We start from the raw sequence: 288358 nt of genomic DNA, 5'->3' as shown, positions 1-288358 counted from the left end.
GAGAGAAACACTGACCACTGCTGTGAGGCCGTCTCTCTTTGTGGCAAGAGGGTCCACATCACACTTTTAGCAGTGATGAGCACTTCCTGAAGGCCAGATTGCATACTAACTGATTGATTTTATTATTACTATTACTATTACTATTATTATTAGGATTGAACTCAGGGGCACTTGACCACTGACCACCTCCCCAGCCTTTTTTCTATTATTATCTTCTTTTTTATTTAGAGACAGGGTCTCATTGAGTTGCTTGGGGCCTTGCTAAGTTGCTGGAGCTGGCTTTGAACTCATGATCTTCCTGCCTCAGCCTCCTGAGCTGCTGGGATTAAAAGTGTGCACCACCGTGCCCACCAGCTTATTTACTTATTTTTGGTACTGGGGATTGAACCCAGGGGAAATTTACCACTGGCTACACCCCCAGTCATTTTTTTTGAGGGGGTACCAGGGCTTGAATCAGGGGCACTCAACCACTGAGCCACATCCTCAGCCCAATTTTGTATTTTATTAGAGACAGGGTTGCTTGGAGTCTCGCTTTTTGCTGAGACTGGCTTTGAACTTGTGATCTTCCTGTCTCAGCCTCCTGAGCTGCTAGAGTTACAGGCATGTGCCTCTGCACCCGGCTACTCCTAGTCATTTTTATTTCTTAATTTGAAATAGGGCCTGGCTAAGTTGCCCAGGCTGGCCTTGCACTTGTGATCCTCCTGTTTCAGCCTCTCTGAATCACTGGGATTATAGTCATGTGCCACCATGCCTGGTCCACTAACTGCTTTATGTGTGTTTTCCTAGGCAGTCCTTACCCTTATACTGACTTATAAAGTCAGTATTTTCTGAGCCCAGTGAACACTGATGACACTGAGGGTCAGAGAGTTCTGGAAACTTGTGTAAGAGGAAGAGGCCTAGCCTCCAGTTATTCTGGGCTGCCCTTGCACAATGCCTCATTCATCAGGCTGCAACTAAGAACCTACTAGGTACAGGTGCTGAGTGAGGGAACTTACTGGGTTCAAGCCCCAGCACACCCAGCATCCTCAAATGGCTGACACCTCTCATCTCCATTTGGGCACAGTGACCAAAGGGACCTCTCTTTCTGAGTATATTTATAGTGGGGACAGGGGTGCAGGTGGGAGTCTAAAGGTTCCTGTTTTGCAAGCTTGACCAAGCATCCTCCTTCTCAGCCTGTTTCCTCCTCTGTGAAGGCTGCATGATTCCTGTGGTAGAGGCCCAGGTGAAGACTGAAAGAGAAAGCATACAAGATAGATCCTCTGTGAGTTCCACCAGCCTCCAAACTGGGTGGACTCACCTTGCAGCACTGGGAGGGATCTTCCCAGAATAATCCAGTCACCAATCTTTCCCTGCAGCTGACAGGCCGCAGCCACCACAGCTGCCACTGCCCTGAATTATTCAGGAGCCTCCAGGCCTCCATGGCAGCCCTTCCCCTCTCCCTGCACACCAGGCTGTCAACGAGGCCTCTGAGCCTCTGTCAGGAGCTGCTGACCTCAGGGCCCTAGAATTGCAGCCTGTTCAGGTGCAGCCATGACTGTGATAGGGTGAGGGTGGGTGTGAGTGGAGCTGAGTGTGAAGGAGTGACATTGAGTGTGTGAGAGCATCAGGGTGTGAGCATGTAAGCGTGTATGTGAAGCATGATTGTGTATGACTATGTGAGAGCAACCGAGTGTGTGAAAGTATGTGGATGATAGTGTAATGAGCGTGTGACTGTGCGTACAAGAGTGATCGTGTGTGAATGTGAGGACTGTGTACTTGAGTGTGAGTGAGCATGGGTGCAAATGGGCTTTTCTGTGTGTGAGTGTTTTGGAGTCTATGCTCTCCAGGGCCAGGGGAGTCAGGCTAGAGAGGGGTCCTTCTAGCTCAGGAGGACACTGTGATCTGGGCACCAAGTTCAAGCCTGGAGAGGGAGGGGGACTTGCCTTAGCTTCCGGTGTTGGACAGAAAAATAGGCAGTGGCTAGGTCAAGGGCAGGACCTGGAGTCCGTGGCTCTGTGGGGTCTCCTTTCCTGATGAATTGAGACCCTCAGAAGAGAGATAATCCCCTGCCATTTGTGCCTTTCCTCCTCCTGGGCCTGGGAGAGTGGAGAGTCCCTGTGGCTCTGCCTCAGGGTTCCTGTGTCTGTGAAGACGGTTGGAGAATGGCAGGGTGGAATTTCGGAACAGGGAGCCCAAGTGTGGGGAAGCTGGAGGAGGGCTGTGTTTGGTGTGTGTTGAGGTCTGTGAGTTGGTGTGAGGATGGGGGAGGCTGTTGCTTTTGTGTTTGTGACATTGTGTGTTTACAGGCTCTATGTATATCATCACTGGTGTGTGTGTTTGCTTGACCACACAGACATGTGTGATCTGTGTGTGAGAGTGCATGTGTGTATAAGTGTGCTGTTTGTGTGAGAGAAAAGAAGATGACTGACAGGGAGAAGGGAGGTGGGGCACACTCAACCACAGGGCTTCGTCCTTCCTCAGACTCTGCTTGGCACAGCCTGCTATCCCTCTGATGGCATTGGGATCACGCTGCAGGGAGTCTGATTACATGGCTTTGGCTGACAGAACTTCAGAGCCCCATGAGGGGCAGAGCCAGTTTGTGGGTGGATGAGGCTGGAGGAGAGACTTGATTATTTGGAGGTGTGCTCAGAGCTAGGGCTGCTGCAGAAAAATGCCTGGGTCCAAGTCAAGCACCTCTACTCACTGGAGTGAAGTGGGCCAAATCTCTTTCCTCTCTGAGCCTCAACTTCCTCATGAGAACATTGGGCCTGCACACTAAGTAACAGTCACCAAATATCCTACGAAACTGCCTTCTTCTCCGGGTTCTGGAAAGCTGGCCACTAGAGGCTGGGGAAGGTTAAATGACTCCTTCCTAAAGCCCTAATTTGTCCTACTGCTCCCCTCCCATCAGAGGGATGTGCATGCACACAAATGTGTAAGGCACATGGGAATGTAAGCTAGCAGGTCATTCTGTCCATCTCCCCAGCCCTTGTGGAGGGTCAGCCCCCAGCCCAGGGAGTGTTCTCCATTTTTCTACTCCTTCCCATGGTCAGAAGGAAAAATGGGGGAAGTCCTGCTTGTCCCCCCTCCAGTTTTACTTTCCCTCTCTGGGGTGAGGGGACCTAGTGTCCCTGCTGCCTAGTCCTGGGAGCTGGCTAGCTCTGCGGTTGGTGCCCCTCACTCCCATGCACCCGTCCTCCTGCAGAGCTGTGGCCTGGGCAGCTGTCCGGCTGAACGGGTTAGCAACACAAGACAGATGGCGAGGGATTATCTCAGCTTCTCAGAGCACCATGGCGGCTGCAGCCGGGTGGGGGAAAGGCTCTCACACTCTCCCCGTGTGTACACACACACACACACACACACACACGCACACGCACACACACATATAGCTCCCCACTTCTGTCCCAGCCTCCTGCTATTATGAGGTAGGCAGGGGGAGAGATGGGATTATGTGGATTTGTGAGAACCGTGGGACTTGGCAATCTTGTCCCTGCCCCACTCAGCTCCCAGACCACAGGCTAAACCAGCTGGGCCTTTGAGAAGGCTCTCCCTGGCCCTTCTTAGATCCTTTCTTTGCCTCTAGGATTTCTTTGCAGCTGCCTCCTCTGGGATGATAGGTTCAGGAGGTCATGACTTACAGGGAAGTCTAGGGCTCAGAGATGTGAGAGCTGTGCCCAGAGTCACACAGCAGATTGGGTCATTTGCAGGTTGAGCTCTGGTGGGTTGCAGGTGGTGGAATCTCCTAGATATCTGTAGGGTCTCTGAGTCTCTGCCAACAAGGTGTGTTTACTGCAGCAGCAAGGAGTCACAGGGTAGCTGCCTGCAGAGGACTCACAGGCACAGCCTCTGCTTCACACATACTGTCAGGCCATGGGTGAGGCGATTTGGAGTTTCCCCTACCAGAGCCAGGAAAGAGTAGGGTGGGGTCAGAGTGCTGCTAAAGTGAATTTTACCACCTGTGTCCCAATTTACCACAAGCAGTCAGTGGAGGGGCCTTCTCTTTAGTCTCAACCACAGACTGGGGGTGGGGGGGATCCACCCTTTGACAGCCCCCCACCCCCACAGTTCTGAGTCATCTATGCTGGGCCCCCCACAGGAGGGCTGTGGGTCAGGAAGCTGTGGCAGGATTTGAGAAGGGCAACCCCAGGATGGGGTAGGTGGGGCTGACAGTGAGAGAGAGAGAGAAAGGCCTAGGCCTCATGACAGAAAGTGGCCAAGTCCAGATCTCTTCCCCTCCCCAAGAGTGACTCAGGGTCTGCTGGACTCAGGAGTGTGGACCTAGGGGAGAGAGGGAAGATTGGGGTGGCCTGGCCCCATTCCCTGCACAGAGGTAACCCACTCATCTAGGACCTTGAGGCTTCTGTGTGTCATAGGGCTCCCAGGTGTTCACGTGTGCCTGTCCAGGTTGTCAGGGGAAACATGATCTCAATGTCAGGCTGGCCTGGGGGTCAGCAGAGTAACCAGTTGGGCCTACCTCTAAAGCTGCATTATTTGCAGCCTTGTAGAACTTGGTGACACCACCCACTCATAGTATTCCTGTAACGGACAAGATTGCATGCTGTGATATTGCCAACCCCCCTCTCCCAGCCATCCACCAAGTCATGGGATCGGCTCCTTTCATGCCATCATATGGCTTTTTACAGCCTGTCAGAACCAAAGCCCCTTTTCCCAACCTACAGTCTGAAATGACCCCTGACCACACACATCTGGGTATCCGGAGGTGGGCATATTAACCCACCATCTGGGTTCTGGCCAAGCTCCACCCACTTTGCTCCAGCTTCAAGTTGGTCATTTGTATTCCGGAGTTTGGGTAAATTTGTCTAAACTCCCCAATTCCCATCAGAGCTTGGGCTGGGAAGGGGAGCCCTACATGAAAACCGTCGGGCGTGTATTTGAGCCTCCCTCCCTCCCTCATTTATGGGACTTTTGGTTTTCTTAAGATTTCAAAGTAACAGTCTAAAGAGGCACCGTGAGAGCCAATCAGAGAGCCCATGTAAATAACGGCCCTCTGATTGGCTGTCTCCTTCACGCCCTTTACAAAACTTCAACTTCATCAACTCAGAGATTTTTCCCTCTGGCCTCCAGCGCCCCGCAGGAGGAGGGGCCGGGGTTCACCCGGGCCATCCCCCTGCCGAAGGCTGTCTGGTCTGCCAAGTGGGGGTTTCACTGGAACAGGAGAGGGTTAGTGCTCTGCTCTGACCCTGACCCTCGGGGGTTGATTCTGGCACAAAATGCCCGCGGGGGCGGCCTGGAGAGTGAGTCCTCCCTTTGTAGGACTGCGGCAGAGCCGGCTGCAGGCCGCGGGTATCGAGCTTGGCTGGGCCGAATCGATATTTGCCCGCTGGACTGATGCGCGGGGGAGGCGGCTCGACAGGGCCAGCTCTGCAGCAGAGTAATGGCCTTGCATCCGCGACCCCCCGCAATTCCTTTCATCCTACACTCCCGGGAAACCGAGGTGGGGAAATGGCGTAGGGGATCTAGGGAGCGGCCAGGGACAGTGACACTCCCTTTCTCTGGACCGCAGCCCTCGTGGTGGGGTGGGGGTAGCTCAGGGTCTTGCTCTGCACCCCAACCTCCACTCGTCCTCCCAACCTCCACTCGTCCCCCCAGCTCCACTGCCGTCCCAACCTCGAGGCCATTCCGGGATTTGTATCTCAGCCAGTATTTCGTCCCTAAGCCTTATCCTTAGCCTTCCTCCCACTTTCATTATGTCTCCTCTCTTCTCTATCTGGGGGTGTCTCTGTGCCTATCCATCTCCATCTTCATTTCTTTCTCTGCCTGTCTCTGTCTCTGTTCCTTGGTCTTTGCTCAGGTCTCTCCTCGCCTCTTGCTCATTTTCGCTTTTTCTCTTTGTCTGGATCCCTCTTCTCTCCCTCCCTTTACCCCCCCACCCCCTCCGCCACACACACACCTCACATCCCTGTTTACGACATCCCCAGGGCTGGCAGGTGGGCGGGGCTGCAGCAGAGAGGGGGTGAGAGAGGGAGACGCAGCCTCCCCCCCAGCTGTTAACCTTCACGCTTCAGGCCTCTGCGGATGGCAGAGGAGGGGGAAAGCCCAGCTGCCAGCTTGGCGGAGGTGACTGGGCGGGGGCTGGGGACTGCCCCTCCCTCTGGGCTCGTCTCTGGGGAGATCTGAGGCCGGAAGGAATGCGACGGAGGGCGCCCTCAGCAGAAGGAGGCTATTGGCAGATAGGTGGCCTCCTGGAGGCTTGTGCTGGCTGAGAGGGTGTCCAAAGGGGCCTCAGAACGGCGCCGGCCCTGCCCGCGGCCGGGCCGGACGTGGGGGCCGGCGTGAGAATCCCGCCCATCTGTGAGCCGGCCTCACGCCGTCAGACCCAATTTATCTCGCCGCCAAAGTTTCACAGCCATCTGCTCGAGTGGAACGGCTTCCAGCGCTGGCCCCACCGGGCCCCCCAGCCAGCGCAGGGATGTTTTCCAATACGACAGCATAGCGGCTCCCCCACCACCACCCCAAAGCAAGGAGGGGGTGTGGGGGAAGGCGGCAGAGCGCGGTGCGCGGGGCTGGCAGGCAGCCCTCTCCCGCGAGCGAGCCGACCCTGAATTTTAAGCGATTGATCGGGAAGCGCAGGCCGTTCCCATCACTTAGAGCAGCCAAATGCGATGGCGCAGGGATTTCAAGGGGCCTTTGCGGAGGCGATAATGAGGTCACCGTCACAGCGCCAGCCCGCGAGCAGGAGGGGGCGAAGGTCTGCGGACACATATATGTACACACGACTGTGAACACAGCTGCACCTATATCCACGTGACTCCTGGGCCCCAGCTCTGACTCAGAACTCAACATTTGGGCATGAGCTGAGTCGATTATCCCCTTCTTGCCCGCCACACGCGACGAGAGGCCAAGCTAGAACTTTGCCCTTGCCTCATCTCTGGACGCCTCAGACAGCTTCAGCGGAGGAGCCCAAAGCCTTGTCCCCTCCCCGTTATGTGCCTAAAATACATACATTTGGGCACCTGCGCCTTGCACTTCTGAACAATCCTGCGGAAACAGATGTACCCCAGACCCTCGGTAATCACACAGGTGCACACACCCTGATTGCACACCTTATCGCAATGCTCATGTATGGGTACTCTCCCAACCGCCACCGTCTCCCCTCCTCACGCAAACATGCACACAGGTACTCCACCATTCTCAGCCTAACACCCAGGAAAACATGAACCCCACACTCCCCTCCCTGGGATGCACACGTGTGCACACTTGCTCCCAAGCCCCCAAGTGTGCTGCTGTGTCCGCGCGGGTGGGCGCTCCACTGCCCGCCAGCAGCGCGGGTGCAGACCTGGAAGAGAACAAAGGCCGGGCGGGTGCGACGGTGGGGGCTGAGCCCCCGGCCTCGTCCTCCTTGCTGATGCTCGTCTGTCTCCGCTCCGTGGCCACCGCATCGAGCGGCTCTGATTGCCGAGTAAATCACCGCGATGATCTGAATAATTATCGTCTCCTGAAAAGCACGGGGGTGGGGGGGACAGAGGAATAAATGAAGAGAGCAGCCACCTGATTTCTTAGAGCCCTGGGTAGGGGGAATGCGTGGGCGTGGGTGTCAGTGGCCTCCCACAGATTCTAAGGGTTGGGATGCGGGTGGGAGTGGGGTGGGCCTGAGGGCAGAGTCCTTACCTAGAGGTGACAGTTAGGTTCCTGTCTCCCTCTTCATTCATCTCCCCAGAATAAGTCAGGCCCACTCGAACACCCCCCTACACCGCCCCCCAGCTGACCTCTCTGCTCCTCACACAATCAGCCCAACCCCCTGACCTGTAAGACATCCTTCCGTCTCAAGCCTGTCTGTCCCCTAGAATCCCCTCTCCTTGCCACTCTGGTTTGTGCGACTCTCCCTCATGTCTGAAGTTCAGCTTCAGGCTGCTTCCTCTGGGAACTTTTCCTGACTGTTCACCCCTTCAAGATCCTCCCCTCCAAATGTTCCAGTGTCTGGTTCCACATTCCCTGACTGGTTTGGATGTATTCACCTGGTCTCCTGAACTGAATGGCAGCTTTGGTAGAGAAGCAGTTATGTTTTAAGCATCATAATGATAATGACAACAACAGTAACAGCTACTGCCCATCCTGAGAGTTATTGACTTGCTGGGATGTGCTGGCCTTGTGTTATCCTCTCACTATGGATCTTCCCCAGTTTAGCAATGGAGAAACTGAGGCTTGACAAGGGGAAGCATGGATTCCTTTTCTCCAGCATTGCAATGCTGGTCATCTACTGCATCCTTTCTGCAGTTGCCCCTGATCTCACAGTTTGGGAGCCCTGCTCCTTCTCTAGGGCTGGGCCCCCTGACACAAGTACCTCTATACCATCCTGCTTTACCCAATCTTGTCTATTCCTGTTCCTCCTACTCCTAATCCCCTCCTTGCCTTTTCCTAGCCTCAGGAGGGGTGCCATCCATGCGTTGTGACCTCCAGTCTCCTGAAGGGCATGACCTTCCCTATAGCCCTAGCATCAAAGGAGGGGCTTAGTTATATGTTTCTCCTGCCTGAAATGGTTCCAGATGTGAGGCCTACAGGGGTCTGCAGAAGAGCAGGGTGAAGACTGGGCACAAAGCTAGTTTTCCTCTTGGAGGCTGCCCTGACCCCTGCATCTAGTCAATATATGAGAGCAGAATGTGGCCACTGATGGCCTTGGTTCAAGGAGAGGGTCTCCCAAGAGGCTGAGGGGGGACAGGGCATGGGACATTGTGCATGGTGTCTGGGGAAGGAGAGAGGCTTAAATCTATTTAGCATCTCCATTCCACCCTCTGTAGGGGGCAGGCTGCTGGATCTGGGGCCTTGGAGCTACATCCAGAGCTGAGTTGTTCAGGCTGACCAAGGAGGCCCAGGTCTGAGTGGTTCAGATCCCCCCAATTCCTTCTGAAAGGAAAGTTCTTACAACTTGGGAGGCTGAAGCAGGAGGATCACAAGTTTAAGGCTAGCCTGGGCAACTCAACAAGACCTTTCTTTTTTTTTTTTTTTTTGGTGCTGGAGATTGAACCCAGGGTCTTGTGTATGCTAGGCAGGTGCTCTACCACTGAGCCATATCCCCAGCCTAGCAAGAGCCTCTCTCAAAAGAAAAAATAAAAAAGGGCTGGGGATGTAGTTCAATGGTAGAACACACCTGGATTCAATCCCCAGTACTACAACTGCAAAAATAACAACATCAATAAAACAAAACAAAATAAAAAGAAAAGAAAAAAGATAGACAAACAAATGCCATTGTAGAATTGTAGAGGAGTAAACTAAGTCAGGGGCCCATAACTGGCTTCTCCCATAGGGATCCCAATTCAGGCTCCCAAGTGCTCCTGGGAGTATGGGAGGACCTGAAAGTCTTCATCTGTGGGTTGGGTAGAGGATGTTGGTCCAAGTGGTCCCACTCATGGGTGTGGGTGAAGACAAGGCAATGTCTAGCTTGGCTCTGGCTCTCAAGTTCTAGCTGTTACTGTCCAGCCCTCCCTGCAGAAGCAAAAGTGGTCAGTATCAATGGAGTGGCTCACAGGCACCTCACCCCACTCCCATGCCCCTGCCAACTTTTCTTGTTCCCTACTTCTTCAAACAAGTAGATATTTCCTTGGCATCTATGATGTGCTGGGCATAGCAGCCTGGGGTTCAGAGTGCTCAGGCAGAGGGGAAGGTATGCTCACCGACCTACACACACTTATACCTCCTCCCATACCTTTCTCTTGAGCATAACAAACCAACACCCCCCCCCCCAGACCGGCTGCAGCAAAATAACGGGGGTGGGGTGGGGGTGACGAACAACTTGTGTAGATTGTTACAGCTGGAGTGGGAGCCCTTTATTGTAGGACAGGAGGGGTATATATACATTCCACACAGTTTATCTTAATTAACATAAACTAGATACAGCAGTCAACCAATAAGGAATCTCCACACTTAATGGCTCGCTGGCGCCACCTCACAAACCACTCCCTCTGGCAAAATGCCAGGTGCCATCCCAACTTGTTTACAGACCCTAACACCCCCCAACTCTAGGGAAACAGTGAATGAATGTGGCAAGAACTTTGGAAGAGGCAGACCCAGGTTCAGACTTTGGTTCTACTAATTATTAGCTGTGAGCAAGTCAATGAACCTGTTTCCATATCTTGCAAAGTAGAATTATAATAGGACATATTTTCTAGTGTGCCTGTGAAGGTGCAAAGAGAAATCCAGACAGAGATGCTCCTCATTCTTAGGCAGGGAAGCAAGGATGAACTCCAAGGTTGCTGCTGGGCTGCTCTAAGGCAACTTCTCCATGACACTACGATGTCTAGCCTCTTAACTCAGGAAAGGGAGTGGTCAGTCTTGGCAGATCTTCTGAACCATCCAATCTCTGACCCCCCCACCCCCAAAAGTGTGGTTCCCCTACCTGTTACAGTCTGACCCTGTTAGCCTTCCCTGGCTCTCACTTTCTGTGCCAATAATTCCATCTATCCATGTCTTTTTTTTTTTTTTTTTTGGTACTGGGATTGAACCCAGGGCCGATTAACCACTCACTGAGCCACATCCCCAGCCCTTTTTTTTTGTATTTTATTTAGAGACAGGGTCTCCTTGAGTTGCTTAGGGCCTTGCTAAATTGCAGAGTCTAGCTTTGAACTTATGATCCTCCTGCCTCAGCCTCCCAAGCTGCTGGGATTCATCCATGACTCTTTCTGTTTTTGCCTCTTCCTAAATTCCCAGAGCTTCCCTCACACAATAACACCCTTCTACCCCTACCCACACATCCAACTCAACTCATTACGCTGGCACAGGCAGAGGCAGGCACACATACACAGCAGTCACAAACACACTCACACCTGGGTGCACACAGGGAAAGAGACATGTACAGAGGCAAATGGAGAGAACCATTATGCACATGCTCCCATTTGAGTTTACAGAGGCACCAGGACAATCAACCAACACACACACGTATATGCACAGAACAAACAGGTACAAACAGGTACCTACAGACACACCCATGGACATGTAAGTATATTGCACATACAGGAATCCAGACATATATACTCATCTGCCCCATGCATACATAGAACAGTCAGGCACAAACAGGTACATACACACACTCCAACACACACACAAGGACACATAAGCACATTCGCATAGTCAGGCACACACATATGCACACGCCAGAGCTTGCCCCCGCCCCCTGGGGAGCTGGCTGCCCGCCAAGCCTGGCGCTTTCTGCTGGGTGTGCACAACCTTTCACAGGCTCTAATTGAGTTGAGGGTGATTTATAACGCAGCAGCGCCCCTGCCCGCATGGGCTGCCCCCTCCTGCTGCAGCCCTGGCCAGAGCCCTCCCCCTTCTCCCCACACAGGGTCACACACATAAGCCCTTTCGAGGGAGAAGGGGGCCTTTTCATTTTTGCCATCAGTCCCTTTCTTCATTCTTGCCTTTCTCCTGGGGCAGACACTGGGTGTCAACACCCGGCCTGCCTTCCCCATCACACCCAGCATTACACAGTGGAGCCATTTGGAGACCCAATCACAGCCTGTCCAACTTGCCTGGCTATGGGCAGGCAGGACCCTGACTGCAGATCCCATGTGCTTCTTTAGCCTGCAGCAGGAGAAACTGGATTTAGACATGAGAAAGGACTTCCTCAGTAAGCTGGGAATGGAAAATGGGTTTTGATTAGTAGGAAATGGGAAAGCCTGTGTTCAGCTCAGGGACATGGGAAAGGGGAAAGCTACCCTAAACTTCATTTCTTGTCCTTCTATCCTTTGGAGTAACTGAGCTGACTGTGACCTCCCCTCCCAGCTGTCCTCATGGCCGGTGTGATGTGGCTGGGTCTGAAATCAACCCTATTAACTAAGCCTTGAAGTTTGACTCATAAAAACCCTTGTCCACCTAAGGAGTTGCAGGGATAGGGCTAAGTATGCACCCTGACTCCTTACCTCTGACCCTAATGTGGACTAACGGCTCTAGCAATGGCTCAAAACCTCAACCAGGGAGCTGTTTCACCCTCCCAGTAGCCTTTCCCAAGGATGCTGGGTGTGCACAGCACAAGATGGAGTTGAGGTTTGAACTCAGGCATCAGAGCAAAGCACTTCAAGCCAGGCCCAGAGCCTGACCCCACAACAAAACCCCACCCTGGTCCTAGGACTCCAGCATTTCAGAGCCAAAGAGTCTCCTTGAAGGGGCTAGCCCTCCCTTTTCCCAGAATTAGGGTTAGAGTTTAGCAAGGGGGAGTCAGATTAGATTTACAAGGAGCATCCCTCTCCCCAAGAGATTGGGAGCCAAGCACAGCATGTGTGGGCACATGTAGGCACAGTGGAGAGTGTGGGTGTGCCTAAGGGAGTCCACATGATACTGTCAGCCAACATTCACTATTTGCCTGTTGAGTCTCAGACAATCCCCAGGGGGAAGAGTCACACCCCATTTTACAGATGATTAAAACTGAGATTCTGACAGTTTAAGCCTCTGCCCCAGCTTTATGGATTCAAGGTAGCTCCACCCACACCCTTTCCCACTGCCATGTGCTGGGTGGGCTCTGTGGCCCAGTGACACCATCTCATTTCTGCTGTACATTAATCCAACTAATGGCCCTCTTGAGAACTCACTAGAATGCGCTTAAACATATATGAGTGAAGGTACAAAATGAGAGGCTTTGAGTGTGTCCCAGAGACTCTGGTGGTGGGTTTGTGCTTGGATCTGGGTGTGTCACTGTGTGACCCAGGCCTGGGTGTTTGTGTGTCTGTCTTTGGGATACCATGTGAGTATGTGTTTGTCCCTATATATTTCCGCACGTTTGTGTTTGTCTACAGATCTTAGTGTATCAGTCTCTGTGTTGATGTGTGATATGTGTCTCTGAGTTTCCACCTCTTTGTATGTGAGTGGGCTTGACATGTATGTCTCTGTCCACTTCTGGATGTGACTCTGGGAATACCTCTGCAATTCATTTGGGAGTGTGTGCCTATCTCCCAAAGTGCCTTTAGGTGAGGCCACGTGTGACTGTGTTCGATACTGTGCAACTTTGTGTGTGTATGCGACACACTGTGACTAAATGGTGCTGCATGTGAACGTATTTGATTGGGACTAGGGTGGGCACAGAATGTAAGGGGTGGACACAAAATTCAAGGGGCCTCCAAAACACAAAACAACAAAAAAGCTCACTAATCAGGAAAAAATAAGCTCTTCGTGTACTGTTTTTTTTTTTTTTTTTCTTTCTTTCTTTTCTTTTCCTGAGGTGCTGGGAATCGATCCCGAGGCTTCATGCATGCTGGGCATGCGCTCCATAGTGTACTATTTTTTAAAACATCACAATTAATGAAAGAAATTTCACGATTAAAAAAAGACATTAACAAGATCAGGGTGTGTGCATGCGTGTGCGGCTGTGCCCGCTGGCCGCGAGTGTCCCCGTGACTGCCGCCCTCCCTCCCGCGCCCTGCCAGGTGAGCCCACCCCCGCTCCAGTCACGCTGCGCTGGGCTGAGCCGCGGTAATTTCCGAGTCGGCGGCGGCTTTGTGTGCACCGGCCGCTGTCTTGGGGGCGGGGATGGAAGGGAGGGTTATTTCTCCCCCCTCTTCCTTTTATTGGGTCATTAACGACGGCCCGGACTGCCGCTGCGCCCCCCCCTTTCATGTCTGCCGCGCCTCCCGCCATTATCTCCCTCCGCCGCGCGGCGTAATTCGATGCCAATCAGGTTCGGGGCGCGGAGGCAGCCGGATCAAAGCCGGGCCGCGGCGCTGCGGGGAGTTGTGGTGGTGGGGGGGGAGCTGGCTGTGCTTCCCTGGGTCGAGGCACCCACCGTGTGTCCCGCGGGCTCAGGCACCTTAGGGTCACATGGGGAAGGCCTCGCCCAACCCGCTCAGAGAGCAGCATGGGCGACCAGGTGGTGGGTGTCGGTTGGACTGCACGGTCCAGTGGAGCACCAGGGCCCCTTGAGGGCCGGAGATCCTGGAGGCGTGTACTTAGGTGGAGCTTGGAAACATTTTGGCAACGAATGTGCCCAGAGCCAAGGAATGGCCTCTGGCCTGAGGGCCAGCTTGGTCAAAGTCTGGGAGGCAGGGACCGGACCGGCAGAGGGTACTTCAGGAATAGGGAAGCACTGGCCTGGTTTAGGCATTTGTGCTGTATTCCACGGGCAGGGATGGTTCTAGGAGGTGGTGGTTGTGGTGTCTGAGGGACAGAATCTTAGTTGGCCTTCAGGTTGCCTTATCAATAAGGTCCTCCACCTGGGGAAGCTATGCCCTGACTCAGTTTCCTCTACCGGAAGATGGGAAGTTGCCAGACACCCCCTTCCTGCCACAGGTTAACCAGATGATGAGCAAATGTAACTACCGAAAACAGCACAAGGCACGCTTCTGAGCTTTCTGTTTGCCAGACCAGACCCCAGTCTCATTCATCCACTGAACAGCCCTACCAGTTTGGAGCTGGTTCTACAGATGACAAAACAAACACAGAGAGGGAAAGTGACCTGCCCAGCGTTCCAGGGCTGGTGAGGGGCCTGGCTTGTAATTAGAACCAGACCCAGGGTTCACAGGAAACGGTTCTGTCCTTGGAGGTTCCCTGCTCATGCCATCTGCCTTCCTCCCATCCCATCTGGGTCTGGGGAATGATGGGAATAAAGGTTTTAGAGCCACCTGTGTGGTGAGCCCATGGCTCCCCAGAGTGGACTGAGAGGGGAGCAGGACAGGAATCACCTCTGCAGCCTCACAGACATCTCCACTGCTTCCAGCCCTTGGTGAGCCAACCTCCCCAGCTCTGTTTCCTTATCTGTAAAATGGGGTGAACAAGTTTCTTCAGCTTGTCCCTGAAGAGGCAGCGTGTGAATGCAGCAAAGGGTGTCTTGAACGTCAGATGCAGAATAAATGAGAGTGTTTATCACCATCAGCCATACTTTGCCGGAGGGGGGTGGGCAGTATCTGCCAGGCAGTCCGGAAAAGGATGGAAAGCCCTCCCCCCAAAGAAAATGCCAGCGTCTAGTACCAGTGATTTTGGAGAGAGTTCTTCCCTAACCCCTACTGCTGAGAGGGAAAGAAATAGATTTTTCTCTCCCAAATAGTGCTGGGTCTTCACAACTCTAAATATCTCAGACTGAGAATGTTCAGAGCAAACCACGGTATACATAATACATGCTTCTATTCTCAACTAAAAACAAGCCCCAGACCCTCAGGGGGCCAGCTTTATCAAGGGCCCCCTCTGTGTTACACTCCCACTTCCCAGTTCTGGACTCTGGCAAGTTGGGAGTTGGGGTGGAGGAGTGTGGAATGGAGGCATTTCCCCCAAGCCCCTGCTATCTTACAAGTGGTTTCTGGAGAACCTATTTGGGCTGGGCCAGACTGCACTGATAGATGGGCAGATAGATGTAGGAGGTTTCACAGAGGGTATTCTGTGGGGAGGCCGGGAGAGTATGGTTCCTACGCTGGGTGATCCATGGACCTGGGAGCAAGCACCCTCTCTTCCTGAGGGGCCAAATGAGCTGGAAGAAGATGGATGAATAGAAGTTCACAGATTGATCAATGGAAGTTTGGAGCCAGGAAGCACATTTCAGGGATGTTAGAAGATTAGATAAGAGGCCTGAAGGAATAGTGCTCAGGGAATGTTTCTAAAGGTGTGGGGAAAGAACTGGGTGATGCTGGGCTGGAAAAGGGAATCTGGACCCCAAAAGGAAGGAGCTTCAAAGGATCATAGAGGTAAACCTGAGAGTGCTGGAGAGCTGGGGCAGCTTCAGAGCTTTCATGTCCTCATCTACAGCATGGCCTAAGACATCCCCCTGCAGGGCCCATGGGAGGTAAATGAGGTAGGGGAAAGGGAGGTACTTAGGCCTCTCAGGGAACTAAGGGATGGATAGAGGCTGGAGTGAGAGGGTGGGAGGGGGGCTCTGTATCATCCACAGTTCTCCACGCATAGGGAGACAGTTCAGGGAGCCTGAGCTTCCTCCCAGGTCTGGTCTGAGCTGCCAGGCAGAGGTGACCATGATTAGTAGCCCCATGTGACACGGTCATGGGCTTTGGCAGTGTTTCCCTCTGGGGAAATGGGATCTTGGTTCTGGCTTTCTGATCAGGAAAGCTGCTCTTGCCCTAGGGCCCCTTCTTGCTGCTGGGCTCTCTGCAGTACCCAGCATCAGGCCAGGTCAGGTTCTGCCTGCCCACTGGCCAGGCCTCCAGGGGCCAAGTCCCCACCTGCTGGCATTTTATCCTCTGGATGGTACTGAAGAGGCACCTGAGTGCTCTAGGCCACAGTGGGCTGAATTCTCTGCCCTGCTCAGGGCTGGTTCTACATTTCCTATCTTCCTGAAAGAGGTCTGTCCCCCAATCCTCCCCTCTCCCGGGGAGCCCCTGCCTGTCTGGGGCTGGGTGCCTGCGTGTTGGAAGGGAGGGTGTCTGCTGCACCGCACACTGAAGCTCCCAGCTGCCTCTGGACGCTGAAAAATCCAATTTTCTTCCTAATTGCCACCGCCCGCGCTCTCCCCTCACAGCCTACTTCTGCTTGGCGGCGCCTCGTTTCCCCCCACGTCCTCCCCACTCCTGCCTCCCGCTGCCCACCCCACGGGCAGACGCTGCCCCCCCTCGCGGTCACCCGTGTCGGGACGCACCATATATCATGTCTGCAGCCGGGAGGGGCCTGTGAGCTGGCCGGCCCCCGCCCCGGGCTCCCTGACGAAATCGTCCTTTTCCGTGGCGGATGACAGGTTGTGGGAACAACAGCTTGAATTACGGAAAGAAGTTTCCCCACTGAGTTAATCTGCAGTGGCTGGAGGTGACCTTCTGGAGACGGCGATTAATCACGGGCCGTGGCGGGCGCCGCGCCACGCCGGGCCCTTTGGGGGAATACTAATTCCACTACAAGATAAATCATAATTTGACAATAATCATCTGCCCTAATCACTCCAATTCTTCTGTTTAATTATTTGTATACACCGTGTTTCTTCAGTGAGGACCCTGTGTACCCATGGGTGGGAAGGGGATGGCCCCCTGGGCACAGATCTCCCTCTCTGGCCCTTTAGCCTGTGGGCCCTGCTGGTGTTCCTGGGGAGGCCTGACTCAGAGTTGATAGAGGGAATGGTGGCACTCAGAGTTCCCTTAGCAAAAACTGGGGAAACTGAGGCTCAGAGAGAGGCCCGGCCTTGCCCAAGATCACATAGCAAGCTTGGGATGAGTCCGGGGAAGAATAAAGGCCTCCCGTGTTCAGTCCTAGGCTATATTTCATTGTCTCACTTCCACAGTTCTATTCTCTGACCTTCTTTTCTTGACCTCTGACAATGCCTGGTCCTTCCTTCTGTCTGTCAGTGTGGACAGGGTTGCTTTCATGTGCCCTACCCAAGTCTGGATGCTCAGGACAAGTGGATCAGGAACTGTGGGCATCTGAGCAGGCAGTGCCTGTCTCCACTTACTGGGTGCTGTGTGACTTCTAACATTTGATGGAACCTTTCTGAGTTTGTATCCCTCACCTGTAAATTGGACTGGGCTTCCTCTCTCCCAGGGTGATGAAGACCTGGCCTGGTGGGTGGCAGATCTACAGAGGCAATCACAGCTGCCTGCCCCTGCCCTGGCCTCTTACTGTTCTATCAGGGACCAGCCACCAGAGCTCTTGTATTTTTGACTTCCACTTTTGCTCCCAATCTGCCTCCTGGTGGGCCGTGCTTAGCTCCATTCTCAGCTAGGATAGTCCCAGAGTCCTGACTCTGCTCCTGACATAATCCTAGGAGGGGCTGGCTGAGCAGCCACTGAATCTGGATCCCCAAAGCAGCAAACAGAAAAATTCAATGTCTTTTTTCCAGGATGGCTTCTGGCACCCCATGGTGGAGGTAGTAGCAAGGGCAGGTGCACTGGGGCTGCCGGATCCAGGATGGCCCCCCACATGGAGTTCATGGGAGGGAGAATGGTTCCCCCAAACAAGACCCCAAAGGCTGGCTAGGTGTGTGCTGATGGGGATGCAGCCACAGAGAACTGAGATATTGACGACAGTGAAATTAATAACCGTGGTGAATTCTCATTCTCTTTATTAGCCTGCCCCAGGAGGTCCGGGTCCCAAGGAGACTGGGTGTCAGGCTGATGGTGGAACACAGCCCTTATTCTCAGGATGCCCTTGTCTCAGGGAAGCGCTGTGACCCCTTGCCCAGATCTGAGAGAGAAAAAGAGCAAGGAAAAATACAAACCACAGTATTACCTGCCAACATTTATGGAGCCCCTTCCATATGCCAGGCATGGCGCTTAGTTTTTTTCTCTTGCTTCATATTCCTGTGTCTTCAAAACCCCTTGCAAGGGGCTGGTGTTGTAGCTCAGTGCTGGAGCACTTGCCTAGCATGTGTTGGGCACTGGGTTCCATCCTCAGCACCACATAAAAGTGAATAAAATAAATGTATTGTGCCCACCTACAACTTAAAACAAACAAAAAAGCCACTTACAAGTAACGTGTGATGTCAGCCCATTTTACAGATGGGGAAATCAAGTCTCAGAGAGGTAAAGTTCCTTTCTCAGCATTACCAAGCTTGTGAGGATAGGTTGGGATTTGAACTCAGGCTTCTCCTTTATTCCCTCCTTTCTTCCAGAAGTCCTTGTGAAGTTACTTCATCAGTACTGTGGAATTTCTGATCAAAGGAACTGGGCAAAGCTGAGCCAGCGTGTTCACCTCTCAGGGTCTTGGTCTCCAGAGTATATAAAGGGATCTCTCAGCCCTATATACCTTAAGTCTTTCATGGAGTCTAACTTCTGTCCTTCAGCCATAGTTTCCCATCATTCATCTCTATGTACTCAGGGCTCCTTTCTTCTCTGTCCTTGGCTAGACCTATGTCCCACCTCTATCCTTCAGTGACCCTGCCTACAGTGGTGCCATGTTGTCATAGGCAGTGTCTATCTGATCCCATTTCCTGACAACATTTGGGCGGATCATCCGTGGCTGGTGGCCAAGAGACCCTGCTGCCTTTGAGAGATGTTTTTGTCAGGTACCTCCTGCTACCCCACGATCCTCACCCCACTAAATGGGTTGTCCAGGCAGGGCCCTGGAAGGAGTACCAAATCCCAGCTCTAAGGACCTGATCAGTCTCATTTGGCTTTTCTGAGTTTCAGTTTCCATATCTGCAAACCAGGGCTAATAATAATATTGGCACAGCTGGGCAAGTTGGCACAGGTCTGTAATCCCAGAAACTTGGGAGGCTGAGGCAGGAGGATCACAAATTTGAGGCCTGTCTCAGCAACTTTGTGAGGCTCTGTCTCAAAATAAAAAATAAAAAGGGTTGGAGATGTACTTTGGTAGAGCACCCCAGGAAAATCTCCAGTATCATAAAAATGAATGAACAAACAAAAGCCTGGCATACAATATTAGCCCTCAATAATTATTACCTATTGTTAGTATCAGATGGCACTGTGAGGTCATAGGCCAGCCAATGGTGGTCCACCTCTGGCTTGGCCTCTAGATGCCTTTCGGGTGCTCAGGAGGGAAGGGGCAACCTCCCCGAAGACAGCCCTACCCTTAGAAAGCCTGGAGGCCCCTCCCAGCCAGAGCCACCCTCCCTTCCTATCAGGGGGATTGAGGAGTGGGAGGGCTGGTGAGAGGTTGAGGACCTGAGGTTGAAGAGAAGGGAGGCAAAGGTTGGCCAAGTGGGGAGAGATGGCGGGGGTGGGGTGGGGGAGCAGCTGAGTTGCAGGGGAGGGAGGGAGAGAGGCAGTGGTACTATAAATACCTCCCAGGTAACAGGACCCGTAAATGAAGGGAGGGAATTAGTCACATTCCGAAGCGCCTTGGAGAGAGGACAGGAAGCAATGACCTGAATCCATGGAAGGGAAAAAATTAGGCTAACCTTGGGAGGGGGGAGGTTAGGGGCTGGATGCTGTGTTGCCTCAGAGGGGTGCCCTGGACAGGCTCTTCTGGGCAGGGACCTGGACCCACCATGGCAGGAGGGGTCTGGAAGGGACATTTTGTCTCTCCCCATATCCAGATGTGTGAGGTTTGTGAGAGGCACTTTAATTCCTCAAACCCATTCCTCTTTGGAAGTCCCCCCGGGGGTCTAGCCCATTACTTTCCTCTTGTCAGTCTGAAGCATATTTCCATTTGCTGCCTTCACCCTCTTTGAGCCCCGGCTCTACCTGGGATCCACATCTGGTTGTGCATCTAGCTCTGGGGTCATTCCCTGGATTACTGGTTTAGATGAAATGATTTTTGCTTGGGAGGGCAAGAAGGACATGCCCTGCTTTTTTCCTCTCTGGACTCAAGCTGGCTGGGGCCACTTGTCCCTCACAGGAATGATGGCCATGACCCGCTCTCTAGTCTACCAGTCCCAGCTGCACCCCCTCGGGCCAGCCTCCTCCCTCATGGTTGCCAGAGCAACAGTTAGAGCATGCTCCCTCTCACACTTCCCTGCTCTCCCAGGAACGAAGTCCAGTCCCCCTGGCCTGGCATAACAGGCTCCAGGACTGGCCTCCAAGAGGCTTTCTAACCCCCCTCTCCCTCACATTCAGCTTGCTTCTCACCAGGGCTGTCTTGCAGCCTAGGATGCCCACCTCTTGCTCTGCCTGAAAGATTTGCATTTTCTCCCAAGTTTGAGTCTGAAATGATCCCTGTTGCCTTCCCAGCTGAGTTGGGTCCTCCCTCATTTATGCTCTGGAAACACTTTGGCAGTGATAGTGTAAGAAAGTGGTTAAGAGGCAAGTTAGAAGGCCAGCTCTGCCTCATCTTAACGTTGTGACCTCCGATGAACAAGCAAGCTCTCCAGGGTCCTCAGTTTTCTCATCTGGAAAAAGGGGGTTCTCGCAGTGCTCCCCAAAGGTTGCACAATTTAGGAGAGGCGCTGTGTAAGGAGGGCTTAACACATAGTAAGAGGATGGCTGTTGTTGGGGTCACAGTATTGATCACGCTGTTTCTGTGTCTGCCTCCCCTGCGGGCTGTGAGATGGGGGCGGGGGCGGTGCTGCGTCCCCGTGTGACTCGTCGCCGCAGCCGCAGTGGCCAGCTCGCGCCTGGCACTGAGACGGTAGGCAAATGTTTGCTGAATTAATGAGTGGGGGCTGCAGGGAGGGCTTGGGCTGCAGTTCCGCCCGGGCTGCTGCAGCTGGGGCGCCTGTGTACGTGTGTGCCCCTGGGAGTGGGAGTGAGGGGTGTCTGTAGGTGGGGGAGCCGTATCCGTGTCCCGGGGGTCTGGCGGCGCCGTGGGCAGCCTGGCGCGCCCGCTCCCTGGGGTCCCCGCCGAGCGCCTGCCTGGCTGCGGGACCCCGTTGCCAGGAGCAGTCAGGATGCGGCAGCGTCTCCATGGCAACGCGGCATCTCGAGCCGCGCGCCGCCCTCCCCCGGCGCCCCGCAGTGGGCAGGAGGCCGAGCCTGGCAGCCCCTCCCGGCCCAGCAGCCAGCAAGCTGGGCCAGGAGGCCGAAACCCGGTGGGAGGGGCCGAGGAGGGGGCTACTTATTTTCCTAGGAATGAGGGCTGACTTGCCCCTATGTCCCTCTCCGTCTGGGAGAGGGAGATAATGGGAGGGCTCTGTCGTCCTCTGTCCATACGCGGAGCCCCTTCCCCCTCTCCCCAACAGGCCTGGAAATCATGCACAGGTTCTGGTCTGGGAGAGACCTTCACTGGCCAAGGGACATTTCTGATCTAAGTCCTGGCTGTGAAAATGACACAATGATCCAGCTTGGAGGGGCTGTTGAGAGGGGCACTGTGGCCCTGTTGGGAACGTGTCATCCTATTCCAGGGTATGAGTGCAAGTCCAGTGACTTCATTAGTCACCCAATATCCACCAGCATCCCTTCTTCTCATAGATAATGCATATGTCCCCAGAACCTGTTATGACCCTCCAAGTCATACCATATCCCCAAACCCACTCAGTGCTTTCTGCTTCGGACTCTGACCCCTCAGGTCCAATACAGTGCCCCTGGTACTTACCCAGTGTGTGTGTGTTTTTTTTCTTTCTTTTATATTTAGTTTTTAGTTATAGTTGGACATAATACTTTTTCTTATTTATTTTTATGTGTTGCTGAGGATTGAACCCAGGACCCCGCGCATGCTGGATGAGTGCTCTAATGCTGATCCATAACCCCAGCTCTCTTTTCTTTTTAAAATATTTATTTTTTAGTTTTAGGTGGACACAATATCTTTATTTTACATTTATGTGGTTCTGAGGATCGAACCCAGTGCGTGCTAGGTGAGCACTCTACCACTGAGCCACAACCCCAGCCCCTTACCCAGAGTTTCCCCAGTACATTTCAGTATTTCCCAACATCTACATAGGTTTAGTGATCTAGTATACCTCTGGCGCCTACTCAGCACCTTTAAATATCCACTCGGGGACCCCCAGTTACTATCAAATAACCACTTGGTGCCCTCCTTCCAGTTGAGGCTTAGTGCTGTTGTTACCGCTGTTGACTGGTGACGAGTCCTTGCTTCCCCAGTGTTGAAGCACGTCCAGGCAAGGTTGGAGTAGAAATTATAAGTTTATTAAAGGGCAGCAGAAAAGACTTCTCCCGGAGGAAGAAGGGGACCCAAGAGGTGGAATCGGTGGAAGTGCGGTTGTCTCCCCTTTTTATAGTTTTGGTGATGGAAAGTAGGTTGGAAGGCCCGAGGGGTGGGACACAGGTAATCTGGGCAGGAAGGACTTCATTATCACTTCTTGGGATGGGCTATCTTCAAATCTGTTGGGGGCTGTTTCCTGGGTTCCATTAACATTTCTTTGGGGTGGACTTTGGCCTAGGGCCTTTCCAGGACTTCATTAACATTCCATGAGTTGTCCTGCGTTTCCCGGAATCATTCTCAGCATGGCCTCCATTTTAGATCTTACTCGATATTAGACCCAATTTACCTAACTACACTGACTAGCTAACTTTAAATCTGGCTTCACTGTTTAATATTCCCCAGGAATCACCTACTGTGTTCGGTGGTCCCCAGTGTTCTGCTAATCCACCCTGTACCCTGCACATCCAGTGCGTAGTCCCACTATGCGTCCCCTGCCCAGGGAAATCCCCTTTGGCCTCTTGGCCCCTTTCTACCCTCCTAAGTCCGAGCTCCAACAGGCTGTAGTGCAGGAAACGACCACAAGGGGGCGCGCGAGTGGTCACCCGGAGGCCAAAGCGCAGGGCGCGGCAAGGGTGGAGGTCGAGGGGCCGAATCGGAGGCTCGTGTCATATGCAGTGTGAATCCGAAGCCAGGGTGGGGCTGCGTTCCGAGGCGTATCTTTCCGAAGTGACTGCACCCCAACCCGGCATCGTCTGCAAGCCCCGCAGGGGCCGCCACAACCGCCGTCGTGGCTTTGGCTTTGAGAGGGTGCGCGCGCCCTCTGGTGGACGCGACGAAGAGCAGCTCTCTGTGCTGCTGGGGAAGGGGCATAGAGGGGACACATCTTCGCCAGCCTGAACCTGTTTTCCAACCTTTGACAGTCCTGGAGGTGGGGTGGGCACCTCTCTTCCTCCCACAATATGGAAATTCCCGTCTTCTATGTATGGGTAAATGAATAGAGCTACAGCAGGAGGGATCCAGGTTAGATTCCTGAAGTCTACCCTTGACCTGTATGACCCTCCAGGGTTAGATCTCTAATTCTGTGCCCATCTCTGCTCAGGCATGATGAGATGGACGGAACTCAGCAACTCTTTGTTCAATGAATTAGTGACTGAGTTCCCTGAGATTCACAGGTTTTTAGAGATGCCTCCTTCACTATCCTCATCGCATGGCTAGAGGAACTGAGACACCCAGCAGGTAAAGAATTGTCCAGGATAATCAAGAGTAGATGAAGAGGGTCTTGGTTTGAGCTTGAGCAAGTCCCTTCCTTCTTCTAAGCCTTGGTTTCCCGCAGGGTGTGGTGGCACCTCCTGTAATCTCAGCAATTTGGGAGTTTGCGATAGGAGGATCCAAGTTCAAGGTCAGCTGCAGGAACTTATACTCTCAGCAACTTTGCTAGACCCTGTCTGGAAAGAAAAAAATGTAAAAAGTGGGATGTATCTCAGTGGTTAGCATCCCTAGGTTAAATCCTCGGTTTAAAACACACACACACACACACACACACACACACACACACACACATACACACACACACACATACACACACGCACACACACACACAAAACGAACCCACAAAAAAGCACCTACTTCCCAGTGTAGTTGTAAAGGTTAAGTTGGATGATGATGATGTTGGGAATAATAATAACATGGTCATAGTTATTAGTTATGTGAACCGAGTGCTCACTCTGAGCCAGCTGCTGTGCAAGGAGACTCAGCATTTGAGATTCTAGAGGTTATTTTGCCAGGTGGACAGAGGGCTCTGTATGATGAGGCTCAGTCATGACTGCCTCACAGGCAGGATGACAAAGCCCCTCCTAGGCTTGGTGCCTGATGCCAGGCCTCCAGGTTGAGCTCCAGGGTCCTCTGTTCCAGCTAGGATCAGAGGCAGAGGGAGGAACGAGAGGACCTTGAGTTGTCCCCTGTGCAGTGCTCCAGTGGTCCAAAGGCCTGTGTCAGATGTCTGATCCCTTGGGAAGGTACAGGGGGCTGGTTGATGGAGGAAGCGTGTGTCCTGGCCTGGACAGCTGAACCTTGGGCCTTTCCTGCAGAAGGAATATCCAAGAGTAGGAAGGAAGGAAGTGGGGAGGGGGAGGAAGAGAAGGGAGGGAGGAAGGATGGGACAGGCCCCAGCTGGGAGCCAGTTCTCTCTGGCCAAGAAAAGAGGATATCTGGGTTGGCCTGGCTGGGAAGCCATTGGGCCATTCACCCTGGCTGGGTTGGGGTGTGTGTGTGTGTGTGTGTGTGTGTGTGTGTGTGTGTGTGTGTTTTGGCAGGGTGGGGGCAAGGAAAACAGATATGAAGCCTAAATGGAGGCTACATGCTTGTAATCCTAGTGAATCAGGAGGCTGAGGCAGAAGGTGGCAAATTTGAGGTCAGCCTCAGCCATTTAGCGAGGCCCTATCTCAAAAGATAAAAGAAGGGCTGGGCATATAGCTCAGTGGTAAAGCATGTAGCATGTGTGAAACCCCAGGTTCAATCCCCGGTTCCACAAAAAAAAAAAGAGAAAGAGAAAAGAGGATATGAGTTTCATCCTGTTTCTTCCTCTGTTAACAGGTATAAGAATCCCTCCTTTGGGGCTGGACAGGAATAAAAAATGAGGCCAGAAATATAAAGTGCCAAGCAGGTCTGGAACATAGCCACATAGCCACACGTGCCACATACCTGATAGTCCCTCCGTCCTGGGTGGACTTCCTGATCTGTGAGACAACAGCTCATACATAGTCTGGAGTGGTTCATCTCTCCTGCCTTGGACTCCTGCCTTCATTCAGTCACCACTATTGAGCACCTACTGTGTGTTGGAGTGCAGGGCTATCACCCTAACGGGAGACAGTCCCTGCCCTCACAGAACTTCTCCGCATCGAGGGAGGAAGGTGTCACCTCAGAGGGTGGAGACACATAGGGCCTGTGACAGCCCAGAACAGACACCTGTCCAGACTGGGAGGACTTCCTGGAGAAGATGATATTCATATCAGGAGACAAAGGAGGCGTATGCTTTAGTCAGAAGAAAGGGGAGGACAAGAGGAAGAGTCAAGGTAGAGGTCAGGGCAGGCCCAAAGCCCAGGGAGGCAGGCTGTGGCTGCAGCAGAGGATGTGGCAGTGAGCAGGGGTGGGACAGGATACTGGGTCTTTGGGGATGAAGGTTAGGGCTGTGGATTTTTTTCCCCTGAGTATAACAGGGAAGCAGAGAAGGTTCTAGATAGGGGTAGCATGGTCATAGTGGGATAAGACCTAATGGAGGGCACTCAGCAGGGCACTGTGATGTGACCTCTATGTCCTCATCTCCCAGCTCTTCTATGGGCAGCCACATTGGAGTACTCCTAGCTGCTCTGGAACTCCTCAGGTGTCCCAGCCCTGTCTTTACAAAGGCTCCTCCCCGCCTGATCTGCCTTCCCTGCACTGAACCTCATCCATAGGTAGAGGACGGTGGTTCTCTCCTGTCCAGTACTTTCCCAGCCCTATATGGATAAGCCTTGTCCTCCAGCTGTCAGTCAAGGTGTCCTGCCCCTTCCCTGGCCTGGGTGGGCTTGTGACCCAGTCCACTGATGCACTTCTATCTCAAGGCACTGATGGGTCAGGGCAGGGCACGCGGCCATTTGACCCAGTCAGAATCCTAACTTAGGATGAGGATGGAATCAGGGCTCTGCTGTGTCTGTCTTGAAATTTTAAATAAATTTATCTTTGAACTTGCATTTTGTCAAGTGGAGTCCTGTGAGACAGCGGAGCATGTAGAGCCAAGATGTGTACAATCAGGGTGTCACATTGCCCACCAGGGTCCTTGTGGCCACAGGTGTTCATAGTGCTTTGATGCCAATGTGCACAGAATTCTGGGGGACCCACCATGTGTGGGAGCTTAAAGAGTCTCAAGTGGGTACAAGGTGAGCTGCTGTGTCTGCAATTGCGCAGGCCCTGCGAGCCCGAGGCCCCTCCTTCCTTCCAAGCAGAAGTTGCCAAGTGCAAGAAGGCAGAAACCCACGACCCAGGACCCTTCTGGAGCTTTCCTTACTTGAGCTATTCCCTGGATAGGCCAACCACTTGTGGGCGACACAGGACAGAAAAGATGGGGCAAGGTGGCCGGGATTGTGGCTCAGTGGTCAAGCACTTGCCTAGCAGGCGTGAGGCATTGTGTTTGATCCCCGGCACCACATAAAAATAAATAAAAATAAAGGTATTGTGCCCATCTACAACTAAAGAAATATTAAAAAAAAACAAAAACAAAAAAACAGTGGGGCTGGGGTTGTGGCTCAGTGGTAGAGCACTTGCCTAGCATGTGTGAGGCCCTGGATTTGATCTTCAGCACCACATAAAGATAAACAAATAAAAGTATTGTGTCCATCTACAACTAAAAAGTAAAAAAAAAAAAGATGGGGCAATATTAAGTTCCTTTCCCTTTCAACCCTTCTTTACTCAGTAAGCAGAAAGTGGAGCCACTGGGGACATGGGCATATCAGGAAGGGGAAGAACAGCCCCTGAGTTATTTTGCACAGTTTTTTTTTTTTAACCATTAAGGTGAGAATGAAGTACACATGCTAGGTAGGGTGTGCACGCCTGTAATTCTAGCAGCTGGGGAGACGGAGGCAGGAGAATCATAATTTCAAAGCCAGACTCAGCAATTTAGTGAGGCCCTAAGCAAATCAGAGAGATCCTGTTTCTAAATAAAATATAAAAAGGGCTGGGGATGGGGCTCAGTGGTTACGTGCCCCTGGGTTCAATCCCTGGTACCAATATATATATATAAGCTACCAAAATACAAGCTATATGATTTTGATAATTCTGTTTATAAGTTAAATGCCCTTATATTTGCATTTAATACTGACACTGCAAAACATAAAAATAAACAGGAAAAATATGTTAGCATTCAAATATATAATTTTTCCTTACTGAGAATGACATTAAATAACAAAAAATAACTCAAGTTGAAAGACCACGTAGGAAAGAAAAAAGCTTTATACATCTATAGATGTAGATATAATACTAGGCATTTCTCTCTGGCTTTTTGAACAAAGGATCTGTAGTTTTTCATCTTGCTCTGGGTCCCACAAGGCTACTTGCCTTGACCCTCTCTTTGGGGACTGTGAGGGCTGGACCTGGGGCTGCCCCCCATCCCCTGCCCGAGGTGCAGCTGCTGTGTGGTGAGCACTGAGCCCCCTGAGCCCCCTGGTCAGGCAGGGGCAGAACTGCCTCCTTTCCAACAACACCCTGCCCAGCTGGTGAAGGGGGCTCCTCAGCCCGCTGGGCCCTGCTCTCTCCTGGGTGTCCACAGCCCAGGGTCTGGGGCAGTGTGGGGCACCTGGAGGAAGCCAGTCCCCTCAGGCCTGAAGGTGCTGCAGTCCGTGGCCCTGGGTCATCTTCCTCAGGCTGCCATCCAGCCCGACAAACCCCAAAGTATTCCTGCTGCTTCCCCTTGAGATGAGGCGCCTCTGGGGCGGGCCTGCCGAGGGTGTCAGGACCAGGTGGTGCCGAGCTGGACATGGGCTTTCTCCCCTTCCCAGCGTCCATCCCCAGCCAGGCGGGGGAGAGGTTGGGGTTTCTCTTTTAGCTTGACCCTAGGGGACAGTGAGAGGAGGGAGGGAGGGAGCCCTTGGCAGTGATCAGTCCTCAGTCAGGTGAGGCCCTTGAACATGAGGCAGAGGGCATGGGATGGCAGGGCAGCTAGGTGGGAGGAAAGAGCTGCTTTCCACTGGGTCACCGCACAGGGACAGTTCAGACCCCTCCTCCCACCGCTCTACTTTGATTCTAGTCCCAGGCCCACCAACTCAACCTGTCCTTTCAACCATGGATGATTTCTGCCCCTGCCCCAAGGACCATGTGAGCATCTCTAAGTGAGTTCACAAAAAGCATTCAGTGTGGAGCTGGGTGCTTAGAGGTCTCCACTGATGGCTGTTCCCCTGTTGTAAAGAGGAACTTAGTGACTCAGTAAGGCTTACCCCCTAGTCATCAAGAGTGCCTTCTTCCATGCTCCCTTGCCCAAGTCCTTCTGTCTTTTCTCCCCCACTTTTCTTTCTCCTCTCTCTGTTGATCCTCCAGCATACCAGGCTGATGCTCACCTCAGGGCCTTTGCACTTGCCATTCCTTCTGTCTACAGCTCTTCTCTACCAGATGTTCCATTACTGACCCTTTGTTGTTCCTTGGGCCTCAGCATAAATGTCACTCTAGGATAGTGTGCCTGACTGCTCCAGTGGATGTGTCTCCTCCTGCAGCTACTCTGTTACATTTCACTTATTTTGGAAGGGTGGGTATCAGGGATTGAACTCAGGGACACTTGACTACTGAGCCACATCCCTATCCCTATTTTTTTTTTAATAAATGGACACAATAACTTTATTTTATTTATTTTTTATGTGGTGCTGAGGATGGAACCCAATACCTCACATGTGCTCTACCACTGAGTCACAACCCCAACCCCAGCCCTATTTTGTATTTTATTTAGAGACAGGGTCTCACTGAGTTGCTCAAGGTCTTGCTTTTGCTGAGGTTGGCTTTGAACTCATGATCCTCCTGCCTCAGCCTCCCGAGCTGGGGTTACAGACACGGGTCACCATGCCTGGATACATTTCATTTTTTATTTACGTATTTTTTGGCCTAGCATGCACCAGGTGGTAATGTTTCTGTTTACTTGTTTGTTCAGTGTCTTTGTGTCCTCTGCCAGGCTCTGAGCTCCAGGTGGGCGGGCCCCTTGACTGTCTTATTTCCAAGTCTTCAGTGACTGGTAGCATACAGTATGTGCCTGATACAGATCCAGCTCTATTGTTATGGAGTTCACAGTTTAAAGAGTATAGCAGTATACTGTTAAAATTTATTATTATTATTACTTATTTATATTTGATACTGGGGATTGAACTCAGGGGCACTCAACCACTGAGCCACATCCCCAGCCCTATTTTGTATTTTATTTAGAGACAGGGTCTCACTGAGTTGCTTAGTGCATCGCTTTTGCTGAGGCTGGCTTTGAACTTGTGATCCTCCTGCCTCAGTCTCCTGAGCCGCTGGGATTACAGGAGTGTACTACTCTGCCTGGCAAAATTTATTATTTTTAATTGTGGCAAAATATACCTAATATAGAATTTGTCATAGCTACTTTTTTGGAGGGGAGTATTTGGGATTGAACTTGGGGGCACTCAACTATTGAGCCACATCTCCAGCCCTTTCTTGTATTTTATTTAGAGACAGGGTCTCACTGAGTTGCTTAGGGCCTTGCTAAGTTGCTGAGGCTGGCTTTGAACTCGTGATCTTTCTGGTCAGCCTTCTCAGCCACTGGGTGCTGCGACCCTCACATCTGTTTTCAAGCCACTGCTATTAATTAAAGAGATACTGGAGAAGGGGTGAATGGGGGATAAAGAAAAGGCAAACAGACATACATAGGTAGAAAAAGCTGGGGCCAGGTGGGTAGCCAAGCCCTGGTAAGGCTTGACTGACTCCGCAGCTAGCTCAGCCAGTTTATTATATCGGTTTTTATCATCAAAAGGTTAATTATGGAAAAGTTTCAGCAAAGCAGGCAATCTGAAGGACACAGGGCTGGGGAGACATTAGGGTCATCTTGTTTTGCTCAGAATCCTCTATCCCTTGGAGAAGGTGCTGAATTCAAGGCCTGGACTGATAGAGCCATGGTTTTAGCACATAACCACCCCTGGCTGGTGTTACCATAGCAATTGGGGCATCTTGACCTGTACCTTCCCACAGGCAGCTCCCATGTGCAAAGACAGCCACAAGAATCAGGCCATGATTTAGATCACCGCTTTCCACAGTTGGAATTACAGGCATGTGCCACCATGCCCGGCATCTTAACTATTTTTAAATGTACAGTTTGATGACATTAAACACATTCATATCATTGGGTAACCACCCCATCCATCTCAGGAACTCTTATCTTTGCAAAACTGAAATTCTAGACCCATTATAAAAATCTCTCCATTCTCTCTGTTCTGCTTTCTGTCTCTATGAATTTGGCTGCTCTAAGTATCTCATATAGGTGGAATTGTACAGTATCTGTCCTTTTGTAACTGGCTTTTTTCAGTTAACATGATATCCTCAAGATTCATCCATATTGTACTCTGTTTCTTCCCTTTTTTTGGCAATAGGGATTGAACCCCAGGGTGCTTAACAACTGAGTCACATTCCCAGCCCTTTTTATTTTTTATTTTGAGACAGAATCTCACTAAGTTATTGAGGCTGGCCTCAAACTTGTGATCCTCCTGCCTCAGTCCTGCAAGTGACTGGGATTACAAACATGAAGACATGAGACATCATGTCCATTTTATCTTTAGTCTTTTGAGTAATAACCAAAAATAATGGCTCCACCATTTTACATTCCTACTAATATAACACAAAGGTCCTGATTTCTTCATATGGCATTGTAGGCAGGAACAGTGCAGAAATAAATGCACTTTTTTTTCTTTGTTTTGATAGTAAATATCCTCATGGGTTTGAAGTGGTACCTCATTTGCTATAATTAGGATGAGATTTGAGTGTGTCCCCCAAGGGTTCATGTATGGGGAGCTTTGTCCCCAGTGTGGTGGCATTAAGAGGTGATGGAACCTTTAAGAGGTGGGACTTACTGCAAGGTAATTAAACCCCTGGGGGCGTGGCCCTGGAGGGAGTAATGTAATTCTCCTGGGACCCCAGTTAGTTCCCACCAGAGGGCTGTTATAAAAGAGCAAGATGGCCTCTTTCTGCTCTCTGGCTCCCTGTCTTACCATGTGATCCTTCTTGTACATTCCCCTGCAATGATGCTGTCCCTGTGATGCCATGATGTGACATAGCCAAGGGGTCCTGACTGGAGGCTCAATTGAATTAATGGGGCCTTTCAATCTTGGGCTTTCAGCCTCCAAAATTGTGAGCTAAATAAATCCACTGTCTTAAAAAAGTGCCCAGCTCCAGGTATTCTGTTATAGCAATGGCAAATGGACTAGTACCCCACTGTGGCTCTCATTTGCATTTCCCAATTGATTAGGTTACACATTTTGGAGGAAACATGTTTTCTGGGAATGGAGGGAGGGGAGGCTCTTAGCTCCACTGGTCTCAAAGTACTCTTTTGAGACTGAAGCTTAAAAGAAGAGAAGGAGACAGCCAGGGAGATCTAGAGAAAGAACGTTTCAGAGAGAGGGTGCAGGGCTGAGGGTGTAGCTCAGTGGTAGAGCATCTGCCCAGCGGTGCAGGGCCCTGGGTTCCATCCCCACCACCACAAAAAATAAATACAATAAATCAAAGAGAGGAAACAAAGTGCACAGGCCCTGAAGTGTGAGTCAGGGCTGCATATTTTGCTAGGGGAATGTGAATAAGCAAGGGGGGGGGGTGACAGTGGGGTGGTTTGATAGGAAAAGGCACTTGTATTTGTAATTTTTAGTAAGCACTGGTTTTCTCAGGTCTGAAGGGGACAGAGGAACCAATGGTCCAAAAGACAGGGACTGATGGGTAGTGATAGGATGTCTCTGTGGCAGGGAGGGTGGTATTTTTGGTATTTTTCTCCTTTAAATTTTTTTTTTTTTTAGTTGTTGATAGACCTTTATTTTACTGATTTATTTCTGTGGTGCTGAGAATTAAACCCAGTGCCTCACACATGTCAGGTAAGCCCCAGCCCCAGCCCCAGGGAGGGTGGTGTTCGTGGGGGGGGCGGTGTGCAGTGTGCTCTGGAGAACCCCAGCGCCCCAGGATCACCATGTGATCTCCCCCCTCCACCTTTTTTAAAAAAATTTAAACCAGAAGTTCATTTAAACAAGATTCTTGAATTGAAGGGAAAACAATCTAGGAATCTTATTTATCTAATTTTTTAAAAGAGAAATTTATCCCATACTTAAAGACAGATTGCCCTGAATGTAACAGCTACACACAAAAAAGTCATAAAATTGCCAGGTGCAGTGGCACAGGCCTGTAATCCCAGTGGCTCAGGAGGCTGAGCCAGGAGGATCATGAGTTCAAAGCCAGGCTCAGCAACTTAGCGAGACCCTGTCTCTAAATAAAATATAAAAATCGGGCTTGGGATGTGGCTCAGTGATTAAGTGTCCAAGCGTTCAATTCCCCATACCAAAAAAAAAAAAAAATTGTCCTTAGTCTTACATTGATAAATTAAAAATATTAAAATTTTTCAATCATGCTGGGATCTCTAAGAACACATTGTGCCCCATCCTCCTGGCTACAATGCCATTGGCTATCCCAGCCATTGTTCCCTGCCGTCTACCACCAGCCTGGGACCAGAAAAAGGGATCTGGAACCTATATCTAGGGGCTGAGACGGGATGCCGAGAATGACTACCAAAGCCTTCGAAGGTCTGGAGACAAGGGCTTGCAGGTTGAGGCCCCAGAGGACTCCACGCCCCACCTGTACCAGGCTGCAGGGGATGCTGGGCTCTGGCTGAGCAGGGCACTGTTGGAGTACCAAAAAGGGCCACACGGGGGCAGGAGGGGACGCGGAGCTGTGTGTTAGAGGAGGAAGTGGAGAGCAGAGAGGAAAAGAGGGGTGGACAGAGCCTGGGAAGGTCTGGGGGAGTTATCTGTGGGACTCTGTGATTTGGTTGTTTCTGCCTCCAAGTGGCTGTGTGAGAGAAGAAAATGAAATCACGAGCTCATTGCTATCCCAATGGCGTCTTATTTCATCCTCACAACTGCCCCATAGGCCCAGAGAAGTAGAGCCATAAAATGTCCAAGGTCACTCAGCAGGGGGATTCAGACTAGGTGTGGCCATCTCTCAACCTGTGAGCCAATTTTAATTGGCTGCATACCACTCTAGTGTATCAAGATAACACGATTTCTGAGCAGACATAGGGGAGCACCCTGGAATCCCAGTTTCTCAGGAGCCGGTGCTCTAACCACTGCCCCATCCTAACACCATGACAACAGGCCCCTTATCTGACCTAATTATATCTAGCAGGCTGGCAGGACCCTTGCCTCCTTCTGGGGTCCCTGCTGACTCTTCTCTGAGCATTAGGCCCTAATCCCAAAGACTGTGACCTAGGATAGAACAAGGTCCCCCTAAAAAGCCCAACTCCTGGTTCTCCCAAGAGTGTGACTGTGATCAGCTCTGGAGGACAAAATATGGTTGAGACCTTTGAACAGAGGCCCTGAGAGGAGCAGGAGTCACCTAGTGTCATGCAATGAGGTGGGACTGAGGCCCTATTTACTTTCATCCAGAAAGGACTAGATAATCCCAGAAAAGGGAATCAGTAATATATATTCCCTCAGGTTGGAGATTTAGGGGTTCAGAGGGCAGTCATTTGGCCTCCTGTTTCAGAATGCCCTCTCTGACCATCCACTCTGCCCCCAAAGTCAGAAATGGCCTCAAGCTCTCTTGATGCTCCCTGTCTGGTCATAGAGGCTTAAAGTTCATTCTAAGCTTCCTTTTAGGACCTCAGGGACCTTCAATCCATTTTGCTGTCCAGCCTAGAAACTCTTCTCAAATTCTCCTGGCAGTGGGCTGCCCATCTTGCAAGCCTCCTGTGATGGGGAGCTCACTGCCTTAGAAGGCAGCCTGTTCATTGGAGAGCACCTTCTAGAGCCTTCTTGTGCTGCCCAACCATGGGAACTAGCTCACCTGCTGGAACACAGAGCAAGTGGCTGCCCTTGGCTGCATCCAGGCCCCAGATGGCTACAGAAGGGCCTGCGTGTCCCCATACCTATGCCAGACTTCTTTCCTGGTCCCTGTTCTGCATAGATAACTTGTCTAGTTCTTCATCTCCTGGGCAGTTTGCCTCTGGGCCCCTGGGTATTCTGTTTGTTGGGGTTGGTCTCTTCTGGGGTAACTGTTTTATTCAATACATTAAAAAAATGTATTTGTTACAGGGAAAGGTGACCACCACCTAAAGACACTCCTTGGGCCTCTTCTTCTAAACTGACACCAATGTGTGTGCTGGAGTGAGAGGCAAAAGCAAGGTGAACTTGAAGCTGGTGGTAGGCAGACCTGGCCTCGCCCTGCCCCCTTCCCTCCTTGTCTCACTGAAGTATCTCCCCAGGGGGATGGTACCTGGGACTTGAGACCCTTTCCTGCGGCCTATGTGGAGGAGGGGTTCCAGGCAATTTGAAGGGCCATTTGGTTATAAGACAGGCCTTCTCCAGAAGGCTGAGGATTGGGACAAAGAGTATATCACACTTCTGATGATAAAGAATTCCTTCCCAAGGGCCATGCTGGAAATAGGGCAACCTTCCCCAAGCACTGCCTTCCACAGGCTCCCAGCATCCCCTGGCTCTCACCCTCTACCCTCTTCCTCCTCCTAGAGCCTGGCCAGGCACCCAGGAGCAAGGCAAGCCCGGGTCCCCAGGCAGGGGAATCAGAGCAAGTGAAGGCTGCAGCCCTGATCATCCCAAGACCCCACGCAAGATCCAGGTATGCCCCAAACACTCCCCTGTACCTCACGTGTCAGTCATATGGGATTGCTGAGGAAGGGAAATTTAACCCCGGAGACTCGCTTTTTTCTTCTCAACTGTATATATTTTTTCATTTTTAGCAAATGTTTGTGATACACATTTTCCTTTCTGTTCCGGGGGTTGAACCCAGGGCCTCATGCACTGAGCTATGTTCCTAATCCTTTTAATTTTATTATTTTATTTTATTTTGATACAGGGTGTCCCCAGGCTGCTGAGGCTTTCCTTGAACTTGTGATCCACCTGCCTCAGCCTGAGATTACAGGCATATGCCACCATGCCCAGCTCATATAATTTTGGATGTATATCAAAGCAAGTTACAGATATCAATATACTTCACCTACCTCCCAAACATTTCAATCTGTATATGATCAACTAAAGTTCAGTCATTTTTTTTTTTTTATATTTATTTTTCAGTTTTCGGTGGACACAACATCTTTTTTTTTTTTTTTAAATCCATTTTTTTAAAGAGAGAGTGAGAGGGGGGAGAGAGAGAGAGAGAATTTTTAATATTTATTTTTTAGTTTTTGGCGGACACAACATCTTTGTATGTGGTGCTGAGGATCGAACCTGGGCCGCACGCATGCCAGGCGAGCGCGCTACCGCTTGAGCCACATCCCCAGCCCCGACACAACATCTTTATTTTATTTTATGTGGTGCTGAGGATTGAACCCAGCGCCCCACGCATGCCAGGCGAATGCGCTACCGCTTGAGCCACATCCCCAGCCCCAAGTTCAGTCATTTTGAATGATTATTTTTTGAGGCAGAATTATATATGGTGAAATGCACAAATTTAAGAATACCATTTGTTGAATATTTTGGGGGGAGGTACCAGGGATTGAACCTCAGAGGAGCTTTACTACTGAGTTACATACCAAGTCCTTTTAAAAAATTCGAGATAGGGTCTCACTATGTCACCCAGACTCCCTTAAATGTGAGATCTTCCTGCTTTGGCTTAACAAGTTGCTGGGATTATAGGCATTTAATCTGAATTTTGACAAAGGCATGTATTCACATACTCCAGTCCCTGTCAAGATATAGAATATTGGGCTGGGGATGTGGCTCAAGCGGTAGCACGCTCGCCTGGCATGCGTGCGGCCCAGGTTCGAGCCTCAGCACCACATACCAACAAAGATGTTGTGTCCGCCGAAAACTAAAATAAATATTGAAAAGATTTAAAAAAAAGATATAGAATATTTCCGTCACTCCAGAATGTTTCCTAGTTGCCCTCTCACCCCTGTGTGGTCCCAAGCACTGCCTACTATTCTGTTTGCTTTCTACAATACCTTAGTTTTGCCCATTCTAGAATGTTGTAAAAATGATATCCAACACCATCTACTCTTTTGTGTCTGGTTTATTTATCTTTATTTTATTATTATTATTTTTTGTACCAGGGATTGAACCCAAAGGAGCTTAATAAAAAAGCCACATCCCCAGCCCTTTTTTATTTTTTATTTTGAGACAAGATCTTGCTAAGTTGCTTAAGTCTTCACTAAGTTGCTGAGGCTGGCTTTGAACTCTCGATCCTCCTGCTTCTGTGTCCTGAGCTGCTGGGATTTAAGGTGTGCGCCACCATGTTTATTTTATTCAGCACATTTTGGAGAATCACCCGTTACTACATATATTTGTAGTTTGTTGCTTTTTATCACTGAGTGTGTAATCGTACGTTCATCCATTTGCCCCTTGATGGACACCTGTGCTGTTTCTATTTTGGGGCCATTATACATAAAGCTGCTATGAACATTCTGGTACAAGTCTTTGTGTGAACATGTGTTTTCATTTTTCTTCAGTACTTACATGGAATCGCTGGGTCAGAGGGCAGGGGTATGCTTAGTTTTACAAGACATTATCTGACCTCTTTACAAAGAGGTTGTAGCATTTTATACCACCACCAACAAAGGAGGATCTCTGCTACTGAATTCTCAGCTCAGAACACAATGGGGTTGTCACCTCCACCGTTCAGGATGCCACACCTTGCTGAAGGTCATAATAACAGGGTTGGCTGCAGTTGCCCTGGTAATCAACTGGATACCGCAGGCTGTTTCTCATGGACAGATGAATGGATGGATGCCCAGCCAGATCTCCTTGACCCTGAACTTGTATAATTGCTTTGTTGGAACCTGAATGTCAGCTTTTGCATTTGCCCTCATTAAATCCCATCTTGTTGGTTTTGAGTTAACTCTCCAGCTGAGAATCATGAGGATACTCCCAGACATGTCCCTTGTGCCAGACACTAGGGTGACTCATTCATACTTCACCACCTATGGAGCAGCTGCCATTATCCCCATTTCAGAGAGGAGGAAATTGAGGCACAGAGAGGTTAAGTAACTTGTCCAAGTTAAACTTGTCCAGTAGTAAAGGGCAGAGGCAGACTTAGAACCTAGGTAGTTTGGCTCCAGACATTGTGGTCTTAACCATTCACCCTTTTGTCTCTGTTTTCTGATGTCATCTCCCTCCATTTTCCAGTTTATGAAAACACACTGAGTGTCACTATATTTTCATCCAGATTATTGGTTAAAAAGCAACAAAACCAGCTGGGTGTCGTGGTGCATGCCTATAATCCCAGTGGCTTGGGAGGCTGAGGCAGAAGGATGGAAAGCTCAAAGCCAGCCTCAGCCAATTAGTAGGGCCCTAAGCAACTCAGCAAGACCTTTGTATGTAAATAAAAAATTTAAAAAAGGGGTAGGGGTGCTGGCGTTGTGGCTCAGTGGTAGTGAGCTTGCCTGGCATGCATGAGGCACTGGGTTTGATTCTTGGCACCACATACAAATAAATAAAATAAAGGTCCATCAACAACTTAAAAATATTTAAAAAATGTGTGTGTGTGTTTTTTTAAAGGGCTGGGGATGTGGCTCATTGGTTAAGCACTCCTGGGTTCAATCCTTTATACCAAAAACAAAACAAAAAATCACCTATGCACTGCACAGTCCAGGGCCAAGGACAGAGTCTGATGGCATTCTGCAAGAGACTGCCCTTTGCACCGGCCTTGTTCTAGTTTGTCCATGACTTTTTTTTTTTTTTTTGGTACTGGAGATTGAACCCAGGGGCTGTCAACCACTGAGCCAAATTCCCAGCCCTTTTAAAAATATTTTATTTAGAGACAGGTTCTTGCTGAGTTGCTTAGGGCTTCACTAATTTGCTAAGTTGGTCTTTAAACTTGCGATCCTCCTGCCTCAGCCTCCCAAGCCACTGGGATTGCAGGTGTTCGCCACCACGCCTGGTTTTCTCTACCTCTGGACGTTCTTTCTCAGTCTCCCTTGTGTTTCTCCACTTGTGCCATCTCTTCATGTAGGGGCCTCAGGGACCACTGGTGGTCCTCTGATACTCCCCCATTCATTGGTGACCTCACCTTCTCATTTTAGCTCTGGCTCAGGCTTTCCTGCCTGCCTCCCTGACCCTTCTGCCTGCACAGACAACTGACACCTCACTTGCCTCCTGCCTGGTCTCCAGGTTTCAGCCCTGAGCCCTCCAGTCTCTCCCCAACTGAGCAGCCAGAAAGACCCCTTTAAAAACAGGAGTCAGATCAGGTCAACTGTTTGTTCCAAACATTCTGTGGCTCCCTATATCACCAAGAGTCAAAGCCAAAGTCCTCACAATGGTCCACAGGCCCTCCATCATCTGGCCTCTGCTACCTCTCTGTCCTCATCTCCTACATCCTTCCCCTTGCTCCATGCTATTCCATGAACTTGTCCCACACATTTGTGCCTCAGGGCCTTTGCACTGGCTCTTCTTGACTGAAATGTTTCTCCATCAGATGTGTGCATGACAAAGTCTCTTATCTCTTTGTCATCTTTGCTCAAAGTTTAGGGTTTCAAAGTGTCTCCCAGTAGCACTCTATTTAAAGTGGCAACATCTCACCTGTCTATCTCCTGACCTCTTGTTGCTGCTCTATTTTCCCTTTAGTACTTACCACAGTGTATAATATCATAAATGTCACTTATTTATCATGCTTATTGTTTGCTCTCTCCCCCCACCTCTTCTGGAAGCATCATTCAGAAGGGCAAGAATTTTCATCTGTTTTGTTTCCTGATATGGTTCACCTAGAATTGTGCTTAGTACATATGAGGGTTCAATATATTTTTGTTAATGAGTGAAGGAAGAAAGGAAGCATGATAATTATGGAATGAATATCCAATCTAAAAAGGAATTAGAGGTTGGGGACATGGCTCAGTGATACTGCATTTGCCTGGCATGCATGAGGCTCTGGGTTCAATCTTCAGCACCACACACACACAAAAATTAGAACCCATAAAATATGGTGCCTGGCATGGTCAGTGACTTGGACATCAGAGCCATTGGCTGTGCAGTGGCCAGTCCCATTTCCTGGTGACTTTTCCTTGCAGGTGCCTCCCCCCCCACCATCAATTCATGTGGATGGCCTGAGATTCACTGCAGTCCTCACTGCAAGGTGGCAGTGACCCTTCAAGTCACCAAGATGGTTGGAGGACTGGGCATATTTCCCTGGACTGGTGAGATTGAGTCCTGAGACTTGCTCGTGTGTTGGGATGGGTAGGGCGTCTTCCTTCAGAGCTGGAGGTAAACTCAGCTACCTGGATGCTACGTTTGAAGAACCTGCCTGGAAAGGAAGCCAGGGCACTGGAACAAAGGGCTATAGATCCGAGGACGGAAGCTGCCTCTCCTCCCAGGCTTGACTTTTCATTTACTTGAGCCCCTCTTCAAGGAAGGCAGTTTGACTTGGGCTTCTGTCTCTTGCAGCCCCTTACACTGTAGCCCCTGATCCCAAGCTCCTGAATCAGGGAATGAGCCAGGGGTGGGAAAGGCCTGTCGGGGTGTGTGGGCTGGATGGCCTGTGGTAGCTCCAAGTGAGGGGGACTGAGGGCACTCACTTATCCATCTGGGATGGAAGTTGGCATGGAAACAGACCTGCCTCCTTGAGGGCTCCCAAGTTATCAGGGGAGGATGTGGAAACTAAAGGGGCCAAGACAGATGGAAAGATCCTGCTACTCCAGAGAAGCAAGGGAAGCTAAGATGGATTCTGCCCAAGCTTGGGGTGGGAGGTAGGATCAGGAAATGTCTCCCCATCCCTCAATGCAGGGCAAGAGCCCAGTTAAAGTGGAGTGTGGGCTCTGCCACATGCTAGAAGAGAGTTCTGGGGTAAGTCACTTAAGTTTTAGCAAACAACAGTGTCCTTAAACATAAAACAGGATGAGTAATGTCCACTTCATAGAGTTATTTTGAGGACAGAATGGGATAACGCGGGTCGAGAATTGAGCATGAGCCCGGCCCACAGGTTTAGTAAGTCAGTTCCTATTGCCTTGCGCAGGTGTTCCGCCTGGCCAGGGATTCTGTTGGTACAGGTGCAGTTACTGTCGTCACCAGGAGGTGGCGCCCCGACCCCAAAAGAGCCTTATTTGTTCGACTTTTTGCGGGGCTCTGTGAAGGTTTGGGCGGGGTCGCCTCTTGGATCTCAGCCCGTTAGACCCCTACCTTCCCGGCCGTGGTGGGGCGAAGTGCTTGTACTCCCCTCAATTATCTATGGTCGCTGGCTCCTGGAAGGGGAGACCTCGGTCACCATGGGACAGTCAGAGGAGCCTTCGTTTTCCATCCGTGTTATGTAAGAGCACAACCTTCAGGGAGCGCCGGGGCAAAGTTGAGGGTGCTTTGCTCAGGGTGGACGAGAAGAAGGACTTCCTGAAGGAGCGAGCATCACAACACGGAAGCTGGAGCGCGGGAGCGTCTGGGCCTGGTGCTGAGGCAGGGGGATGACCCATCTGACCTTTCTCAGTGCAAGGGAGCCGGGCTGCCCCTCGCGGTGGATCTCCGGCAGTGGATGGCCCCTTGATGCGGTCACTGGTAATTCTAAGTTCTGCCAGCAGAGGGACACAGAGAGACGCCCGCGCCGATCCGCTCCCCTTCCCCGCCTGAGCTAGCCCTCCCGGGAAACTTCCCTGCTTGGCAGAGCCTGCCTGGGCGAGACCCAACGTGTCAGGTGTCCTTAAGCTCTGGAAAAAGACTTGCCCTTCTCCCTCCTGCTGGGCTTCTTGGGGAGAGCATTTTAGGTGAGGGGAGGGTCAGCTCCCATCCTAACTCAGCCCTGGCCCAGCTGAGCTCCACCCTAAGTAGGACTTGCTGGCCATTCCAGTCTAGAAACTCAGAAATCCTAGGACAGGTGGGGCTACCTCCCAGAGGCAGGGGTTTGGGAGGGGGACCCCTGCCACCCTGGCCTGGATCGCCAGCTGGACCTCAGGAAGTAGGGGGTGCCCACCCCATACCACCTTGGCTAGTTCCCGGCATTCTCCTGGACAGGCTCCCAGAGGTCCACAAAGGCCCTCAGATGAAGTTCTGAGCCTTGCATTGCTGTGCCCTGGGCCAGCGTCCTGCTGGCTCTAGGCACCGCAAGTCCCTGGCACTCCCTGTAGAGCTTTGTCCACCAGCCCTGAACCAGGGCTGGTGGGGCCATGTTTGCTGGGGGAGGAGTAGTCAGGCATCCCTCAGAGCTGGGGCAGTCTCCCTTCTGTCCTGCCTGTGGCTTTGCTGTCTTCCAGATGACCAGCCCCTCACTTCTCACTTGCTGGCCCTCACCACCAGGGTGATCTGGAGGAAATGGTCTTTCCTCCTCACATGCCCTCCTAGCTGACACAGGAGTCAGTGGTGGGTAATGTCCTCATTTGTAGACAATACCATGAGGCTCCAAGAACTCCCTGTGGCCTGTGGCTCCCTGCAGAAGTTTCTGACAGCACGACTTCCTTACTGCAGCCCTGATGCCTACTGTATGCTGGCCCTGGGCTCCAGTGGATCTGTACACTCAGGAGTGAGAAGGGCTCCTGCCCTCATGAAGCATCCGTGTGGTGTTATATGGGCTTTGGAGAGGAAGCCAAGGCACTGCATGGCCCTGCAGGGCTGTCCGCCCAGCAAGGGACACTTCCTCAGAGAGGTCTTCCTTGACCAGCTATCAAACAGCCCCTCTGACTAGGTGCTGTCACACCTTCATGTTTTGTTTGTTTCAAAACCCTTTTGGGATCTGTATTAATCTTCCTTACCTGTGGATGGTTCATTATCTAAGTACCTTCTGCATACCAGGCACAGCTGTAGCCCCTAGGTGACATGGAAGTGAAAGAACAAATTTCTTATCCTCGAGGGCTGGGGCTGTAGCTCAGTTGTAGAGCACTTGCCTGGCACCTGTGAGACACTGGGTTCGATCCTCAGCACCACATAAAAATAAATAAATAAAAATAAAGGTATTGTGTATTTTTAAAAAATTTCTTATCCTTGGGCTGGGGTTGTGGCTCAGCTGTAGAGTGTTCTCCTAGCATGTTGGAGGTGCTGGGTTGGATCCTCAGCACCACGTAAAAATAAATGAACAAAACAAAGGTATTATGTCTAATTATGAAAAATATTAAGAAAATATTTAAAAATATTTCTTATCCTTGAGAAACTTTCTTTTTTTTTTTTTTAAAGAGAGAGGAGAGGGGGAGGGAGAGAGAGAGAGAAAGAGAGAATTTATTTATTTTTTAGTTCTCGGCGGACACAACATCTTTGTTGGTATGTGGTGCTGAGGATCGAACCCGGGCCGCACGCATGCCAGGCGAGCGCGCTACTGCTTGAACCACATCCCCAGCCCAGTTGAGCAGGGGATTTCAAGGCTCTGCTTCCATTGCCAGACACCTTGGCTCCTGTGTGGGGAATGCTGGTAGCAGGGCTGGGTGGGAGCAGGGACCAGGTAGGAGGCTTCACCTCTAACGTCAACCTCTCAGGATCTGACCAGAGTTTGGTGTGGGAGGAAGGAAGGGTGCCAGGGTTTTGGCATGAGCCAATGGAAGGGTGGTGGTGACATTTATGAGGAAGAGGAGGGCCAGGGCAGCTGAGTTGGGGGCTAAGTGAGGGACTTCTTAGCACTTGGGAATCTGGGTCTGACCTCTGTGCGGGGGTCAAGGCTGGAAAGTCATGTGCTGAGACTTAGTAGGGCTCAGCTGGGCTCCGAAGCCAGGGTGGCCTCAGCCTGGGGAGAGTGGGCTGGAGAAGTCCAAGGTCTGAGCCTCCAGGTGCTCTGGCACTTGGAGGTTAGGGAGCAGAGAGGTATAGCCAGGGAGGCTGAGGGAAGCATGATGGCGAGAAGTCCAGAAAACAGAGGAAGCAAGTGTTCCAAGGAGGAGGGGGCTGCCTCTCTCAGACACTGCGGGAAACTTAGCACGAGGTCTGCAGGTTGAGTTTTGGATTTGGCATCGTGGCCCACCAAGCACACCACATCTGGCACCTTTGTCCTGAGCACCAGAAAACTGGTGTCATTCCATGTGTACCTTTTTCTATAGACATCTGGACGGCAGATACCCCGGTGTAAAGAAAGAGACATCCCTGCTTGGTAGATAGAGCCTTGCACCAGGGCACGTGGCCTGGCGAGAAGATGGCAGGCTGGGGCGCAGTTCCCTCTCTTCCTCCCTGCAGCCTAGGCACCCCAGGGCAGTGTCCAGCCTGCACACCTGCACTCAGCAGCTGTGTTGGCTGTTGTGATACATGGTGTTGGGGAGTGTGCTTGACTAGGGGCATCAGATCAGTTCCTTCAAGAGAGAGGAACTGGAGACAGTGGGTATGGACAACTTCATCAGGGAGCTTTGCCATAATGAAGAGAAGCAGGACAGTAGCTGGAGAGTCCGGAGGAAGTAGGCAAGGGAGGGTGGGCGAAGGGAGGGCATCCCAGTCAGGGAACTGCGCAAGCAAAGTGAGGTCCTTAGAAATGGCTGGAGGGACAAAGGTGGGAAGGTCCTAGACATCAAAGTGAGGTAGGAAGTGTCAGGAGAGGGCACTGGAAAGGTGAGTTGGAGCCCTTATCTGGGGGTGCTGAGGGTGGGGCAGGTCTGCACACATTGTGGGTGCTCACTGGACACTCCCAGGTTTGGCTTTGTTTGATGGAAAACTGGAGCACTGGGTGTTTTAGGGGCCTCTGAGACAAGCCTCCCCTGGGCCCAGGGATGGACCTAAGATGAGGTCCTTCAGGTGGGCCTCAGGTTCTGGCCTCCTCTTCTCCCTGAATGTCCCACCCTGCTCAAGCTGAGGATGAGCAGGAGGCCCTGCCTGGGCCTGGGGAGCAGGAGGTCAGGTAGAAAGCTATGGTGGGCTGGAGCTATGCCTCGGCCTCTGCCCAGGGGTGCTGGCTGCTCCCAATGCAGCCAGGGCCCTCCATACCTCTCTGTGCTCTCCCCAGGGACCACAGGCCAAGCAGTGAACCATGGAGGAGGTGAGAGTGTGTGATCTTTACTCCACCTCCAACACCTGCTTCCTGAGACCCCCTCAGATGAGGAGATGAGGTGGGGCAGAAAGGGAAGTCACTTGGAGGAATGGGCCACCTGCTGACTCCTCTTTCCCTGGAGGGCGCTGAGGAATAGGGTGCACTTGGGTAGGGGACACTGACCCCATCTCTTTCAAGTAATTGCAAGGAATGAGAGCAAGGTTCTTCCCTCCCTGTGGCACCCAGGGAGCTCCCCTACAGAGTCCACTGTGGCCCCTAGACAGTCCTTTGAGCCAGTTCCACTGGAAAGAGGGGTAAATGAGGTTCGGGGAGGGCCATAGCTGCCCACGGCCACACAGCCAGGAAACGCAGAGGCCACACTCGATCCTAAGCAGTCTTGTCCCAACCTAATCCCACAAGAGAGGGCCTATTACCATCCTTAGAGGGCAGATGAGCAAAGAAACCCAGAAAGGTGGTGCAGTTATGACTTGAGGTCATGGGTCCCGCGGGGAGGAGTGTGGAATCAGAGCACGATCACCTCTACTTCCTGCCACAGCCAATCCTCCTTGCCCTCCTTGCCTGCAGGGAACAACAGGGAAGCTGTGACTCTCTGGGCCCTTCAAGACGACCCTGGGCACCTGAACAAAGAGTGCCCCTATTGTTTCAGGGCTCTGGAGAATATCTAAGGGTTTGCTGGGCAATGCAGGGGTGTGGTCTGGGTGCTTTCTCAGCTGCCCTGCTGTGTCCTTAGGTTCACCTCCTGGGACCTTGAGCCAATGATTTATGTTCTTGAAGCCTCAGTTTTCTTATCTGTAGACTGGGTTGTAGGAGTGTTTTGAGGGTCAAATATGAGCGCCCAGTGTGAACTCTGGCATGTGGCAGATGCACAGTTAGTAGCAGAGGTGACCGTGGTTGATGAAACCCCAGCTCCAGCTCTCTCCAGGGGAAGATTAATCACAGTTTAGACACTTCCTGAATACGACAGACATGCCTCATAGGCCAGCAAATCCTCTCTCGTTCCCTAAGAAGAAAATCCTGAAATGCCTGTGTGTTCCTACAAGAGGGACCAGAGAAGGCTTCCTGGAGGAAGGGGCCTTTAAGCAGGCATTTGAGGTTCAGATTACTGACCACAGCAGGATCAAGGCCCCCCAGTCAGGGAATGGAATGTTTGCAAAGGTCTGGAGAACGGAAGGACCTGGGTGTGGTGAATAGCCTCTGGGGGCTGAAGTAGGGAGAGTTGGAAATTGGGTTCCTTGTGGACAGGACCTGACTCCAACCTGATTTCCCTTCTCCCAGGGTCTGGGCTGGCTTAGCCTCCCCTCCTACCTGCCAGCCCCTAGGCTCCTTAGATTCCCATGGTTGGGGGCACTTTAATATTTCTCTGAGAGGTGGGATCTTGCTCTGTCAGAGCCTCACAGTCAGAAAGTTCTTTCTAGTGTCTAGTCGAAGTACATTCTGGCCAACCTTCTTTGGAGCTGGAGGCCTGGGGTGAGGGGGAGTGCTTCAAGGTCATGACTAGCCATGGGGTAGAGTCCCTAGGGCAGGTGCCTTGGTTTGTGGTGTCCACAGCCCAGAGCACTCTCTCCATATCACCTATCTGCCTAGTTTAGTGTCCCCTGATCTGGCACCGGGACTTGCATACTTGGTTGGCCATTCCTCACCCCCCACTTCCCTCAGGGTCTCTCTCCTTTGTCTCTCTTCTGCCCCTCCTCTCCAGCTCTGTCCCTAACTCCCCTTGTCACCCCATGCTCCAAGTCTGTTTCTAGCTCTGTGTGTTCCCGCAGTCTCAAGGGCTCAATTTTCCTTTCTGAGATCCTCCACCTTACCCCCACACTCCCCACTCCTCCCTTGTGGGTTCCAGGGTGGAAGGATGGGGGAAGGATGGAGGGCAGGAGTCAGTCGATGAACGGACCCCCGGGGGGGAGGGCAACGGCCTGTCCCCTCCTTCACCTGGAGAGGGGCAGGACAGGCCACACTGTCTCAGGGTCTGAGGCTGGAGGGCCCTGTCGAGGGGGTGGTGGTTAGGTCTGCTCCGGGGTTGGGGACAGCGGGGCCCGGCGGGGCTAGGAGGGGGCGGAACCTCGCGGCGGTCCCCTCCCCCTCTTTCTTAAAGGGCCCAGCGCGGCGCTGTGCGGGACTGGGTTGGTCGCGCCTTCCCCAGCCAGGCCCCCCCCCAGGCACAAGGTCGAGCGCTGGGTGCCCTGGCGCCGCGGGCGGACCAGCCGGGTGGCCGCTGTCACCTCGCGGCTCCGCGCCCGCCTGCAGTCCCCCCGCCCTTCCCCGCCCTTCCCGCTCCTCCCTCCCTTCCCTCTCTTTCGTTCCCTCCCTCCTGCCGTCCGTCCCCCCATCTCTGCTTAGCTTCTCCACAGCCGAGGCTCCGGCACCTGAAGGGACAGTAGCGGGAGCGGGGAGCTCCGACAGGCGGCAGCGGAGCGGGACGGTCAGTCCACTGGCGGCCTCCGCATGGCCCCGCCGTGAGAGGCTGGACCCAGCGACTGGGACCGGGAGCGGTGAGTGGGGCCGCGGGGCCACCTTGTCCCCAGAGCCCGCATGCTCCGGGACCCCGCCCCTCCCCTCTCCGGGCCGAGCCGGGGACGGAGCGGGCGCTGAGGGGTGGGGAGGGGCACGCATGCTGGGTGGCGGGAGCCGCCCTCCGCCCTCTGTGCCTGCTAGGGTCTGCTAACAAAGCTACATTTCGAGATCAATTCCGTGGCGGCTGGAGCATCCGAAGGATACGGTTGTCATGGAGATGGGGCCGAGAGAGGAAGCCCGAGATGGCCGGGACTGGGCCAGGGAGTGGGGGCGCTGCTAAGAGCCCCAGCCCAGGCTGCAGGGAGGGTTGGCCAGCCCGATTGTCTCCCGGGTTCTGCCTCCTGATCCCCCTCCCCCTTTTGTATAATCTGAGTGTAAATGTGTGTGTTGATGGGGTGCCAGTGGCAGTTTGGTGGCCCATGTGCCGGGTGTTGGGTGACGGGGCCTGCCAGCAGCCACCTTCCCAACCGAGAGCTTTGAGGATTTATTTCTGTTTCCAGTTTCCTAACTTTGACAGCCGAGCTTGGCCGCCAGGCCTCCCCAGCTCTGCCGCTAGAGCAGGGGCTAGCGTGGGGGCGTGGCAGGCAGCAGGGAAGACCGAGGAGGTCCACAATGGCTGTGGCAGCAGCAGTGAGGGAGGGGTCCTTGGAGCCGGCTGGTAGGTCTGGGTGGGGCAGGCATTCCAGATGTGGGGACCACCCTGCCCAGTTGGCTCTCTCCTAGGAGGAGGAATTCAGATTCCTTCTGTTCCTGAAGGATCTGGGAGCTCCTGGGAATGAGAACCCCGGGTATTGTTTCTGCACAGATGGACCCCCCCTATGCCCACCCCTTTGTCTTAGGGCCATCTTGTGGGGCCCAGGAAGAGAACTGGGGGTAGATGCTGCAGTCACAATGGAAGAGGGTTCAAGACTCTTGGCAGGCTCAGGATAAACCAGACTGAGCTTGATGGGGACTCCGGAGAGGGCCAGGGTTTGGCCAGCACAGATGGGCAGCTTGGGTCTTGTGGGAAGAGGCATTCGAATTTTCCTGGGTTCTCCAGCTCCTTCCTCTAGACCCAGGAGCTCCAGACAAGAGCTGCTTAATTGGGGCTATTCAGGCAGCTCAAGGGATAGTGAGTAAGGGGCACTGAGACCACCTCCAAATCCAACCGCTGACCCTGGTCAGATACAGTCCTTCTTTCAGTCCCTCCCCTGGGAAGTTAGGAACTCTGTACCAGGGAAGCTACAGGTTCTATGGCCCAGAGTTCTCTGAATCAGTAAAATGGGCCAATTCTCTCCCTGCTCCTTCATGTCTCTGGAGGAGAGACCTGCCCTCACCAAAGTCCCTTCCTCTCAATATACAGTGGGAGACAGTGGCTTTTGAGTGGGGCTACCTACTACAAAGTTTGGTCCTTTTGGAACATGGCAGGCCCATCCGGTGTGGTTAGAACCCTCAGAGGGTTCCCACACATAGGGGTGAGTCTGTGGGTGCGGGCTCAGCTAAAGGTAGAAGGATGGCGGGGGTGTTTTTGGAAAGCCTCCCCAACTGCTGCCTCTTGCAGTGCTGAAGTCTCTGTGCTTAGGTGATTTGTACCTTGTAGCACCAGGGATTTCCTGTGGTAGACTGAGAGGTGTCCCTCCTGCTGCATGCCCTGATCTGGCAGCTATGTGGTGGGTACAGACTCCTTGGGCAGACCTGACCAGTGGTGCCTCCCAGGGTCTTCTCTGAAAGGAGAGTGCAAAGCTAGCTGAAAAGAATGACATCTTGCTGTGTACAGGACTGAATGAGAGGGCGAAAGGAAGCCACACTGCCCGGCTTCCACCTATTAAGTGCCACCACTGTGCTAGGTGCTGTCCAACACACAGCAGCCTGTAGAGGGGGGTACTGCCACTACTCCCATTTTGTGGAAAAGGATGTTGGAGCTCTGGAGAAGTTGCCTGTTCAAAGTTGCCTGGTTAATAAGTGGCAGAGGCCAGATTTGCCCTTCGGAAGAACTTTCTAATGCTCAAACTTGTGCCCCTTCTCTTCTTCCTTGGAGATACAACTTAGGAGGGAGGTGGGTCTGAGTGCCTCATCAACTGGGAAAGGGGGTGACCTTGGGGGAATTTGAGGCACCAAATTGGGGTCTCCTAGGGAGGTGGGGTGAAGGCACTCCCATTCTGGATGTCAAATTGCAGGAGATTGCTGCTGCCTCTTGTGACAGATGACGCTCTAGACCTCCTTTGCCAGATGGTCTTTTCCAGGAAAATCTGTTTTGAGCGGCATCTTATGTCTGGGGCTCCATATTTAGCCTGGCTTCTCACATGGGAGGATACACTCAGGCTGTCGCCCCTAGAGGGGTGTTTAAGGGTAGGGTGTTTGGGGGAGGGGTGTGCCTGAGGCTAGACCTGGCTCCATGCCACAGCTTGGCATAGGTGGGGAGGGGTCCATGTCCCTGCCCCAGCTGAGGGCTGCCTTGCTGGTCTCCCTCATGACTGTTTCCTTAGAGCCCTTGTCACCCATGTGGGTTCCCTCATAGGGGCATCTGCTTCCTGGAGTCTAGTCCCCTTTAGGTAGTGAGCTGCTCCAGGGGTGTGCCTACCTGACCTGGGTGACTCCAGTGTCCAGCCGAGGCAGGTCCATGGCCCAGCTTACCAGAAGTCTGTGGCCTGCTCAGGGATGTGAATATCCTCTGCCTCAATTCATATCCCTGCCATCAGCATCCCTCTTTGGAGTGTCTCCCTGCACCTCCTTCCTTTTCCCACCTTACTTTTTATCTTGTCACACCTGATAGTACAATGAATACCCACCTACACCCTTCACCTAGAGACCTAGATTTGCTAGTCACTAACATTTTGCCATATTCTCCCTCCCTCCCTCCCTCTCTCTCTTTTACTCTCTCAAGATTAAGTTGCAGGGCTGGGATTGTGGCTCAGTGGCAGATCCCTTGCCTAGCATGTGTGAGGCACTGGGTTTGATTCTCAGCACCACATACAAATAAATGAATGAAATAAAGGTTCATCAACATCTAAAATAAAAAATAAAAAAAGAGTAAGTTGCAGACATCTTAACACTTTACCCAAAATACTTCAGCATGAATTTCCTGAGATGAAGGCATTTATCTACCCAAATGGTTATAATATTTTGGTTTTTTGGTACTGGGATTGAACTCAGGGGCACTCGACCACTGAACCACATCCCCAGCCCCACCCCCTTTTTTTAGTCCAATGTTTTTTTTACATTTATTTTATTTGCTTATTTTTATGTGGTGCCGGGGATCGAATCCAGTGCCTCATGCATGCTAGGAAAGCACTCTACTACTGAGCCACAACCCCAGTTCCACCCCAGCCTTTTTTGTATTTTATTTGGAGATAAGGTCTCACTGAGTTGCTTAGGGCCTTACTAAGTTGCTAAGGCTGGCTTTGAACTCAAGATCCTCCTGCCTCACTCTCCCAAGCTGCTGGGATTACAGGCAAAATGACTGTAATATGCTATTATCAGACCTAAGAAATTTAGTAAGGATTCAGTTTGACTAATTTGTAATCCATATTCAACTTTCTCTATTTGTCCCAGTAATGTCTTTTATAGCTCTCTCTCTCTCTCTTTTTAAATTATCAATTAAGTAGCATACATTGCATTTAGTTATCATGTCTGTTTTGATCTGGAATAATAACCTGATTTTTAAAAAAATTTTTATGACATTGTTAATTTTAAAGTTTTATGAAATAGCCCACATTCTGAATTTGTCTTCATGCTTGCTTGTGATTAGATTCAGGTTTAACATTTTGGGCAAGCACATCCCCTACGTGATATGTGTTGCATGATATGTGTCTTCGCAATACCTCACGTCAGGAGGTGCATGTTCTTAGGTTGTCCTATAAGGGTTTGTGTTCAGCTAGGCTACTTGACTGAGGAGTCTCTTTGTTTCAATTCCTTCCCCTTCTCTAATTCCAGAAGCTCCACCCACCTGCTCATTCAAACCCCCCAAACTGACTGAAGCCCTACTTCAGATCAGGTATTAGAGAGCGGAGATCCCAGACACCGATGGGCCCTTACACAGCTCATAACCTCGGGTTGGGGGTGGGTGAGCCACAGCCCACGCAGGTGCTATTGATTAGGGAGAGGGGCGACACAGAAAAAAGGAGTGATGGGTGGTGAAGAGAGAGGGCATGGGGTGCAAGACAGGAAGAGGGTGCAGCCAGAGATGGCCTGGAATGTGGGCAGCAGTTGACCTTTCCCCCAAGGGCACTGGGAGCCACTGCAGGGTTTTATAGGGCCTTTTTGAATACTCTGAGGAGGTAGAGTGGAATTGGTGGGAAAGAAACCAGCATGCTGTCAACACAGGATGTCTGGGCCCAGAATAGCCACTGTGTATGTTGCTGAGGGAGGGAGTTGTGTGCTTGGGTGGCCCTGGTGGGATGGGGTGGAGTAAGGAGGGGTTGGGTAGATGGTCCCAGTGTCCAGCCAGAGGATGGGGAGCAGACAGGAAGAGCCGCCGTGCAGAGGCTTGGGAAGGCTGATGGAAGAAGCAGTTTGGGGCATATGAGGTCTGAGGTGTCTTCCAGGTCAGAGAAACTGTGAGGGAGGCTCTTTTCCCTGGTGTTAGTGGTGCCCATGGCCAGAAGTTCTCAGAAGTTCAATTTTGAGATGAGGGCAGAGGAAGGCCAGTCCCTCCCACAGCAGGAGTAGATAGTAGGCTTCCAGGTGCCATCAGGGGCAAGACTTGGGCAGGCCTCAGGGCCAGCTAGAGGCAACTGCCTGTCAGTCAGGAAAAGTCCCTCCCCTGTGGAATCCAACTCCCTTCCTTCATTTTGCTTCTTCATACTGGCTTGGCAAAACCCAACCTGGTTAGACCAGCACTTGGCCTACTCCACCCCTGGCCTACTCCACCCCTGGCCTACTCCACACCTGGCCTACTCCACACCTGGCCTACACCACACCTGGCCTACTCCAGCCCAAGGTGTGCTTGGATGGGGCTGAGGAAATCCATCACCCCAACTTTAAGCCCAACCCTGTGGATTCAGATGGGCCATTGGTGCCATCCAGCACTCATGCCACAGGTCCCGAGTTCATCACCTCTTCTGATGCTAATGGCTATTTCATATTCTCTCTTTTTTTTTTTTTTTTAAAGAGAGAGAATTTTTTCTTATTTATTTATTTTTTTAGTTTTCGGCGGACACAACATCTTTGTTTGTATGTGGTGCTGAGGATCGAACCCGGGCCGCACGCATGCCAGGCGAGCGCGCTACCGCTTGAGCCACATCCCCAGCCCATATTTTCTCTTTTTTAAAAAACATTTTTATTGGTGCATTATAAATATACATAAATGTGGGGCTCATTGTGATATGGTTGTGCATGCACATAATGTAATTGGTCAATTTAATTCCCCAGTACCTCCCCTTTCCTCTCCCTGATCCCTAACCTTTACTGGTCTCCCTTCTATCTTCACAAGATTCCCTTTTTCTCTCTTTTTCTTTCCAGCTTCCACTGGAAAGAGCGAGAACATACAACCTTTGACTTTATTTCACTTACTGTGATGTCCTTTGGTTTTATCCATTTTCTTGCAGATGATACATTTTCCTTCTTGTTTATGGCTAACACTATTTTTTTTGTGTGTGTATGCCATATTTTCTTTTTAAAAAATATTTTTAGTTGTAGATGGACACAATGCCTTTATTTTATTTATTTATTTTTATGTGGTGCTGAGGATCGAACCCAGGGCCTCACACGTGCTAGGCAAGCGCTCTGAGCCCCAGCCCCAGCCCCTGCTCTATTTTCTGCCCTTTTGACTCTTGGCAGGAACCTAGGCTGGTTCCATCACTTGGCTATTATTACACTTTCTCTCCTGCCCTCCACCCAACTTCTCCTTTTTGATCCTCCCTTTCAGCTGACCACCTTTGAGAAAGTCGAAGCAATTAGAACTTCTCCAGACCCCAGTGCTATGTGCACTCACCTACCTACTTCTGCACCTGCTGTCCCACCTTCCTCCTGCCCCTGTGGTGCAGCGTCCCTGCTCCTGGCTAAGGTCATCCCTCTCTACTCGTTCACTAGATTTTTCCTGTCCCCTTGTCTCCTTGGGCATTTTGTTCCAGCAAGTGTCCCTTCTGGCTTCGTCAGTCCCCCTCCCCAATCTCTACTAGATCATTCCATCAGCAGGTATCCTGTCATTCTTTCTCTTGGCTTAAGACCTTGTTCTCCTGTCTTCTCCACAGCACCACCACATCTCTCCTTCCTTTCCAGTGAAGCTCCCTGGAAGGGTTGTCTAGACTCCTATCTCCACGTCCTCTCTGCCCACTCCCTGTGACTGTGCTTTGGTTGGCTTTGCCCCTGCACTCCACTCCATGACCTCCATGTAGTGGCACAGAGGCCAGTTCTCAGTGCTCTTCTCCAGCATTTGACACCTTCAGTCTCTCTCTTCCTTGATACACTCTCCTTGACATCCAGGACCCCATTCTCCTGTTCTCTTCCCACCTGGCAGGTTGCTCCTTCTCAGCTTCCATTGTTGGTTCCTCTCTTCCTCCCCGGGTGATCCAGGAGTGTCCCAGGACTCAGCCCTGCACAGCTGTCTTCCCCATCATGTGGATCTCATCCAGTCCTGTGGCTTTAAGTGCCACCTATATGCTGCCAGCCCCCTCATTCATATCCCAAGACTCCACCTTTTCCCTGGGCTTCAGGAGGCGGTTCCATCTCTCAGCCTTGGAATCCACCAGACACCTCCAGCTCAACTTGTCCAAAGCAGATCTCCCCATCCTCCTCCCCAGACCTGTTCCACCCAGACTTTTAAAAAATCTTTTAAAAATGTTTTTGTACAGAATGCCTTCATCTTATTTGTTTATTTTTATGCGGTGCTAAGGATTGAACCCAGTGCCTCACACATGCTAGACAAGGGCTCTGCCACTGAGCTACAGCCCAGCTCTCCACCCAGCCTTTCTCTTTTCTCATGTCATTCTAGTTGTTCCAGGCTCTTGATTTCTCCTTTCTACTGCCCTATACATTGCCCATCAAAGGGTGAGGCTTTACTAGTGCCTCGCTGTCCCCTCAGAGGGCCTTGGTGAGTGAGGAGACCCAGTTTCCTGGCTCTCGCCCAACACCTGGTCCAGCTCAGCCCCTGCACACATACTGTGCCACATACTGTGAAAAATTTTTTCCTTTTGGTACTGCGGATTGAACCCGGGGGGCTCTACCACTGAGCTACATCCCCAGCCTCTTTAATTTTATTTTTAAAAATTTGAAACAGGGTTTTGCTGAGGCTGTCCCTGAGCCTGTGATCCTCCTGCCTTGGCCTCCCAAGTTTCCAGGATCACAGGTGTGTGCCACTGTGCTCCGCAGTGCTGTGATATTTCCATCCAAGAGGGTACAACTTGTAAGAGCCTGAAGTGAAATCCTAAAGCAGAGACAGGAGAAGACAGGGAAGCAGAGGGAAGGAGGGAGGGGACCAGAAGGACCGGCCAGGGAAGGTTAAGAGAAGCTACACAATGAAGAGCAAGGGGGGGAAGGTGAGAGGGAGGAGGCCTGGAGGGAGAGGGCTTCCCTTGGGGGCTGTGGGCAGACCACATGAAGATCTGAGGAACTGGTTTTAAGAGTGCACGTCAGGTGCCTGGCTCCTTCATGGGAGGATCTGGAAGGTGAGGAATGTGAACACTGGGCAGAGGGAGGGGAGGAGGGGCTTCTTGGTTCATTTCTCTTGGCTATTGAAGCGGACTGAGTGGAGGTGGCCCAGAGACTGAGGCCCCTGGGCTCCCAGAGACTGACCCCTGCTTGGTTGGCAGGACTTGCACCTGGTCAGTCCACTGTAGTTCTTGGAGCTGACTCTCAGCCCACAGGTCCTGGGTCACCTGTGGGCTCTAGAAGCAGGGCAAGTTCCAGACACCCCCAGAAGTTCAAGGGAGGTAGAGCAGTGGTCAGTCTGGTGTGGATTCTCTTAATCAGGGCAGCCTTTGAATGATTCCAGATAGCTGGGGTTCACCCTGGAGGGAGGTCAGCAGGAAGCAGAGTCGCCAGCTATAGACGTGATGTGATTTGGGTTTTGACAGCATACACTGTGGATTTCATTAGTGTGAAGGGCTCTCCAAACCAGCATGCAGATGTATGCAAATGCTAAGCAAAGGAGGGTGCCAATGGGCTGAGGGATCGGGAGAGAAGCAAACTAGATGTCAAGGAATGACCTTTGCGGAGCGAGCCTCTAGAGTCCCAGCAGGCTGGAAGGCACAGGAAGATGTGAAAGTGCACCCAGCCCAGGGGACCTCTGCCTGCCCAACCATGAGAGCGGAGAGCTCTTCTCTGCCCTCACATCCCAAGCAAAGTCTGCTTCCCTGGTGGCCAAACCAAGAGAAAGAAAGGTGCTGGGCTCATTAATAATTCCTAATGGGCACCACCTGAAGGGGACGGACACTTTTAAGGGAGGCCCAGTTTTCTGGCTCTCTCCTGACACATGGTGCGGTTCCCGTGCCTTAAGATGGAGAGATTGACATTTAAGTGGGAAAGTCGATGGGTTCAGGACTGTAGGGTCCTCCTCTGCCTCAGGAAAGGGTGGAATCCTCTGTATATCCCTCCCCATGACCCCACAATAGTTTTTCTGTGCCTCTACCTTCAGGCTGAGCCTCTGAAATTCTTGCTTCAGAAGCCACTCTGACAGCCATCAGGGGACAAATGACTGTGAGGCTGAATGGCCTGTGTTCTCTGTTGCTCTTCTGGGCATCCCACCCCGGAGATAAGGCAGCCAGCTAGTTCCTCCGAAGCTCTGAGAGGGTTCTGGAAGGTATACCTGTCCCTGAGCACCACACACACACCCTCTCATTTTGTCTTCATAGCAGCCCTGCAAGGCACGTACTGTTAGTATGTCCCATTTTATGGAGGAGGACATTTTATGGAGGAGGACACTGAGGCTCAGAGATTTGAGCAATTTTCCTGAGGTCAAATAGCTTGTGGGTAGCAAAGCTGGGATTCGAAACAGGTCTTTCTGAGTGTGCAGTTTGACTGTGTCCTGACCCACTTTCCTGGACTGTCTTAGTCTGAGGCACTTGTTGTCATACAAGGTGGTTCAATCTGGGAAAGACCAAATGGGTTAGGAGGGTTAGGGCCACTTTGGCCTGCAGAAACAGAGAAGTTCCTGAGACTCCTGGGTAGACATCCCCTCCAGTTATTTTGGGCTCCTTCCTCCCTGGGGAGCTGGGATGTTGAAGAGGTATGGGTTCAGACTGACCTGGGCCTAGGGGCATGCCTGGAGCTCTGGGATGATAGGAAGAATTGGCCTTTCAGTGCCTTGGTTAGCAGAGGCTGCCAGGAGCACGATGAGCTATGTGATCCGGGGAATTGACCCAGGGGTCTTCCAGGCAGTTTCTCGCTGCACATGCTCAGTGATCCAGCAGCTTTTGATGGAGCTAGAGTGCTCGGGCCTGGGCCAGCTCGAGCCCCAGGCTGACGGGTATGGCTGGCCAGGGTCTGTCCTGAGCATTTCCTATAGGCCAGCTGTTTGCATTGATTGGCTTGTGTGAGTGTCCCTGTGTGTGCCCTTGTGAGTTCATGAGTGTGTGAAGATCCCAGCTATGTGCTAAAATCTAGATGAGTTAGCGAGCCAGTTAGTTCAGGAAGAATTTGGGGGAAAGGCAGCAGGGTCAGGGGGGTGGTAAGGGTAGGTTCCCAGGGGCAGAGAATGATTCAGAAGTGAAAGGTTTCTTGCTTTTCTTTTTCTTCCTTTCTTTTTTTTTTTTTTTTTTTTTTTTGGTCAGGGAACCCTTGTGAAGCTCTCTGCACCTCCAGTGTCAGAGATGGAAGGCTCTTGGGGATTGTCCAGGTTGGGGCTCATGCCCAGAGCTTATAAATGGGCTTTTGAGATCTGTGAGCCTCTCAAACAGTCTCAGAATGCTGTGCATATATCTGGGGCAGGGTCCTCATCTCTATCAGATGGCTGAGAGAGACCCCGGATGTGGGAATGGTTCAGAATCTCTGATACAGGTGGGGAAAATGAGATCAAAGAAGGTCTCATTTTCATTTTTTTTGAGCTCCTTTAGCAAATTAGAGGCTAAACCAGTAGTCTGTCTCCCTGGGACATCAGTGATCTCGGCCTTACCTCCACACCGACATTCCAGAGCAGTGCTCTCTGACCCCAGCCTCTTCTACATGCTGTTCCCGGGCTAAGCAGCCCTGGACTCCTGCAAGCTTAGGTTTTGCCTGTTGGGAGAAGTGCTCAGCTCCAGAGCCCCTGTCCCAGCTCTGCCCTGGTGTCCCCATTTCCACCAAGTGGTCTGCACCCCCAGCCTCAACTCCGGGCTGCCACTGTGTATGGGGGTGGTCAGTGTGGGTCCTGTTTTCCCCAATGCCACCCAGCCTGACTCTCTGGGTTATCCCTTCCCTGGTCCCAGATTCTCCCAAAGCAGAAGGATTTTTGACCCAGTGACGTTGGTCTAGCTGCCTTAACTTTGCCTATGAGCCTGGAGGCTGCTCATCCCCACTTTGTCACCCAGAGGATTGCCCCATGTGTCCGTCTACCTCCCTCCATGTGTTAGTGTGTGTGCGCATGTGTGTATGAGCATATTGCTCAGAGACAAGTGCATGGGCACCTGTGCACATATACTTGCCTCTGTGTCTTACAGTACCACCTGGAGCCTTCCTGCTAGGACCTACCCCCACTTGGGCTTCCCACTGTCCCTGGCTTAGACCATGGAAGGGACCATAAGATTATCCCTATAGTAGTCTAGTGTTCCAAGCAGACTCTCAGCCTTGTCATTTTCCAACTTTGTGACCCTGAGCATGCTCCTGAACCTCTGCCAAAGATGGGGGTGATGATAGTTCCAGGGTATCCATTCAACAAATATTTATAAGGTGCCTACTGTATGTCACATATGGTATGAGGCTATGGAGAGACAGCTATGAACATGACAGATCCCCACTCTCATGAACTTGCTTCTCAGTGTCAGGGAGATGGGCAGGATGTAAGCAGACAGCAAAGGGAGTTCAGTTCTGCTTGGTGCTCTGATGCCTCAGGGTGGAGTGTGAGAGTGTACTAGGTGGTCAGAGATGGCCTCATTGAGGAGGCAGCATTGGAGTTGAGCCTGGGATGGCAGAAAAAGCAGTCATTTAAAGATCTAAGGAAAGAACCTTCTAGGTCAAGGGTATAGTTGGTGCAAAGGCCCTGTGGTGGGAATGAGCTCAAGGAGAGAAAGAAGGCCAGGGTAGCTGAAGGGAAGGAGGAGAGACAGCAGACAGCTCAGGCAGGGCCTTTTTAGGCCATGCTGGGGGCGGGGGACTGGATTCTAATCTTAGGGTGATGGGAAGCATGAGAGGGTTATGAAGAAGGCGGGCGTGTGATGTCATTTGTGTTTTCATAGTGCACTCCAACTGCTGTGGGGAGAGTGGCGAGGGCCACAGGGTTGTCTCAGGAGCAACTGAGACCCAGAAAGTGCTTGGCTCAGCTGTCAGCTCTAGCCCAGCCAGGGTTCCTCTAACATCATGGTCCTTATCTTGTCTGGTGCTGAAAAAGAGGCTGCTGAACCCAAGGTCATCCCAAGGACTGTGGGTAGTAGGAGCTCCTGCCTTGAAAGGGCCCTGGATCAGGCTGAGAGAAGCTGCAGGGATCTTGGCCACTGGCAGCCTGTCATTTGCAGTCATCTCCTTGGGATGGATGCCCAGGGCCCAGCAGTACCCTCTCCCTTACTCTTGCCAGTGGGGCTGGAGGTGGGCAGGGTCAGTGCTTCAGGCCTTCTCTCTGGGTTGAGAATATGGGCCCTTGATTTCATGAGAGGGCCTGATAGGGGGCCTGGAAACGATGGCTCATCCTGTACCTCCAACCTTGGGCAGCAGAGGGAGGCTACAGGTTCTGGAGGCAGCTACTCACCGTGTGCTCTCCTGAAGCCTTCCTGGATTCTGTGCCTCAGTCTCCCCATTTGTCAAATGTGGTGGTGGAAAGAGTAGAGCCTGGTTGCCTTTCATCCTTGACCTCAGATCCTTTTTTTTTTTAAAGAGAGAGAGAGAGAGGAGAGAGAGAGAGAGAGAGAATTTTTTAATATTTATTTTTTAGTTTTCGGCGGACACAACATCTTTGTTTGTATGTGGTGCTGAGGATCGAACCCGGGCCGCACGCATGCCAGGCGAGCGCGCTACCGCTTGAGCCACATCCCCAGCCCAACCTCAGATCCTTAAACCTCAGATTGCTCAGCGTTTGTCACCTTAGGTTCCTTCACCAGCCCTGGGGGAGGAGGGGCAAATGGTCCCATTCTGCAGATGGCTTCACAAAGGCCACATGGGGCAATGATGAACCGGGTACGTAGCTGTTCCAAGTGAGGCTTTGGGGCATTGTTTTATACCTCTGAAACTTACCACTTACGCACCCCTCCTGAGGCTCAGTAAGAAAGGGGGTCCTGGCTCAGCTCTTCTAGGCTCAGCTGGCCCTCTGCCCTGGCAGGGACTCTGGGCCCCCCGCCCAGAATAGAGCTCAATGCTGCCCCTTGTCTGCCCACCCAGAAACCAAGCATGCAGCCCAGTGCCCGGTGCTGGCAGAACCTCCATCCTGCTCCCAGCTGTAGGAGGACATGACAGGGCAGGTAGGGATGCAGCTAGCTTGAGGAAGCTGCTAAAAGTTTGGGGGGGGTAGCATAGGGGTCTTTCAAGGGGTCCTTGATTTATCTACAGCCCTGACTTTGGGGCTGGTGGAGATTGAGCATCAAGCGAAGCCACTTATACTCTCAAACCTTGGGTGGGATCAGGCTCCAACCTCATGCCTCAGACCAGCGCTCACCTGGCCCCGGGCTGGAAAGCAGGCCAGAGGGCTAGACTAAGATTCAGGCAGCAGACCAACAGGCCCCCCTCTCTCTTCATTTCTTTTTAAATGCCACCCCCCACCCCCTGGAGACTCAGTTGAGGAGGTGACCTCCCGTCCTCCTGTTCTCCCTCCTCTGGGTACACAACCAGAGGGAACAGATCGAAATAGCAACAGCGGTGGCGGGGATGTAGGGCAGACCAGAAAGACAGTGCTGAGCCCCCAGGGTCCCTGGTGTCCTAGGATCAGGGTTCAGATAGTTTGGAACCTGAGCCTTGCTTTCAGATTTTTTTTTTTAATATGTGGACTTTTAAAAAAAAATCTTATTCTCATGCAGTAGTCTAAACTCTAGAGGTGGTGATCAGGGTGGGTGGGCTGGGGCCGCAGGTCTGTCTGACCTGTCCTCTTTTTCTCCATCTTTGCAAACCCAAGATTCAATTAATTTTGTCATAGCCGATCTTTCTTCAAGGACCTAGAAGTCCACCGAGAAGTAGATCCACCTTCCTCTCTGGGCTCATCTTCTTTAAGAGGGAAGTCCTCCTGGAGTCTAACTCATGTTTCCCACACTTGCTTCATTATAGAATTACAGGTGGCCCTTTCTGTCCTGTAGAGTCTGTTCAGAGTCTGGGGTAGACTCTGGCTATCTGTATTTTAACGTCGTCCTCAGGTGAGAATTCTGAAGAAGCATGTACAGGAAGTTTGGGTCTCATGTTCTTGTAGTTGCCCCTGCAGCTTGTTCTGTTGCAGCCCAGAAAGAAGACCCATTGCTCTCCTCCTTCAGCCTCTCCTGGACCCCAGCAGCCCTTCTCAGAGGAGAGTGGGGGTGCTGGGGGTAACCAAGGCCTATGGAGGGGAGGAAGAAGGTGGCCCAGCCAGAAACAGGAACAATGCCCTGAATTCCTGCTTTTTGCAGCTTTCAGGGCATTTGGAGTCACTGGTTCCCCCCTCCCCATACCAAGCAGAGGTGACTGTGGGTGGCTAGCCTAGACTAGGTGGGGCCAGGGGCAGAGAGTGGAATGGGGTGAGCTGGATCACAGCTCTTTGCATACAACCTCTACCCTTCCCAGTAGGATGCGGTTGGGTAAGCGGGTGGGAAACCTGGGTTGGCTCCTAGCCATTGTAAATAGAGATGGAGCACAAAAAGGGTCTCCTCATTTCACGAAAGAGAAGCAGACCCAATACAAGGCAGCGAGGAGTGGGGCTGGCCTGGCCAGTGCAGTCAGGAGGCCTGGCCTAGACTGACACAGGCCACACAGAAAGTTGGGCAGAGTGGGGCCTGACCCGCCTCGCCGTGCTCTCCCCGCAGTGCTCCCCAGGGGCTTCCTCTGAGTCCCTCCTCAAGCCTGGCGAGCTGTGGTGGGGATCTGGATGTGGAGGGGAACCCCAAGTCTTTTCCTCCTCCCTCTTGGCACAGCCAGAGTGCTGGGCACTACAGAGGCAGCATGGTCTCCCTGAGGCTCTCGGGTGGCGCTGCACTCGCCCAGCACCCTGGACAGCGCCTCACTCTGGGCCTCCTATGGCTGATGTCTCTAAGATCCACTTTGGCTTCCCTGGGGTGGACTCACCTCTGACTGAGCTGACTGAACTGCACTTCTGTTGACTTCCTTGCTTCCTCTCCTAATGCCCCATAAGGGTAGCCTCCAGCCCAGTTCTCTCCACTAACTCTAAAGATTCCCTCATCTCTGGCCCCTGGAACAAGCGCCGGGGACCTGTCAGCCAGCAGGAATGGAGGGGCCTGCAGGAGGTGCTGCCAGGGCCCAGCTCCTCCCTACCTGGATCTTCCCTGGGGGACTTTGGTGAATTCTGGAGGGCACCACAGACACAGGAGGTAACAGGGAAGACAGGAACTGAGGCACAAGGGATTGACACAGGTCAGGGGACAGTGAGAGGGCCTGGTCTAGGCAGGGCAGTGAGGGGGCCCTGACCTGAACCCAGACTCCAGCTGGAAGGGTCCTGAGATCATCATGACCACCCTCCTGCCCTCAGGCAGGCTGTACTGGTACTGGTTCTGCAGGGCTTTGGATCTCCTGATCCTGCCTGTCTGACAGACTCTGACCTCATCTCTCCATCTTCTGCCAGGTCTACTGGAGTCCCAGGAGCAGCTGGGACAGGATGGAAGCAGTGGCTGCCATGGAGGAGGATAAGCTCCCATCCTCACTGCCTGAGGAAGGCGGTGCCACTTGGGACCCCAGCCTGGCACCTGAGGCGGAACCTGGGGTCCAGAATGGAATGGCAGCCAGTGAGGAACTGAGCAGCCACCTCAGCAGCCCAGTGCACGAGGAGAGGGGAACCCTGGAGGATACCGAGGAGCCCACAGAGGACCCAGATGAGGCTCTGTCTGCCCTCAGCCTGGGCCTCTCCCTCACCAATGGCCTAATCCTGGGGCCAGATATGAACATTCTAGAAGATTCAACAGAGTCCAGGCCCTGGAGGGCTGGTGAGCTGGTGGAGGGGGAGGATATCCCCAGGAGCCTCTGTGCAGACACTGAGGACCCTCAGCTGGGGTAAGTGGGTGTCTTGGGTTGGAGGCTTTCCATGTTTGGCAGCTCCAGTCCTATGTGGCCTGTGCCTAGCCCCTTATTTTTTTGGTCCCTGTTTTTATCATACATAAGATGGGACTCTCATATCCCTATTTTGTCCACCTTCTGGATGTTTGGGGAGGATAGGGCCATGAGTGGGAATTCAAACGCTAGCAGGTTTATTGTATCCCCATCCCTCAGCCCCGCAAGTCATCACGAGCTGATTTTGTCAGGTGCAAGGATTTTACTCCCTCCATCCTAGACTGGCATTTGAGTTCCAGATCCTTTCAAAATGCTTTGATGGGCTGGGGTTGTGGCTCAGTGGTAGAGCGCTTGCCTAGCATGTGTGAGGCACTGGGTTCAATTCTCAGCACCACATATAAATAAATTTAATAAAGTGCTTTGATGTGCCAGGTGCGGTGGCACATGCCTGTAATCCCAGTGGCTCAGGAGGTTGATACAGGAGGATCATAAGTTCAAAGCCAGCCTCAGCAAGGGCGAGGCGCTTAGCAACTCAATGAGACCCTCTTTCTAAATAAAATACAAAATGGGGCTGGGGATGTGGCTCAGCAGTTGAGTGCCCCTGAGATCAAAAAACAAGCTTTGATGTGAAGGTCATCTGGGCCATGCCTCGACTTTCTGCAGATGAGAATCTACCAGTCCTGCAGCTGGCCCCAGGAAAGCAGGCTTTGTGAGGTAGCCCCTCTCAGCCACCCTCACCTGAGGTTGCCATCAGAAAGTTCTACCGGGATTCCCGGCTTCCTGGAGTTGTAGCCTCATTTCCATTATCCTCAACAAGAGGTGGCAAGACTTGAAGTCTTGGGATGCCATTGGGAGGAGGGATGTGCATGGGAAAGTCTAGAAGGCACCAGAAAGGGCTGAGAAGAGAGCATAGAAGAGAAGGCTTGGTGAGCACAGCTGTAGTCTCTGGCCAGAACAGGCAAGTTGCAGGAGTATGTGTGTGCCTGGCCTACACAGGGGTGTGTGCATGGGCATGCGTGAGCATGTTGTCATGCATGGGCTGTGTGGTTGTGAGTGGGGGTGTCAGTGTCTGGTGTGTGCACTTGTGGGTGTGTGTGTTTGGGCCTGTAGTGGGTGTCTGGAGAGAAGTGTCTTTAGGTCTGGGTTGGCATGTGAGTACAGTATGTGGGTGTGCGAGCCCGTGTGAACTAGGTGTACATGGCTGCGGGTTTCATCCACAGAGAGCCTAGGACAGCCACTGAAGCTAGCAGGGGTTGGCAGAAGACTGGGGCTTCTTGGAACACACTGTTCATATTCAGGTGACTTATTAATTTGGGATGACTGAGGGTGGGTGCAGATGGAGGTTTGGAAATTTGCTGATGGTTTTCAAGCCTCCATCAGGGCTATTCCTCAGGTCTGCTCTGTTGCATGAGCAGGTGGGAGATGGGGGTACCATTTGTGGCTCTGACAATGACTGAGAGTCTCTAAAGGTAATGGCTCTTTTTTTTTTTGTATGGGGGATTGAACTCAGGGGCGCTCTACCACTAAGCCACATCCCCAGCCCTGTTTTTGTATTTTATTTAGAGACAGGATCTCACTGAGGTGCTTAGAGCCTTGCTAAGTTGCTGAGGCTGGCTTTGAACTCGATCCTCCTGCCCCAGCCTCCCAGGCTGCTGGGATGATAGGTGTGGGCCACCATTCCTAGTACGGCTCTGTCTTATTTGGATGTCACTAGTACTCGGCACACTCCTGGCAGAGGTGTCCTTTCTAGGCAGACCAAAGTCCAGGACGCTTTGGTTTGGGGAGTGTGGAGCTGGGGGAACATACAGTAAGCTGGAGAACAAACACAATACTACATACTGATAACGGCTAGGGTGACAGCAGAGATCCCTGAGGATAGGGAATGGAGAGAAGGGGCCAGTGTGGTGTGGGCCTGACCCCCTCAGTATTACCCAGGGAGTGACATAAAGGCAAGCACTGAGAGTAGAGTGGTTGGCTGAGCTAAGAACCTCCTAGGCTGTGAGAAGAGCAAAATGATGACCCAGTATGACACTAGTTATGACAGGGAGCTGTCCACATTGCTCTGGGAGCTCAGAGGAGCAGCCACCCAGCCCAGGCTGGGGGAAGAGACCTCATAGTCACTTATTTAGAGAAATATCGGAGGCCTACTGTGGTCCAGGCTGCCGGTCAGGCCCTGAGGGTCAGGGACCACATCTGTCCCTTACACTGCTATATTCCCAATCCCTGGCCCAGCCTCTAGCCCCTAGTGCTCAGTAAGTTTTGGCTGAAAGAAAAATCAGCAGAACACAACCCATGCCTGCCCTGCTCCCAGGGAGCTCCCAGCCACCGACCCCTGTGTGGCGTACCCCTGGGCAGGATGGTGACTGGGTCCTTGCATCCCACAGGCTGGATGGCACCGGGGAGCCAGATGTGCGAGATGGCTTCAGTGCCACCTTTGAGAAGATTCTGGAGTCAGAGCTGCTGCGGGGCACCCAGTACAGCAGCCTTGACTCCCTGGACGTCCTGAGCCTCACAGATGAGAGTGACAGCTGCGTCAGCTTCGAGGCCCCCCTCACCCCCCTCATCCAGCAGAGGGCCCGTGACAGCCCCGAGCCAGGGGCTGGGATGGGCGTGGGGGACATGGGGCCTGAGGGGGACATGGGGGCAGCCGGTGGTGATGGGGAGCTGGGCAGCCCCCTGCGGCGCTCCATCTCTAGCAGCCGCTCAGAGAACGTCCTGAGCCGCCTGTCTCTCACAACGGTGCCCAATGGATTCCATGAAGACGGGCCCCAGGGTCCAGGCGAGGATGAGGAGGAAGATGAGGAGGACACAGACAAGTTGCTGAACTCAGCCAGGTGAGGCAGGCCTGGGGCTGGGGCTCCATCTTTGAACAGACGGAGATACTGAAACCTGGAGGGGACAAAGCGTATTCGGGTGAACCAGTGTCCAAAGTCAATGAGTCCTCTCCAAGGCTGGCTTGTCCATCCTCTGCATCCAGAATTCTCACCCTGAGTTTCCATTCTGCCCTTCAGGTTTTCTCAGCTTGTAGGAGATCAGGGAGCTGTGTCATGGGCATGTGCAGTAGCTAATGATTTCTCTTGAGGGGTTGGTTCTTCTGAAAATCTAACTTGATTCTTTCCTGCTGCAGTGGAGCTTCTTCCTCTGCTCTGGCCCCTGTGTGGATTTTTAGAGGCCTGGGATTCCTTCTAGCCTTGCATCAGACCTCTGCCCCTGGGCCTCTGATCTCCCTCCTCCATCTGCAGTGATCCTAGCCTGAAAGATGGCCTGTCAGACTCGGACTCAGAGCTGAGCAGCTCGGAGGGGCTGGAGCCTGGCAGCACAGACCCGTTGGCCAACGGGTGCCAGGGGGTCAGCGAAGCTGCTCGCCGGCTGGCCCGCCGCCTCTACCACCTTGAGGGCTTCCAGCGCTGTGATGTGGCCCGGCAGCTGGGCAAGAAGTGAGTGGGCCTCCCACCCCTCCTACCCCACGTAAACCTGTCACCTTCTCCAGCCAGTGACTGTTTTCAGGAGTAGCTGGTATCAAGGAGCTCCCAACACCCCCAAGGACACCTCCTCCTGCCACTGTCCTCATTCCTGGCCGCGCCCTAAATCTGTTTCCTTTCTGGGCTGCTTGGGCCAGGGCTGTTGCTCTCAGCTCCCTTGGGGCTGGGGTGCAGTATATGGGATGTGGTTATGAGGTCATCATGAATGGTAGTGAGGACAGAGCAGCTGGTCAGGAGCTAGTGGCCAACCTAATGGGGCCGGGGAGAGAGGAGAACCTGGGAGAGGAATGGCAGGGGACACATCCCGACACCTGGGCTCAGGAGGGAGTTCCCAGGCCTCATGAAGCCCTACTGTCTACCAGCTGAAGGGGCTGGAACCCCCAAGTTCAAGCCTTGGCCTTCAGCCTGGGGTACAAAGGGAAGAGCTTGGGGCAAGTAAGGGCTGTGACTGAGGAAGTCGGCTGGCACAGCCCCACGCATGTCTCACCAGTGTGGTCCTGGCTTTTTAATTTATTTTTTTGGTATCAGAGATTAAAGCCAGGGTCACTCAACCACTAGCCACATCCCCTATTTTGTCTTTTATTTAGAGACAGGGTCTCACTGAGTTGCTTAGTGTCCCACTTTTTGCTGAGGCTGGTTTTGAACTCACGATCCTCCTGCCTCCGCCTCCAGAGCCATTGGAATTACCCACGTGCGCCACCTTGCCCCACTGGCCCAGCTTTTGACCCTTCGGTCCAGAGGGCCTCCCAGCCCACTGGAAGGCCCTGAGGTGGGCAGAACAGACCTGGCTTCCACTTGCTGCTCGAAAGGCTAAGGAAGACAGTCAGACCCTTGGCCACCAGTCAGAGCTCACCCTTGTGGTGGCTTAGGCCCCAGGTCCTTCCCCCTCCCTCTTGCTCCTCCACCCTCCACTGGGCCCTCAACGACCCCAGCCTAGAAATCACAACTCAGATGGCCCCATCTTCCCTTCTGGGTTGTAGGCCCCACTCCCCTGAATGCACGGCAGCCTTTCAGTCGCCTGATGAGTCCCTCTCCTGTCTCTTCTGCCACTCCCTCTTTAGGCATCTGCTTACCCACACTTAAGGGCATTTGTCTTCCCAAAGAAAAGCAAAGCTCTTCCTCCAACTTCACAGCCCACATTCCCAGGTTTTCTCCCTTAGGTGCATCTAACCTTCCCCTTCTTCTCCTCCTCACTCATCTCCTATAAATTGGTTTACCACCCCCACCTTCAGAACCTTCTCTTCTCAAGGTCACTGGTGACCTTGTGTCTTTGAATCTGGTGACCACTCCCCAGTCCACCTTCAGCAGCTTCGACATCATGGATCACTCATTTTTCTTTCTTTCTTTCTTCCTTCTTTATATATATATATATATTAGTTATAGATGGACACAATGCCTTTATTTTATTATTTTTATGCGGTGATGAGGATCCAACCCAGTGCCTCACATGTGCTAGGCAAGCGCTCTACCGCTGAGCCCCAGCCCCAGCCCTCCTTTTTATTTCTTTAAAGTATCATTTTTAGTGTGGAAATTTCAAACATACACAAAAGCAGAGAAAGTAATATATTAAATCTTCACACACTCATTTTACTCAGCTTCAAAGTTATCAATATTTTAAAATTCTCATTTCATCTACTACCCTGCAGCTTCTTCCCTCCATTTGCTGGAATATTTAAAAATATATTTTAGACACTCCATTATTTGATCCTTAAGCACTTTAATGTATATCTCTAACTGATCAGAGTCTTTCTAGGTAATTATAATTCCATTATAATTGCAAAAAATAGCAAAAATTTCTTATTATCTCTAAATTCAGTTTGTGTTTAATTTTGTCTGAGTTTCTTAAAAATGTTGGTTTGTCCAAATTAGGACCCAAAGGAGGTCTGCCACATTGCATCTAGCCCTGTGATTTCTAAATGTTGTTTAATCTACAGTGGTCAAGAGTCTCTTCCTTTTTTTTTTTTTAATGGTACCCGGGTTTGAACTCTGGGGCACTCGACCACTGAGCCCCATCCCCAGCCCTATTTTGCATTTTATTTAGAGACGGGGTCTCACTGAGTTGCTCTAGGCCTCACTAAATTGCTGAGGCTGGCTTTGAACTCAAGATCTTCCTGCCTCAGTCTCACTAGCCGCTGGGATTGCAAGTGTGCACTACCGAGCCCGGCTTCTCCTTCCTTTTCCATGTGCTATATATTTGTAGAAGAAAGTGAGCCAGTGGTTCTGGAAAAATTTCCACCTTTTGGACGTGGTATCCTCATGGTGTTATTTCACAGGTTCCTCTGTTTCCTGTGGGTCCTGTTAACAGGAGGGAGAGCTTGAGGCTTGATTAGAATCAGGTGGCAAGAGTTCCCTCATTCCAGTCTTGGGACACGTTCTTCAGTGGCCTCCTGAACAACACTTCCCTCTTCTCTGCCTGTGTTCCTCCGTCTCCTTCACTGCTTCTCTCTTTGTTCCTTTAACTTTCATCAGAGCTCTGCCTTGGGCTGGCTGCCCTGACTCTGCACCTTCTTCTCCTGTGGGCTCAGCTCCCACTGCAAATCATTATTAACCACCATGGAGAGGTGACTCTCCCAGGGATCCATTCAGCGCTGTCCCTGTCCTGAGCTCTGACATCTTCACTGTTTTAGTCATGCCACACCCCCATTCTAGCTCCCTTTTTGGTGGATTCTGCCTCCATATTTTTTTTTTTTTTTTTGTACCAGGGATTGAACCCAGGGGCACTTTATCACCAAGCCACATCCCCAGCCCTTTTAAATATTTTATTTAGAGGCAGGGTCTTGAGTTGATTAGGGCTGACTTTGAACTTGTGATCCTCCTGCCTTAGCCTCCTGAACTGCTGGGATTACAGGTGTGCACCACACACACTCAGCCTCTGCCTCCTCAGTCTTCTCCCCGTCTCTCCCATCTCTTTCTTGGACAACTAGAAAGTTGTCCAAGACCAGGGGCCTCTACCCAGCAGGTAGTGTTCCAAAATACGAATCTGACTGCCCTGCTTCAGACCCCCAGAATCACATCCTTTCCCTTGAGCTGCAGCCCTCTTCCCTGTCTCATCTCTTACCTCCCCAGTTCCTGCTCTCCAGGCTTTGGCCATACATCCCTGTCGTAGCATCTTGGACGTGTTTTGCAATTTCCTCCATTGGGAACACTTGGCATTATCCCATCCCCCACTCCTTGCACCAGGTAGCATTTTTCAGTGTTGGCTGAGACATCACCTCCTCCAGGAAGCCCTCCTGATCTCCCAGCCCAAGGTTGAACAACAAGCCTGACTGGCCACTTGGGGAGGCAGCCTAGGGGTAGGGAGATGTGAGAGGGTGGGTCAGAGTACTCTGAAGCCAAGTCCCCCTGTAGTTCTGTCATCCTTGGGATGGACCCTACTTCTAATTGACTTCTCATACTTTCCCTGCAGCAACGAGTTCAGCAGGCTGGTGGCTGGGGAGTACCTCAGTTTCTTCGACTTCTCAGGCCTCACTTTGGACCGAGCACTCAGGTCAGTGGGGCTGGGATGGGACAGTGTTCACAGGTGGTATGGGCAGTACATCTGGATTCTCATCCCAGCTGTATCAGAAATTGCTGTGCAACCTTATACAAGTCTCTCGAACCCTCTAGTGAGGCTGTAAGGGCAGCAGCAGAGCAGCACCTCAGGTTGGGCTGAGGATACAGAGGTGGGAAGTTCCCGTCTATTGTCTCTAATATCGTGACTCTAGGAGAGGGAGGCAAAGGGTTGCCTCTGTGAGAACTTCCTGCCTGCCACATGCCACACTTGGTTCTTAGCAGCTTTGCAAGGTGGGCGTGATCTCCCCACCATCTTTGAAGAGAAGATGATGAAAGGGGGATTTGATCTCAGCTCTTACTGGTGTTTGAACCCAGGGAGTAGGCCCCAGGAGGGCCAGGTGCAGGCCCAGGGAACAGGAGGGGTGAGATGGGTGGATATAGCCCAGAGTCAGCAAGCTTTGGTAGGGACCAGCTGGGGGATGCAGACCAGGCCTTAGAAGGGATGGAGAGCAGTGTCTGAGCTAAGAATGGATGGTCTTAGCTAGGCCTTTTTACTGTGTCCATGTGTCTCTTATAATTTTTTTTTTTTTTTTTGTGGTGCTGAGGATTGATCCAGGGTCTTGTATGTGAGGGAAGCACTCTACCAACTGAGCTATGTCCCCAGCCCTGTCTTATATTTTTACAAAATGTAACTTCTATTCTTTTTTCTCTGTTTTGGTTGGGGTATTTCTTCCAGTTCACTTATCCTTTCCCTGTATTCAATATGCCATCAAACCTATTTGTTGAGTTTTTAGTTTGTTATCATATTTTTCAGTTCTAGAATTTTCCATCTTATTGAAACTTTTGAAAAGAAATTCTAATTCTCTGGTGAATTTCCCATCTTTTCATTCATTTTTCATTCATTTTTTTTTTCATTTTCCCTTTGATCTTGAGCATGCTAGAATAAAGTTCCCGTCTAATGTCTCTAATATCTGCATCATTTGAATCACTTGTCCCTGTTTCTATTGTCTGTTTTTTCTCTTTTTTTATCATCTATATACTGTCTCTTTGCATGCTTAGTAATTAAAAAATTAGATTCTGCATATTTTGAATAGAACTATGGTGGCTCAAGATTAATCTGTATTATTCCAAAGAGGGTTCACCAAGTCCATTGCTAGGGAGTTAGAAGAGGGAAGCATGGTGATGTGGTCCTACTCTAGCCAAAGCCTGGTATGGCTCAGGGTCTGCATAGATCACGGGGTGAAGATCCCGGAAGGAAACCTTGGTGGTTTCCTCATTTTGTCTCAGTGCAGCAAGATTGCCAAAAGCAAAAACATAGAAACAAAAGCAACAACCCCCCCCCCACTTAGAGACTGTCTGTTGAGCTTTTTAGCCTCCTACTTTCAAATCTTCAAAATTTGGCAAATGTCTTGCTATAATGTTTATAGTCCCCCAAGTCTCCAGGTTTCTCTCTCCAGTCCCATGAAGCCACCCAATGTCTTGCCCCTTGTCTGTACCCTTAGTCAGCAGTGCCCCTAGGGAAGAGCAGTGGCAGCTGGTCAACCTACATACCCCAAGTCTTCTTCTCTCGGGACCTTGGCCTTTGTGGTCTTGATGGTCTCAGCAGCCTCCTGAAGCTTAAGAAAATGCACTGCTTCCACTGAGAACAGTGAACAGCTGCTCTATCCTGATCTGAGTCTTGAAGATTGCACACAGTGAGGAGGATGGGAGGGAAAGTGTTCAGTGGCACCAGCTCCTGATCAGAGGCACGGCAGCTGGATTGGAGAGCCTCAGACGCCAGCCCGGTAGAGTGAGGCGTTACTGCACAGGCACTGGAGAGCCCTGAAGGTGCTGAATGTAAAGCGATGCTGGCAGCCTTTGATCCAGTCGTGTGCAGGCTTTTGAAGAGCGTGAGGTGGAGGACAAGAGGACAAGGCCTGTGGGCAGGCCCTAGGGCTAGCGGGGAAAGTGTGTGAGGCTGCTCAGAGGACAGGGTAGAGGGCTGCAGGTCCTGAGATGGGGAGAGGTAGGCAGTGGTGGGGCCGAGCCTAGGGATAGCTGGAGAATTTGGTGGTGTGGTGTTGGGCTGGGGTTTAGTGAAGAGCCCTCAACGGGGACTCTGGTCCGGGAAATAGGTGGTATGGATGCCTCTTAGGTAGCACAGGCTCAAGCTGGGAAGGGGACTGGAATTTAGAAAATCCTAATGGAGTATGAGAAGAAGAGGGAGAGGAACAAATCAGAGGTCAGGGAGCAGGAGGGACAGGGAGAAGAGGAGATGGATATAGGATAGGAGAGTAGATTGCATGGCAGTTGACGGCCTGGGGTTAAATTTCAAGAGTGGTCCTCAGTTTGGCATGCCTTGGAAAACCTTGGATGGTCAAGGTGTGGCTCAGATCTCAGGGGACCTTTGGAGGCAGCGTAAGAGTATAGCCACCCACCCTGCCCATGCCAGGCCTGGCCTTCTCCCACCCAGATTTACCTGCCACTTTCTCCTGCTGCCAGGCCCAGCATAAAGAATATAGCCAAGTGGGTATTATAGGTGCTTTGGGCTAGAAATCAAATGAACCATAGCAAAATTAGGAGCAATCCATCTTGTGAACCCAGACAGAGGTCCAAACTGGGTTAGCCTGCACTGGCGTTCCCAGGCCCTGGATGAGAAACCCTAGCCCCATCTCCCAGCTCCTCTGGTTTTGGGATCACTTCCCAAAAGGTGCCTCTAAGAGGTGGGTGACCTTGGAATTGAACTTGAGGGAGATTAAGAGCTTCTCAGCAAAGGTGGGAAGGATGCTCCAGGTGGACTCCAGTCTGATCAGAGGCATCAAGCAGTGGAAATACCTGTCCTGTCTAGGGTATGGGGACAATTTAGAGAGGCAGCAGGTGGGTATGGGTTGGAGAGACAGGAGGGGAGCTGGGGCAATCACAAGACCATGGTGTGGGGGACTTGGGTGTTACCCTGAGGGTTCTGGGGAGCCAGTGGCAGGTTTTAAGTCCGGCAGGTCTTGACTGCCTTGTGTTTAGTTGAATCAGTGTCTGCAGGGACTGGGAGGTGCAGGAGTCCTACAGGGAGGGTGTTGTGGGTGGCCTGGGCATGTGATGAGGTGGGGGAGGAGGAGGAATTGAGATTGAATGTGAAGAACAAATCCCTGGGATTTAGTGGCAGCTTAGACTTGGGATGGGGGAAGAGTGAGGGGGTGAGGGAGCCTGGGGCTCAGCCCAGTGGCATACAGAGGAGCAGGAATGACTGAGGAAGATTATTCTGAATGGCAGGTGTGGATAGCCTGGGCCCCACCATGGAGGAGGAGTGAGGAGTGGGTCTCAGGCACGCATCTATTTATTCTTCACAACCTGCCCCAAGTTGTAGGTGTGTATGTCATGTTGGGGCTTTTACCCAGGGTGAGTACCCAGACTGAGGTGGGGGTTCTGAGAGACCCTCAGCAGCTTTGAATTATCTTCCAGAACCTTCCTGAAGGCATTCCCACTGATGGGGGAAACACAGGAGCGTGAGCGGGTCCTGACACACTTCTCTCACCGGTACTGCCAGTGCAACCCTGATGACAGTACCTCGGAAGGTATGGCAGGTGCCTCCTCTGCCCCACCCACCCACCCTGCCCATGCAAGGCCTGGCCTTCTCCCTCCCAGATTTCCTGCCACTCTTCCCTGCTGCCAGGCCCAGATGGTCTGTCTGCTCTGGAATACAGTAGGTGCTCAATTAACGTTACATAGATAATTGATGGCACAAGGAGTGGGCTCTCCCTGCTGGGAAGAGAGCTCCAGATATCTTGCCCATTGTCTTTCCCAGCACCTCAAAACTCTCCATCCTACAGGGTTAGTCCTTTGGGTCTTCATGCTTCCGGACTCTGTCACAATGGTGATTCTTGGTGTGGTGGGGGTCCTGGTACGTGAAGTTCTGCATGGGGACCATCTTAGGTGCAGGACTTGTCCTTTGGATAGACCTGAGTCCTAGAAACTGAGGAACAAGGTCTCTTATTGGAAGAGACACAGGTCAAGTCAGGTACATGGCCCAGGACCCAGAGCCATTGCTGGGTCTGAGGTTCAAGGTGAATTTGGAGATAGCAGGCAGGTGTCTGGGCTGGAGCAGAACCAGGGCAGTCAGGTTTCCTCTGAGGGAGGTGAGGGTCCTGACAGGAGGCAGGCAAATGACTCTGACACTGCAATGTGGTGGTCAGGCAGCATCACACAGCCCCTGGCCCTGAGTGTCTCAGGCAGGCGACTGGCCTCTTCCTGTCTCCAAGGCCTCCAGGAGGGTGCTATCAGGAGACAGGTGGGAAGCTGGGGTGGGAATGACCCGGATCGTCACACTGAGAATGCCACTGTCTGTGATTTAGATGGGATCCACACACTCACCTGTGCTCTGATGCTGCTCAACACGGACCTGCATGGACACGTGAGTTGGGGGACGTCCTTGCGCTGACTGACTGAGTCATCAGAGCCTGACCCTTCACTGAGTTCCCTCCCTGAGACTTCTTTCTCAGTGACTGTGTTTCTTTTAGCAAGTCCTGGGAGTTTGGCAACTAGGCTTCTAGATTTGTCTCTGCCCTAGTTTTTTCCTGGGTCCTGGCCCCTAAACAGGATGGTGAGAACAGTTGAGTCATACGGGAGTTGAGGGTATGCCAGGTAAGATGGGTGCCCCTAGCTGGGCCCATGCCACTTGCTGCTAAAAGCAGTGTATTCCCCCACACCCTCATCAGCAAGGCCAATGCCACCTCACTGAAATGCCATGCCCGGGAAGCCCTCGCCATCAATGGTAGGTTACTCTCAAGAGGCATTCTTGTTCCCTCCTTCACTCCACCAGGCCAATGAGTGAAGTGACAGGTGTGGGGTGCCGGGCTGTGAGGCTGGGTCAGGCCCAGCCCCAGGTGGCCTCAGTGTTTCTCCTGGCTCACTAATTCCTTCTTCTTTCCTTGGTCTGCTGCGGGGACCCTCTTTGGGCTCTCCTGCCCTTCCTCAGGTGGTAAGTGTAGCTAGTGGCGTGCATGCCCTGTGTGCCTAGACCCCCATCACCATGCCACCCTTCTGTGTCCCCATCACATCAATCTGGTCCCATCTGATCCCTTCCCTGTCATTGCTGACCCAGAGGTGGTCAGAGCACCCTGTTGGGTTGGGGGATATTTTAGTGACTCGGGGACAACAGGCCAGCATGTCTGGTTCTAGAGTTAACTAGGGAAGTTCAGGCAATATGGGGTGGAAGAAAGCTGGGACAGGCCCATCTTCACCTCCTACTCTTGCTTCAATGTGGCAGCTGTTTGACCCTGGGCAAGTCACCAGACCTGTCAGAATCTCAGGTTCTGCATCTGGTGGTGTGGGTCACAGTATCCTGGGAAGTCCTGAGAAGAGAAATAGACACAACACCAAGTGTCAGGATGATAGTATTTATTATTAATATTAAAACTTAAATGATGGTGACCTACAGACCCTTGGAGGGCCACACTGTGTAGGGTGCAGCCTGATGGCAATTGAGCATGGGGAAGGGAGGAGCAATCTGGGCTGTGCCCTGCTGGGGCACTGGCTTGGGGAAGGTGAGGGCCTCGGGGTGCCCTCATCGGGAAGAGCTAATGTGTGACAACTTGGGGGAAGTTAGCCTGGGCCTTGGCCTGAGTGTGGAACAAGAGAGAAGATGAATGTATTCTATGTGATGGTCACCAGGGCTGATGCCCAGGAACCAGCACTGTTCCTGAGACTGCCCCCTGTTGGTGGAAAGTGGGTATTGCTAGTTACTCTAAAAGTAGTAGTGAACACACTGCTCCATTCCTGTCTCCTCTCTTGGCCTGCCTGAGGGCATACCCTGGGCCGAGCCTTGGATGCCCCTCCCCATGGCTGAGCTGCTCATGAGGGCAGCAGCTGCTGCTCAGTGAGCCCCAGGGTAGAGCACACCTGGAGTGTAGCGGGCCTTAGCTGGCCATGGGCCCCCATTAACCCTCCGTTGAGGAGAAAGTAGGCGTGACAGATCAGAAGTGGGTGGGCTAGGATCCTCATCCTTGCTGTGGGAAGACACATTTCTCTAGAGGCAGTGTTGCCTAATGACTAGAAGCCAGGTTCCAGGTCAGGTTCTCTGTCTCTCCACGTGACAGCTGGGTGGCCTGGAGCAAGCTACTGACCTCACTTAGCCTCTGTCTCCCACTGAGGAGGAACAGAGATAGCACATGTGGAGTGCTTGGCCCAGGGCCTGAGGGTTGCAGGGGCTGTGAGTCTTCGCCTCTCCTCTCCCTCTGCTGCTCATCAGATAGGAACTGAGTGCCTCATGGGATGCGGGAATCTCAGGAATGTGGACCCTGCTGGTGCCCCCGGGAAGAGTTCTGGTCAGAGAAGAAGGCAGAACGGGCTGCTAGACGTGTAGGTGCACTTTTTTTGGATGGGCATAGCCTGGGCGGGGGCTCAGGAAGGCTTCCTGTAGGAGGGGCATCTGGACTGGAGGTTGGAGGCTCAATGGCAGTCCTGGCTGCTGAGTGCCTTCTGTGTTCTGTGAAGAAGCAGGAAGGAAACTCTCCCTCAGGTCACCTGCCTTCTAATTAGAAGATGTGGGCAATGCCCAGGGGAACAAATGATTGCAAGTAGTGGTAGGTCTGGGACGGGAATAAACTAGTGTGGTGGGGGTGGACTAGGGCCAGGGAAGCTTGACCTGAGACCTGGAGGACCAGAAGGAGCTAGATACAGAAAGATTTGGGACAAAGTGGTCCAGGCAAAGGGGTCAGGAAGGATGTTTTTCACCTCTTGCCTATTGTCAATAGCTGCTACCAACATTCGTGTGCAAGTTTGTGTTTGAACAACTGCTTTCAGTTCTTTTGGGCCTACCCCTAGGAATGGACTTGCTGGATTCTATGATGTGGTCATTTTGTTTAACTTTTTGAGGATCCACAAAACTGTGACTGTTAGTTTGTGTCCAGTTGGGAGATGGACAATGGTGCCCTGGGTGAACAGGGTAGTGGATGTGGAAAGAAGGGGCTGCAGAGGAAACTTCTTGAGGGTGAGTCTGACAGGACTTGCTCTTGGTGTTGGTCAGGCAAAGAGAAATAAGGATGGCTTTGGCTGACTTGTGGTGCCATTTCTAGAGTCTCCTGTATTTGTGGTGGAGGTGATGGGAGAAGTGGAATTCAAGTCCCTTATTTTATTTTTTGGTACTGAGGATTGAACCCAGGGATGCTTAACCACTAAGCCTCATCCCCAGCCCCCTTTTTAATATTTTATTTAGAGACAGGGTCTCACTGAGTTGCTTAGGGCCTCACTAAGTTGCTGAGGCTGGCTTTGAACTCCAGATCTTCTTGCTTCAGCCTCCTGAGCTGCTGGAATTATAGGTGTGCCCCACTGCACTCGGCTCAAGTCCCATTTCTGACATGCTGTGTTGGAGATGCCTGTTGGTCATCAACATGGGGACACCACAGGGGTGGTGAGATCAGTGAATCCAGGGCCCAATAGAGTTGAGTGGGATAAAGAGATGAAGGGAGTGGTGGTCACTGTCATCCTGATAGAACTTAAAGCTAGAAGCCTGGCTCAGTGCCCTGGGGAGAGAAGCAGGCTGATGGCCATGTTCTGAGGCCTGATGTGATTTAGAGGTAAGCAGAGGACCAGACAGGACTGTGAGGCAGCTGAGTAAGTCCAAGGAAAACCAGTTAGTGTGTGGCATCTCAGAAGCTGAGAAAAGAAAGTGTGTCAGTGGAGGAGCAAGGTCGAAGAGAGAACCATAATATCTGCTATGAGGGTGTTGAGGCTTAAGGAAAAAGATGTGTGTGGTCATATTGGAGAATATTGGAGAATGGAGATCAAATATTCTAGGAAAGTGTGGTATGTTGTCGTGAGGGGTTGGTGCCTATAGGATTGGGTAGTGGATATAAAATGGGACCAGTTAGCATGACTCTGTACTCCTCTCCAAGCTTATCCGTTCTACTGGGCTTAGATCCACAGTGTAGGAAACTAGTTGGATTTTATCAGGGCTGTTTGTTTTTTTTTCCCCTAGGCAAATAGGACAGAAGCAGAAAGGGGCAACAGAGCTAGAAGTGTTGGTAGAAGAATCGGGCCTAGAATCTAAATGGGATAAAAAGAAAGTGGGGATGTTTGGATCTCAGCAGAGTGTCAAAACATTGCTGGAATGAGCCTTCCAGAGAAGAGTGATCTGGAAGGAGAGCAGATGGGTCAGGAGTGTACACTTTCGGGAGTGAAATGGGATGTTGGAGGTGGTTGATTCTGGGATAAGCTGGAAAGTGAGGATGTCAGAGAATGGTGATTTTCAACCTCCAAGCTAGAGAAGATGGCAGCCCTGGTTGAGCTGGAGATGGAGATGAAGAGAGAAGTTCAGGGGGCATTTTGGATGTCCATCCTCCAGCACTGGTTAATGGGCTGAATGGCAGGGTCAAGGGGGAGAACCATCAAGGAGGAGGCAGAGAAAGGGGACCTGGGTGGAGAGCCACTCCAGGAAAGTCCCAGCTGAAGCCAAGGTGAGTTGTTTTTCAGGAGCAGCTTGGTTTCCCCCAGACCTCGGGTTTCTTGAAGAGTGGAGTTGATGGTGATGTGGGTTGGAGCAGGATGTTGGTGAACTCCAGGGATACTCCAGGGATTTGGCTGCTTTCCTGAAGATCAGCAGTTGGAGTATTTGCAACTCAGGTGGTGACAGAACTTCACGCCAGGGAAGAGCCAGTATAATTAAGGGTTAGTGAGAATTTGCAAGTCTGCCCAGAGGCCTTTGCTCAGTTCCTTCCTTCCCCCTTCAGGGAGGTGACATCTGCCTTCTTTCAGCTTGGCCTGCCTCATTCTGCTTCTGGGTCACCCCAGAAGAATCTCACATTTAAAGATAGGATAGGCTTGTTCTAACCCTGCTGCTCAGGGAGATCATGCCAGACCTGTGGGGAAAGGTCTGGCTTCTGTGGGGTTAAAGTATGACCAAATTTCAGTACTTGGATGATGGCTTTGGTGGCTCCCCAGCCCTATCCAGCTTCCACTCTGGGAAAGGAAGTGAATGTAGTGAACTGGCCATCCTGGCCTGAGAGGGCTTGGGCTGGGGCTTGGGCTGGGGCTTGTCATCAGATGGGCTGGGAGACAGAGTCTGTGGAAGGAGGTCAAAGTCCAAGGGCAGCCTGGGAGGCCCTATATTTTGAAGCTCTGCAAATGGGTGTATACCAGTTTAAGATGATTATGTTTTCTGGTGGATTGACCTTTTTTTCATTGTGAAAATGTCACTCTTTACATCTAGTAATGCTTCCTGACTTCAAACCTATTTTGAAGATTTTAAAAAAATATTTATTTCTTAGTTTTAGGTGGACACAATATCTTTATTTTATTTTTAATGTGGTGCTGAGGATTGAACCCAGTGCCTCATGCGTGCTAGGTGAGCATCCTACTACTGAGCCACAATCCCAGCCCCTATTTTGAAGATGTTAGCGTAGCCATATTGCTGCTCTTGTGTTAGTTGCAGGGTTATATCCTTTTCTATCTTTTTGTTCCTGTGATGTCTGTTCCTTTATGGTTAAGGTACATCTCTTGTATCATAGACTTTTTAAAAGAGCAAGTCTGATAATTATCTTTTAACTTGACCATTTAATGAGTTATGACATATTTGAGTTTAAATATACCACGTTACTATTGTTTTCTATTCAACTCGTCAGTTCTGTGTTCTTTTTTCCTCTCCTTGCTTACCTACTTTTGGATTATTTATTTTTTTTTCTAATTCCATTTCCCCCCCTTTTAGTTTGGTAGTTGTGCATTCTTTCAGAATTCTTTTTTTTTAAAGAAAGAGAGAGATAGAGATAGAGAAGAGAGAGAGAGAATTTTTTAAATATTTATTTTTCAGTTTTTCGGTGGACACAACATCTTTATTTTTATGTGGTGCTGAGGATTGAACCCAGCGCCCCACACATGCCAGGCAAGCACGTTACCACTTGAGCCACATCCCCAGCTCTCAAAATTCTTTTTGTAGCTTGTGATATATAGCTCTGACTTGTCAAAGTACCTTTACCACTTCTTGTTCAATGTGATATCATTAATTCTATTGATTTTTCTTTCAACCCTTTTTCCTTTGTGGCCCTGGAGATGGAACCCAGGGCCTCACATACTTAAGACAAGTGCTCTATCACTGAGCCCTCTCCAAATTTATAAATTGCTATTATCGTGCTTTTAACTATTATATCTCCTTATATTTTATTCCCCAGAAAGCTGTATCGTTGTTCTACACCATTAATAGTCAGCTGCCCACTCTTTCCGCTCTTCTTCATCCCTTTCTGCTTCTCTCTGCTTCCATCTGGGATGATCCTCCTTCTGACGCAAGAATTCCCTTCAGTATTTCCTTTCTTCATTTCTATTTTTTTGTTAAAGTATGACTGGGGAGTTTCCCAGGGCCTCTTGTCCTTGGCAGCTCTGAGTCCCGGATTTTGTTCTCCAGTCCCATAAAACCACTGTGTCACTCGGCCTCGGGGTTGCTTGTGCTTGAGGGAGGAAAGCTGCTCCTCCTTGGTCTCTCCTCTCCATACTCCCTTCTTGGAAGGTTCTTCAGCCTTGAAGTCCTCATGGCTTTTATGTTTCTCCAGTGCCCGCACACAGATGTTTTATTAATATTTTCGACCACAATTGTTTCTATCGGGAAGATTCCTCTGGAACAAGATAGTCTGTATTTTTTGACTAGAAATCTTGCCTAGTTCTTTTCAATTTTGCACTTCTGACTAATGGTTAAAGAACGTTCATAGTGTGTGGAATTCAGACACAAATACTATCAATGTGGCTCTTGTGTTCTTCTACTACAGACGAACATGTACGTGGCTATACGCTTGTGTATGGATACACAGATATGTACGTGTACAATATATGTAGAAACATATGAAACAAACATATATCAAGGCACACTGGGTCTTCTCTTTGACTCCTTGGAAAAGATGTGGAAAATTCTTGCTTGTCAGCTTATTAAGTCTTACAGCACTGTTTTCCTAATTATTTCTGTGGTGTGTAAATGTTCCCTATTATGTTAATAGATTCTACTTGCTAAAATGTTGCCATGGTCAATCAGTTTGGGAAAGTGTATGTGGAATCCCCTCTTGGGAGAATTTCAACACACATAAGCATTAAAGACTCTGAAACACATAAATAAACTTATTTAATAATGAACTCCTTTTCTGAGAGAACAGCTATTTCGATCTCATGGGATACCAGGGTTCTATAGGTAAATCTGATGAGAGTACTGTTTTAGAGCAAACCCAAGTCCACAGAACCTCACAAAGAAGCGTGTGTCCAGTGCTTCTTCAAATGTGGCCACACCAAGGAGAGTCTGACAGTGTGAACATCAGGTGTTGGGTTTGGAGGGTTCCAGTCCCTCAGTGGTTAAAGAAGAGGCAAACCTCATGGATAGAGTCATTCCCAGCTCTCTATTTGTATCTCCAGGAGTGAAACCATCTGCACAGGTTCTCTTTGTATCAGCCAAACTCAGCATGGGGCACCCATGTGTATTGGTGGAAATTGATTTTTGACTCTCATAAAACCAAATTCTCCCTTACTTCACCTACCTTTTGGAGGTCTTGCTGCCCCTCTGTGCAGGTGAGAGGGTGAGGCGGTTGTGGCGGAATACACAGAGCTTCTGCTCAGGAGCCAAGAGGCCTGGGTTCAAGTCCTGGTGCTGAGTGACCTTGGGAGAGTTAACCATGGAGGAGCGGGTGAGAGCACGGGCTTTGATGTCAGACACACTTGGCCCTTCCACTTCCTCGCTGTGTGATCATGGGCATGTCACTTCACTTTCCTGCACCTCAGTTTCCTTGCCATGTGGTGAGAAGAAAATAAAATAATGCATGTCAAGTATAGTACCTGGAACATAATAGGCACCTGACAAATGCCAACTATTATAATATTTCATCCAAACCTGACTCCTTCATCTGGGTTTGAAAAGAACCCCAACCTTTCATCATGCTTGAGGATCAAATAGAATCTTGAATGTGAAAGAGTTTCGTAAACTCTTGGAGACAAAGGAAAATCCAGGCAGTATTATTTTTATGACTGCCTTTGATGCTGCCTCATCTCTTCTGGTGGGGCAGGGTAGGGTGTGGGGACCACACCATTTTCCTTCCTTACCCTCAGAAAGAACTGTTTCTCCATTACAGAACATTGGCAAGAAGATGTCCTGCCAGCAATTCATTGCCAACTTGGATCAGCTGAATGACGGCCAAGATTTTGCCAAAGACCTGCTGAAGGTATTACCTGATGGGGCTTCCCATGCCCCTAGCTATGCCCTGGGAGGGTGGAGACTAGTCTCTGTTCAACTAAATCCTGACATTCCAGGCCCTTAATACTAGAGTCAGGGACACCACGACTTTGGGACAGAGTTAGAGAACATCTGGCTCAACAGGTGGCTGTTCCATATTCCCTGAGTTAGGCAGAAGGGTTGACTTTGTGAGGTGTATTGTTTTGCTTCAACTATCATTATTTCTGCCACAGTAAATCACTACCATTAATGGTCACAGCTGCCACCCATCACCACTTCCTTTACCACCACCACCTCCATTATCTTCATATCACCCCCAGAGAACAGCCCACTCATTCTTCCAACACCACGGAAGTTAAGGGAATCAGTTTTCTTTTGAGATTGAACCCTAGAATCCCAGGGCGGAGCTCTGGCTTTTCTAGCTTGGTCAGTTTTCTACCTTGAAGAAAGAAAAACAGTTTTTTTTTGGGGGGAGGGGGGATAGATAATGAGTTCATTTCTTTAAACACTTTTTTTTTATTTGTAGATGGACACAATACCTTTATTTTATTTATTTTTATATGGTGCTGAGAATCAAACATGCTAGGCAAGTGCTCTACCACTGAGCCACAACTCCAGCCCATGAGATCATTTTTAGATAGTGAATTTTTATGTCTGGTGGTACCAGGAAGGTAGTTGAATTGTGAGTCTGTTGGTAAATATGTACAATTATTATGTGTTAGTTAAAAATTAAACTAAAAAAGAGAACATCATCTTCATCTCTCTTCTTAACACAATGATCTTCATCATCATGAAGCACTTATAAAACGTATCTGTGAAATCAAACTGCATTCTACCTATCCACTTCTCCCCATCCACTCATCCATACTTGTACCTACTTCTCCATTCACCCATTCATTTTCCCATGCATCTCTCCCATCTATACAACCACTCAGTTACTCAACTACTCATATACCCACCCATTCATTCATCACCTACACACACATCCCCAAACACTCACCCATATACTAACCACTCACTTGTCCACCCATCTCATGTCTCTCCATTCCTCCATTCGTTCATGTACTCATTTATTCTCCCATCAACCATCATCTTGTTGAGAACATATTCAGAGGTGAACAAGATAGACAGCTCCTGACCTACGAAGCTTACAGTCTCCTGGGGATACAACAGTAAATGACCACATAACTAAATATCACCCATCCGTACATTTACCCATGCTCTCATTTATCCACCCAACAAACAAGTTTGAATCAAACACTCACTTTGCCCCATTAACTGAAAAGGTGTTCCCTCGCTGGACCCTCATTGTTGGAGGTAGATGGGAATTTCTTTGGCTCTTCTTCTGAACTTCCCTCTCTCTCTCTCCCCCCATCCCAGACACTTTACAACTCCATCAAGAATGAAAAGCTGGAATGGGCCATGTGAGTAGTGCCCACAGGCACAAGTATGGGAAGATGGCTTCACTGGGACAGGGAGTGGCTAGGAGTGCAGTTGGGCACACTGGCCACTCTCCATGGTGCTGATTTCTCCCAACCAAGGGCCCTGACAGCCCCTGTCCAACTGGCCAACATCCATTGTTGAGTTTCCTTTTGGGCTCATTTTCTGTCTCAGTTAGAGTATGCGATGTTTACAGTGCTATGGAATAGACTGAACTATGAACTTAGTTCAATGATGTCTGCAACTACTTTTCTCTACTGAGGATATTTCCAAATTTCCAACAATGACAGCTCTTTCCCCTTTGGGAAATAGGCAGGTAGGAAGCACAGACCCCCTAGCACTCCAAGAATATTACCACGTTCAGGGGGTAACTGCTCTTAGCAGTGGGGAGGGGTAATTGCCCCCTGTCTTCTTCCCTTGTGAGACCTGGAGGTGCCCAGACATCTGGAAAGAGGGGTGACAACCTTGCTATGAATGGCTTTGGGGGGAGCCCATATGGCTGTTCTCCCCAGAGAAGCCTGTGCCTTTGGGTCTGTATGGAGGTCCCAGGCTCAGAGATCCCAACCCCATTGGGAATAGCTGGCACTCCTCCATCCGGGCTCTCATGGTGGCCTGAACTTTAGGGGCCTCTCCTGAGGCCTGCTCTTTGCCTGTGTGCTGCATGGTTGGTACAGCAGCTTCAGTCTGCCTCTGGGTGAGTGCTCCCAGGTTAGGCTCTCAGGGTTGGAGGCAGGAGAAGGAATACTGGAAAGGAGACCTGAAGACAATAACGTCTCTAACTTTGTCATCAGGATAGAGGATTAGTTTAGAGGCCCCAAATCAAAGATCAGAGGTCAGCAGTCAGAACTGAAGAGCGAGGTCATAGATCTGGATCTGGGATCTGGACCCTCCTCATCTCTATCTCTGGCGGCTGCCCTTTCCCTCTGGCTTCCTTGGTTCTTAGAGTGGGTGGTTGATGGGAGAGGCCATGGCAATGTGGGGCAGAGGCTTCCATGGAGGTGATGCTCAGCCTGGTACCTTCCTAGTGACGAAGATGAGCTGAGGAAATCCCTGTCTGAGCTGGTGGATGACAAGTTTGGGACAGGAACAAAGAAGGTGACCCGGATCCTGGATGGTGGCAACCCCTTCCTGGATATCCCACAGGCTCTCAGCGCCACCACCTACAAGCATGGTGTGCTGACCCGGAAGACTCACGCCGACATGGATGGCAAGAGGAGTGGGTGTCAGGCTGGATGAAGGGGCACGGGGAGGGATACTGGCAGAAGGGGGTCCCATCAGGTTGTGGCCACTTCTTTGGGGATGCACATTCAGTTAGATGCGCAGGAGGAGGAAGGTAGGACATGTTAGAGTGGGTGATTATGAACACACTACCTGTGCTTCCCTCCCCAGCACCCCGTGGGAGGCGTGGCTGGAAGAAATTCTATGCGGTGCTCAAAGGGACCATCCTGTACCTGCAGAAGGTGAGAGTCTGCTTTAGAGTCCTTACCTAGGAAGGGCCAGCTCAGTCCCATCTAGCCCCTGCCTTGTGGTGGCCAGGGGCTCCTGGACAGGACCTGGGGCTTAGGGAGGTGTCAGGTCCTTTCCCCCCAAAGGGCTTGAGCTTACTCAGGACGTTGGAGATTTGGGGGAGGGGTGTTTGAAATGCCCAGTAGCTCAGTAGCTACCCAGTGTCATGCCTCTGGGACAAATTGGGGCTTCTTGGGGGTTAAGGAGATAGAGGGACAGAGAAGGAGATCAAGATTGAGGGAGGTGAGAATGGAACACTTGCAGCAGTGATCCAGAGCCTGGCCATGACAGCACATTCCCCACCCATCCTGCCAGGATGAGTATCGGCCTGACAAGGCTCTGTCAGAGGGCGACTTGAAGAACGCCATTCGTGTGCATCACGCGCTAGCCACCAAGGCCTCTGACTACAGCAAGAAGTCCAATGTGCTCAAACTGAAGACAGCAGACTGGAGGGTCTTCCTTTTCCAGGCTCCGTAAGTATGATCTGGAGCCCCTCATTCCCACCTGGGCTCAAGGCCTACAGCACCAATCCTGCACACATCCCTCTCCTGGTACCCTGGGGTGTAGACATCTTAGCTTCTCATGCATGTGAGTCCCAGAATGAGTGTGTTCACTTGGCACAGATCAACAGCTGGGTTCTCAAAGAGGGTTTCCCTCAGCATCTCTTGGAAACTTGTTAGAAATACTTAACTGGTTAGGTGCTGGCCCCGTCTTAGACCATTCAATCCGAAACTTGAGGTTGGCCCCAGCCACTGTGCTTTAATAAGTTCTGCAGGGGCTGCTAATGCATGTGGAGGTCCCTGAAGGGTGAGATGATGGGATCTTGACTTTAAATGCAGGTGGCAAAGACTCCCCCTTACCTTTGACCTGCAAGGCCTTCCTTCCACTCTGATGCAAGCTATCCTTCTGTGATTTGAGGTTGGGGTTTTCATGTGCTAGATGAGCTAAAGAGGGGGTCAACTGGTAAGTAAGGCTTGAGGATCAAAGAAAGTACTGGGCAGGTGGCAGGGACAGGACAGGAGGGCAGTGGAGGGGCCACCATTTGCTTCCTACCACTGTTGACCTCCTGAACTCCTGGGCTCCAGGGCAGGAGTTCTAGACTTGGACAGGTTTATTTTCATGTAAAAATCCAGGTGCCTGGAAGCTGGGACAGAAAGGGAATTCCCTACCAGGCCCACCCAGCCCCCTGCCCCATCCTCCCACCTCCCTCCCTCCTGTCCCTGCCTATAAAAAGAATCAGTGCCCTCTCTGTGCCAGGCCTAAAGCTGGATATTGGGTGCTGGGTGGAAAGATAGGGACTCCTATTGTGAGAAGCTTGTGCCCTCTCCCATCTCCTCCTGTCCCCAGGAGCAAGGAGGAAATGCTGTCTTGGATCCTGAGGATCAACCTGGTGGCGGCCATCTTCTCAGCCCCAGCCTTCCCAGCAGCCGTCAGCTCCATGAAGAAGTTCTGTCGGCCCCTGCTGCCCTCCTGCACCACTCGCCTCTGCCAGGTTCAAGCTCCTGGGATCATGACGCCACCTCCCCAGGGCAGCCCCAGGCCCAGGCCTCCCGTTCCACAGCAAATCCCAGCTCAGGGCTCCTGGTCCTGGGCTCCAGGGAAGGGCAGATATTCTCCCCCTACTCCCACTTCCAGAAGGGAAGACTAAGGCCACTCGCCACATGCCCCACAGGCCTGGCTGTGCTGTGGTGGTTGGCAGGGGCACACTTTCTTGCCCTATGGTGGGTGTGATGTAGCGTGAATACAAGAGGATATCTGTGTCTTGGGGAGGCAGGAACAGGTGACACTGCAGGCCCTTTCACCAGTGCGTTTTAATTTTTACTTTAAATATTAGCATTATGAACACGTTAATTCTACAGATTCGTTGTATTCACCATGATATTTCCATATTGCACTGAGCATGGCCATCCACCCTCTGCTTTCACCACACCCCTTCCTGGCACCCTTCCCATGCCTAGGGACTAATCCCTCAGGTCACTTTTTTCTTTTAGTTTCCACATATGAGAGAGAACATGTGATACTTGTTTGTCTGTGTCTGGCTTATTTCGTTTAACATAACGTCCTCCAGTTCCACTCATTTTGGGGCAAATAGCAGTATTTCATTATTCTTTATGGCTGAATACTACATATATATATTCCATATAATATAATTATGTGTGTATATAAATGTATGTGTATGTATGTGTGTGTGTGTGTGTGTATGTGTGTGTGTATGTGTGTGTATATATATATATATATATATATATATATATATCTTTAATCCCATTAATCTGTTGATGGGTATCTAGGCTGATTCCATTATCTTGGCTATTTTGAATAGTGCTGCAGTAATCATGGGCATACAGGTATCTCTTTTTGTATGCTGACTTATTTCCTTTGGATCTACACCCAGGAGTGGAGCACTGATTGCATGGTAATTCTATGTTTAGTTTTTTGAGGAGCCATCATACTGTTTTCCATAGAGGCTATACTAATTTACATTCCTGCCAACAGTGTACAGGATTCCTTTTTCTCCACATCTTCTCCTGCATTTGTTATAATTTTTTAATAATATGCTCTGTTGATGTCTTCACTTATCCTTAGATGTTTCATTTGTCATTCTGCAAAAAGCTTATCTGATCAGTACTTCAGGTTTTCAGGATACTTTTGGAGAGGAAAGGATAAATGGTCCAGATCTTGAGAGGTAGAGGGTTGGGGAAGCTCTAAACTTTCTGACCTTGTCAACTATTGTCCCCTTTCCTATTGGGCCTTAGTCTCTCCACCGAGCTCTGGGGCTTCTGCATCTTCCCAGAGCTCCTCTGTATGCATACGCAGTGAACGCACCACGTACACTCATGTACCACACAGGCATACACATGCTCGTGTATACACACAGTGCACTCATACATACGTCCTCTAGTTCCACTCATTTTTGGGCAAATAGCAGTGCCCCACATGTGTGGCCACAGTCACATACTTGCATGTGCACACTCTACAAGGGACCTGGCTATTTTGTGATGGGTGGGATGTGTGTGCCCTTGTCTGTCAGTGACAGTGTCTCTCTCAGTCTATCTTTGAGTGTGGTCCCGGATCTGTGACTGTAATGCATTTCTGAGAATGAATATAAGAGAATGTATGGGTCATATGGAGCCACAGATAACTGGGGTCAGGCTCACCCTTGGCTCAGTGTGTTTGTGTATGCATGCGAGAGTTCCCCAGTGAGTCACAAGTGTGTCTGGGTTGTGTCTGTATCATGGAAGGTGCATGGGCATATATGAGTGTGAGGGGCTCATCTCCTGAGCCTGAAGGGACATTATAGAGAGTAGGTGCTCCTGGGAGCAAGGAGAGGAAGGAGGAAGATGGAAGCCGCTCTCCCTTGGGTCCAGAGCCTGGCTGGAACTCCAGCTAGTCTATTTCCCTTTGATGACCCACTCCGATGACATCTGAGAGTCAGGCCTCATAATCTAGGGCTTATCTTTATAGGAGGAGCAGCTGCGGTCTCATGAGAACAAGTTGAGGCAGGTGACTGCAGAGTTGGCTGAGCACAGGTGCCACCCAGTGGAGAGGGGCCTCAAGTCCAAGGAGGCTGAAGAATACCGGCTGAAAGAGCACTATCTCACGTTTGAGGTGGGCCTCTAATGGAGGGATAGGGAGGGTCTGGACCAGGGCCAGGGGAAGAGACCAGCTCTTGCCCTCCACCACCCACCACCACTATCCTTCTACAGCTAGGGGCTTCTAATTTGGGAGTTCCCCACTTTGGGGTCTCACCTGAGGCAGGTGTAATCTATTTATGGATCATGGTTCCTGTGGGCCAGTCTTGTACAGTCCAGCTGCCAAATGGTCATCAAACTATTGCATTTCCCTTGGGTCTCTCCAAGAGCACTCAAAAAACCCCAATAGAAATGCCACCATCTTTCCAGGATCCTTTCTCACCTGTGCCTCCAAGATAGGCCCAGTTTCTCTGGGAGCTTTTATAACCAGCCATAAATCACTCAACTCCTATCCACCTGATTCTCCCACCCACCCTTTTGGCCCCATTTTCCTTCAGCACATATGTTTATACAGCAGAACAACTTCATCTCTTCTTCTTCACTTCCTTCTTTCACCTTGTCTCTCTCTATTACCTTGATTCACCTCATGATGTTCTACAGGTGGGCCTGACCATGCATCACCAGGAGGTGGTGTTAGGCAGAGGAAGGAAGGCAGGAAGCACTTGTCCATTTTGGACTGAGTAGCAGATGGAGGTGTTCAGACAGACGAAAAGCCTGAGACTGATCCAGGAAGTTCCCAGAGCACAAATGGCAGGACCTCACCAATCTCAGTCTCTAGATTTCCATATTGACTTTCTGTTGAGGTGTAGGGGAAAGAGGAGATTCTCAGGGTAGACCCTGATTTTTTTTTTTTTTTTTTTTTTTTTTTTTTGCAGTGCAGCGTATTGAATCCAGGGCCTTGTGCATGCTGGGCAAACACTCTACTACTGAGCCACATCCCGAGCCTTAGGCACTGACACCCCCAGCCCCCCAAATGCTCTTCCATGGAGCCACCTTCCCAGCAGACCCTGACCTTTTGAAAAACAGAAAACTTGATAGCTTTTGAAAGCCTCACATTGACTCTCTGCAGTGTAAAAATAGTGATGGCAAAAGCTAGATTGATCTCTTGCTAAGTACTAGGCCTGTTTCTTCTTGCTTCCATTGTATTGGCTGATAATCATCATACCAACTCTGTGAAAGGGTTCTGTTGTTATCCCATTTACAGATGGGGAAATGGAGGTTTTTCATGGGGAAATCAGAGCACTTTCCTGAGGTAACATAGTTAAGAAGTGTAGGAACCAGGATCCTAACCTATGTGCAGCTCCAGTACCCTGGTCTACTGTCTGTCTCTATAATTTTAATTGTTCTAGATATCTCAAATAAGTCGAATCATACAGAACGTGTCTTTTTGAGACTAGCTTATGTCAGTTAGCATAATGTTAAGATTTATCCATGTAAGCTGGGTGTGGTGCACACGCCTGTAATCCCAGAGGCTTGGGAGGCTGAGGCGGAAGTTCAAAACTAGCTTCAGCAATTTAGTGAGGCCCTAAACAACTTAGTGAGACCCTGTCTCAAAATAAAAACACAAAAAGGGCTGGGGATGTAGCTCAGTGGTTAAGTGCCCCTAGGTTCAATCCATGTACTTCCCCCACACCAAGAAAGGATTTATCCATGTTGCATGTTTCAGAATGGCCTTTCTTTTTAAGGCTGAGTAATATTCTATTGTTCGCATACAATGTGTTTTTTTATCCATTCATCTCTTTTTTATATATATTTTATTTTATCTTTTAATTTTTAAAATTTATATATGACAGCAGTCCTTTCATCTCCTGATGGACACCTGGATTAGTCATGAAGAACTTTTGAATGTGCTTGTTGGCCATTTGTATATCTTTTTCAGAGGAATATCTATTCATGTCATTTATTAATTTTTAAATTGGCTTGTTTGTTATTTTTTGGTGTTGAGTTGTAGGAGTTCTCTATATATCTGAGATATTAACTCCTTATCACATATATGATTTTCAAATATTTTCTGTCATTCTGTAGATTGCCTTTTTACTTGTTGGTTGTATTTTTTTTTTTTTTGTAGTTGTAGATGGACAGAATGCCTTTATTTTATTTGTTTATTTTTATGTGATGCCTCACACATGCTAGGCAAGCGCTCTGTCACTGAGCTACAGCCCCAGCCCGGTTTGTATTCTTTGATGTGCAGAAATTTTAAATTTCGGTGCAGTCCCATTTGTCTGTTTTTACTTTCATTTCTTGTGCTTTTGGTATTGTACACAAGAAACCATTGGCAATTTTTTTTGATTCTTAAAACTATTAGTGAAATTTATGTGCATGTTTCTTGTCTGTTTTTATTGGACAGTTTATTTTCTTTTTATTGATTGTGAGAGGTCTTTGAATATTAAGGATAAGTTTTCGGTTATGTAATATATAAATTTTTTTTCTCATTTTGTTGTGTGAACTTTAACCTCATTTTTGGCTTTTCTCTGCTCTTTTTCCCCCCAGAAAAGTCGTTATGAAACCTATATTCACCTCCTGGCTGTGAAAATCAAGGTGGGCTCAGATGATCTGGAGCGAATTGAGGCTCGGCTGGCCATGCTGGAAGGGGATGATCCTTCTCTACGGAAGACACACTCTAGCCCTGCCCTTAGCCAGGGTCATGGGCCTCTGACTGGCAACAAAGCCACACAGGATGCTACTGGGTCTGATACTTAGCTGGTGTGGACATGCTGCAAATGGCCCAGAGGGGTCAGTGAGCACAATTCCAGCCTGGGGCCACCGGGACCAAGCACCAGGCAATTGACAGGCACCCAGAGGGGCATGGAGAGCCCCGTGGACCATGGAGTTGGAGATGCCATTCGTGGCATTGGTCTTCTTACATCCTGGGCCATCTCTGACCTTGATCTTATCCCCAGCCCTCATTGCCCTTTCCACACAGGGTCTCACTTTGTAGGCCAGGGTGCACCTGCTCTAGCACCTCCTCACTGGAGAAGCAGAGAGGGCCATTGCTTCCCCTGGCCACCTCTTCTCATCAAGCTCCTCCCTCATCTCCCACATTGGAGGGTAGGTCTGGATTCTGGGTCTCAGCTTGGACCCCTCTCCTCCCTTTCTCTTCCTCCTTCCTTTGAGTTGACCAGCAGCAGGTCTGTGGACCACCAGCACCATCCACTCCTCCTCCCAGCGACCTCTGCAACCAGGCCCAGTTATGCCTCACATCGCAATAATCTGGGCCCCGGGCCTGCCATTGCTTAGTACCAAGTTGTCTCCACGTTCACATCTCCTTCCATCATGGAGGCCACTACTGTCTCCTTTTTATACAAACATAAATGTACATATATATATATATATATATATATATATATATATATGTATACAAATTATATATATATATATGTATACAGATCATATATATATGTATACAAATCATATATATATATATATATATATATATATATATATATATGAAATCCCTTTAAAGATGGGGTTGGAATGGCTGTCAGAGGATGAAATCAGATGAAGAAAAGCCTGTTTTGGAGTTCCGCCTGTTATCAAGTTGGGCTCCATAGCCTTGACAGTCTGGGAGGGAAGATGGAGATAGTGCTGAAATCCCCTCACCTGCCTTTTCCTCTTCCGGCTGACCTGTGACTCACAACTGATCTTCCAGTTGATGTTTTTGGACTAAATAGACAGGATCTGTGTGTGCCACCCCTTCTGTCCCAAGGCCGTCCTGGGGGGTAAGTGGGATGGGGCCATTGCCTTGTTTGTACTTGGCTATTTATGTTGGTGCTGCCAGGTCTCTGAGCTCAGAGGTGGCCTCTTGTACAAACCTACTGCCTAGGAATAAAAGACACTCCACCTTTTGGAGAGAGCCACTTGTCAATAAGCCCAAAGATGTCTGGTGGAGGAAGGTTATGGAAGCCAGTAATTCTTGGTCTTGGGAAATGTGGAATGACAAGTTGCTGATTGTTGATATTTCTTTTATTTTTCTCGTGAATCAGAAAGGCTTTGCTAAGGACAGATCTGGGAAGAATAGAGATATTTTCCATATGCCCATCACAGATTAGCATCCTTCAAACCCTGTATTCCTCAGGCCCACAAGTGAGTGGGGGTGAAGGTGCCCTCAAGGTGGCTATGGTGAGCCAATCTTCCCTATTGTTTAAATACATGACTGTAGTTTGGCCAGCAATTTGACCTCTGTGGTAACATATTTATTTAATAAGATAAGCCAGCCTCACAACTAAGTACCTAACATTTCCAAGCTCACTCACATTTGATGCAGGGACATGTGAGTATGTGGAGAGAAGTAGTGATTTAAATCCAGATTATTTAAGTTGGATCAACTGAAGTGTTTTATAACCAAACCATCTGGCCCCTTGGTTTTGCTCAGGGGAAGTAAATGTTCATTTAAATGAAATTGAAAAGGCAATGTGGCAACATAAAAGAGCTCTCTGTACTTTTTCCACGCTGCCTCAAAGGTCCTTTGATTTTCAGGCCAGCGTCCCACTCTCTGCTCCGTTGAGGGTGGGTGACGACCAGAGGTGCAAGCTCCAGCAGCCTCGGACAGATGTGCTTCCCCGGGCACTAGTTGTGCCTCTCATCAGTAAAGAAATTTTTAGTTTGCTTCCTTAATTGTATAATTATTTATTTGTAAATTATATACATGTACTACTGTACTAAAATATTATGTACATTATAAAACATACACAAAAATAGAAATTTAAAAGAAGATGAGATAAAATAAATCGAAATCAAAGTTCTAATATTTCTTCCTGTATTCTAATGGACTATCATGTTCCCTGTCCCAATCTCTGCCCTAATATAACCAGTTTCTAAGACTATCCAAATCCAGGGCCCTGGGAGATGCAATAAGTGGTTTGCGCCACCTGGTGGTCCTGGGAAGTGGTTGCAGGTACAGGGGTTCCTGGGGTAGGAGGGGGGCTGGCCCTTGATCTTGGTGTCTTGAGCCTCCATCCTGGCATTCAATGAGGGTCAGTCGTGTGCTGCACCCTGTAAAGAGTGATGGGGACAAGGTGGTGAGAAAAAGATCAGTTTCCTGTCCTCATGGGGCTTAGAGTCTAGTGGGAAGAGGGACAGGCAGTTACCATTACCTTTTGGGACTCTGGGAGGAGCCGAGGAGAGAAGCCAAGTGTGATCCAACAGAGAGAAGAAAGAATTTGGGGACTGGGGAAGAAACTCTGACTCAGATAACTGCTCAAATATCCTAAAAATTCTAGGGGACAGGGTAGTAGGAAGGAAGTTGCTTAACAGGATGGAGACACTTTGTGAAAGGCCATACTGAAGTTCCCCCAAAGCAGAAATTTGAGAGGCAGAGTGGAGAAGGGTCTCTCTGGCCAAATGTGCTCCCAGGGGTGGATGACACAAGGAGGAGGAAGCCAAGGAATTATATTAGGTCTTGGCTTTGGACGTTGGCAGGTATCTTAGAATTCAAACAATAATGAAGGTATCGTATGAGGTCATGTAAAGGTCATTGAATTCTGAATTAACTGGGGGTCACATAGAGATCAGAAGTTCATTTGAGTCATGGAGGTGGTTTCTGACTGAAAATTCAGAAGGTAACAACTTAGAGCCCTCAGAAGGGTCAAATAAGGACACTAAACTGGGTCATGATAAGGTCAGTGAATTTACCAGGAGGACATACAGAGTAATGTGGGATTCCATGGAAATCAGAGGACACGTAGAGAATTATCAGCCTTCAGAAAAATGTAAAGTCAAAAGCAAACTGAAGAGATGGCAGAGGGGCCTGGATGAGGCCATCTGATGGGGCCTGAGAAGGGCAGTGATGTGCAGGTTTGCACAACAGCTAGTCAATTATTATTTTTTTGTTTCTTTGTCGTAAGTGCTTGCCTTAGCACCCCACAATGAATACAGAGACTTTACCTCTTCTTTTACTTTTCTCCATCATCTCTCATTCAGTTTTTGCCACACTGACAATGTGATTCAAGGATGCAAGGCATGGTGGTGTCATTACCACCCAAGTAGCACTTACTAGACGTCTACCAGGACAGTCCTGGGTCCACAGCCACTCTCTGAAGTAGGTATTTTCATCCTCATTTCACATCGAGGACCCTGCAGCCTAGATAATTCTTACACAACTCACTAGCTGTGGCAGGTGTTCAAACTCAGGTCCCATTGGTGCCTGAGCCCTCCCAATCCTAAACCTCTTTGTCCCACCTCTCTATAGGTCTCTGACTATACACACACACACACACACACACACACACACACACCACAGACACACATTTCCACCTCAGCTCTTTGGAGAGATTTCCACGTGTTCTGGCTGGAATCTTCTGGTTCCTGGTGCTGGGTATTGATTTAATAAATTAGTTGATGAGATGAAAGACTTAACTCTGGACCTCCATCTGCCTCCTCTATACCTGAAATCATGTACCCTTCATCAAGGGCTGCAGGTTTAGACAGGTCCTGGCTCTGAGGGGGTATAAAGTTGGGGAAAGAGCAATCCCCTGTGGGCTTATGAGCTGCAGCTGTTGTGGTCCTTCTGGCAGCAAGGGTACCCATTATGCTTCTTTGCATGTCCAGACTTTGCCTGTGACGTGCCCAAGGCCCCAAGGGTCATCTTGCCTCAGCTACCCTGTGCCAACCCCACAACCCTTCCTTCTTCACCCACCCAGGCCCGGAAACTGTTACCTCAAATCCAGCCCCATAGCTCCGGGGCAAGAACTGGGCCAGAGTTCTGAGGCTGAGTTTGAAGCAGAACAATTTGCGTCAGTCCCTTGGCCAGGTTCCTAGCAGCCAGGGGGGACACCTTGTAAATGGTTTTGGAAGAGGGAGGTGGGTTGGAGCCTGTCCTGGGAGCTGGGGCCAGGGAGATTGGAGAGAGGGTCACTTTCTCCCAGGGACTGCACTGGCCCTCTCCTACCTTCACTTGAACACCCATCCACTTCCACCTCAGGTCCTCATCCTGTCTTCCCTCCTCATCTGGGCTAGGCACACACAGTCAAACAGGAGTTATTTCTGATTTTATTTATAATATAAAAATGTTCAAGTGTCAACAGTCAGGTGTTCGGACATTTCAGGGCAGGGTTCCCATTTGTTTCCGTTTGGGATTTTTTTTTAAACAATTTCTTTTTTTGACAAATTAGCTTGGATCCAGTTTTGAGGGTTGGGGAGGGTAGGACTGGAGAGAAAGTGGAAGTCATAGGTGGGTATGGGGACTGGGGCCAGGTTGTGAGAAGGAAATGGTTACTTTATTGCTAAAAGGGGAACTGAATACACTGTCGAGTGGCTCTTCTCGGTCCCAGCGTGACCATGCATCCAATCTAAAGAATCTGAAATGCAAAGGACATGCAGGCATAAAATAGAAAAGACGACCTGTAAACGAAGGTGCTGCAGAGGACAGAGGGCATCCTGGAGGCCGCAGGGGAGGAGGAGCCATGAATATTGGGCCCCTGGCACAGCTGCCCCCTCCCTGGGCCTGGGGCTGCTGGGGAGACCTCTTTCTGGCCCCCCTCCCTTAGCAGCTGTGAGGAGCGGGGAGAGCCCCTCCCCATTCTGGTTGCTGTCGCTGGGCTTCTGTCTCCCCCTGTAAATTACCTGATCCCAATTCTAGCACTTGAACCTAGGATCCCTGCCTTCTACTCCCAGGGGGCCCAGGACTCCAAATATGGTCTGGGTACAAAACTACTTCTGTCCTCAGTTTCTTCCTCAGCACCCACCACCTTCACCCCATAAAACCCTCACAGTCTCTCTCCCTGCTTTCGCTCACCTCAATCAGCTCTGGATCCTATGGCCCACCACCACCTTGCAACCCAGACGTCTCTCCAGGAGCCCCAGATTAGCGTACAGCAAAAGGCACCACAATATAGGTTTCTATTAAAGAGTCAAAAAATTGGCCCATCTCTCTTTTTTTTTGTTGTTTCTTTTTTTTTCCGAAGCTGTAAATCAGGATGTTACATATAAATAGTTTCCCTATAAAAACGTCTTTGCCGTTAGCTAGTATTATAAGACAATTTTTGCTAAAATGAAAATAAAACATTTTTGTTATACTTTTTTCCTTTTATAGAAAATAAAAATATTTTTATTTCTTTTTTTTCCCCTCCTTTCTCCAGTCGGTGGTCTCTGTTCTCCTTAAAGACAGTGGGGCGGGCGAGGCGGAGGGGGCGGCGGGGCCCTAAAGGGGCGCCGAGTCCTGCTTGGCCCGCGGGGGCGGCCCGCGGCTGTGTCTGCTGCTGGCCCGCGTGCTGTGGCTGTCCAGGGAGTAGTAAGTCCTGCTGTCGGCCGCCGGGCACAGCGGCGGCGAGTCCGAGCGCAGAGCGTCGTGCGCCGCGCGCAGGCCAAGGAAAGGCGTGCTTTCGGCCGCCAGTGCCCCGTCCGCGTCGTCCGCGTCGTCGTCCGAGGCCGAAGCCGAGCCGCTGCTCAGAGACAGCGAGTCCCGCGCCGCGCGTGCGCGCTGCGCCGCCAGCCCATTGAGGCGCGAGCGGCGCCAGCGCCGGGGCCCCGCCGACGTCCTGCGGGACGCGCCGCGCGCTCGTGGCCGCGGCGGTGGCGGGGGCGCGCACTCCTGCGTGGTCTCGTACTCGTCGTCTTCTGGGATGCGGAAGGGGCTCGCAGGCAGGCTGCCCAGGCTGCCGCCCAGCGCGCAGGCCCCACGCCGCGGTCCCGGCCCAGCCGCCGGGTAGTAGTAGCTGTCGTAGCTGCGCTGCATGTCCGCGCCTGGCCCGGGCCCTGGCCCCGGGCCTGGGGGCGCCGGGTGCCGCAGCAGTGGCTGCTGCTCCGCCAGGCGGTAACTGATGGGCGCGGCCGGCGGCAGCGACACAGCGTGTGCGGAGTTGGGAGAAGTGATCTCAAAAGTCGGCACCTGCGTAGCCAAAGAGTAGTGGAAGTCCACGGGCGAGAGGCGCGCGGGCGTGGTCAGGGCCGACACGTACCTGCAGGGAGAGGCAGAGGCGTGGGTCAGGGAGTCTCGGATGAGAGGGTGGGCCCCAACCGAAATCATCTTGTGAGGGATCCTGTCTGCAAGAATGATGGCGGTACTTCTCTATGACCTCATGCAATTCTCTTAATATCTCCAATCTATATTCCTATTTGTTAAGCGAGGATAACCATAGTGCTCATTCCATTTCAGTATTGGGACGATTCCAGATATGGTGTCAGGGGAATGTCTTAGCCCAGTATTTGATCCGTGGTAAGTCTTCACGAATGATCGTTTGTTGTGGGAATGCTCACAGTCATGGGGTCAGGCATTTTATCTATGTGTGATCTCATCTAATAGTAGTTTTTTAAGACCATTAGGTTAGGACCATACTACACACAGGAAACAGACTCACGACCTTTGAGTTCTTTGCTCTGGGTTCCACACTTAGGTAGTGGCAGAGCTGGAATTTGAACACAGGGCAGGAAAGAACCAGAATGCCTATTGTCCAATTCCAGAAGCCACTAGTCCCTATTCACATATCCCTATTACCTGGACTCAGTGCTCCTGCAGGGACAGTTCATCCCATGGCTGACAGCTTTGGTGAGGGCAACATATTGAAATCAGAAGCCTCCTCAGGGAATTGACCATTCACACCTTCGACAGGGTGCTCAGCCAGGGCTGACAGATACCCCACTATAAGGGTCTCTGCTTGGGGCCAATGACACCTAGTGACTTCAAAAGCTAGTATCTCCCAGACTGGATCTTGGGCACCTGTCCTTTTTCATTCTCCACATCCCTCTTGTGAGCTCATCAACCTTTTGTCCACTTCAGAACAGGAACCACCCACCTCCATGATTCCTTTTCACACTGCATAGCTAAGCACCTCACTGCTGTCTAGAACCAGCCCCAAATCTCTGTTGTCTTTTTTTTGAACACAAATGTTTATAGCAGCTTTATTTACAATTGCAACCAAGGTGTCTGAGAGGTGAATGGATAAACAAACTGCCTTTTGATTGTAGGAATCCTCTTTTAAAAATTTCTCTGTTATGTTCTTTTTGAGTCAACTGATTTCCCCTACCCTGGTCCGCCACATCTTCTCTATCTCATGTGTAGATCTTATTATCTACTCTTACCCATTCCCCCATCCTTGGGCACATTCTCCATCCTATCCTGGGCCAGCTGTTCTCCCTGGTTGTGTCCCCATCCCATGGTGTCTCCTTCGTTTTGCAGCTCCCAGAGCAATCTTTTAAGTCCCAGCTCTGCTAAGGAGGCTCCTTCCTACTTACCCAGACTCCACCTCCTGAGCAGAATCCCTTGGCTCTGGTCCATCTGTGTGGCCCCAGCCTGCCTGTTAGGCCCAGCTTTGCTGTTCCCCACAGCCCTCCATGCTCCAGGCACCTCACCCTCTGATCTTACTCTTAAGTGCCTCTGTTGGAACAGCTCCAGTGGTTCCTTCCCTGTATACAAAAGGCTTTCCATCCCCATTTCTCTGCCTCTTGCCTTCCTACCACCCCCTAAGGAGCCCTGGTATTGTGGTTACTGTTGATGATAGTAGTGATAGGTATGAGGCAAAGAGCTCTGCACATATTTTCTCATGTGGCCTTCATCAAAACCATGCATACTAGAATTCTCTCTAAGGGAACAGTGTACAGAGGCAATCAGCCTGCCCTGAAACATGCAGGTTGTGCAGCTGCCCTTGGACAGGTTGGTCTTAGGAAACCTGGCTGTTTCTTGGAGCTTGCTGTCAGACTGGGCTTCTCTGCCCTGGAGTGGTCCCTGGAGTGGTGTCCTGTGCTTAGCACTTTCCACAGGCTGCTGTGAGCATCAGTGGTTTGGTCCTGTGACTGGGAGTGCCTCAGGGACGGGAAGCAGGAGGGCCACCTCTGACTCCCCAGGCAGGCCTGCCCAGCCTAGACTTGGCACAGAGTAGGCTGTCAAAAGTGGGAGGGTAGCTGAGCATGGTGGTACATGCCTGTAATCCCAGCAGCTGGGTAGGCTGAGGGGGCGGCGGGGCCCTAAAGGGGAGGAACATGAGTTTAAAGCCAGCTTCAGCAAATGTGAGGCACTAAGCAACTCAGTGAGACCGTGACTCTAAATAAAATACAAAATAGGGCTGGGGATATGGCTCAGTGGTTGAGTGCCCCTGAGTTCAATCCCGGGTACCAAACAAACAACAACAAAGAAGGGAAGGTTATCTACTTCTCTCCTTTCTTCTTGGCTCAAAGCTTCTTGTTTGGTGCCACTTCCTCTGCTGTCCTCCCATAGATGCAAGTTGCTGAGGACCACTTGGGGGCTGAGTAATGGGGGTGGGTCCTATAGTTCCTAGCTTGGAGTCAGAGAAGGGGAGTTTCCTTGGTCCTTCTGCATCCTTTGCTGGAGAACTCAACAGTGCCTTGAATGCTGCACCTTGTTGCCCATGCTGTCTGGCTTGGGTCATTCTTGGCGCATGTCTGTTGTGCACTGGTCAGTGTCCTTGAAAACAACCTCCCTTCCCACCCTCCAATCGACTTGGTCTTTGTGTCTTTCTGCTTCTGCTGGGACATGAGTCCTCTAGGTGATATGGGGATAGGGCAACCATAGGACCTGGTTGTCTGGAATAGCCCCTATTTATTCCTGAAGTTTCAGTGCAATTATTAATCTCCCATTCTTCTTTGAAAAGTATCCTAGTAGGATAATTAAATCAGGTGGTCACTATGTGCAGGGTCCATTACAACTCAGCTGTAATAACCTTTCTGGGATCTTGTTTACTCACCTGAAAAAATGGAGATGAGTCTCTTTGAAAGGTCTCTAAGATACCCTAAGGGTCAGCCTTGGGTCAGTGGTACCAGCCCTCTGGCCAAAGTGGGAGCCAGGTCAGGGTGTAAGAACTAACCTCTCACTGTGCGGAGAGTCACGCAGGGAATCTACGGAGTCGTGGTAGGGTGGCACAGCAGCCCTGCGCCGCTCCTCCAGGCTGTATGCTGCTGCTCTCCGCGCCCGAGCCTCCACACATGCTGGGCTGTTGCACTTGCTGGTGCCCACTGATGACAGCATGATGCCAGACTGGGAGTCAGAGGTCAAGCTCTCAGAACGTTCCAGGCTCCACGTGTGGCTCTCATGTCTGGGATAGCCAGTGGAGACAAGGCAAGAGGTCAGGAAGGGGTAGAGTGGCCCAGCAGATGTGGAACTTTGGCCACCCAATCCCAGTATCTTCATTCCATCTTGGGCTCCTTTGAATCATGGGCTGATGTGGAGTATCACAAATGTCCAAACTTGACATTGGGAGGAGGGCTGGGTGCCACGGCTGGGTGAGTTGCAATGTGTAGAGGCCCCTTCCTTTATATCTTGCAGCCATCTTCCCCCTAGCCTTGCCCCAGAGCCCCTGTGTGGGACTCTTTCACCCTCATGGCCCTTAGCCACCTTATCTCAGGACCCCAGCCCCAGTGGCCAATCTTTGGGAGCTCTGACCATTCCATGGTACTTCTCAGGGAAGGAGGGCCAGCCATGTTATTTCTCAAGCTGTTTAAGCCTCTGTGTTTATGTTGATAGATCACCCCTGTTCTGAAGAGAAGGCTAAGGGAGACCACAATTTGTGAGCCAAATTCAGGAGAGGGTGTCAAATAACTCTGGATGAATGAGATAAAAGACAGGAATCCTCAAGTTTCTGTGGGCCTTGACTTACTCACCTGCGGCTGGAGGTGGGCGTGGCTGTGGAGCAGTGGTGAGAAGGAGAACAGGAGTGGCTCCCAGAGAAAGTGGTCTCAGTTTCCCTCCGGATGACGTGGTCTGTGGCTGGCACATTCTTGGAGATGTACTGGGACAGACAGTGAATTGGCAGGAATTAGTGATGGGGACCAGGTAGGCTCTCGCTGGTGAGGGTGGGAAGTAATAAGCACTGAGCTCTAGGTGCGGGGAGTGCTCAGTGGATGACAAGCGGCTTTGATGTTGGGGTGATTTTGGTTCCAGCCAGCAACTCCCCACCTTTCCCTTGCAAGTGGGCAAAGCAAGGCCAGCCATCCGGGGAGGCAGTGCCTAGCAGGCAGGGATGATCCAGGGGCCGGGCTGGCTGCTGTCCTGGCAACTTGTGTGAGAAGCCTGGCTGACCAGCAAGGCTCAGAGGGGATCCTGGAACACCACTCACATCTGCCATCTGGATTTCTTCGGGGTCTAGCCGGGGGTGGCTGGGCCCATTGGCCAGGCTCCGGTTCTGGTGGGCTGGGCACATGTTCTGCCGCAGGTGGTTGTGCATCTGCTTCCGCTGTTTTCTGCATAGAGGGAGGGTAGGTGAACCTGGCAGGTCCCCTGTAGTGGATGAACTTCCCTCCAGGGCACATGAGTAGTTAATGTGTGGAACCCCACTGCTTTCTAGTTTTGTGACCCTGGGCAAGTTACGAAAGTTCTGCCTATTTTAGTTGCCCCATGTGTGAAACCATTCCAAAGACTGTTGAGCATTAAAAATATATAAACTATTCATGCACATTGCTGGCACTGTCCCTCCATCATTCATTCATTTGTATTTATTGAGTTTTTACTGTGTTCCAGATACTACTCTGGAGCAGAGAAGTCAGACATGGTCCCTGTCTCATGGAGCCTGCAGGCCAGTGGGAGAGGCAGATGATAATCACATAAACAAGTAAATGAACTCGATATTTTCCCTTAAGTTTTATGAAGAAAATAAAAACAGGGTGCTGTGGTTAGGAAGCCAGGGCCTGTGGGACTATTTTACATTAGCACATATTAAATGCTCAATAAATTTGTTTTATAATAAGCGATTCTTATGTCACTCCCCTGTCTAAAACCTTCATTGGCTCTCAGGGTCCCATTTCACCCTCAAATCCTATCTCTCACTGCCTTCCCTTCACCCCAGCTTTCTGCACCCCTGGACAGCTTGTTTCAGATCCCCTGTCCCCTCTGGCCCCTGGGCTTGCACACATTCTAGTCCATCCACCTGGAATACTTTCTTTGCCTCTTCACCTGCTAACTCTTGCTCACAGGCTCCAGCCTAAATGCTGCATCCATGGGAAAACCCTTCCTGCCCTCCAGCTAAGGTTAGGTGACTCTAAAATATGTCTTGTGACACTGGACCACTTGCTTCGAGCACTGAATAAAAGTCTGCTGAAGAAATGGATAAATGCAGTGGTGTGGGAACAGAGGCTTGCTTTTCCCCCAGTTCTTGGACACAATCCCTAATGTGCCCAGGCTCCTCCTCTGGGCTCCTGAACCCCAACTCCCTCCTTACTCTCCACCAGTCTTTATTGAACTTATCCGAGATGAGGGCAGCTGGGCCTTCAATCCTATCAGTAGAGGTAGCAGGGGTTCAGACCTACAGGCTCCATCCCCCAGATGATGGCCATTTCCAGCCTTGCTTTCCAGGTAGGAGCAGATGAGACAAATATCATTTACTGTACTACATCATGCTTCAACCTTTATGGGATCCCCATCATCTACAGGATAAATTTAGACTTCCTGGCTTGGCATCAAGGTCCTATGGTGGCATCTGGATCCCAGCTATCTTTTTAGCCTCTTGCCTCCTCTTCTATGATCCGGTTCTTTGGCCCAACTAGTCCAGGCTGCTTCTGTTGCAGGTGTGACTGCCCCATCTGTGCTTGTCTTTAGCTGGCACTCTGCTACCCAAACTGCTCAGCTCCCTGAGCTTATGCCCTGACCTGTCTTCTGCCCAGAGGTGGCCCAGCCTCACCTTCTCTGTGTTCTTGTCTCAGTTGCTCCCAGGGTGGGGTCAGGCAGTGCCTGTGAGGTGCCTCTTTCCAGGGAACACAACCTTCTCTGTGCCTCCCTCTTTCTTCCCTAGCACTGCTTCAGCACCTCCTGCTAGACAGGGCACATGATCCTAGAGCCATTGTGGTCAGCTGTGCGTTCCTCTCAGGCCCTCACAATGTCCTTTGATGCATGCACTAGGCTCATTCCCATGAGGACATGGAGTGGTTTCTCAGTTTTCTCAAGATCACATGGGAAATGGCAGAGCCGGGTTGGAACCCAGACTTGTGTTCTTTCAAGCCCTGTGCCCATGAGCCCGCTTTGTTTGGTCATCTAGGGCTGTCTCCCTACCTCTACACCTGTTTCCTGATCCAGACCCTGAGCTCCACAGTTACAAAGGCCCCTGGGGATAGAGACTGAGGCCAGGCATGGTGAGGTACAGGAGAAGAGCCTGTCCTTACAAAAACATTTTGGTGGCCATCCCCTGGCTTGGCCTGTCCCCTTCCTGAGCACTTGCCACTCACTTGGTCTTGCAGTAGGCGACTACACAGACGATGCCCACGACCAGCAGAGCCACACAGATGCCAGTGATGGTCAGGACCCTCTTCTGGTATAGCTCCTCGGCTTCTGCAGAGGCAGAGTGGACATGAGGAGGTGGGGCAGGAGGCAGGCCTGGGGGGATGCTGGTGCAGACACCCCCTGCCCCCAAAGCCTCAGGCTCCCTCAGCCCGGGTCCTGCCAGTTCCCTCCATTCCTCCCTCCTGCCTGCTTCTGGATGGTCCCCCACATTCCCACCCACCCATGGGCCTGGTCACACCCTCCCAGATCCCAGGCCCACCCAGAGCATGGGGGTGGAAAGTGCAGGGGATGGGAGAGGATGGAGTAGAGAAGTAGAGGAGCACAACCTAGTCTGGCCAGCAGCACCCCTGCCCTGCTCCACAGCAGCCTGGCAGCTGCAAAGAACCTTGGTGACTGTGGAGAGTTTTCTTTATGATAGTGAACATGGAAACCCTGAGCAAAGGCCTGGATCAGTTACTTTAGCTTCCCTAAGAAGCTAAAGTTGTTGACAAGGTGCGAGACCAGAGGTGGGATGTAGGAGGGATGTAAGGGCCAGGAACATGACAGAGCAGACAGGGCCCAGGAGGGGACATGGAAGAAAGGCCTGGTCAGAGTTGTGGCCTGGCCCACTGCAGCCTGCCATGTCTGCAGGTGAGAAGCCCACCAGTGGCAGCACAGGCCCCTGGCATCTGCACACATCTATCCTTGTGTGTAAAGAACACCCCCACTCTTGCTGGGGAGTTGAGTAAGACTGGGCCTCCAAGCCCCCAGCCTCAACTCTCCTCTCTACTCTCCATGCCTCTAAAACAGACCAGTAGGAGGAAGAGAAGCAAAAAGTGACAGTACTGGCCACAGCCCAGAAATCTCACCCCACTCCACCTGCACTTGCTGGCTGGCCCTGCTTCCCTGCTTAGGAATAACTGGAGGTAGGACTCCCACACCTTGGTGGAGCCCTGTCCCCTTGGGCTTATAGCATCTCCCATGCAGAGGCAAGCACACAGTAACCCCAGGGCTGCAGACCCTTCAGACCCACACATGTCCACAACTATGCCTGCCAGAGTCACAGGCACAACCTTCACAAAGATAAACCCATACCTGCTCTCTTTTCTCTCTCTCTCTCTTTCTCTTCTCTCTCTCTCTCTCTCTCTCTCTCTCTCTCTCTCTCTCTCTCTCTCTCTCTCACACACACACACATACACACACACACACACAGTTAACCACACACTCCAGTAACAGGTGCACACACAGATCCAGGCACACGGGCCCACAGTCAGTTAAGGCTCTCTTAACCTGACCTTTGTCTCACACCCCCATCTTGACTCTGTCCCACAGCCCTGCCTCCAGGCCTCTTTCCTTCTTTACCCCTTAATTTTCTGTTGTCAGGCATCTGCCTCCTTGGAGACTGTTCTGGTCATGGTCAACAAAAACCCCCATGTTCCAAGTCCTGTGGTTATTAAAATGCCTCCTTGTGGGGCACACTCTATGGCCTTGGAGTGGCGCTCCTGGCTGAGCTTCCTCCTACATGGCAGGCTGGTCTTCCCATGTCAGTGGCTGCTCCCTTCTTCTCTACTGGGGTTGGATGGTAGAAGGGCCCAGAGCTCTCAGCCTTCTTTCTTTCCTCTGTCTCCCTGAGTGACCTCATATAGACAGACTTTAAATATCATTTCTTTACATTCTTTCTCTTTTTGTCTCCTGCTCTGATTTCTCCCTAAGCTCCAGACTCAGGTATCCAAAGGCCAAGGCCAACCAGAACCAGTTTCCATACTCCTCCCCATCTCTTGTAGCATCTCTCTCCTGTGGCTCTGGCCCCAAAACACAACTCATTCTGAATCATTCCCTTTCTTCCCATCTTCCCTGATATCTGATCCACCTACAAGTACTCTCAGCTCTACCTTCCAAGTAGGTCCTGGATTTGACCATGTGACCATTTCCACAGCTCCCAACTTAGTCCAGGATGATGCCTCCTCTCACCCAGCGATGGTCACCGTGTGGCAGGCCTTTCTGTGCCCGCTGCTCCCTAGCTGCCCCCAGCATCAGGCTGTTGTCTACTCAAAGCTACATTAAAGTGTAAAGCAGATCATTTTAGTTCCCTGCTTAAAACTCATGATAGTTTCCATTGTAATTCAAATAAAATCCAAGGTCTAAGGACCCCAATTACTTGGTCTCAACCTCCCTTTGAATCTTATCTGTGGTCCTTTCCCCCAGTGCTTGGAATCACTGGTGGTCTTTATCCACTGAACCAGACAAATCCCATTGAACCACATGACTTGGTTCCTGCCTTCAACACTTCCCACAACCCCACCAAATTGTTTGTAGGACTGACTACCTGATGTCACTTTATGGGACAAGCCTCCCCTGACCACTTAGGCACAATAGAACAATCCCATGACCTCATTTTATTTTCTGTCTAGCATTTATTTTCACCTGATATCTTCCTGTTTGTTGCCACCTCACCCATGAATGGGAGCACCAGGAGGGCAGGGACACATGTCTGTAGGTTCTGGTGATGAGTGTTTGCTGCATACACACTCCCCTTTCAGACACACACACACACACACACACACACACACACACACACACGTCTGCACATCCTACACTCACCTCCACACATACATAGGTCCAACTGCAAATGCTCAACTTAACATAGAGATATCCCACTGCCCCTCCACGCCCTCGCATTCTGCCCTGAGACCTTGCAAGTGTTGTACACATTCCCTACATCCCATCAGCACAGACGCCTGCAGATTTACCTCATGCATCCTTCCTCCACGATCCTAGATCCCTCAGAGCCTCCACCCCTCCTTCCCACCCAACTTCAGGCTGTGGACACAGACACACTTAACATGCAGACTCTGAGCTCTATCTTCTATTGAGAACAGCTGATGGGGCCAGGTGGTAGCAGAGCTAGGTCTTCCCCAAACCTGCTGCGAGAACAGCCTTGGCATGTTTGTAGGCTCTGCATCACATCTGAGATTCTGACCCCCAGAAGTCCCCCACCTCTGAATCTACTGCATATCTCTTGCTGGAATACACTGAGACTCTTGGGGCCAGGGCAGAGCCTCTCTGAGCAAAGCCACAGAGTTGGAAACAGAGACCCTCAAAGTCCCTCCTAGTCCAAAGAGTCTCCCAGGGGCAGCTGCATAGGGTAGGGAGTCACATGTCAAATTCTGAGCCAGGGCAAGGGGCAGGCAACAGAAACCAGCCCAACCCAGACCCTTGCTGGTATTGCTCATGGATGCACACATGTGCCATCGTGGGGACAGATCATGGAAGGAGTGACAGTCTCAAGCAGATGGCAAAGCCCAGCAGATAAGACACAGGGCAGGGCTAGAAGGAAATGTGGATTATCAGTAACTAGTCTGGTGCAGAATGAAAAGCAATGGACATGAGAAAAGAAAAGAGGATTCAAGTCAGATGGAAAAGGACACCTCTCTGCACAACTCCCAAACCAGGCTTCAGTAGTTTCTGGACATTGGCCCTTTAAGCCACATCCACACAGGGGCCCTGTCTCTTGTTGGATGCCCACTGGGTTGCACAGCTCGGCAAGGCCCCCTCCCCTGAGGCCTTCTAGCACTCGGTCTCCTCTATGCAGGGGGTGCTACTGTGCGGTGGAGGCACAGTCTGAACCCTAGGGTACACGGCTGGCCATGAGCTGCTTTTATCTGCCCCCAAATCAACATAGCTTATTCTAGGACATCTTGATGGGGCCAGGGGAGATTTTTGAAATCATCCCCTTTCCATTTTTGGAAAGGAAATGAAACATTCAGCACCAATGGGGTCAGGGACTATGGAGGGGGCTGAGCGGATGGTGCAGAGTGATACATAGAGGTTCCATACCCTTTAATTCAAATCCAAGGTGCTCTGGCAGTGCAGAAGAGTTGGGGGTAAGAGGGGGAGGGGTGAAGGGAGAGAGGCAGACAGAGATGGGAGGGGGAGGGTGGAGGGGGAGAGAGAGAGAGAGAAAGAGAGAAACGTTGGTCAGGATTCTTCAGACACCCGGCAGCCAGCCTGTGAGGTGAAAGCAGGTTAGTAATGTCCCTTCCTAGCCCCCTGAGCTCCTTCCCTGGTGCCCAGTCCCCAAGAGCCCCAGGAGGGCTAGAGAGAAGCAATGTTAGAATTCACAGGCAGAGCATGTTCTTTGAAGGTGAGCAATGGGGTTAGTACCTGGTGAGGAGGCACAGGCGAGAATCAATTGGCAAATGTCTCCCTGGAGGAAAGGGTGACTGGGGACAGGGTTCTGAGGAGTGCCTGGTCCCCTCCTCTCAGCTCCAGTGCCAGCCCTTCAGAGCTCTCAAGTCCTCCTGGAGAGGGCCTGACCAGCTCCTAGCTCATTCACAAGGCCCTTTCTTCTGTTCAAAATGAGGGCAAGATCCCTAGGCCGGCCCCACAACCCTGGCCTGTCCCACAGGTCCGGCTGGCTTTCTCATCTCCTAGGAGCCTAAGTGTGAAGCCTCAGAGTCTGTGAGGAGCAGGAGCACAGAGAGGAGGAGGCTGCAGGCAGCAGGTCACTTTTCCACTTACTGCCTCAACACCCTGGAAACCTGCAGGGGCTGGGCATGGTGCCAAGACGGATCTTGCTACTTAGAAGAGCAAACTGCAACTAGGAGAATGAGAAGATTGGAGAACTTTTGAGTGCCTCATTTAATGGATAAATTAGTCTTGGAAGTGAGATCAATGAATGTGTGGTTTCAGGTACCTATGAGGTAGATATCTACGCCATTGACAGGTTAAATAAGGGTCAACTCTGCCACCTAACTGCTGTGTGTCATTGAGAGATACCCAACCTATCTAGATCTCAGTCTCTTAGCTGTTAAATAGGGTTAAGGCTCAACCATGGGGTCCTGGGAGGTTTGCAAACCTGGCTGTACTTCAGAATCCTCCAGACCAATAGGATCAGGCTTGGGTAGGAGCCCAGAAATCACAACAGTGTTTTTAAAAAGCTCATGTCCCACCCTATGGTGCATCCAGCACTGGTTTGCAGGACTGAGTCTCAGTTTTGCCCTTAATTTGCTGTGTGAATGTGGGTAAGTCAGTTTCTGTTTCCTAATCTGTCAAAAGCACATGTACCTAGTCAGAGGCAGCAGCAAGCAGGCCTGAACAGCAGAGTCTCTGCACACTGTGCAAGGGCCCAGCTCCTGCCGACCCGGGTTCACTCCCTCTCTGGCTTCCGCATAAGCACAGTCATCTTGGCTAGACTCAGGGAGAATACGAAGTCGTGTGTGACGTTCTCATCTGCTGCAGAGGAAGGGGAACACAGGCAACTAGCAGGAAGTCCTGAGCATTATTCACCCCTAGGTCTCTCTCTGCTTCCTAAAAGGGATTCTAGATGGCTCTGCATTTGGAAAAGGATAGGAGAGGAGGGTGATTCTTCAGGGATGAAAGTGGTCCTTGACTTCAAGAGCCTTGAGGAAGATCCTGGGGCTTGGGCTCCCCAGTTCTGTGCAGGGACCATACCAAGGAAGCACTGACCCCAGCCCTCTAAACATGAGTCTTCTGTGTACTCCTGCTAACCTGAGCCTGGAGGGTGGCTTCTTTGCAGTTTTGCTCTGAATGCAGAGGTAGGAGAAAGTCATCTTAAGTATGGTTTGTCCACTCTTCTCTAGGGTTCCCAGAGCTGGCCAGCCAGGCAAGTTGATGTAAAATCTTGACAGACTCCAAAGGCCTCAGACATTTCACTGAATAGTTAATTCTGGGATCCAGGGACCTTCCAGGCAGCTCAAGAGTGCTCATATTGTTTGGCTATCCAGCCGTGTTCTTTGGAAAAAACAGCAGGGCTTGACCACGGCCTCCTGGATACTAAGAGCTGGTTTGAGCCCCACTTTTGGACAAAACTATTGTATTATATGAGGCAACTGGGACCCAGTAGTTCCAAGACACTTTCCTAAGGTCACACAGGAAATCAGAAGGCAGAAGGGAGATTGGAGGCTCTGTTTCTGGTCTTTTTGGACTATGCTTTGGCTAGTTCTGCCTCTCTGGTGAGGCCTTTCTGGCTAGTCCTGAGAGCAATGACTACCTGGAGAAGCAAGGAAAGGCTTCCAAAGCCCTGTAAGAGTTTTCATCTGTGTCAGTCCTCTGGGAACCAAATCATAGCATCAGCAGAAGCTTCCAGGTCTACTGATGGTGTGCTGTTTGAGTCAAAGGCTATACTGTTTAGGGAAGACCAGTGATGGTTGGCATGATTGGTGAGGTCACTGGGGGCCTGGCCAGTCACCAGGAAGGGAGCCTTCTTCCTGGGATGTGCAGAGAAGAATGAGGGGCCTACAGCTGCATCTACCCCAGCTAAAATATGAGTGTCCCACTCATGTTCACTGACTGCCACTCAACCAGGATGGGGTGGTACCACTGAGTCACAGGAAGGTCCTATTGTTCAGAAATTTGCATTCTAACCAGTAATCATGGCAACCTGATGCTGGACTTTCAGCAGGGCGAAGCTATCCAGGCAATATGCAAATTGTTCAATCCACAGTCACAAGGTGCCTGGACAAGGAGGCAGTGATGTGTGTGCAGATGTGAGCATGTGCTCTGTGTTTGCATGTGTGTATGCAGGGGCGAGTGCATGCTTGTGGGTTAGCGTGTGTGCTCATTTATATGGAGGCATACACACAGACAAGCTTTGACTCTCTGGGAGGAGAGGGCCTGTCAGTGAAAGAAGGAGAAGCCTTTAAGTGCTACTGGGGTTAAGGCCTAGTTTCCTTATTCTCTGCAAAAGGTAACCTGGTTCCAGGTGGTCTGGGCAAGGTCAGACACTTTGATCTGGAATGCTGGGAGGTGGCCTCCAGGGAGTCAGTGCTCCTCCTGCCCTCTCCATGCCAACTGTAGCTGGGAGAGGTACTAAAGTGCACTCTAACGACAGTGGCAGGCTGTCTGCTGAGCCCCTCACATGTGTTGCTTCGTTTCATCCTCACAGCAGCCTGACAGGCATAAATGTGACCCTCGATATACAGACAAGAACACAACTCCAGAGGGGTTAAACGAGGCCCAGAACTCACAGGCTGGGCCGCTGGCATTTTCATCCTGCTCTCTTGGAACTAGAAGCTTGCCACTTCTTTGAGCACATTTCACTGCCTCTGTAGTCACTATCTACTAGAGGAGCACACGAAGGGCTCTCTGGGAAAGTGCTGGAGGAGCACTCGTCCTTCATAGAAAGGTAACAGTAATGGTACTGAAGACAAGGTGGGAGGGCCACAGGCTGCATTTGCAGTCTGTCTTGGGCTCCTGGGGCTCTGCTGACCCTCCCAGCAGATCCAGGCTGAAAGTTGAAGCAGCCCAGCTGGCAGAGAGGCCTTGGACAGTGGCCCGGGTTCCGGAGGCTCTGCTGCTCTGATTCAGGAGGGGCCAGGACTGCCTGTCCAGAACAGTCCCATAAGCCAGAGAGGCTCTTGGCCAAAGGGTGGGAAGGAATATAACCTCCACTGCCTGTCACCTGGCCCGTGCTCAGCCTGGCAGCTCTGCCCCCTCTTGCCCTACAGTTCTCCACATAGACTGGACCTGATTTTGAAATTCTTCCAGAGCCTGGTTTCTAGAGAATTCCTTTGAGCCACATGTCCTGCCTACATGCTTTGTCCTTGTCCCCAGAAGCCAGCTTCCTCCTGGCTTCTGACTGGAGGGTGCGGTGGGGAGCCTTTCCTCTCATGCTATGAAGACAGTTGACCTTCTGGGCCTACTGGCTCTCATTTGCTGGGGTCCCTATGCTTCTATTGGGTTAAGGTAGGGAGTAAATTTTCAGGCTTTCCTGCTGTGGTCTAAGAAGGCTTGGGAAGGTTCATTTCTTCACCCTGACACCTAGACTCCAAAACTCTTTTTCTCCATGAGCTACCTAGGAGTAGACCTTTGGCGTCTCCCAGAGTTCTACTTCCCAATGTCCAGGTACCATCTGGATGCTCTAGTTCCTAACTCCTCATAGGACCCAGTTGTCCTATGGACAGGAGGGGATGGGCTGGGGCCTAGTCTTCTCTGCAGGATAGGATGGGTGACATGGTTCAGGCCTTGCAGACTAATGGTCCATTGGACCCCAGATGGAATCTGTGGGCAACCAGTGTAGTTTTGCTCTGCTGCACCTCCACCTGGTGGTGCTGGAAGGAACTGCTCCCAGGTCCTAATATAAACACTGTACAATTACAACTGCATCCCTGGGTCAGCCACAGGGCTCACTTTTTTTTTTTTTCTTTTTGTAAATTATGTAAACCAGAACATAGAGAGAGCTCCAACCTCAGAAGTGGAAGAAAGAAAAGGAATGAAGTATTGAAAGTGGATTCAGACCAGAGATGTCCTGGGGAGAATCACCAATGACCCCTTGATTCCTCATTCTCCTTATCATTTATTTTCTGAGCAATCCCCAGCCCACCTCATCCTGTAGCCACACAAATGTCCTCTGGCATCCATGGAGAACACTGCCACGGGTGGTCTTCAAACTCCCCTCCTCCCCGCTGTGGTCCCCAAACCCCAAACCAACATACTCTGGCCTGAGAAGAAAATAGTTTTTTGAGACGTTTTTCTTTCTCTCAAGCACACCAGCACACACATACTCACACTCACTTCCCAAACTCATCATCAGCCTGACATCCTCAAACAACCTTCAGAGGCCAGGGAGGGCTCTATAAATGCCTCTTCCCATTTCTGGCCAGGCTATCTGTCCCCAGAATGGGTAAAGAGACCTGAACAGGGTCCTGCTGCTGCAGAGAGAATTCAGCATGACCATGCCCAGGCAGTATAGCTGATGGATGCCAGGGGGCAGGGGGTGTATCGTTCTCCTCTGCACAGGCTTCTGGTGAGCACTGAGGAGTGAGAGGAGCACGGGACACCCCCACTTCCCTCCCAGTCATGATAAGCAAGGCCCCATCCCTCCCACAGGGGGAGATTGCCAGTCACCAGGGAAGAGAAGAAATAGAAGAAAGAGACATACTGGAGAAGTTGACCATTGCGAACTGCTGACACCTGTCCCCGGTGTATCCCACAGGACACCTACCAAAAGAAAGAAAACCAGAAAGAGAGAGCCAGGATAGCAAGACACAGGCATTGCAACACCCCGGCACGGGCTCCTGCCAATGCCAGCTGGGTTCCTTGCCACCGTTACCATTTGTACTGGCCTGGCCACTCTGCCCCTTACCTGCAGCCCTGAATTTTAAACCCAAGGATTAGGCCAAAAATGAAAAACAAAGCAAAACAAAACAAAACAAAAGAACTAACAAACCAAAATACAAAAAAGAAAAGAGAAACAAAACAAAACAGCCAAAGATCAAAACAACCAACACCCCTGGCCCTATGCCCTACATTGGGGGGACTGCACCCGGAAGCTTTCTAAGGAGCAGGGACTTGTGTTTGTATCTTCAAACATACTTTGCTTAGGATCTGGCATGTACAATCGCAAAGGCAGTTTCTCCAAACATCTCTGTCCGAAGAATCCGTTTGGACATCTGGAGAAGGAAAAGGGGAAAAATCACAGAACAAACTGGCATCATCCGCGAGGCTAAGGTTAGAAATCAAAGTGCACAGTGATGAATGAGAAAAACCAAGTCAGGCACTTGGGGTCACACTTGTAGCTGAAGGGGCTGGAGTTGGGGCTGGGTGGAGGGCTCTGAAATCTTATAAACCTCTCTAATAGATGTGGCTCCGTGGGTGGTGGGAAGGGGTGGGGCAGGGGGAGGATGATTTAGGGGAGCGGGGAGGGGGAAGAATGGAGGTTATTGTCTAGTTGTCCTCCTGGTCCTGAACCTTTCCTTCTTACCTGCCTGGTGCCCCATGAAGCCAGTACTGCAGCCCGTTAGTGCCAGGCAGTCAACCTTAAGGGAGACCAAGTTCTTAGGAGCCACTCCTTTGGGCCCTACTGGAGGATTCTCTCTGGGGCCCTGGGCAGGTTTTCTCATACATGAAACTCCCAGAAAGTTCAAAGCAGAACTCTGGAAGGCTGTACCCAGATTGTGTGTCCATGACAAAACTGACCTAGAAGATGTTTGATCTGTTCTCTCAAAGAAGGTTCTGTGGCCAAATAAGTTTAGGAAATCCATTCGCAGGGCTCCTCATTGCAGCTTACATTAGCATATGAAAGGTTATAAAAATTTTATAGGAGGAAATAGCTGAACTTTCTAGTATGTCCCAAATTTATTTGACCATGGAAGGCATTTTTTTAGAGGAACCTTTGTTGAACACAGTTTGGGGAAGGCTGCCCTAGAACAATAAACATGGGGAAAGCTTAGTAGGGGAAGGGGAAGCTGGAGGGGAGCTGGAATTACCAGCGTCCCAAAGCTGCCTTCCTGAGGCCGAGGGCAGGGGCAGGTTGGAGCAGGCTCACTGGGGGACCTGGAGGCCTGTTGCACATCAGGGGCCTGCTGGCAGCCAGCCTGGGCATTCCTGCCCTTTCCCTGTGACCTGCTCTTCCACTGCAGCCTCACTCTGCCCTACATCTTTCTTCCATCTTGCCTTTCCTGCAGCTCCAAGGCACCACCCACTCCCATGTCCCTGACCTTGTCCTCACCCCCAAGGTACACTTCCTTCTGCTCTTTGGCTGCCACCTCTCCCCTCAAGCGAGTCTCAGTCTTGCAGATTTCTGGCAGCCCTCTATTCTTTTCTGAACCCCAGCAAGTCCAGCTAGATGAGGAGAATCTTACGAACAGGGCTGGACTGACCCCTTCCCCACAAGTCCCTACTCAGGGATGGGCCTATGTTGCCTCGGCCTGTTTTTCCTTGGGAAGTTAGGTAATAATCGGCTACTGTTCAACATGAATCAACCTAAACTTCCTCAAGAACTAAAGTGTGCTCTACTCCTTCACCTCCTGGTGTATTCAACCATTCAGGAAGCCCCTGGGGCTTAAGTGGGCAGTGACTATTGGCTGTGACATATACTCATGAAACCCTGTGGCCTTATATCTAGAGGACTGGGGAATGGGAGTGGTTGGTGGGCAGAAAGCTCGTTGCTCAGGACCCTGATGGCAGCTCTCTGGGAGATAAGAGGTCATCGCTGAAGTGGTAGGGGTGTGTGCAGGTACACCTGGCCAGGGTGGGGGTGAGGGGCTGGGAGGGCTCTAGGAAAGTGGTAGGGGTGGGCAATGGGCATGCATGCTGATCCTGTTGAACAGGGGGGCTCAGGTCCCTCATCAATCCAACCTTCTCTGATCCCTGGCCTTTGTCCCAAGGAAGATGGGGATAGTGGCTAAGGATTTCCAACCAACTCTAGCTCTTCTTCCTCAGCTCTTGGACACTGGTGTGGGGATGGGGACAAGAGGGGGAAAAGTGATTTTTTTCAAATAGAAGTACCTTTGGGGTAGAGGATAAAGACCCAGGAAGTTGCCAAAATGACTCTTGGAATCCACAAAAGAACAAAAAAGAGATAAGTTTAACTGTGTTCCATGTCTGAGATTAGCCTGGCTCTTGGAGTCAGGTAACTCAGTGTATGTCTTTGTGTGTGTGTGTGTGTGTGTGTGTGTGTGTGTGTTGGTGAAAGAGAGAGAAAGGGGAGTTCAGGGGCAGGAGGGCACAGAGGGGAAATATATTCCCATTTCTAATAAGCAGGGCTGCTGTACCATGACTCTTGGAGACCAATGACAACTAAGTCTATTCCTGTATCCTCGATCCCACATACAGCCTGAATTCCCTGACTGCATCCTCATATCTTTCACGGCCACTGAGTCACACAACTCTAGGGGGTACTATTAACACAGTCTATAGCACAAATGTGCACCTTGGAATGGTGCAATATTATAGTGCTAGTCTTCTTGCCTTGAGAGGGTCCCCCCTGTTTGAACAAATAAGGCCTCAAGGAGGGGCAACATAAGGGGCAGGAAGGCCTGGTAGTCAGTAGTGCTCTCTGGGGCTCTAGCTCCTTCAGGGGGCTCCTGGACACTCCTATCCCTCTCCTTTGTCCTGCCTATTGAAATTGGGATTCCCTTAGGGCAGACTTTGGGGGTGGGCCAGGCCTCCACCTCTCTAACCTGCCCCCAAGACCAGAGTGCATCCCCTATCAACCAGGGCAGGAGTCTGAACTCAGTGTGGGTGGGTGGCTGGCTGGTGGCTTGTGGGTTCCACTCAAGCAGGGATGGCCCTCTGAATTTCAGGGGCACGGAGGACAGATCAGAAGGAGCAATGGGTAGCAGCCTTCCCAGCCCTTCCCGCTGAGTCATCAGCTATGATGCTGGGAAGGTCTGTACCTAGGGCTGGAGAAGAGCAGGGGTGAGGGGGGGCAGAGAGGAGAGCCCATGGGCTGCATCTGGGGTGACAGAGGGGTCAGGGACCTCTGCCTTCCCCTTCTCCCACCCCACCTCCTGGGCCTCAGTTTCTCCTTTTGGTAGCCTGGGGATAATGCCATGTGTGCTGCCCTTACCTGGGGAGAGAGGAGGATGAAGGATGAGGGTGTGCCCCAGGGACTGGGGGGGAATAAGGGTCTCGGAGTCCATGAGGGGTGGGTGGAGATGTGGTGAGGATGAGCAGGCAAATGGGGTGGGATGGGGGAGTCGCCTGATCATGGGTGGGCTGGAGAGAGCAGAACGGATGGGGATGGACCGATGGCAGGGGAGGCATGCCACTGGTATGTGCACAGGGCTGGAAAGAGAGTCTTGTTCTGTCATCATCCCCTGAACCAGTCCCCAAGAGTCACGCACCAACCGTGCTCAACAAACACACGGAGAGAAGAGGAGAAAGCAGCGAGAGGAAGTGTGGGGGCCCCTGTCTGGCCCAGACAGAGACAGTCACCTTGATTTGGATCCCCATTTTCAAATCCCCTTAAGTTTTCTTTTTTAAAACAAAATTCAGTATCAGTGACACTGTTTCTTTTGGCACTGAGTTCCAGAAAAAACAGGAGGGTTACGGAGTGTGCCTGCTTTCCAACACTCCCTGTAGGGCTTGAACCAATACACAACAACAAGTGTAAGAAAACCAGGAAGGAAAACTGATTTTTATAGAAACTGGAATGAAACTGACCAGTGTAGTTTCATTATCCAAGCTAAGCGGAAATGCAAAAAAATCAAAATAAAAGTAAACAAACAGCACAAATGGTAAGACGTGAGTTCCGTTTCCTAAGTTCTTTCCTTTTTATTCCATTCAGGTGTCATCAGGAATCCCAAGAGGCCTGCCCCCCTTCCCTCCCAGCTTGCCCACCCCCAGAATGGCCTCTGGGCTCTGCCCGGCCCCCTCCCCCCTGCCCTTCTCCAGCACAACTCAGAGGACCTCAATCCCGGCCAGGGATGTTCTTCTCCCCTTCGGGCTGACAAAGGGAGCCAAGAAAGTCAAATCCATGAGCCCTGATTGGGGCTGACCTGGGGGGCCAAGATGGGGAGGGGGTAGCTCTGGGTGCCAAGTTCAAGTTCTAAGCTGTGAAACCCAGTTGTCCTGGTGGGGAGGGAAATAGGCTCAGGCTCCTGCCTTCTACTCCCCTTAGACTTGGCCAGGCAGGACCCTGGGCTCCTAGGGGTGCAGCCTTGCTGGCGGGGTCCTCTGGTACCTATGTATCTTATTCCTCCTTTTCCCACAAGAAACTCCAAGACTAGAGCTTGGGCCCCAGAGATGGCTCTGCTCATCCCTGGTGCCTGTCCTGGGGGCTGAACCTTCCCTATCTGGAGCCAGGGCTGATTTTAGCAACAATGCTAGATCCATTTGAGGGTCAAGGGGTCCAAGGGGCTACGGAAGAGGCGTATGGGACATGGCAAGGGGGATGCAGGACTGGGCCATCCCTGTTAGTTATTCCAAGGCCCTTGTGAATTTGAAGTAGGTCTAATCCAAAGAGCTCAGAGCATTTTCAAGGCTAGAATGTTCCCCAGGGTCTGTAACTAATGTGGCTGCCTCTTAGAGGGAAAAAGCAGGGAAGGCTGAGGGCTGAGGCCAAGTTGAAAACTTCCCTGGAGGACCTGCTGTTGCTCTTGGGACTCTTCCCTGAGGTTTGGGATGGGAGGAGGGTGGGAAGGGGATGGTAGCAGGTGAAGGGTGGGACCAGGGAGGAAGCCAGCCAAGGAGGCCAGCAGGGGCTAGAGCCACAGTCCCGCCTGGCAATGGCAGCCCAGCGACCCCACCCTGAGGATGAGTGTGAACAGGTGTGGACCCTTGTGACCACGTGGTATGTGGAGGGGGTCTTTAAAAGTCCTGGTCTTCTTGCCAGGCCCATATTCCTAGGAAAGGCTGCAGCTAAGGAGGAGGATGCAGACCCGGCCTGGGAGGGCAGAGACAGGGGAACTAGAAGTGCTGATCTGACCTCGTCTGTAGGAGCTCAGGCCCCTCTCTAAATCTCCGTCAATATTTTAGTGGTCTTTGCCCAGATGCCACAAGAATGGGGCAGTTTTGGCATCTTGCCAGGGCCCTAGACTTGAGATGCTCTGAAAACCCCAAGTTGTTCACTAGGCCCCCTTCCCACTCCTCCCCAAGATCTGGCCACAGCTTGTGCTGCCCTCCCCAAGCTCCCTTCCCCCTCCTCTCAGGCCCACCAGAAATTCTGTCCATGGGCTTTGGGGGGGCCCAGCTGCCCAGAAGACCTAGCTGGGCCTGAACAAGGCCTCCCTGATTGCCAAGCTCCCGCCTACCCTGTGTGCTCTGGGGAGTGGGTGGTTCTGAGCTCCTTGGAGTTCCTGCTGGGGCCAACCTGACCTCCTCCACTGGGCAACACCCACAGTCTCTGTTGGTATCTTTTTACTTCATGGAGAGGGGGCCGGGCTAAATGAGCAGAGGCAGCACTTGGGCACAATGGTCACTGGGGTGCTGTAGGGCATTGAAAGCAGCCAGATTCAAGGGGTTCTGGGCAGTCCACTCTACTCCCCTCAAGACTACAGGAGTAGGACCCTCAGGAGCCAAGGGCTTGGGAGCTTGTGGTCTGCCTGACCCTACCAGGTTCCTCATTGCTGGGGAAGATGCAGCTTGGGACAGAACTAGTTTGGAGAGTTGTTGAGAGATGGGGAAGGAGGACAGAGAGAGAAAGAGAGTGAGAGAGAAAGAAAGAAAGCCCAGTGCCTTAGATTGGCATCTCCATCTCCCTAACAGGTGTTGGTGAAAGGGTGGACATCAGGAGATGGGGTGGACAGGGGCCTAGCAAACTGGAACAGCAGGAGCCCATGTGTCCTGACATTTCCTCAAGTTCCAGAAGGGGCTAGAGCTTACATTTCCTTATATTCCAGAAAGGTCTAGGAATGGGGCCAACCTTGCTGTCTGTACCCTTTGGGGACCCCTTGCCAGTGACTGGAAGCACACTTTTCCTAGAGCCCTCCACTTCTGCCCCAGCATCTCTTACCCTGCTCTCACCCCATGCTGACCCCACTGGTCACTTACTTGCAGGAAAGCTGGTTGATGCCCTCGATGTAGTAGCAGACGCCTCCATTGACACAATAGGACTTGGCTGTCTCGTTGCACTTCCGGGCATGCCCCGACCAGGATGACAGGGTGGTGCTCACTGGAGGTATGAGAGGTATAACATGCCGGTGACCCACTGAGACCACCTCTGGGTCCCAGGAATCACTTTCTTCATGGCTTTTCATGGCTTATCCCCAAACTGGAAGGTCATCAGAGACTGCAGACATGACTGGGCAGGGGAGGTCTAGTGGTCCTTCTGGATTGCCAGTGAGGCAAAGTGGGAAGCCCCCACAAGCTTTAGCCATCTGTCCTGTGTGACCCTGCACGCATGCTCCGGGCAAACCTCTAAAATCTTTTCATTTTTTGGAGGGGGTGACAATGGAGCAGAAACTGCTTCCTCTGCTGGAATTAGGGCCCACCTCCACCCCTTCCCTCCTGTCTCCCTGGGGTTTCCACCACAAGTGAATGAGATGCTGACATCTGGTGTGGGCAATGGTGCTGGGAGGAGACACCTGTACCTGCCTTTGTTGTTCAGGTTCTTGTATGTTCAGTGGGTGGCTGGAAGGAGTAGGGACTTGAAAGGAATGTCACCTTTGGGACATTGCTGTTTCCTGAGAGCTGGAGATGTGGGTTAACTTTAGCTTCTATGCTCTTCCCCCTCTCTGCCAGGGATGGACAGAATGCAACAAAGGCCAGTATGCCCTGTCTCCAGAAGCAGCAAGGGTCTCTTCGTATACTCCCACGCCAGGCAGCCCCGCTGCTCTCCCACCTCATCAGCCTTTGCCTCTGGAGGGAGCCTCCAGACCTCTGAAGCCCAGACTGTAAATCATGGGCTTCAGGTTGTTGGAGAGGAGATGGGGCTGAGGAGGGCCAGGGCAGCTGGGATGGGAAAACTGGCTGACAGAAAGACTGGGTTCTGAGGCTATCGACCCAGACTGTAAGTTTGATTTAGCAGACTCATTTGAAAAATCAAAGTTAAGAAAGCTCTTCTCCTCTATCAGAGGAGGGCATACGGAAAGCTGGCTTCAAGTGAGAATTCTTGCATCAAAGTCAGTTTTCATCTGTAAGATACTGTCCTATGCTGTGTGTCTAGACTGGGCTGCCAGAAGGGGCTCCTGCTCCCCACTCAGCTCTTGGGGGCTCTGAGGGCCTCTTACTTCCACCCAGCACTAGCCTTGTGACGGAGATGGCCCATCCTGCCTTGTCCGGCCCTATCTCCTCAGGGGTATTGAGTTTCTATGGCTCCTGTCAGTCATGGGGAGGGGCTGAGAGGAGGAGGGCAGGCACTTGGCACCCTCAGTGTTTAGACATGTAGGGAGACAGATGGAGCGTGGGGGACTGGGAGCGTACACACAGCTCTGCCTCTGTATATGTCTGAGGAGCTCACTGATAAAACCCAGCGGACAGGGCCAGCTCCCACCTTCCCCTCCCCATCATGCCGGCCGCTGAGCTGGCATCCTTGGCCCCATCCTGGCTGAGGTCTCTCCTAAGGCTCAATGGCAAACCCAGCTGGGACCCACATGCTGGCTGGGGAGAAGAGAAAGCTTCACGTTGGTGTCTGTCCCACTTCTGGGTCAGTGAGACCCAAGAAACTAAGAAAGGGCCAGAAAAGAAAAATAACCAAGGTGATCATGCCTAAAGTTATAAAGTCCCTTTACTGGGCAGATCCTAGAGGTTGTCCTGCCCTTCGGTTACACTGTAAAGGAGGAGTGAGGAAAGAGAATGGCAAAGTGCCCATGCAGAGTCACAATGTGTGTTGTGACAAGGCCTTAAGGCTGCTGGTCCCTAGTTGTGCAATCTTGACAACTACCCAGTCCCCTGCGAAAGAAGACGTCAGCACCAAGTCTTGCCTGGAGCAGATGGATGCAAAAACAATGTGGACCACAGGCCTGGGTCCTCCGGGGGGCCTTGGATAAGCCAGAGAAATCTCAGCCTGGGCCTGCCAGGCCCAGCATGGGTCCTTCTGCAGCCATGGGTGGCAGAGACTAACAGTTGCTGTGCCCTCATTGTTATTCCTCCCAAGCTGAGGGAGCAGTGGACAGCAGTGAGGTTGCTGGCAGGGACCGCAGCTGCACATTTGGGCTTGTCACACATACATGCCTGCGCTCATGGAGGCCTTGGGACACAGATGACAACAGAAGAAAAATGGACCCCTGAGCTGTGGTACATGGAGCCCTGGCTGCCAAGACCACATCAGCATGGAGATGAGGCCGAGGACCCAGAAAGGTGAAAAGGGAGGACAAAGTGGAGGGCTGATCATAGAAAGTGTGGCAGAATGATGACTGCAGGCCTTCCCACCTCAGAAAGGCCACTTTCTAGGGACAGGACCTTCCTGAGTCACTACAGGCCAACTCGTGTTGTGGGTGAAGCCACACTCCAGGGAGATGTGCATGCTGCAGGAGTGCATGCACACCACGGCACCAGCAGGCTGTGCTGGCACACACATGTCCCAAGGCAACAGCTCTAGACTCCCCCGTCAGTGTATCTGTATTTCTAACCCAGTCCTCCCATGTTTGGAGAATCAGAGGTGACATGGATTCTCAATGGGAAGGTTTAATTGCTCCCCCTATCCCCTTTTTTCCCAATAGTAGATTTAACCCAAGGATGCTGTACATCCCCAACCCTTTTAAAAAAAAGTATTTTTGAGATAGGGTCTAAGTTGCTGAGATTGGCCTCAAACTTGAGATCCTCCTGCTTTAGCCTTCCTAGCAACTGGGATTGTAGGCACGTGCACTGCCCCTGGCTCCCTAACTGCTCCCTTGACACTTGAACTTGAATGGCTCACAACCACCCGAAACTCAACATGTCCCAAACTGAGCTCCTAGTCATCTATCCCAACCATCGTCTCTACCTTTCCCTCTGTCAGTAACCAAATGGCACACACCCAAGTCCTAGAGGGCATATTATATTTCTCTTTTATTCCCCACTACCTCTCATCCCCAAGGTTCACCATTTCTAACTCCTCAAGAGGCTCCATGCCTGTCTCCCCAATTCCTCTTCTAGTCCAGGTGTGTCTCTTCCTTGGATGACCACATGTCATCCCCTCACTTGTCTTCCTACCCTCATCTCCACCTTCCTGCCTTCATCTCTAACTGTTTTGCTTGGCAGCTGCCACAGTGGTCTTTAAAATATGGTCTTTAAAAATATGTAAGTTCCATGATGGAAGTTCTCCAATGGCTTCCCTTTGTACTCGGGATAAAGCCCCAACTCCTTCCCAGGTAGAATCTGGGCAAGGATAATTAGGATAATAAGCCAGGAGTCCTCCTGCCCAGGACGTTCCCAATATCAGACTCCTCTGGCCTCCCTCACCTTCCCCAGTTGTCAGGCTCCTTCCTGATTTTTCCTATTTGCTTCATCTATTTCTGCTTGTAGTACTTATTCTAACCTAATTAAATGATGAGGCATGCCATTATTAGCTCCTTCAATAGAATGTAAGCTCCCTTAGGGCAGAAAGACATCTCTCATGTTTCACTGAACCACAACATCTAGCAGAGTGCTGGGCACATAATAGGTGCTTAACAAATATTTACTGAATCAATGAATGAGCAAATAATATCTGATTCTTTGGAGAAAAGTGCCTTCTGTTGCCAGCTCAGGGACTAGTCTGGTATCCTTGGCTGATGATAGCTTTTCTGTAGGTTTTAAATGTAAATATTCCTGAGAGGTCATTAGGGAAATGAAATCAAAGCCACAATGAGATGTCACTTCACACCCGCTAGGAAGGCGGGAAAACAGAGGGATAATAACAAGTGGTGGTGAGTTTGTGGAGAAATTGGTAGTTCGTGCATTGCTGGTGGGAATGTAAAACGATGTGGTTGCTTTGAAAAGTAGTCCAGTAGTTCCTAAAAAAAATTAAACAGAATTACCATATGCTCCAGGAGTTCTAAAAACCTATGTGCATACACAAACTTGTCCATGAATGTCCAGAGCAACAATATGCATAGTAGCCCAAACATGGAAACAATCCAAGTGACTTAATAATCCAAACTAATGAATGGATAAATAAAATGTGGGATATTCATACAGTGGAACATGATTTAGCCATAAAAAGTAACGAAGTACTAATTCATGCTATAATGTGGCTTGACCTTAAAAAAACATTACATGAACTAGAAGAAGCCAGGCAAAAAGGCCACATATTATATAAATCTATTTGTATAAAATGTGTACAATAAGTAAACCCATGGGGACATAAAGTATATTAATGGTTGCCAGGGGCCAGAGGAAGGGAGCAATGCTAATAGGTATGGGGTTTCCTTTTGGGGTGATGAAGATATTGTGGAATTTGTGGTGATGGTTTCATAATTTGGTGACTGGGTAAAAACCACCAAATTGTATACTTATTTAAAAGGGTGAATTTTATGGAATGTAAATTATGCCTCAAAAATTAATTTTAAAGAATGTCTAGAAGGGACAAACCCTGGAAGTCATTATCAGCCATTAGTGACTTGGTATGGGTGGGTTCTTCAGGGCCTTCCTTCAAAGACTAAGCAGGAGCAGGGTGGAGAAGCAGCTGGTTCTGGGGAGCCATCTCCCCATTGCCTGTTGCTGCAGCAGCTACTTTTCTCCCTTGTTCATAGAAAAATCTTTGCTTCTCTTTTGAGACCCAGACCTAGCACCTCTTGATACGTCTAGGTTCTCTTCTCACGGTAGCCCACTGCCCTTTGGTGCGGTGGACTGTCTTCTCCCTGCCCTGTTCTAAAAGGCAGATGCTTTTGAGCCCAGCTTTTAGCTTCCTGCCTTGTGAAGGACTTGACTGGGGGCCAAGACTGAACTCCTCAGAGCTCACAGCAGAGCGTGCTGAATGTGCAAGTGAGAGTACACAGCTCGCCTTTTGTCCCCAGCTAGAGGACAAGCCTGGGTCTCTGCAGGACTTCCATGGTCCTGTAATACCCCACTTCAAACCTGCCTGTCCTCTGGGGCAAAGTCTGATATCCTGGACCTAGAATGGCTACCCCAGGATGTCTCTGAGATCCCTTTCACCTGGGACATGGACACTGGTTTCTCAGAAGTGGCTGATTAATTTTTTGAAATTTCCACAAACTTCTGCTAACCCCTCCTTCCTGCCAGCAGCTTGGGAAGGTCGGAAACCTCTTGTGAGCTGGCAGAGTTATGACGAGGGCCTGCTCTGGTTTGGGGAAGGAGTATTAGGCTCCACCAGAAAGGAGCAGGAGCCCTCCAAGAGCCAGAGTGATGTCCCTTGCGCAGCCTGCAGCTCCTGATGCCCCGCCCCTGTAGCTTTGGCTGCCCTGGGGCCTGGGAGGGCCAAGCCAACCCACCTAGGGATGAGTCAGAGGGGGGCAGGCAGGGCCTGTACCGATCTCCGCCCCCTCCTCAGGGTGTGGTTGCTGCAGGTCTCCTGGGTTCTGTGGATAAACAAGGAGCCAGGCATCTCTGCCTGTGAAAATGTCCCCAGTCTTCTGGTCACCTGCATTGGCCCTGTTCAGCTCCCCACATGAAGAGCAGGCTCTTGCCTGCATGGGCTGCAGCTGCACAGGGCAGCAGAAGAGGTGCGTACTCCGCCTGCATGTGGGTTAGGTGCACAGGACATCAGCCTGAAGATCACCAGGAATCTCATAATTTTAGGGGGAAGAGGCTTATAGATCAGCCTCAGGAGGTTCCCCTAGGGAGGGGAAGACTAGGGAGGTTGGGCAACATGCTCTGGGTTGAATGACACAGAGCTGGGACTAGATCAAATCTCTCCACTCTCCACTGCCCTGCCCTGCGTCCCTCCCGCCAGGCTACAGGCACTGAGGCAAGGAACCCTATGGGCAACTGGATTCCAGATCTGCCCTCCAGGCCCAGCCCAAAGGCTCCACTCTCTGGTTCTGCAAAGGATCACAGCATGACCTGTTGCAGGAAGGAATTGAGAGCCCTCCCAACCCTCCCAACCTCAGGTCTCAAGCCCAGTGTGGCAGAGCAGGCATGGCTGTGACTTTCTGCATGGTAACCCTACCTTCTTTCTCCACGAAGAGCACCCCTTGAGGGAACGCTTCTCCATGTGGTATGGCAGGGCCATGGTTCGGGCACTCTGCCTCTCAGGAGCCCCCCTGCATACACAGACAAGCCTGGCAAAGACGGCGCCCTCCAGCCTGAACAAGTGGCAGGGCCAGTGGGCACATGACCTAATCAGGGTCAATCAGAGTCCATCCTCGTGATCTATGTGTGGACCAGAGACCGAGGTGGCGGGCTGGGATGAGGTAAGCCTGGAGCTGTCTGTGGCCACGGCCTCCTCTTCCCACTCCATTCCCCCAACGTGGGAGAAGCTATTTCAGAACTGGAAAGAATGAGGCCGACACACAGAGGGAGAGTGTCCTGACCCATCCTCTTTGTTCTTAGACTCTCATTTCTGAGGCCAGTTTGACCTCTTGGACTTCCCAGTTTTACAAGCCAATAAATGAATTCCTTAAGGTAGGTTTAACTTGAATTCGTGTCAGTTTTAACCAAGAAAGTCTTGACTAATAAAACAGGAGACTTCAAGTCCAAGGTGGATCTGTGGATGTCTGCTCACTATGATAGGTGGCAGGTGCTAGACACTCTCTCGCCCCAGGTTGAGAAGTGGAGATGCAAATACCCCAACTGCTACACTGCCTGGCTTGGGACATGGAGAAGGCAGTGAAGGCCTTGAAGCAGGTTGTAAGTTCTTTAATATAACATTTACCGGGTACCTACCAGGAGTCAGGCACTGTGCCAGGCCCCGGGGCCAGAGTGGTAAACAGGCTAGATTCACCCCCCATGGAGCGACATGGCTAAGTTTGCCTTTAATTTTACATTGTACAGCTCTATTATTAACTCGCTGTTTGACTTTGGGCAAAATGTTTAGCCTCTCTGAGCTTCTCATAACCTATAAAATACATCCTGGGCCTGAGTCAGGGTTCATGAAATAATGTGCAGTCTGGCTTGGTAAATAGTAGCTGTCATCGTAACTTCTTTTGTCCTTGTCATCCCCGTCCCTGAGGCTCACTCTCCACTGGAGTGCACACAGAGAAAGTTCAGCAACAGTATGGGACCTGAGGAATGATCTAAGATCTGAATTCAAAAGATACTACTGGGCCTCTGGGGCCCGAGCTGGGAGGGACACTACAGTAGGTTGGGGTGGTCTTAGGAGGAAGGCTGCCGGGGAGAGCTGGTGTGGGAGAAGGAACAAGGATGGGATGGCAAGGGGAGAGACTGCAGAGGAAGATCATGGGCCAAATGGGTGAGTCCCTGGCCTGTGGCTCCACAGGCTGGGGACATGGTTGAATGAATGTGTGTTAAAAAGGCCACTGTTCTGATACAAGTGATTAGGGATGAAACTTGTGCCAGGGTTGCCCCTGAGGTGGGCTTAGAGTGGAGGGGTAGTTATGAGAAATATCCAGACTGGATAGTGGCAAGGAGCCCAAGAGGCTGGGAGAACAGGGCTGTCCCTCACCAGGACAGGGCAGAGAGGGTCTTGGCTAGGTTATCATCTGAGGGCCATGGGCCGGGGAACGTTACAAGTTCTCTTTTAGGTAACGAAGGGTTTGGGAGTATTGGAAGTCTGGTGGAAAACAGGTGACAATAAATACAGGATTAGATTCTGTGATGGGCATGACTGAAAGAAAATCCCAATAAATAGGTGTCTGAATGGCATGCTCCATCTGGGGGTGCTGGGAGCAGGAAGGCTCTTTGTGGGATTTGGTGCACTGGGGTTAGAGTGGAGGGCACTGCATGAGGACAGGAAGCATTGGTAGAGAAGAAAGGTGCCTTTCCAGTCAAGGGAAAGGACAGCCCAGCAGGAAGGCACCCTCTGCTCTGCAGCTGGATCTGCCACTGCAGAGAGAAGCTCAGGAGCACTGTGAGGTCCTGACTGTGTAGTCTTGGAGGAGAGAGGATGTCTGGTGGGAGAATCTGCCATCTCCAAAGAGGCTATCTCAGGGGATCCAAGCCCTCAGTCCTCCTGCCCTGGCCCCGTGGAGATGACCTCCTGCACTCAGGTGCCCGCAAAGCAGCATCCACAGGCAAGCAGCTGGCAGCGCCCGGGGCCTGCCTCTCCCCCAGCCCCGCTCTGGGCAACCCAGCCTTCCATAATTGCCTTCTAAAAATATTCTTCCCTCCACCCCCACCTCTTGATTTCAAAATATTTAGTTTTCAGGGTATTTAAAATGAGAGTTGGCGGCTCTTCCAGCCCCAGATAACAAAGCTAAACATTTATGCTTCGACTGCATTTCTCTGAATCGGCTGAGATCTGGGGTTTGATATGGCCGTGGCAGAAGGGAGGGGAGTTGAGTGCAGGATGGAGCATGTGTGGGCCTCCTGAAGGCTGGGGGGCAACTGATCCACCCTGCCAAAGCCCTCAGGGACCCTTCCCATCCTCAAGGGGCCACCTACCGCTGTTGACGTAGAGCCGGCCCCGGACGGTGTCCTTCCCCAGGATGTTCTCAGCCTCGCAAACATACTCCCCAGCGTCCTCAACCTTCACCTTGTTGAACTGTAGTCGTGAGTTCTTTCTGGTTAGGGAGGGGGAAAAGAGGGGGAGAGGCGTGAGCTGGGGGGAGGCGGCGACGATGCTCCCCAGCAGTCCTCCGACAGTCACCTCTCCCCACAGACCCACAGTGGCCTTGCAGGTTGGCTGGAAAGTAGATACCCTCAGGCTGGCCGTTCCTGGGGTCCAGAAGGAATGCTGAAGCCCTGGAACTGGAGGCAGACTGGGGCCCTCAGGACAAACCAGGCTGGGGCTAATGGCTACACACATGTTCTAAATCTATGAATTCTCACGTCTATTTTCCCAAGGCTGGGCCTTTTTTGTAACATTTTTCTGGGGGCAGAGAGCCAGGCCCCTTAGGAAGTCACATGGCTACATCTTCATTCTCAGCAGCTTTAACCTTCCTTAGAAATGGCTGCTTGTCACACTGGATACGTAGGACCCATTCCCAGAGCAATGGTTTAAATGTGTTCCCAAAGCTCATTAATCCCCAAAGCGATGGTGTGGGGAGGTGGGGCCTAATGGGGGGTTAATGTCACAAGTGCTCCATCATGAGTGGCTTAACGTTGATTTCGTGGGAATGGGTTTGTTATAAAAGCAAGTTGAGTCCACTCATCCTCTCTCACCATGTGACGCCTTCTGTCGTGTTACGGTGAAGCAAGAAGGCCATTACCAGATGTAACTTCTGAATTTTTGACTCCTCTAGAACTGTGAGCAAATAACACTTCTATTGCTCATAAGTTACCCAGTCTGTGGCCCTCCGTTATAGCAGTGGAAAGTGGACTCAGACACCCAGGTACCTGGGAGAGCCACCATTCTGAGAGGATCAGTTGACAACTGTGCCCAGATCCCAGTCCAAACCTGTGGTTCTCTCCTGCCTTCCAATCAGCCCTGCCACTAAGGGGCACTCTGTGACCTCTCCAAGGAGCTTTTGTTTCATTTATTAATTCATTTGACAAATGCTTACTGAGTGCCTTTGTGTGCCAGGAACTTGTACTTCAAGCAACAAAAAGATCTTGGACTTGATCCCAGGGCTGAACTGGGTGTCTCTTCCTATAGATGGGAAAGCTAAATCCTAGAGGGCTTCCTGACTTGCCCAAGGTCACCCAGCAAGGTAATGGCAGAGGTGCTGTAGCTAGTGGAGACATGCAGCATCTTGGGCATCTGAAGTTGGGGCTAGGCCCCTTCTTCATCCAGTCCCTGCATGCCCCGCCCCTAGTGCTGTGACTGCAGTGTACCTAGCCCTGGGTCCCCTCTTTCTGAAGTTCTGGTCAAACCTCTCCTCCCTTCTCAGAGCTTCCCTGCACCTATCCCAGCATGCCTAGGCTCTGCAAGTGTCTGTTCCCAGTTCCCATTCTTCCCTCTGCCCCAGTATTCTCAGGGGCTAGCAAGAGCTCTGAAAAAAGCCCAGGTCCCAACCTGGACCCCAGGGGGAAGCAAGAAGTAGCATGGAAATGTCTTTACATGATGTCGTCTCCTCTTCTTTTTAGTGATTGGTTAAAAAACAAAACAAACAAATAAACAAAAAACACAGATTCCCAGAATATTTGTAGTGGATTGGAGGGATAATGGCTCATGGGACAGGGTGTAGTAGAGCTGTCACTGCCCCACCCCAGGGACCAAAACAGAGCCAGGACACTGTTGGGGTAAGGAGGGCAAGGGCAGGTGAACAGAGAGGCTTGCCCATAGAGATGCAAACTGGCCCACAGTCCCTACCTTGGCCTATGCTTTTAGGGACCTCTTTCCTGGACTTGCTTTTCTTCTGAAGGTAGACCTCTTCTCAGATGTCCTCACCCCAAGACTCCCAAACGAAGGTGCTGCAAAGCTGTCTTGTCAACAGAGCCTATTGCTGTGATGATGTCCTCACTAGTGTGGTGACAGCTGCTGGACTATACCCTACCCTTCCTGGCTCGAGCAAGTCTTTGTCTCCTTGGCCTGGTGCCTGTCCACAACCCTCTTCTGTCAATTAAAGTTTGTTCCCTTCATTAAGTAGAGCCCCGGAGGCCCCTCTGACTGAGAAGGCTTCTCCTTCCCTGCTCTAGCCTAATTAGACACCACAGAGCCCAGCTTCCCTGGGACGAGGCTGCTCTCACTTCCAGGCACTGGACAAGGAGGGCAGGGATCACTGAGGGGACTAAGAGCCAGACCCTCTTTGTCACTCACAGTCACATTCAAGGGAGTTTCCCTTGCATGACATCATATGTAGCAGGACAAGGCCGAGTGAGGCTCAGGGCATTTGAAGGGGGGAAAGCTGGAACTTGAAGGAAGGGTTCCGGGAGAGCCCTGCCCCTGAGAGGAATGAAAAAGAGGTGATAACAACTCTCCGGGTTTGCCAGCTGCAGGCATCTTGGTTTACTGGGGACACATGGCTCTCAGGGAGGTGGGCTCCAGAGACACAGAGACTCTGGGTGGGATGAGAAGGAGGGCTCGGTGGGTCTCCCAGGCCTGGCAGTTGCTGGGACCACTATACTCTGTCCTTGCTGTGAGCTCCAGCTGCCGTCCCTAAGGACTCACAGTCTCTCTGGCTTTCCCGGCAGTAGGATGCTATCTGTTCCTGGTGCCCCATCACCGTGCTGACCCAGGTCTGCCCCGAGAAGGGTGCCCATCCCCACCCTCCCCAGCTGGTTCTCTGCTGGCAGGAATGGGATCTGGGCGGCTGCACATTTTCCTCAGCGCCTCCCCCCTGCCAGCCCGAGGGGCCTGTTCTAGCCTGCCCCTCATAAATAAGGGAACACGCGGTTCTGCAGGGGAGGGCCCTGCGCCCAGGGCTTGAGGGGGCAGTTTTTTCCTGGCACAGGAAGGCTGGGTCAGATACTGCAGTGTGGTGGCACAGAGACAGACAGTACCAATGGGGAGGAGGTCTCTGCAGGCCAACAGAGACACCAAGACGGAGCATAGCCTGGGCAGGTGGAGCATATGCGAGGAGGGCTGTGGAGGCTACTGCAGGGCAGGCCGGGAGGACAGAGAAGGGCTTTCCAGAAAGAAGCCTCCTGTCCCTGGCCCCTATGCTAGGTAAGATGTGTATAGTAGGGGGCTGGGTAGCGTGCAGAGGTGGCAGCAGCAATATCAGAATCCTCCTGAGGAGCCCTTGGTAACAGGAAATCAGAAGTTCCCAATTAAAGTGCACTTTTCCACCACTTGCGACTCACTTCTGGGATCCTAGAGGCAGGGCAGGTGACTCAAGGATTGTTCAGAATAGCACAAAGGATAAGGCTCTGACAGGTAGGGGCTCGGGGCACACTTCAGACTCTGGGGCCTACTATACGCAGGGGAAGACCTCACCAGGCTGGACTGGGTCACCCATTTGTCAGATGAAACTGAGGCTTACCCAGGAAGCATCAGGTTCAGAGGGTGAGCAACCCAAAGGCCTCCTGCCCAACCACAGTGGGTCCTACGCCCAGGAGGTGAGACCGAGCAGGATTCTCATCAATTCAACACTGAACTTAGATCTGCATCAGGTCCACAGGGGAGAATGGGTGAAGGGGGGCTAGTCTTTGAGTCTCTCTCACATTAGCAGTGACAGATCCCTCCACAATGCAATGGAGCCGTATTTAAGGCACTGTTGGAAGAGACAAGAATTGGAGGGCTTGGGCACATGTCCCTGAGACATGACATTTAAGCTGGACCTTGGAGAACTTTACCAGGGATGAAGAGACAAGCATAGGGAACAGACCAGTGTCATGAAAGTAAAGACCAGGGGTCAGGAGAGCAGTGGGTCAGGAAACAGGGGGATAGTGATGTGCAGACAGAAGGCTCTGAAGAGCCTTAAGGCTGTACCTAGCATGTTGCAGGTTCTCCTGATCCGGGAAGTAACAAATGAGCAATCACAGGTGTTCCTGTTAAAGATCATCTCCTGTAGGCACTCACAGGGGTCTGTGGACCTCCAAAACTGGGTGTTTAAGGCCCATTTTTTTTTTCATGAAGAAAGGAAGGAGATTTTACCTGGGTCTACACTGGAAGCTGGACTAGAGACTCCTGTGGGCAGGGGCCACGGTTGTTTCATTCACCAGTATATCCCAAGCCTCTAGCAGGGTGCCTGGCACATAGCGGATAAGGTGTGCACATGGCACACAGCAGTGATTTCACAGCAGGCCTGCAGCCCAGAGGGTGGAGAGTGGCCGAAAAGCAGCTGGAGGCAGAGAAGCCAGGAAAGAAATGCACAGGCAGGGAAGAGGGCGTCCCCCACCAGAGATCTAGACTTCCTGCAGGGATGGCAAAGGGGGCAGCTGATGGGCAGCAAGCAGACTGGGTGCGCACAGCTGAGAGGGAGCACAGGAAGCAGAGGCTGGGCTGGAGAGGCCAGGTTAGCGAGGCTGGCTTGGGGCATTTGGAATTGAAACACCTGTAGGTGACTCAGAGGGGGTGTCTAATGCTGAGCTGGTGGCCTGGGTCTGGAACTCTTGAGAAAAAGCCATCAAGCCTGGAGATGGAGGCTTGGGGCCTCTGTCTCCAGAGGGAGAGGTGGGGGAGAGAAGCCCAACATACAGGAAAGCCAGCATCATGGCAGCTCAGTGGTCAGACTCCCAGGAGGAACAGAGGGAGCCCACAGGGTGAAGGGAGCAGATGGCCTGTGTCAGGAGGCCGGGGTTAGGGAGCCCAGAGGTCAGTGGGGTCTCTCAAGGGCCTTGGCCATGCTGGGGACACACGGAGAAGTCAGACTCCAGCAGGACGGCGACTGTTCTCGGTGGTGGAGGGAAAAAGAGAGACGGGGCAACCGTTGGAGGAGGATGAGGAGACAGCACCCCAGCAGGAAAGCCTTCAGAAGAGAAGTGACAGTAGTGAGTTTGCAGGGACAGAAAGGCTGAAGTTACCAGAGAGAGGAGGCAGCTGGTGGGGCCAGGGCAAGTGTGCATGTGCTCAAGGGAGCCTGGGGCCAGCATGGGGTGGGGTCAGGTAGAGGGTCTGGGGATGAGCAGTGGGGGGTGAGCTTGGGAGTAATGTGGAGGGTGAGGATGAGCACTCTCTTGACTTCTGCTCTCAGTGAAGTAGGGGAGAGGCCATTTTCTAGACAGAGAGGATGAGAGGGAGACAGGGTCCTACCAGCTCCAGCTTCAAGACGTCTGTTCATTCTCCTCTCTAGCTTGGAGTCACTCTTGGCAGTGGGCAGAGGGTGGGGTGACCTCAGGTGAGCTAGTGGGTGGCCTGAATTTCTTGACAACACTGTAGACTGGGGACACACGGGAACACCCTCCACCCCTCCCCTAGCCACCACAGTTTTCTTAGGAAGTGACATTCTGTCAGACAGAAACCTTTGATCTAAACCAAACCTCTCTTCAATTACATCAGGTATGGCCTGAGCCCAGGCTTTCTTTCCATCACTTTCTATTGTGGGCCAGGTTGGACAATCTTTAAAATGCTTTTCTGCCTAGGCCACTTTCTGAGGTGACCAGTTCTATCTTTGCCTCTATTCTTGGAAGGAGAGTCAGAGAATGGGACAGTCAGAGCCTATCTGGTGGTCCCCTTCCCACCTCTTGCACAGGTTCCCAACACTGAGACCCAGAGGACGCAAGCACACCAGGCCACACAGCAAACCAGGTGTGGCCTGAGCCCAGGCTTTCCTTCCATCACTTTCTCTAAAATCCTTTTCATTTGCATGTGGTCGGGGTTGAGGAGAAAAATGACAGCCAGGAAGGGAGTAGTTACAAGCTCCTCTGCAGGTGGGGGCAGAGAAGGCTGGGGTGTTCCTTAGCTAAGAGGGTTGACAGAGCAGTCAGGCGGAAAATCCGTTTAAAGACGAGGGGGCTGCTCATGGAATTCTGGCTCCCTTGGTGCCCAAACTGACCAACTGACTGGTCCCCTGACTGACCAACCCAAGAAGGATGAGAAACTAAATCCCACCTGATACTTGGGGAGCTTCTGAGGCCATCCCCTGGAGCGCTGATGGAAGATTAAAGAAAATTCTTATATCATAGGAGGCTCAGACTCCCCTCACACCATTCAAACCCTTTCTCCTTACCAAGCTCTCTGACAAGGGATAGCTAGCTGAGCTTAGAGACCAGCCACTCATCTTGTGTGACCTCCCACAGGCTTTCTGGAAGCAGGGCCTTTCACCCCAAATTACCAGATTTGGGGGCTTTTGGACACTGTGCTGTGTCTTTTGAGAAATTTTTGGGATAAGCAAGGACTTCTACATTTAAAGCTGACCTTGACAATCAAATTGCCTCCAACCATCCAGAGACATTGGTTGCTTAATTCTTGTCTGCGGTGTGCAATTCACCCACTCAGCATCACCAGAAGGGCCCACCCAGACTGCGAGGAGAGGGGCTGGGGGTGGCAAGGAAGGGGAACAGAGAGAGGGGCTGGGACTGGCTCCATGCTGGGTCTGGGGCACATCCCTGAGCTCCGCCAGCTCAGCTCCTCCTACTTAGAAGGAGGGGACAGAGGGTGGGGCTGATGTTGCTCACCTGCCATTGCCATATTTGATGCGGATGTCTCGGCTGCGGTTGAGCTCCTTGCCATCCTTGAACCAGCGGTAGGAGGGCTGGGGGTTCCCGGCTGCTGCCTCACACTTCAGGGACTGCTTCTCGCCCACCTGTCCTGTTTGGCTCTTCATCTTCTTCAGCTTGGGCCGGGTAGCTGTGGGGTACAAGGCAAGCATGTGAGTGTGGTGGCGGTGGAGGCAGCACCAAGCATAAGCAGTTAAGGGCTCCCGACGGGGGCTCGGACTGGGAGGGGAGGGTGAGCCTGGAAGTCACCCCTCCTGCTGTCATTGCTTAGCTCAATTTGCCTGCATTTAGAGTCTGCAGTGAGATCGGCTTCCTTCATACTTGGGATGGTACTAAGAGCTTTATGTGAGCTTATAAAATCTTCACAATAACCCCATGAGCTTACTGAAGTATTTAAACCCATTTGTACATGGGAAAACTGAGGTTCAGAAGGGTAAAGTCACTTCCCTAAGGACTGGGGTTCAACCCAGATCATGGCCCCAGGGCTCATGATCTCTACTGTCCCTAAGCCCTAAGTCTGTCCCAGAGGACACAGGCAGGCCAAGATGACAGACTTGGCTAGCACTCGCAGGAAGTCCAGCCTAGCCGAGGAACCTGGTTTTGCTATCACAGCATGGGTCTTGGTAATCTGATAACAATGGAGCCCAGAGGAGTCATCCTTGTGCTGGGAATGGGGTTCCCTAAGCTAAGAGCTTTGGAAGATGTGGAGAGGGAAGTCTGGCAGAGGCAGCACTGTGGGAGATCCTGTGTGGTCCACTGGGACGGGCTGGCAAATGGGTAAGGAGGAGTGGGGTGACTAGGCATGGACTGTGCTGGTGGGCACAGGTCGACCGAGGATGCAAAGCCATAAGCACCAAGCTGAGAGGCTTCCCCCATTATCCTTTTTTTTTTCTTTAAATATGTATTTTAGTTGTAGTTGGACACACTATCTTTATTTTATTTTTTTATGTGGTGCTGAGAATTGAACCCAGTGCCTCACACATGCTAGGCAAGCGCTCTACCACTGAGCCACCAATCCCCCTTATTCTTAAACACATTCTGTTTCCACATGCCCAGTGGTTTGCCTCCTTGCTCCTCTCCCTACTGCCTTAAAAATAAAACTGGGAAAAAAGGTGCCCTGCTCTGAGGTAGGTGAGGGCAAGCCAGCCAGTGCTCCCTGCAGAGATACATAACAAATTCTATCAGTGTCGCCCTTTATAGGACACGCAGCACTTCCGTGCATACTCTTATTTGGTCCCTGAGCTCTGTGAGACAAGTGTCATACTGACATTGATGGTAAAGAGGAGACTCAGAGGTTCAGAAACTTGACCCAAAGCCACATAGCTAGGAAGTCACAGAGTTGGAACCAAAGCCTCGGTGTCTGAATCTGTGATGCGCCGGGCTGGGAGCAGGCTAGTGTCGACTTTTGCAGCCTCATCTCTCTTTGAGGATTGGAGACCCTGGTTCAAATTTTTTCAATAGCAGAAGGGAGGGTCTTCGAGGGCCAGGAAGTGTCTGGAGACTGATTGGCCCTGTCTAGGTCATTGGTCCTTTTCTTGGTAGCTCAGAGCTCTGACAAAGGGCCAGAGTTGGTTCTGGAGGAAGGCAGGCAGACAGGGCCGGTGAGAGGTAGGAGGCACCTCCTTGAACTTAACCCTGAGCTGTTGCTTGTCAGTACGAAGTCAATGGGCATGAGGTGCCAGGGCCAGAGGGAACTTCAAAAGAAAACATTTAAAAATATGTTCCTTAGGGCAGGGGACATAGTTCAGTGGTATAGCCTAGAGCGCTTGCCTAGGGTGTGTGAGGACCTGGGTTCAACACCCAATACCACAAAAAAGAATGGCTTAAGCAATGATTCTTGTGAAATAATTTTGTTCATTTTAGAAAATTAAAAAACAGTCGAGTAAAAAGAAGTAAACAAAATCATCCATTATCCCAGTACTCAGAATGAACACACACACACACACACACACACACACACACACACACACACATACAATTTTAAACAAAATGGTATCAGGACCAATAACACATTTCTCTCATTTAAGAAAACAATGTAATCCTTTCACCTTGCTGTTAAATACTAATAATAACATTTACCAAACTGAATTCTATGAGACACAAGTATCTGAAGAGATGAAAATAGACATTACTTGAGAAAAAATGTTCTGTGAGGAACATGGGATGAACTTGGCTAATGAAGTGTCTTTATTGACTTCAGTGAGATTATCTCAGTAAGGAACTTGAAACTTTTTTCTTGGATCCCTTAACAGCATTTCAAGGAAATAAAATTATGTGGAACAAGTTCTGTAACATAACTTCTCTGTGCATATATTTATAGACATAATATATATTTTAATAGATAATATATTCACAATTCAAAATTTAAGAACTGTAAGAGAGTATCTAAAACTGAGCCATACCCCGCCCCTCTAGGTTCAGAGTAGATATTCAGTTGCCCTTCCAGGAGGCAACTAATTTTACCAGTTCCTTTGATATCCTTTCAGAGATCTCCTAAGCATATATGAAAAAATAAAACCCTGGAACTCACACACATATTTCCACCAAATCATTTTTCATCCTTGCATAATATTCCTGTGCAGCTGTATCAAAATTTATGCAACTGAATCCTGTTGTCAGGCAGTCAACATGTCCTCACCTCCCACCACCAATATCCCCAGAGGAACATCCTTGTGGCTTCATCTCCTTGCTCGACCAACGGACACAGCTGTAAGAGTGGACCCACACTGCCTGTGTTCCAATCCAGGTGTTGCTACTCATTAGTTTTGTGTCCTTAGGTCATTGACTTATTACTTCTACACCTCAGTTTCCTCATCTATAAAATACAGGTAATAAATAATAGCTCCTACCTCATGGGATGATGGCTGTGAGGAGTAGAAGACAATGCACACACAGCCTGGCATGCCCAGAGCATTCAGTAAAGGTCAGCTGTTATTATTGTTATTATCCACAATTCTTTCCTAAGGCCACCTTCCTAAAAGTGGCTTGCTGCGTCTAAGGGTATATAGTCTTTTCAGCTTCATGAACTGCCAAATTGCCCTCTGGAAACGCTGCTCCAGTCTGCACTCCCCCAGTGAATGACCGGGCCTGTTTTTCCACAGCCTCACCACCAGGAGGTATTATCATATCTTTCATCTCTGCCAATTAGCTAAGCAAAAGATAACGTCTCTTTGTTGTTGTAATTTGCATTTATTTGATTACTGATGAGGCTGAACATTTTTCATAAGTGTATTGGTCCATTGTATTGCTTCTTCTGGAATTGCCTGTTCATGTCTGCAGTCTGTTTTTCTATTGAGTGCTCATCTTTTTATTGATTTCTAAGAGCTCTTTAGAAATATTAAGGCTATTAACCTTTGGGCTACAATATTCCAACCCCCCCCCCCACCCCGCCGAAGTCACCTGCTTCTCACATTTTAAAATGCTAGCTTTTGTTTTGTTTGTTTTTTATCTTTCTTTTATTTTTTTCACCCAGACATTTTATGAGCGATGAATCTACCAATCTGTTGGATTTTCAGACACTTCATTTTTCTAGGTGAGACTGGAGTCCTGCCTCAGCACCCTTCCCTTCCCTGCACCCTGCCCTCTTACATCTACTACAGAGTTCCCAGACACGCCTTATCTCAGTGCTTAAACCCAGATGCTGATGTGAATCACATGGGAGCTTCAAAACTTCAGTGGATGCCCGGGGCATATCCAGAGCATTCTAAAGCAGAACCCGTGAGGATAGTCAGGCGGGTGATTTTAACAGGCTCCCGGGTGTCTTTCTCATAGAAAAGTGCACATGTTGTAAGTGTACAGCTCAACAACTGGCGACTGACAACACATCTGGGCAGCTGGCTTTGCTCCAAATTCTGTTTTTTAACCTGGTAATCTAAATTCATGGTCTAGGGTGACCTCTAGCTAACCCCCTGCTCCTTTTTGTGAACTGGGGCACAGAGAGCTCTTCACAGGTTCGAAAGTGTGTTGACCTTTCTTACAATTCTGACAGCAGGGAATCCCCTGTCCCAACCACCATGGGCTACCTCACTTCCAGCCAGATAGGGGAGGGGGAGGGTGACACCTGGTGGAAGGAGCAGTGCTCACTCTGCCACCTCATTTCCTGACTGAGTTCTGGTGTAAGACTGTGCACTGAGCCAGCGGCCACTGCTTAGTGGTTGTGGTGATGGGCTGGGGGTGTATCACACAGAGATGGGCAGCGACATGATCCTCATTCAGAGGGCCGGAGGAATTGGGGGCTCCAAAGTCATTCTCTGACCCCATGGAAAACACAGGATTGCATTTCAGATCATAAGGAGCCCACCCAACCTCGTGAGGACCCTGTGTGACTCAACAGTCACTTCTTGATAGTTCACTCGCTTCAGAACAACCCTATCTGGGTGTTCCTGGAGAGTTGGAGATGATTACTCCATATATATCTAGATCGTTTCAGTCTGGGAGAAAGCACAGGACCTAGCACACAGTAGGCACTCAGTAAGTACATATGGTATATTTACTCAAGAGTGTAAGTGCCTGCCCACTAGGGACACCTGGTTTGGCTCCATTCATTCATTTAATACTTTCTAATCAACCGACCCCATGCCAGGCACTCTTCTGGTGATGGGTATATAGTACTGAACAAGACAGGTATGTGTCCTGCTCCTGGGGAACCTGACTTTGCATGAGGGGCATAGATACTCAACAGTAAGTGAGAAGCCATAATCAGCTGGATAAAGGCTCTAAGGTAGGAATGAGCTTGGTGAGTTCAGGGGTCTAACAGAGGCCTATGTGGCTGGAGGAGGATGAAAGGTGAGGGTGGGATGAGGGGAGTGTGGAGAGGTAGACGGGACCCAAGTTCCATAGGATTGTGAAAGGCAGGATGAGAAGTCTGGATTTGCTTTTTTAAAACAAACAAACAAACAAACAAACAAACAAACAAAAAAACTTTTTACATGCTTACCAGAAAATTTTAAATTACACATGCAGATTACATTTTATTTCTATTGGACAGCACTGATCAAAGGATGACAAAAATAATCATACATTTAAATCATGCAGTATTCTTTTGTTTATTTATTTATTTTTCTTTGAATCATGCCATGTTCTTTGCAAAGAGTTTTCTTTTATAGCTCTTAAAGTTTCCTCAGAAGGACCACCTGAAAGCTAAAGCAGGTAAACATTGTAGATTTTTTTTTTTCAGCCAAGTTCCTTGGGGAGGCAATGACAGTGGCTAAGAGGGCAGAACAGAGAACACAAACCAGATGGCCCTTGGAACAATGCCCAGGGGACCTCCACACCCTTACTCCTGGGCCCAGTGCCCTGACAGACATTTGCAGCAAGGACTGGGGTGACCTCCCCACGGTGGCCCTGGATTTGTTCTGTAGGTGTGATGGGAAGGCATTAGTAGCTTACAAATTGAGGAATGACCTGATCTTACTGTCTGCACTTTAAGCTCTTTCTTAATCTGAGCCACCATCACCTCTCCCCCTGTGGCTTCCAGCCATTGGATCAAGTACCAACCCCTGGGGTCATCTGGGACAAGGCTCAGACGCTAGTCACACAGCAGACCTTGGGCACCTGGTTTAGCTCCAGTCCCCAGCCTGGGTACCTTCTCTCATTTAGGTCTGGGATTCTCAAGTCTTTCTTACAGCCCAGGGCCCAGAAAGCCATGTTAGTGTGTGGGCATCCTAACAGGTCCCAAGAGTGTCTTGAGGCCAGAGCTGAACCAAGCAGAACAGACTTCCTGGGGTAGATAGGATCTGTCAGGACAATAGCTGAAGCAAGAGTGGGCAGGCACTTAACCTCATGAGTAAATATACCATGTGTATTTACTGAGTACCTACTATGTGCTAGCTCCTGTGCTTTGTCCCAGACAGAAATGATCTAGCCATATATAGAGTAAGCATCCCCAATCCTCCAGGAATTAAGCTTGTCTCCCTCTGTCATTTTTTCGTTACATAACAAATACACTTTTATTGTAGAAAAATTACACAATACAAGTAAGGACAAAGAAAAACACATTTAAATCAATTCAAGTACCACCAGAGAGAAAACCACTGTTCATATTTTCAAATATCTCCTGCAAGACATTTCTAACATGCTTTAGATTCACTTCCCCCCAACCCAGTGGACACATTACAAGAGTATTTTTCCAAGCCTAGAAATAAATGTAGCTCTAAATTATTTTAATGGCTGCCTAATATTCCATTGTTCAGATGAATTTGGTAAGTTGTCTTCAGTGTTTTGCTACTATGAACAATACTGTAATAAACTTCTCCATCAATTCAGCTTTGTGGCCAAAGGGAGGAACAGCAGAGCTGGGGGCCCAGGCATATTTCCCTATGCAGAGGAGAGACTCTGAAAGGTCCAGCACACAGGAGAGTGGACAGATGAGGTTTGCCAGATAAAAGCAAGAGGAAGCTCTGTGTGCATAAGAAGCGGGAGGGAAATTCTCAATACCCTCCCCCTGGCTGTCTCTGACACCTGATTTCCTGCAGGTGGAGGGGCAGGTGGCAAATTGATGGCTCAGGCAGGCCTATGGGAGGTCCTCCTCAGACCAAGGCCTCGTACTCCTTGGGTTGGGAAGCCCAGATGTTACTTTGTTCTGCTCTCACCCTCCTGGAGCTGTGTTTACTAAGCAGCAGAACCAGGGTTCTCTGGAGTGGCAACATGGGGGTACAGGGATCACTTCTGGCAGCTTTAGCAGAATAAGAAGAAGGTCTCCACAAAAAGATTTCCCTCGGTGACAGGTTCCATAAAACCTGAGGACACATTCCCTTGTGCCTCAGCTTGTGGGCCACAAGGTATTTGGTGGCTTCTGCTTTCTGTCCCCTGGTGCCAAACCAGGGCATCTGGTCTGTCTCCGCCTGACAGGCAATCCCCAGAAAGCACCTCATTAAAGTAGCAACACAGAACAACAACCAGCGCTGTTCCCCACATCCCAGCCCCCAGGCCAGGAGGTGCCGCCGTGCCAGCCAGCGGCCTGACCTCATTCCTCTCCAGTGGGCGGTGGGTGCGGAGACTGCAGAGATCTGAGAGCAAGACAGACGCCCAGGACGAGGCTGGGCAACCTGGCCCGGGAAGACCTGGCCCTGTCTCCCTCACAGCAACCAGGGCCAGGGGCAGCGGGCTCTTAAAAGGGTTAATGATCCTCACCTCATGACTAAGACTGAGCAGTCCCCTTTGCAGGGCAACACCTGGAGACAATTCGGCCAGCCTGCCCGGCATCAAAGTCTCACACTGTCCTGGGCCAGCGGGCTGCAGCCCAGCCCCCTCCCCAATCCTCTCTCACCTACAAAGTGACTGCAACCTATTGGAGGTTAATTACAGACTCCAAGTTCAAATGAGAAAGAAAGAAAGGGAAAAAAATTAAAAACACAGCTGGTTTAAGTGGGCACAGGGGAACTCATCTGTGAAGTGTAGTAAGGTATCCGCCCCACTGATGCTCCTGGGACAGGCCTCCCAGAGGGAGTGTGCACCAAGCTGGGCCTTTGGCTTTCTCTGGGCCACAGATCCTTGGCCAATGAGTCCCAGCCTGGTGCCTGGGATTGCCTTGTCTTTTTATATCCATCCAACAAATATCCACACCCAACAGGCTCTGTGATGTGCCAGGTGCCCATCAGGCACCAGGGATATGGCACCAAACAAGACAATATGGCCCCTGCCCTCAGTTTTGGGCTTCTACTGAGGTCGAGAAGGGAAAGAGGTTCAAAGAGAGTCACTTTCTCTGCATCAGTGAAAGCCACTGGTGCCTGGTACTTCAGTAGCAAGTAGAGAACAGGAGCCAGGACTGCTAGGGATGAGGACTAAAGGCAGACACTGTATCAGGAAAGCATGGAGAGGAGGATGAGGAGGGGGGAGGATGAGGAGACAAAACTTAGTAGCACCAAGACCAACAGAAATATTCCTGCCTTAAAGCCTTGCCTGCCCAGTCAGAAGCACTACCCAATGACACCCAACTTTACCACAGGAGAGCAAGAAAGGCACCGGCCCTAAAGCCAAGGCCATGACCACTGCCAGCCCCTCTGCCAGAATTTTGAGAGAAGCACTGGTCTTCTTGGGCTCTGCCAAAGTCAGGGGCAGAGATGCCAAGCCCCTGATGTCTGAGCCATAGGTACACAAGCAGTGGAGATTCGGGAGTGAGGGGTGGCACCCATGTCTGCATAGGCTCCCAGAGCAGAGCATCAGTTGCTGGGTAGGTTGTACAGTGACCGTTCAGATATCATAGTCTCCTGGGTCCCTACCAGTGTTGGGACACAGGCACAGATATCTAGATCTGGCACAGATGAGACATGGAAGATGCAGCACCATTACAGAACAGCCGGGCTGCTGAGGATATGGAGATTCAGGTCTTTGTCTCAGGCTCCCAATTTTTCAGCTGTCTGCTCTTAAGTAGGCATTTTAGCCTCTCAGCCTCAATGGACTCATCTACAAACCACACTCTGCCTGTTTAAGAGAGGAAGGTCTCCAAGGAGAGATGGAAGCTTCTGACTTGATCATTTCTTCAGTGGCTGGGGCAGAGTTGGGGATAAAGCAGAGATGGAGGGCCACTGCCATCTGCCCAAACCCTCTTACAATCCCTGCTGGGGAAAGCTGGGCTCTGGGCCAAAGTCTTGGGCCCTGGAGAACCCAGTGTGAAGATGGTCTGAAGTAGGTGGGCTAGGCCAATCCTTGCTCAGGGAACCCACAGAGGGCTGAGGAGGGGATCCCAGAGTTTCTGTTCTCTTTGGAATAGACCTGCACTTCCTCTCTCCTCAGCCAGGCTGAAGATAGTTGTTTCTGAAGCTCAGAGTCTTGGGGAATGTAGTGGGAAGGGGACAAGACTGGCGCCTCAACTGGAGTGTGTGGGAAGCCACTGGATGGTCTTGGGCCTCTTTCTGGAGGGTCTACTGAGCTCTTTAGTAAGGAAAAGCAGCACATTTGTATTAAAACAAACAAACACATAATGTAGTAGAATGTCAAGTTCATGTGGATTTTTAAGATAAAATAAAAATAGAACACTTCTAAGCATCATTGGGCCTCAGGGAAAGGCCTTAGCAGGTCTGGTGCAGGCAAGCAATAGTCACATGCTCACCAGGCTCTGTCCCTCCAAATCCAACTGCAAGCACAGAGAGCCCTGGCTAGGTACTGTGGCAGGGCTGGAAGTGGGATGCAGTCCTTGTGGTCCAGGCTGGCCAGGCTGAGGGGACTGGAAAGAACTCAGCCCAGAGATCTGCCTCCCTCCCTGGGTAGGAAGTCATTAGCTCCAACATGACAGGTGGAAATCCAGTTTCTCCATCTCCTCTCCCCAAACTGCTCTTCCTCCTGGTGCCCTCTTTCAGTCACCTTGGCATTATGACGATCCCATTTCTCTCTTGACTTTCCTTAGAGGTCAAGTTCATTCTACTTCCACCAAGCCTCTTGCCCTCATCACTCTCCACCATCTGCCAGGCCCTGGTTCAGGTCACACCATTCCCACCCCAGGACCACTGTGCCAGCAGGGAATATCGGGCAGATTTACCTCTATGCCTTCTGCCATTCAGGAACTTTCTTCGATTCCCTGATGTCTATAGAAGAAATGCTGCTACTTTCCTTTGTGGTAGTCAGGCGACTCAGGGGACACTGCTAGGCCAGTCAGTGGGTTCCCTTTTCAAACACCCCTCTCAATTTTCCCCTATCACTTTTTTCAGAATCTTATATTCCAGGTAGACCAAATGTGCATATTCTGACCTTCCTCCATGTTCCATGTTCAGGTGTCCATCAAATGCCATTCCCCACGCAGGAAGCAGAATCCAGAGGGTCAGCCTTGTAGACTGAGAGTCAGACAGGCCTTGGTGAGCATTCTGGCTCTGCCCAGAGTCTTGTATAACTAGGCAAGTTACTTAACCTCTCGGAGCCTTTAGTTCCCTGGCTATGAAACAGGGACAATCCTACCCACCTTCTAAGATTGTGGGGAGAATTAAATGGACGCAACTCATGTCAAGAACTTAGCACAGTGCCTGGAACAGAGAGATAGCTTAATAACTGGAAGCTTTTATTAATCTAAATCCCTTAAGATCTCCTCAGATGCTACCGCCTTCTCTAATCCACCCAGCCAGAAGCAGTTTCTGTCCCACATAGACTCCCTGTGCCTTTCACCAGCTCTTCCTGGGGCTTCTTACCTCAGAAAAAACTGGGTTCTTTTCCTTCTAAACTGTGGGGACCTTGGGGAGGGGATGTGATGGGGGTATCGCTGTGTTGCTGATGTCTGGACAGAGTAGGTCCTCACTGATCACAGGCTAAACAAATGAATTAGTGACGTAAGGCTGGGCTGTGACTGAAGGGCACCTAAAGCAGTCTGAATCCAGACTGCTGCAAACACTCAGGGAGGGTGGGGCCCCTGACAGCTAATCTCAGAGCCCTTTTCCCACCCAACACTCTTCCCCAGCTCGTCACTCAGCCCCAACAGGCTTGTGTCCCGGAATAGCAGAGCAGATGACAGAAATCGGGGACCTCACAGAAAGACTATTCTTGCTCAGTCTACCACTGCCCACTACTCAGGGGCCCCAGACCGGCAGGAAGCCAAGCCAGAGAAGCTTCTTTCCAAGAAACTGTGGATCTTCAGAGGAGAAGGGGCTATCTAGCTCTCCACATGTGGAGTTGAAGTAGCTTGAGACTGTCTTCATTCATTCCTGCTCTGGTATGGATTGAGAACACAGAACATTTGAGTGCTGAGGGTCCTGTGCGTGTGGCCTCGGCCCTAGTGGAGAGCCTCACTAGCAGGGCAATGCTGTCACGGGGGGGGGGGAGGGGGAGGGCCTATGACAGCAGTGTGGGGTGCTGCTCGGCACAGAGGACACACTGACCCTTCCTCCTTATCCCAGGGGCCAAGGAGGGCTGTAGGGGGAGCAAATCCCATGCTGGGACTGAGGGATGAGTGGGGGTCGGCTCAGAGAAGGCAGAGAGTACACCAGGCAAAGGGAAGAACAACTTCCTAGGGATAAGGTGGGAAAGAGACTACAATGCCTTCAAGGGACCAGGAGGAATTCCACCCACCTCATTGTAAGGTGCAAGAGCCGAGGGGGCAGTGACTAGGGTGCCTTGTGGGGCTGCCTCTCTCCCTGGGTAGGAAGTCATTAGATCCGACAAGACAGGTGGAAATCCAGTTTCTCCATCTCTGCCAAGCCCTTTGTTACATTTATATGTGGACTTCCCTCTCTGAGCCTCAGTTTCCCCATCTATACAGCGAGGGAAGTGAACTATCAGCTCAGATGGAGTCTTGTCTGATACACAGAAGCCACAGACCCCTGGCCAGGCCCAAAGCTCCAGAGTTCTTTGCAAAGTGTTTCTAGGTGGGGAGTGAAACAGACACAGTCTGTGGTCACCTACCCATTTACCACCAGTCCATGTCCTGACTGGCCAGTGGGATGACTAAAGGGCTTTGGATGGAGCCCTCCCCTGGCCTGTCTTTCCACACCCTGGGGGGTGGCCAAGGATGCCTAAAGGGCAGCTCTGACAAGGCTGCCCTCCTGCTCAGAACCCTTCCTCTCTGAAGGTTCAGAGAAGGTCAACTCACTAGCCTGACATTCAGAAGATCCATGTGGCTCCGGTGGTCTCTCCCTCCTGTTCACGATGTTGGGCAGCACAGTCTCAGGACTGCACTTTATTTCTCATCCCCACTGGGTTCCCAGCCTGCACACTCTGCTCAAATGGTCGCTTCAGTTTGAGGACCCAGACCTTCTCCCTGGTCTTTTCTCATTCCACCAAGTTTGTCTCAGCCCCATCTTTTCCTGAAGCCTCCTCAGACTGCTTGGGTTGGAAGTATTCTCTCCTTCCATCCTGAGTCATTCCTGATGGTTAGAACTGCAACCAGAATGGGACCCATGTCTATCTTGTTCCATAAGGTGGCAGCCCCTGGGGGCATCGTGCTCAAGCACTATGTGGGATGATCTGTAGAGGGGGTTACGACCTCAGCCAGTGGTGCTCTTTCTCTCTCTTTGCTTCATCCTTCATTGCTGGGGATTGAACCCAGGGGTGCTCAACCACTGAGCTACATCCCCAGCTTTTTAAATTTTATTTTGAGACAGGGTCTTTCTAGGTTGCCACAGCTAGCCTTGAACTTTCAATCCTCCTGTCTCCTGGGTAGCTGGGATTACAGGGATGTGTCTCTGTGCCCAGCCTAAATCAGTGATTCTCAAATTGCAGCAAGTGTCATTGTCAACTCAGGGATTTTCTAAAACAATTATGCCCCCCCCCCCGCAATTTCTGATTTAGTATTGCAGGGCTAGAGCTCAAGACATTGTATTTCAAGCCTATTTTCACTTTGTGCTTTAAATCAGGTTTCCACTAAGTTAAACATTCATCTTTTGTACAATGGACTCCATAGGACCAGACAACTACTCAATTTAGTGTTAGATCTGACTGCACTCTCGAGCTCCGGGCTAGGTTTCTGGATGGGCCATTTGATCATTGTAACTTCCATCTTCCTAGGAACTCCTGCCTGTTGGTGCAGCCTCAGGGCCCCAGGGCTGCCCTCCTGTGTCAGCATCCACAATTCCTGTTCATACCTGATCCCCATAGTCATCTTGCCAGATTCTGGTGAGGGCAGGAACCTGATCTGCTCATTTCTGTATCCCTTTGTATCTCACCTTTGCAACTGAAGAACCCAAGAAGTAAATACCTGACTGGTTGGTCTGATGGGGAGGGCCTGCTCCAATAAGTGGATCCATGGGGATCCTCTGCCTCTTGCTGATATGTCATGAGGGGCATAGAATGTGCAAGAGCCTGGAGTCAGGTGGATATGCTTGGCTGAGGCAGGGCAGGGGGCAGACCTCATTTCAAGATCTCATTCTGCCACTAATTCATGGTTGATTGCAAGCAAGTCATGAACTTCTCCTGCCTCAATTTTCCTGTCTGTAAAGTGCAGATGGTTAAAAAATATACCTAAACCTTTTGAATCTGGCATGCAGGAAAGCTTTCAGTAACTCCCATGTGCATTGGGCATGGACTTGATCCCACTTCCTGCAAGGCCTGTTCTCTCCTTGGTGAATTCCTGTCGCCATCCAGTATCAGCTCAGATGTCACTCCTCTGTGAAGTTCTATTTCCTCCCAGGAGAACAAATCCCTCTCCTCACCACACGCTGCACATTTATCACTGGCCTTAAACTCAGTTCTAGTCATAGGGAGTTGTGTAAGGATCTTTATCTCTGAGCTTCCTGAGGGTGGGGACTGTGGGTTATTCCATAGTAGAAGCTGAATGAATACTTGCAGAACTGAATACACAAAGGTGAGTAAAAGTGCAGTTTGTGTAGCTACCATGTGGCTGGAGTTCGTGAAGCCTTGAGGAATAGAAGGTTCTCGAAGAATAGAGTTCGCAAAGCCTGGAGGAATGCTGGGAAGGTAGGCTGCCACTGCCTCCCACTAAATAATGAAAGGTATACCACCCGCTCAGACATGGAGGGAAAACACTAGGAGAATGGAGTTCAAATGGGGCCCAGGTCTCAAGCTTCGGAAGACTTTGCCAGAGTTAAAAAATGAAAAGCCCCTCTTCCCTATATCAACTCTCCCTCAGGTCGGCCTGGTGGCCAGATAGCAGAGGGGCAATAAGGAGTGGGCAGGCCTGTGTCACCATCTCTGAAGCCAACTCTGAGGCCAGGGCAAAGGCCTGCTAACTCTGGGCCAGCACTTCTTCCTCCATATGCTCCTCATTCTGCCACTGTCCTCAAGGTCAAGCTCCTGGTGCCTAGAGCAGAGTGCAGTAACAGGCATCATCTTGGAGTCCAAGGATATCTGCTTCCCATAAGGCTTCTCTTACTTACTTCAGCAGCTCACAGAGCCACACAGGTCAGAGGTCCTTGGGTGGAGCTCACCTGAAGCCCACAGTCCAATTTTACTTTTATTCTGGACCTATTGGCCACCCCATTCTCTCATCCCAGGTGACTCACTGCCCTACCCTAGGCCCATTGCTATGCTGATATGGAAAGACTAGAGCTCTCTGTCCTCTCTTCACCCATACCTAATGCCTGGGACCTGAGCAGAGGACTGATGAGTCCTGGTCTGTAAACTGCTTTGAGCTTTTAGGATGAAAGACTATGGGAAGTACAGAGTCACTCCCTCGTTGTTGTTATTGTTCCTTGTGAACCCCTGAGGTGCCAGAGAGCCAGAGCAGAGGTGCAGTCTGTACCCCGGAGTAGCAGGAGACCTGATCCAGGTGCCAGGCTCAGCAAGGTCAGCCAGGGGCCAAGGCCAGTGGGTGAGTCTGCCAACCTCCAGATGCGGCTCAGACATGTGCATATGAGCACATCCCACCTCTGGTCTGGCCCTGGGCAGCCTAAGGATGGGAGTTTGTTCTAGGAGTCTGGGCATTAGTTTTAGCACAGGCAGGACATGGGAAAGATGGGAAAGAAGATCTTGCGAGGATTTCTTTGTGTCTAGGGAATTCAAATGACACATGTCCAGACCATCATCAGCTAATGATGCTCACCCACCTTCCCACTCAGGACACTCTGGTGAAGACCAAAGCCTGCCCATGTCCTCCTGTAGGCAGATGAAGATTCCCAGTTCATAGGAGAGTTCTGTCAGAGGGGACATTTCCATTAAACCCCGACTGGTCTTTCAAGGGACACACAGAATCCGATCCCAAACCTCTCTTTTAAACAACACAGCCTGGGGTTATCATTTTCTTTGGGACTAGATCTTCCTGCCTCCCAATATGACAGTTTTCCTGTACTGGGGGTTCTCAGGGACACAGGGCCTGAAGACCTCACTATGTGCAAGGTAAGAGTTGAGAGCAGAGAACATTTCCAGAGATCCTGAGAGAGTCAGGACAGTGCCCCAGGTCACACTGAGGCAAGGTAGGGGTGGATCCCAGCTGCCTGGTCCAGCTGTGCCATTTCACTACACCATTAAAGGATTTATAATCAAACTCCCCACCTCTGGCAATCCTATGCCCCTGAGATAAAGGGAAATAGGGAATTGTGGGGGGCAGCCCCTAGTAGGGATACCAGGCATCAGCCCCACGAACTCTCCATGAGTCATGATGTATGAAGACACACACCTGCACCTCTGCCCCACCCAGCCCTCCCGTGCTGAGGCAGGGGAGAAGCCCATTTCCCTACAGTTCCTGTGTGAGTGGGTGGGGTTACCCCTCCTGCTATTTGCGAAGGAGGAGCTGAGGTACCTCTGGGTGTGTGGTCAAGGACCAGGGGGAGCCAATTAATTAATGTCTCCTTCTCTCTCCCCTCCTTTCTCTCTCTCACTTTCCAGATACTCTCCCCACGTCTCAGCTGAAGATTTCGGCAGATAACTTGCTTACATTTTCATGTCTTTACCTCCCAATCTTTCAAACAAATGTGGCTTAGTCCTGGCTAAGACCCCCTCTGCTGCTGTCCAGTGCCCATGTTCCCCCCAGCTGGGGCACTCTGAGATGTAATGAGGCTGGTGTGGAATAAGCGGAGAGGAAAGTTCTCTAACCCTGTAGGCCACTGTCATCTTAATCACCCATCCTACTGGGTTTGAATCAGACCCCTTTAGTTACATAAGACTGTAGGTTCTCACTGCCATAGTACTTTCTCCTGACATCTTGTTTTGGAACATGACCCTCCTCTACTCTCTCCTCATTCTAAAATATTTTAAGTCCCCTAAATTCCTCTAGCCCAGGCCTTGAGTCTGTTTTGTATCTGCTCATCAGCCAAGTCCCTGAAAGAAGGCATTCCAAGCCAATGGCCACAGGGAACCAGAGAACACGAGGAGGCCAGAGGGAAAAAAAAGACAGCAGGAAATATTATAGTAAGACATTAGGAAGGACTTTCTCACAGGGGTTGAAGATGCTGGAACAGATAATTGAGAGTCCCATGGAATCTCCCCCTCATAATCCTTCTTCCGCTCAACTGAGTACTCTGCTCTTTGTAGCAGACATACTCATTTCCTGTGCTGGTGATTCCCACCAGCTGAAGCCCACCAAGTGGCTTGCTACCAGCTCAGTTCCTACCTCCCTGACATTGGGAGGGTGTCCTTATTTAGCCAGCCTTTCAAGCTTCCAGAGATATGATATATACAAGTGGGGGGAGCAAGGAGGGGGAACTAAGGAGGGGTGGGGGAGTGGCTATCTGAGCCAGATCCATAAATTTTTGATCTTGATAAGAAGTATCTTGCATCTGCTCGGGTTGCAGGTTAGGAGCCCATCCCACCCTTCAGAAGCCCACCTCCCATTCCTTGGCTGGGGCTCAGTGGCAATGGGCAGAGAAGAGCCCACCCTTTCCATTTCTTTAGCTGCTTTTCTTTACTGTGCTAAACATAGATAGCATTGATTCCTAGGCTTTTCCCAATAGAAAGACCAAAGCCTTGCTCTCCTCCGCCCCAGCCACCCCATTATACAAAAATTCAGGATAGGGAAGAGATACCGAAAGACTGTCAACCACAATTGAAGCTTATCAACTTCCAGTCCGGTGAACTTTTGAAGCCATTTTTCGGTTACAGCTCAAGTGGGAGATAGAGATCCAGCAAGATGGGCATAGTTTTCTGGAGCATGCTAACTTGAAACCCAAAGTCTCCTCTCCAGAAAGTACTGTGTGACTTTAACCTCAGTAAGCCTCTGTTATCTCCTCTGTAGAATGGGGACAGAACCACCTGCTTTCAGGTTGTTATGAGGATTTAATGGAGATGAAGTATTGGAACATGTCTAGCCTGCTGACTAGTACAAAGTAGACGTTAATAAAATGCTTGCTTGCAGAAGAAAAAAGAACTGAGAGTCCAGGGTTTCCCCAACTGGGCCTCAAGGCGAGCCTGGTTCTACGGGGAAAATGTGCGTGCCCTAGGCCAGCTGCTGGGAAGCCCAAGGCCAGAGCACTCCTTCACCCTGCAGCTGCCCAGGGAGGGCACCGAAGGGGATCTCAGCCTACAGCTATGCTCACTCAGAGGGGGTCAGAATCTAAAGGTCCAAGCTAGTCACTCCTGGAAACCAGAAGGGGACAACTGCCCTATGTCTGGTCCAGTTTGGAGAGAAATGTGTGTCACAGAGCAGCGGGTGCCCTGTTCCCTCGGGTTCGAAAGCAGGGCAGGGCATCCCCTCCAAGTCTCCGGAGGTGGCGGGCACTGCTTGCTGCCCACGCTCCAATGGCCAAGCAGAACGGATGGAGGTGTGGCACAGGGGTGGGGGCAACCGGAGAGCATGCCCGGCTCTGGGTCCCTCCAAAGAACGGAAGGCAGTGACAGCTCTCTGAATGCTGGCGGCCAGGCCAGGCCCCACATCGGATCGTCTGCGATCCCTGTCCCTACCCGCACGGCGTGCTGTCGCTTGCTCAGCGCTACTCGCTTGCGCCCGGTACCCACTAGCAGCGCTCGCGCCCGCCCCTCCGTGAGGACGCGGCAGCCGGGGAGAGGCGCGCGCTGCCACTGCCTGGCTCCAGGCGCTCTGTCCCTTGCCCGCCCAGCCGCGCCGTCCCGCTCGCACAGAGACATGCACGTCCCGGGTGCCTGTCACCCCAGGGCTGCTCGCTCAGCCGCACACTCACCCGCGGGGCGCCGGGGGCGGGTGAGCGGGCGGCAGGTTTCTCCCAGCGAAACAAGGTTTCTGGGCGCGCCGAGGTGCCCTACCTTTCTCCCCGGGGTCGGGCTCTTGTTCCCGCTCCCCTTTCCTCCCCTCTCGGTGCTTCTTGCCACGGCCGCGGCCCCTCCTCCTGGGCTCCGACATTCTGCCCGGGGTCCCAGGCGGTGGGACGGCCTCGGCTCTCCGCTGCCGCGCTGCGCCCCCGCCGCCTGCAGCCCCAGTGCCCGAGCGCGGCGCCTTTCTTATAGGCGGTCACACCCTCCGGGGGAGGGGAGCAGCGAGCCTTAACTCTTCCTCTCCCGCGCCTGCCGCCCTTGGCCCCCCCGCTGCCCACCAGCTCGGGGCCGCGGGGGCCTGTGGGCAGCCGGATCTGGGCCACGGGTCCCCTCCCCAGGGCCACCGAGGTAGGCAGGGTGGCACCCAAGCAGAGCGCCACCGACCTGCTCGCCAGAGAGCGGGCTTCAGCTGGGGGGGGGGCGACTGTGATTGGGGAGAGGGGAGTAGAGATCCCCCAGCGAGGGCCAGACTAAGGACAGTATGGGGGTGGGGAGAGAGCAGAGAGAAGGGCCCAGGAAGGGACCAAAAAGGAAGGTCACTGGCCAACCCAGCGGGTAGGAAGCACCCTCCCCTGCCGCAGAAGGTCGCCACAGTCTTGCCAGGCAGTTGGACTGAGTCTCCTCATCCCTGAAGATCTGGTCTCAGCCCCATGAGAAACCACCATCTGGGGAATACCTTTAATGCACCCTCCATGTGTGCCTGACAGAGGGGGGTCTGTGGCCTAGGAGCCCCTCCCATTTGGGGTGGGCTGCAACCTGGGGAGCCTGGGCATTCTAGGTGGCTCACAGGCCCCCTCCCACACACACAGGACTGCACTCCCCAGCCCAAAGAGCAGCACTAGCTGGCTCCTCTGCAAGGCGGGTGAGGTGAACCCAGATGCTGTACCACTCGCGTCCCAACTTCCCACCGGCCCATCCCTCAAACCACAGGGTGAGTGCTGTGGGCAAGAGTCTGGCTCCTGGCTCCTGCCTGGGTGTGGTGCTGAAAGGGTTACACAGTGAAGGCTCTCCCTCTCCTGGCTCCCAGAAAGCCTGAGCCTGCGGTTTGCCTGCCTAGTTCTGCCTGAGGTGTCCCCTTACAGCCATCCCTACTAGAATCCCAGTCAAAGATCATCCCAGCCAGTCCTCTGCCTCCTCAGCAGAGGTCCCAAGGCATCTCTGGACAGGATCCTCTTTAGGAGAGCCTGTAGGAGGCTTGGACTCTGGGTCAAGGCCAGGGACTCTGGGGCTCCAGGACTGCCTGCAGGGCCTGGCCAGAACTTGAGGCCAAACTTGGGGGAGAGGAGCACAGAAAAAGGGAAGATGGAGATGATGTCCACCCTGAAGGTTAATCTCCCGTCCTCTTGGGACCTCAAGCTTGTCTCATCAGGGGCCAGCTCAGGGTAGGTTAAAACTAAGAGTTATTTAAAAGAAAGTGAGTGCCTAGCCCACTTCATGTAGGTTTACTCTCTGTGAAGGGGAAGCTGAGCCAGCACCAGCAGAACCAGCCAGAGGTCCCGGGCAGAGCCAGCACCAAAGCTTGGGTCTCACTTCTCCAACCATCTGCTCATTCAGCTTCCAGAATGGCACTCATATCCATCCCTCCCTAGCCACTGCCTCAGTTCACACTTCCTTCTCCTGCCCCCAGACTCTCTCTGGTCTCCTTACTTGATGTCTTGCCTTTGCAGTCTGACCTCTCCAAGATCATCAGAGTGAGCTTTCCAAAACCCAAACAAGATCTCCTCACTCACTATTACCCCAGGGGTTAAACCCAAACTCATAAGTATCTGAAGTCCCATTCCACAGGTTCCACATCCTAATCTTTTTTTTTAAATTTATTTTTTAGTTTTCGGCGGACACAACATCTTTGTTTGTATGTGGTGCTGAGGATCGAACCTGGGCTGCATGCATGCCAGGCGAGCACGCTACTGCTTGAGCCACATCCCCAGCCCCACCACCTCCTAATCTTCTAGTCCTTAAGCCTGTGCAAAAGCCATATATACCTGCAGGCCACACACTCTGCCCATCTCAGCTCCATAACTTGCACACAATATACCAATCTCTCTGTCCAAGATGGCCTCGAGAGGCTTGGTATCAGGGGAATAACAAGTCAAAGATGCCATGGAATTCCAGGGGGCATAAACACTCTCTAGGAGCTAGGGTATGTGGACATAATGCTGAGAGAGGGGGGACTCGAGGGAAGTCTGGAAGGATGGATAGAATTTTGATGAAGGACAGACGAGGGGCCTAGATGACCCCTCTGTTCATTTATTTGGCAAATATGCAGTTACGTCTCCTGTGTTTAGGGCATAGTACTAGGTGCTGGGGACATGGATGTGAGCAAGACAGACCCCAAAGATTACAGTCTTGGGGAAGATGAACAAAGAGCTAATTACACAAATAATGGATTAATTAAAACCTGGGTTCAATATTAAGAAGACATGCTCATTCAACAAACATTTATGTATGTCTACATACAGGTTGACAGAGGAAACAAACCATAGTGAGGAAAGGCTTTCCCCAGGAAACATTTAAACTGGGATTTGAAGAATGAGTAGGAGTTGGCCAGACTTAAGGGGCGCTGGGGAGAGTATTCCTGGCAGAGGCAACAGTGCATGCAGTGGCCCCAAGGCAGGAAGGAGCTTTTGTATCTTTGCAAAATCAGAAGAAAGTCATTTTGCTAAGGTGTGTGTGTGTGTGTGTGTGTGTGTGTGTGCGCGCGCCTGTATGTCAGGCATGTGTGTATGCACGTGGAGCGTGGGGGTGTGTAGGAGGGTGGAACACATTCTGTAAAATGAGCCTGGAGAGGAGACAAGCAGCAATCAAATTGAGCAGGACATTGTGGGCCCAGTGAAGACACTGAGCTTTATCTTACCAGCAATGGCCTGCCACTCAAGGCTTTTAAGCATTGTAGTGAAGGAGATGGGGATGACAGTGATTAGACCCCCTGCTTCTGAAATGATTCTTATATGTCCCTTTAAGCTCACTTCACCTTGTATTGTTATTAGTCTCCACCTCTCTCCCCTCTGGCTAATTCCTGTTAGGGCTGTGACCACAGCATTTGGCATGTGGTAAGTGGTAGGTACCACCCTGTAGGACAGAAAGTGTCTTCCTCCAACTAGTATAGAGTGGCCAAGGGTAGCAACATGGCTCCAAGTGGGGACCTGCAGGCCAGATGAAGGTACTCTCTCCTGCACACAGCTATCCTGGCAGTTCATGGCAGCTCAGGGCTTGGTACCTGGTGAAAGACACATGTCGAAGATGCCACAGAAATTCCAACTGGTCTCAAGCAGTCTCTAGGAGCTGAGGTGCAGACAGATGGGAGGTGGGATTCAAAGGAGGTCTGGAAGGGCAGGTAAGATTTCCATGGTGGACAAGTGAGGTATGACAAAGATCTAAGGGAAGAATTCCCTGGGCACCTGCTCAGGTGACCATGAGCAGGCCAGGTTTATGTTAGGAAATTATGGGAGCTACTAATAATTAGTACAGAAGACATTTTCTGAGCAGCCACAGTGCTAAGCACCCTATACATGTGACCTCTTGTAGTTCTCACAGAAGTCCCACGAGCTAGTCATTATCCCTGCTCTACAGTTCAGTCATTATCCCTGCTCTACAGAAGAGGGAGTGGAGAATAGGAGGATCGAGACCTCTCAGTCAAGTCACCAACCTGGGAAGCTGCAAAGCCAGGACTCAAGTAGAGCCATCTTCAACGAGGGTCATGCTCGTCACCACAAGGCCTTAGTAAATATATTGGGAATTCATTGATGCTTTTTTGAAGAAGGGCATGGTGTGCTGTGAGAAAAATTAATGGAGTGGCAGATGACTATAGCCGGCAGGATGGGTAAAAGGGAGAAGAAAGTGGAGGCAAGAGAACCAGTGAAGCAGCGTGAGTCTCAGACATTTATTTAGAGCCTACTATATCCCAGGCCCTGAACACTTTGTGCCTGTGCCAGAGGGAAAGGCAGTGAAAGGAGTAATAGGAAGAGGAGCTAGCCTAGGGTTCATTTGCCTAATTCCTAACCACATAGAGAAAGCAGTCTGCTATCATTCCCATTTTACAGATGAGAAAATTTGAGCACAGTGAGGGAAAGTCATTGTGATTTGCCTAAATTCATAGCTGGATGCAGCTCTGGGTTAGGAACCATGCATTTAAGTACCTACAGCTTGTGCCCTTTTGCCCAGCCCTACAGTGTTGCTCAGGAGAGCTCCGGAGGCTGAGGGAGGAGGATTGTGAGTTCAAAGTCAGCCTCAGCAATTCAGTGAAGCTCTAAGAAATTCAGCAAGACCCTGTCTCTAAATAAAATACAAAAAAAAAAAAAAAAGGGCAGGGGAGTTGGGGATGTGGCTCAGTGATTGAGTGCCCTGAGTTCAATACCCAGAATATTAAAAAAAAAAAAAAAAAAAAAGACTGGAGAAGAGATTGGGTAGAGAAAGGACCCTGTGTAGCCAGCTACTGGACTCAGGACCGGTATACTCCTCCCAGCTCTAGGGCTGATGTTCAGTACTTAGGTCACAGGCAGGTGGAGAGATACCCATGGCACCAGGGACTGCACACAGAACTCCCAGTACCCCGCCTTCTCTGTTAACCAGAGCAAAGCTTCTTAGGAGGAAGAAGGACAGCTGGGCCATTGGGGCACCAACAGCCTGGCCCAAGACTCCTCTAGGGAGTTTGAAAATGACCTTGTGGACCAGGCCTGTTGCCATGGGAACTCCTTTCCCTCACCACAGTTGTGCGAAGCCCTGCACCCCTCCTGTGGGGCGAGTGGGCCTGGGGACCGCAGAAAGACCACCTCACCCCAAAGGAAGCCTCCACCCGCTGTTTCACAATGAGACACTAATAGTAACACAACAAGTTAATTCAGTTCCATCAAGGAGCAGAACACAATGCTTAACTGACTTACAAACTTTTTTTTTTTTCCTTTTTAACATTTTCCCTTCCACTTTGAGGCCGTGCCATGGGCAAACTTTGAAGTTTAGGAAAGTTTAGACTTGTTTGAGTCATGTGCAAAAATGCCTGAGTAAAAAGGGGAAGGAAAAAACCACATTACCCCTTCCCCCACTGGAGACTTTGGTGCCCCAAAAGCCTTAAATTCTCCTGCAAAGGGGTCTCTGGGATCGACTCTCCTTGGGCTTGCTATTCCATGGGAATTCTCAGGGGACAGTCTCAATGTCCTCAAGGCTCTCCCCCATCCCCCATGCCAGGAGAGGACACACCTGAGCTGCTGTATATTGCTCTGTGAACTAAAAGTCCTTAGAGAAAATGAGGCGACCCTTACTCTCAGCCACCCCTATTTTAGGGCCTCTAAGTCATGAGGCTTCACTGCCCTACTCCCTACCCAATGAGGCCACCAGAGGAGGAGACAGTAAAATGCCATTCCCTGCAGGCCACAGAAATTCCCACTCACCAAGGAGGTAGAAAGGCCTGGAAACCCACTCCCCTGTGCAGAGCAGAGGGACAGACCTTTCACCAAGTCTGCAACTTGGCATAGCTTCAGCGCCCCCTGTAACCCACAACAGGTTTTTCTCTTTCACCGGGGTTCACTCTCGGCCCCACCTCCCTGAGACTGAGGACCTGGAGCCACTAAGAAGTGGGCAGTGTGGTCTGCGTGAAAGGGGCTGGGTGGATGCCGGGAGCCCTGGGCCTGGGCTTAGTTTTGCCCCTGAGATTAGGTTCCTTTTCTACAACAGGGACCCCAGGCCATATAACAGAGAGCTGTCCTCCAGATTCCTCTGCCCACAGTGGAGTGGCTCTGGGAGTCTGGGTGGCTGAAAGAGCAGGGGCCTCAAAACCACTGTAGAAAAGCTCTGGCCGCTGGGTGAGCGCTTCTGGAGCCTCCTGCCAGCCTGCAGACCCCAGCTAGTCCCTCCGAATGGTGCCCGTTACCAACACACACTTGGGCACCGCGCGCCTTAAGTTCGCTGTGCCCTGCAGCGCAGAGGCTGACCTCAGTCCATGGAGGCTCCAAATTCAGGCCTCCACAGACTGGGAAGCTCTGACCACACGGTTTCCCCTTCCAAAAAAGATGGGCCCACAGGCCTTTCTCACAGGGATTTCACTGAGTGGCTGAGGAAATTGGTCTCCGATATTCCAGAAATGAGAATGCTTAAAAATGTCCCCATCTGGGGTGGCTCCCTATGCTCAGAAGCCCACGCCAATAGTGCTGAGGTGCTGAGCCACACCTCCCTGCCACGCCCTTTTGACTCCACCCCTTTCCTTTTGCTACCGGCATAAGGTCAGCAGTTCCAGTTCCTGAGCTTGGCCTCTGGTTGGAGGGATGGCCGTGGGTGGGCACTTCTGTCCCCCATCCCCACCATTTAGAAGGTTCCTCTTTGCTCAGCCCATCCCATTCGAAACCCAGAAGAGATTTCATGCTCCCTGCCCAGGAGTTTAATCTCTTTTCTTCATTTTAGATCCTCTTTGGAGCCAGAAGGAGGTAAAAAGGAAGGGGCAGGCCCATCCCAGGAGGAGCCTCAGGAGCAAACTGGGAGGGACCAGGAGAGAGAGAGGAAAGCATTGGCCAAAGAGAAAGTGGGGAGCCTCCCCTGGCTTCAGGGGCCGGCAGAAGAAAGCCAGGCAGCAATGGGAGCGCAGACGAGGGGAGAGGTGAGGCGACAGGCAGGCCTGGGCAGAGCTGGGAGCAGGACGGGAGGGAGAGGAAGTGAGAAGCTGGAGCAGTCCCAACAATGGGGGGCGGGGGTGAGCAAGAGGACAAAGGAAGGAAGCAGAGCAGAGACCCAGGAGGCAGGCAAGGCTCTATTTTCAGTGTCCCCTGGGCTTGCTGTGTGCCTTTGGGCAAATTACTTTCCCTCTCTGACCTGCCTTCTCATCTGAAAAAGTGAGGTTGGACTATATAATCTTGAGAAATCTTCCCATCTAAGGAACCTGAGTTCTAAACTTGCCAGCTAGTGGGCAAGAGTTGGGAGTAGAGGAATGAACAGCCCCCACCCCCCACAGATGAGGAAGAGATGTTGTTGACCCATGGGCCCTTCTCCTGTCCCCATAGTGCTCCTTAGCCCACTGGTTCCTGGGCTTCTTGGCTTGGCAGCAGTCTTTGGTTGCTTTGGATGAGGCCTGGGTCAGGCCTGGGAAGGTAGTGAGGGGCTGGTGGGAAGCCTGAGGCGTGGTAAGTGCCCTGGAGTCCTGCTGTGGTGCAGGCGAGGGGGAATATGCCCCATCTGCAGGAGACACCTGGGAGACTCCAGCACTTTATCTGGTGACTGCAGTGACAGTTCTCACTGAGGTGAGAGGTGGGTTCGGGCTGGGGGTTGGTGATTCAACTCTTCTGCCATCCTCTGTCTTTAAGCTAACTGCATAATTACACAGCAATAACACTAACTGGCACTCACACACCAAGTCCTGTGTAAGTACATAATTTATTTATGTAAAGACATAATGACAAGTTTGCTGGCCTGGGGGCTAAAGGGACCTGCCACAAGGGCTTAGCTACTGTCTACATCACCCTGGGGACATAGTGACTGTGTGGATCAGCAACCCTGTGGGAGCCATGGTTCCCAGAATTAGTTGTCCAGCAGGTCCCATCCTGGTCTAGCAGAGGTAATTCATTGTTTTGTTGTTTGTTTTTATGGTACTGGGGATTGAACCCAGGGCCTTATGCATGCTAGGCAAGTGCTGAGCTGTGTCCATCACTGAGCTATAGCCCAGCCGTCTTAGATGGAATTTGCTTATATTTCCCCATCTGCTCTGGGAGGTCAGGCTGGAGGAACCTGCACCCATCCCCATCACCTTGAGGATTAAGGAGAATCCTCTGGAAGGGTACAGTCCCTCTCCAGGCAAAGGGAGACAATTCGAGCCAGGCTGGCAAATTTGGAAAGACTCCTGGTCACCGCCCAAGGAAACAAGAAGCCTTGCCCAATATAGGCATTTATGAGCCTGGAGGCAAAAAATTTCTCTTCTCTCTCTCAGCCCTGCCCAGCCTAGCCCTACCCAGCCCAGCCCTGCCACCCCAGGTTTGGCTGCTCCTGGGACCACAGCCCAACCTCTCTGGCCTGGCCTGGGTACTGGTTCCCATGCCATACTTAGCCGTCTTGGGAATTCCCAATGGACAGCTTCACTGATGCTAATTTCATAGAGGCTGTGGCAGGTCTCAGGGTCTTCTCTGGTCCGGTTTGGTTTCTTCCTACTGTCCCAAATCACCCCTTTGCTTTTCCTTGGAGCCCCTGATTAACAGCTTATGAAAGTTCCAGCATGAACCACCACGCAAACACCTCTAGAACCTCTGGGCTGCTGGCTCGTGGACCACCCTGTAGCTGTGAATACCACAATTCACCCAGAGCAGGTTCTGCAAATTCCAAGCAGACACAATAAGGAGACAGAGTCAGGAAACCTGCATTCTCCTTTGATTTATCTCAGCCAGTTTTTTCCTGGTGGTTCCTAGGCAGTTTCCATTTGGGCCTCAATGGCTACTTGCCTATGAACCAAAGGGAAATAAAAATGTGCTCCAGGGGTCATTTCAGCAATAAACCTTCAAAGAAGAGCTCTGAGTCTCCAAGTATTTGTCCAGTTCTGCTTGCAGTTCCCTTGCCATTGACTGCTGCCCTTCTAGCCAGGCTTCTAGCAGTTTCCCTCGAACCTCTGGGAGGCTTGGAAACCTGTGCTCTTTTGAGCCCTTCCTGTGGATGTCCATGGAGCTGCCCGTGGGAAGCAGCATGCTTACAGATGGTCTCAGGAGCTCTGAGCACTAGAATCTGGCTGTTGGATGCTTCAGAATTCCTTGCAATAGCCATCTAAAGACTAGGAAGACAGGGAGGATGCTGATGTTGACTTGGGTGGCCCCTGTTGGACTCATACTTGCCCCGTGAGTTTGTTTTCTCCACACTTACTCCATCACCCAGGCTTTCTGTGAGTCTGGCTCCCTCTCCTCCTCCCTGGAGTATTGGGTTCTGACAGCTGTGGCCAATGAATTGCCTACCGCAAGCCTTTGTCTAATTGCACACTGTGTTGGGGTTCCAACTGATGTCTACTGAGTGCCTCTTTGACGTAATTTTATACACAATCTTCCCTTTAAATGGTTCTGCAGCTCCAACACCACCACTCCCTAATCCCAGGGTTCCCTTTGCAACCAATGGCTTCCATAGCTCTATGGCCTGAGGGGACACCCAGCACAGCCTTTGTGCCCTTGCCCCCTGCTTTGCCTCTGCCTGCTCCTTGGGTCACCAGGCTCAGTGACAATGGTTGCTCTGCCTTGTGGCCAACTCAGAGCTGGGCACTTCAGTATCCCAACAATGCAGGAGGGCGAAATTTACACAGACACAAATCACAGCTTAAGACAGCAGCAGCAATTTATAGATAATTTCTTCGGAAAGGATCAGACTAAATCTCCTGGAAGTTCTTTGGAGGGAGAGTTAGGGGACTTGGGTGGTGTGTCAAGGTGAGCTTCCTATAGCAGGAAGAAGAAGACAGAGAGCTGGAGGTGGAGTATGGGGGCCAGAGGGAGGTGCACTGACTTAAAAGGGAAATTGTGGAATCCCAACCCCCATGCCTCTGCCTGCTGGCTTTCCCCTGTCCCTGCCCCTTAGGATTAAGAAGCCCACACATTTGCCACCCCAGGCATAGGGGTCAGGGTCATTTAGAGCTGCCTTCCTCTAGATACCTTCCAGGGTTCCACATAGCAGAATGACCTCCCCCTAAATGAATATATCCCACACAGGATGACAGCTTCCTCAGCTCTTCAGTCAACGCCCCCCCAGGTCCCTCCCACTCCATTCTCTGTCCCTCTCCATCTCTCTCTCTTGCTCTCACTCATTCACTCATCCTGCATACCCCTTGCAGCTTCATCCCTCCTATCATATCCCTCCCTCCCATTACATAACTCTGTTTGGGATTATTTTTGCCCAGAGGTATGAACTGCATTTCTGCATATTTAAGCTGTCCTTGATTCATTCCTGCCCGTTTCTTAGTTCTGTTTGCCCAGGTGCCCGCCCCACCCACTAGCTCTGAGGCCCCTGGGAACATTCCCACGTTGAGCTCAGCTTGCCCCACAACTACCAGCTGCTCCACTCCGTGACCAAAGCAATGGACGTAGGGCCACACAGGGTTCCATTCAGGTGGGCCTAGGCCACGGTAGGTGACTGGCTGGTTCCACTAGGGCCACAGCAGCCCTGGGACCCTCCACTGCTCCCTGTGATCCCCCTACAGTGAGCTGTGGCCCCTGTGGCCCCTGGATCTCCTGGTCTTTTCCTCTTCTGGCTGCACTCCAGCTGTATAGCCCCAGGATCCCCCCACCCCCGTAATTCAAGAGGGAAGGGGCAGTGGGAAAGAAGACAAAATACTAATTAATGGTTCGTTTCCTATTAGCTTCTTACAAATAGAGTGTCTTAATGTAATTACTGAAATGGTTTCAAGGGGGCTCTTGTTGCCTTGTAAAATAATTATCTGACAATCATCATTTTATTTTTAAGAGCTCATTAACAAATAGGCTGTAAATGGCTTTCTCGCTTTCTCTCCTGCTGAGGATCGGGTAGAGGACAATGGGATGGCCAGAGCCTTTCTGTCCCCAATTGAAATGAGGATTTGGCTCAGCAGTTCCCAGCCTCTGTGAGGTGCTGGCGTCAGCTGAGCTGCCAAGGTTTGACAGGCTTGGTGGAGGTCAGGGGGTCCTCTAGGTCCGGTCCACATTCCAGTGGTATCTGATGCAGGTCCAGATCTCTGGGTCATCAAGGAAGATACCGAACTCCTCAGAAAAGACTGCCACCAGAACATGTTCCTGTCATGCTGGTACTAGCATCTCCACACCACATCCTATCACCCCAGGCCCTGGTAAGCATCACCCGCTCTGTTGCTGCCCCCCTACCAGGGGCTGGGCTAAGCTCTCATCCACAGGCAAGCTCTCCTAGCAACTCTTGGTAGTGTCTGATTTGCAAGCAGCAGAATTATGTAGCTTAAAAGGTGAGGAAAGGCTATCAGTGAATTCTAGATGATGAGCTTGTTAAAAGGAAAATATTAGGGTGACATTTGTATTACAAAAGATGAGATGGGGGGTGCAGGGGATGCATTCCTGGAATGTGGGACAGTGTGGTGAGGATCAGAGTGGGAACCCACAAGGGAGGTTGAGAATGAGGCAGATACCACTTTGGTGGACATAAAAGATGTGTATGGAGTCATGGGAGATAACATGCAGAGTGCTTGGAGCTCCTGCTGAGGAAAGAGGGCCCACTGGAGGGTTCTGAGCAGGGTGGTGGCCCAATCCAAATCCACTGTGGAGGCGCATCTGGCAGCCAAGTGCAGGCAGAGTGGAGCAGGAGGAGTCTGGAGGCAGTAGGATTTACTAACACTGTTTTCAAAATGGGCTCGGCACCTGCTGTAGCCCCACTGGAGTGCTTTCTACAAATGCAAAATAATGATCCCATCCAGAACATTCTGAACTATACCAGGAGGTGGTATTTGTTACTATTCTGGTTTAGATAGTATATGAAACACCCTTTGAGAAAAGTGGCCCTGGAGAATCCAGTCCTTACCACTGAACTTAGCATTTAATTTTTTTTTTTTTTTTTGCAGTGCTGGGGATTGAACTCAGTGCCTGGTGCATGCTAGGCAAGCGATTTACCACTGAGTTACATCCTAAGCTCATCTAAAACTTTCCATAACATGTACCTACCATGATTTTTCCTCTTATAACTGCATTTTAAAGTTAATTGAGACATAACTCACATGCCATACCAATGACCCATTTAAAGTGTATAATTCAATTGTGTTTTATTCTATTCATAGACTTGTGCAACTGTCACTCCAATAAATCTTAGAACATCTTCATCACCTCTAAAAGAATTATTGTATACTTTAGAAACTTTCCCCCAACCCCCTAGGCAACTATTGATCAGCTTCTGTCTTCATAGATTTGCCTGAACCATAGATTTGCCTAATTTCATTGCAATTAGAATCATACAACATATGATTTTTTGTGACTGACTTCTTTCACTTAGCATAATATCTTCAAGGTTCATCCACATTGCAGCATATATCAATATTTCATTCCTCTTTATGGGTGAATAGTATCCCTTTGAATGGATATACCACATATCATTTATATATTCATCAATTTATGGACATTTGAGTTATATTTACTTCTTGGTTGTTATAAATAAGCAACATTTATGTACATGTTTTTGTGTAGACATATGTTTTCATCTGTCTTGGTCATAAATAATACCTTCAATCTCACCTGAAGTGGGGTTGCTCAGTCATATAATAGATCTATGTTTAATCTTTGGGGACACTGCCAGTGTGCGTTTTCCAAAGTGGTTCTTTCACTCCCACCAGCAGTTTATGAGGATTCTGGCTTCTCCACATTATTCGTTATTATTTGACTTTTAATTTCTAGCTATCCTAGTGGATACCTTGTTATATAATTCAGTCACCCAATTAAAGAATACAATTAAATAGTTTTTGGATTATTACATTATTTTATTGTGGTTTTGATTTGCATTTCCCTGGTGAATAATGATGTTGAACCTCCTTTTTTGGTATATATCAGCCACTTGTATCTCTCCCTTGGAGAAATCTCTCTTCACATCTTGGCCTTTTTTCTCTTCCAGATTTATTGAAGTATAATTAAACAATAAAAATTATGTGTGCCTATTTTATCTACCTATTTGTTTAAAATTTTTTATTGGTGTATTATAATTATACTTAATGGTGGGATTCATTGTAATATATTTATACATGAACACAATATAATTTGGTTAACTCTATGTGCCTATTTTTAATTATATCATTTATCTTTTTATGGTTGAGTTGTAAGAGTTTTTTTATCTATTACACATACAAGTTTCTTATCAGATACATATAAAATTTGAAAAAATTTCTCCCAGTCTGAGTTATCTTTCACTGTTTCAGTGGTGACCTTTGAAGCACAAACATTTTTATTTTTTTCCTTAATTTTTTTAGTTATAGATGAACACAATACTTTATTTATTTAATTTTACTTTATTTATTTATTTTTTTTTATGTGGAGCTGAGGATTGAACCCAGTGCTTCACGCGTGCTAAGCAAGCACTCTACCACTAGCTACAACCCCAGCCCAACATTTTTAATTTTAATGAATTCCAATTTAACTATTTGTTCTTTTGTTGCTTGTGCTTATAATGTGATACCTTAGAAATCATTAACTAATCCAAGGACATGAAGATTTAAAGCTATTTTTCTCCTAGAAGCTTTACATTTTAAGCTCTTATTTTTGATCCACGTGGAGTTAATTTTTGCATATGGTGTGAGGGACTCTTTTACATTTAGATATTCAGTTCCTAGGACCTTTGTTAAAGAGACTACAATTACATTAAAAAGTAGTTTCCTTCCACTGGTTACTATGTGGCCAGCAGTATAGGAACCATTCGGCTAGAAAATATAGAACTAAGCAGGCAATGGACGAAAGGGCTTCAACTCTGATGGGGACATCAAGAACCGAGGTAAAATAATGGATGAGAGTCATAGGGAAGACGGAAATGGTAATGAGTGGAGACAGCATGGATGTAGTGACCCGTAAGAACTCAAAGATGATAATACAATGATTACACTTATTCTTTGTGTACACTTTTATAGCTTAAAACAGCTTTCATATATCTTGTTCCATTCAGTTCTCTTAGTGAGATAGAGAGGGCAGTACCATCTTAATCAACAGAAGAGGAAACCGAGGGCCCAAGATGTGGTTAGTAGGCAGCCCAGACAAGCCCCTGACACATCAGTGATGAGAGCACTGGCAGAAGTTCGATAAAGCTACTTAAGGTTGGATCTGGGTTGCCAGTAGGACATGTCTAGCATAGATCTGAAAATGTAGCACTAGAGTCAGCTCTAGAGGTTGGGGTTGACCATAGGGTTGAGGAGTCACTGACCATTAAAGCCACCTGGACAGGGCACATTTCCAGGGAGACCAAGGCAGAGGCTCATGGACAGATGTCCATATTTAGAGGCCAGGAATAAACCACCAATGGAGTAGCAAGGAAGAAGCAAAATAGTGGATGAGGAGGAAGGCAGAAGGAGAATCTTCTGGGAAGAATAGGGGGTCAACTAGGAGCAAACATCTAGAAGGGTAAAAATTTCCAAAAGCATGGAGCAAACCCTTATCCGACTGTTCATTAGGCAAATAATCACTCACTCTCTAGTTTCTTTCTTCTAGAATTTTCACGTAAAAGCTTTGCTCAGATCTAGCTGTGCCACCTATGGAAGTGGGTACAGCATGCTGCAGACATAATTACCCTCCGAAAGGCAGAGAAGCCAGGCCAGGTTTCTGATCAAGCAGGCTATGCGGTCCCTGAATTCTGAGCTTACATTCAAAGTAGGGAAATGGCAAGTGTGGGGTCGCTAACTCTCCCCACGACAATCCCTGAGGCCTCAGAAGGCCCTGTATCACTAAAATCAAGAAGCACCTGCCAGGGACCTGGTCCTTTGATTAGTTTGTGTGCATTATCTTCTTGGGAAAATGATCTTCAAGGCTCCGTGAATCCCCATAATTAAATGATATTCTGGAGACAGGAGGGGCTACTAAGGATGGTGGGGATGTCAAAGATGGTTCCTGCCTCAAGGAGCTCACAACTGCCACAAGAAGAGATGTGATGTGATCTCTTGGACATTATCAGCACACAAATATTTGGGAAAGCAAAATTGAATTAGAACACCAATCCAGGGCTCTAAAAGAGAAATAATCAATGTACATCATACAAAACTAGGTAGACATTTCAGTTACAAATATGTTGATTGTATCAATGTACAAAGGTTGAAAATAAAACACAGCAATTGAACAAGGCAGAGATCACACAAGAGACAACCAGGCAAGGTTCTCCACCCAAACCAGCAAGACTATGGAGGTAATAATGATTTGCCTGTTTGGTACCCCATAAATTTCATTCCTGTAAGCTTGTTTAGGTTCAGTTCATAACAACAAATGAATGCTCTAGAAAACAACTTTTTAAAGACTAATCATAAAGCTACAATAATCAAGGCAGTAGTACTGGTGAAAGAATAGGCTAATAGGTCAACAGGACAAAATAGAGAGCCCAGAAACAGACCCACATAAATACAGTCAACTGATCTTTGACAAAAGAGCAAAGAAATACAATGGAGCAAAGATAATCTTTACAGTAAATTGTGTTAGAAAACAACAACAACAACACTAAATCTAGACACAGACCTTATCTCCTGTGCAAAATAATTTAAAATGGATCAAATACCTAAATGTAAAATTCAAAATTACAAAACTACTAGAAGATAACAGAGAAAAAAAATCTAGATGACTTTAGGTTTGGCAATGACTTTCTAGATAAGCTATTAAAGATGATTTATAAAAGAAATAATTGATAAGCTGGATTTCATTGAAATTTTAAAAAAGATAATATCAAGAGAATGAAAAGATAGGCCATAGACTGGAGGAAAATATTTGCAAAATATATTTAATAAAGGACTGTTATCCAAAATATGCGAAGAACTCTTAAAGCTCAACAATGAGATAAAGAATAACTCACTTAAAAATGGGCAAAAGATGGGGCTGGGGTTATGGCTTAGTGGTAGAGTGCTTTCTTAGCATATGTGAGGCACTGGGTTCGATTCTGAGAAATAAATAAAATAAAGGTCCATTGACAACTAAAAAATATTTTTTTAAAAATGGGCAAAAGACACCTGAAGAGACACCTTGCCAAAGAAGATATAAATGATATAAATGCAAAGAAGCATATGAAAAGATGCACCATATCATATATCATTAAGAAATTGCAAATTAAAACAACAATCATGTATCATTACACACTATTAGAATGGCCAATGTCCAAAATACTGACAGCATCCAATGTTGGCAAGAACGTGGATCAATAGGAATTCTCATTCCTTGCTGGTAGAAATGAAAATAGAATCACTTTGTAAGACAGTTTGGCAGTTTCTTATAAAACTAAACACACTCTCACCAGATATTCATCAATTGCATTCCTTTCCTTGTTATTTATCCGAATGAGCTGCAACTTATATCCACATAAAAACCTGCACACAGATGTTTATAACAAACAGCTTTATATATCACTGCAAAACTTGAAAGCCATCAAGATGTTCTTCAGTAAGTAATGGATAGATACACTGGTTGATCCAGATGATGGAATATTATTCAGCACTAATATCAAAACACGAAAAGACATGAAGGACACTTAAATGCATATTATGAAGTGAAAGAAGCCACCTGAAGTGGGTATGTCAAGTGATTATATGCAACATTCTGAAAAAGGCAAAACTTTGGAGAAAGTAAAAAAGATCAAAGGTTGCCAAGGAGGGGATGAATAGGAGGAGCAAAGAGGACTTTTAAGACAGTATAACCTGTCCTGTATGATACTATACTGGTAAATATATATCATCTAGTACTGGCCCAGACCTGCAGAATGTATGACAACAAAAGTAAATCTTCATTTGTGGACTTTGGATGATAATGATGTGGCAATGTAGGTTTATCAATTATCCCACAGGTGCCACTGTGTTGGGGGAATGTTGATCGTGGGGGAAGCTGTATATGCTTAGAGATGGGGTGTATGAGGATTCTCTATTTCTGCCCGTATTTTTTTTCCATGAATCAAAAACTGCTCTAAAAGTAATTTTTTCCACATTTTTATCTGTGCATTATAATTGTACATACTGATGGGATTCATTGTTCCATATTCATATATGCACACAATATAGCAATATAATTTGGCTAATATCAGTCCCCAGCATATTCCCCTTCCCTCCCTCCCTCCCACCCAATGCTGTAATTTTTAAAAATTTTCTTTTATTTGTTGTTTTTAGATATATTACAGCAGAGTGTACATGGAGTACAAAATCCTAGGTGCCCTTCAACAGATGAATGGATAAAGAAAATGCAGTATATATACACAATGGGATATTCGTCTTCATAGAGAAGAATGAAATTATGGCCCTGGCAGGTAAATGGATGGAACTGGAGGCTATCATGCTAAGTGAAATAAGCCACTCCACATAAACCAAAGGCCACATGTTCTCTCTGATATATGGATGCTAACCCACAACAAGGGAGGGTAGAGAGGGGAAGAATAGAAGTCTATTGGGTTAGACAAAGGGGAACAAAGGGAAGGGAGGGGGGACGGGAATGGGAAAGACAGTAGAATGAATTGGGCATAACTTTCCTTTGCTCATAAATGAGTACACAACCAGTGTAACTCCACATTATGTACAACCACAAGAATGGGATCCTAATTGGAGTGGGTTGTACTCTAAAAGTAAAGTTTTTAATTAAAAGAATCAATTGACAATTATGAGGCAGTGTTTGTGCCACACATTCTAATTCTTATTAAATATATCTGGTGTTCTCCAGAAGTCTTCTTGGTGTGCCTGTGGTTGACAGCCCTGAAACAGACAGAGCCCATGAGAGCAGGACGGAAGCAAGTTATCAAGACCTGCCACGGGACCCTGGTTCCGGTCCTGCTCAGCCATTAATTAGCTCTGTGGTCCCAAGTGTGTCTTAGACTCCTTCTCTCTCACTCTTGGCACAAGTTCAGATTAAACCTTCAGCAAGGCCCCTTCCAGCTCCCTTGTCCTATGTCTGTGCTCTAAGTCCAAAGAACTTGGGACCTCTGGCTCTCTGGTACTTTAACTTGAGAAACAGTCTTTGCAGATCAACCTTCAAGGGCTCAGCCAAACCCAGAGCCCCCATTGTTACTCATAAGGCCTGACAGACAGAAGACTAGCAAAACCCTGAGGGCTGATGGGATCCTTTGGCCCCATTGGCTATTGGAACTTCTTGGCTCCCTGAAGGGAGAAACAACTCAGATATATCAGCTCTACCCAAACAAGGATTGCAGGCCCCAGGACCAGATGGCTTGGTGCTGCGATACGGTCCTGCTGGTCATTTGCTGCTTGTGCTGGTTGCCAACAGAGCTATCTGGAAGGACTGGCACTGACAGCTGCAGGGAGCATGTATTGTGCCAAGGAGTCCCGGCTTCAGGAATAGCAAGAGGAAGCAGAGAAAAGAAGGTGGCAAGCAAACCTGGCAGGGTCGTCTTCCCCAGGGTCACTAGGAAGGATGAGTGAGGGCTCATACCCCTTCCATTGGGACCTCTTATCACCCTGCAGGCTCAGAGCTAAAGGGACCTTTGAGGGGGTCCCAGTCCTGGGTAGGGAGTGACCCTGGCTATCTGGGCTCAGGAATCTTTGGTGGATTTCCATATCTCTGATCAGAATTGAACTCTCTTTAACAAAACATATTGGTGCTAAATCAGTTAGGTGTTGAGAAGAATAAATCTTTTTGGTTTGTGAGATAATATCAAAAGTGCAGAATTTCTGGTAAACGAGAAAAAAGAGAAAACCCAGAGTATTTTTCTTAAGGGCAATGAATTATGCCTTCCTTGTTGTGTTCTACAGACGGAATTACTCAACCGGCTTGTTCTGTTTTAATTAACCCAGCTAATAACTTCCCTGCTGGATTCCCTTGTTCCTAACTTCTTGGTTTCACATAATAACGTGTTTGTTTCTTCCTTTGTGTTCTAATGAAATGATAATAACCTTCCCTGGCATTCATTTCATCCTTAATATCCGGAGATTTCATTAATATAAACCCTCTTTCCATCTGTTCTTGCTCCCCTTTAAAGGAAACATTTCTGTTTTCTCTTTACTTGTCTTCTTTGGGGAGGCTCTGCTAATCACTTTTTTCCTCCAGAAAGAATCTTTCTGTATGGCTTCCCTGGGCCCACAAGGCTTGGCACAGGCTCCTGGGGCCACCTCCCTTTCCAGGACCTCACCGAGGTCTCTTCACGGATGCTTCTGGGACAAACACCTTTGCTCATTTGGAATCTGTCCTTATGTAGCACACAAGGGCATCAAGTGGCTACCACATTTTGGGGGCGAGGTCAAGTAGAAGAATGAAAATGTCCTGGTGTCAGGCTTTTGAGAAGAGGTTCCTGGCCAGTCTCAGGACAGTAGGACCTGTTGAGATCAGGGCAGTGTGTAGGGAGGGCATGGAGTGGCAGGAGAAGGGGCAGTTTCAAGGTCAAAGAAGATGGGAGGCCAACAAAGGTACTGGCATAAAGTGGGGCTGGCAGAGTCCGTCAACTTTCTTCTTTCTTGTTTTCTTGATCAAGATCAAAATCTTGACTACCAGCTGGTGCCAAGGTGGGAGTTCCTGTGGTGTGAATGCCTGGGTTTAGAGTGATTCTACCCTGAAGAACCTACCGGGTGGGCCCCCTCACTCAGCCCTGCTCATAGGCTGCCTTCTACTGTGAGAAGGGGCATCAGTGATTGAACACTCATGAGGTCTGAAATGAGGAGTTCCACACTGGTGGGAAACTGAGATGACACTTCTCAAAGCACTAACAATCCCCAAGGGCACCACTGAATGTGTCTACTCTGAGAGTCACAGGGAGGGAAGTTTGCAGTTAAGTGGCCACAGGAGGTTTCAGTTCCTGGAGAACATTTTCTTTTTCTATTGCCATCTAGGCTAGAGGGCCTTTCAGGGTTGTTGCTATTCTGCAGGTAGCCTACCACCCTGGGGTATGGAGGTATTTGAGAAGAAAAATCCAGGCCCTTGAGTGGGGGAAAGCAGAGGCCCCGCAGCCTAAGAGATTGAGGGAAGATGGCGGGCCCTTCGTCTGGTCCATCTTCCTTCAACAGCCTAGCCAGCATGGCCCACCAAGTCTACCTCTCTGCTCATTCCATGGGGTCCTCCCAGAAGCCCATCCATGGATGCAGGAAAGTAGCTTCTGCCATCTGGCGGGGCCCATTCTGGCTACCCAGGACACCTTCACCTTATTTCCTTCTATCTCAGGAGGTGTGGCTACTGTGGCCATGGCAGCCTCTGGGTTGTCCCACTGCCCCTTGACATGGTAGCAGGGTGTCGAGAAAGCCCAGGGCCTTCCTCTGACACCGGAAGAGAGCAGAAGGAGCATTACTATCTACAATATCTTCTTTATTTAGATCTCCAGGAGGTAACAGGCCACGCCACACACGCTCTGACTGCTCTGCCAGAGTCACTATGGCAAGGGTGTGGGCATCTTGGCTCCCTGCATTTAGCATTTGACTCTGTACTTTCTGAACACCGTGTGGGAGCCAACCAGGGAAGATGACACCACAGACGAATGGGGGGGGGGCAGACGCAGGTGCCTGAGTCTCCCACAGGGAGCAGCACATACATGCCAGGCATGTTCAGTCACAGAAGACCACACGGACTGCCAACATGGCCACTTGGTCTTGATTCTTACCATTCAGTGAGTGATGGTGCTGTTAATAGCCTCAATGGTCTGGACCCTGGATCTACGGTCAGCCAGGCCAGAGGACATAGGCATGGCTTTCGTGGAGTGTGGTGCAAAGCATGAAGGAGCAGGGCACCTGTGTGATTAACTCTGGGCAGGAAACTGCTTCCCTACTCCAGTGTCAGCTCCAGGCTCCAGGCTCAGAAGAGACTGCCTCTAGTCCAAAGGTGATATATGAATGTTCTCTAGACCACTCCAGGGACAGGACAGACCCACCATCTCCTTTGACCAGTCTGACCAATTTCATTTAATTCTGTTTCCATTCCAAAGTGGGTGTCATGGGCCCCATACATGAAGCAGATCACCTGAACTCACCTTCTAAGCACGTTCCAGCCAGCCAAGCAGTTGAACATGGCACCCTCTGTGACCATGGAAGGAAGAAACCTGCCTAGTTCCTGAGGGGAGGGAGCTCGGGGCCTTGTGCTAACCACCTACTACCTGGGTCCCATTGGTGAGATGTTGCCACTCTACCTAACCTTCGTTTCTTCTGTAGAGTCAAGATTCTCAAAGAGTCCTATTCTAAGAGGCCAAGAAGAACCTAACAAAAGGATGTGGTACCTGGCAAGGGTCACAGCTGCCTCTTGGGGAGACCAAGCCAGGAGCGTGTGTGAGTGGGAGTAGTATCTCCTTCCTCCCCCTTCCCGGCGGTGGTTATTCTTGGCCCGCTCTGGGCCCGGATGCCTCACCCCTGTCCTAATTGCCCCATCCTTTCTTCATTGCAGCGAGTTCCAGGCAGCTACTTTCCCTTTCCTTCCCTCCTTCTTTTCCACTTTTAATCTCCCTCCTATTCCTGAAGCCCTCCACCTCACTGTTCAGAATTGTGGGACAGCTCCTCAAAGACTATACTGACAGGCAGAGAAGCGAAAATTATTAAAAGGAAGTTTGGTGAAGCCTATAGGCCAAGTTTTAAGCGCCCTCTGATCCCACTGTCCGCTTATCCCATTCCTAAAGGAAACTTCTAGAATGATTTTATTGGCCTTGGATGGCACGGCCAGCAGCTCAAAGCTTTGTCTACTCTGACTCTTCAGGCCAAGATGTGGTCTTACAGAGATGGGAACTGTGTTCCTATTCTTTCTCTTACCCCAGGGAAAGCCTCTTTGTCTCAGGAAACCGAACCCTCATCCCAGTTCTTGCACTATCACCCCAAGCACTGACCAAAGGTAAGAGACAAAAAGGAACTCCCTGTAATCAGCCCTTTCTGACCAATACTCTTATGACCATGGTAATAAAGTAGGAAAGAAAATGAATGAACATGGATGCACAGGGACTGGGTCCCATCACTGGTGACCCCCGTTCAGAGCAATGAGCCAGTGATCCTGCTCGCTTTCTCAGGATTTTCATTTTATTTTTAAAATTTTATTTTATTGGTTCTTTAGTTATACATGACAGTAGAATCCAATTTTACATATAGTACACAGCATGGAATACATCTTATTCTAATTGAGACCCTGGTACTTCTCCTTCCCCTTCCCTTTCCCCACCTCCTGCTCCCTTCCCTCTCTTCTGTCATTCACCCACAATTATTTTTTTAAAAAGTGAATTTCTTGTGGATGTACATGATGGTGAGATTCACTATGGCATATTCATATATGTCCACAGGAAAGTCATGTCAGATTCATTGCACTATCTTTCCTTTTCTTATCTAATCCTTACATTTTCCTGCAGCAATGAACATCATGGACTGTCTCCTTGAAATAATCCCCTTGCTTGTCATTTTCTGCAGGGATCTACTTCCTCCTTGTTATTCCTACTTTCTGAAAGCTGCTTCTCTGTCTCCTTCACTGATGATGGAAGTTAAGTGCTTCTTAGGACTCTGCCCTTGGCTCATTCCTCCATTCATTTACTCTTCCCTTCCATAAGCATATGAGCCCTGCTCTGGGCTAAGCACTGGCCACTTATTTCACTATTCTCTTGAAGACTTCCGCAACTCCCCAAGAACAACCACTGTTTCTCTTGGGAAAGCCAAGTGTGTCTCCATCCTTTCTTGATGGTCACTCTGGAAGATGGCACACAGGTGCTACAAATGGAACTTGTCTTCCCTCTGAGCCTGCTTCTCTGACTTTGACTTTCTGATTTCTATGTCCTGCCTCAGCATTTTCTTGGTCATTTGAGCTTTTTGAAAACTAGTAGGAATTGTCTTTGACTTGGACTGAGGAATCACATTCAGTCACTGGTGGCGTCTGGCTAATTCTGTCTGCACAATGTGTGTCTAAAGCAACTGCCTTTTCCTCTCCATTTGTTCTCATCACTAACCTCACAATCAGGCCTCCTAGGGTCTCCCAACTTTACCCCTTCATTCTGGCTCTCTATTCAGAATGAGAGTTGCTGGATTAATCTTCCTAGTCTTGTCACTCTTCTGCTTCAAAAGTCTTGTTATGCTCTGCCTCAACTCTCAAATAGTGTCCAAATCCCCTGGCCTACCACTCAAGGCATCTATATTGTGCCCTTTGTCATGGTTCTACTTCACAAGTTTGTTCTCCAGCCACTTGGTTCCCAAACAGATGCTTCTTCCTAATATTGCTTATTCTGATACCTAGACCCTTTCTTTAGGGGTGTATAGGTTTAGAAATGACATATCTGCTATTTAAAACATACCCATCCCTAAAGAACAGGATCAGATGTTGCTTTCCTTCAATGAAGTCTTCATTAAATATGTCACATCTATTATGCTGATTATTGTGACCTCCTTGTTTGTTTGTTTTTTAAAGAGAGAGAGAGAGACAGAGAGAGAGAGAGAGAGAGAGAGAGACAGAGAGAGAGAGAGAGAGAGAGAGAGAGAGAGAGAGAGAGAGAACTTTAATATTTATTTTTTAGATTTTGGTGGACACAACATCTTTGTTTGCATGTGGTGCTGAGGATTGAACCCGGGCCGTACGCATGCCAGGCGAGCGCGCTACCACTTGAGCCACATCCCCAGCCCAAACCTCCTTGTTTTAACTAGATCATAATTTTTTTACTTATACAGACATTCTTTTATTCCTCTTTGGACTTCCAGCACCTAACATCGTGGATATTAATAGTGTTTATTGGATAATGAAAATATAATTCCTGATTCTTAGACAAGATCAGGTGTAGGCTAAGAGTTCCTCATAGACATGATCAGGTATAGGCTATGAGTTCCTCCAAAGGAAGATATAAAAAGAGATTACAGTTGTACAGAAATATCTGCTTTCACATGGGTGTCACTCTAGTACCCCAGAAGGCTATATGTTGGGTTTTCTCTTGGGTTAAACATTTTTAAGCCATAATATGGTATCTACCATTGGTCAAAAGATGAGATATAGCTCAGGCAACATAGGGAGACCCTGTCTCTAAAATAAGAAAGATTGGATGCTGTAACTTTGCAAGGACTTTTCTAATAGTCCTTCCTTTGCCTGGGGCCTGGTACCACAAAAGTTTCTCACATATCAACCCTTCCATCAACTGCTATGCCCCACTGTCAGTGAGAACAGTCATCTTGTTATTTCAATAAATTCTGACTTTAACTTTGGAAAAAAGTAAGAAAATCACCAAGTAGGATTTACAATTATGAATTCCTAATTGTACTTAGTGTGAGCCATTTCAACATTCTTAAAGTAAGGCATTCCCTTCAGCTTCAGAAAAGACTTCTGAACCAATAATTCAGCATGATTATTTTTGGGACAAACCAGAATTAGAGTGTTATATGGCAATATCCCTTTTTCCTAAGTTTCCCTTACTCTGAGTCAAGACTGGGTTTGCTCCCTCCCAGACCAAAACAAAGAACCAGCCTGATGGAGAACTGCCCTCTTTCTACAAATTTGCTGTCTAATACTTTCCCTGGGGTAAGGAAGTTAAGCAAGTTAAAAATAGAGGGTTTCACTTCCATTCTGCAGATGCTAAAGTAAACCAAAAGACTTGGCTAGGCAGCAAGAAGGTGATCAAATCCATAGTCACTGGAAGCAAAATGGGTCCTGAAGAATTCTTGTAAGGAGATGGTTCTTATTTTATCAGTTTTAGCCATGGGTAGGGTATGTTTGGAAAATAATTCAACAAAGAGAACCAAACTCCTAAGGTCTCAGAGTCAGAAAAGGAACAGAGTTCAGTTCAAACTTTCAGGCAGGTTCCCTTGGCTGGAGGTCTGCTTTCCATCTCTGGAGAACATGCTTCTGTTTCTGATGATAAAGTCCATGCTTCATTGACTCCCAGATACTCACTGTCTGCTGCTATCCTGTTCATGGCCCCACGTAGTAAACATGACTAGAGAAAACCCACTAGGGGAAAACAAAGGCCAGGTGGGCTACCAAGCAGGGGTTCAGGGAATGAAAGTTCATGGGTAAATCCTGTTGGAAAGGGTAGCCTAGGCTAAAGCAGATAAGAAGCCTGTCTGTAGTGACAAGAAGTCATATGGAGAATGGTGGTCATCAGACATTATTCAAAGACCCAACAGGGTTGTCTGGGTCTTTCCCAATGGTGACAGTCAAACTAGTGGCAGCAAAAGCATGAGTTTACCATGGAATGGTAAACATGTGGGTAAATATAAAAGAAAGCATATATCTACATAGTCTCCCAGTTTCTTTAAAACATATGTAAATATTTAAAGCAAAAATGATAACACCGTATCAGTAGGTTTATAATGTTTATATATGTAATTTATATGATCAAAATAGCACTAAGAATTGAGGTTGCACTTTTGTCAGATTTTTATATTTTATCTGAAGTAACTCAATATTACCTCTAAATATACTGAGTTAGGTTTAAGATGTATATTGTAATCTCTAAAAACAGTGCAGAAAGATATTTTTGTATTTTCCAGGTGATATTTTAAACTACATGATTAACATAAAAGAAGCCAGGGAAGAATGAAAAGATGAATAAAAACCAGATGAGAAAAACAAAAAACTAATAGAACAAGGGAAGACCTAAACACAATGTTATCAATTCAATTACATTAAATGTACCTGGACAAAACACTCTAAGCAAAAGGCAGAGATTGATAGGCTGAAATAAAAGTAAAAAATCAAACTATATGCAGCCTATAAGAGACACATTTTAAACACAAAGACACAAATCAGCTCAAGGTAAAATATTAAAAACTATGAAAACAACAAAACTATGAAAACAACTAAAAGCAGACAGTTGGAAATTATACAAAATGTATGGATAAGAAAAGTGTAATGGATCTCTTTTTTGCAAGGGTGGGGGTTACTGGGGATTTAACCTAGGGGTACTTAACCACTGAGTCACATCCCCAGCCCTTTTTATTTTTAATTTTGAGACAGGGTCTCACTAAGTTGCTGAGGCTGGTCTCAAACTTGCAATCCTCCTTCTCAGCCTCTAGAATAACTGGGATTACAGGCATGGGCCACTGTGCCTGTTATGGCTCTTGTAATGTAAGGCAAAAGAGACTTTAAAAAAAAAAAAACAGTAGTCAGGCACAGGGGCAATTGCCTGTAATCTTGGTGGCTCAGGAGACTGAGGCAGGAGAATCACAAGTTCAAAGCCAGCCTCAGAAACTCAGTGAAATCCTATCTCAAAATCTTAAAAAAATGGTATAAGGATGTGGCTCAGTGGTTAAGCACCCCTGGGTTCAATCCCTGGTTGAAAAAAAAAGCAGTATATTAGAAACAAAAAGGGATTCTTAATAATGATAAAGAGGCCAAATAAGGAACATTTATTAAATGATAAATTTATCAATATACTTAAATGCATTATTTAAATATAAAATTATATATATATACATATATATATGTGTGTGTATATATATATATATGTATATATATATATGTATATATTATATATATATATTATATATATATATAATATATACATATATATATATATATATATATATTTCCTAAAAACAGATAATCAAAATATATGAAGAAATAGTGACAGCCTTAAAGGGAAAGTAGAAAAGTCTACAGTTATACCTGGATATTTTAACTTACCTTTACTGGTAACTGGCACACTAATTAGACAAAAATTCAGTAAGGGAATAAAAGAAATGAATGACATTATTAACCACCTTAACCTAATTTACATTTATAGAAAGTTATATCAAAAGATGAAAATATATACTCAAGTGCACATAGAATATTCAAGATTGATGATATGCTAGGGCACAAATCAAGATCAGTAGATTTCAAAATATATGTTCTTTAGCCACAGTGAAATTAAAATTTAAAAATCAATTAAAAGGAAACATTTGAAAAATCCCTAAATATATTTTTCTTATGTTTAAAATATCATTTAAAAGATAACCAAAGCAAAGCAAAAGTGTATTGTAGACTTTTTAAATATATATAAAAGTAAAATATATGACAAAAATAGCAAAAAAAAAAACTATGGTAGGAAAAACAAAAGGTGTTCAATTATGAAGTTTTTATACTGTATATGATGGTATCATGTATTACTTGAAGACAGACTGATAAGTTGAAGATGTATACCATAAATCCTAAAGCAACCACTAAAATCCAAATCAAAACAAAGCAAAGAAGTATAACTAATAAATCAATTTTAAAAAAGATAAATTGAAATCATTAAAAACAAGGAAAAAGAGAATAATGAACAGATGGAACATACACACACAAAAAAGGGAGTAAAATGGTAGATTTAAATCCAAACATAAAAAAATTACATTAAATGCAAATGGCATAAAATTCTAATTTTAAAGGCAGAGATTTTCAAATTTGGTTAAATAAAAAGGAATACTCTACCAACTCAACTATATAGGTTAAACAATAGAAAAAGATGTTAACATTAGCCCAAAGGAGGCCTAAGTGACTATATTAATATTAGTCAAAGTATAATTTAGAGCAAATATTTTCAGGGATAAGGTGGGTTATTTCATAATGATGAAATCAGTTCATTAATAGCACAAAGCTGTCCTAAAGATTTTATACCCAATAATATAGCTTTGAAGTATATGAAAGAAAACATGGTAGTACTGAAGAATGAACAGAAAAATCTACAATGATAATTGGAGTTTTCAGCACATTCTCTCAGTAATTGATAGAATTTGAAGACAGAAAATCAGTAAGCTTATGAAAGACTTGAACAATACTATTAACCAACTTGACCTAATTAATGTTCATAGAACATGCCACTAAACAATAATAGAACATATTTGTTTCAAGAACCTAGTACTTACCAAGCTACATCATATGCTAGTCTGTGATATAAATGTCAACACATTTTAATGTTTTTACTAATGCACTATAGTTATACATAATAGTGGTGTACATTTTGACATATTCATACATGCACAAATATAATTTACTCCCACACAATGGAATTTTACTCAGCCATAAAGAAGAATAAAATCATGTCACTTCTGGTAAATAAATAAAACTGGAAAACATCATGCTAAGTGAAATAAGCCAGATTCAGAAAATCAATATATTTTTTAAAGTTCAAATTTTACAAAGTATGTTGTTTAATTATTACATAATTAAATTATAAATTAATAACAAAAATATATGAAAAATCTTGAAGTACTTACAAATTTAAAATGCATTTCTAAATAACCTATTGGTCAAATATGAAATCACAATGGAAATGAGAATGAATTTTGAATCAAATGAAAATAAAAGTATGACATATCAAAATTTGTGGGATGCAGTTGAAGCAGTACTTAGAGAGAAATTTATGGAGTTCAACCATTATGTGAGAGAAAAGGAAGAATTCAATTAGTGAAATAAGTTCCCACCTTAAGAAACTAGAAAAATAAAAGCAAAATAAGCCCTAAGTATCTAGAAAATGAAATAACAAAGATAAACAATAAAACCAATGAAACACAGAGCTCAAAAATAATGGAGATGATCAATAAAACAAGAAGCTGTTTCTCTGAAAAGATTAATAATGTTGATAAAACTCTAGTCAGATCAAACAAAAAAAGAGGGTTGGAGGGAGGGAGAAAAGAGAGAGAGAGAGAGAGTAACATCAGCAATGAGAAAAATAAGATCACTATCCTTCCCACAGATGTTAAAAGGACAAGGGACCACCATGAGTAATGTTATGCTAATAAAATGCAATGGGAAACTACTAGAATTCACTAAAAAAGCAGTTAATCTAATTATTCCTATATCTACTTAAGCAATTGAGCTTTAGTTGAAATCTTTTCCAAAGATAGAATTCCAAAAACTCAGAAAGCTTCATGGTGAATTCCACCAAATATTTAAGGAAGAAGTAGTAACAATTCTATAAAAGCTCTTACAGAAAATAGAAGACGAGAGACTACTTTCCAACTTATTCCATGAAGCTGGCATTTCCCTGCTACCAAAACCAAAGATATAACAAGAAAAGAAAGCTATAGACTAATATTACTCATGAAAATAGACACAAAATTACTAATTTTAGAAAACCAAATCCAAAAATAATTTGAGAGATAATGTTATAACCAAGTAGAGTTAATGCCAGGATTGCAAAATTGACTTAACATTTGAAAATCAATGTAATTTACTCCATTAACAAGCTCAAAAAAAAAATAGATGCAAAACACATTTGACAAAATTTAACATCTTCTCATGATAAAACAAAACAAGACAACCTCCAAAACCTACAGCTACATCATTCTTAAAGGTGAAAGATTAAGTGCTTTTCCATTAAGAACAGAAATGAGATCAGGAATAAATTCTATTCAACATTACTGGAGGTATTAGCCATTGCAAAAAAAAAAAAAAAAAAAAGTAAGGAGAAAAAAACATATACAGATTGGAAAAGAAGAAGTAAAACTGTCTTTATTTACAGATGACATAGCTGTCTAGGTAGAATATCCTAAGGAATCTACAAAACAGCTACCAGAACTAGTGAGTTTAGTAAGGTTGTCAGATAATGGTCATTATATGTTGTGGTTTAGATGTGGTGCCCCCAAAGCTCTCATGTGAGACAATAAAAGAAGGTTTGGAGGAGAAGTGATTGGGTTATAACCTTAGCCCATCAGCAAATTAATCCCTAATGGGATTAATTGAGTGGTAACTGAAATGTAGTGTGTGGCTGGAGGAGGTGGGAACTGGAGGTGTGGCTTTGGGGTATATATTTGAATCTGGAAAGTGGAGTCTCTTTCTGCTTTTTGATCACCATGTGAGCTGCTTCCCTCTTGTCACACTCTTCCACCATGAGGAATGGTGCTGGAGGAATGGAGCTGGCCTTATGTGGACTAAGACCTCTGAAACCCTGAGCCCTCAAATAAACTTTTCTTTCTCTATAATTGTTCTGGTTGGGTCCTTTAGTCACAGCAGCAAAAAAAGCTGACTAAAACATTACACAAAGGTCAAATGTATTTCTATATGTTAACAGTAATCACTCAGGGAATAAAGCAACTTTTGGGGGTGACAGAACTAGCCTACAACATGATTAAAAGTTAAACAATACCATTTGCAATAGCATCAAAAATATAAAAACCTAAGGGAAAATTTAACAACCACATGCTGAAATCTATGAAACATTACTGAGAAAAAGTAAGACGACCTAAATAAATGTAGAGATATTATGTTTGTGGATCTGAAGACTCTATATTGTTAAGATGTAAATTCTCTCTAAATTGCAAAGAAATATACCAATGCAATGAAATATAACCAAAATCTCAGCAGGCTTTTCAGTAGAATTCAACAAACTGATTCTAAAATGTGCATGGAAGTGCAATGGACCCAGAAAAGCCAGAGCCATTTTGATAAAAAAGAAGAAATAATGGAGTCTTCATACTATCTGACTTCAAGACATATTTTAAAGTTATAATAAATAAAAACGTAGGTCAACAGAACACAAAGAGTATCCAGAAATAGGCCCAAACACACATATATGGTCGATTGATTTTTGACAAAGTTCCTAAGATAATTTAAGGGGATTCTTGGGGAGAGAGGATAATCTTTTCAACAAATGGTGCTGGAACAATTAGAAACTATATACAAAAAACAAACACCACCTCCCAAACTCCTAACCCTTTAGTCACACAATATACAAAAATTAACTCAAAATGGATCACAGACCTAAATTGAAGATCTAAGACTATAAAACTTCTGAGACACAAACAGATGTATTCTAGCAAAGATTTCTTAAATAGGATATCTTTGGAGAATCCTGATCCTTAGAGCACCAAAAGTGAACATATTGATAAAAACATTTTGTTCCTGAAAGCAGGAACAGCATAGTAGAAGATGCCCACTGTCCTGGATTGCAAGATTTAATTGAAATAAACCATGATGAATATGGACTTAACAAAAAGGAAGAAATTTCACATGTTATGGAAACTGTGAAATTAAATTCTCCAATTACCTCACAAGATGTTTTGATGAGTAGCCCTGAAAAAATAAACCATCACAAAATAACACTCACAAGAAGAAGCTAAAACTTCTCAGTACTACTTGATATCAAAAGACTCCTTCCTGAATGCCACCTTCTTGTTTCACCAGGCCTGAACTACAGTAGTCAGATGTAGAGAGACATCAAGAACATGCCAGATACATCTCCTTTGGTAGTAATCTGATTACCTATTCACCTCTAAGGCCCCTCTGTGGAGAACAATTAGAATTTTGAATTTAAAAAAAATTCAAACATTTTTTTCATATTATCAATGCTGTGATATATTCTTTGCCAATTGGAAGTTTGAAGAATATGTCATATTCACTTCTATTCAACTCATTTATATAGTGTCATATAATGTCTTAACATTTAGTGTTCATCCGATTTAAAAATTTAAAAATTTAGAAATTTAGAAATTTAAAAATTTCTCAAGGGAAGTGTTAATATTTTGTATATTAACCACATAGAATAAAAAGTTATGTTTCAAAAATGGTATGAAATGTAAAAGAAAAAATAAATTAGACTTCAAAATTTAAAACTTCTGTTTTTCAAATGACAGCATTATAAAAGTGAAAAGGCAAACCACAGATTTAAAAAATAAATCTGAAAAACATATAACACAAATTATGTCTAGAATGTACAAAGAACTCTTACAACTAAACATTATGAAGACAAATAGCTCGGTCAAATGATGTGAGCAGATGCTTCATCAAAAAGATATGCCAATGGCAAGTAGCTTATTGGTTACAGTAAGATGCTTAACATCATTGGTCACCATGGGAATAGAAATTAAAACTACAATGAGATATTACTATACACCCACTAGAATGGTCAAAATTAGAAAGATGATGGTAGAAAAGGTTAGGGAGAGATTTTTATTAGAATAAATTATATTCTATGTATGTATAATCAATCTGTCTCAAATAATCAAAATGTCCATCAATAGGCAGATGGATAAACATTGTAATATGCTGATATAATGGAATATTGCTTAGCAATTAAAAAAGGAAGAAACTACTGACACATGCAGAAATGGGGATGGACCTTAGAAAAGTTACACTTAGCAAAAGAAATGAGATGCGTTAGAATACATACTGTGTGATTCCATTTAAATGGAATTCTAGAAAGACATTTAATCTAGAGTGGCAGAAAGAAAATAAGTGATTGTTCAGGGTTTGAGGGAACTTTTTTTGGGGGGGTGGTTAGTGGAAATATTCTATAACATGATTGTGGTACTATTTACCTCATCAGATGGATTTGTCAAAACTCATTAAACTGTTCCCTTAAGATTGGTGAAAATTGTTGTGTGTTAGTTCTATCTCAATAAGAAAAAGGATGAAGCAGCTCTACAAAATATATGTAAACTCCAGAGTTTATAGTTAAACTGAAAAAAATTAGGTGCAAAACTATTTACATACAGTAGTCCTCTCTTATCTATGATTTTACTTTTCATGATTTCAATTACTCATGGCCAACTACAGTTCAAAAGTATTAATCGAAAATTCCAGAAACAAACAATTTTCAAGTATTAAGTTGAATACTTTTCTGAGTAACATTATTAAATCTTACACCATCTTGTCTGTCCCAACCAGGACTTGAATTGTCCCTTTGTCTAGAGCATTCATGCGGTATACACTACTCACCTATTAGTTACTAGTAGCTGACTCAATTATTAGATCAACTATCATGGTACCAAGGAGCTTGTGATCAAGTAACTCTTACATAGTAGCCTAAATCTACTTTAAAATATCCTCATCACTCACTTCATTTCATCTCATCATGTAGGGATTGTATCACCTCATATCATTGTATCATCTCGTGTCATCACACAAAGAAGTGTACAATAGAATATTTTGAGAAATATACAGATCACAGTCACATAAATTGTATTATAGTGTATTGTTATACTTATTCTATTTTATTAGTATTTTTAGACTCTTTCTGTACCTAATTTATGCTTTGAACTTTATCAAATATATGTATGTACAGGAAAAACAATATATATGGGTGGGGTGCCATCCAAGATTTCAGGCATTCACTGGGAGTCTTAGAACATATTCCCTGAAGATAAGAAGGGAGTACCACAGTATGTTATCATTTGTGGGGAAAAAGAAGAAAATATATTGGCATATGCTGTATAGGCAGAAGAATACCCAGGAAAATGAAATAGTGGTAGCCTCTAGAAAGAGGAAGTCAGTGTCTGGAGTCCTGAAATAGGCAGGAGACTTTATTTTTCATCATATATCCTTGGATTTTATATGTCCTGTACACTTTGAAATATAAGATTATTGATATATGGGCGGTATAGGATGCTGCAGAATTTCCTCAGAATGGTATCTACCTCACAGTAGTGTGAGATGTCACTAAACACTTTTTAGTGAAATGAAGTTGAATCTAAGCTAAAACCTGAAGAACAGTAAGGAGACAGCCAATGGAGGGGGAGATGAAAAGAAGGATATCCTTGAGAAAGGAAATAACACATTCAAAGATCCCAAGGGAAGAAGGAAAATATGATGTTGGGTAAATGCAGGGTACTTCTGTGGAACTGGAATATTGTGGGAAAAAAGGAGACTTGGGAAATACATGGGGGCCATGTTTTTATCTTGTAAATGAAGGGTCAGCAGACTTAATAGAAAATATTTTATATTTTATGATCCAAGAAACAAAATCAAGGATTTTTTTGATAGGCACTTACACAATAAGACAAAAATAAATTTCTAACTTTTTAATGACATAATTCAAAATATAATAAGCACTTTTTTTGTATTACAAGTCTGCTAATGAGGTTCATGGGATACTTTTTGGGGGAAATAACATTTCACTTAATTGGGAGGCAAAGTCAGTGTTTTCTATTATCAAAATAAATTGCAAAATTTCCCATTAATTCTAATCTGTAACGAGATCTTATATAGTTTATATTTGAAAATGTCTTTTTCACACAGATAAGTACTGCCAAATATTGATATCAATCCATGAGCATATGATTTTAATTAAACATATGTACCACTTGGGGGGTATTTATAGAATTCTATTTGATTCTTCTTTTGATATTTGCCTTTCAGCTTGTCATTACATTGCAGATTAATCACTTCCAATTGAAGATTAGGTGGAAGATTCTCAAATGCACCATTAAATAAAATTCGAAATGTGGAAATTTCCTTTACACTTGCATCAATATTGAAAGAAACACTGCTGGAACTGTAGTTTGAGCTCAGAAAATATATCCGCTATAAATTTGTGTGAGAGGAGGTCTTGATTATTATTTCTACTGTGGATAGCCCAGGAAGTATATAAAACAACTCGTCATTACTTATGATTCAAACAACATTGGTTGTAGTAAAAAAAATTAAACCACAATGTATATTTCACAAACAAGCATTGCTATGCCTTATGATTTGAGGTTTAATTAATTAAGAAATATCAAGTCTGCAGCAAAAATTAATTTCCAAAGGTACTGTGTTTGATAAAAGTAGTCAAGGGCAGTTTTTCTCATTCAGAAAGATTTTGATCTCAGCTCTGACTTAAAAAAATTATTAATATTTAGTCATCAAAATGCTGTGGGCAAGTACAAGTTAATATCTTCAGCTCTTGTTTCTGACAAAAACAGAATCACTGATGATTAAGTTCCCCAGTGTAGGGCTGTAGCTCAATGGTAGAGCGCTTGCCTCACAAGTGTGAAGCACTGGGTTTGATCTTTAGCACCACAGAAAGAAAGGTAGATAGATAAATATTGTGTCTTTCTATCTGCAACTTAAAAAAAAGGAAGTTCCCAAGAGCAAATGAAGTTCACTAATGACACTATTGTTTCAATAACACAATAGACTAAAATATTTTCCTCAAAGTTCCTGCAAATGGATAATACAATGAATAATCATAGGCTTTAAACACCTTACATTTCTCACAAATTTTATAGATTTGCCCAGTTAAACCTATTTTTCTACTCTAGACAAATGTTGCTATCATTAGTTATGACACATCTTAGTAGGTTCCACTTCAGGTTGCACTGACTTTTTTCTCAACTATTCTTACCTATGGTTGTTCTAGATAGACTACCCTTAAAGCCTAATTCTTTAGTCATTTCAATTTGGCATTGCTTCCTCGAATAAACAAACAAACAAACAAAAAAACTGACCAATATTGTTAACATCTGTTGACTCATCCAGAGCCAAGAAAAACCACTTGAAATCATTTGTCTTGTTTTTAAATTTACTATTTATGTTGCTCCTAATATCATCAGCTCTCTGAACAACTATGCTTGCTGAAAGGCTAATAATCTTAAGTGAGTTTATTTTCTCTGGACACATTCTTTGGCTGCTGCAATCAAACATGATTTAATAAACTCACCATTTGTAAACAGTTTCCTTCCTTTGCTAGCAAATGAGCTTCTTGGAAATTTACTTTGGTTGGAATCTGATTTTGTTTTTTATATTTTGTGAAGAAATTCTCCTGTATGAGATATTCAACTTAAAATTTTCTGATTTTGTGATCATTGCTTTCTGTGAATTGGAAATTTTTACTTAGTAAGTGTTGATATATATATAGCATTCTTTTAGCATAGCTATAATTTCATCATGTAATACATGTAGTTATTTGTTATCTGATTCAAGAACAAGATAATCTATAGTTAATTGTAACTCAAAGCATGACATTCAAAATTCACTTTTCTTGTTTTGACATGATGAGTATGCACTGGTAATAAGAAAATAAATAAAATGCCACAGTACAGTGACACACATATCATTAGATATGCATGTCATTTATAGCATTACCAGATTATAACTTTATCAATGGAATTTATAGTGCAACAGTGTAGTAATGAAAGCATCATTCATGGTCATTATAGTAACTGCTTGACTCTGCTATTTGTAGTGCAAAAACAGACCCATAAACATATGAGAACAAATGAGCATACTATGCATTTCAATTAAGCTTTATAGACACTAAATTTTTAAAAAATATTTATTTTTTAGTTATAGGTGGACACAATATCTTCATTTTATTTTTATGTGGTGCTGAGGATCGAACCCAGTGCTTCACGCATGGTAGGCCAGCGATCTACCTCTGAGCCACAACCCTAGCCCCACTCAAATTTTAATTTAATAAAATTAAAAAATAAATTTTTTTACATGTAACAAATATTGTTCTTTATTTTTTTCAACCATTCAAAATGTGTTGGCAAGGAAGTTAAATAAAAGGTATTTATATCAAAAAGAAAGAAGTAAAATTATCTTTATTCATTATTAACAGATGACTTGATCTTGTATATAGAAAACCCTAAGGAATTCATTAAGAAAACTATTAGAAGTAACAAATGAGTTCATCAAGATTCCAAGATACAAGTTAAAACATACATATACAGATTGTATTTGTATATACTTTCAATGAGTGATATAGAAATGAAAATAAGAAAATAATTTCATTTATAAAAGTATAAAAAGAATAATATATCTAGGAATAAATTTAATAAAGTACAAAACTTAAACTCTGAAAACTACACAAAAGATGTCAAAATAAATTTAAGAAAGTCTAAATAAATGGAAATACATCTTTTGTTTATAAATCAGAAGATTAAATATTGTTAAGATGGTAATATTTCCCAAATTAATCTACAGATTTAAAAAAATCCCAATCAAAATTCCACCTGACTTCTTTGCAGAAATGGAGAAACTGATCTGATTTAATCCAGATTAAATTACTCAGAAGAGCCAAAACAATCTTGGAAAAGTAGAACAAAATTGGAAGACTCATACTTCTCAATTTCAAAACATGCTATAAAGCCCAAATAATCAAGACAATGAGTACTGGAAAAAGGACAGATATATAGATTAATAAAAATTCTCAATTCAATTCAATAGAGAATTCACATATATTGTCAATCGATTTTCGACACAGTGCCAAAATAATTTAGTGGTGAAAGAATAGTTTGTTCAACAAATGATTCTCGATCAACTGGATAACTACATCCAAAAGAATGAAGTTAGACATCTACCTCACACCTCATACAAAAATTAACAAAAAATAGATCAAACACTTAAACATATAAGAGTTAAAATTACTAAACTAAATTACTAAACTAATTACTAAATTACTTGGAAGAAAACATGAGCATATATCTCAGCGACACTGGATTAGGCAACAATTTCTTTGGTATGACAGCAAAAGCATGAGCCACAAAAAATAGATAAGTTGGGCTTCATGAAAATTAGAAGCTTTTGCCTTTCAAATGACATCATTAAAAAGTGAAAAGGGGGGTCTGGGGTATAGCTCAGTGATAGAGCATTTACCTCACATGCACAAGGTCCTGGGTTTTCTTTCCCAGCACTGATAAAGAAAAGTAAAAGAAAACTCACTGAGTGGGGGGAAATGTTGGCAAATAATATATTTTATAAAGAACTTGTATCTATAATATATAAAGAATTTATGCAATTCAACAATAAAGCAACAATAAAAACCAAATTGGTTTAAATGGATTTAATTTTTTTGAAAGGATTTGACAGGACATTTCTCCAAAGAAGATATACAAATGACCAATAAGTACATGAAAAGATGCCTGACATCACCAATTATTAGAGAAATACAAATCAAAACTAGACAACCTATTAGGATGGTTACTATAAAAAAATAATGAGTGTTGGTGAGGATGTAGAGAAATTGGAATTCCTGTGTATGGCTGGTGGGAATGTAAAATAGTGCAGTTACTATGGAAAACAGTATGTAATTCTTCAAAATATTAAAAATAATATTACCATGTGACTCAACAAATTCAACTTCTGGGCACATGCCCAAAAGAACTAAATTCATGGTATTTAGCACACTTAGGTATTTGTACACTTAATGTTCACAGTAGCATTATTCATGATAGTCCACAGGTGGAAGCAATACACGTGTCCATAAACAAATGAGTGGGTTAAAAAAAATGGCATATACATACACCGGAATATCATCCAGCCTTTAAAAAGTAGGAAATTCTGTGACATGCTATGGCATGGATGAACTTTGAGGACATCAGACTAAGTGAAATAATCCAGCCAAAAAAAGACAAATACCATATGGTTCCCGTATGGTTCCACTGATATGAGTCATTTAGAGTTGTCAGATTCATAGAGACAGGAAGTAGAATGGTGGTTGCCAAGGGTTATGAAGAAGACATATGAATAGCCAATAAGCACATGAAAAGATGTTCAACATCATTAGTCCTCAGGGAAATGCATACAAAAACTACCCATTAGGATGGCTAGAATAAAAAGACACATAATAGCAAGTGTTGGTAAAGATGTGGAGAAATGGGAACCCTCATTCACTGCTAATGGAAATGAATGTAAGATGGTGCAAAGATGGTACCGCTGCTTTGGAAAACAGTCTGACAGAACCTCAAAATTCAGAGTTCTATGACAAAGCATCCCCACTCCCAGGTATATACACACCTAAGAGAAATTAAAACTTATGTCCTTACAAAAATTTGTACATGGATGTTCACAGAAACATAATTCATAATAGCCCAAACATAGAAACAACTTAACTGGCTATCAACTGATGAATGGACAAATAAAATTTGGCTTATCCATAAAATGAAATATTATTTGGTCATTGAAAGGAATAAAATGTTGATTCATATTTCAAAATGGATGGATCTGGAAAACATTATACTAAGTAAAAAGAACTAGACACAAAGATCACATATTATATAGTTCTGTGTATATGAAATGTTCAGGAAAATATATAGATCCAGTTTTCTCCATAGAGACTGAAAACTGATTAATGATTGTCTAGGACTGAGGAATTCCAAAAACGTGTGGGATTTCTCCTTAGGTTGATAAAAATACTCTAAAATTGGTTGTTCTTATGGTTACACAACTGTGTGAATATATTAAAAACCACTGAATCATACACTTTATTATTAATCGGGAGGAGGGAGTAGCAGGGATTGAACTCAGGGGCACTTAACTACTGAGCCACATCCTCAGTCTTTTTTGTATTTCATTTAGAAACAGATTCTCATTGGGTTGCTTAACATCTCACTAGGTTGCTGAGGCTGGCTTTGAACTTACTATCCTCCTGTCCCAGCTTCCCCAGCTGCTGGGATTACAGGCATGCACCACCATGACTAGTTTGAATCATACACTTGAAATGTGTGAATTATATGGCTCATGAATATATCTCAATAAAACTTCCTTTTCCCCATCCCCTGCCATGTAAAAATGTATTTCTATGCACTATACCAAAATAAGCCAGAGATTTCTTATCAGGACAATATTCACCACATAATCTCAAAGTGCCTGACGTATGATGATAGCCACCCCATTTTAAAGGATCTTCAGGAGTCCTGTCTTTCTTCTCCTGGATTTCTATCATTTCTGCCTCTTCCTCAGCCCACAAAAATCAACCAATCAATCAATTCCACAGACTTAGTGGCCCTGCTGTGTGCCAGGCTATGATCTGTTTCATTTTCAAGGACTCATAGATGCTCCTCCCCCTAGCAAATCAGCCTCTAACGAAAAGACCCAACTAATTTTTATTGAAGCACAAATGAGTGAAGCCTTAATGTGATCTTCTGGTAAGGGCAATTTGGATTAATATGTTTTTCTTATTTCAAAAGTAATTCATGATAACTCCAAGGAAGATATAAGAATCATGAGGACATCCACAACCTGAAGATAATAATATTTTGATCTACATCTTCCCAGACTTTTATGCTATTGTTTTCTTCCATTCTTCTGTTCTATTTTTAACTAGAGAGTTTACAGTTTACTTAAGATGAACATCTCAGGCTAAGGAATGACCCTGGGAGGGCTGCCATTGGGTCAGAGAACTTTTCTTGAGGCTTCAAGAATGGCACCTCTCTGCTGGGGATGTGACTCAAGCGGTAGCGCACTTGCCTAGCATGCGGGTTCGATCCTCAGCACCACATACCAACAAAGATGTTGTGTCTGCCAATAACTAAAAAATAAATATTAAAAAAAAAAAGAATGGCACCTCTCAGGTTTACATGTGGTGGGGGTATAAGCAAGGCCCTAATGGGTACCTGGTGGTGTCTAGGTGTTCACATGTACCAGCCTCCTCCACATAAGCCATGCTTACCTCAGTTTTGGAGCATAAAATACTGGAAATCACAATGCCCGGGCAGGGGGCCACTGGGGGTGGGGGTGAGGTCTCCCTAAGGGCATCTAGAATTGCTGCATTCTTTGCATGGCTCCTGCCTCTGTCTAAATAGCAAAAAGCTGCTGGGACCAACATGTCTGTGACAAAGAGACAAGTGAAAATTTGTTGAGAGAGTGGTGTCCCAGACTCTTCCTAAGGGAAACCTGATTAAAAGGACTATTTCAAAGGATCATTAGTAGAAAAAGAATTTCAGGCTCCCTCGGGTAGAGCTGCCTTTGAGCCAAGCTCAGTTTCAACACTTCTAATATGTCCCCCCCCCCAAAGGTCAGCTGGAGTGATCCACACTCCAGAAACCAAACTCCCAACGTCAGGGACACAGATGGTCCATGTTGGCCTGCTCCTTGACTGGCAGACCCATCTCAACTCACCCCAGGGGAGAGCTGGAGGATTTGCCTGTCCCTGGGGAGCTGAAATACAGTGCTGAGAATCTGAACAGTTTTCTCACACCCAGGGGAACTTGGGAGCACTCTGCAAAACATTTAGCTTCTTACAAAATACAAGAACCCTGATGCTGGAAGAGGCGAAGCCTCTCTCCCCTGTCACTGGAAGCTAAGAAGCACATTCTCATCCCCCTCTTTAGGAAGGTGCTGGTCCCAAAATGGCATTATGATCTGTTCTTTTCTGGAGAAGCATCCTCAAGCTGATCACCCCTCCTGCAGATTTCTGTGATCGCAGCTGATCCCTTTTCTGGGACAAATCCTCTCCATGGGCCAGAATTGAACACAATCTCATTGCACCTAATATATGGTCACAACTCAACCTCACAGACCACCCTCCATACCAATTCTTCTTTCTAGTAGTGGGAAAGGAGTTCAGCTCTTGACTTCCTGAGAGACCTTCCCTGAATGAATCACTCTTGACCCCAAAACAGAGGTCCTCTTCACTTTGATTATCACTATCACCATTTGAGCCCACCAGGTCAGTCCCTCTGCCAGCCACCATCCTAGCCCCATTTCTGAATATTGGCCACTTCTGCCAATAGCAGGACCCATTTATCAACCAGTCAGATCTCTAATCCTCACTCCAAGCTCCTGAAGAGGAAACCACAGCCCCAAGATGTTGCTGCACCACAGAGAGGAAACAGAGCCAGTTTTCAGTCAAGTCTAGAAGGCTCCTGAGCTATGCTGTTTCCCCTGACCCCTGCTGCCTCCCCATTCTGGACCATGCTCTAGACACAGACTGAGAAGGATAAAATGCTATTTTGCTGGCTTTGTATGCTTAGACAAGTCTCTTACCCTCTTCTGTTTCAGTTTCATCTCTAAAATGACAGTTTTGTTTGAGGCAGAGGTATAGGGCTGTGTGTGTATTAGCGGGAGTCGTTGTGGGTCCGTGCGTCCTCATGTATCTGGGGTGTGTATAAGAAGGTAGGGATAAGGCCATCCCCTGTTCCTGCTTTCCCAGAATAAGGCAGCCAAATGCTGCAGTTGCCTTGGGGACCTAGTGAGTCATGGCCAGGCTGGAGGGCGCCTGTCTACCCCCTGCTGCCTCTCTGGGGTGCCACATTCTGTGGTCAGGAAGAGGGGCCCCTGGAGGGCCCTTAGAATGTTCCATCTGCTAGAAGCCCTTTGGAGGACTGATGGTATGATAAGGTAACAATAGTAGCTCGGGTTCTGTGGCTCCCTTCTTTCCCTCTAATGAGGTTCCTTCTGTCCCAGAGCCATGGAAAGCTCCCAAGTTCCCCACAGATGCCTCCTCAGCCCATCTGCCTGCTTTTCATCCTACACCACCCAGCTTTCTCAACTCCTAATTGTATTTTGAGATTTCAATCCCCAGGCCCTCGAACAACCATGCAGAAAATCCCCTGGTTACAACACTGCAACCCTCTTGCTGCATACCCTGCCCTGAGCTTTCCCAGGGGGCCTGGCCAGAAGAACAAAGCTCATAGCCTTACGATCTCAGCCCTGGAAGATTCAGGGAATGCAGTGGCCAGGAAGCAGGACCTATGGATGGGTAGAGGCATTTAGCTGCTCAGTTGCCAGGGAGACAGCATGGCATAAGGACGGATGATTTGTAGTCAAATAGACAAGGCCTGAGATTCTGGCTCTGCCCCTTCTTAGCCATGTGACTTTGGGCAATAGAGGTAACCTTGCTGAGCCACACTTTCCTTGTGTGTCAAACAAAGAGAATAATATCTACCTTGCCGGATAGTTCTAGGGATTAACCGAGATAATATATTTAAAGCACCTTGCTCAGTGCCTGACACATAGTTGGCACCCAATAAATGTGGTTTCCTTTTCCACCCCCACTCCTCCTGCCAGCCTCTGCCAACACCAATGGGCAAACAAATGTGGCAGATCACATCTCAATTATTTGAGGGTCCAGGGCTCAGCCTCCATACTTATTGTCCTTTAAACTGCACGATCAGTGTACTACAGAAGGTGGGAAAAGAGAAGGAAGAAAGTGAGGCAAGAGTGGGAAGAAGGTGGGTGGGCACAAGAAAGGTGCAGGGGGGAGCCTCAGCCCCAGACAGGAGAGCTTATGTGGCTTAGGGCCCCAGAGCGACCCCCTGAATAAGTGCACAAGGAATTTGCTGACAGCAGCTGGCCTCTGAATGGGGTGGGGGTAGACTCCAGATTCAGAGCCTGGATTCAAGTGGGTCCTTCCCACTAGCCTGTCTGGGCTAGAAGCAGGGAACCTGATATTTACATACCTCTGCAGATGTGTCCCAACAGCCTGCCTGCCCTACCACGGTGGAGGAGGAATAATCACGCCAAGGCCAAGCTCCCTCCTCCTCCCCCTCGGAGGGCCAGATGACCTCAGAGCTTCAGAGCTCCAAATGGAGTGCATGTGTGCGTGCATGTGTGTGTGTGTGTGTGTGTGTGTGTGTGTGTGTGCGCGCGTGCGAGCGCGTGTGTGTGCAGCTCCAGTCCCTAGCAGAGGAGGCTGCAGGCCTGGGTTCAGAGGGATGCAACATCTGGCCAGCTGTGAGTCTGAGCCAGATGTGCGCCGGCCAGATGGAGGGCAAGCTCCCCTGGGTGGGGGTTGCACAGGAGGGAGTCATAACCTCATTGTGCGGCCTAATCCTGAACATATTACTCTGGAATATGTGCGCCATCAACAACATCGTCATAAAAAAAAAAGGCCTCAATAAAGAGAGAAGAAAGAGCAAGGCCCCAGGAGTCATCAGTGGGCCTCTGACACACTTTCTGGGGTAGGGGGTGGACTGAGGAGGGAGTCTGGGCTAGCACTTGACCTTGGGCGCCAGCAGTCCACGTGCTCCCGAGGAGCTGGGGCGGGGGCGGGGTGTGTGTGTGCTGGGAAGTGTGTTTCCTGCTCTGCAAAGAGAGCTACTGAAGGCTCAAAGCCATGGACACAGCCCATAAGAGCCTTTGTGACTGAGGTGCAAGGGTTAATGGATCTGGGGAAGGGGCGCCTGCATCTGGGAAGAGCTGAAGAGGTAAGCCAGAGAGCAGCTCTGGGCCTCTTTCTTCTGCCTTCCCCAAACCAGGTATTCTCATTCTTCTAGCAGGGAAAGCACTCAAATATCCGCCTGCTCTTCCCCTTTCTACTGTCCCCACTCCCATCCCAAGAGAACCAGCCAGACAAGCAACAGAGATGCAAAGCAAGGAGATCAGGGCTGGGCTGCCTTACTGCCTGTAGTCATTGGGCTGAGGCCCAGTCGGCCTTTTTGGGAATACTGACAAGGTAGGGTGGTCCCAGCAGTCCCCCTGGAGAGTAGATGACCTATAAGAAGAGAAAGGACAATGTTCTCTTCCAGTCTAGAGGGCCCCTGTTCCCTGAGAAGCTGAGGTGGAGAAGGAAACAGAGAAAGGGTGGATAAAAGGAAATAATCACACGGGGAACCACAAGTACCTCCCAGCCCATGTGGTCCAGGCCCTCCATCTGATGAGAGAGGGACCCCAACAACAGTCCTAACAGACACCTGCGGAACTCACCCCCAACTTCTCATTCCGGAAACCCAAAGAGATGCAGGAAGAACAGACCAGAGTTGAGGGTAAGAGGATGCTCACTGGGATCGGGGGAGGGGTGTTGGAAGTTGGTGAAGAATGAGATCCTGAGAGATGGGAGACACATGGAGCAGACCAGGCGCTAGGCTGGTGGTTTTCTCCCTCTGCCTCCTGCATGTTCGTGGCAAGCACGACTGCTTCTCATTAAAGTGACCGCGGAGAAGAAATCCAGGCCAGCCCAGGTCATGGTCACATCCTCGAGCAGCCAGCCTCAGCCAAGCCAGAGAGGAGTGGGCTGGGGCCCCAGGAGACCCGCAACTTCTGTCCAACCCTGGGGTCCTGAGGTCATCCATGTCAGCACCTATGGTGGCAATGATGAGAAGGAAGAATTCAAATGGCCAGAGAAACAGGGAGGGAGGGAGATCCTGCCCACACCCTCCTGGCCATCTTGCCTGCTTTCTCTCTCCTTATTCATCTATCACGCCATGGCCAGCCTCAACCTCACTAACCTCCTGCTCAGGAAATGGCAACAGCTTCTCATCACCTCAGTCAAGACACATTTCTGAGCCTGATGCAAAGGTTCTTTGTGATTTAGCAATGCTGGATGTTGGCACTTCTCACTCTTGTGGTTCTCTAAATTGAGCCCTGCTCTCCAGCTACACCCCACAAAGATCACTACATCATCCTGTCAGGTCCTTCTGTATCTTGGTTTTCTTTACCCTAAATTGCCTTTTTGTTTCTACCAACTCATTATGATTTCCCTCTTACATTTCACTCACCTGTAAAACTGCAGAGGAATAATGTCTACCTTGGACAGTTTTTGCAAGGATAAAATTAGAAAGTGCTTGGCACAGAGCCCGGCACACAGGCTCTTATTATTATCGTTACTTTTCTATTCATTACCTGTGCAGTCCAAGTCCAGGCTCCACCTGACCTGCCAACCTATGATGGTCATCACACCATCAACCTCCTCCTTGCATTTGCCAGCTCAGTTCACTTCTATTCAAACATTCATCTGGGTGACCCACACTTTGTTGGCACCCTGCCAAGTGGGGGAGGGGGGATGGGGAATGAGAGACTTACATGCTGCCCTCAAAGAGCTTATCTTCTGGAGGGGGTCAGAGTAGAAAGCAGTGGCAAGAAGGCATTCAGTGCTGAGTTGAGAGTACAGAGGGAGGTCAGCACAGAGGGCAGAGGAGGCTGCTCGGAGGAGGAGGTGAGCGACAAGTGTGGCCCTGAAGGTTAAAGTGGAGTTAGCAGGGTGGAGGGGGACAGAGGTGCTGCAAGGAAAAGAAACAGCATGGACAGAGGCCCAGATGGAGGGGAGGGGGTGGGTGAGCAAACTGTCACGAGCCAGGAAGGTTAAGAATGGACTGAGAGGACCAGCGAGAGCGGAGGCTGGAGAGTTTGGCAGAGCGCCAGTGGAAAGGCTTTGTAAGCTGGACTAATATGCCAGGCTGAGTCCTGTGGGCAGTACAGAATCACAGGGAGCCGTGGCACTCACTTTGGCCCATAGCATGTGGGCCTTGGACTACTGACTGCTTTACTTTTGCCAGACTTCCCTCTCAGGAGATAAACCAGTGCCGTCTCATAGCCCATTCTTGGAGAGGTAGAATATAAATGAGTAGCTCCCCCCTTGATGCTCTGGGAGGGCAAACCAAGGACTGCACTGTGCAGTGCATGGGGCAGGAGCCCAGGGCATGTCTGAGCAGGTGAGGGAGGACAGGAAGCAGTGACAAAGTAAGAGGGGACATGAAGACTAGCCCTTCCTGATTTTCACCATAACCATGGTCTCCCCTGGACTCCCAGAAGTTTCCTGAGTCAAAGATCCAACATAGGTTTTCCAAAGCCCAGTTTAATTCATCTGATGAAGGAGTGCCAGACCCGACTCCATCTTTGTCTGCTCTGCACTGCAGAGAGGGGAGACTGGGTCAACATCCAGCCACACCGGGCCACCTGGGAAGGAGCTGCCAAAATGCCACACCTGTGGAAATGCCTTCCTGTGGAAACACTATGCCTACCTGTGGAAAGTAAGACTCGGGTGCCCCGTCCATCTGCCTACCACATGGCAGAGCATAGGTGCAAGCCCTGCCAGGGTGAATTGCCACTTAAGGAGGAAGGGGACACTGAGGCAGGGATAGAAGGGAGAATTTACTGGGAGGGCTGGCTCTGGAAGCTGACAAAGGAAGCTGAAACTGAGAAGAAAAGGAAATAAATGCAGGCCCTTAACAGCCCCGTCCATGGGTGCCCAGTCTTTCATTTCCCTCTATCTAGCTTGTGGGAATTCTAGTCAGCAATCAGTGGCACCCAGTCCCTCCCCCAACATACTGTATGATATGGGCACTGGAAGCCTGTCCTGATCAGTGAGCACCTCTCCAGGATGCCCTCCCTGACCCCTGACTTGAAGTCTCTCTCCCTTTTCTGACTCTTTGCACTTCTGAACAGCACCATTCAAGAAGCACCTGAGTTTCAGCTCCTCTAGGGGCTCTCAGGGCTCCTCCTGGCCTCCTGGCACTAAGCTCCTTGAGGGCAGGATCAGGCTGTTGCCTTCCAGCATCCTGCATGGTCCCCAGCACAGGTTTCCCCATGGCTTGGGTTCATGGTTCCTGCGTCTTCCTCTCTGAAGGTGTAAAGAGGACATGGAAGTTCAGATGGGCCAGAACTGAGTCCCAGGGCTGGAGGGTGGGAAAAGAGTTGTCTCTCTTGATGTACTCCAAACCAGATTGACAAGGCAAGATTCAGAGGCCAGGAGTGGTGGCCATGTGGTGGTCAGATGGAAAGGCTACAGCAGCTGAGCAGCAAGTGCTACAGGTCCCAATAGGCAGGACATGGAAGTTGCAGAAGGCTGGGTGGGGGTGGCCAGCTGCTGCCTAGGAAGAACTGTAAATGGATTCCAGGTTCTAGTGCCTGACAAAGGGTCTGAGCAAGGCCTCACCCCAGGCAGCTTCGTCGTACAGCGGGTGTGACTAGAGGAGCAAAGCTGAAAAACGGGCCACCATCTGGAGGAGATGACAGGGCCTAGAAGATGGTGTCAGCAAATGGTCTTCTCCCTGAGGCAATCAGGGCAGGTCTCATCAGCACTTTGAAATAAGCATCCTGGCTGGTTCCAGATGTAGGACCAGATGTGAGAAAATGATATCTTGGCATTGGCTGATAGGCAATTTCAGGGTCCATCTCCAAATCTCCTGGTGGTGGGGCCTTCTCCAGATCTTTCTGTCCCTGCCCACACACCTCCCTTGGTTATAAAGCCCCAGGCTGCAGGATTCTTGGGGTTGGCCAAGTACTTTCTCATGCCTGGCTTTGATCCACCCCAGAATCAATGTACTCTCTTGCTCAGTGGAGATGGGAACTATCTGGTCACTAACCTCTAGTCAAAAGTCTGAGGTATGTGTTTGTGTATTTGTATGTATGTACAAATTTGGACACATGTAATTATTCTGGGAACAAGAGGCCAAGTCAATGGCCCTGAAAGGAGCATTAGGGGAAATATAGACCCACCTACTTTGCTGTACAGGTGAGGCAGTCAAGAAGGAGAGACTGGGAATTCTGCCAAGGACATGGGGGAAGTGAGCTGTGCCTCTATTAGACCCAGATCTCAAGCAGAAGACTTAAGGGTTCTTTCCACATAGTCACCTTTCCCCCACTCCACTCCACCCCTAAGGCCACCCAGGTCCAAATCTGCTTCTCTCCTGGGTTGGGGCACAGCTACCAAGGGCTGCAGGTGGTGTCATGCAGGGGTCAGAGTGAAGAAGAGCAATGGAAAGATGGCATGTCCCTTTCCAGGATAAAACTGCTCAAAAGAAGAAACCAAGAGGGGCTTGTGAGTGGTAGATAACAGAAGAGAGACCCTAAACACTGGCCTCTGAGGGGGTATCCCAGGCGATGTGGCCTGATGGTAGGTGGATTTCCTTCTCCTTCCCGGGAGAGCCCTCCACTTCCCATGGGCACTTGAGCTACCATGGCATCATTCCTCAAGGACTAGCCCTTCTTAACTTTCACCATAACCAGGGTCTTCCCTGGATTCATGGTGCCTCCCAGAGATTTCCAAAGCAAAGTAGGTGGGTCAAGGATCCAACATAGGTTTTCCAAAGCCCAGCTTAATTCATCTGATGAAGCAGTGCCAGACCAGACTCCTTCTTTGCTTAGTCTCAGCTTCTCAGTCTGTGAAATAGGCAAAGCCCACTGGGGGGCGGGGGGGAGGGGAGGAAAGCATGAGCTGCTTTGAGCAGGTGTGGCCACCTTGCTCCCAAATCACTTTGCATGAGCTATGGTTTGGCTGTGGGATCTCCGTTGGCTTGCCTAGGAAGGGGCTGTTGTACAGGGGCAGGGGCCAGTAAGCAGGAAAAAAAATGAAGAGCTTTTTCATGCATCAATAATTTCTGAATTTGAAACCTCTTCTTTTCCAAACTTTTCAGAGCACACACTGTCCAGTCCCCTTCATTAAGGATTAATTACTAGCCAAGTTTGAAGTCTTTGGAGTTGTTTGGGAGTCATTTGAGCTGAAAAGGAAAACATAACTATGTTGTTATTTCTTCTAACTGGAAAAAGGATATTTTTTGTGGGTGTTTGCAATGCTTACAAACAGCTGAAGGGGTTTTTTACTCTATCTTTCCAAAAACCATTGCTCTAGGCCATGACCAAATATGGAAAAAATAACCAAAAAATAATCTCCAAACCATGAACTTTTCAGAAAGTTGCAAATAGCCAAAATAGAAATATGTAACAGAAATGGCCAGGACCTTGCTTAGAACAATTTCCCACTGTTTCCTGCCACCTGCCCACCGTTGGTGATTGCGACGAAAATTGGCATCTCTCAAGAGACTTTACTTCTAGGCATCCAGGAACCAGGAACCAAGCACGAAATGGAGTTCTGGGGAGACCTCAGTGCTGGATTAGCATCCTCATTTCATAGGTAAGGAAACTGAGGCCCACCCTCATGACCTGGGTATGGTCATCTGCCATGACCTGGGTATGTATAGGTGACTTGCCCTAGGCCCTGTAGCACGCTTTGGCACAAGGAGATTCCCCTATCTCGCTCTTGCCAGCTGTCACCCCCATCCCTAGAAATGCTGTAGGGTGGATTGGGGTAGGGGCCCTGAGCCTTTCCAGGAAGCCAGGATAAATAGCCACTTGTGGCTATGCTTTGGTCTGCCTAGCACTAAGAATAAGATGGGCAATGTTGAGAGGACAGTATGGGTTTGGAGATCAAGAAAAAGGATTCTTCTCTGTCTTGCAAAGCAAGGGCAGAAGGCTCCCATCAAAGAGCACTCTCACTGTGCTAGCCACTGTCCCAGGTAACTCCAGGATGCTCCTTGCCTCCGGTTCTTAGACAGCGAGCATTCAGCAAAAGGCTGGACATTACACTCCTGTTTCTGGGTCCCAGGTTCTCATGTAGCAGAAACTTCAAATTGGGAATCTCCTCTGCAATGTCCTCATAACCAAGGTCAGGGCCAAGGCTCCTGGGACTTCATTTCCCATAATAATTTTCCCCAAATGAAGACGAGAGAGGGGACTGGGGCTTCCTTTCTTTAGAGCAGAGGTAGACTCTATCTTGAGGCACCAGAGGTATGTTTTAGCTATGGTCCAGAACAGTAATACAATATTGTATTTAAAACTATGGCACCAGACTTCCAGGTTTAAGTCCTAGCTCTCTCAGTGATTGACTCAGTTTCTTCATCTGTAAAAGAAATAACACCAGTACTTGGATCCTCTGGTTCACAGTATTGCTATGTAAGTTGTAGCTATGGTTACTAGTTATTTGCTAGATATTGGCAACCTAGGAGCAGGGGGAAGAATAACCAACTAGATACCTAAGAAACCAGGACCTTTCTCCTAAATTGGATAGAATCTCCCAACATCCCTACAGCTGTCCAACCCAGGTCAATGCTGTCAGGCACGCAAGAGAGGCCAATGAGTCCCAAATCAGTAGTATGCCTGTTCCCAGCCTCTTGCTAGCTCCTGTGTGAGCCTTAAAAAAGTTGCCAGGCTCGTCCAGGCCTTAGTTTCTCCATTAGTAATAGGAAGATAATAGAACCCTTGCTGTTCCGTCAAGCTCTTTGAGGGGCCCGGATGAAAGGCACCAGCAGCCTGTGAGATGCTGCTATTACAGCTAATGACAGAATCTACACGCTCGTAAGCTGCTGCCCAGCTCTGACTCAGGCTGTTTACGGTTCTAGGCCCGGTCGTGGGGGAGTGGGGGAGTTGAGTGGATTTGTGGTAGAAGGATAAGGGGGAGCCCTGCTGGTGCCCTCATCTTCACTACAACCCCACATGAGCATCTGCCACGACCTGGGTTTCTCTAGGGTTTCCTCTCCCTTCATGGATCCCTAATACCATTGTCCTTGAGAATTTCTGTACCCCTCACCCCATGCCTGCAGGGACCTCTTCAGTCCCTGCGTCCCTCCTGCCAGAACTCAGGCTCCAGCTCTGTGTGTGACACATCACTCCAGAGGACAATCAAGCCTATTTAGAAACATGTGGAAGCCATGGTCTTAGGCTGCTGAAGCCAGAAGAATAAAACATTCCCCAAGGCCAGGGACAGCAACCCAGAAAGGCCTGACCAGCATGGGGCTGGACTCCTCTGTGACCTCCACATCTGGTCAGATGCTGCAGGTCCCTCCTTTCCCTGGGGAGCATCTACTGGAAGGCCAACCAGGGAAAGGAGGTTTTCATGACCAAACCCCACTCCAGGAGGCCCTGCCAGACCATCCTGCCATGGATCACCAGCTCATTTTCCAGACTACCAGATTGATTTCTGGTCCCCTCTGAGAACTGGAGGTGGAAGGAGGCAGGCAAAGCAAAGCCCAGATGACATCAGGTTTTCCCCAGCCCCTGGCAGAGGAGCTCTTTCCTTGGCAATTCAGTCCACCCCTGCAGTAGCCTCTGGCCTGACCTTGGCACTGGACTAGGGACATGTAAATTTATCCAACTGAGATTTCAGCATGACAAGGGCCAAAGCAGCCCCAAGCAAATGTCTCTTGTCTTTCCAAAGGGTCTCCTCATCACCAAGGCTCTTATTTTCCTGACCAATACAAGGAGCAACAGGTCACTGGGAAGATGGGTGGCCAGGCAGAAGAAGCACTGCACAAAGTCACCTGCTCACCTCTTTCATTTCTTTCTTTCTTCCTTCCTTTCTTTCTTACCTAGGGGTTTATATGCTAAGCACACGCTGTCCTACTGAGTTGCACCTCCAGTCTCGCTTGTCTCTTTCCATCTGTTTGTCTCTCTGGCTCTAAGAACCCTTGACCTCCCAGCATCCTTTTCGTCTCGGTCAGGCTCCCCATTCTTCCCCGATCCAGCCCTTGTTAGTCCTTCTTTCAACCAGCGCTGCTGAGGCCCTGAGGCAGAACCTGTGGTAGACAAAGTGCCAGAACTGGGACTGGCCAAAGGAAACACTGAAACAGGAAAGCTATGCTGAAGACAAACTACGGAGGGTGGAAGGGGAGAAGAGCGGACATCCAATGGGAGAAGGGCTTCTAGAAACCAGCATGGGATGGAGTGCCTTGCTGGGGCGAACATTCTAGGCAGGGTGACAGGATAGTATAAGCAGGAAGTGCAGGAGGAGAGGAGCTTGGCCTCTGCAGGAGAATCAGCTCCTACAGGGCACAGGAGGCTAGAAGCAATTGAAGAATGACCACAGACTGTGCTTTGGGACACTGCCCAGAAGAGGAAGCACATGGACTCAGGGCAGGAGTGCAGGTGTAGCCTGGGCAGTCAGCTCAGATAATCTTCACAGGAGCTTCCTGAAGTTAACAGGTAGGGCCTTCTTTCCAGAAACCAGAATACACTACAGAGGTAGGTACCTTTGTCTTTCCCAAGCCCTGGAAGGAGGAATTGAAAGGAAACACTCTCATTACTATTTACAGAGAGGGAAACTGAGGCTCATTAGAGCTTAGTCATCTGCCCAAGGTCTTAGAGTAAGTCAGCAACCAAGCCAGCGGAGTATTCTAGACGCCCGGGTGTGGAGGGGTCCTCAAGAGGTCATCTGCTCTGCCTCTTGCCCCAGGCAGACTGGATCCCAACAAGTAGAGATTCTGATTATGCCCAACCATGTCAGGAAGGCTTTTTTTTTTTTTAAGTGCCAAATATTTATTGAATTCAAATCTAGCCTGAATCCTTCCTTCCATTGTTTAAAAACACAACTTCTATGGTGCCTAAGCAAGATGGAGTCATATAAAAGGCCTCTCTAGGTCATTTTTTAGTTTGTCCCTCAGATTTCTGTTCTCCAGGATCAAGCTCAACAGTTTCTTTCTCTACAGGCCCCCGCACCCCGTGATAGACAAGGCACTTATACTAGGTGCTCTGTAACTACCAGAGGAAAGAATAAATGGTGAATAAATGGACAGATAAACAAATGGTTTCAAGACAAGCATAACCCTTGACCCCTAGCTTTCAAAATAAAGTCCCCCAATATCTCTAATTCATTTAACAACCAAGCATAATATATCGATAGCCACTGTCCAAGGTGGTCTGGAGATATTCTTGGGCCATATTCTAATTCTAAAAACATGAAACTTCCCTTATTGGCTAGACTGCTGCATACTCATATACACATGTACTCAAACATACAAATAAAGTACAGGCACCAACCTGGTGGGAAAACACAGCCCCATCTTTGCCAGGTTGGCATCACTGTTAGGTCTTTTTTCTTTTCCTTTCTTTTTGGGACTGGGGATTAAACCTGGGGTGCTGGACTGCTGAGCTACATCCATAGCCCCTTTATTTTTTTATTTTAAGACTGTCTCACTAAATTTCCCAGGCTGGCCTCACACTTGTGATCCTTTTGCCTTAGCCTCCCAATTCACTGGAATTACAGACATGTGCTACCTCACCTGACTGCTGGGGTATTTTGATAAAACAGGGGTACTTCAGAAGACAGCAAAGACTTATTTCCCTTAAATTCCTCTTTATCTTCACCCCCGTGATCCTCATATAAGGAAAGAACTGAGCCCTATATATATGGGCATCATTTTTATATGCCACATGCCAGGTATGGTGCCAAACACTTTATATATATTTTCTTTTCTGGTTCTCACAGGTTACAGGTTACAGAAGAGGAAACCAGGGACTCAGGGTTGAAGTCTGCCTAGTAAATATCAAGGGTAGGCCTGGACCCTGCTCTGACTCTTACCTGTTCTTGCTGTCCCATCTCTCCTTGGATGTCCCCACTGCTCCCTGCCCCCACCTCCATCCCAGCATGCCCAACCGCATCTAGGTAAGAACACTTGATTGCAAAGAGCAGGGTTATTCATATCCAGCAGCTTGTCTTTGTTTAAACTGGTTCCTTTTCTGGTTGTTTCCTTTTCTCCTAATCTCAGATTGAAGACCTATTATTTCCAAGCCAGGAAAAAAGAACAAGGAAAAAAAAGGGAGCTCTGTTCCAGGAACTGGCACATCTCTCTCTGTGCTGCCCAGTTTCTTACTTCTCTGACTCTTGGACAAGCCCAGCCATGCCTGGCCCCCAATTTGGCAGGGCCATTGGTCACAAAACCATTTTAGGGTCTTCTCTTCTTCCATATGCCTCCAGGTCAAGGCTGAGGTCAGAGAACAAGTGAGGGTAGGATGCAAAGCAGATCAAGGAAAGAGCCTAGAAAATGAAAATGAATTCTAGTTCCTAGTCTGGTCCTCCAGTGTGCAGCTTGCTCTCTTTGGGACCTTATGTGTCCCCTTCCTGGCCTACAGAGGTAACTCCAAAGAGAAAGTGTAGCTAGTCACAAAGAAACACAGATGTGCACACACACAGGTGCCCACACCAGAATCACAGACTGTCACAAACACATATTCCAGCCCAGTCTTATTCACAGTCAGTGAGAGCCTCAAGGACACAAAGTGCCTGAAGCTAAGACACATAATCATGAGCACATGCATTCACAATCACATGTTTCCAAACATTGCCATAAATGCGTCTTTTCTCCCAGGCACAAACATTGTCACATGCTTGGGAAGTGTGTACCAGGCCTCTGGGAACAGGCATCTGTGAACAGGTCCAAAGGACAAAGGATGCTAGAGTTAGACCCCTGAATCAGAGAGGTCTCCAAAGCTCATGGAGACCCACTTCTAGGCTCCCTGCTCCATCCAATCTTTGAAGTTAATGAACGGATTGGGTCCTCCCTTGTCCAGGGAGGGAGTTAGGCCCTTCTCAACTCTCCCCATGGCCCCAACTCTGAAGCACACCCGTCTGTCCCTGAGTCAATAGAGGCCAAGCCTGTGCCAGGAGGGATGGTTTGCATCCAACAGTCAGAAGAAGCCACTGTGTCTCTCTGGGAGAGTGGAGTTTCTGGCCCCAGGCCATCAGCAGCCTCTTACCTGGGGCTGGCATCCACTCTCCTAGATGAAGGGGAAACAAAGGTGCCTTGATACAAGGGCACTAAGATTGTTGGTGGCAGTAGACACGTCAGCACTGCCCCAGGACAGGAACCCTGTCACCACCCTGTTAACTCCACAAGGTCAGGCTAGCCTTCTGGCTCAAGTTGGCACATGCACCCCTCTGAGACCTCCAAGCACCCGCATGAGTGGTCCCCAGGGGAATTAGATGGGGGAGATAGAAGAATCTAGGTGGCTTAGTATGTCCCATGTTTCAGGGAGGAGAACCCCAAAGGACACCCCAACTCCCTCAAAACGACTTCACCCAAACCAAAGCCATGGATTTTCCAAGAAGGAAACATCTGCTAAGAGGAGAACACAGCCCGTATCAGCAGAGCTGCCAACAGAGCTGGAGGCCAGATTCTCCAATCTCAGACCCAACCAAAGAGCAGAAGAACACAGTCCTCCTGGATGGTGATGGCAGCAGCAACTCCAGGTTCCAGCAGGAGACTCAGCTTCCAGGCTGCCTGCCGCCAGTCCTGCTGATGCCCAAAATGTAATCAAGGACTGAACATTCAACCAGCCAGCCTCCTGGAAAGAAGGACCCTGCCCCTTCTACTGGTGAATCCCGGCCCTCCAGAGGCCTCCCCAGCAGCAGCAAATCAAGGGGTTGTGTCTTCTGCCCAGACTTCACTCCTGTTCAGCCTGATACTCCAGGTACAGTCCACTGCTAAAAGAAAAGCCTGGAAGGAGTGCTCATGGGTCACTCTCTGGCCATGGTCAGGATGTGAACTAAGGTAAAGCCAGCAAAGGTATGAATATGAGGGGTTCAAGGCATGTGCAGAGAAAGAGATGAGCTAGTTACCAGGAGACAGGGGACTAGCACTCTGTCACATCACCCTGTCACATCAGCAAATTCACTTCCTTTCTAGGACTTTCCATAATTTGTGTTTATGTTGTTTTCAAAGTCTAGGGACCATGTATGTCTTATTTACCACTGAATTCCCAGCGTTGGCACAGTGCTGGGCACACAGGGGGAATCAGTAATATTTACTAAATGAATGAATAATCCCTGGCAACAGAACCTCTGCATACTGCAGTCATTGCTCCAGAAACACAGGAGTTACATATCTAAGACCAGAGAATCCAGATTGGAAATGACAAGAAGTCCTTCAAGGAAGGCCCACTGTCTCTCCAATCCACCCATCTGCTCGTCCCACGTTCCACAAATATATCTGGAGTACCAGCAATGTGACAGGGAATTAAGGATATCTTCATGAAATAAACAAACACACATACTAGCCCCTTCCCTCAGGGAGATACCCCTTTGGTAAGGGAGACATATACCTGGAAACAAACAACCCAGACTGACTAATGCCATCAGAGAGGGAAGATCAGAGGGCCTGCCTTGTCTTAGGGAGCTGGAAAGCGTTCCTGGAGGAGGACATGGGAGATGAGCCCTAACCAGTGAATTAGCCAGCAAAGGCAGGGGGAGGGAAGGAGGAAGAAAGTGGGAGTCTAGAAATAAGAGAGCATGTGCCTTAACTGAGGAGAGCAGAGAATCCAGAGTCACCGGAGCTGGTGAGGAAACGCTGAAAGGGTTGGGGAGGCAGAAGACTTGGGGGGAAGGGCTGGAACACCGTGACAAACCACCGAAGGCTGTGGGCAGAAGAGTCAAGGGATGTAAGCTTGTGAGTCAGAACATTCCCTAAGTGCTTAGAAAAGGAAGCTAAAGCACACCTGCCAGACAGAAGACGAGCAACCTTCCTCCATCCCAAAATGCAAGGAGAATGTGGGTGCTGCTCCAAAAGAGGCGTGGGAGCAGGCAGGGATTGTGCAGGGACCCCAGCCTTCCCCAGAGGCTCCCGGTTTGTAGATACCTGCTTCCTCTTGCCTGAGATATAATATAACACCCAGGGGATGGTGGAGACCTGAGATGATAGTCAGGTGGGAACAATGTGTGAGGGGTCTCCACACTGCAATGGGGGTGCCTGGAGAGGAGAGGGCAATGTTGAGGCCAAGAGCGTGGGATCCAGAGAAGTCTGGCAGAATCGATCATCCCTAGATTTCAAGTACCTGCATTCTAGGGGCCGTTTCCATGGTCTCTTAATCCTGATCAGCCCTGGGAACAAGGTAGATCGCTACGGAGTATACCTCCTGGACAGAGGAACAGAAAAGCCACCCAGGCACTCTCAGGACACATATACCCCACCCCCAAGAGAGGCTCCTCACTGAAGAACAAGCCCCCTTCTCCCTCACACCCTGCAGCTCAAAGACAGCCACAAGTGGCCAAATGTCCCCTCTCACCAAGTCAGACAATGGAAATCATTGAAGATGCTATTGCTGTTGGGCCCAGAGGAAGGCATTGGTACCCAAGTAGGAAGAGAAGCAGAGACACCAGACAAGGCTGGTAACTCACGCCCTTCAAAAGCAAAGGCTCATTAGAGACAAAGAGGCCAGAGCCGCAGTCAGAGCTGTATACCAATACATGATGTGGCTTTGGAAGTTCTTTCAACCTGGGCTTTGATTTTCTTCCCTATAAAAGGAGAACAGGACTCCATGATCACTCAGGTCTCTTCCAGTGCTTCATTCTGGGAAGCAGGGAGACTGTGTCCACCCCCAGGCCTCTGCTTTCCCAGCAGGCATTGGCAGTCTCCTGCTAGGCCTTCCCACTATCTGATAAGCCCCCAGTGCATGACACACCAAGCTTGGGCCCAGAACCACATATCTATTAATGCTACCTGAGGAAGGGTTAGAGTAGAGAGTATATGGAAGCAAAAGCTAGAAGCAGCTGCTGAAGCAGAATACAAAAAGAAAGGACCTCATGGGGCAGGGGCTGAGCTGAGAGGGCCCAGAGTAGGAGTCATGCAGGATCTGAACAATCTTCCCACAGAGTAGAGGCCTGCAGAACTAGAATTTTGCCCTTCTCTGCCAGCCAGCCCTGCAACTGGCTTGATCCCAGTTGTGTGAGGGGAGGAACCTGGGAGATCCACGCCAAAGGGGATGGGCCAGAGAGACAGCAGCAGCTTCCCTCCCAGACCTGCAGGGGTTTGGAAGAAGGAAGGAAGGCTGGCAAGGCAGGAGGGTAGCTGCTGAGCTGGACCACTAATCAGCCATCTACACGGGGATACCACCATTCAGCCAAGGCTCACCAAGGGCCTGCTCCTGTCAGGCTGTGTCTGGACACCGCTCTCTAAAGAACGTCATGGTAAATTCTGAAACTGGCACAAGACTCAGCCAGCAAGCCCACGAAAAGCTTGGCTCCACCATTCCCACAGGCCAGCAGAGGTGTCAGCAGGACCTCACTGGGGAGGAAGGAGGAGACACCAAAAAGCACCTAGAGCACCTACAGCCTGGTAGGCTTTCCTACCAGCCTCAGCCAGGAAGAGGGGCCCTGAAATAGACCTGAGTAGGGCTGATACACAGCCTGCCCCGCCACCTGGTGGATAGCGGGCGAAGGTGCTGGAGATAGTGCTCAGGCAGGTAATGCCCTGCCACCTGGTGGAAATTTGAGGCAGAGGGTTCTGGAGCTCACTTTAGTTCCAGAGTGCTGATCTAGGTTCAGTCTCTGGGTAGCCTCTGGTCCTACGCTAGAGTATGAAGGATATGCTCTTGTAGGGCATGACCCTAGTCCCTAAGGACTTAAAGTTGATTGGAGGAAAAAAAAACCTCACTTATATGAAAGAAGAGACAATATAATTGCACGTGCTAAGTCATGATCAATTCAGTTCACTCATCCATCCAACACCAATGCAACCTTCCAACCAAATACTTAGAAATCCTTGCCATAAGTAAGGTATTGTGGCTCTATGAAGCGAGGATAAGTTACAACACCTGATCCCAGCCCTCAGGGATCTGAAGCCCAACTATCCTTACCTGAATAACACACAAACACTCTCTGGCTTCATTCTTTTTATTTTTAAATTTTTTCTTTTAGTTGTCAATGGATCCTTTATTTATTTATATGCAGGGCTGAGAATTGAACCCAGTGCCTCACACATTCTAGGCAAGTGCTCTACCACTGAGCCACAACCCCAGCCCCATATGGCTTCATTCTTTACTAAAGACTTTTACATAAATCATCTCCCTCAATCTTTACAAAACTCAGGGAGGTATGTGTCATTATTCTTACCTTACACACAAAAACATTCAAGCTCCAAGAAGTTAAATTACATGTTCAAAGTCTCACAGCTGCTGGGCTGCAGAGCTTAAGTATAAACCTAGGGCTTTTCTTTCATTAAACAGACATTTCTCCAGTGCCTGATGTATGTCAGGCACAGGGGCAACAAAACCTTATAAGAAATGACCATTCCCCAAGGGGCAATCACAGTCAGCTGAGTAGCAAACAGGAACACCCATAATTATACACAGGATGTTGGGCAGGTCTAAAGCAGAACTTTATACAAAATTCTCTCTAAGGTATGGGCAAGAACAGCTATAATTTTAATAATGATAATACTAGCCAACATTTATTGAGTGTTTATTATATGTGAGGTACTATGCTGAGTGCTTACATGAGCCAGCTAATTTAAGTCCCTGTAAGGTAACAGGTATTAACCCCATTTTGCAAATGAGGAGACTAAAATAGACTCTAAGTAACTGGCAGGCCCAAGATGTAAATCCAGGGGGTCTAGCTCCAGACTCTGCACCCTTAACCACCATGCTGTACTGTCCCGAGGTCATGGCAAAAGATTAGCACATACTGTCTCCCATAAGGGGACTTGGAACAGGATACTGATGGGCTGACCTGGGTGGAGGAAGCGGGCTGGTTGCAGAGGCTTGGAGACCATGCCATATTTTTTGACCCAGAGAAAAGACTCTGGCCCTGAGGCTGTGCTAGGAAAGAGCCATTCTATTTAATGATCCATGATTAGAGCCAACGTACCTGGCTTTTAATAACCTATTAGGACTCTGACACAGTTTTCTACAGCTCCTTTGAAACAAGTTCTAGATTTGGCAGAAGGAAATAAGAAATGACAGTTATCTTGAAATATCTGTAGAGCTGTTGCCTTAGTCTATTTTGTGCTTCTATAACAGAATACATGAGGCTGGGGGATTAATTGAGAATAGATATTGATTTCTTATAGTCCCAGAGGCTGGAAAGTCCAAGGTCAAGACAGGGTGAGGGCCTTTGTGGAAGGCCAAAGGTGGAGAGGTGAGAGAGTATGAGAGAGCAAGAAAGGGTGAGGAAGGAGGAGACACCAAAATAAACCCCACTGTTATGGTTTAGATATGAGGTGTTTCCCAAAACTCCTGTATTAATGCAGGAATGTTCAGAGGTGAGGTGATTAGATTGTGAGAGCTGTGACCTAATCAGTCCATTGTAATTTGAATGGACTAACTTTGTGCTTACTATAGGCAGATGGGGCATGATTGGAGGAGGTGGGTCTCTGCAGAAGTGCCCTTAAAGGGTTGCTCTTCCTGAAAGCCCCTTCTCCCTCCTTCTCTCTGTTTCCTGACTATCATGAGATGAGCTGTTTTCCTTCACCATGCCTTTTGTCCATGATATCCTGCCTCATCTTGAGCCCAGAGAAATGGACTCAGCCATCTATGGACTGAGACTTCTGAAACATTGAGCCCAAACAAACATTTGCTTTTCTAAATTGTTTTTGTCAGGTATTTTGATAATAAACAAAACTGACGAACACATCCACCTCTCAATATAACATTAATCCATTCATAAGGGCTCTGCCCCATGTGTTAATCACCTCTCAAAGATCCCATCTTGCAACACTGTCACACCGGGGATCAAGTTTCCAATATGTGAACACTGGGGACACACTCACTAAAGCAGTTCTTACCTGGAAGAAGGTCTAAAGATATTCTGTGTAGTTCAAAGGTGAAGGGATGGATATTAAGAGGAAGCAGATCTGGCCTCAATGGAAGGAATATTTCTACATGGAATTGAACCTATTTAAAGGAGTAAGCTGCCAGGCAACAGATTCATTCCAGTCAGTAGGATTACTGGTTGATAGAGAAGCTAGAGGGATTTCTGTATAGGGATCTTAATGTCCCCTGCAAAGCTGAGGTGCCACACTAGCTCTCCTGACCTTCCTTTATAAATATTTATTGAACCAACCTTAAGCTGGGCACCAGAGACGTCAGAGGTGAATAAAACACAACTCTTGCTCTCAAAGATTTTAGAGGTTAGTAGAGAGCCCCTAGCCTCTACCCACTTCAGATACTACATGATGACCTTTGACTCACACTTCATTTACCTCTTAAACAGGAAAGATAGGGATATATTATATGCTCTTCCTATCCTTTTGGAACAATTGTGTAACTCTGGTCGACACAGAAACTTAGTAGAGAGCCTCTAGCCTCTACCCACTTCAGACACTACATGATGACCTTTGACTCACACTACATTTACCCCTTAAACAGGAAAGATAAGGGATATACTGTGTGCTCTTCCTATCCTTTTGGAACAATTGTGTAACTCTAGTCAACACAGAAACTTAAATAATATTGCAAATTAAGTGGGCTGTGATGACCAAAGAAAAATAAGATAAATAATAGCAATAAAACAACTGACCTCCTTTTACTATGTTCCAGGCATTGTATTCCTCACTTTACAAGTATGATTTTTACCTAATTATGCTGGCAGAAGTTCAAAGGCAAACTTAATAACCTTTCAACTCCCTAAAGGGCTCTACAAAAAAGGTAACTGCTATTCTCCATGTTCTCTAATTCAGGCCACAAGATAGTGGTTTTTGTATTGTAGGAAGACTGGGATAGCTACGAAATAGAACATTCTGGGAACAAGTTGGTCTAAAACGCTGGAATAAAACACCAACCAAGACTGTAAAGTTTTCTTCTGTGGGAGACTTAAAAAACAACATGATTTCCTTTTGGTTCTAATGACAAAAGGAAGTGAAGCCAGACAAAGCGGCACATGCCTGTAATCCCAGTGGCTCCAGAGGCTGAAGCAGGAGGATTGCAAGTTTGAGGCCAGCCTGGGAAATTTAGTGAGGATTTAGGGAGGATCCCAAGTTCAAAGCCAACCGCAGCTACTTATCGAGGCCCTAATCAACTCAGTGAGACCCTGTCTCTAAATAAAATACAAAAACAGGCTAAGGATGTGGCTCAGTGATTCAATCCTCAGGACCAAAAAAAAAGAAAGAAAGAAAGAAAAGAAAAAGAAATTGAATAGAGGTATGGACACTGGATAAGGTCTGGACACATGGCTGGACCTAATTAAGATCCAATTGAAAAATTCCAGGAAATAAGGAGGTGGCTTTCACACATTGAGATCAGACAATGTCACCCCCTCCCCTGGAGGGGGCACTAAGAGTGAGGCTCATTTGGGCTGACAGGGCTTTGAATTCAACTCATACTCCAACCCTCTAATACATGATTTTTCCTATTTCTCCACATCTCTTCTGAACTATTCCAGCCCTATGACCCTCTGGTAGGTGGATCTCCTTCTCTAGGGAACCTATGGAGCCATCTTCCCTCTAGCATGGAAAGTGGGTGTGGAGGATCAGAGAGCAAGGGAGGCTGTAGCTGTAGTAAAACACCCAGTGGGAAGAAAGAGGGTTGAGAAGGTGTCATGACTGGGATATACTGGTCATGGACTATCCAGAATGTGTGGACTCTGATGGCAATCCCTAATTAGCACCATCCACAAAACCTTGCCAAAGATGCATTGACTTCAGACTTGCCAACGAGGCCAGGCTCCACACCAATTTTTCTTCTTTCCCTGTGAGTTTTGAAAGTTACTGAATCTCCACTCTTCTTAAGGGCCACCATCCTAGAGTCCATTTTATTTGCTTAACCTCAATTTCTCTAACCAGAGAGAAAAGAAGTTGATCTAGTTCTGGCTCTGGGACACAGTGAGGACCAGCTCAGATGCTTTCAGCCACTCCAGAGATCAAGTAATGACATTTAAAGGCCATTAAGGGTTCCCCTGGAGCTCCCGGGTTGGCACCAAATTTCATCTGAAAGTTTTGCTTCCTTTGTGATCACCACCTGCCTCAGCTTTAATTCATGTACCTATCTTTCACTAGATGGCAAGTCATTTGTCTGGCATCCAAACAGCTGGAGTTGGGGTAGGGGAAGAACTAGGTGGACACTTGTTCCATAACACATCCATCCTTAGGAGGCAGCTGACAGCAAGGAGCTGACTGCCATTCTTTCCCCAAACCCCATGTTACCACAACAGAGAATGACAGGGAGGAGCTATGGCGCAAACCCAGAAGGAAATTACATGGCCTCAAATTAGGTCAAACTTGCCTTTGGCACAAACTCACAGAAGGAAAAGCCAGAAGACAGCATGTTTGCCTTCCAGTTACAAAATCAACATGTCAGAAAAACAAAAGCTCTCAGGTACGTGAGCAATATACAATCGGAAAATATAATGGAAATACTACACTACTACTACTGTCAATAAAACAAAAATGATAGTAAGAAAAGTTCATGATCTATCAATAGAAAACCCTGTTCCAGCTCTATTAAAGGAAACAGCCAAAAGACATGAATGGGTAGGAAAAGGTAGAACTTTTACTATGTAAATCTCCCTAAGTTAACCTCTAAATATAACAGCATTCCAGTAAAAATCCTAAGGGCATAACTGATTCTCAAATTCATCTAGAGGACAAATGCAGGAGAATAGCCAAGGACAATATTGATAAAGAAAAGTCAGGGGCTGAGGGTGCAACTCAGTGATAGAGCACTTGCCTAGCAGTGCGGGGTCCTGGGTTCAACACTCAGCACTGATTAAAAAGAAAGAAGAAAGAAAACTCCCAAAACTCTAGCCAAGCATGCTATCATGCCTGAAGTCCTAGCTACTCATGAGGCTGAGACAAGAAGATCACTCCAGCTTAGACAATATAGTGAAACCCTATGTCAGAGAAAGAGAGAGAGAGAGAGAGAGAGAGAGAGAGAGAGAGAGAGAGAGAGAAGTGTGTTCAGACAACAGAACAAATCAATCAATGGAACACAATAGGTACACATAGGATGTTATGTGACATTTCACTTTAAGAAAAAAGCACGAATTATCCAATAATGATATAGAAATAATGAGTTAACTTTTGAAATACCACACATACAATACAAACACACACAGAAATAGTGGGGCTAGGCTGTAACTCAGTGGCAGAGTGCTTGCCTGGCATGTGTGAGGCACTGGTTCATCCTCAGCACCACATAAAAAAATAAATGAATAAACAAAGATATTGTGTGTCCCTCTACAACTAAAAAAAAAAAATTTAAATAAATAAATAGTTGATAATAGAGCCAGGCGTGGTGGTGCATGCCTGTAATTCTAATTTGGGAGGCTGAAGCAGGAGGATTCCAAGTTAAAAGACAACCTCAGCAACTTAGTAAGGACCTAATCAACTCAGTGAGAACCTGTCTCTAAATAAAATATAGAAAGGGCTGAGGATGTGGCTCAGTGGTTAAGTGCCCTTGAATTCAATCCCCTGTACCAAAAAAAAAAAAAAAAAAAAAAGGATGGTTAAAAGGTTTAAATGCTAAATAAAACACTAGAACATTTTGTTGGATGTTTACATAATGTAGGAATCAAAAAGTCTTTCTAAACATAGATCAAAAGGGAGACCAAAAAGAAATATTGATATGTTTGCTACATGAAAAAAAAAAAGTGAATCTTCTGTGCTAAAGAACATCACAAAACAAGGGTAAACAATAAGCTGGAAAAGCCACATGCAACATTTGTCAAAATAAAGGTTAACAGCCTTGATATATTAAAAAACTTGCAAAATAATAAAAAAGACAACTCCGTAGAAAAATGGACAAAGACAAAAAAAGAATATAAAATGCTAATAAATAAGCATATTAAGATGTGCAATTTAAATCATAATTAAAGTAAATTAAAATGAAGCAACATTTTACATTTCAGATTTGTAAAAGCAAAAAGAACATTGGCAGAGTGTGTAGAAATTAGCATTCACAGATTGGTGGTGAAGCAAAAATTGGTTCAATCTTTCCAAACTATAATTTAGCAGCAGGTATCAAAAACCTTAAAATGTACCTGTTTTTTTTTTTTTTTTGTCCCTTCAATTCCATTTGGGAATTTGTTCTAAAGAAATAATAATATGACAAAAAATCTAACTAGAAAACAACTGGCATAACAACAGCAACAACAAAATAGGAAAATAAACTAAATTTCTAATAAAAAATAAATAAATAAATGAGTCACGACTATATTCATACAATGAAAGTACCAAATGATCTTTTAAAACAATGACATAAAAATACAACTGTTGTTTCAGAAAAACGTTCCTCATATACTTTCAAATTACAAAAGCACATTATGAGGTAGTAGATATAATCCCATTTTTTAAAGAGAGAGAGAGAGAGAGAGAGAATTTTTAAATATTTATTTTTATTTAGTTTTTGGTGGACACAACATCTTTGTTTGTATGTGGTGCTGAGGATCGAACCTGGGCCGCACGCATGCCAGGTGAGCACGCTACCGCTTGAGCCACATCCCCAGCCCTATAATCCCATTTTTAAAAGAGTTTCTTTATACACATCAAAAGATCTGGAAGAATTTATTCCAAAATACTTAGTTTTGTTGGTGAATTATGAGTGTTCATGTTTTCTTCTTTTTGATCATCCATATCTTCTAATTTGTCTAAATATATTTAATTACAAGTATATCTAAGTATTCTGTATGACTTTAAACAAATTTCTTTAAAAAGGAAATTTAATTAATTATTTAAGAAATTTTTAAAAAGGGCTGGGGTTAAGGTTTAGTAGTAGAGTGCTCACCTAGCATGTGTGAGGCACTGGGTTCAATTCTTAGCACACATAAAAATCAATAAATAAAATAAAGGTATTGTTCCATCTACAACTAAAACAATATTGAAAAAAAAGAAATTTAGGAGACACTTGCAATATCCTATATATCCAGTCTTCCCTGGTCCTTTTGCTCTGGGGGATAAAAAGGCTTCTTTGAGAAGAAATAATTCCAGGGTTTAGGAAGGTATTTACCACTAACTCCAAAGAGTTTCATTCCAATTACTCACTTGGTTCTTCCTCCTCATCAAGAAAACAAACTCTACAGCTATAACAGGACAAGAATCCAAACTTTCCTTTTTTTTCCTTTTTCCTTCCTCTGTATCTAGCAAAAATGGGGAAAGACTGTGCCTTGGAGACAGCAGGATACTTTCTATGGTTTAGAGTTGGTTTGAGTGTGTCCCTCAAAAGTTTGTGTTTTGGAAACTTAGCCCTCAGTATGAATGATGTTGAAATAGTGAAACCCTTAAGAGGTGGGATCTGGTGGAAGGTGGTTAGGTCTTTGAGGGCTCTGCTCTCAGAAGGGTTTATTAATGCTGTTCTCTTAGTTCCTGTGAGAGTGGATTGTTATAAAAGCAAAACTGGCCCCTCCTCATTCTCTGGCTTCCTGTCTTACTACAATTCCTCTTGCACATGGTGCCATCTGCCATGTTGTGATATAGTCAGAAAGCCCTCACCAAGACCAAGAGGATGCTGGTACCACGCTCTTGCTCCTCCAAAACTGTAAGCTAAATAAATCTTTTTGCTTTATAAAATACCCAGCCTCCCCAAGAATATAACTTGGGGAGTTATATTGGTGAAATTGTATTGTTATTTATGTGCCTATACAAATATGTAAAAAAAAATCCCATCATCTCCCATTACAACTATAATGAACCAATAAAAAATGTGGAAAAAAATAAAATAAAATACTCAACTTTAGGTATTTTGTTATAGCAATGGAAAATGGACCCACAGAGCAATCCAGAAGGCATAAATCAACCTGGTCACCTTAAGCCAGGGGAAAAGGAGAAGGCCTTAGTCCAGCAAAAAAGGGAGTTGGGTAAGTTGGCGACACCTGAAGTGAATCTCATGAGCTGCTACCCAGATCACTAAATGGTAAGTAGTGGGGCAATTCAGATTAGGGCTCCCTTCAGGGAGCTGGGAGGGAGCAAAATCAAGATAATCACACACTCAACTAAGAGTCTTAACTCTCTATACTTCAATATAATAACTTACCAGAGGGTTTTGTCCCTGCCTGTAAGACTCTAAATCATTAAATTTTTAAAAATTTCAACCTCTTTCTCTTACTAGCTGTTACCATCCTCTACTTCTCTTCTCTACATTGGATATGGGCCTTACAAGTGATCTAATCCTCTATCCTGACCTTAGGACCAGCCGTTCTCAGCACCACAGTTGGGGACAGCGGCTCTTCAAACTGGCACTTGCAGGGTGCTGCTACATTTAGGGGCCTCTGCTTCCAGTTCACAGATTTAGCCCACTTCCTTCCTAAACCCAGAGGGGATAAGCCCACAGAATGACTCCTTAGATGCAGTAAATGTTCCCTGGATGTGGAAAACCCATTTCCTGGTCCGTATGTGGGCCACGGGCCCCCTGTGTGGGCTGGCAGCCAACCTGCCTCTGGAAAAGAGGTTTCTTGAATATTGATACACAAGTGTCTCGTGTGTGTTACAAATGTCTTACTTGTCATATGCGCTACATGTGTACAAATGTCTAGGCCGCCTCAGGAATATAATAATGTCCCTGTACCTCCCTATTCTTAAATCTCTTGGACTCAACCAATTTTAACTCTCTTTGAATCAAAATCGAGTCCAGCTTTTCTGATGCTGTGGTTTCTGGTGAAAAGGAGGAAAAAAAAAACCCAAACAAAAAGACAGTCTAAATATCTTTCCCAGCACTGCAAGGACTCACAGACCCTTCTGTCTCTATTTTTCTAGCCATCATGGCCTTCCAAGCATAGATGGGAACGTCCTGCTAGAAAAGTCAGCCCAGCTGTGTGGCCCAGTCAGGCTGAGACCTCCGCCTCACTCCTGCCCTGCTTTTCATGAAGGTGCTGGCCTCACTGCCCCTCCCTGAGCCTGTCGTCCAGGACCTCAGCCTTACTGGTTACACAGCACTCAAGGCAGAGAGGGCCGACACAGTCAGGTGCCAGGGCTGAAAGGCACCCTGTTTGAGAGCTCTGGGAACAATCCCACTCACCTCCTCAGAATGCAGAGGTGGGTGGCTGGTGGGGGAAGGACCATCTGGGAATTATCGGGCAGCACTAAGGCAGGCCAACTGGGGCAGTCAGGGCTGGGCTGGGACAGTACTGCCAAGGATACAGACAGCCTCTGCAGCTGGAGGAAAAGGAAATTGTTGGTGATGTCCAACAGATTCCCACCTCACCCACCTCAGTCCATAAGAAAGCCCCCAAGAGCTGCTGAAGATGCTTCTCAGTGAGGGTGCTCTTGAGCTCTCTGGGACTCCAATAGGGCAAGAGACCCAGAACTTTCTTTTTTATTTTTTTTAATATTTATTATTATTATTATTATTATTATTATTATTATTATTATTATTATTTTAGTTTTTCGGCGGACACAATGTGGTGCTGAGGAGTGAACCCGGGTGACACACATGCCAGGTGAGCGCGCTACTGCTTGAGCCACATCCCCAGCCCGAACTTTCTTTTTTTTTTAAATTTTTTTTTATTGATTGTTCAAAACATTACATAGTTCTTGATATATCATATTTCACACTTTGATTCAAGTGGGTTATGAACTCTCATTTTTACCCCGTATACAGATTGCAGAATCACATCAGTTACACTTCCACTGATTTACATATTGACATACTCATGTCTGTTGTATTCTGCTGCCTTTCCTATCCTCTACTATCCCCCCTCTCCTCCCATTTGGCATTTGTTTTTTAGGGATTGGCTAGCTTCACTTAGCATAATCTGCTCTAATGCCATCCATTTCCCTCCAAATTCTATAATTTTGTCATTTTTTAATGCAGAGTAATACTCCATTGTGTATAAATGCCACATTTTTTTTAACCATTCGTCTATTGAGGGGCATCTAGGTTGCTTCCACAGTCTTGCTATTGTGAATTGTGCTGCTATGAACATCGATGTAGCAGTGTCCCTGTAGCATGCTGTTTTTAGGTCTTTAGGGAATAGACCCAGAAGGGGAATAGCTGGGTCAAATGGTGGTTCCATTCCCAGCTTTCCAAGAAATCTCCATACTGCTTTCCAAATTGGCTGCACCAATTTGCAGTCCCACCAACAATGTACAAGTGTACCCTTTTCCCCACATCCTCGCCAGCACTTCTTGTTGTTTGACTTCATAATGGCTGCCAATCTTATTGGAGTGAGATGATATCTTAGGGTGGTTTTGATTTGCATTTCTCTGACTGCTAGAGATGGTGAGCATTTTTTCATGTACTTGTTGATTGATTGTATGTCCTCCTCTGAGAAGTGTCTGTTTAGGTCCTTGGCCCATTTGTTGATTGGGTTATTTGTTATCTTATCGTCTAATTTTTTGAGTTCTTTATATACTCTGGATATTAGGGCTCTATCTGAAGTGTGAGGAGTAAAGATTTGTTCCCATGATGTAGGCTCCCTATTTACCTCTCTTATTGTTTCTTTTGCTGAGAAAAAACTTTTTAGTTTGAGCAAGTCCCATTTGTTGATTCTAGATATTAACTCTTGTGCTATGGGTGTCCTATTGAGGAATTTGGAGCCCGACCCCACAGTATGTAGGTTGTAGCCAACTTATTCTTCTATCAGATGCCTTGTCTCTGATTTGATATCAAGCTCCTTGATCCATTTTGAGTTAACTTTTGTGCATGGTGAGAGAAAGGGATTCAGTTTCATTTTGTTGCATATGGATTTCCAGTTTTCCCAGCACCATTTGTTGAAGATGCTATCCTTCCTCCATTGCATGCTTTTAGCCCCTTTATCAAATATAAGAAAGTTGTAGTTTTGTGGGTTGGTTTCTGTGTCCTCTATTCTGTACCATTGGTCCACCCGCCTGTTTTGGTACCAATACCATGCTGTTTTTGTTACTATTGCTCTGTAGTATAGTTTGAAGTCTGGTATCGCTATACCACCTGATTCACACTTCCTGCTTAGCATTGTTTTTGCTATTCTGGGTCTTTTATTTTTCCATATGAATTTCATGATTGCTTTCTCTATTTCTACAAGAAATGCCATTGGGATTTTGATTGGCATTGCATTAAACCTATAGAGAACTTTTGGTAATATTGCCATTTTGATGATGTTAGTTCTGCCTATCCATGAACAGGGTATATTTTTCCATCTTCTAAGATCTTCTTCAATTTCTCTCTTTAGGGTTCTGTAGTTTTCATTGTATAAGTCTTTTACCTCTTTTGTTAGGTTGATTCCCAAGTATTTTATTATTTTTGAGGATATTGTGAATGGAGTGGTTGTCCTCATTTCCATTTCAGAGGATTTGTCGCTGATATACAGGAATGCCTTTGATTTATGCGTGTTGATTTTATATCCTGCCACTTTGCTGAATTAATTTATTAGCTCTAATAGTTTCTTTGTAGACCCTTTTGGGTCTGCTAGGTATAGAATCATGTCATCTGCAAATAGTGATAATTTAAGTTCTTCTTTTCCTATTTTTATGCCTTTAATTTCTTTCATCTAATTGCTCTGGCCAGTGTTTCGAGAACTATGTTGAACAGAAGTGGTGAGAGAGGGCATCCCTGTCTTGTTCCAGATTTTAGAGGGAATGCCTTCAATTTTTCTCCATTCAGAATGATGCTAGCCTGAGGCTTAGCATAGATTGCTTTTACAATGTTGAGGTATGTTCCTGTGATCCCTATTTTTTCGAGAGTTTTGAACATAAAGGGATGCTGTACTTTGTCGAATGCTTTTTCCACATCTATCGAGATGATCATATGGTTCTTATTTTTAAGTCTATTGATGTGGTGAATAACATTTATTGATTTCCGTATATTGAACCAGCCTTGCATCCCAGGGATGAATCCTGCTTGATCATGGTGTACAATTTTTTTGATATGATTTTGTAGCCGATTCGCCAGAATTTTATTGAGGATTTTTGCATCTAAGTTCATTAGAGATATAGGTCTGTAGTTTTCTTTCTTTGAAGTGTCTTTGTCTGGTTTAGGAATTAGGGTGATGTTGGCCTCGTAGAATGAATTTGCAAGTTCTCCCTCTTTTTCTATTTCCTGAAATAGCTTGAAAAGTATTGGTATTAGTTCCTCTTTAAAGGTTTTGTAAAACTCTGCTGTATACCCATCCGGTCCTGGGCTTTTCTTAGTTGGTAATCTTTTGATGGTTTCTTCTATTTCCTCAATTGATATTGGTCTGTTTAGGTTGTCTATATCCTCCTGTCTCAATCTGGGCAGATCATATGACTTAAGACATTTATCGATGCCTTCACTATCTTCTATTTTATTGGAGTATAAGGATTCAAAATAATTTCTGATTATCTTCTGTATTTCTGAAGTGTCTGTTGTGATATTGCCTTTTTCATCCTGTATGCTAGTAATTTGAGTTCTCTCTCCTCTTCGTTAGCATGGCTAAGGGTCTGTCGATCTTATTTATTTTTTCAAAGAACCAACTTTTAGTTTTATCAATTTTTTCAATTGTTTCTTTTGTTTCGATTTCATTAATTTCAGCTCTGATTTTAATTATTTCTTGCCTTCTACTTCTTTTGCTGTTGTTTTGCTCTTCTTTTTCTAGGATTTTGAGATGAAGTATGAGATCATTTATTTGTTGGTTTTTTCTTTTTTAAGGAATGAACTCCATGCAATGAATTTTCCTCTTAGAACTGCTTTCAATGTGTCCCATAGATTCTGATATGTTGTGTCTGTGTTTTCATTTATCTCTAAGAATTTTTTAATTTCCTCCTTAATGTCTTCAATAACCCATTGATCATTCAGTAACTTATTGTTCATTCTCCAAGTGATGCATGATTTTTCCTTCCTTCTTTTATCGTTGATTTTCAGTTTCATTCCATTATGGTCAGATAAGATGCATGGTATTATCTCTACTCCTTTATATTGTCTAAGAGTTGCCCTGTGACATAATATATGATCTATTTTTGAGAAGGATCCATGTGCTGCTGAGAAAAAAGTGTAACTGCTTGATGTTGGGTGGTATATTCTATATATGTCAATTAAGTCTAGGTTGTTAATTGTGTTATTGAGTTCTATAGTTTCCTTATTCAACTTTTGTTTGGAAGATCTGTCCAGTGGTGAGAGAGGTGTGTTGAAGTCTCCCATGATTATTGTATGGTGGTCTATTAGACTCTTGAACTTGAGAAGAGTTTGTTTGATGAACATAGCTGCACCATTGTTTGGGGCATATATATTTATGATTGTTATGTCTTGTTGGTGTATGGTTCCCTTGAGCAGTATGTAGTGTCCCTCTTTATCCCTTTTGATTAACTTTGGCTTGAAATCTATTTTATTTGATATGAGTATGGACACTCCTGCTTGTTTCCGAAGTCCATATGAGTGATATGATTTTTCCTAACCTTTCACCTTCAGTCTATGTATGTCTTTTCCTATCAAATGCGTCTCCTGTAGGCAGCATATTGTTGGGTCATGTTTTGTGATCCATTCTACTAGCCTGTGTCTCTTAATTGGTGAGTTTAAGCCATTAACATTTAGGGTTATTATTGAGATATGGGTTATCCTTCCAGCCATATTTGTTTATTTATGTTACTGAATATGGTTTGTTTTCCTCTTTGATTATTTTCCCCCCTTTACTGTCCTACCTCCCACTGTTGGTTTTCATTGTTATTTTCCATTTCCTCTTCCTGTAATGTTTTGCCGAGGATTTTTTGGAGAGATGGTTTTCTAGCTGCAAATTCTTTTAACTTTTGTTTATCGTGGAAGGTTTTAATTTCATCTTCCATCTTGAAGCTTAATTTTGCTGGATACACAATTCTTGGTTGGAACCCATTTTCTTTCAGTGTTTGAAATATGTTATTCCAGGATCTTCTAGCTTTCAAAGTCTGTGTTGAGAGATCAGCTGTTATCCTGATTGGTTTACCCCTAAATGTAATCTGCTTCCTTTCTCTTGTAGCTTTTAAAATTCTCTCCTTATTCTGTATGTTCGGCATCTTCATTATAATGTGTCTAGGTGTGGATCTCTTATGATTTTGCACATTCGGCGTCCTGTAGGCTTCTAGGATTTGGGATTCTGTCTCGTTCTTCAAGTCTGGGAAGTTTTCTCGAATTATTTCATTGAATAGATTGCTCATTCCTTTGGTTTGGAGCTCTGTGCCTTCCTGTATCCCAATGACTCTTAAGTTTGGTCTTTTAATGTTATCCCATATTTCGTGGATGTTCTGTTCATGGTTTCTTAACAGTCTTGCTGAGCTGTCTATGTTCTTTTCAAGTTGAAATACTTTGTCTTCATTGTCTGATGTTCTATCTTCTAAGTGTTCTACTCTGCTGGTAGTATTCTCAATTGAGTTTTTAAGTTGGTTTATTGCTTCCTGCATTTCTAGGATTTCTGTTTGTTTGTTTTTTATAACCTCTATCTCCCTGTATAGTTGATCTTTTGCTTCCTGGATTTGTTTATGTAATTCATTGTTGAAGAGATCTTTCATTGTCTGATTTTGCTGTCTAATGTCTTCCTTGAGACTCCAGATCATCTGAAGCATGTATCTCCTGAATTCTTTATCTGACATTCCATCTGCTGCAGATATTACCTCTTCTAACGTTGAGTTGACCTGCATTGCTTGTGGTCCTTTCTTTCCTTGTCTCTTCATACTGTTCGCGTTTCTTTCTGCTTACTGAGACTGTTGTGTTATTGAATTTTCCCCCTATATATTTGTATTACTCTTGTATAGTTGCAAAGTCTCCCGCACAGGCGCGGGCAGGGGCTCTGCTCCTCCTCCAATTGGGGCAATGTGCCTACCACATCGGCAGGCCGCTGGGCCTGTTCTGCTGGTTGGTAGCAGGTGCGCCTACCTTGCAGGCGCGGGCGGTGGCTCTGCCCCTCTGCGGGCCGCTAGGCCTGTCCTGTCGGTGGTCGCAGTTCCGCCTCCTTTGCAGTCGCAGGCAGCGGCTCTGCCCCTCTGAAGGCCACTGGGCCTGTTCTGCCGGTGGGTCGCAGGTCCACCTACCTTGCAGGTGCGGGCGGCAGCTCTGCCCCTCTGTGGGTCACTGGGCCTGTTCTGTCAGTGGTCACAGTTCCGCCTACCTTGCAGGCGTGGGGGGGGGCAGCTCTGCCCCTCCGCACGCCGCTGGGTCTGTTCTGCTGGTGGGTCACAGGTCCGCCTACCTTGCAGGCGCGGGAGGCGGCTCTGCCCTTCTGCAGGCCACTGGGACTGTTCTGTTGGTGGGTCGCAGGTCCGCCTACCTTGCAGGCAAGTGGGATGGCTCTGCCCCTCTGTGGGTTCCTGGGCCTATTCTGCTGGTGGGTCGCAGGTCCGCCTACCTTGTAGGCGTGGTTGGCAGCTCTGCCCCTCCGTGGGCCACTGGGCCTGTTCTGTTGATGGTCACAGTTCCACTTACCTTGCTGGCGCAGGGGGAGGGGGCAGCTCTGCCCCTCAGCAGGCCGCTGGGCCTGCTCTGCTGGTGGGTCGCAGATCCGCCTAGCTTGCAGGCGTGGGGGGAGGGCGCGGCTCTGCCCCTCAGCAGGCCGCTGGGCCTGATCTGCTGGTGGGTCGCAGGTCCGCCTACCTTGCAGGCGCGTGGGGCGGCTCTGTCCCTCCGCGGGTTGCTGGGCCTACTCTGCTGGTGGGTCGCAGGTCCGCCTACTTTGCAGGCGTGGTTGGCAGCTCTGCCCCTCCGCAGGCCACTGAGCCTGTTCTGTTGGTGGTCACAGTTCCGCCTACCTTGCTGGCGCGGGGGGAGGGGGTAGCTCTGCCCCTCAGCAGGCCGCTGGGCCTGGTCTGCTGGTGGGTGGCAGGTCTGCCTACCTTGCAGGCGCGTGGGGTGGCTCTGCCACTCCGCAGGTTGCTGGGCCTGACCTGCCGGTGGGTCGCAGGTCCTCCTACCTTGCAGGCGCGGGTGGAGGGCGCGGCTCTGCCCCTCAGCAGGCCACTGGGCCTGATCTGCTGGGCCTATTCTGCTGGTGGGTCGCAGGTCCGCCTACTTTACAGGCGTGGTTGGCAGCTCTGCCCCTCCGCAGGCCACTGAGTCTGTTCTGTTGGTGGTCACAGTTCCGCCTACCTTGCTGGCGTGGGGGGAGGGGGCAGCTCTGCCCCTCCGCAGGCCGCTGGGCCTGGTCTGCTGGTGGGTCGCAGGTCCGTCTACCGTGCAGGCGCATGGGGCAGCTCTGCCACTCCCAGGTTGCTGGGCCTGACCTGCTGATGGGTTGCAGGTCCGCCTACCTTGCAGGCGCGGGGGGAGGGCGCACACCTATTTGCATTTAGACAGTTACGCGAAATGGAGGACGTAATGCTTGGGATGAAAGTTGGGGGGAAGGGGAAGGTAGGTGCTCTTGAAAAGAAAGAAGGAGAGGGAGATAGATAGCATAGAGGAGAATGGAAAGAGCAGTAAAACTTGGAAGGGGAGAGAGAGAGGGAAAAGGGAGAGAAAAAAATAAAATGAAATAGGAAATAAAATTAGGTCTTAGAGATCCATTTTCTTCTCTTCCCATAGGCAAAGCTGTGCCCTCCGGGCTGAGTTTTGCCCTCAATGTGTCAACAGCAATCCCTGTGAGGCGGTTCCTGGGAGTCTCTCAATCCTGTTGGTCCAGAGCCGTTTCACTTCTACGGCCCCTCCTCCCCTTCCTCCTGCCAGCCAGCCAGGTCCTGCTCACCGGAGGCAGTTCCCCAAGGATTTGGTTACACTTTCAGCCCCACCGAGTGCTCTATTTCCCTAACTACTGAGCACTCTCTCTGTCATTCATCTAAGCCCCAGTGCTGTGGAGCTGTGGTCTGGGAGTCAATTGTTTAATTTTTCCGGACCCCTTTGGTGGGCACACCTTCGGAATCTGGCAGCTAAGACCATTGGTATCGCTGCTGGTGGTAATAGGAGTTGGGGGTCGTGGATCCCCTCTACTTCCCTCAGCCCCTACAGTCACAACCACTCTGCTGGCGGTAGGAGGAGTTGGGGGTCTGGAGTGTCCTCTGTTTCCCTCCGCCCCTACCATCACGCCCTCTCAGTTGGCGGTTGGGGGAGTTGGGGGTGGGGAGTCTTCTCTGCTTCCCTCTGCCCCTGCAGTCACGCCCACGTCACTGGCAGTAGGGGGAGTTGGGGGTTGAGAGTCCTTTGGCCCTTACAGTCACGCCCATGGAGAGATTTTGAAGTTTCCCGGTTGTTTGTATCTGGTGTGGGTGGGAGTCACACACCTGCTAAAGTAGATTCTGCTGGGAAGGAATCTCTTTGGCCGAACTTTGGTGACTTCCCCTCTCTGCTATGGCGGGCCCCTGGCTCCTTGCTGGAGTGTCCGAAGGGACAGGTGGAACTGGCTTGTCTCTGGTCTGACACAATCTCTGGTTTTAGTTCCCAGTTCGCTATTTCGTAAAGGGTTGGTTAGATTCCCTTCATGCTGTCTCAGGGGGGGAGCCGTTCGCCGGGTGGGTGGGGCTGTTAGTAGAGCCGGGAGGGCACGGGCTGTCTGCTGGGCCAGGCGGGGACACTTCTCGCTGCGCCGGGCCGCCGGGGGCTGCCTGTAGAGCCGGGCAGCTGCGGCCGCGTGGCTAAGATCCGGGCGGGCGGGGTGGCTGTTCGCAGAGCGAGAGCAGGGCCTCCCCAGGAAGGCGGGATGGCGGGTGCCGTCTGCAGGTTCAGGCGGGCCGCGCCGCTCTGGGCCTCCGGCCGCTTGCAGAAGCGGCTGGTGGCTGCGGGACTGGACCTCTGCGCCCGCGTGGCCAGCCAAGATCCACTTGTCTGGGACAAACTGACACTTCTAATAAACCTACCAATTCCCGGCAGGTCCCCTCTTAATGGAATTTTGCTAGAAGTTCCTCAGTAGGTAGACTGCAGCTGTTCCAATGGGTCTTTCTGATCCCGTTAATGTGGAGACATTGGAATCGCTGCTTCCTCGACGGTGGCCATGTTGGATCCCCCCCCCCCCCCGAACTTTCTTTTTTAAAGTATAACTTTTAGAGTTGGAATTAAAATTGTTCTATTATTCCAAAAAATCCTAAAAATATCTACCATTTATTGAGCATTTTTATGGGTTTAATTAAGCATTTTACTTAAATTATTATACTAATGCCAAGAATACCTGCATGAGGTGGGATCCTTTGATTTTTCTTATGTTGCAGATGTGAAAATGGAGACGCTGAGAGGTTGGGAGACTTGTCTGAGGTCGCCATACTGGGAGAGGTGGCCACATCTACATATCTATCAAGTCCATGCTCTCAAGTTTGCTGGCGCTCTGGACAGTCTTTCTTCTGGGACTCCTGACAAGTCAGGGTTGCCAGAGCCTCCCCACCACTTTATATGAGGAGACAAATTCTTGGTGTAGTGCCTGTACTCCTCAAAGTGTGGGTTTCTTTTATGTTCCAGAAAAAAATGTTGCTCAGAGCGCCTTCTCCAGAGGCTTTGTTCCTGAAGTCTTTTGAACCAGTGAAGGGCAACTCTCACACACAGAGCCAACAGTCTTGGGTGTTACCTTGATGGGGCAGCCAATTAACTCAATCCTTTACAACGAGGGATCTGTTACAACTATCGGCAAAAAGAAGCCAAGGAGGTGAAATAAGCAGGCTCACTCCGGAGGTGCCAATGACTCTGTGCTTGGGGAAGCAGAATCTATCTTCACTCCAATTTTCCCACCAGCACCCCCCAAATTGCCTGCACAAGGGCTCTGGGATAGACGCATTGGGTGGCAGAAAGTAAGAACCAGAAGAGACCCAGGGTCATTAGTTTAATCCTTTGGTTTCATAGATGAGAAGGCTAGATGAAGAGGTACTAAACCATTTTCCGTCTCTGGCCTGTTCTTATCTTTTCCTTATGCTTCGGGCCAGATGTCAGATTTGTGTTTATGTGCATATTTTCCTCCCCATAAGCAGGACTTGGAAGATGAGAGAAAGGAAGAGAAGCACAAATGGTTAAGAGAACTGCATGGAAGGGAGAGAGACCTTTGTTCAAATGTTCACTCTGCTAATAATAGTACCATCCTCAAAGAACTGGTCTAAGAATCATCAATGCCTTTTTTTTTTAGAAATGGCTAGTAAATCTGAATAAAGTATAAGCTTTGGTTCATTCATAATGATATAATATTGGTTCATTAATTGTAACAAATGGACCTAACTAATGTAAGATGTTCATGATAGATAAAACTGGGTTTGGAGAGATAGGAACTCTGGACTATCTTTGCTTTTTTTTTTCTATAAGTCTAAAAACTTCTAAAATAAAAAGTGTATTAAAAATAAATTTAAAAAAGTATAGTAGACATTGTTCTTGTTATAAGATGAAATGATTACGAGCCATTCCCTGAGAATCTGGAAACAGCTAGAAAGAATCAGGCAGCAGGTCAGCCAACATCAAAGCCCCTAACATTCAGTCAACTCAAGTCAGCCGAGCTCCCAACTACAAGTATCAATAGGCAATGGGCTTGACAGGCATCAAGGCATCAGAGAAAGACTATTTAATCTGAAGTCAGACAGACTCCTAGGTTCAAACGCAGTATCTACCACTTCCCATCTCTGTAATTCTAAGCAGAACTCCTCATCTCTCTAGAGTGCCTCTTCCTCCTTACCTTCGCTATGGTTTATATGTGCTTTGTTCCTCAAGGGTTCATGTGTTTAAAGCATGGTACCCAGGGTAGTGACATTAAGAGGCTATGGAACTTTTAAGAAGTGAGGCCTAGTGGGAGGCCATTACTGGATGGTCCCTTCACTTTCTTTTTCACCTTATGATCTCTCCCTCCCACACATGCTTCCACCATGGTGCCATCCACCATGATGAGATACATCCAGGGGGATCCTCACCAGAGTTAGGACTATGCAGTTTGAACTTTCAACCCTCAAAACTGTGAGCTTAAAAGCCTCTTTTCTTTATATAGTACCTAGCCTCAGGTACTTTATTATAGTAACAGGAAACAAACTACATACACCTCAGGACTATTTCTCCCTGTCTAGAACACAGACTTTTTTGTGAAGCCAAAAAGAGAGATGTGGTAGGTAGTCTCTAAGATTGCCCCTGATAATCTTATCACTTGGCATTTATGTCCTTTTATAATCTTCCCTAGAGTGTGGACTGAACTTATTGACTCCCATTTAACAAATAGATGATGATGTGTGAGGACAAGTGCATGGAGTACTGCATACATGACATATGTTAGGAGCGTCTGAGTGGCAAACCACACCCCTCGTGCTAGGCACTAGAGAGGCAAACCACTTACCCCATAAGCACAGCCCTGGGTGTGAGGTCACGGTGTTGCAGTCCCAATGCTTGCTCCACAGCCTTCTCCTTGACTGGTCGATTCCAGGACAGTTGGCAAGAAATCGCTTTGGTGGCTGCCTATAATCTGTTTAGCTACTGCCTGAGTATATATATATGGTAACTATGCAATAAAATCAGAGCTGCTTCCTGCTTGGTCTCTGGAGGTCTTGGATAGTGACTCCACAGCCACACTCTCCTCTACCCTGTTCCGTCGTGGACCTCCTTGCTGGACAAGAGAGAGCCCACACAATGATGAGATGTCATATCTGAGATTAGGTCATGAGAAGACAACCACTTTGGATTGCTTATCCTGGGGAAAGTAGCCATCATGTTATAAGGGAGCCCTGTGGAGAGGCTCATGCAAGTGAGCTTGGAAGAGATCTTCTGATATCTTCCAACAACACAAGAATGTACTGAAAAGTGGTCCTGTCAGCCTCAGTTGAGCTGACTGCAGTCCTGGCTTGACTCAAGCCAACTAAGTCATACCGGGATTCCTGATACACTGAAACTGTGAGATTACAAATGTTTGTTGTTTTAAGCCACTAAGTTTTGAGATAATAATATATAACTAATACCAGAGTAATTAGTAACATGTAACTAATAGTAATTAGTAATATATAACTAATAGAAGAGACTCTCAGTGGAAATACTTTGCTGGAAACTTGAGAAATTTGGTAAAGCCAGAAACAAAAGAAAACCAAATCAAACCCTAAAGCCCATCAGGCTCCACGGGATCAAGTTCCATGCCATTTCTGCTTATCGCTGCCTCTTCCTTCCTCTTCCTCCCTGAACATCTGTAGACACATGGGTTTGGTAATGATAGCCCATGAGATTTTCTTTCCACACTGGGAAAAACTCAGTAGTTCTTGAGGCTGGGAATGATCAGATGAGGTAGCTCAACTCTCGCCTGACTCTTGGAAAAGCTGGGGCCCTGCTTCACATTGAGCCAAACCATTGTCCCAAAATATATTTAGTCCCAGTTCTTTGGGGGATTTATCTTTCTCATTCAGAGAATGTTCACTGCATCAACAAAAATTTATATCTGCATTGTACCTTGTTTTGTTCCATCCAAGGCTATCTTTGGGACATAGAGAACTTCTTGAAATTAAAGCTTCTAGTCCAAGTCTGGTTTCACTGTGTCCCCTATAGGAAAGACACTCTTCCACCATGTCCACTATTCCCTGGCCAGATACCCATAAAGGATAGTTGGCAGGAACCTGATTCACTTTCAAGAAGAGTCTAAGTCTCTGACTGCCAATCAACACTTCCCACTCCACTGAGCAATGAGGAAAGAGTGGAGAGAGAATGTCTGTTCAGATAAGAAGGATTCCACCTGAACACCAACGCTAATCTCTACAATCAGTTGACTCCAACAGAGTTTTCAACCTAGTTTCTTCCCCTTTCCCTTCCTCCTACCATTACAAAATTCCTCCCCCCAAACTTTTCTGTGTTCATCAGGTAACTCCTTTTCCCAGGGGAATCTCCCTCCTACATCTCTGTCCCAAATGGCTGAAATCTATGTGCATCTCCGGACTTGATTACACCCTGCAAGAAGTCTGGTTGTTCAGAGAAGAGGTTTCTGTAAATGCTCCAAGGAGGGGCAGCCAGGGGGATGGAGACTAAGCCTTAGCTCCTGGGGTGTAGCGTGGCTGTGAAGAGTTGGCAAAAACATCAACAGCAGTGGCAGCTCCCCAGGAAGGGCTTCCTGTGGTGTGACTGATGCAGAAAATGAGGGCCCAGAATACAGCCAGCAGGATTCAGGCTGAGCTGTGAATCAGGCTCTGAGGCAACAGACTGGAGCTGTGGCTAAGTGCTGCTCACACAGGGCACAGCCTGGCGCACTGCTTACGGGAGAGTGGGTACTGCTTCCATGCTATCTGTGCCCCTCCAAGATCCCCTTCTCCCAGAGATGGCTTAGACTTCTAGGGCTGGAGTTCATGGGCAGGAAAATGCAGCCCGTCTACCTGCCCTGCACAGCCATCTGGGAGCACCAGTCTTCCCAGAAGCCCATTGTCCTTCTGGTGTTCCCCAGGTCTTCCTCTGGAGGGACTCTTAGGAGTCCTAATTCACCTTCCACCTTTCCTTTGGCTCTTAATACAGGGGTGCTAATCTGGAGAGAATCCAAGTTCCTATGAAGATCTGGGCTAAAGTTCTGGTTCTACCCCAGGCACCAAAGCTTCAGAGATTCCCTTGGAAATAAAGAAGTAGTCAAGGAACAAGTTCCTGGAATGCCCAGAATGCTACCTAGAGCTCCGTGATTTGAGGGGCATTATAAGGAAGACCCAGTTTAGCATTGGAGGCTCCAGGCTGCCAGGAAGAGAGGTGCCTGCCATGCTTTTCATGTACCATTTAATCTGGCTCCGCCAAGCTGTGAGCTCTGAAAATAGAGGCGGAGTCCTGTTCTCATCTGGGCCCTAGCACAGTGCAAGCTCCCAATGTCTTCACCCCCTCACCCCGCTGCAGCCTGTCAACCTAGACTGGTCCTGGGGTGGCAGCTGCAAAGAAGGAAAGAGGCAAGGCTGGTGAAGGAAGGGCTTGACAGCAAACCCCAGGCCGTGTGAGCCCTGGAGCATGCTTGGGCTGTACAGCTCCGCTCTCTGCAGAAACCCTGCTGGCTCAGGAGTTTAGGAGGCCTCCCTAAGGGCACAACGGAAAAATCCAGGGGACTCATCAGAAAAGCCTGGCTTCCCACACTTTCTCACACCAGGGCTTCTTTCTATTCCCTCATCACCACAGAGTCAAGCCTAAAGTCTGCCTGGAGTTCAAGGCCGTTTCCAACCTGACTGCCTGCCCCTTCCTCCCCAGCCACTCACCCCATAGCTAGCTGGACAGTCCTGGGGATCTCATTGTTATCTAGCACATTCCATCTGTACTGATGTTGCTCCTTTCCACCTTCCTACCTCCTTATAATACAACCAGAGCTGGGTCCTGGCCTATTCTCTTTGGAACCTGTTCCAATCACTTTGGCCTCTATCAACCTCTGACTTTTCTGAGCTCCTACAGCAGCCTGGTCTGAACCACACCACCCAGCACACTTGGAGCAGCTCACGCTCTTCATTAGGTGCTTCTTCAAGTCTTCATCTAGTTCCCGGAATGCCCAGAATGCTACTTTATAATATAAGAGCTGCAAGATACCCAGCAGGGTCCCCCTGGGCAGTCCAACACAGGGAAGCTTGAGTCTTAGAGAGTTGCAACTCTCTGTTAGAATTGTTCTATGTTCTCCTGGCTTGGGGCAGGCTCAGAAAATGCCAGTAAATTATTTATTTACAACTTGCAAGGACTAGCCTTCTCTCATCCCCCTGCAAGGTACTTTGTTGTTCCTTGAACCAGACAGCACCCAGACCAGACCTTTCGCATAGTAGTCTGAGATGGAGTCGTCTTGCCTGGGGGGCAGAGGAATGAACAAGTGACCATTATGAATGGCCTCCATCAGACACTGCCCTAACAGGGTACCTCCTCCATCTCTGCAGACCTTGGCTCTCCCAGCTTCCCTTTATCAGGTCTTATCAGCCCAGCTCCCATCGCTGCCAGGCTAAGCCCGATGTCTGGGGGATTAGCTTTTCCTGGTTGCCCAGTACCACAGCCTCTGTTTATGACACTAGGTTTCTGGCTGCTGGGGGCTGGGGCTTTGCACATTCCTGTGGACAGGGAAGAGCCATTCATAAGGATATTCCTTCTTGATTCTCACAGTCGCACCCCTGGAGGTAAGCAGATGGCTCAGTGACCTCTCCCCAGTCCCTCCCCCATTTCCACAGCCCAGGAGCCAGCCTATCTTCAGATCTGGAAGACATGGTGACTGTGATTTTGGCCAGACTTCCAGAGTTGATCCCAAGGTACCCAGTGTCACTTGAGAAAGTTCTCTGTTTCTCAGGAGAGGAGACATCAGGGGCCTGAGCCTGGGAATGGTCCCCAGGGTGGAGGTGCCTGACGCAAGGCCCAGGCTGAAGGGGAGGCTGCCCCTGGAGACATCTGACAAACTCCTCAGGATGTTTTCTAGTGGTAATTCTCTGTCAGTCTCTCAAGACACTTCCCTTCACTGCCTCTGATTCTCTGCTTCCTTCTACTCCCATCAGCCCTTGCCCACATCAAGAGAAGACGGAAAAACAACCTTTACTAAGTTGTTACTTTTGCATACACACTGCATCCTCACAATATTCCTCCATGACAGGCCAAGAGTTAGCCTCCTTATTTTATAGGTGAGGCTACTGAAGTCTGAGAAATGACGTGAATTGTTTATGTTATTTGCAAGTTATACAGTGTTTGGACCAGAATCCAGAATTTCAAATGCTTAGGCAAAAGTTTGTTTGTCCTTCTTGTTTTGCTTTGTTTGAGTGCTAGGAACCAAACCCAGGGTCTGCTAAGTACATGTGCATTGAGCTACATCTCTAGTCCTGTGTCCTTTGAAAAATGATACTTTGCCTAAACTCGCTGCTTTCTCATCTTGAAACTTTCTTACCAGAAATGATTTGTTTTCCTGGAGCAAGACAATTCTAAAAGAGGAAAAGACACTACTTCTATTGCCCTAATGGAATTCAAAATTCCACTCCTTGCCCCAGAATCATAGAAATATTCATCTCATATACACAGAAATTTCTCAGATGCAACAGGAATATAAGGATTTACATTTAGAACAAACTAAATGGATTTGCATCCTCATCCTCATCAATGTCTTATACTTGTGTAAATATGATACGCATACATATATGTATTAGCTTCACACTTTGGTCCCATAATCTCAGTTCTAAGAATTTATTATAAGGCATGAAAAAGAAATAGATTGAACTAGTCAACAGAGCAGTATTTAAAACAATGAAATATTTGGAAGCAATTTATAAATGGCCTACATCTGGGGATTTGTTTTTAAAAAATTGGTATCTTCAGATGATGGAACATCAGTCATTGAAAATCAGGTTTCTGAAGAACAATTAATGACATGAATAAATGGTCACTATCATATTAGGTAAGAAAAACTGTTTATAAAATTATATGAACATTAAGATCTAGTAAGTAACAAAATATATCCATGGAAAAATTATTTGGAGGGATTACTAAAACTTTGTAAGAGGATATATTTTAGAATGGTAAAATTATGATTTTTCTTGCTTACATGTTTCTGCATTTTCTATATTTCTAATAATGAGCATTTGTTACTTTTAAAATAAGAAAACTACAACACATATTGATTTTTGTTAAATTCCTTTTTTATTTTGTCCAATAGCCACTGTCAGTATTTAGGGCAGGGGAAGTTAGCCCATTTTATAGCTGATGATTCCCTTTGCCTCTCCATTCCATGATGACTGTTTTCCTATTCCTTTCAGCCCCAGGACTTGCACAACACACCAGACACAGGCCCACATGCTCCCGCTTTGTCTTCTAGAGGTTGCACACACAACCCACCTCACTTGAGCCAAACATCTGAAGGAGCAGACTCCAGTGGTAGGGAATGGGAGATGGAGATGAGTCAAAAAGCATTTCATTTCCACCTCAAGGGCCTGATGCAGTGCCAAGCCGTTGGTAGGAGCTCATTAAATATGTGCTGGCTTGGGCCTTATGCAAGGGTTGTTCTGAATACTTTCTACTTAGGAGAGCTGCCCTCTGACTTCCTAGAGAAGCTTGGCCTTTGCTACCCTCCCCAGGGTAGGGGCAATGGCTTCCCCTCTCCACAGACCCAATGGATCCAAGGAATCAAACCTCCTCAGGCAATGATTCAGAACCTTTGGGGGGTTATTTAACCGCTAAGAATCTGATGAAAACTATGGTCTCTCCTCAGAAAAATGCATTCAGGTTGGGTCCATGCTCTCCTATTCATACATAATTCAAGGAGGTTCACAGATCTTCTGAAGCAGGCTCAGATCTTGGTGGACAGCTTGCCCAGGCACTGGGACAGACAGGCTCTGCCTCAGAATCCTCTCTAGAGTTGCTTCTTCTGTTGCCCTTTCAGCTTTGCACCTCTTTGCCTCAGTGAGCCCTAATTAGCTCCTCTCTGAGGGGTGACTCAGGGCCATTATCCTCCCCCTACTCCTGATGACCCATTGGGAGGAGAGGGGAAGTAACTTTCATAGTCATACCATGAGTCAGTGAACAAGCCAAGACTAGAATGTGGCATTTGGGGCTCCCGGGGCTATATTTAAGCCACTAGCAAGAACTGTTTCTTGTGGCAGGGTCTGCACACAGGCAGGGTATAAACACAGATGCTGACCCCAGCTCCAAATCACCAGAGAGAACATGGAATCTGAGGCGTCGTCATCCCCAGGCACTTCCTTTCTGCATCTCCAAAGTGCACAGGAACAGCTCCCTCCTCACCCCGCATGAGAAGAAACTGAGGCAACAGGAAGGAATGAAGAATTCTGAATTTCTGGCTCCAGGCTAACATTCTTCCCTGGGACCATTGCAAACCCAGAGGAAGCCTCACCTTGTCCCAGTGTCAGGTGTGGCCCTTGGAATGTTGCCCCCACCCCCAAGACATTGCACTAGAGAAAAATTGCTTTGGCATAGTCAGGCCATGACATGAAGTGGTGTTCAGACTTTTCTTATTAAACACATGCATGCATAGTCCTTAAGCCTTAACTAATACAGACCTGGAGTCCCTTGCTCAGGACCAGAGAGGAAGAGGTAAAAAGAGAAGCTAAATCTGATGTGTCATCTAGGTATCAGCAAGGAAAAATCCAGCAAGTCACATCAGATGATACCAATAACGTCCCCCACCCTCGCCCATCATCTCAACCCCACACCAAAAAGACCCCTGGGAATATTACTTGAATAACCCAACCTCTGCAGTATTGTCCCATAGAACTTTCAGTGATGATGGAAATGTTCCGTATCTGGATGTACAATATGGTTAGGGTTGAGTTCAAGAAATGTGATTGGTGTAACCAAGGAAATGAATTTTTCTATTTTATTTATTTTTAGTTAATTTAAACTACAATTTGGTTTGCCACCTGTGGCTAGTGGCTACTATACTGGATGGCACAACTCTAGAGGCTCTGTGAAGAAATAAACTTGAGGAATTAAATATTTTATAACTTGGTTAGTCTCTACCCAACTGACTCAGAGAAAAATCTCAGATTTGTTAGAAATACCTAAGATTCTTTGGGGGTCAGTGATAAGCAGAGTGAGTAGAAGAAGACTCTGGTCAGGAAATGAAAGGAAGAGATCTCTGATCCAGTGTTACGACACTTTCCCAAGAAAAAGGAGACTATTCCATCTCATATCTTGGACTGTTTGCTAATGGAAATGACCCAATAAAGCTCTCCAGCACTCTAAGGATGGCCATTGTAAGAAGCAAGGAAATACTGTCAAAAGATAATACAGTAATATGTATCAAAGCCTTATTAAATGCACGTATCCTTTTGGTCATTTCTTTCATTTCTGGAAACTAATTTTAAAAAATTAATTCAAGAGGTTGAGAATCTGGCTTAGTGGTGGAGCACTTGCCTGGCACATGTGAGACCCTGGTTCAATCCCCAGTACCACCAAATTTTTTTTTAATTAATTCAAGACGTACATCTATTAGAATTACCAAAATTCAGAACACTGACAACACTAAATGCTGGCAAGAATGTGGAGCAAGAGGAACACCCACTGGCTGCTGGTGGGAATGAAAATGGTACTGCCACTTTGGAAGACAGTTTGGCAGTTTTTTAAAAAACTAAACATACTCTTACCATATGATCTAGCAATTATGTCTGTTTGATGTTTACCCAAAGGAGCTGAAAAGTTATATCCACACAAAAACCTGGACATTGATGTTTATAGCATCCTTATTCATAATTGTCCAATCCTGGAAACAACCAAGATGTCCTTTAATACATGAATGAATACATAAACCAGTGTTCATACAGACAATAGAATATTTTTCAATGCTAAAAAGAAATGAGCTACAAAGCCATTAAAAGACATGCAGGAGGGGCTGGGGTTGTGGCTCAGTGGCAGAGCGCTCCTCTAGTGTGGGTGAGGCATTGGGTTCGATCCTCAGCATCACATAAAAATAAATAAATAAAAATAAAGGCATTGTGTCCACCTATAACTAAAAAAATGTTTTAAAAAGACATTCAGGAAACTTAAATGCATATTACTGAGTGAAAGAAGACAATCTGAAAAGATTATATACTGAAGAGTCCAAGTACTTGACTTTCTGGAAAAGGCAAAAACAAAGAAACAGTAAAAAAATCAGTGGTTGCCAGGGATTGGAGAGAAGAAGGGATGAACAGACAGAGTGTGGAGGATTTTTAGAGCATGAAATTATTCCATATGATACTATAATAGTGATAGATACATGTCACTATACATATGTCCAAGCCCATATAATGTATACCAAGAGTGAACCAACTATGGATTATGGCTGATTAGGATGTATCAGTGTAGGTTCACGTCCATTGCAACAAATGTACCTCTCTGATAGGGGATTTAAAAATGGGTAGACATACCTGTGTGGAGAGGAAAAGGGAATATGGGAAATTGCTATACCTTCCTCTCAATTTTGATGTGAACCCAAAACTGCCCTTAAAAAAAAAAACTAAAATGGTGAACTAGGGATGTAGCTCAGTTGGTAGAGTGCTTGCCTCACATGTACAAATCCCTGGATTCAATCCCCAGTACCACAAAAAAAAAAAAAAAAAGAAGAAGAAAAAAAAATGGAACCCTATTCACACCATAAAAAAAAAAAGAGAAATAAGTTAATTCAGGTAGTATGATTAAACTATAAGGATATTCATTTTAGACCTTTTTATGGATCAAAAAATATTATAAACAATCTAGGTATGCACTAAGAGCATATTGTTAAATAAATTATGGTAGCTTTATAACAGAATATTTCTTACCTCCCACATATAAGCCATCAGAACAAGTTCTCTACTACCTCCAATATATATTCTGATTCTGTCCATTACTCTTCATCTCAGTCACCACCATCCAAGTTTGAATCACCACCTTCTTTCACCTGGATTATTAAATAGACTTGGAACTGATCACCTGCTTCTGCTTTTAAGCAGCACAGTCTAGCTGTTTTGTTGTTTCTTTTTCTTTTTTCTTTCTTTTTTTTTTTTTTTAGTGGTACTGGGGATTGAACCCAGGGATGCTTTACCACTGAGCTACATTCTCCACCCTTCTTATTTTTATTTTGAGACACTTGTCTCTCTACATTTCCCAGGTAAAAGAGATTTCATCATGCTATTCAGAATAGCATGCAATTTAAAACTGAATTGTTTATTTCTGGAATTTTCCATTTAATATTTTCAGGCTGAGGTTGACAGCAGGTAACTGAGACCACAGAAAGTGAAACTGTGGATAAGGCAGAACTACTGTCATGATAAAGATGCAAAAAAATGACCATTTGATTTCCTCCTTTCTGTTTCTTATGCCTTCTCTTTCTTTTCTTTCTTTTTAAAATTATTTCTGCACTCGTAGTAATGGGCATCTTTGCTTTATTCCAGATTTTACAGTGAATATTTCTAACACTTCTCCATTCAGGAAGACATGTGCTCTAGTATTTTTACAGACACTTTTATCTGGTTAGAAAGTTCTCTTTTCATTCCACTTTATCATAAATACTTTTTCATAGCTAAAATAACAGATTATAGAAAACAGCACAAAAATAGAGCTTAATTATTATAAGATACTTTGATACCAAAAGCTATAAAAGGAGACAAAATCAGACATCCCAGAAGCCCATTTGTCTCTTCCCTATCACAAGACCCTTCCCTTCCTATCCAGCATTATTGGCTCTCCTAGTGGTTTGGTAATCACCTCTTTACTTTGTCTTGGTAGTTTTATCACCCAAATATGAAGCCCTGAACACTATGGTTTGGTTTGGCCTAATTCTTCATATGTCCTTTGGATCTCTTCTGACCTACAAGTTGCCCCTCCATCTCTTTTTCTCCCTTTTGCAATCCATTTGCTGAAGACACCAGACCCCTGGTTGTGTCATGTTTTCCTTTGTAGGGTGTTGATGTTTTTTAAGTCTAACGAGATGATTATGTGTGTAGGGCCTCTCTTTTAACTTATTAGTGGAGTAGATTAAAGTTACAGGCAGGGGTAATCTTCCAAAAACAGACTAGATTGTGTAACTTCCCTCCAGTAGCTTCTCACAGACTTCAGGACAAAATCCAAAGCTTTGACCATGGTTTACAAGGACCAAAGAGCCCATCTACATCTCTCTCTCTGACTTCGTATGCAATTTTCCCACTTCCTCACTGTTTTAGCCAGTGACTTTCTTATGGTTTCTCAAACATGACAAGTTTTCTCCCACGCTTTGGTCACTGCATTCACTGTTCTCTCTTCCTGGAATGCGCTTCCCTTGATCTTCAATGGGAGCTCCCTGGTATCAACAAGGTCACAGCTCAAAACTTTCTTCCTCAAGTAGAACTTTTTTTCCCCTTCTTTAACTTTTTTATTTATTTTTTTTAATTTTGAGACAGGTTCTCAGTAAGTTGCTGAAACTGGCCTTGAATTTGTGATCCTCCTGCCTCAGTCTCCAGAGTCATTGGAATTACAGGTGTGCTGACCATTCGGCCTCAAACAAAACTTCTAATGTAGCCCCCTCATCTCTTCCACATCCTTTATTTTTACTAATCCTTACCAGTATTCTGTTCTCTTATTTATTTATCATCTTACCTTAACCCATAATGTAAGCACTGCACAAGTCTTTTTTATTGTTTTATTCCCAATACCTAATCTGGTGCCTCAATAAATATTTGTAGTAGCAAAATAATAGGAATATATCTATTAACAAGTACATGTATCCAAAACATATTAAGTTGATAAAAGAAATATAGATCTATGATATAATTTTATTTTTTTTTACAAAATATATTTGTATATGTATCTGAATCTGTCTGGTCAAATATCTGAAAGGGCAGAAGCACAGGATTAATGGCAGTCATTTCTGGGTAAGACACCTATTATTGATATATTTATTTTCTTTTGCTTATCTGTTTTTTTCTGTTTTGTTTTACTTCTTTGACAGAGATATATTTATTACTGAATGAAGGGAAGGGAGGGGAGATAGGACTAGGAAAGACAGTGAAATGAATCAGACATAATTTTCCCAGGTACATATATGAATACAACATAGTGAATCCCACCATTATATACATCCACAAGAAGGGGGTCCCAATTAGAAAAAAAAATATATTCCATGCTTGTATAATCTTATCAAAATGGATTTTACTGTCATGTATAAATAAAAAGAACCAATAAAAATTTAAAAAGAAAATAATAAAAGTAACCTTATTTTGATGAAAGAACAATATCTTTTAAAAAACACTTGATCTAGTTGAGAGAACATAAAGACTCCCCCAATAGCCCAAGCCTTCATTTATATGAGCATAAGTAATTATCAAACAACACATAGTAAGTGTGTGCTCATCCGTATCCTGGGTGGCACAGGGAGCCTAAGAACTAAATCTGCCTTTATTTAGTCACTTAATTCTGCCTTGTTCCAAAAAAAGGAAATGTGGCTCATAAGAAGGGTGCTCTCATATTATCTATTTAGGGACATGAGACACAACAAATGAAAAGGCAAACTCCAATTCAATTATGGTCTCTTTCCATTTGGTGGATGTGTCTTATCTGGCTTCATATTGCCCTAGAACCTATGAGTGACTTACCTGGAACACTGGTGTTCACTGAGTACTAATTGAATTAAACAGTTCAGCATATACAACATCACAACATGGCCCTTGATAAAATGCCAAATGATGTGAAATGGGAAGTTGTTACTTAATGGATATAGAGTTTCAGTTTTGCAAGATGAAAAAGTTCTGGAGATTTGTCATACAAGATTCCACTGAACACTACTGAACCGTATACCTGGAAATGGTTAAGATGGGAAATATTATGTGCTTTTTCCCATAATGTCTTAAAATGCCACATGAAGTGGTACAGACTGGTGCTGACAATAGTGCTAAGAGGTTAATCCTGAGAGATCAGAGTGACAAAAGAGGTCCGGGGGTGGGGTGGGGGGACTTTGCGGGGAAGGACTGGAGCTGGCCTAGGAAAGGAAAGTATAGCTAGATTCCACATGAGGACAGAGGGTGCTTTGGTGGGGTACACAGGAGGCAGCAGGCAAATGTGCTTGGAGCCAGTGAGCAAGAAAGTTGGCTCTAATGAGCTGCAGAGGATTTAAGAAGGTGAGATCAGGGTGTGAGGGGGTTGGGCCGGAAAATGAAAAAACCTTGGATGCAGGCTGAGGAATCTGGACATGAAAGACAGAAGGTTTTAGATTTGGGAAATGTGTGATAAAAGGGGTGTTCTAAAAATACTAATGAGCATTCAAATTAGACTATAGTACACATTAATCTTAACCTTGCTGAAAGGGACAGAAAAGGAAGCACCCAAATGTCCTAATGTGACATTCAGATGGCAGCGATTGTGAGACAGACACAGAGTCTAGACCAGGAGGTCATCTGAAACACTTTTTTGGGGAACAGAAAGCCTGTCCTCTGCACTAATGAGGAAGGATGGATTCCATCACTCTCCTCTCTTAACCTTTCCCAGAGAGGCTCAGACCTGAAAAAGCACCTTTTTCTTCCGGGAACTGTAATTAGGTAGACAGTGGGCAGCAGTGACTTCCTGACTTAACTGCAAAGTGGAAGAAGATTGCATTTAGAAAGGAGGGTTCCACATGTGCAGATACGAACCATATAGCTCCAGCTGCGTGCACCTGAGAAATATACAGTTTCCTGCAACGAGAAGGGGGTGCTCAGAGGTCCCCCCTCCTGCGGGCAGCAATGCTCTCAGGCCAGGATTGAGTGGGCTGCCAATGAGCTTTGTCTCCAGCAAACTGACTTTGTCTCCAGCAAACTGTCTTTCCAGAAACCAAATACCAGAATGAGCCACAGTCAATAGTTCCCACAAAATAAGGGACACATGACTCTACTGAAGCTGTCCCCCCACAAGTATTATGGGGAATTTCAACTTTTGTATTGAGAAGAGGGAAAACATCCAAATAACGGCATATGTAATTAGCCCTCAATGTATATTTTTAAAAATTATTTTTAATTTGTACTTTAAAATTAAAATTGTTTTTATTAAAATTATTTTTTAAAATTATTCCTTTCTTAGAGCTAGAGGAGAAATGGGGGTGGGGTGTCTAGTTTTGATTAGTGATTAAAAGTAGTCTTTGGGAATGAGGATCTAGAAAAAAAAGCCCACCATCCTTTGTTTGTCCCAAGGCACTACTAACACTCAGCACTTTGCCTTTGACCCAGCTTCATCTCCTTGACTCTAAACCATCAAAGTTTTGATTAACACTCAGAATGGGATGATCTTTTGAAGACCATCTGACACATGTCTGCCAACACTGGCTCTAAGGGTTAGCGGGAAGCTGCTTCTATCTCCAAACAGTATTTCACATGCTCTTTAGTGAAAGAGGGGAGAAAAACAAAGGTCATCAAAACAGACCTGCACCCAAGGATTAAGGGAAGATATCACTACCTAATCCCAGCTAAGGACAGACATGGCAAAGCTGACTCTGCCATATGGGATGTCATCTGCCAAAGCTCAGAAATAGGTGGAGACAGCTCCCAGAGCCAAAGTCAGTGAAGATAGCCTCACTTACCCACAACAGGCCCAAGGATGCGACAAATTCCCAGGAAAAGTGAGCATGTGAATCCTGCTTATCCAGAATGCAAGCCTGCTGTCCACAGGCTGAGAGGAACATCACACACAGACATGGTCCTCTCTAAATGGAGCCTGGCATTGAGGAAGGGCCATGGGCCAGGGTTCCACCAGAGAAGGGCAAATTTAATTTTCCTGGCATTCAGTTGCCCTGAGGATTGTCCCTCCGGGTAAATCAGGAACCTTTGTTAAACACTAGCTTTCCTAGACATGGCTGAAGAGCAGAGAAGATGTAGGGAAGGATACATGGGCCCTCTTTTCACAGAGCTCTCATCTGATTTGAAGGCCCCAGTTAAGATAAAACAAAGGAACACAAGTGCTTTGTTACTGAGTTGGTGAGCTGGCATAAGGGAGCTGAAAGGCAAGAACTCTAGGTTGAGCTGGGTGTGAAGGCACACTTGTGCAATCCCAGCAATGTTGGAGGCTGAGGGAGGAGGACTGCAAGTTCGAGGCCAGCCTTAGCAATTAAGCGAGGCCCTAAGCAATTTAGTGAAACTCTGCCTCAAAACAAAAAAATTAAAAAGGATGGGGATGTAGCTCAGTGGTAAAGTGCCTCTGGGTTCAATCCCAAGTATCCAAAGAAGAAAAAAGAACTCTAGGTTGGAAGTCAGGAGGCCTAGGTTCTAGCTCTCTGTGTCACCAGTGAAGAATGACACAGACTTGGGTAAATCACTTAACCACTTTGGGCCTCTGGTTTCTACACTAGAAAAACGAAAGACCAATCTCAATCCGACCCACAGAAGAGCTACCAGGTTAGAACATGGTTCTGAAAACCCCCCAGTGGCTGCAAAAATGCCTCTATTATGGTCAACACTTGTACATTTAGACCGAACCCTAAGCCAAGAAAGCCCTAGAGGGCAGCATTTGTCCACCTCAGTACTCAGAAGCCTATGGCAGGGTCTCCTGGAAGGTCAACAAACCTAGTCCAGAGTCACACAGTATCTGCTCTATCTCCAAACCAGAACCTAGTCCAGCCAAGGGCCTCAAGATAAATAACCTGCCTTACCCTTTCTACTCTTCTCATCTCCTCTAACTCTTCAAGTCTGGTCTCTACTGATGGTGCAGCAAAATTACAGGACTGAATATCACCTGAGGGAGACACTTTGGATCCTCAGGAGGCCCAGAACTTGCTTCTGACAAGGCTAAAAGAAGAATTAGAGCTAAGAATTGTGAGTCAGAATTTTGGAAAAACAAGCAAACGTCCATCCACCATTCAAAGAAATGTACTGTCATTTGAGAAATATGGGGTAAAACCAGAGAATGGCAGGAATGGAGGAAGAGAAGCGCAGTTAAGATGGCGGCGGGGGCGGGGGGGGGGGCTTGCTCAAATCAGTGAAATCAAGAACTGTTCCAAATTTTCTAAGTTCTAACAGAAGCCTCAGCCCCTGCACCACTTTTCTTCAGCTGGGCCAACTCCCAACTTCAGCTCAGCTGTCCTGTATGAGCTCAGACCCACCTTCTGCTTGAGGGTCACACAATGCCCTGCGCCTTCTCTGAAACCCAACAGGGCTTATCCAGACTGGTGGAAAAAACACAAAGTGCTTTGTTACTGAGTTGGTGAGCAGGCATGAGAGTTGGCCTGCTTGCAAACAGGGGGCTCAGCCTCTCAGCCCGAAAGCAGTCAATTCCAGAAGGTGTTCTGCATGACTCCACACAGATCAGATGGAACCGACTCCCCACTGCGCACATGAAAACCTTAATAGTAGCCCTAATATTGGTTTCTCCTTTACTTCTCATTCTCACTCATGCTGCTCCCTCATTCCTGCTTCCTGGGATCACCTCTCACAAACTATCTGCATCCTGTTCTTATATCAAGTTCTGCTTTCAGCTGACCCTATACCAAAATATCAGTAGAATCTGGTGATTGCAAACTGGTAGGAGAGTTTGATAGTGACTTGGCATATTTTTTCAAGGGATGCCAGATTGTTTTCAAAATCATTCTCTGTAATGCCCTTGGCTCTCCATTCATCCACTTGGTCCAGTTATTCAACTCAATGGCAAACCTAGCCTGCACTGCCCTCTCCAGCAATCTCACTGAAATAGCGAAGGATCTGGAAGTTCTTTACTAGTGCTCAGTAGCTCTTTGAAATCATTGTTCAGGAGGGAATATTATGATACAATCTTTTACCCACTACATACTGTCCCATGCAGCTTTCTTCCAAATATCATTTCTTCCTGGAAGAACCAACAGTTTTTGCAAGGAGCGTGATGTCCCTTTTGAAAAAGGAGGTGTGTCATAGGAGGGAAATCACCCAGACTACACTGGAGGAGAACACTCTGATGCTGAACTTGTATGCCCTGATCTGTACTCACTTGAGGGAGCCTGAAGAAAGATGCATGACATGCATGGCTGCCACACACATACACATGTATCCAGGAAAGTGCACACATACATACTCAGCAGGAGAAAAAAGAAGGAAGAAACATTGAATTATTAGTCAGAGTTCTGTGTAAAGGCTATGGGTCATTTTTATTCTTTTCTTTGTACCCCCATGCATTGTCTAATGAATGTGTAATGCTCTTAAGCTTTAAACTGTAAAAGAATGACACTTGTCCCTTCCAAACTACAATGTCTACAGAGCCTTAAACACAGCCTCAAAATGCCCAAAGATTCAGCTTACCCAGAGTAATCTGGACAGCTGCTGTTCTAGTTCTTGTGCCTGGAGATTCCTAGACAAGGGATGTGGAAACACAAAATATTATCATTATCAAGCATTTTCTCCCTGAGTAACTTGGTCTTTCAGAGGAAGTGAAGCACAGAAATACAAGTCAATGGCCCACACACCTCTGTGCTGAACTCTGACATTCACCATCGCCACCCCCTCTACCTCTGCTCTGCCCTACTCCCGCACCCTTCCTGCCTAAGAGCCACAGGGGGACCAACCCTCGTATTCTGGCCACCTAAGGACTTGGGCATCTTGCTGAACAGTGGGGGACTGAAGGGCAACAGTCAGTGAGCTAGGGAGCCCCTGAACCAAGCCAGTTGTTAAGTAGGCGTGAGAACCCATCAGCTGGAAACACCGAAGGCGGGCAGGCAGGCGGAATGATTCTGGGTGAAGGAACATTGTAAATGTTGTCACCCAAAATAGAGCCGAGCTGAACTTGGCTCCAGAGGCACTGCAAACCTCCTTCCTGCTCTCTGTCGGCTCCCTTCAGAGATGCTCCCCAGGCGCCACACCTCCTCCTGCTGCTGCCAGGATTGGTATTGTCTGTGCTGCTCCAATGGGAGCTGGGGACAGGGGACAGAGGAGTAGCTCTGACCCAGAGCACCAGGAGCAGCCCTGGGGACAGGCTCAGCCCCGCCTGGCCCTGCAGCCACACAAATTATATAAGCCAGACATCAAAGAACTCAAAGAGGTCAAAAGCAGACTCTCAGGATGATCGTGTGGTCCTCCTTGCCTTTACCTGTCTGTCCCTTGCCTCCTCCTGCCACCCCAGTCCCAAGCATGACTCTGCTTTCTATGTCCCATATACCACACAGTCACCCAAGTCAGAAAGCTCAGCCTTCTCTTTGATACATTTTTCTCTCTCGCCCCCACAGGTAAAGCACTCACTCTCCTTCACAGCCTTTCTTCAATTTATTACCTTCCTTCCTTTACAGCTTCTGTTCAACTTCAGCTCTTTATTATCTTTCCCCTGGATTCCTCCAAGAACTTTCCAATTGTTCTCCTTTCTCAGTCCTTCCATCTCCGCATCCCTAGATGTGATCACTTCATCCCCTCTTCAGGTGCTCTTCAGTAGCTACCTCACCTCTTTACCTGTTAGTCTAGATCCTAACATGGCCCTGGAAGTCCTGTACCGTGTCTCCAGGACCTTCTTTGCTAGCCTGTCTCCCACCTTTTCTCCACACTCAAACCCCATGTTCTAGCCACATCAGACCTCACAGACATCTCTGGATTTTCCAGACTCAACTTGGATGAGACCTTGGACTGGAAGCCAGCTCTACGAGCCTCGTGATGCCTTCCTTCCCTGATACCTCTCGTCAGCATCATGCCATCTACTTGGCACTTGGTTCATCCAACAAGGTACAGCTTGTTTTCCTTTATGCCATCACAACTAATCGAAGAGAACCTAGAAGAAGAAACCGTCTAACATATTTGTTTGTCTCTCATACTTACAATTGTGCCTATATTTTACAGTATTCAGGACATCCTTGACAGCTCAGTATAATATCGTGTATTATCTTTACATAAATGGCTCCCTTATTGCCCCAATTGAAGAATTATTAGTAGGACTGTTATTATTATTATTTTTACCTGAACCAAATTATAAGCAACTTGAAAATACAGGTCATGTCTTGAATTTCTTTTTGTCTCCCTAAACATAGAGCAAATGTCATATGAGCACATGAGCATGCCTCAGTAGCAATCAATAAATACATAGCCTGTTATAAAGGCAGGCACTCATTCATTCCCATATATCTATTGAGCAGTGGCTACTTTCCAGATGCTATTCTAATACTAGAGATGTGGTGGTGGGGAAAAGACAAAAACCTTTGTCTTAGTCTATAATTCTAGGAAAATGAAAAAGACAATACTATAAGACATATATATATATATATATATATATATATATATATATATATAAGATAATGCTGAGAGCTAAGGTGAAAATAAAAGAGAGAAAAGGAGAGAAAATGACATGGGGCTACAGTTTTAGTCAGGGTGGCCTGAGAGTCCCTGCTGAGAAGGCAGTCATGGAAAAGGTGAAGGAAGCCAGGAAACGTGCTGTGCAGGTTTCTAGGTGAAGCCTATTCCAAGGAAAGCAAACACATAAAGACCCAGAGACAGGAATGTGTGTGACCAGTTCAGAAAACAGTAAGGTTGGCCAACTGGTGAAGGTGGGAGAAGTGAAGAGGAAGCAGAGCTGGGGTTAGAGAGGGAGCAGACCAGAACCTGCAAGCAAGCCAGGCTATTCTGAGAAAGAAAACCACATGAGGTGTGGAGCAGAAGGACCACAAGCTGATTGATTGATTGATTTTGGTATTGGATATTGAACCCAGGTGTGCTTAACCACTGAGTCACATTCCCCAGACCTTTTTTATTTTTAGTTTTGAAACAGGGTCTCCTAAAGTTGCTTAGGGCCTCACTAAGTTGCAGAGGCTTTGAACTTGTGATCCTCCTGCCTCAGCCTCCAGAGTTGCTGGGATTGCAGGCATGCACCACCATGCCCATGGCTCCCCACACCCAGAGGGAGCCAATTAATTTTCTATTTTTCAGTCATTCTGGCTGCTGTGTTCAGGATAGCAGAGGGTCAATGGTGGAAGCAGAGATCAATCTCAAGACTTAAAACAACTGGGAAAGAGACTGTGGTGGCTTGGGCCAAGTATATAACTGGGGAGGCGATGAGAAGTACTTGGATTCTGGATGTATTTTGAAGGTGAAACTTAATGAATTTTTGAGAGGATTGAATGTGGAAAGAAAAGAGGATGAATCCATGATGGCTCCAAAGTTTTTGACTTGAAAAACCGATTTTGCCATTTTTGAACTGGGGAAGATTACAAGAGACTTCCAGGAATTTGTTTTCTCTTGCAGTGTGGGGGTGAACCAAACTCATGCACGCTAAGCAAGGGCTCTACCACTGAACTATATCCCCAGCCCACCATCCATCAATTTTGCCTGCTGATCAACAAACTCTCCTTTTTAGTCGTAGTGCCTGGCAGCATTAGAGGTGCTAAATGTATCCCTTAGTGACTAGTGACCTATCATTAGTCAGAAACCCATGCTTAAGACAAACTGCTACTTTATCAATGGGAATCCTGACTAAAGAAATATAGACAAGCATGCCTATAATCCCAGTGATTCAGATCTCATTTGAGGCCAGTCTATGCAATTTAGCAAGGCCCTTTGCTACTTATCAAGACCATCTCAAAATAGAAAAATAAAAAGCACTGAGGATGTGTCTCTGTGGTTAAGCATCCCTGGGTTCAATCCCTGGTACCAATCAATCAATCAATCAATCAACAAAATATAGGCAAAAACAAAGAGAAATAGAGTAGAATAGTCCTCCTAAAGATGTCCATGTCCTAATTCCAAGAATCTGTGAGTATTTTGCCTTGAAGGATAAAAAGGACTTTGCGATGATTAAAGTAAGAATCTTGGATTACCTGGGTGGGTCCACTGTGATCACAAGGGTCCTTATCAGCATTGCATTTGGCTCTAAAAGCTGGAAAAGGCAAGGAAATGAATTCTCCCCTAACGGTTCCAGGAGGAGCATAGCCCTGCCAACACCCTGATTTTAGCACACTAAGACTGACTTTGGACTTCTTACCTCTAGAACTGTAAGATAATAAAGCTCTGTTGTTTAAATTACTAAGTGGCAGTAATTTATTGTGGTAATTTGTTTCAACACTGTGATTGAAAAGGGAATTTGTCAGTTGATGGGCAAAATTACCTGGTGTCTCTTGTAATCTTCCCCAATTAAAAAAAAAAAAATGGCAAGACCAGTCGTACAAGTCAAGAAACTTGAAGCCATTTTACACTCTTCTTTTCTCTCACTCTACATCCAATCCTCTCACAAATCCTACAAGTTCTACCTCCATTTAAATTCTGGATGTATCCTCCCCTGAGTATTCACCTGGGTACCATGATCTCTCACCTAGCTGTTTTAATAGTCTTCAAATAAAGTAGGTAATTCCCTAGTTTTGGTCACAATAGTATGGTTATGTAATATGTTGATATTATTAGGGGAAGTTGAGTGAGGGATACAGAAACCATGTAAACTATTTTTGTGAGCTTTCTGTGAGCACCAATATAAAAGTAATATACAAAGAGATAAATGGTTCATGTTTTGAAAAGAGCTGTTGTTCTTGAATAAAGATTTGGAAAGGAATCATACCCCTCATGAAGATTTATGTCTCTAGCTCTCCTTCTAGTAGAAACAACAGAGCATTCTCCAATTTAATAAATGTCGAAGGCCCATGGAAATACAAAATCATCATCAGGCAAACGCCACAAACAACTGTTTCACCAATTGATGCTAAAATTAGTGGCCAGAAGTTTGAAGACAAAAAGGATTTTCACCATTTTAAAGTATGTCCTCCAAGATATATTTAACTCTATAGAGACAAATAGTAACTTCACCACGAAGAAATTTGACAAATGCTACCCAACCACATGACCAACATTATCATCATCAGTAAGATGCCCTGAGAAGGACACAGCATCACTTCTATAATCTTGTCAAAAGGCACAACCTCGGCCGGGTGCAGTTGTGCATGCCTATAATCCCAGTGGCTCGAGGGGTTGAGGCAGGAGGATCACAAGTTCAAAACCAGCTTCAGCAATGGCGAGGTTTTAAGCAACTCAGTGAGACCCTGTCCCTAAATAAAATACAAAAAAAAAAAATAGGGCTGAGGATATAGCTCAGCGCTTGAGTGCCCCTGAGTTCAATCCCCAGTACCAAAAAATAAAAGCATAACCTCAGTCCAATAAAGAGAAGCTATTAGACAAACCCAGATTGAGATACATTATTCAAAACAACTGATCCACTCTTCAAAAGTGTCAAGATCATGGATGATAAGGAAAGACTAAAAACCAGTTACTGTTGAGAGGAGTTAAGGAAGAAGAATGTTTAAATACAATGTGGGGTCCTAAATAGGTTCATAGAACAGAAAGAACAAGAGTATAAAGCTGGTGAGATTCAAATAAGGCTTATATTTTAGTTAATAGTATTGTAGCAATGTTAATTCCTAGCTTTGATAACATACTATGGTTATGTAAGGTGTTAATATTAGGGAAGTTGAGTGAGGGGTGTACAGGAACGCTCCATGCTATTTTTGCAACTTTTCTGTGATCTAAAATTAGTGCAGAATAAAAAGTTTAAAAAGAAAAATCATGTCTCTAGATCTACTATTGACTAAACATTGCCTTGCAGGTTCAATCACCTTCCCCTCAATTTAACCCATAAAACAGGATGAACCTGACATCCTCTCAGGAGACAGAGAGTTGGATGGATCTCACCCAAAAGAAAGTCTGTTAGGCCCTGGGCTGCTGAGATTGAAGGGGCTTTGAGAGGGCATAGCCCAAAGTGTTAAATATCTCTCTCCCCACACGAGAACATCAAAGGATCTGATGATGGGTCTGAAATTGCCATTAATGTCACCAGGTAGTTCACTTGAGCCCTCCACCCTCAATTTGGCTAGAAAGAGGTAGTCAGGAACTAAGAGCTAATGTTCCTCCTGTCGCAGTTACCCCATCACCGTCATGGCAGAGCCAACCCTGATCATCCTCCCAGCTCTGTGAGCATAGCAGGTCTTGTTCTACAGTCTGGCAGTGTCTGCCTCCATAAGAAGGCATCAAGCTCTTGGTTTCAAAACTGCCTTCCTGAACACATCACTGCCTGCCCCTGTTTACCTTCTGATGACTACATTCTTGATAGCAATGGCCATGACAAGTGTGCTCCTGATCAACAAATTCTTTGCTGGACCATCAAAGCCATGCCCACAACTGCATGGGGACACCTCAGATGCCATATTCCCACTGTTCCCCAGGCTATCTGCACTGCCCAGGTGTCTAGGCTCACATCAAGACAAGAAGTTGCTCTTCCAGCATGGATCCTTTCCCCAAGAATGCCTAGAACACATTCAGGAGTCTGTGGAGGAGAGGGCACAGGGAGGGATGTGCTGATAGCAATAACTTCAACTCCACCTGGGATGTAACCTTTGAAGCCTTCCACTAAGGCTCCTAGACTCGACTTTAGAAAACCAGATGCCAAAGATATCTGGGTCAAAGGTCTGAAAATCAGTGGCCCCTTCAGTAAACCAGTTAGAAAAGGGCCATTAGCACAGATTGCCCCATTCATGGGGTCAATGCAAAAAGCAAGGATTATCACATGACCTGACCTGCTAAGGGCCTTCAGTCTTACTTCTGTCAATAATACCAAAATGTGCCATATGTCACTCATCCTGTTCAGTACATGTTCTGCCCAACTGTACCATGAAAACAGACCACCACTGTGCTTTGTAGGGCTCTTGTGCCGTATTACAAACAAAATGGAAATTGTTCAGCTTCAGCAGCATGAGCTATCAAAGAAAGCTTTTAAGTACCGATTGCCCCCATTTGGCTTCCTCATGCACATGCTGGTGTGAAATGGCACAAGCATTCTGGAAAGCAACTGGATAATGTGGATCAAATGCCTTGAAAATATTCCTATCCTTTGACCCAGCAATCCTGCTTCTAGGACTTATCCCAAGGCAATCAGAGCCGTACACAAAGATTAAAGCACAAAGTTGGGGCTGGGGATGTGGCTCAAGCGGTAGCGGCGCTCGCCTGGCATGCGTGCGGCCCAGGTTCGATTCTCAGCACCACATACCAACAAAGATGTTGTGTCCGCCGATAACTAAAAAATAAATATTAAAATTCTCTCTCTCTCTTTCTCTCTCTCCCTCTCTCACTCTCTCTTAAAAAAATTTTTTTTAAAAAAAAGCACAAAGTTGTCATCCCGGTATTATCTCTAGTAGTAAGAAAATTGGTTATGATAATGTTCCACAACTGAAAGTTGATAAATAAAGCATGGGGAAATCCTTAGATAGCCTAATATGTATGCATTAAAAATCCAAGAGCAGTTTGCTACATAGGAAGACAGGATCCTGATTTGAAGTGTGTGGGGTGGAGGGAAGGAAATCTCGTATGCAAATAAAGATGCAAGAAGAAAATGCTCCTTAATGGTAGTTATTTCTAGGTGGTTGAAATGTTGGCAGATCAGTTAAAATCACTTGCTCCTTTGCACTTTTCGGTTGGTTCTAAATTCTCTCCAACAAACATGTTACTTTTCCAATAAGGAAATTATAGAGCGCCCCCCACCCCCACTGAAGAGGCATTAACTTGCCCTAGAGTCTTCAATGAGTCAGTAGTGAAACCAAAAACATAGACCGTGGTTCTCACAGGCTGCCTACGTGTACAGTGGCAGCTCCAGAGCAGTGCTTCTTAACTGGGACGTCGTCCCCCAAGGACAGTTGGCATGGCTAGAGACATTTTTGCTTGTGGTGACTGCTGGGCGAGGGGGTGGGGATGGCAGGGAGATGCTGCTGGCATCTAATGGAGAGAGGACAGAGATGCTGCAAAACATTCTACAATTCCCAAGATAGTACCCCATGACAAAGAACTATTTGGCTTAAAATGTGAAGAGTGTCACCCTTGAGAAGCCCTGCTTTAGGAAAAGGGAACCATGAATTAGGCCCTCCCCTGGACTTCCAAAAAACTCAGGTGGCTCGAAGGTGTATCAGGAACCACCAACCTGTCTCACATCCTGTGCAAGCCCAAGTGCCTCTGCTTCAAACAGGATCTGACTTGGCAGTTACCAGGCCCCAGGGTGGAGAGCACTGAGGACTTTATTACTGACGTTAAGCAACCTTCCGCTTCCAACTAGAGAAAAATAAATTGCTCATTTCACTCTAGAGCCATAACAGACACAAACAGAACACAAGGATCAAGACTCAAATAGATGAGCCAGAGCTGCGAACAGGAGGCCTGTATGCACATTTTTCTGGATCTTCACTCCCAGCACCTCAAGAATCCAGGGTCACCACGTTAGACTTCACTTCCAAGTATCTTTAAGGTAGAAGATGGAAGAGCCCCACCAGATTCTTTTCTCACAAACGCCTCCATCCAAAGGGGCCACCTGCTTGGAAACATCATCCTAGGTAATGAATGTGCTACCAGCACTTCCCTTTCCCCATGACCTTGTGCCCAACTTAGAAACTCATAGGACTCAGGAGCTATAAAGAACCCTGGCCCTTCCTTTATAGATCAGAAGACCAAGTCACAGAGAAGCTAAGAATCAGTCCCAAGTCACACAGCTTGGACAGAGCCAATACTTGCATCCAGATCTTCCATTCTCTCTACTCCTTAATGGTATCACAGTCACTAGAAGTCCAGCACTCTGAGACCCACAGCCACCAGGCCAGTCAGGGGCACTTTCACTCTCCAGTGGCATTTCACAAGAATAGATAATAGGGGGAACAACCCAGGAATATGAACACATGGCAGACTGACATTTTATGTCCTATTTAGCAGCAGTTACTAAGGAGAATCTCTAAGTCCAAGTAGAAAATGCATGGGGAAGTCAGAGATCTGTCCTACAGTGCACAGCCGAGTGTTGCTACTGCCATATCCCCAAGTAGTCTAGCAAACCTTCCTGAAAGGGGTGAAAGGGGTGTTGCTAGTCCCTTTCCCTGGATATATGACCACACACCTACTTGCTACATTGGTTCAACAAATGTTTCCTGAGCACATATTATATAACAAAAATAGTAGGGCAAAGGTCATTTGGATCTGATCCAGTCTCCCAAAGACCCAGCTCTGTTATAGACCTTCTCATTGGACTACTTAGAGATCCTGTACTTCTTGCTACTTCCTTACAGTGAGCTTACCTTTACCTGAGCTAGCTTGGGGAGACTCTGACTTGTGTCCAAAAGAGCAAAACTAAAACCAAATGAAATGTATATACAATGAATTCCAGGTGGATCAAAATTAAATGTGAACTTAAAACCTAGAAGGAAAGACACTGACCTATTCACCCCAGCAGAAGAGGGAAAATAACATTTGACAAATGATAAAATCAGAGACAAGCTGATGGGTTCAAAGAAACAAAAACATGAAGTCAGGGAGGTTAGAATGTGGATTCTGAAGTCAGACAGGCCTGTCTCTCCCTCTTACTAACTGTGTAACCTTGAAGAAGGTTACACTTAACCTCCCTGAGTCTCAGTTTCCCATATGAAAAAATGGGGTAATAGCAGTAGTACCAGCCTCCTAGGGTTGTATAAGTCATCATGTGACAATAGCACTGGTACATATTCAGCACCTATTATTTCTGGACTTCAGAGCTACTTACCACTCATCCTTCAATCTGATCCTACCCTTTTCCAGAAGATTCTAGAAAAATGGCAGCACAAATTTCCCTAGGCTATACAGTTCACTGCACTATGGATGAAAACCATTGGGTCTCTGGTCCCTCTCAGTCAGAGAGAATTCTGCCCTAGCTAAATGGTAACTTGGGGTCCAGAACCTTCCTGGGATGATACTAACTCACTCAGAAATTCTGAGAGGCTGGTCTGTATAAGGAGGCTGGAATGTATAAGGAGAGAATGAAAGCCCTTGCCTAACCAATAGGAGTAGAAGTTTAGCATCCTGTAAGGATTCACTGCTCTTCAAAGCCCCATGGAGAAATCATCAGCCTCTCAGGTTGCTTCTGCCACAGACCTGGACCACACGGAGTCTCTGCCATGCCCTGCCACAGAGAGCAAATGCCCTGAGTCAATGTCCTCACCTTAAGAACCACAGTGCTTCTTACCTGGGACTAAGCTGAAGGCTCTTCAAGGATGTGCCTTGTATTCTGTGTTCCCCATAACACTGTGATTGGGGTTCTATGCACAGGAGACACTTACATGAAGCTACCATAAATATCCCGGTTTTTGTGTGGACATAAGCTTTTAATTTCCTTGGATAAATACCAAAGAGCATAGTTGCTGGGTTAAATGGTAAGAGGAAGTTAGTTTTAGTAAGACGGTTAAACTGTTTTCCAAAGCAGTTGTGCCTCATTTGCATTCCCACCAGCAACGATAGAGTTCCAGTGGCTCCACATACTCACTAGCGTTTGATGTTGTCAGTGTTTGTTCACACAATTGCCAAAACCTGGAAACAACCAACACGTCTGCCAGTAAGTAAATGGATAAATAACCTATGATGGATTCAGGTAATTGGATATTATTCAGCACTAAAATGAAATGAGTTTCAAGCCATGAAAACATTGCTATGTATGGCTCAGATCTGGACTGAATGTCCCTCAAGGCCTCCTGTGTCTGAATTTAACTTTGAGGTGTTAAGAGAGTAGAAATTCAATATGACTGTGGTATTAGGAGGAAGGGTTTCTGGGAAGTGATTAGGCTATGATAAGTTCGCTAGGGGAGAGACCCTATAATGGAACCCTAATGGCTTATATGAGAAGAGGGAGAGACCAGTGAGACACACAGACACACAGACACAAACACACACACACACACACACACACACACACATATTCCATACCTCTTGCCATGTGATTTTCTCCACCACCTAGAACTTTGTCAACAAGAAGGCCATCACCTCATGTGGTTCACAGACCTTATACTTTCAGAACTGTGAGCCAAAGTAAACTGTTTTCTTTATAAAGTATCACACTGCCTCAGGTATGTCAATAATAGTAATAAAAATGGACTAATATGGACACAGAGGAAACTTGAATGCATATTACTAAGTGAAAGAAGCCAATCCAAAAACTCTACATCCTATGTGATTACACTACATGACTTTCTGGAAGAGGCAAAACTATGAAGACAGTAAAAAGATGCATCATTGCCAGGGGTTGTGGAGAGGGAGAGATAAATAAGTGAAGCACAGAGGATTTTTAGAGCAGTGAAAATATTCTTATGATAATAAAGAATACATGTCCTTATACCCTTGTCCAAATCCATAGACTATACCACACCAAGAGTGAACTCTAATGTAAAGCTTGAACTTTAGGTGAAAATGATGTGTCAATGTAGTTTCACTGATTGTAGCAAATGTATCACTCTGGCAGGGATGTTGATAATTGGGACGTTACACATGTGTGAAGCAGCAGTTATGGGATGTCTCTGTATCTTTTCTCAATTTTGCTATGAACATAGATTTTCTCTGAATAAAATAAAGTCTTATGGAAAAAATGTTCTGAACTAAATATTTATTTGCTGTCAGCAAATAGAACTACCTTCAACAGGTGAAGGTCATATGATCCAGGACAGACTCTCCTACCATCTATGAGGGGCAGTGTCTTGCTCATGCTGTATGAGGTACTGTTGATTCTAGCTGGAACACTCAGTGACCCAGGTGGAGGACTTCAGAACCTCTGGCACATGATGCTCTCCTAGGAGGCTTTCCAAGAGTATTTAATTATTGGCTGACAACCTTTGGATCTGGCCACCTTTGCAATGTCCAGGGCCATTGCTTTGGCTCAGGCCTCCTCATCCCTCAACTGATCTTTTTCAGATCCTACCTCTAGAGGGTCCCATTTGTCCCCCACATAGCCATCAGAGACCAGAAACTAATATTTCCTATATACAAGCCTTCAAATGACCTCTTGGAACAAAGAGTAAAGACCAAACTTCTCATCATAGCATGCAAGACCTTTCACAATCTGGTCACAGCCCATCTTAGCAGCAGCATCTTCTATTACTTGGAACAAATAGTGCACATCATGACTCATATCATTATTGCCCATGTTATTCCCACTTCATTAAAATTCTGGTGCCATCTTCTCAACTCTCTCTGACAAATTCCACAAACCCCCCTCAGGATGGTGGCGGGCAGCCTCTGGTATGGTCCCCAGTGGCTCTGACTCCTAGTATTCCCATCCCTGTGCAATGCTTTCTCTTTGGGCATTGCTGGACCTAGTGGCTCACTTCTAATAAACAGAATATGGCAAAAGTGATGGATGGCACTTCTGTGACTGGGCTATGAAAGGACAGTGAACTGTCTCCCTCCCCCCACCCCACCTCCTGCCTTTCTCCCTATCTCTTTCTCTATCTTCACTTTCTCTGAGGGAAGTCAGTTGCTATGCTATAAACTAGGGAACTGGCATCTCTGGCCAACAGCCATTGAAGACCTGATTCCTGCCAATGGCCACATGAACAAGCTTGAAAGCCCCTGTTGAACCTGAGATGACCACAGAGCTGGTTAACATCTCATCTATAGCCATGTACAAAATCTGAGACTGAAAGACTTAGTCACATCTGAATTTTTGACCCATAGAAACAGTGAGAAATGTATATTGTTTTAAGTCACTAAGTTCTGGGGTAATTTATTATTCACAAACAACCTGATAACCCAGCCACAGATAAGTGATAACAGGACCCAGCTCTAATGCAGTCATTCCCCTTTCTTCTCCCCCAGCCTATTTATATGCCCCTATTCTTCATGGCATAAATCCAATCTCCTTAACATAGCTCCCAAAACCCTACATGATGATCCAATTCAGTTTGCATCTGAAACTCATTGTTGTTTTTTGGTGTTTTTTTTCCTGGTAGCAGGGATTAAACCCAGGGACTCTTAAACCACTGAGCCACACCCTGAGCCCTTTTAAATATTTTATTTAGAGACAGAATATCACTAAGTTGCTTAGGGCCTCACTAAGTTGCTGAGAAGGGCTTTGAACTTGTGATCCTCCTGCCTCAGCCTCCTGAGTTGCTGGGATTACAGGCGTGCACCACCCTGCCCAGCCCCAGTTCATCTTCCACCACTGCCCATGGCAACTGGGATGACCAATCTCCTTCATGTTCTTCAGTGTGCCCCAGTCTCTCCTTTATTTCGTTGCATAGACTATTCCCACTGTCTGGAGCACTTCTTCCTTCTTTCTTAACTTCATTAACTTGGATTTGTTTTTCAAAATCCCAGCTCCGATCTCTTTCCTCCAGGAAGATTCCCCAACTCCCAAAGCTGAGTTTAGGTGTCCTTTATTTGTGATCCCCTTTACCTTGGACCTTCCTAATTATGGCACTTTTCAAATTATGCCTTAAATTCTTTGGACTTGCTTGACTCCTGGGCTAGATTACAAGCTCTTTGAGTACAGGGCACATGTTAACCATTTATCTCTGAATATAAACTAGTCCTGTCTTAACTTTTAAAATTTTCATTATGATCATAAGTGGTCATTCCAACACCTTGGTTTCTTGGTTCCTTGAATCCTTTTCTAATGAGCTTCTGCTCCACACTGCTCTACTCAATGACTGTCTTGATTAAATCATAGTCTTTGTCATCACTAAGAACTGCAACCCCTCCATGATCTCAAATGCACATGTCCCACCCACTCTCCAACCACCCCCTTCTACCTTCCAGCTTATTTCCTCTTAGATTTGGATTCCAGAAATTCCCTCATCCAAACAGGATCACCAATTCCTTGCTACTACCATCTTTTTACAGGTTCTCATGGTACATATGATGCCCTCTCTCTCTACTCTCCCAGCTTACATTCATGATCTATCTTTATAATAATTCCTTTTCTGCCTTGGCAAAATCCAACCCAGTGCTTACACCCATGCAATTGAGTGTAGCTGGAGAAGAGCACACCATCATGTTGACTGGTCTCATTTTAAATTCATGTGCAAGAACCAAAGATGAGCCTGACAATCACACTATCCCTCCAGCTTATTCTATTCACCCACCTACTCTCTAGGATGACTACTTCACACCCTCCTTCTGCTCAAACTTCAAACAACTCCTCCCCCATACGCTCAGCTGATGACCTTGTTTCCTACTTTACTGAGAAAATTGAAACAGTCAGAAGAGACCTTCCACACATTGCTGCACCTGTCAGCATCTATACACATAACTCTGCCTTCCTTCCCATTACCGTACATGAATTATCAACAATTTAAGAGCCAGTCCCTCTACTTAGATGCCAGATCTCACTCCTCCCCTCTTCTAGGAAAGCATTTCAACAATTTCTCCCTCACTCTCCTACATCATTAATTTCCACCCCCCTCAACTGGATCATATATACATGCTGTATTTAAAAAAACAAAACAGTTTCTGTTTGGAAACTGTTTGGAGCTAAATGGTGGTGATGGTTATACCATAGCGTGAGTGCACTTAACACCACTGAACTATATGGTTAAAGTGGTTAAAATGGTGAATTTTGTAGTATGTGTATTTTATCATAAAAGAAACATAATAAATTCTATTGGTTCCACTTTAACAGCTACCATCACTGTCCCGCTTTGCGGCAAACTTGAAATAAATTCCTTCTCTTCCCTTCCATTCTCTGCTAAATCCACTCAAATAAGGCTTTAACTCCACCACTACATTAAAACTGCTCTTGCCAGGATCCGCATTGCCCAAACCAGGGGTTAATGAGGTTAGTGCTCATCTAACTTGGCTCCTTAGCAGCACTGGAACCAGTCCATCTCTCCCTTCCACTTGGGATACATTCTTCACTTGGCTTCCAGGTCACCACACTCTCTTGTTTTTCTCCTTACCTCCCCAATCACTTCCCAGTCTTCTTTGCTGGCTCCAACTCTTCCCCTAACCTCTTAGTATTCTAGGGCCCTTCTTTTCTGCTCTACCTACCTCTATGCATTCCTTTAATGAACTCAGCTACTTTCACAATTTTATAGATTTTATTACCACCTATGTGTGATGATTCCCATATTTATATCTCTGGCCCATATTTTACCCTCCTCTTAACACATCCAAACTATCCAAAACTGAACGCCTTAACTGCCCCCACAATTCAACCCACCCCAAGTCTTCCCTAACTCAGTACCAATATCATGTTTCCAATCACTCAGGTCAAAAAACTTGGTTTATTTTTTTTCTCCTCCTTTTCTCTCTTACACCATATTTTATCTACCAGGAAAACCTTTGGGTTCTATCTCTTAAAAATATCCAGAATCAGTGCTGAGGCTGTGGCTCAGCGGCAATGCACTTGTCTGGCATGTGTGAGGCACTAGGTTCGATTCTCAGCACTGCATATAAATAAATAAAAAGTAAAGGTCTATCAACATCTAAAAATATGTATATTTTTTTAAAAATCCAGAATCCAATTTCTTCTCATTTTCTCCTTTGCAATCACAATATGAGAAGCATCATCATCTCTCACCTAGATGGCTTCCCATCTGTTCTCCCTATTTTCACTCTCACTTCTGAAATCTGTTCTCAACTTGCAGACTTTGCGACCCCTTTCAATGAAGTCAGATTGTATTACTCCTTGACTCAAACCCTCCAGTGGATTCCCACCCCCCCCCCACACACACACACCTTTTTTTTTTTTTTTCTGCTAAAAGAAGAGGCTACATTTTCACAATGGCCTACACAGCCCTATATGATCTGGCACCCATTACTCCTCTAACCTCAGCTTATTCCACTCCAGCCACAGGGGCCTTTTTGCTTTTCCACAAACATGCTAGGTATGCTTCCACCTAATGTAGGATTCCCTGTGCCAGAAATTCCTCTCACCAAGATATCTACATATCTAACTCCCTTGCTCTTTCAAGTCTCTGTTCCCAAGATTGCTCTTTTTAAAACTACAGCCCACCCCTCTGCAATCTCATAACCTTCTTTTATTCCTTTTATTTTCCCATAATACTTACAACCTTCTAAGCACTGTTTAATTTACATATTTATTATGCATATTCCATATTATTGGTCTTTTCTCACCAGAAAGTAAATTTCATGAGAGCACAGATTGCTGTCTGTTCAGTATTCTAAGTACCTGGAAGCATATTCAAGGAGAAACTCAAATAGTGTTGAAAGAATAAATAGTCCCAGTGTAATGCCTAGCACATAATGGATGCCTACCAAATATTGTAAAAGTGAATGAATGAATATATACTTTGAGCTTCCCACAAGTAAGGATGTGACTTACTCATATTTATGTTCCCAGTACCCAGGACATTAATGAGGATTCAATAAACATGGATTGAATTTTTAAAAATTGAAAGTGAGATGAGACTGGACCCGTGAGGTGCCAGAACTTGGGGGTTCACATTCCATGAATCCTGTTTCCTCCATGGCCACTCCTAACCTGGAGCTTTCCATATCTAGACCTTTCAAGGTATAATTCTCAGTTGCCAGAATGAAGTGACCAGGTAAACACAATGGAGGAAGGGACAGCTTCCTGAGGAAGGGCTTCCCTGCAGCCCTTAACCAAGGATTCGTCACCAGACTGCACAGGTAGGGTTTCCAGGTGGGTACGCTGTGATCTTATAAGCAGCAGATGAAAAACATGCTCCCATAAACTTTAGCTCCTATGTCAGATTTCCAGGACCCAATTTTTGATAACCCAGAAACTGGAAAATCAAGTTACTTCAACAAACACATCCCTTGTACTTCTCCTTTCAGGGCTCCACCTCTGAATAGGTGAGGCTGGCAATGGCTCAGGGGCCTTTGCAGCCCATCATTCATGTCCACACTGGGGGTGGGTGAAATGGCTCCTTGTGCACAGGCTGGTTCCTACATGCCACACCCCTCAAGTTAGGGAGGAAGCATTAGGCCTTCCTGACTCCACAGTCCTGCTCTCAACTAGAGAACACAGAGTTGTCACCTACAGGAGAGGCAGGAGGGGGCAGGTGATGCAGAAGAGTTAGTGTGAAATTGGAGGTCAAGTGCAAGGAGTTATAACTGTGCTACTTTATGGTACTGTACAACCTTGGGCAAATGATTTCACTCTGTGCCTAGTTTTTTCACATTTAAAGCTTAAATTCTAGTCAGGTGCAGGGTTCATGGCCTATAATTCCAGCTACTCAGGAGGCTGAGATATGAGGATCACAAGTTCATGGACAGCTTGGAAAACTTAGGAGACCCTATAAAATTTAAAAAGGGCTGGGAATACTATTCAGTGGTACAGCACTTGACTACTAGGTATGAGGCCCTGGGTGCAACCCCTAGTGCCACAAAACAAATAAACAAACAAACATTGGCTAGAGAGGAAAGAGCTAAAAACCAGAGAACGTAAAGGAATGACCAGAGAAATACAAGTTGGGCATCACTAGTACAAAAATCCAAAATCCTCCAAACTCCAAAACTTTTTGAGTACCAACATGATGCCGCAATTGGAAAATCTCACATCTGACCCCATGTGACTAGACATAGTCAAAAACAAGTGCATCAAAAATATTGTATAAAAATTGGATTCAATTTCTAGGACCAAATATAGATATATGTAGATATATATCTTGTGCTGGAATTTTATTATATATATATATATATGCATATATTATGTAATATAAGTATAAATATACATATTGATGGTGGATATTTTATGACATATATATTATAAAATTACCCTCAGTTGATGTGTATAATGTATATATGAAACAAACTAATTTTGTGTTTAGACTGGGGTCCCATCCCTAAGATAGCTCATTATGCACATGAAAATATTAAAAAATCTGAAAACCAAAACACTTCTAGTCACAAACATCCCTTATCCAAAAGGGATACTCATCCTGCAGAAGGCAAACTAGGAGTGTGACAAAATGGAAACTAAAGGAACCATGAATTTAAAAAATGGGTATGAGGGCTGGGGATGTGGCTCAAGCGGTAGCGCGCTCGCCTGGCATGCGTGCAGCCCGGGTTCGATCCTCAGCACCACATACAAACAAAGATGTTGTGTCCGCCGAGAACTAAAAAATAAATATAAAAAAAAAAATGGGTATGAGAGGAAACAGAGACAAGATGTCTAGACTGTTCTTTCAAGAAGTTTGGCTACAGGGCTGGGGATGTGGCTTAAGTGGTAGTGCGCTCGCCTGGCGTGCTTGCGGCCCAGGTTCGATCCTCAACACCACATACAAAGATGTTGTGTCCGCCAAAAACTAAAAAAAAAATATATTAAAAAAAATTCTCTCTCTCTCTCTCCCTCTCTCTCTCTCTTTAAAAAAAAAGAAGTTTGGCTAGAAAGAATAGAGAAGATTTAAGATGGAGAGACTTGAGTATGTTGAAAAAGGGATAGAAAGGAGTAGGTAGAGATGAAAGAAAAAGAACAACAGGGAGGCTGGGCATGATGGCACAAGCCAATAATCTCAGCAGCTCTTGAGGCTGAGGCAGGAGGATCGTCAGTTCAAATCTAGCTTCAGCAACTTAGCAAGGCCTAAGCAGTTCAGTGAGACCCTGTCTCTAAATAAAATATTAAAAAGGCTGGGTATGTGGCTCAATGGTTAAGCACCCCTGAGTTCAATCCCCAGTACCAAAAAAAACAAAATGGAGGGGAGTCAGTGGCATTAGGCTTCTGAGAAATTGGAAGGGAGGGACTGCAGTAAGAGCAAGAAGACTGGCCTCAGATGACAAAGGACATCTGTTGCATGAGAGAGGAAGAAGAGAAGAAGATGGGTGACTATGAAAGTCAGTTTATGTTCATCCCTCCAAACATACAAAATCATAAACTTAATTCTTCTGATGTTTTCAGAGAAAAAACTCAAAATTTTACAGGCCCAAGTGTTCTTGGTGAGCAGTGTAGAATCCCAGGAAGCAAAAGGCTTTCGTAGTCCTATCTTGACCTGGTACAAAATGACACTTAACTTCTCTTCACTGCTCCTGAGTCAGAACAAGGTAAAATGAGAGCTGCTTCAAGTTGAGTTATCCATAGGGGATGTGGCAGGATCTCTGGGAGACGACAGCCCAGGTGTAACCAGGTCACCTGTGGGAAAGTGGTCGAAGCGTCACTGAAGTAGAAGTTACAAAGCATGGGCATGCAGGTGGGGATAGTTATATTCATAGAGAAAGACAGCCTCACTCTTTGACATAGCAACTTTAAAGAGAGGAGGGGGGCGCTGGGGATGTGGCTCAAGTGGTAGTGTGTTCGCCTAGCATGCGTGAGGCACTGGGTTATATTCTCAGCACCACATAAAAATAAAATAAAGATATTGTGTCCACCTAAAACTAAAAAATAAATATTAAAAAAAAAGAGAGGAGAGGGGAAGAGCCCACCTGCCTCATAAACTGAGATCTTATTTTATGTACTAATCCATAGTGAAATGTTGCCCATGTCACTGCCCAGTCACTTGATAGTTCCCCAAAGCCTGGGATTTGGGGCTGTTTCTCTATTCACTATGTCATAGCCAGTGCTTGGACTCTAGGACCAGACTTCATCAGCATCTCTTAGCCTAACGTGCAAAAACAGCACTCATGTATTAAGATTTAGGAGGACAAGTGCGTGCCAAGGTGACAGAAAGCAGAACACCAAAATGCAGAGGCTGCCAAATCCCTGCACCCCAACTCCTGCAGATCCAAACCAACACCACAGCCACCCAGTTCAGGCCCTGTTCCTCTGGTTTGCTCTTTCAACCCTTGGAGACACTCTTTCTGAAACCACAAAGGGGCTACTTTCTCATTTATAGGGCCAATGTTTCTAACAAAAGCTCATCCCCAGGGGACAATCAGAAGAGATGCTGAATTCCAAATGAAGAAGAAAAGGAGAAGGAGCCCATTTAGAATACTGCCTCTTTGGTCCTGTTATCCAAAGTCCCTAAAGCATCAGGGGAAGACAGAAGGAGAAGAAAAGGCAGGGAATCACAGGGAGGTGATAACTAACACTTAGCAGCCTGTCTATAATAAGCAAATGACATAATAGAAATAAACACAGCTCTGGGGAGAGGTGCTGCCTGCGCTGCCCTAGCAGGCCCAGGGGCTCGAGGGAGTCATGCTGGGCTAGAAACCCGGTTATTTCTAGGGCACCACACAGAGTCTGACCTGAATCAGGAGCCACTGGAAGCAGGGGCCAGAGGAGGCCTGATGGGAGGCTGGAAAACACAGTGAGGTTCCAACCAGGGGGCCTTGCTCCCCGGCCCCCTCCAGAGGTGGGAAAGGAAAGAAACCAAAGAATCCTTCAAAGAAGGATCCAGGGGTCTCCTGAGCCTCCATATTTCAGTAGAGGTAACCAGGTGATCAGTAAAAGTCAATAATTCCTTTATCACTTCCCTGTTCACGATTGTTCTTCCTAGAAAGTATGGGTTCAAATTACCTCCATCCCTAGTAGGATCACTAGTAGGATCAGCTAGGAATTCACCTGTTTTGAGCTTAAGGTTCCTAGATGTAGAATTGGGAGAGGGCCACTTCCCAAGGTTTTTGTGAAAATTAAACAAAACAACATGTTCTGTACATTTTAGTGTCTTTCCCATGCCCCTCTCTACTTGAGGATTTACATTCTTAATTATAAATTCTTTGTCTATATTCCCTGAACACCCATCAAGAGGAGAAGAGGGGAAGGAACTCAGGAGTCTCCTGTCATTCAACCCAAAAAGAAAAGTCACATTCAGATAATCAATGGGAGACCGAAACAAGAAGAACTGGTACTAAGCAGAAAGTTTTGAATTTGGAGTGGAATGTGAAGAACTGTCAAAAGGTAAAAAGAAAACAAGAATAGAATTCATCCTGAAAAGAAACTTCACAGAGAGCTGGTTGGTTGTCCTGTTACATAGTGGGTTGATGTTATAGGGTTATAGGACAGGGGTAGGGGACCCATCTACTCACCAACACCCAGAGCTCCAAACAGTCAAATCCAGGGTAACATAAACTATCTGTTCACCAAAATGATCTTGCCTTTCACCTTTAGGAAGAAGCAAGAAATGATGAAAAAATTGTCCATTTGAGATTTCTTAAAAAGTCAATACACCTGGATACAGTGGCACTGCCTGTAATCCCAGTGACACTGGAAGCTGAGGCAGGAGGATCTCAAGTTCTAGGCCAGCCTCAGCAATTTAGTGAGGCCCTAAGCAACTTAGCAAGACCTTGTCTCAAAAATAAAATCAATAAAAAGGGCTGGGGATGTGGCTCAGAGGTTAAGTGACTCTGGGTTCAATCCCAAGTATACCCCCCAAAAAATATCAATACACATAATATGTCCCAAGATCAGAACATACATTCAAGCCAACTTTCCACTTCCACAGATCTCATGTAGTGAGAAAGGATGACCATGATGCATCACAAGACCCTCCAAGACAAACTGACTTCTACACTCACTGAGGCCAGAAAAGGCCCCAATGCATTTCAGTAAGATTTCTGGTAGCAAAGGCTGAGGTCAAATAGCTTCCCAGGTAGCAAAAAAAAAAAAAAAAAAAAAGTGCCAGTTTGCATATGTGGCCCATCTTCTTCCAAAAAAGTAATTAACTTATTCATCACATGTACTGTGCCACCAATTATAAGGCATGGCCTGACTTAGAGATGTCCATGTTGGGGCAGGAGGGGTCTGTGCATCTTGAGACCAATGAAGTAGGATATGTCTGCCCAGGGAAATATTCCATCCATGTCTCAAACTCCCACTCTGTGACCTTGCCTTTTAGTCGTTGGCAGAGGGACTGTGAATAGGTTATGCACAAGGTACTCTCTGAGCACTGATCTTTAAGAGTGAGCTGACTTGTTAACTATAATAATCACAGCATGCTTTGATACAGCACTTTGCAATCTCAAAATGCTTTCATGGATGTAATCTCCTCTGATCCTCCCAATATCCCCGTCAGGTAAGAGAAGCAAATATTGTTAGCCCTATTTTACAATTAACAAAACAGCCTGGAAAAGGTCAGTCATCCTAAGGTTACAGAGCTAGGAAGTGGCAAATTAGAATTTAAACCAACATCTCTCTCTCTTAGGATTGTGCTGTTTTATGAGACAAAGGCTGAGGTTAGGATAATCCCAGCATTGTCCAAAGAAAATTCCATGAGTAATGCCTAACTTCTGTATTTTTATGTCTGTCTCCACTCACCAATGATTTCCTAAGAATGATCCTTTAAGTTATAAGGGGCAGGTATGGAATTCAGTAGTTTGCCTATCCCCTAGAAGTCCCTGTTCATGACCTAGAAGGAAATATCTTCTCTGCACCAGTAGAACAGTCTGACTGAGCCGCTCACACATGTGCCCCTCATGTTTTGTTAATTCCTTCTGAAAACCAGGCAGAAAGGCCTATAGATTCCTGAACATAAAGGCAACAAGAACAAAGAGAACTTCATTACCCCAAGAGGCTGGGAGATGCCTGGAGAGCAAAGACAGAGAGCCAGAAGTGGCCACCCAGTCTAGGAGAGGAACAAGCTGAAGCCCACAAGCTAAACAGAGAGAGATCCGAATTTTATGGAATATTAGGTTCATCTGGAAGTAAGAACAGCCTAGATATGTGTGTGCATAAAGCAAGGAGGTTCCCTCTCTCTGCCCTCGGCTCTTTCTCTCCTCCAGCCACCCTTCAGGAATCCTCTGCTCCCCTCCTTATTTCTGTGTTATCTAACTCTTCATCTCTGGTCCCAACCTTTCACACAGGCGCCTGCTCTCCATTAAGAAAGTCCCAGCTGTCCCTATTCCAGCTGCTCCAAATCATGCTTTCTGCTACAGACCAACTAAAACTACTTCCCATCCCAGTTAGGTTTGGAGGGTTTGGTGCTGAGATAGCTTCAAGGCAGTGTGCTAGTCCCAAAAGAGATTTGGAATTCTCTTTCTTCCACCATGAATTCCAGCTTTCATCCTATCAGAAATGACCTTCCCCCACTATCAACTACCCAAATCCAACTTGATCCATCTGTCTGGGTTTACCTATTATTCCATTTTGGCTCCTTTAAGTCTTTCTGATTCCCCTAGCTAGTTATGTATTTGTCCTCTGTCTCTCGGTAAGTGCCATACTCTTTGGTAGCATATGACTTAGTACCATTAATAACAATTTGACAAATGCCATCACCCCTCACAAGATCTTTATACGCTCCTTGATGGTATGTCCATGTTCTACTCATTATTACATTTTCTGCAAAGGGTACTGTGCAGAGGAAGTACCCAACAAGTATTTGACCTTCCTCCATGTACCATATGTCCACTTGAGTCTCCCACCAACAAATGGGGGCTGAGCACAGACCTCCTGGGTTCAGAATTCTGGCTCTGCTATTTATAGGTTTGTGATTTGGGGCAAGTTATTAATCTATGATTGGATTCCACTTTTGTAATAAAGAGGATAATAACAGTATTTATTTCACTTAGTTATTGTGGGAACTAAATGAGCTAATATTTATAATGTGATTAGAACAGTGTCAAGTACATAACAAATCTCACATAAGTATCTGTTAAGTAAATAACATCATTGCCAAACTCATCATTTTCCCCGTTATAACTTCATTTTTTTAATGGCATTATTATTTCCAGCTTTCCAAGATCAAACCTTGATTGTTTTTTTCCTTTATGATTGCTACCCAGGTCATCCCCATGTCTCACAGATTCTAGAAAGAAAATATCTAGTTTACCTGTTCCTTAGTCTCCATGGCTTCTAGGACTTTATAACTACATTCTTTTTTTTTTATTATTTTATTGTTGGTTGTTCAAAACATTACATAGTTCTTAATATACCATATTTCACAGATTGATTCAAGTGGGTTATGAACTCCCATTTTTACCCCGTATACAGATTGCTGTGTCACATCAGTTACATTCTTAATCTCCAGAACACGTATTCCTCCCCAATTCCAGGCCTCTCTGAATCATGTGGACAAAGTACTCACAAACATTCCTCTCTTTGTATCCTATCTCTGTTCTAAAACCAACAATGGCACCCTATCACCTCCAGAGCCACGTTGAAATTCCTTTGTCTGCCTTGAGAGACCCTCTTTAATCTGCTCCAGCTCTGTTTTCCTAATCTTATCTCTCTACATCTCTACCCCAACAGTATTAACATCATCATGGTCCTGTACAGACATTTTTCTCTACCTCTGCTCAATTGTTCTTTCAGCCCAGCAGACTTTCACCTATCTTCCTAAATTCCCCAAACCTATTCATTCTGCAAGACTGACCACCAGTCGTAAGACTGTCCTAGAACTTCCCAGCACCAACTGATTTTCCCCCTTCTCTCTAGTCTATTTTACCTTTGGACAATTACTATGTGCCTTTTCTTTATGTTACTTATTAATCTGATATTCCCAACTAGATTATAAACCTCTCAAGATCAAGATACAAAACTGCTAGATCTCCCTAGCATCCTTCAAAGAAAATATCAATCAAGGAGCTAAAAAAATAAAAATAAAAATATTTTAACTGATATTTGATTTTGAACTTGCCTCTCCCTTCCTTCTGGAGGCAGGAAGTGGATGAGGATGTGACTGCATATCCACCTGGCTGATCCTATATGCTGTGACCACAGATGGTGTGGCAACCCTACCTAGGGGATTTGCTATAGCCAAAAAGCCTGCTCTCTGTGTTGACAAACGCCAACAGTCTCTGTAATCTAGGCTGCCATATGGTTCACCCAGCCCTGCAGCAAAATCAGTTTCTCAGGAATATCTGAGAGATCAAGCACGCCAACTCTACTATCTATGGAGTGCAGGAGGTCACCTTGAGCTAGATCTACCCAAAACAGGAAACAACAGAACCTCCAAGGACAAGCCAAAGGCCAACCAGATGCAAAACTGACATCCTCTGAGATATCTGTCAATGACATCTGCCCCTTCTCTGAAATCCAGTGATATTGGCCCAATGAGCCCCCTCCACCAGCACTCTTGGGGCTTCCCAAGAAGAATCCACAGCTGAGCAAGGGCAGAAAGAAAAGGTACACTGCCCTCACTGTATGGAGAAAGCTACCCAAAGTCAGAATTTAATTTCTGTTTTCATAGCATCTGGTCTGGAGGGCTAGTAACAGAGTAAAACAATTTTATCATTGAGCCAGCTGTCCTAATTTAGGAAGGACACTCCCCATTTTTGGATCAACTGTTCATCATTTCCCCATTCTCACTTCTTTGTGGATTTTGAAGGCAGGAGGAGGTCAGGCCCCCATCATCTTCCTAAATTGCCCCAACCCCTCCCACCCAATTATCACAATCACAGACTCCTTGAGGCTGCTGGGGTTTGAAGCTCAGAATGGAATACAGGGGAAGTCTAGCTTCAGGGAAAAACTCAGCACTTCAGACATCTCGAGTGTCTCTCAGCCCAGGATTTTGCTAAGATTTACGTAGAAAAACTGTAAACCCATGAAGGCTCTATTTCAATGCCATGCCACTTACCTAATTGGCTTAAAACATTTTCTCCACCAGTTCTCACAGCTGAAGAAACCATAATTTGCTGAAAACAGAACCTCAGAGCATGAGTAGAACCTGCTCAAGGTCACACAGAAACAAAGACTAAGGCTGGACCTACAAAGGCTGATTTCCAGGAAGGACTCTCATCATTAAAACAATAGCTAAAAAAGGCCTGATTAGTCCCCCTTTCCTCATTTAAATCCCCACAGCCCAACTCTCCTCCTGACCACCTAAAGGAAGGTGCTGTCACTTCTGACTGCCCAATTTGGACTGAAATCTGCCATCTGCTGGCCTCCCATCATTCTATCCACACATCTCCTGAGTATCAAGAAGACCCTGGATAGGTCATAGATCATTTTGCTGAAAAGCCTTCTCTCAGGCTGATTTTCCTTTTTTTTAAATCAGGATCTCCCTATGTTGCTCAGGCTGGCCTCAAATTCCTGGGCTCAAGTGATCCTCCTGAGTAGCTAGAGTAGCTAGGACTATAGACACGTGCCACTGTACCCAGCTGGGCTGATTTTGAATCAGCTCCCTTGGCTGTGCTGTGTGGCTATGGCTCATGTAAGTGTCCTACAGAGGAACACAGAAAAAGAAATTAGTTCTTCACTCATTTTCCCTTCAACTTACATTACTGAGCTCCCATTATCATTTGTTAACTTCATTACCATGAAAGTGATAGGGATACCGGATTATACAAAACCACCAAGTCTTCCCATCCCTGAATACAATTTTCAAGGTGCTTTCCCATAGAATTTAATAAAACACAAGTGCGACCCACATTTCAGAGATTTGGTGTTTATTAATATTATAAACAGTAGCAACAAAGATAGTAAAGAGCACTTTGTAACTAACCCACCCCTTGCCCACTTCACCTTAAGTGTCAATCTCAATATACTACTCATAGATCTACCAACATATCACATCCCTAGGACTGCCTCCTTCCAAGAACCAGAGGCTTATTCCCATGGTCAGTTCTAATCCTGAGGGAAAATCCTAAAGTTACAGAACCTTTGTTAGCCATCTATTTTAAGGAAGGCACAAATTGATACATAAAGATATATCCTCTGCTTCCCTCTTGCATTCAAGAAGCCCACAGTGTGGAGGATCATCCACAGGCTCTCCTCCTCCCCAGGTTGCTTACAGAAGAGCTGTGAACCATACCAAGACATAGAGGTGGGCATGGCTCATTCTGACTGAGGGAGTCAGAAAACACTGGGAGGAGAAGGGTTGAGCCTTCCAGGCTCAGAGCGCAGCCTGGAAAGATGAGGAAGCTGGGAAATGAGTAGGAAAGCAGAGGCACACCAAGCCAAGGAAACAGAATGAGCAAAAGCACTAAAGAAGAAAAGTGCACGATTTGGGATTTCGAGCAGTATGTTTTGGCTACAGCAAAGATAAGTGTGGCAGAGTGGGCTAAAAGGCTCACAGGCAGGTGGGGGCCACATTGGGGAAAGCTTCACGTGTCCTGTGAAGGAGTTTCAGTTTTCTTCACAGACAATGAGAAGCTACTGAAGATTTCTGGGTTGGGGAGAGATATCCTGTTTAGAAAGCCAATGCCAACAATAGATGATAGATGGAAGAAAGCAGAAACTCCAAAGATAGGGAATTCCATCTGTGGCTACTATGGCAGTTTAGGTGAGATATAGCACTCCGCTAGAGCATTGTGAATGAAAAGAACTGGATTGAAGAGACTGCAGTAGTAAAAACGATTATGACTTGTCAATGGAAGGGGGCAGGGTGAAAAAGCAGTCAGAGATGACTCTGACATTTCTAATAGCTTGGGAGACTAGATAGTTGTTGTTATCTGAGATGGGAGTGTCCTAACCTGAATGGGATATGGTAGGAATACACTAGGCTCAGTTTAAGACTTTTTGATTTGTACCCTTTGTTAAGACTTCAGAAAGATCAAAGGCAATGCCTCAAAGAATCTTGAGACAGACAAAAGACCCTCCATGGATCTTAAGGACATGACTCACAGATCCTCCCCATTAAAGAATAGGGACTCACTAATCTTCATGGTATTGTCCCTCAGCAGCCTCACAGGATGCTTAATGTAGGGAAGAGTATGTATATCTTGGTAAGATTTGTGAGCGTGGCTTTTGTCTAACATAGTGAACCCAAAAAAAGATTCACTGGAAAGCCACATATTTTTTTTTAATTTTTTAGTTGCCAATGGATTTTTCACTTTGTTTATTTATATGTGGTGCTGAGGATCGAACCCAGAGCCTCACACATGCCAGACAAGTGTTCTACCACTGAGCCACAGCTCCAGTCCCAAGCCATGCATTTTAAGAAATAATTAGGGGCTGGGTTTGTAGCTCAGTGGGACAGCACTTGCCTAGCATGTGTGAGGCACTGGGTTCAATTCTCAACACCGAATATAAATAAATAAAAATAAATAAATAAAGATCCATCAACAACTAAAAACTACTTTAAAAAAAGAAAGAAAAGGAAAAGAAATTATTGTGCTATCAGGAAATCCACCAATGTGGACTAATAGGAAGCAGGCTGAGGAAATTACTTAGTGGCAAATGGCTGAATTTGATGGAAAATGAAGGCTAACCCAGAGGGCAGAACCAGAATCCCACATGGTAGAACTGAGAACCCTGAAGAATCTTCCAGGGCAGTGGCACTGAGCCCTATTCATATGCCAGGCTGGATTTTGGAACTGCTATGGACTAGTGACTGATGCTTCCCCCTTTCTAAATGGTTTGGTAATTTTATCCATGGTGTCATTTAGGGAAGCTGGGCAAAGGGTATTTGGGAGCACTATGCTGTGTTTGCACTCTTCTTGTAATTCTGAAATTATTTCAAAATTTAAAATAAAGTCATTTTGAAATGTAAGCATTACAGGGCTGGGTTGTGGCTCAGTGGTAGAGCGCTTGCCTTGCAAGTGTGAGATCCTGGGTTCCATCCTCAGCACCCCATTAAAAAAATTAAAATATATTTAAAAAGTAAGCATACCTTTAAAAAAAAAAAAGAACCATCTATAGCAGTTATCCTACATCTATCCCAGCACTGTATTTGGGGTGGAGGTCAGACACCTGTCCCTTTAGTTTATGATCTTTGGATCAAGAGGAACAGACTGAAGTGGCTGTACCCAAGGAGGTACATCTGCACCTAGACCTGACTTACATGGCAAGGCCTGGCCCTGCGCCTGAGCCTGAACCTGAACCTGATGTCATAACAGATGAGCCTCCTTGGGGGAGAGCGTGGTCTTGGGTGGGGATGAGTACATTCTTCCAGAGTGAGGAATATAAGTAATCTGTGCCAGAGGGCAGACTGTAATGCCCACATTCTTTAACACTCCTTTCATCTAGAAGCAAAGTGTACATTCTCTCCCTTGAATCTGGGCAGGACTTAGTAACTCTCTTCTAACAAACTGAATATTGTAGGAATAATGCTGTGACTTCTGAGGCTAGATCACAAAAAAGACAATGCGGCCTTCTCCTGGCCCTCTTCTGGGATGCTTCCTCTTGCAGTGAGGAAACCCAGGCAAGGTCTCTGGCCTTCTGCCCCAGCTAAGCTCCCAGATGAAAACCAGCCAGCAGCATCTGCTAGACAAGTCAGAAAAGAAAGTTTGAAATGGCCTAATCTAAGCTACTGTCTGACAGTCCAACCACCATCTGAGTAAAACTACCTGAGAGATACTAAACCTGCTCTCTGAGCCCTTCAAACCCCAGAACTATGAAAGATTCTAACACATAACTGGTGTTTTGTTATGCAGCAATAAATAACAAAAACAATGTGCTATGGGCAGCTGAAACTGGAATGAAAAATGTCAATGAAATCAAGCAACATTTCTCAAGTTCATATAATTAGCAGGGAACAGAGACAGGGTCTGGATGCTATCGGTCTGGATGCAAAGCCATTCTCTTTTAGCCAGTGATGGGCATGACAGTGAGAGTGACTAAAACTAGCCTGCATTGAAAGTTTGCTACAAGCAGGTGCTATCTTCCACGGAGTAACTCACCAAGTCCTAAGCCTTATCACGACGCTATAATCTAAGTATTGTTATTAGCCCCATTTTAGAGTTGGGAACCTGAGGTACCACGATGTTAATTTACCCAAAGTGATAGAACTCAGCCAGTCACAAAATCATATGCACCCAATTGAAAAGTTGCCTCCAGAACATGCAGTCTTACCCCCCTAGGCTAATACCCAAAAGAGTGATACTTCCAAAAAAATATTACACATGGGCTGGGGTTGTGGCTCAGTGGTAGAGTGCTCGCCTAGCATGCATGAGGCACTAGGTTCAATCCTCAGCACCACATTAAAAAAAAAAAAAAGTGAAACATGTCTGTAATCCCAGCGGCTGGGGAGGCTGAGACAGGAGGATCATAAGTTCAAAGCCAGCCTCAGCAAAATCAAGGTGCTAAGCAACTCAGTGAGACCCTGTTTCTAAATAAAATACCAAAAATAGGGCTGGGGATGTGGCTTAGTGGTCGAATGCTCCTGAGTTCAATCCAAGAAAGAAAGAACGAACGAAAGAAAGAAAGAAAGAAAGAAAGAAAGAAAGAAAGAAAGAAAGAAAGAAAGAAATTACATAAACTAAAAAGGGAACCAAGGACAACGCCTTAAGAACTATGCCTTTTACAAGGTGGTCAAAGGAAGAAAAACCCATGATGGAATGATCTGAGAAGGTGGAGACAGGGAAAAGAAGCATGTGAAAGGCACATCAGAAAAACCAAATGTCACATTCCCCTTACTGGCAGGATCTGCAAACTACCTTCAATCTTCAAGTGTGACCAGGTCAACAGCAAAGCCAGCAATAAGGCCCTTCCCCAAAATTCAGAACTGTTAGTAACAAACTCTTTCAAAGAAAGCAATCTTCCAACTACAGAATGAAGAGTAACAACTGTTGGATTACCCTCTGAGTCCTGTAAACAGAGCGATACTATTGCCCTTTCTATTCTTCCTCCTACAATGACAACACTTGCCTCTACTCTGTAATGATTAAGCTATTATTTAACTTTAGAGAAAAGAAAAGTAAACTCTTGTACCTACTTTAAAAAATATAGTTCGTCTATTCCCTAAAGACCTAAAAAGAGCATGCTACAGGGACACTGCTACATCGATGTTCATAGCAGCACAATTCACAATCGCAAGACTGTGGAACCAACCTAGATGCCCTTTAATAGACGAATGGATAAAAAAAAATGTGGCATTTATACACAATGGAGTATTACTCTGCATTAAAAAATGACAAAATCATAGAATTTGGAGGGAAATGGATGGCATTAGAGCAGATTATGCTAAGTGAAGCTAGCCAATCCCTAAAAAACAAATGCCAAATGTCTTTTTTGATATAAGGAGAGTAACTAAGAACAGAGTAGGGACGAAGAGCATGAGAAGAAGATTAATATTAAACAGGGATGAGAGGTGGGAGGGAAAGGGAGAGAGAAGGGAAATTGCATGGAAATGGAAGGAGACCCTCAGGGTTATACAAAATTACATACAAGAGGAAGTGAGGGGTAAGGGAAAAATAATACAAGGGGGAGAAATGAATTACAGTAGAGGGGTAGAGAGAGAAGAGGGGAAGGGAGGGGAGGGGAGGGGGGATAGTAGAGGATAGGAAAGGCAGCAGAATACAACAGATACTAGTATGGCAATATGTAAATCAATGGAAGTGTAACTGATGTGATTCTGCAATCTGTATACGGGGTAAAAATGGGAGTTCATAACCCACTTGAATCAAAGTGTGAAATATGATATATCAAGAACTATGTAATGTTTTGAACAACCAACAATAAAAAAAAAAAGATTGAACACCTGAAAAAAAATATATAGTTCGTGACCTTGGGCCAATGAAGACCACTAGAACTCTTTGCCAACTTGATGTTTTCTTTAGACACAGCTCCCCAGCAAGCACTAAAGTTCTAAGTTATCCCTTCACAGAACTATCTAAAATCAACGCCTTTAACTTTTTCTCCTGTACATCAGTCTCTGGACGGAAGGCAGACCATTTGCTGGAGGCCCCAGGGCTGCACTACTACCCAGAAGAAGCACAGAGCCCTCTCTGTGTGGGGACAAAGGCAGAAGCAGGGATAAAGCTAGCGGAGGGAAAATAGTCCTCCCAAGGGCACCGGTCCCAGCTCCAGCTCCCATTTGCCCTCTCAGCTAAGCACATACCATGCACAGTGGAAGCCTACGCCGATAATTTACATAGTGAGAAAGGAAGCAGCAAGCTTCCCTCAATCCAGGACCACCCATGTGCCTCCTAAAAATATAGGTTCTTTTCTTTACAAGCAGCAAGGGTCTTCTCTCAGAGGTGGCCATATCTTGCTCTGCCCAGAGGGTAACTCCCGGTTCCACATCTTAGGGTCTTAGTATTGACCTGAACCACCTGAGTTGAGCCCTGGAATAATGCTGGAATCACTGTCAGTAGATGGCCAAGACAATGTCATGTCACAAAGAGAGCAGGAAATGTCATTAGCCTTTTTGGAGAAGGCAGCAACATATGAAATGATGCCCGGAAGGATGGGAGAAGCCTTCACAGAAAACCTCGCATCTCATCCAAAAGAACCCAACCTGACAGATATGTGGGCAGATCTGTAGGGCGTGGTTCTACCCTCAACCTATGCCAGGACTCGATCCCACCTTCCCACTAGGTCTATCAATCTGAAGTTCAAGGAAGGGTTGGAAACTTTGTAGGAGGAATTTCTGGAGATTTATCTGATTCTTCAAAATGGGGACTGACGAAGGGCTGCTGCCTTTTTGACAAAAGTGAGTAAATTATCAGGCCTGAGCAGAAAGTTGGGGAGCAAGGTAGGGCAAAGTGGGAGAGGTGGAGCCTCAGGTAAGGGAGTCTCAGAAGCAAAACTCATGTGGAAAGTGTATGGAAAAGAAAGCAGCTATGAGTGAGGGGTCAGGCAGGCCACCCTGGGAAGCCCCAGTGTCCTTTGGAAAGAAACTCTCCACTTCTGGGCCTTGGTTTCACTCTGTGACAAATGAATCATGTCATGCTCTGAGACTCCTTTCTTTCCTTTTTTTTTTTTAATTCTTCCTTTCATTATCCGCCCCCTCCCCAAATCAAATTGACCAACAACAATGCTGGGAAAGTTGCATTGGGTACAGCTCTGCTATTTTCTCTTGCCGAGAGACAATTTCAACGCAACCTGACAAAACAGATCAGCTGCTTAATCCACCTGTTCCACCCTGAGGGTAACGAAACTCTCTTCTCTAGAGTCATGCCGAGCTATCCAGAAAGGAGTCATCATTAGGCAGTGCTTGGGAAATGCAGTACTGGTCTAAGCACATGTGTGAGGTGCTACACTGAGATCATTTTTGTGGCCACAGGCGCTAGTAGAAGGGACTCAGACTCCAGGAGATTGAGTGCCAGAGCCTTCTATAAGGTCATGACTAGAGGTGTTCAGGCCTGGAAACTGGAAGAGAGCTCCCTCCCTCTGGAGAAGCCTGCACCACACTTCCTCCACCAGTATTTCATCCAAGCAGATGTGGAGAAAATGCTTCCTTTCGAGGAAATGGTAACAGAATGAACATGCCAAAGGAGGGACAATTGTATTAGCAATAATAAAGAAATGGGAAAGGAAATTAAACGAATAATACCATGTACAATATCATCCAAAAAAATATTGAACACTTAGGGATGCATTTCAAATACTGCTTATATAATTAAGAAAAACTCATAAGCCCTGCCTATCATTCAAGTCTGGTGAAAATATCATCCTAATCTACCTCTCCAGGCACCTCACCAATTTCTCCATTTCCTTCTGTTATTTTGTCCACAAACATGCCCCTAAACTACTGAGATTTCTGCTTTCTTTATACAGAACCAATTTAATAAATCGATTCATCTCTCTTTATCCCAAGCTAACTTACCTTATCTATCTCTGACTATTGAAAGTCCATTTAAAACTACTTCTCCAAGAAACTTTCTTTAATCTTCTAACCTGATATAACTTTTCTTTTTATTTGTCTTTATGTGGTGCTGAGGATCGAACCCAGTGCCTCATGCTTGTAAAGCAAGTGCTCTACCACTGAGCTACAACCCCAACCCAATGACCTTTCTTTCCTTTATGACTCTTCTGCTCTTTTCATAGTATTTATCATAGTCTAGGTTGAATACTGTTCAGTCTTTGTACTTATAAATTGTAAACTCATTGATGGCAGGTACTATGTCTGATGCAACTCCCCTGAAGTACATTTTTTTTGGTACCAAGTCTTGAACCTAGGAGCACTTAACCCTGAGCCACATCCTCAGCCCTTTATTTTATTTTATTTTATTTAGATACAAGTTCCCACTGAGTTGATTAGGGCCTCACTAAGTTGCTGAGGCTGGCTTTGAACTTGTGATCCTCCTCAGGCTCCCAAGCTGCTGGGATTACAGATGTTTGCCACTGCAGCTGGCCATGTATTCTTTTTTTTTTTTTTTACACAAAATATATATTTAATATTTATTGAAGCAAACATCTAAAACATAAAATTAAGAGGAAGCTTTTTTGAATAATAGAAACTTTGGGTACCAAATTGCATTGCTGTCACAATAGAAATAATGATATCCTGACTTTTACAGCTATTTAGCCATGTGGTAACTGTGACCTTCCTTTCAATCAATTCTGAGGAATATAGTTCATCTTGGTTTCTGTTAATTGGACCAGTATTAAGATCAAGATCAAATAAAGCATCCCAGCCTAATGGACACAGATAGATCCTCGGTCTTTATAAAACAGTTCAGGGAAAGAAGGGGTAGGGGAGCAAATGTCCTTAGCACAGGCAGGGAATCTGTAGACTGATAAAGAAAACCATAAGGCATTCTGTTTCTGGAGAGAGAATAAATAGTAATCTGACCATCACATCTTGGGAGGGGTCTGTGTTGCTAGTAGATACAGAAACCCTGTAAGATTCTTGTGCTTTGGTCACTCTAGAAACATCTAGGAGGGGAAAATGAATCGTTAACCACCTCCCACCCACCTTCAGGAATCTGGCGGCACAATCAGGTCTTGAGCAGAGGCAGGCTCTGAAGATGGTAGGCCTCTGTCCCAGAGAAGGTCCGTGGAGAAGCTATTTGGCTCTCACTGAATGCACAAGTGGGAAGGGAATATGCTCATAGGCCAGAGCTCATGTGGCACACTCTCCCTGCAGAACTAGTCAGAGAAAGAAGGCACCTTAACTTAACCTCCTTTCATAATTATCAAAAACATCACAGCGGATTAGCAGCAACTGATCTCAATCAGTGTGAACTTGTCTTTTCATCCCACATTGGCAAAAGCTTGCCGGCTCTTTGCCTGGGTACAGCATGTCTTCTCCATGTTATCCTAAAGCCTTTTAATCATCCTTCATGTTTGCTTAAGTTCTCACAGCTTTGCATGGTTCTCTAGCTCAGCACAATTAATCCATGTGTATTGTTATTATTAAAAGAGTTTCATTTCACATAAGACCATCATTTTTCAAACCTGTCATAATTTTACACCTCCATGCTCAATTCATCCACTTTTCCCAGTTTTCTAAAGAGTTCCCTATGTCATCTCTTGAACTTCATAAACTAGAATTATTTCTATGTATGATTTCTGAAAAGTGATAAAAGAAACAAGAAACAAAACAAAAATCTTCATTCTACATACATGCATCCAAACTTAAATTTGGTAATGATGGAGTCAGATTTCTTTTACCTTTAGTCCATATTATACTAACAACACTTCAGACTTTGAAAAAAAGACCCAAAAACAAGTTGTTAAAGACTGCACAGGGGAAATTTCACTGATATTGACATCACCATTCCTTTCCCAAATCAATATTCAGAATTACTAAATGCCACAAAGCCAACAGGATTTAGGGGGTTAAGACTTCCTGCTGTTTAGATATTTGCACATTTACTTCTTCCCTACTTATCCAAATGGCAATTCCCCGATCCTCTGAAATTTAAACACTACCTTCAAGTCAGTTACCTTAAATATACTTCAAAACAGTTTTCAGATAGCTAAATCCCCCTGGACTCTCTTACCAGCTGCATATGAATATGGTCAAAATCAACTCTTCATCAGTAACTGAGGTCTTTGGCTTCTGGATAAAAATCTAAGCAATTGTGTACTGTGGAATTTTCTCTTTCCATCTAAGGAAATACTGTGACTTCCATATGGATGCTACTGTGAGATTACCAAGAGCATTAATCAGTGGGAGCTACTGAATGGACAAAGTTACAAGCCCTAAATCTCAGTGACAAAACTTTGGTCCTGTCCTTTGAGCATCTTGATGAAGATTCATCATGAAAAACTTCCTAATGGCAAAGTATCTGAAAAGTAAATTGGTATTTTCATTCCTGATCCTAAGATTATACTTGTGAAGTAGAGTACTAATTAAGGGGAAAAGAGCATCCTTTGACTAGATAACTCAAGGTGGAAAGGAGTCAGCTATAATTGGAGCCAAATAGTTGAAAATTTGGGTTAGGAGATATATATATATATATATATATATATATATATATATATATATATATATATATACATACATACATATACATATAATATATACATACATATACATATAATATATACATACACACATACACATATATATAAACCTGGGAAGAATCTGCCATAAAATTGGCTTAATGGCAAAATTAACATTATCATCTGTTAAAAGAAAAATGAAAGACTACTTTAAAAATGTTTTTAGAAAAATACACATTTTAGATAAATACACATTTCAAAAATGTTATCTTATAATTGCCCTAGAGCTGGGTAGCTAAGGAAAGGGATGAGGGAGACTTTTCTCTATGTGTTTTTTTTTCTTTAAAATTTTGTTTTAGTTGTAAATGGACACAATATCTTTTTTTTTAATGTGGTCCTGAGGATCGAACCCAGTGCCTCACATGTGTGAGGAAAGTGCTCTACCGCTGAGCCATAACCCCAGGCCCTCATCATATATTCTTATTTACTTTCTGAATTTTGAGCCATATAACGAAAAATGTAAATACATTTTTATTAAAAAGATCAAATGGGGGCTGGGGTTGTAGCTCAGTGGTAGAGTGCTTTCCTGCCCAGGTGAGGCACTGGGTTGGATCCTTAAGCACCCCATGAAAATAAGTAAATAAAATAAAGGTATCGTTTCCATCTACAACTAAAAAAATAAATAAGCTTATAGTTATTAGGAAATAAAATTAAAATATTTAGATAACAGAGGTGAGGAGGAAGCACACTTGCTTTGATTGGAGGCCACAAGAAAGTTAGTCCCCTAGACTGTCAATACAATATCCTCCCTAGATCTCAATTAGGTTGTTCTTCAGACTAATAGTTGTTTTATTTTTGTTTAAATTTGGGGGAAGAGGAATGGTAATCTGTCTCTCTGTCCCCCAATTAAGTAGATCTTCTCTAACAAGACCTTTATTCTTACTGCTCAAATCCCATTAACTCTAACCAGCACAATGATTAAGCATATTGTGGTTATTCTAGTTGATAAGGACTCCTTGGGGGTTGGGGGGGTTCCCATAGTGACAGGTAAAGACTATCATCAAACTCAGCTTTTCAGCCCAGGGCTTGGTATCAGAGATCAGGGAGTTAAGATTGTTTTAGCTTGAATCTAGAGGCTTTCTTTTTGAATGTCTCTTGACTTCATTCATTCAAACAGCACTCAGGGAAAGTCCTATAAGCAAGACACAGTACAAAACAGGGAGGGTTGGGCAGGGGAGTCAGGACAGAGAAGCCCTTAAAGATAAGATATTGTTCCTGCCCCCAAAATCGCATTCTGCAGAGGAAAGCAACTATGACAAGAAATGATGACATTAGGATGACCATTCAACCCCACAATCTATAACCAAGTCTTGTCCTCACCACTAGGACTGGTCAGTTTCTAATCTAGTTTCATTTTCCCATCTTCAAGCTGAAGCACAGCTGGGTTTCCAGCTGGCTGGGGAAGAAAAGATTCTTTAAATAAATGGCATTTTAAAAATATGCAGTCGCTTTTGCTATACTGAATTTTGTGAACCACCTTCCTCTAATATATAATTCTGGGTGCCAAATTAATTTAAAACTCTCTTAAAGGGCTGGGGACTGTAGGTCAGTGGTGGAATTCTTGTCTAGCATGTACAAAGTCCTGAATTCAATCCATAGTACAGCAAAATAATAACAACAATAGTAATACAAATAAAACTATTCTAAAGAATGTAAAGTCTCCAAGAAATACACCTTGTTCATGTTTAACAACAAAATACACTATACTCTGGAAAATAGCAAATGAGAAAGTCCCTGTGGAAGAAATGTTCTTTTTTTTATTGCTAACTATTGCATTTACTCAATAAGAAAAGAGCTTAAAAACATGTTTATAAGAAAGCAACAAGATGGGGTGTAATTATACCAAAATATATGCAACCATCTTTGAAAATGCAAGATTATTTGCAGAACTGGATTCTTTTATAGCATGTCAAAGAGTTGCTAATCCCTGCAAGGCCATCTAACTCCATTTCTTCTCCTTTTCACTGAATGCACAGAAAACACCTCCATGTATGCAATCCTCTAGAAGTGCAAAGATTTTATTCAGCTCTTTACCACCAGAGGTAGTATTTTTGGATAAATGATACACATGAGAGCTGTAAAAATGCCCCTCTGCATAGTGATGATATTTATCATTTGACAATATATTGTCAATGCAGCAAGACCCCCACCTACCGTTGTCCACCTTAGTTCACAGACTTAAAGTCAACATTTCACAGTTGAAATCAGCCATATAGGAGGACCGTTTAAAAGATGTGCAATGTGACCCCTCATTGATGCTACTGAGGCATTGCCAACTTTTAAGCACATATACCTCTTGGAATCCAGACACACTCAGAGCAGGAACTGGCTAAACAAAGTAACAATTCAACCTCAGTTGCTCAATATAACAGCTACAACGACAGTTTCCAAGTGCCAGTTTCCCTATTTTGCAACGGGCAAATCTGCTCCAAGGAGAAAATGTTCCCAGTGACCCTGTGGCCCAGAGGGCTTTCTTTAGAATAGAAAACAGAAAATGAATTTGTTAGCTATTTCCTGCTGAACATAAGGAAGGTGTTGTGGTTAGATAGGATGAGTTTGTTTCCTTATTTAATTATACTATTACAGTACCTGTTTTCTTTAACCACATGGTAGAAAATAAGAAAATGTAGTTAATATTCTTTTGTCATCACCAATGCCACAAGTCTCCTCTCACAAACAGGCCTTTTACTTTCTAATCTGCTTACGTAAAACTCCCCAAACTGACTCCCTATTCACTATGAATTCAAAGCAAAATTTTTTGCATTCTAAAACATTACTGCCATACACATTCCTGCTCCTCTATAATTTATGATGTGTGAGGGCCTTCCCTTTACCAGTGATTGCAATCCTAAATTTATCTTTCTGAGAACTATACTACACATGCTATTTTAATAATATAAGATGGCCATGAACTAAAAGCAGACTATATTTCTGACCCTTATCTCTCTCATGATCTCTGCATTCAGTGGTTAAACTATTAAATGTTCACTAAAACCAACAAGGTATAACTGATAAGGCATATTGTGTTGGGAGGAGAAAGGAAGAGATGGGGAACAAGGGGACAGAGAAGCCTACTACTCTATGGGGATATCTGACAATGACTGTCAGGTCCTCAGTGGCCCAGACTAGAGATCATGTGAAGATGTGCACTTTGCCTATCAGGAATAATTCAACAAAACCCCAAACAGAAGCTGTCCTTGAACAAGGTTCAGTAAATGTTTTTACTGTCTATTTCCTACTGCACAATACAGTTCCACAGATTCCCAAGGGATCTCAGACAAAATACTTAATAGAATAAAAAATTAGAAATTCTTAACTGGTCTCAACTTGTCATCATAAAATATTTAGGAACATAAAACCAACATTAAAAAACAGTCAACAATATTCCTTAGAATAATGTCAGCACCATAAACTGCTGTTATCTCTGAAGTTTTTTCTCTCCTTATTAAGACACTGCCAAGATTCTTCTCATTAAAGTGATCGCAGTTTAACATAGTGCCTAGATATACTCCCACAACTAAACTCCTAAAATTTGCCTCTTGAAGGTGCGGGGGAGGGAAGCTTCCAAAGTCAAAGGCATTTATCTAGAAAGAAGAGAGCAGCAAAACTTCCAATGAGCTGTTACACATATTTTGCTACTCAAGGCTATCTACACTAACCAGATTCAATTGGTAAACTGGTAAACATACCAACTTCTCTAAGAATCCAGGTCATCTATGGAAATTCAGTGGTTATACAGTCCAGAGTCACAACAAATGCCACAGATTCAGCCTGAGAACAAAATGAAACCCCAATATGAATAAGCACAGGACAGGCTGACAGAATACTCCAATGAAGGGACAATTCAGTTTAAATATCTTACTGAGAAGTAAGTACTGGATTCAGGGACAAAAAGAAAAAGCTCGTAAACTGACATTTCTTTGACTTCCATTCTCGGCTTCAGGGATCTCCAGATTCAGTGATTTGTTTCAAATCACCTGCATTCTTGTGCAGCACCCAACATCATGAAGATAAGAGATGCAGTGGATACATCCGGCCAGGAAGATGTCAAAGCTGAACTTACAGCATTCAGCAGAAGTTACTCTATTTCATCATCATCATCATCCAAAGCTCTAGTAAGATCTTCCAAAAACCGCTAAAAGGGGTGTCTGCTAGCGGTCCTGGAGGTTTGCTGTGCTACCCGCTCGGCAAAGACAGGCAATCACCATAGAGGGGGAGAAAAGGAGCCACATGGAAGGACGGAAAACAGTAGCAGAAAAAGTCCAACTCTGCCTGCGCCAGCGGTGTGGATGGCAGAGCAGCGAGCCCCAGGAGAGGAAGGAGGGGGCGGGGGATCATTCCCTAGGAGAACTTGTAAGCGGAGGCCTTTACAGCCTGAGAGTCTGCCCAGCCGATCCTGCAGACCCTGCCAGCCTGGGCAAGGCAGGCCCTTGGGAGCAGAGCGGGCGAGGCCTCGGAGGGTCACTCCTGACTCACTGAGCCTCAGGCCAGCACCGCCCGGACCTTTTCGTGTTTCTCCTTCCGCTACTGGGCTATGATGGCAGCTTTCCAGCTCCACATGCCATACATCAGCCGCAGATCCCAGCTGGCACAGGCCGGAGCCTCCCCCGCAGCCCCCCGACCCTGGCACACTTTGAGCCTGATCCTACTTCTCCTCAACCTCAACCCCCTCACCCACCCATGCCAGGCGCCCTGCCCAGGGGTGGCCCCACCCCCTCCAGCGGCCGGACGCTGCCAGGCCTGGGCACCTGCAGCACCTCCCCGCCCCACCCCCATTCTCCATCACCTCTTCCCTCCCCCCTTCTCCAGCAGAGGGAGGGGGCAACTCACCGCAGTCAGTGCACAGGATCTTGCCCACCTCTTTCTTGAGGTTTTTGCTGTTGGTGTCAAGGGGAGCAAAGGCCGTCTTAAAGACTAAGGGCTGCTCCGTGGGCTCCAGGAAAAAGATGTAGCGCTGGTTCCTTTCGAGAGGCGCACAGGAGCCCACGCTGATCACCTGCTCGCGCTGCAGCCCCCCACTCCGGAGCGGCCACTTGTCCAGCACCTTCACGAGCGCTACCCGACCCGTGGCGGGCGGCTCGCGGGTGCTGTTTGAGCTGGAGCCGCCAGCCGGAGCCAGTCCCTGTACCTTGCCCTCCACCACCACGGGTGCCTTGTATGCCTGGTCCTGCACAGACTTGAGGCTGGGCGAGTAGCAGGCGAGCGACACACCGAAGAGCAGCATGGAGAAGCCGGGGGCCGGGTCGCGCCTCATGCCGCCGGCGGCTGCGACTCGCGAGCGGGCGGTGGCTCTCTGGGCTGCGGGGCTGCGGGGCTGCGGCTGTAGCTGCGGCCGCGGCTCTGGGGGCGCAGCGGGACGGGAGATGCTGCTGCTGCTGCGGCGGCGGCGGCTGCTGCTGCTGTCGCTCTCGCTGCTGCTGCTGCTCCTCTCGCTGCTGCTGCTGCTGCTGCTGCTGCTGCTGCTGCTGCTGCTGCTGCTGTCGCTGTAGATGCTGCACCGAGCCTTCTCCAGTGGCGGCGGCGGCAGCGCTGAGCAGCAAACCTGCCGCATCTGGCCAGGCCATTTGGGGGGCTCCGCCGCTCAGCCGCCGCCGCCTTGGGAGGGGAAACAGAGCCCGCTGGAAAACCGGAAACAGCGTAATGTTAGCGCCCCGTAGCCCTCCACCCGCAGCCCGGGGAGGTGGCCCAGCTAGGGCAGGGGGCAGGCGGCAAGCGGGCCGCGATGCGCAGCCAGGCGCAGCGCAGCGCTCCCTCCCTGCGCGCCAGGACTTGGAGGAGGATGCGGAGGATGGGACGCCCGCCCACTTGCTCTCTCGCGCCCCCTCTACCCCCGGACCGAGTGGGGAGCGCGGCTTCTGCAGGGAAAGCTTGGGACTGCACTGCTTTAGTGCCCGCCTTCAACCCGCAGGGGCACGGGAGGAATCGTGCCACCCTATGATTTTGGGATTTATCGGCAAGACAGTGGGGGTAATGCGTGAGGAGAGGATGGAAAACAGATAGTGGCTTCTGACAGCATCTTTTGAACATGGGAGTAGGACACAGGGCATTTCCCCTGCCTTTGGCCATTGGCTGTAAGAATCAGGGTCAGGATGGTGCGCCGTCCTCTCACCTTCCCTAGGAGGACCCTGGAAGTGGGCCCTTATACGAGCCCACGTGCTCGGCCCTGCCACCGCCTGGTGAGTGCTGGATATTCGAGTTGAGGCGGGGAAGGATCCCAGCCCCATCATTTTGTAAAGGGTTGGGGCTGCCAAGAGTCTTGTCTCAACATTAAGGACGCTTAATCAGATGTGGCTGTTGGAAGAGGGTAGTTTCCAAAACTCCGGGCTTTCTCCAGGAGGCAGGAAGAATTAAGCTGCACACTACACAACCCCATTTTTTAAAGCAGCTCCCCAAGGGAGATGGGTGTCCCTTGGGAATTTCTGTCAGGACCAGAGACTGATCCACAAAACCTGTTTCTTTATAAAAGTCTGGTGCTTACAAGAGGCAGAAGAGTTTGCTCCACTGGAATCAGTGTCTCATTTAAAAAAAAAAACAAAACATATATCTCCATAATCTTTTCTTCTATTAATGAAGGTCCAGGAAAGGTTTACTAACCAGCTTTTATTCTCGAAGGATGTTGAGCTCAGGAATGCTAGTGAGGTCTTTGAGAATTTCATCCCTGTATGGGCCTCCCAGGAAACTGGCCTAAGGATGTCTGACTTAGTCTAGGACAGCTATTCTGGAAAAAGAGTGCTAGACCTTTTCTCCTATCTATCTTAAGAGATGAACTATATATCCCAAACCAATAGAGTTATTTCTCCCACCTGACTCCAAATTCCCTATAATTCTTAATGACCATCCAATCCATTCCAACAAGTCTGTTAGTCTCATTTTTTATCCCTCAACCAAGCAATCACCAATTTTTTTAAAAAATCTTAAATTTATATACGTCCCCTACAACTCTGCTTAAGACCAAGTTGTCATCTGTCACCTGGACAACTGCAAATCCACACCTTTTGCCTCATCACCCAGCTCTAATCCGACCACTGCCTAAGTGATACTTCTGAAATAAAATTATTTCTTTCAGCAAGGCTCTTTGGGGGGCTCTGTTTACTTAGCCAGTTCCATCTCCTGAGAACCTATCCCTATGCTGAAATCCTCAGCATACTGTGCTGTTTCTTGGTGTGCTTCTGCATGTGGTATCTTGTGTTCACCTTGTCTTGTATCACCTCCATCTTGTCTAACTGGAAAATATTGTTTCCCCAAGACCCAGCTCAGCATTATACCTCATTCCCCTTCCTAAATATCCACCATCACTCCCTTCACCATGCATAGCCATGATGGAATTAATCCCTTTCTCCTCTCTGTTATATGTATATGCCTCATACATATTACTATTATGCTATTGACCCATACAGTACTTCAAACAGCTGTTAATAGGTCTGAATCTCACATCAAACCAAGCACCTTAATGTCAAGAATTATGTTCTCTGAGTGTTTGGATCCCTACTACAACCAAAACAGCACTGCAATAGATTAAGAGTGAGCAAAACTTTAGTGAAAAGAGGGTGAGATAACTGAAGGTTAGCATTCTCAGAGCATCAAGCCAACCTTGATGGTCTTTTCACTGAACCCCTTTCATTTTTTATAGAACACAGATATCAAATCATAAGATATTGCTATAAGGAGGCTGGCTATCTCCACCTTCTCGTTTTTTCAATGAAAAACAAAGTGCTAGAGAAGAAAAGGGATTTAAGATCACACACAGCTAAGACTGTATCAATCTTCTGTTTCGGAGGCAAAAGAAGCATAGAGTTTGTGCTCTGGAGTCAAGCATAGCTGGGTTTCAACAGATTTCATAACTTACTAACTTTTGGATTTATGGGAGTCTATTTACTCTTTAGGTCTTATTTCTTCACCAGATAAATAGATAAAATAATAGGGTCTGCCTTACAAAGCTGATTTCTGCTCATTATATACTTATTCAATAAATACTCAACCCATGGCATCTCTGTGCCAAGAACCAAGGCACCATCCTTGTTGCTGGGTCTACTGTGGTGAGACAAACTACACTGTACCTGCTCTCAAAGCTCCTGCTCTGGTTGGGGAGGTAACAGTAAACAACTAGGCAAGTAGGTAACTAATTGCTTATAGTGATGAGTATTCTGAAGGAAATAAACAGGACGAAATGATAGGGAATAATGGAAAAGGGAGAGGGAGGTCAACCTGGATAAAGGAAGGCTTCTTTGAGAAGATAACGTTTAAACTGATACTGGAAGAATGAAAAGGATGTGGATTATAGGAGATAATATGCATAACATGCTTAGAACAATACCTGGCACAGAGTAGGGGCCAAAATTAACTGACATTTAAGTTATATTAAAATATTATTGATATTTTAGTTATACCAGCAGTTCCCAATCACAAGGTTGAGAATCTCTAAGTATTATGCAGTTATTTATTGTACACTAGGATCTTCTGTGTATTCAAAAATGTGGCTGGGGGGCTGAAGAAATAAGTCAGTGGTAAAGTGTTCACCTAGCAGTTGTGAAACCCTGGGTTCACTCCACAAGAAAAAAAAAATGGGGCTGCATGTAGTGGTGCACCTCTGTAATTCCAATCACTCTGAAGGCTGAGGCAAGAGGATCACAAGTTGGAGGCCAGCCTCAGCAGTTTAGCAAGATCCTTAGCAAGTTAATGAAACCCTTTCTGAAAATAAAAAATAAAAGGACTGGGGGATGTGGCTGATAGGTAGAGCATTTTTGTAGCAAACCCTGTTCCCAATAGTAAAAATAGATTCC

The 288358-nt window shown here is 47.3% G+C and overlaps 2 protein-coding genes across 3 annotated transcripts; one reads left to right on the top strand and one right to left on the bottom strand.

The window, feature by feature from the left end:
- Nucleotides 1-61267: 61267 nt before the first annotated feature.
- On the top strand, nucleotides 61268-89966 carry PSD2 (pleckstrin and Sec7 domain containing 2; the record flags this gene model as incomplete). The annotated part of the gene is made up of 14 exons (XM_081302349.1): nucleotides 61268-61656; nucleotides 64038-64487; nucleotides 64896-65090; nucleotides 68542-68622; nucleotides 72063-72175; nucleotides 72953-73011; nucleotides 80690-80779; nucleotides 82171-82214; nucleotides 83256-83446; nucleotides 83620-83690; nucleotides 84052-84209; nucleotides 85084-85228; nucleotides 87199-87342; nucleotides 89757-89966. The coding sequence occupies exons 1-14, from the start codon at nucleotides 61283-61285 to the stop codon at nucleotides 89964-89966; spliced, it is 2325 nt and encodes a 774-aa protein (XP_081158475.1). The 5' UTR covers nucleotides 61268-61282.
- Nucleotides 89967-95336: 5370 nt separating this feature from the next.
- On the bottom strand, nucleotides 95337-285246 carry NRG2 (neuregulin 2). Of its 2 annotated transcripts, none has more exons than XM_081282436.1 (10): nucleotides 284409-285246; nucleotides 132505-132676; nucleotides 126007-126125; nucleotides 117637-117757; nucleotides 111736-111812; nucleotides 102366-102468; nucleotides 100268-100391; nucleotides 99813-99940; nucleotides 99020-99247; nucleotides 95337-96160 (listed from the first exon to the last, which is right to left on the bottom strand). In XM_081282436.1, exons 1-10 carry the CDS (start codon nucleotides 285127-285129, stop codon nucleotides 95404-95406), a joined length of 2550 nt encoding a protein of 849 aa, XP_081138562.1. In that variant the 5' UTR covers nucleotides 285130-285246; the 3' UTR covers nucleotides 95337-95403. The 2 variants fall into 2 exon arrangements, with proteins under 2 accessions (XP_081138562.1, XP_081138563.1); XM_081282437.1 differs by lacking the exon at nucleotides 284409-285246 and adding an exon at nucleotides 150073-150205.
- Nucleotides 285247-288358: the final 3112 nt, after the last annotated feature.

This window comes from Spermophilus citellus (assembly GCF_964194105.1).
Source record: "Spermophilus citellus genome assembly, chromosome: 1".
NCBI classification, from domain to species: Eukaryota; Metazoa; Chordata; class Mammalia; order Rodentia; family Sciuridae; genus Spermophilus; species Spermophilus citellus.
The sequence above is the reverse complement of the archived record's forward strand: the minus strand, read 5'-3'. Positions and strand labels throughout refer to the sequence as shown.

Bases quoted from the DNA above. Each gene is read 5' to 3' on its own strand.
- NRG2 (XM_081282436.1), bottom strand. From the start codon at position 285,129: ATGCGGCAGGTTTGCTGCTCAGCGCTGCCGCCGCCGCCACTGGAGAAG. The intron at 111,813-117,636 runs GTAAGTGACCAG...TTCCTTCTCCAG, and splicing joins ATCAACCAGCTTTCCTGCAA to ATGTCCAAACGGATTCTTCG. The intron at 99,248-99,812 runs GTGAGTAAGTCA...TGGCTATCCCAG, and splicing joins ACGCCCACCTCCAGCCGCAG to ACATGAGAGCCACACGTGGA.